Source organism: Osmerus eperlanus, chromosome 8 (genome assembly GCF_963692335.1).
Source record: "Osmerus eperlanus chromosome 8, fOsmEpe2.1, whole genome shotgun sequence".
In the NCBI taxonomy this organism is placed as follows: Eukaryota; Metazoa; Chordata; class Actinopteri; order Osmeriformes; family Osmeridae; genus Osmerus; species Osmerus eperlanus.
In genome coordinates, this window is record NC_085025.1 from 20572424 (window position 1) to 20823375 (window position 250952).

Sequence of the window (250952 nt, forward strand, 5' to 3'; positions counted from 1 at the left end):
TGCAATCTGCCTACCCTCGAGGACCTGCACACCTCGAGGACCCTGAGGCGAGCGAGGAAGATTGTGGTCGACTCCTCCCACCCTGGACACTCCCTGTTTCAGTCACTCCCCTCCGGCAGAAGGCTGCGGTCCATCAGGACCAATACCTCACGCCACAAAAACAGTTTCTTCCCTTCCGCTGTTGGCCTCTTCAACAAGGCCAAGGGACCACACTGACTCTAATGACTTCTTGCTTAAAACACACTGCTTTTTGCACTGCATTACAAAATGGTATCTTGTACATTTGTATTTTTTGTAATATTTGTATTTTTATATTGTAATTTACGGCAATTTATATTTTATTTTATTGTATATTTAATTATATTCTAATCTGATAGGGAGTCAGGTGGCTGAGCGGTTAGGGAAGCGGGCTAGTAATCTGAAGGTTGACAGTTCGATTCCCGGCTGTGCCAAATGACGTTGTGTCCTTGGGCAAGGCACTTCACCCTACTTGCCTCGGGGAGAATGTCCCTGTACTTACTGTAAGTCGCTCTGGATAAGAGCGTCTGCTAAATGACTAAATGTAATCCCACTTAGTTCTGCTATCTTATGTACCCTTAGTATAGATAGTCCACATATTTAAATTTTAGGTATATGTTTATTGCATGCACCTTCCTGCCAAAGCAAATTCCTTGTCTGTGCAAACTTTCATGGCGAATAAATCCCATTCTGATTCTGATTCTGAGACTCATTTCCAGGAGGTGGCTGGGATGTCTGTACTCTGTGATGCGCTGGTAAGCCTTTCCCACGGCGTCCTTGTATTGTTTCAGAGAGAAGGCCGTTTCTGTCCCTGGTATATTTATTATCTTCGTACCATCAGGGTAAAGCAGAAGGTAGGGACCAACTTTAAAATTCTTGTTAAATCCTTAATTTTTTGTTCGGCAGCTTTGCGTAATTGCTCTGCATCCAACGCTGGTTTCACTACAAGGGGTAGTGACATTCCTCTGACAGGTTTCAGCACTCTGTCAACCATCTGCATAATGCCTACTGATATCTACAGATAAACATACAGAGGGAGGCAACTGTAAACACATTTATTGACACACAACAAATATGATAGAATGGACTTCCTGCAAAAGGATTAGTCTCCATCAGCAAATTTACCTTCACAGGTTTCTCTTTTAGTGGTTCTCTTTTCTTTTTGAAACATGATTGTCTTTCCTTATCTTTCAAAATCCCGAATGGGATTCGAATGAAGCCAGTGCACTATTTCCTGTGCTTGCTGCTTAAAACAATCAAAGTCCAATCAAATATCATTAAGAAGCTGCAAAGATGACTGCTAATCCTGTTGTTTAGTCATGCAGTGTGCTGATCGTTACCCAGTCTAGAATGTGGATAGCCTAAGCCTTAATACAAAAAATCTGTCATCTTTGAAATGTTACCTCCACTTGGCATCATGCAAGAATTGCATGTTCTTGCCACATGAACTGCAAAATTCTGTATCAGGTTGAAGGTGGGATCCACATAAAATACAATACATAGTACTCTGTAATTGAACAAAAGAAGTATCAGACGAGCAGCCAGAAGTAGGAGTGGGTGGACCTTTCTAAGGGGTTCCTAATCACCAGTACCATTAAACATGAATGGTACTCTATTGCACTATGTAGGTATCTATCGACTTAACATGATCGAAAGGGATACAATAAGATTTATGTATTGTTGATCAGTCTGCTCTGCAGTCTGCACTGTACCACATCACCATGGCCAGGTAGAAAATATTTAACAATGGAAACCTTTCGAGTGAAGTGGGGAAACATTTTTGCATTACTGATACATTTATAGGTAGTAATTTGGTAAATTATGTATATGGAATCATAATAAAGCGATGCAGCTGCTTAACATACAAAAACATTTTACTTCGACCATAACCTTCGAACCCAATTGTAGCCATCAACAACCATCACATATTTTGCTCTGGACAGTGCTTAAATCCTTTTTTTTTTTTCATTGTGGCATCAGGCTCATGCCTTGTTTACTACAACTGTGATTTTACATCAGGATTAAAATGTAGGCTTCTGTTTTATTATTGAGTCAATGAAAATCCTCAACTATCTCATTTGAAAAAAATGTTCAAATCATAAAAAAATTCATATCTGGTCTACTAAATAGATTCGGTTTGAGATCCCTCGCATCTAATTTATTTTTCCTTGGTTCAACAATGGATCGATAGATCTGCTACTGTAGGCCTTGCTTATGTTTGCATAGACCGATATGCAACGTTAGCCTAATATCGCTATGTCTGCATACACGGGCAAAGCTTCATCTGATTGACTGATGTTAGGCTAGCTAAATGACGGGATGCTAACGTTTCTGCGTAGCTATCTTCATAATATTATCTTAACATTTGATTGCAAAGTAGCCTACATATGTATGAAAATATGTAAGACATTGAAGAACAATGATCTTTTGTGACAATCACGTAACGATAGTAATCATAGTCATCTAGCGAACAAACGTTGCGTTGCGTCTTTGCACACTGGACGCGTTTTTTCCGTGCGATTAATTAGCAAATTAATAATAATTTTCGAACTTGTATCTAGTCAATGCAAGCTTTCACACGAGGGACGTTATTTCTCTGAGCGATTTTGCGGCATTTATTTTTTCGAACCAAGGTAGCTTTTTCAGAGGTTTTGCGTTGACATGTACAGATCTGACCAAACTGATCAAAACGCATATTGTGGATCACGTCACAAACTATCAAACTACTTCTCAGCACCCGGTTTTATATGATAAAAAAAGAAAAGAACTACAAGGACAACTAGTTTAAAGAAAATGTATGGACAGACCCTCGACTACTTGCTTTTTCATAGAATCATTTTTCTAAGTTTGAAACCAATCCGAAATGGGTAAACTAGCACCCCATGTATTTGCTTACGTCAAGAAAAGTTAACTGGAAATGTGCTCGCGGGTACGAACAGGGGACGAGCACAAAAGGGAACATTAGCCGATTGCTGATTTACCTGTACCTGACTGTACCGTGTTGAAAAGAAGTCCAGTGTGTTTTGTCTAATATTACATTAATGATTTTGAATTCCCACAGTGTCAAATAAAGACCCTGCAGGGAGGGTGACCATCAGGGCTGTATGTTATAGGTCCATGAGGAAGCATGAGAAGCCTCATGACCTCAGAGTAGGTGGGAAAACATGTTTAACCAGTTCAAGTCAGATTCTGGGGTATTTGTTTGGCTATAGTTGGTGATGTGATGTAGAATAATAATAATAAAACTTAAGTCTTTTTTTGACTTAAACCTGAACTATACTTTCATGGTACCCCAGAAACTGGTTGTTACTGCTCACGTTCTTTGGAGCATAAGTTTAAGTAGGCCTGTTCATGATGGGTACATTAGTCAGTGTGAGGTAAGAGCTGATTTTGTACTCTCAATATAGGCTATGCTAACCTGTCAACGCTTTACTAACACTGTTATTCTAACTATTATAATACCAAGAAAATCTTTTAAGAGATTAGTGAGGCTGGCTTATTTGTTCTGGTTGTTCTGGTAGCCTAATAAATCATACTGCTACTATTTGCTTGAACGGTTAGCCTGCCCTCACCTTCAGTGTTTTTTTAAATAGTTGTTATCTAATGACTTAGTATAATTGTATTACTAAAATCATGTTTTATTCACAGATTACTTTTGAGGACAGCTCACCAATTCAAATTGCTGTGGCTGAGTGCTCCTGTGTGGCTGGAACCGCTCTCTGCACCCACAGTGTTGCACTACTGTATCAGACTACGAAGTACTCTACGTTGCAACTGAAAGCAGTACCGCCTGTTTTCAGCTGCACAGAAACTGAGCAGCTATGGCATAATCCACGAAGACTGTTAAACATAGTTCACATGATGTAGGCATATAGCCTTGCAGGTGTCATCACTTTACAGTCAGAGTGATGCATTTATGAAATGCTTACGTAATTTGCACCCCATTTGATTAAGTAAGGGATAATGCCCGACGAGGTGTACACCTCGAAGGGAATTATCCCGCTTGCCAAAGATTTTTTTTTTACAAACATTAATTTATGTTTTCAGGCGTTTTGCAATAGAACGTTTTTTAACGTTCGCCAACTCTGATATTTCTAGTCCGCTCAGCTCATAGAACCAAAACAGGCTTTCCTTTGGCTGAGCTATTAGCCCGAAAGCTAACGTTATGCTAGCAAGATTCAAAGGCAATAACATTGTGTACGGTTGACAAACGGTAAATATTATTTTACAGTATGTTTGACAAGAAGATTTGCTAGCTAACCAGCCCTGTCACTGTCCCAAAATCAATATCAAGATTTTCACGAACAAAGTATCGGCCATATACTAGTACTAGGCTACAGTACAGTATGACCACAGCCTGTGGAGTGAGTTGAATAGCAAATGGATGTGAGATGACCGCATCAAAGTTGACATTTTCTCCAAACAGTAATTATAATTTGACATTATGTTTAACAACAAGACTAGCCAGCTATTGAGCCATGTCATTGTCCCCAAATAAAATCAAGATTTTTAAGAAGAAAATAATAAGCCATGTGTAGAGTTGCTGCTACTGTCGTGTTGGCCGCAGCCTGTGTGAAGTACACTGACTAGCGAGGTGAATAGCGAATGGGATGTGAGATGAGCGGTTACGTGACACTGACACAATACATTCAGAAAAGTAACATTTTTCAAATAGGTTAAAATAAATATTGAAGTCACTCATTGTTGTAAATACAAGTTAGCTTGTTCAAGTCTTTAAAAATGGTAAATGGAGGCTTTGTCTCCGTCCCTGTTGTTATGGTTACTTATTACAGACACTTTGCACAGGCTCATATACTATGTAGCCAGCGCAATAATTTAGAACGGTGAAAAGACAGTTTTGCTGCAATTACGTAGTAGGTGTCTGTATATCACCTGATAATGGACACCCCTGCAGCCAATCAGAATCGAGTATTCACCCAGACCATGGTATAAAGGAATGTGTAGTCTAGTTAATTGAAAAAGATCCCAGTTTCAGTTTAACTTCTGTAAAAATAATAGAAAATAATAAAAATATATGTAAAGAGTTATCTTTTTTTCATTTCGCATCCAGCCTTGTTTTTAGGGTCGGCCTACATGATGTCTCCACTGAGTCTCTTTGCTTAACCCTTGTGCTGCCTTCGGGTCACATGACCCAAAGGTTCATAACGAACCATCGTTGTGTTTACCCAATTTTACCCAATACAAACACAAATAAAAATAATTGGGTGTGCTTTGCCTTCGGCAAGGGCACAACCTTTGTTCTCTCACATATATCTTATTATTATTATTATTATTTTCCCACCCCTAAGGATCAGTCAATATTTGGACTACATAGAAAACGGCGGTGTCAAAATGTTCGTCTTGGTCTCGATTGCGTTGCTTCTATTGGGATTTACGTTCCGTTGCACGGTTTAGGCTGAACTTAAGTTTTTGTGGTGAAAAGTGAAGCTAACGGTGGCTAACTTGCTAGCCACAGTCAATGACGCTACTTACGTCACTAACGTCACGAAAACTCGCGTGATTACCTCTAGCAGAACATTGGTTTAGCAACTCGTTAACTTCAGGGAGATAGCTAAGCTAACTGCTTTACTGCAAGGCAGCTGCAGAAACGCCACAAGCAAAGAGGCCTGGGTGATAACTATTTGCTCATTTTACTTTGTGATATGACACACAATTGTGATGTGTAATGTATATAAGCTGATATTATTAAGGAAGTACATCTACTTTCGGAAACAGTAGTCTACTATTTCACTGAAGCATTAGCATTGACAAGCATTAGCATGACATTAGCCTCTGTTGCCCGGGCAACACATACTACAGTGGTCTATGATGCATCTGTTTTCAATCGTTAAAATAAACATTCCTGACAAATACATTTTCGTTGTAGGATTTATTATGACATTAGATTACAAGTAAACAATTTGTGGGTGAAATTATCATTACCTGTGCTGTGGTTTCAAACCAGTGTAGCTCACTGCAACGCTATAGCCTACGCGAGACGCAGTTTAGTAGCTAACAAAAACATCTCCACAGCTGTTTAAGTCAAACGGCGACAGAACATGTTCGGCACTACCCTTACTTAAATCAAAAGTCTTTCAATAGGTGAAACTATCTGACTAGTGAAGGATTGAAATTCTTTGTGTCTATTCCAATATGTAATGATAGTATTCAATGACACAAATCTGTGTTCTAGAAAGAGTGGTCTGGAGTCGCAGAGGTCCGATAATATCAGCTTTAATGCAGCAGTTGGAAATCAACAAGTACAGAGCTCTGGGGTTGTCTAAGTTTCCCTACCCGCAACAGAGTTTGGGCTGGTTCACAAAGTCCAACTGGCTATCTTTCCCTGCCCCAGCATATCATATACAATGCAATTGAAACACAAGTATCAAAAAAGGCTTGAGCTTGTTCTCTCGTGCATCAGGGAGTTGTTCTTGCCTACACGTCCCACCTGCTCGGGTGCCATCTCCACCCAGTTTCAAGGTTGTTTCTGAAAATGAAGAGATAGAGACACAAAGAACAGCCTGCTTCCCACACCCTGTGTGAGACACCATGTTTAAGCCTGAGCACACTTCTCAGATCATAAGACAGAACTTTACTTAGCACAATATATTCTTTACTAGTGACTACTAACCCGAACTCCATTGCCACAGCCTAAACTTTGTCAATCTGTTCATGAAAATAATTAATTTCAGCCTAAACCGTACAACGGAACGTTAAATCCAATTCAACCAACGCAATCGCTACCAAGATGAACACAGCAGTAGTCTAGTACTGTACTGTAGTAGTAGAATTTACCGGGGGAGCTTCTCCACACAGGGCTATATCGCACTTTGCGTTGTTACTGACAATGATCGCTACCAGTGAGCTTTTTATGAAAGCGATTTTCCACTAAATAAATGTCAAGCTTATTCACGAGAGACTGCCCTCCTTTCAGTCACCACTGCCCTCCAGTCTGCCAGAGCGGCTTCCAGGTCATCTGTCATCATTCTGCTGGACCTTTCTGCAGCGTTTGATACGGTTAACCACCAGATCCTGCTCGCCAGACTTTCTGAGATGGGCATCACTGGCACTGCACTCCAGTGGATCTCATCCTACCTGTCAGGAAGATCCTACCAGGTTTCCTGGGGAGGCAAACTGTCAGGCCCTCGCCAGCTCTCCACTGGTGTCCCACAGGGCTCCGTCCTTGGACCCCTCCTCTTCTCTCTGTACACCACCTCACTTGGATCAATCATCACCTCCCATGGCTTCTCCTACCACTGCTACGCTGACGACACGCAGCTGTACCTGTCGTTCCCCCCGACAGATCCGGGGATCTCAGCTAGGATTGAGGCCTGCCTCACAGACATCTCCGCCTGGATGACCGAGCACCACCTCCAGCTGAACCTCGCCAAAACAGAACTTCTCATCATCCCGGCTAAACCCTCCATCTCCCACGATCTCTCAATCACCCTGGGATCTGCGACGGTGACCCCTTCATCCTCTGCCAGGAACCTTGGGGTTACCATGGACGACGAGCTCTCCCTCACGGCCCACATTGCTGCGGTCTCCCGGTCGTGTAGATTCACCCTCTACATCCGGAAGATCAGGAGATACCTGTCTGAGCACTCCACCCAGCTGCTAGTCCAAGCACTCGTCCTCTCCAAGTTGGACTATTGCAACTCGCTGCTCGCTGGTCTCCCAGCATGTGCAACCCGCCCTCTTCAGAGGATTCAGAACGCAGCGGCCCGCCTGGTCTACAATCTACCCAGACGCTCCCATGTTACCCCGCTCCTCATCTCTCTCCACTGGCTACCTATCATGGCCCGTATCAGATTCAAGACCCTGGTATTGACCTTCCGAGCAGTGAACGGGACTGCACCCGTCTACATCAAGTCTCTCCTGCAGCCCTACACCCCCACCCGTCACCTACGGTCTTCTTCAGACAACCGCCTGGTGGTCCCACCGCTCAAGACCGCCCGGTCCCAACACAAGCTCTTCTCCTGTCTGGCCCCCCAGTGGTGGAATCAACTCCCCACTTCCATCAGAGACACTGACTGTCTCTCCACCTTCAAGAAAAGGCTCAAGACGCACTTGTTCCGGGAGTACAACGGTACTTAGGAATGGTTCGCTTGACCCGATGTTAGTTTCCTCAAGGATCACAATGACTCTTGCTTAGAGACTTGTTGCTCTTGTGGTTAGTGGTAACTGACTTAAATTGTTGTACTCGCTGTGATATATTGTTTTATTATTGTTGCTTGCTTTTTTCCACAGGTACACCTGCACTTATAGCAGTTCATGTTGTTTAATTGTAACTTGTTTAACTACATGCTCTTATGGTTCTTCCCTTTGGCACTTATTTTGGTTGTTCACAATGTGTGCTTCATGTTTTGGCTACTCGCAATGTTTTGTGGCTATCTCGTTGTTATGATCAGTGACCTATGCACTTTGTAAAGCTCTCTCTTGGAAGTCGCTTTGGATAAAAGCGTCTGCTAAATGAATAAATGTAAATGTAATTTACGTTTTTGGGGGCATATTTTCAGTTAGCAGATGGTACTGTTTGAATCGCGATTCCATCTTCTACTGCCGGTAACGTCATAAAATAATCTTCAAAGGGGGTTCTTTATTCATGAATGAATGCAATATGAGTAGGCTAAATGCCTGAAAATATCACGAGAAGGGAAAAACTTCAAAAGACATTTAAGTCATAGAGATTAGGTCAATTTTTACACCGGTCTGCCAAATGTATTAGTTTTGATTCAACTATGAGGCTGCCTCTTGCAGGGGAAATGAGAATACATCTATTTGAGTTGTAAATGAGCAGCAAAAAAAATATGCTTTTAAATCTATGGCATTTTTATATAAAATATACAGAAATATCAGTTGTTAAAATGTCATAAAAAAACGACCCCCCTGTGCAACCGACGCAAGCAAGCACACCCCTACAATTTCACCAGAAATTGTACCCTCTCTAGTTATTATCATTATGGTGAATTTTCAAGGACCTTTGTCTTTTAAAGTAGACTGAGATCTGGAGAGTATATTGCATGTGATCCCAGCTAACACAGTTACGTTGCCCTCACGTTGCCGCAACTTCGCCAAAGACGTTGCGGCAACGTGGGAAGTGAAAGACGCCATGAGGTAACGGCAACGTCACCAAATCACGTTGCCAGTCCGTAACCGCGACGTCGTGGCAACGTTATTTTCCGACGTTGCCAGTCTGTAACCGCGACCTCCTAGCAACGTTGTTTTGTGACGTTGCCAGTCCGTAACCGCGACCTCCTAGCAACGTAATTTTGTGACGTTGCCAGTCCGTAACTGCAACGTTAATTAAGTAACCTATATATTATATTCAATTCTACTGCTTATATTGGGCCGGTTCATATGCAGACCTCATTTGCTCAAAATGCTACTTGTTCTTGTATAATAGGCTACATGGTAGCCAACTTTAGGAGGACTATGTTTGTGTGATGTGTAGCCTAACTCAAGCTAATCATAAACAAGGCAGCATTTCCATGTAACATTGTCATTTTATTTCAAACAAAGTACCAAACAGTGAATTAAAATCTTCTGCCAGTCCCCGCTACAGGTCCTGTCTGCTGGCCCTGACAATGAAGCACAAAATAAGTTAGTGTTCAATCAACATAATTGCACGTGTAAAAAGGGGCTATACAAGTCATTAATCACTTGTATCATCACATAATAATATACATCATCAAAAAAATATTATGGGATTCTAGTTTTTTGTCACATAGCCATGTGAAAGGTTGGATATGGAAGCTGCAATCATGATTCATTCACCTGGCTTGTTTTGAATGGGCTGCTGGGGTGTGTTTGAGTGTCTCCTCTATGAGGAGCTCCACAGCTTTCTCTCCCAGTCCCGTCTTCCACTTCATCACAGCGTCTGGAATTAGAAGTCATTTACTTATTGTCAGCACCAATGTGAACGTTGAACGCTGCGTGTAAGCCATAGTTCATGGCATCTCCAAACACTTACCACTCTCTTTCGCAACTCCAGCACCTTAAGGCGCTCCTCAAGGTCTTGGAGTTCAGCCTGTGTTTGGGCCACCTGTAGGTCCATCACTGGCACCTCTTCAGTGTGTCTGCCCTGTAGTCGCATATGTTGCATACTTATCCTGGTTTTGGCTGTGCTCTCTTTTTGTCATTGGTGTAGATATATGTCAATAACTGCTTCTTTGTCCCTTCCTTTGCGGGGTAAGGCGCATACCACATATCACATACCCGGGAAGGGATCTTAAATATTGTAACAAGCACACTTTTAATTTTCTCTGCTGTAAGTGGAACAGTATCATTTTGGGCCTTGTGTACCAGGAGCAACTGATTAATGTATTGACATTAAAAGTCATTAACTGAATAAACCACCGATTTATTGCAATTCACTTAACATTTTACAGTACTAGTAAGTAAGGCAAGTAGGAGCATTAGCGAGGCAATGTGATAATTACTTAATTAATAGGGTCGTCAGTAACAACGCAAAGTGTGATATAGCCCTGTGTGGAGAAGCTGCCCCGGTAAATAGTACTACTACGGTACAGTACTAGACTACTGCTGTGTTCGTCTTGGTAGCGATTGCGTTGGTTGAATTGGATTTGACGTTCCGTTGTACGGTTTAGGCTGAAATTAATTATTTTCATGAATAGATGACAAAGTTTAGGCTGTGGCAATGAAGTTAAGGTTAGTAGTTAGATAGACTTTTGATTTAAGTAAGGGGAGTGCCGAACATGTTATGTCGCCGTTTGTGTTCCTACAGCTGTGTAGATGTTTTTGTAGTGTCTCGCGTAGGCTACAGCGTTGCAGTGAGCAACACTGGTTTGAACTTGTTTGAAGTTACTGGCTAGCAAATTAGCCACCGTTAGCTTCACTTTTCACTACAAAAACGCAATTTCTACTTAAACCATGCAACGGAACGTGAATAAAAATACAACCAACCAATGCAATCGCTACCCATACGAAACTTTTGACACCTAGGTTGTCTATGTAGTCCAAATATTGACAGATCCTTAGGGGGGCGAAAAAAATAAATAAAAATAATAATAATATATATGTGAGAGAACAAAGGTTGAGCCCTAGCCGAAGACTAAGCACACCCAATAATACATTTTATTTGGAGGCGCCTTTCAAGTCACCCAAGGTCACCTTACAATAAAAGAATACAGGATAAAAGATCCCCTCCCTGAGTCACCACCTTACCACGGTGGAGGGGTTTGCGTGTCCTAGTGATCCTGGAAGCTATGTTGTCGGGGGCTTTGTGCCCCTGGCAGGGTCACCCAAAGCAAACAGGTTCCAGGTGAAGGACCAGACAAAGCGTGGCTCAAAAACCTACCATGAAGAAAACGTACAATGGTTCCCAGTTGCCCCTTCCCGAAACCCGAACAGTGTTTTGTTGTTGGACTTCTGTGCTAGACACGGCTTGTCCATAACAAACACCATGTTCAAGCATAAGGGTGTCCATATGTGCACTTGGCACCAGGACACCCGAGGTCTCAGTTCGATGATAGACTTTGTAGTCGTGTCGTCGGATCTGAGGCCGAATGTCTTGGACACTCGGGTGAGGAGAGGGGCGGAGCTGTCAACTGATCACCACCTGGTGGTGAGTTGGCTACGATGGTGGGGGAAGACGTCGGTCAGGCCTGGCAGGCCCAAACGTAATGTGAGGGTCTGCTGGGAACGGCTGGCAGAATCCCCTGTCAGAAGGAGCTTCAACTCCCACCTCCGGGAGAGCTTCGATCATGTCTTGGGGGGGGGAGAGGAAATTGAGTCCAAATGAGCCATGTTCCGGGCCTCCATTGTTGAGGCGGCTGACCGGAGCTGCGGACGCAAGGCGGTCGGTGCATGTCGCGGCGGTAACCCTCGGACCCGGTGGTGGACGCCGGAGGTGAGGGATGCCGTCAAGCTGAAGAAAGAGGCCTATCGGACTTTATTGGCTGGTAGGACTCCAGAGGCAGCTGATGTGTACCGGCAGGCCAAGCGGAATGCGGCTTTGGCGGTCGCGGAGGCAAAAACCCGGGCGTGGGAGGAGTTCGGCGAGGCCATGGAGAATGACTTCCGAACGGCTTCGAAAAGGTTCTGGACCACCATCCGGCGACTCAGGAGGGGGAAGCAGTGCACTGTCAACGCTGTATATGGTGGGGATGGTGCGCTGCTGACCTTGATGGGGGACGTCCTGGATCGGTGGAAGGAATACTTTGAAGACCTCCTTAATTCCACCAACACGCTTTCCGACATGGAGACAGAGTCTGGGGACATCGGGGGGGGGGGGGGGGGGGGGGGCATATCTCTGGGGCTGAGGTCGCCGAGGTGGTTGAAAAGCTCTGCGGTGGCAGGGCCCCTGGGGTGGATGAGGTCCGCCTGGAGTTCCTTCAGGCTCCGGATGTTGTAGGGCTGTCTTGGTTGACACGACTCTGCAACATCGCGTGGACATCGGGGACAGTGCCTCTGGACTGGCAGACCGGGGTGGTGGTTCCCCTCTTTAAAAAGGGGGACCGGAGGGTGTGCTCCAACTTTAGGGGGATCACACTCCTCAGCCTCCCTGGGAAAGTATTCAGGGGTTCTGGAGAGGAGGGTCCGTCGGATTGTCAAACCTCGGATTCAGGAGGAGCAATGTGGTTTTCGTCCTGGCCGTGGAACAGTGGACCAGCTCTACACCCTCGGCAGGGTCCTGGAGGGTGCATGGGAGTTCACCCAACCAGTCTACACATGTTTTGTGGATTTGGAAAAGGTGCTCCGGGAGTACTGGGTACCGGATTCCCTGATCGGGGCTGTCCGGTCCCTGTACGACCGGTGCCAGAGTTTGGTCCACATTGCTGGCATTAAGTCGAACTTGTTCCCGGTGAGGGTTGGACTCCGCCAGGGCTGCCCTTTGTCACCGATTCTGTTCATAACTTATATGGACAGAATTTCTAGGTGCTGCCAAGGCGTTGAGGGGGTCCGGTTTGGTGACCTCATGATCGGGTCGCTGCTTTTTGCGGATGATGTGGTCCTGATGGCTTCATCGGGCCGTGACTTTCAGCTCTCACTGGAGCGGTTCGCAACCGAATGCGAAGCGGCTGGGATGGGAATCAGCACCTCCAAATCTGAGGCCATGGTTATCGACCGGAAAAGGGTGGAGTGCAATCTCCAGGTCGGGAAGGAGATCTTGACCCAAGCGGAGGAGTTCAAGTATCTCGGGGTCTTGTTCACGAGTGAGGGAAGAATGGAGCACGAGATCGACAGGCGGATCGGTGCGGCGTCTGCAGTGATGCGGGCTCTGCATCGTTCCGTCGTGGTGAAGAAGGAGCTGAGTCGAAAGGCGAAGCTCTCTATTTACCAGTCGATCTACGTTCCTACACTCACCTATGGTCACGAACTGTGGGTAGTGACCGAAAGAACGAGATTGCGAATACAAGCGGCCAAAATGAGTTTTCTCCGCAGGGTTTCCGGGCTCTCCCTTAGAGATAGGGTGAGAAGCTCGGTCATCCGGGAGGGGCTCAGAGTAGAACCGCTGCTCCTCCGCGTTGAGAGGGGCCAGTTGAGGTGGCTCGGGCATCTGATAAGGATGCCTCCTGGACGCCTCCTCGTGAGGTGTTCTGGGAACGTCCCACTGGGAAGAGGCCCCGGGGAAGACCCAGGACACGCTGGAGGGACTATGTCTGTCGGCTGGCCTGGGAACGCCTCGGGGTCCCCCAGGAAGAGCTGGTGGAAGTGGCCGGGGAGAGGGAAGTCTGGGCCTCCCTGCTTAGGTTGCTGCCCCCGCGACCCGACCCCCAGAAAAGCGGCAGATGATGGATGGAGGACAAAAGATAAAAGCATGAAAGAAACAACATTAAAACAGAACATCAACATAAAACAAGTGAAGTGCACAGGGTCCAGTTATAGAGAGTATGTCAGTTTGAACAGGTGAGTTTGAGTTGAGATTTGAATGATGTGATGGAGTCTGATTATCTTGTGTGTGGGGGGAGGGAGTTCCAGAGCCTGGGTGCTGAGCAGCTGAAGGCTCGGGCACCCATGTGTGACAAGGGGGCCTTGTCAGCCATGGGCCTGGCAGCCCGTTGGCCTCGTTACCGAAGCAAATCCTCAACGAGGCACAGCTGTTGCTCATCTACCCCACTCCTGGTGAGTACAAAAGGGGACGACAAGGGGTGATATGGTGGTTGACGTGGTTTTTATGCTACACAGACTCACCGTAAGGAGAGAAGAGACCAACGAATGAGCCAGGAGGGCCAGAGGCAAAGATCCTTGAAGAAGAGACACGCCGACATAAGTTTCTTTTCTTTAATGTTTTTGTTTTGTACCAAGAGGTGCTATTAAAACCCTTCGGCTTACCTTCTCCCTTGGAGTCTGTCTCCGTGCTTCACACCATGGTACTGAGGCGTGACGTGGGAATGGTTAGCAGTCCAGAAAAGGATGAGCGGAAGGTGCGGGAGGGAGTATATTCGTGAAGGAGGTCGCAGAGGTAAGTGGGGGCTAGATTGTGGAGAGCTTAATAGGTGAGGAGAAGGTTTTTGTAGTCAATGCGGTATTGTACAGGGAGCCAGTGAAGTTGGATGAGTACAGGGGTAATGTGGTCCGATGATTTGGTACAGGTGATGATCCGGGCGGCCGAGTTCTGAATGATTTGTAGTCTGTTGATGAGTTTGGTGGGGAGTCCGGTGAGCAGGGCATTGCAGTAGTCGATGCGGGATGTGACAAATGAGTGGACCAGGATTTCGGTGTTGGACTGGGTCAGTGATGGGCGCAGTCTGGAGGTGGAAGAATGCAGTCCGGGTGATGTTTTGAATATGGGGTGCAAATGAAAGGGTGCTGTCCAGAATGACGCCGAGGCTCTTGACTTGGGGGGAGAAGTGTACAGGGAATCCGTCGACGATGATGGGTGGAGCTGGGGTGTGTTGGGATTTGGTGATGATAGATTTGGAGCCGATGAGCAGGGCCTCAGTTTTATTGCTATTGTTTTATTATTGTTGTGTTTATTTAAATACAACAGTTTACATTTACATTCATCATTTAGCAGACGCTCTTATCCAGAGCGACTTACAGTAAGTACAGGGACATTCCCCCCAAGTAGGGTGAAGTGCCTTGCCCACACAACGTCAGCCTGCATGACCGGGAATCAAACCGGCAACCTTCTGATTAATAGCCCGATTCCCTAACCGCTCAGCCATCTAACCCCCCATCTAACAGTTGTGCCAGATCTGGCTGACAGTGCCTATCAGAGTGAGAGGTACAGGTGAGTCCCAGATGTGATTGGACTTGATTCTGCCTATTACCCTCTCGACCACTATCCTGAGACGCGCTATGGCTTGTGTCTTCTCAGTGTCCTCTCTTGTAAATTGGGCTGAACGCTTGAAGGGTGGAATGATGAGTTTGGCCCCAACACCAGAAAGGAGATCTTGGATGATAAATCCTTTGTCGGCCATCACTTCATCACCTGACTCAAGTAAGGGAAGGATTCCGCTGATCTTTGTTATCTCCTTGTCAGAGATGCTTCCAGTGTATAGTGGCGAGAAGAATGTCACCAAACCATGGGGAGCGACTCCGATCAGTCCCTTCAAGGTTGTCCTGTTTTGTAGTGGGAGAACGTCTCTGATTGCAGGGTCATTGAAGAAGCTGCCGCCACAGCAATCTTAGTGCAGTCTAGTATCACACGGACATTGGGACAGTACTTCTTGAATTTTCCTGGCATGACGAATTTCACCTTCTCCCTACTCACCCAAAGAGGAAGCGTCCCCAGAATGAAGAGGTAATTGGCCCAGGTGATGGTCACACGGCTCACAGTGGCTAAACTTATCTGGAACATGTCAGCAATTACCTGCTCCTTCATGCAAACTGCTACTTGCATACAGTAAATAAGAAATTCATCAATTAATGGCATGCTGTGAGGGGAACTGGGACTGATGTTTTCACTGGTGCCTTCACTTATCCTCTTTGCTTTACTCCAGTAGACCAGTCGAGAGGCAGATGGTGCAATGGAGTCCCAGAAGATCTTAAACACGCGCTCAGATGGAAATTTGGTTTAAAATCGCATCTGGTCATCTGACGCACAATACCGGCTGAAGAGGTCCGGGGATGGTAAGGCTTTCTTCAGCTTGGCTTCCAAGTCTTTGATGCAATCCGCTGCTTCATCTAGCATTCCTGTGGTGATTGAGAATTAACAAGTTCATTCAGTCCTTCATTCAATTTAGTGAAATTATAAAGCCCTGTGGATAACAGTATTTCTTTTTATCAACTTCAAAAGTTGACAGCAACAAGTTACTTGACAGCAACTTGTTAACAATGTTAACAAGCAGGATTAGTAACATGAAGTTTTGCAAAGTAGACTACAGCACAAGAACATAGCCAGTGAATTAGGCACAGCGATATGAGGAAAGAAATTCTTTTAAACCCCTTTAAGTTAGCTGTGGTAAAATACTGACAAACTGTTAGTGATTGAAGAAGGCAATGCACCACCATGAAGACATAACGTTACAGGAGGTGGAATTTCTTACCTGCGGGCGTCATCATCGCATAATCGTAGTCCAGTCCAAGTTTTCTTTGCTATTCCCTTTATCTTGACTCTACAGACGTTAACGGCTGCTGTTTTTGGCACCGCTCATACACAGGATCCCTTTTTCCTTTAGGGGTGAAGTCGTTTCAAGGAAAAATGCTAGGGATAGCCACTGGTTTCAAGCAGCAAACAGTGATCCCTAAAACGTAGTTATCTGATGTGAAGTGTCTGCTGCAGACATAAGTGCTCCCCTTTTTGATCGTAAAGTTTGGTCCTTCATCCCACCGGATAGCCTGAATCCATTTTCGTCGAACTTCACCATCAACAGGGAAGGAATGAAAGGACAGATATGGCTGCTATTGGGAATTTAACTCTTGCTTGTTTACATTTTAAATTTAGTCATTTAGCAGATGCTCTTATCCAGAGCGACTTACAGTAAGTACAGGGACATTCCCCCGAGGCAAGTAGGGTGAAGTGCCTTGCCCAAGGACACAACGTCAGTTGGCATGACCGGGAATCGAACTGGCAACCTTCGGATTACTAGCCCGATTCCCTCACCGCTCAGCCAACTGACTCCACTGCTTGTTGCTTGTGCCATTTGTTTACCGGTTGCCCTGACCGGAGAGGAAGAAGATTATCACGACGATTGCGTATTTCTGGTAACAAATACGGAAGTTCTTTGGGTCTCAGTCAGACCATAGACTTATATAGTAATAGATACACAGCTAGATTTTTCTTCCAAGATGGCGTCCCCATTAATTTCTATGAAAAATGCTCAGTGGCGCAGTGAGGCAAGCAAGAGTGCGAAATGGACCGCTCCATCTTTCCAGACCGACTCGTCCGGTCTTGCGCAGAAGCTTGTTCCTAGTTCCAAAACTCGTGCATTCTTGCAACAAGCTGTACACGTCATACTTTGCGACAACCAGTCGCGAGCTTGTGAGCTGGATTTCAAAGCCTAATTTAACATACTTGTCTGTGTTTTTTTTTCATTCTAATTTGGATGTGTAGTTAATAACACATTCTTCTGTGGTGTGGTGAACTTAACTTGTTTCCAATTCCACTTTACAGGATCTTTAAGTGTCATAGTTAAGGAAAAAACTTAAAGATCCTGTAAAGTGGAATTAAAAACGACTTTCAAGTTCACCACACCACAGAATAATGTGTATTAACTACCCATCCAAATTTGAATGAAAAAAATCACAGACAAATATGTTAAATTAGGCTTTGAAATCGTAAGAAAATCAGCAGTCTTCTCTGTTCGAGACTGGGGGGGCGTGTCGCCTGAAGGAGCTGAAGCTCGGCCCCCTCTCTCAAGTAAGCTACCTACGACCCAGATAATGGACGCTACGTCAAGCTGAACAAATCATCATAGAATTAGAATGTATTTGTTCAATGAGTGAAACATACAGATGCATATAAATGAAATATTCCCCTGAGCTGTAACACAGGAGTAAACATTTACAGCAGAGACAACAGACAGTGAGCTCTCCAACTACTTCTAGCACATTAGCTACCATTTCACCAAAATACCATCATTCTACACCGAGTAGCATAATATCAAGTTAGCGGTTTGCACTAACAGAGATACCTCTGGAAAAGTTATCTTGTATAATTATAACAAGCACACAGAACTGAGTGATGAACTGCTGGCGGCGGTGGATGGTCCAGGTGCAACCGGAGGATGAATGGCCGGTACGGCTCCGCGCTGCAAGAGAAGCCGTGTGTTGGTGAACCCCCTCTGTCTCTGGTCCATGTTAAAACTGTCCGCCGTGAAATGGTCAGTGGCGCAGAGGCGGCTGTTGGAGTTTATCTGAAGCTTTCCATGAGCGTGGCTCTTAACAAAATCTATCCACCTATTTTTCCTGTCATTATCAACAGGGAACTTAAATGGCGTTGCAGCGCAGCTGGAGTTCTTGAATCCAGGGAAGATGCAGTTGCGGGTGGTGGGAGACATCCTGAAGCTAGCTAGCTGATGTAAGCTACAATAACAGTACAGCAGGAGGAGCCATTCAGTGATCTGACGTAAATGGGGCGAAATGACGTAGATAGAACGGAAGAGAAACTGTTCTTCGGTCTAACTCCACATTTCAGTGCGACAAAGTTTTAGCGCTTTGCACATGCTTTCAGGAACTCATTTCACTCGTATATCATGTACTTAGAAGCAAAACATGGAATTTACTTTACAGGATCTTTAAGGTGTTTTGTGCAACCAGCCCCCCAGGTCTTTTCACCCAAAAGCTGTGCCAAATTCCCTAATGCTCTTGTGGCTGAATGGGCACAAATTCCCACAGAAACACTCCAAAATCCTGTAGAAAGCATTCCCAGAAGAATGGAAGCTGTTAGCTACACAGGGGGGGCCTAACTCCACATTAGGGCCTATGGATTAGATTCGTAGTTGTCCCAATAATTGTGTCTATATATGTCAATCCATTCATTATAGCTGTAGCTAGCAGCTTGTAATTTATGTTGACTAAGCAGTTAATTGCAAGGATCAAAATGTGTCTACTATTTGGGTATTGAAGCTTGAGCTGACTGCCCTCTAAATGACACCTTTCTACTTTACCTAATGAACACGAAAATGGTTTGATTCACTTTCTTTGAATGAATTGTTTTCGACTAAGACTAGTTAACATATTAATAATACAGGGCCCAGGTGGTTTTGCAATGTGTCAGTGTTGCTGCCCAGACAAAGCAATACAGAGTTCAAAAGGTCTGTCTAAAAGTGACTACAATAAATCCCATTGCTTGAGACACGTTTGAAAAATACATTGCACTCTTTTATCAATGTTGTTAATGTATAGCCATTGCCAGTCATTCTCTTTCTTCACCAGTGTGTCATACTGGTTTTCTTCCCCACAACATTCCTTCAACAACCCTTGGAAAACTCACTGAGGCCCCCTAGAGACAGCAGAGCCTCTGGTTTTAACATAAAGTAGAAGTAGCGTCTTCAGTAGCCAGACTAACTTAAACTTTTTTTTTCTTTTTTTTTTAACTCTACCTACTTAAGATAAGATAGGATAAAACGTTATCGTCTCCAAGGAATATTTGTCTTGGAATCCATGCTGCATTTTATCCCAGTAAAAACATGAACACCAATTAATACACAATACAATTATATCCAGCAGTTGCATATACAAAACTACACATATTAATTAATTAGATAAACAATTCACACAACATATAAAGTGCAAAGAAATGACAACAGTATATTACAGAACTATTACTGACTATTACAGAGTCAGAAACTATCTTCTGGGCTTGTCAAATTACATGATATGTAATGGTAACTTGATCATTTAAAAAGTTGAATAAAACTTCAATTCAAGCGTAAGGAACAATTGGGTTAATGACACAAAGTCTCTAGAGTACTGGTTGAGTAACAGTTCTTTTACATTGACCTGTCTGAAATACAGAAGTAAAGGGCTGCCATGTGCCATCAACTGTTGATGTGAAGCAATGTGTCTCCTTTGCCTTATCAGGTCCCAAAGAAGATAACAGATAAAACATTGTAAAAGTATAGATTTAATTTTTTTTCTGTCAATTCACTCATTTTGTCACACACATATACACACGTATATCCAAAACGTATACAGCACATACACAGATGACTAGTACCATGACCATAAATGTACATGTTCTGGCGTTGTTCAGTTACTATTAGTATCTGGACTTTGGTCAGACCATTTGCGTTGGATCTAACCTTTGCCCTTTATGAGCTCACCTGTGCTCCAAGAGGTGACATACTGTTCATGTGCACCTTCCTTGGGTGGATTTGCTGATGATACCATGCATACATGAATCTAAGATATCTCAGGGCCTGACATGTTCTGACAGATAAGGATGTTCTAGTCATTCTTTTACCAGCAGGCTTGTAATTGTGGGACAGAGATAGTACATGACTGTAATTGTCATTGGAATAACAGCAGCAACCTAGAGTTATGATAATGATATATTCCAAATTATAATTCCATTACATAAGAAGTCCATTATGCTAAAGGATTTTGGAGGCTATGGGTAGATTGGGTTTACTCACTCTAGACTATAATGAAGAGTGGCCCCTATAGGCTTCCTGAGTCATTAGTGCCCTTTCTCACACATTGTGAGTCAAAATAGGGGATGTTCATCCAACTAAAATTGCCTGTTGATTATTGCATATTTGATAATGATGGGCTTGATACATGATAATATTGTATCAAAACTACTATCAGTGTGACAAATGAATGTCATTTATTTAGATGACAGCCTTAAGCCCATTTCATGCTATGCACATGTACAGTAGAGCTGAGCTGAGCTGACAACATTGGTGTGTTAAGGCATTGCGTAAGGGTGACACTGATCATTTGGCAAATTATGCTTTTCATTAAATCTTGACTCCAGCCTCATTATTTTCTGTACTGTAACCCAACAAAAACATGGTGGTCTGTCCACTCCTTCAAAGGGAGGACTGTCTGGATGAACATGAAGAAGCATACTAATGAGTTGTTGGTTCCATAAACTTTATTCTGCCTGATTTAAACTAAAACATAAAGAGAAATAGGATAATTCTGTTATGAAACAATATCAGTTTCATGTTTAAAGGGGTCGTTGATTGCAAAACCGATTTTACCTTGTCATAGTCGAATGAACAACGGTGGGTAAAATGGACATACAGTGAACCTCAAAGTCCATTGACACCTCTTTCCTATCTAAATCTCACAACTTGAAAATGCAGCTGTAAAACGTTCGGTTTTGAAAAAGCTGTATTTGTGACGTCACAAATATTGCATCACCTTTGTCAAGCCCCAACATTTACATACAGACCAGCCCTCTGGTGTTCTGGCCCAGAGTCTCAGACACTAGTTTGACTGCGCGCTGCTCTGTGTACTTCCACGCGAACAACAAAGGAGAAGGTTTGAAAGTTTTTACAGTATATTGAAAATGGACCATTGTAAATGCAGTGTTCCAGGCTGTACTGGGAATGCTGACACTTTTCATAATCTTCCCAAGGAACCAGACACTCGACGGGCATGGCTGATGTTTTTCTATGAGAAGATCCCTGTGAAGTTCGACATTCAGATCAGGAGAAGATCAGGAGATACCTGTCTGAGCATTCCACCCAGCTGCTAGTCCAAGCACTTGTCCTCTCAAAGTTGGACTACTGTAACTCGCTGCTCGCCGGTCTCCCAGCATGCGCAACCCACCCTCTCCAGAGGATTCAGAATGCAGCGGCCCGTCTGGTCTTCAATCTACCCAGACGCTCCCATGTTACCCCGCTCCTCATCTCCCTCCACTGGCTTCCCATCACATTCAAGACTCTGGTACTGACCTTCCGAGCGGTGAACGGGACTGCACCCGACTACATCAAGTCTTTCCTCCAGCCTTACACTCCCCCCGCCACCTACGGTCTTCTTCTGACAACCGTCTGGTGGTCCCACCGCTCAAGAGCGCCCGGTCCCAACACAAGCTCTTCTCCTGTCTGGCCCCCCAATGGTGGAATCAACTCCCCACCTCCATCAGGGACACTGACTGTCTCCCCACCTTCAAGAAAAGGCTCAAGACGCACTTGTTCCGGGAGTACAACAGCACTTAGGAATGCTTGTCTGGACCTGATGTTAGTTTCCTCCAGGATCACAATGACTCGTATTGAGAGACGTGTTGCTCTTGTTGGTTAGTTGTAACGGTTTTAAATTCTTGTACTCGCTGTGAAATATTTTACTGTTGATAGTTTTTTCTACTATGGAAGCAAATCGTGACCAAAATTCAAATGCATTTGCAGAAATGCTTTTTCATTTTAAGAACGTGTATGCATTATTTGACTCATAAATGAAACTAGAGAGGGTACAATTTCTGGGGAAATTGTAGGGTGTGCTTGCTTGCCTCGGTTGCACAGGGGTCCGTTTTTTAATGACATTTTTACAACTGATATTTCTGTATATTTTATATAAAAATGCATAGGGCCTACTTATTATTTATAAAGATGACATAGATTTAAAAGCATCTTTTTTTTGCTGCTCATTTAGCCTACAACTCAAAATACGAGTGAAGTGTAGAATGAAATATGATATCTTCTCATTTCCCCTGCAAGAGGCAGCCTCATAGCTGAATCAAAACGAATACATTTGGCAGACCGGTGTAAAAATTACACCGGTCTTTCTTTCACCTGAGGAATATAGCAAAGGTACGACCATTCATAAACCAAAATGATGCAGAGAAGTTAATTCATGCTTTTATATCCAGCCGGCTGGACTACTGTAACGCACTTTTCACTGGTATTCCCAAGAAAACCACTGAAAGACTACAGCTCATTCAAAATTCTGCAGCTAGATTATTAACCAAAACTAAAAGGAGAGAACACATTAGTCCTGTCCTAGCTACTTTACACTGGCTCCCTGTTACCTTCAGAATTGACTTTAAGGTCCTTTTCCTCACATACAAAGCTCTACACGGACAAGGACCTAGCTACATTGCTAACTCCTTTATAAACTACACACCAGCTAGAACACTGCGATCATCAAATGCAGGCCTATTAGAGGTCACCAGAAGCAGTCATAAGAAGATTGGTGATTCGGCCTTAGTCAATTACGCCCCAAAACTATGGAACAAATTACTGTGATGGCATTTTTTGATATAGTTACTAAGAATGTATTTTTAATAGACTGAGGTTGTGTTTAAACAAATGGATGTTGCAGTTGGTCTTAAGGTATTTATGGTGTTGGGTTATGATGCCTGATTGAGAAGCTAGGGGCACGGAGGTTGGGGGATGTTTGAGTTCTGTGGCCTAAAGGGAGATGGGTCAGTTGATCTAGCAGCCCTGACCTTTTGGCCGAGGAGATTGTGTCCTGTGTCCTGTTTGTGTTTCATTAAGGGTATCTTTACTGTCCTCATTTAGAGAAAGAGCTGTGACATCAAAAGACTTTGGTCACTTGACCTGGGGGGTTATATTGTCTTAACTGTCACTGAGCAGTGCTGACCAATCACAGAGTTCAGAAAAACCATTTGATCTAAAGTTTATATAAGGCAGGGTTTTAGGGTTGTTCTGGATCACTCTGGCGAACGACCTGTGGCTAGCACCTCCTTCATTATGACTGATCACAAAGTACTTTGTTAAATCATGATCTGTATAAGCAAAATAAATTGTAATAAACCCACATCTCTTGACTACTCAGATCTACACAGTGCCGCTTGAATTTCAACCATTACAATTACCCATAAATATTAGGGAAGCAAACACTCTAGACATTTTTAAAAGACGGCTTAAAACCTACCTTTTTACCGAAGCATTTAAGTAATTTTATCTCAAAAGGGTTTTCCTACTTTTATTAATTATATTATTGTTACTTTTAAGATGCATGTTTAAAGTTGGTTTCTCTCTTGAACAGAGATCTTATTGGGATTTTTATTTTTGTTTGAATTGTTTATCACTTGTATTATTGTTTTTATTGATTTTATGTAAAGCACCTTGAGCTGCAATTCTTGTATGAAATGTGCTATATAAATAAAGTCTTACTTAAAAATTGACCTAATCTCTATGACTTAAACGTCCTTTTAAGTTTTCCCTTCTCGTGATATTTTCAGGCATTTAGCCTAGCTACTCATATTGCATTCATTCATTAACCCCTTTGAAGATTATTCTACGACATTACCGGCAGTAGAAGATGGAATCGCGATTCAAACGGTACCATCTGCTAACTGAAAATATGCCCCCAAAAACGTAAATAAGCTTGACATTTATTTAGTGGAAAATCGCTCATTCATAAAAAGCTCACTGGTAGCGATCATTGTCAGTAACAACGCAAAATGCGATATAGCCCTGTGTGGAGAAGCTGCCCCGGTAAATTCTACTACTATAGTACAGTACTAGACTACTGCTGTGTTCGTCTTGGCGATTGCATTGGTTGAATTCGATTTAACGTTCCGTTGTACGGTTTAGGCTGAAATTAATTATTTTCATGAACAGATTGACAAAGTTTAGGCTGTGGCAATGAAGTTCAGGTTAGTAGTCAGATAGTTTCACCTATTGAAAGACTTTTGATTTAAGTAAGGGGAGTGCCGAACGTGTTCTGTCGCCGTTTGACTTCCTAAACAGCTGTGTCTCGCGTAGGCTACAGCGTTGCAGTGAGCAACACTGGTTTGAAACCACAGGTAATGATAATTTCACCAACAAATCGTTTACTTGTAATGTAATGTCATAATAAATCCTACAACGAAAATGTATTTGTGAGGAATGTTTATTTTAACGATTGAAAACAGATGCATCATAGACCACTGTAGTATGTGTTGCTCAGGCAACAGAGGCTAATGTCATGCTAATGCTTCAGTGAAATAGTAGACTACCGTTTCCGAAAGTATATATGGGCCTACTTCCTTAATAATATCAGCTAATATTGTACATTACATTTCACAATTGTGTTTCACATCACAAAGTAAAATGAGTAAATAGTTATCACCCTGGCCTCTTTGCTTGTGGCGTTTCTGCAGCTGCCTTGCAGTAAAGCTATAGTTAGCCTAGCTATCCCCCAAGTTAACAGATGCGAAACGAATGTTCTGCTACAGGTAGTCACGCGTGTTTTCGTGATGTTAGTGACGTAGTAACGTTATTAACGTCAGTGACTGTGGCTAGCAAATTAGCCACCGTTAGCTTCACTTTTCGCCACAAAAACTTAACTTGAGCCTAAACCATGCAACGGAACGTAAATCCCAATAGAAGCAACTCAATCGCTACCAAGACGAAACTTTTGACACCTAGGTTGTCTATGTAGGCCAAATATTGACTGAGTTTTAGGGGGGCAAAAAGAATAATAATTATAATATATATGTGAGAGAACAAAGGTTGTGCCCTTGCCGAAGGCAAAGCACACCCAATTAGTAATCAATCATCCTATTTGCATTTTAATTTTCTTCTTCAAGAGTGCTCAATCTTTCACTTAATTAAAATGAAATAGACATTTGAGATTTAATTTTCAAAACATGCCCCAGCAAATAGATACCAAAATTCAATTTGAAATGTAAAATTTGAAAATTAAAATGCATTTGCAGAAATGCTTTTTCATTTTAACAATGTGGCTGCATTATTTGACTCATAAATGAAATTAGTAATCAATCATCCTATTTGCATTTGCATTTTCTTCTTCAAGACTGCACATTTTATGCCATAATCAAAAAGAAAACAGAGAAGACATTGCTTTTTCGTTTTCGTGTTCTGCCCGCAAAGAACTGCCCATAATTCGAAAAAACGAAAAAGCATTCTGAGCGGCGCAGCAGAGTGACGTCAGTAGCCGCTCTTCTTCAGCTCCCTCCTGATCGAGCTACCCATCTTCTTCAGTAGGGGGCGTTGTGCACATCTGCATTGCATTACATTGCAAATGTGCCGGAAAATGAATTGAATTACCGGGTCTTTAGAGGACGCATCACAGACTGAGCAACTTGATGTCAAACAATGACTAAAACAGTGGCAGAGCTACTATTAATGTGTAAATCTGTGACGGCAGAGTATGCAGTCAAGCTCTCTATGACTTGTTCTACTCGGTCACGGGCATCAGACTCAGATATATTATTAGATTCTACCTGCTCAGCTAATTCTTACAGTGTTTGCACAACTTGAGGGAGCGCCGTGATCTGTGATGCGTCCTCTAAAGCAGCGGTCCCCAACCTTTTTTGCGCCACGGACCGCTTTCGTGTAAGACATATTTTCGCGGACCGGCAGGGACGGACTGGGAGGAAAGATAGGCCCTGGACAGCTGCGCTGCTAATGCATGCACATTCTGGGTTTGATGTGATCATAGTTAGTGACTTCCACACCTAAAAATATTTCGCTGATTTGAGCGAAAAATAGACATAGACATTAAGTTTTATGTAAAATAAACATAGCCGTTTTTTCAATTGACAAAACCTTGTCTAGTGAATGTGATGTATTTTTGTCTCTTAATTTTTCAGCCCCATCTTTAAGTTTCTTAGCCTGGTTTTCCATCATTATATTGTTACTAGCTAGCTTTCGATGTATCAGTCCCACTGTTGTGTGTAAATGAGACTATAAGCTACGACAGTGACACCCGAAGTGCGTTCCGTATATCCAGTTTAGGCCTATTCCATAATTTTGTTTGATCGCTGTCACGGCAGAAAATCCCGCTTAATGTTGGAAATGGAAGCAGGGTTTTCAGTGCTTTAGTGGCGATCTCAGGATAGCCTTCATCCAAAACACCGATAGAGTTGTTGTCTCAAACAGGCTTCATTGAGTGGTAACTATCACTTGTCATGTGTCAAGAGGAAGAGACGCGCATGATAGTTACCGCTCAATAAAGCCCACAAACTTGCTAAAAAATGATTAAACAAATGTCTTTGCAGAGCTTTTTTGCTCAGGGGAAAAGGCCCGCGGAGAAGGAGAGAATCCGGTCATTTTTCAGAATAAAATGTCTTTCAGACTCTGATAATCAATTAAAAGGAAATCATGTTATTAATTCTTTTCTGTGCGGCCCGGTACGAAATTACCCGCGGACCGGTGGGCACCGGTTGGGGAACGCTGCTCTAAAGACCCGGCAATTCAATCAATTTCCCGGCACATTTGCAATGTAATGCAATGCAGATGTGCACACCGCCCCCTACCGAACAAGATGGGTAGCTCGGTCAGCAGGGAGCTGAAGAAGAGCGGCTACTGACGTCACTCTGCTGCGCCGCTCAGAATGCTTTTTCGTTTTCGAATTATGGGCAGTTCTTTGCGGGCAGAAAACGAAAAAGCAAGGTAACACTTTATAATAAGTGTTACCTTGTCTCATAACGCTTTTTGGAATTTACAAAGTGTTAACTAATAGTTAGTTAATCCTTCATAAAACAGTTTGAAACATTAACAATACATTATTAAATAGTTAATAGGATTATTATTAAACACTATGTTGATCATTAATAAACACTTAAAAATTATGGATTTTATTCATAATACAATTCATAAGGTGTTTGATAACTGCTTTATCATACTTTATAGACAGCTTGTTAATATAGTTGCAAACCAGTAGTTTAAAAGGTGTTAGTGGTACATGAGCTGGTATAGAAAGCATTAGCAAATGGTGAACAAACCATTTACATTAGTAAAAACAGTTAGTAATGCAAGCATTTACTAACTGTTAGTTAAGGCTTTTGCATGACCTAATCTAAAGTGTGAACTATCTATGCCTTATTAAACATTTATAGAAAGACTATATAGATTTTGTGTTTTTGTTTTTTAGAAGAAATAACTGTTAATGTATTTACCTGGGTAATAAAATAGTATTTTATTTCCATTAAGAAGCAATACAGTAGAATTGGTAGAAAAGTTGGTTACCCAAAGCTGTATTTTATTTTCCAAAAATGGCTGTAATAAACTGCAAATGTTTACTCCTCGACAGGTCTGCAAACGCCTTTGAAATCAGAGATTTGTTAAAATCGTTTTAACAAATTGAGGAGACAAAGCGTTTGCTGACCTGTCGAAGAGTAAACATTTGGTTTCTTATATACTACAACAATACATGGGAAGATCCCAAATCAGACACGGCGAATCTGGAGCAGACGCCATCTTGTCAGAGCAATCAGCTGCACTTGTACTGGTGACGTCACTACATTTTCAAGGCAACATATCAACAACTCTTTTGAGAACGTCTTCTGGACCAATAAGAACAGCATATTGGTTCAATTGCAACAGCAGTACGAGCATTATGATTGTCTAATGGGTAGTCATGCCAGCCGCGTATTGACCTCATCGCCGGTCGCGGTCTGATACATATTCTTATTGCCCTCCGCTGATGTCATCTTCAAAATGAGCGAGATCGAGGAGTTTTACTATCCAGATGACAATGAAGACATCAACAGCGACAAGGAAATTCTTAACTTTCTAAAAGAGCAGAAAAGTGTGAACACAGAGAGATAAACGACAAGCGCTAGGCAGATTGCTAGGTTTGGTTGCTCAGATTTCAGATTGGTTGCTACTGTAGGTGCTAACACCTGAAACACACTGTGAGAAGACTTGAGTAGTTAGAGCTGAACAAAACGACATGTTTTAAATGAAAAGAGCTAATAATGCCATATAATAAACAACTTACTAACCTCGACCGTTCGGTCATGCCGGGAAATATCAAACTGAGGTTTTAACGTATCGACCGCTGTCACTCTCGGTTAGTAGAGCTAAGTACTAGTAGTTAGTAAGACACATGCCTGTCCTTTCTTCAATAAAATAGTAATTTTGTGTATCACATTGTGTTGTGTCTGTTTCCTTTTGAGAAACGTATGTTCAGCCTTTGTGAATGTGAGGTTCGAGTATGGACAAGAATACCTTAATAAATAACTTATAAATGTTTGATAAAGCATAGATAGTTCACACTTTAGATTAGGTCACGCAAAAGCCTTAACTAACAGTTAGTAAATGCTTTATAACTTGCATTACTAATCAGAAGTTGCATCATTAGTAAGTCTTTATAAAATAGCTGTTAAGATATCTGCTAAGTATTAGTGTACATAATGTATTCAACTTGGCGTACATGAATTAAAGACATAAGTAAATATGTTGTTAGTTATTTACTCATGCTTTGTAAAGGTAATGTAAATGGTTTGTTCACCATTTGCTAATGCTTTCTATACCAGCTCATGTACCACTAACACCTTTTAAACTACTGGTTTGCAACTATATTAACAAGCTGTCTATAAAGTATGATAAAGCAGTTATCAAACACCTTATGAATTGTATTATGAATAAAATCCATAATTTTAACAGTGTTTATTAAGGATCAACATAGTGTTTAATAATAAGCTTATTAACTATTTAATAATGTATTGTTAATGTTTCAAAATGTTTTATAAAGGATTAACTAACTATTAGTTAACACTTTGTAAATGCCAAAAAGCGTTGACTTATTATAAAGTGTTACCAAAAGCAATGTCCGCTCTGTTTTCTTTTTGATTATGGCATAACATGTGCAGTCTTGAGAAGAAAATGCAAATAGGATGATTGATTACTAATTTCATTTATGAGTCAAATAATGCAGTGACATTGTTAAAATGAAAAAGCATTTCTGCAAATGCATTTTAATTTTCAAATTTTACATTTCAAATTGAATTTTGGTATCTATTTGCTGCTTATCTATATGCTCTTTTTTAAAGCTCTGTCTTGGAAGTCGCTTTGGATAAAAGTGTCTGCTAATGCATAAATGTAAATGTAAATATTTGCTCAAACCATTTCACCAAAGACAGTTTTGAATGAAAACCTTGGACAATTTAAAGAAGGATTTGCTAAACCGCTGTTGCTGAAAAGAGGGGCTGTTCCAACGTATGCTCATGTATTACGTACATATGTGCACCAGCAGATACTATTTTAAAAGAAATTCCTGCATTAAAATAATGTATCATGACAGTTTGTATGATTTGGTCATTTACTATCACACTAGCATTTAATTATCACGGAAAACAATTACACTGCACTAAACTGTAAGTGTAAATGTCAAGTGAAAATAACAAAACCAGTCAGTATGATGACTTGAGCGAATATCATTCACGTCTTACTAAAACAGCGGCCACGCGAAAGGGAATGAGGAAACTGTTTCCTCTACAAAAAAATACAATGCAGGTCACGTGAAAAAAGGATCCAAAGACTCGTAGAAAGACCGAGTCGGGAAATGAACGAATCGTTTGTTTCCTCCAGTACAGAGCCTATGCAGGTCACGTGAAAAATGATCCAAAGACTCGTAGAAAGACCGAGTCGGGAAATGAACGAATCGTTCGTTTCCTCTAGCTACCACTACAGAGCCTATGCAGGTCACGTGAAAAATGATCCAAAGAATCGTAGAAAGACCGAGTCGGGAAATGAACGAATCGTTTGTTTCCTCTAGCTACCAGTACAGAGCCTATGCAGGTCACGTGAAAAATTATCCAAAGACTCGTACCCGAAGACCGAGTCGGGAAATGAACGAATCATTTATGTTTACCTGCACGAGCCTATGCAACAGTCCCGATGCGCGCCACGAGAAAATGAACAAATCACTCTTTGAGAGGACTCGTTACTCCCGAGTCCTTGTAAAGATTTGTTCAAAATTAACGAATCGTTCACGAACGACACATCACTAACAGGGATCCTCTACGCTACGGTATAGACAAACATCAGCCATGCCCGTCGAGTCAATGCTAGACTCTAGCTCATCTGCTTTTTATTAACGCTGATTTGCAAGGAATGCAAGAACAGCTAGATAGTGAAAACACCTAGAATGTAGGCATGTAAACTAGTTTAGCTTGCTAACACGAGCATAGGTAGAATGTGTGATGATTTAGCCTAGTTTATTGGTAATGGGGCTAACGCGTTATTTCATGTTCCTTACTGTGTTTCATTCAAATAAATAACCTGTGTTGTCATGTAGATCTACAATTCACGATGCATGTGCGTCCAGATCTTTGTCAGGTTATTTTTATTTTATTTTTCAGCAAGATATCTAGCTAACTGAAGCTGAGTTGAATCACAATATAGTTTGGTTGCTAAACTGTAACGTTAAGTTGATCCCATTTGCTTCGACAACAGAAGTGGAAACAACTAACGTTATCATTTCAAATGATATCTAGTCAATATGTTGAAAACAGTGTTGTGTAGACACAATAGATTTATTTGCACGTTTTTATTTCAAGTCTCCACCTTTGATGTTTCAGTGAGTGCTGTTGGCCGTGTTGCGTTTTTGCTCCGCAGCTTCACTCGTTGAAAACCAACCAATCAGCGCGCAGCTCATCTATATATTCATGAGCATACCATAAAAGCAGAAAACCTAGCGTTTTTTCCAGGGACAATTTACATTACATTTAGCAGACGCTCTTATCCAGAGCGACTTACAGTAGGTACAGGGACATTCCCCCGAGGCAAGTAGGGTGAAGTGCCTTGCCCAAGGACACAACATCAGTTGGCATGACCTGGAATCGAACTAGCAACCTTCGGATTACTAGCCCGATTCCCTCACCGCTCAGCCACCTGACTCCAATTTAACAGGAAGCACCAGGGGGCATAGAACAGCACCCGGGCCAATTTCAGCCCAACCAATGTTACATACCCTATTCGGAGACCTTAAGGAACAGTGTGAAATACCCCAAAAACCCAGTCAATGACCCCTTTAAGTATGAGAATAGTAAATCTATGTTGATCTCATGTATCACCTTTGCGATATCAGAATCAGAAACAGATTTATTTTCTTAGTAAGTTTGCACAAACAAGGAATTTACTATGGCAGGAAGACGTGTAACGTGTTTTAAATATAAGATGTAGAAAATATAAAAAGTATAACATTAACAAAAGTATCTAAATAATACTAGCCAATACTATACAATGTAAAAGATTAAATATAACAATATAAAATAATATTGAGTGCAGTACCCAGTTTTGGTAGACAGTTGGTGTGCTACATGGACTGCCCTGTTCAGAATTCCCAGTTTTTTGGATACCTAAATTAGTTTTTCAGAAGCAAATGTAATGGGTCACCCATATTTACATTTACATTTAGTCATTTAGCAGACGCTCTTATCCAGAGCTTATCCATATACTCAAATATCCAATACATGGCAACAAGTCATACAATGCAATTACTTATAGTTGCTAATAATTGATTATTACTGAAACACACAGAACATGTAGACCTAACCCTGCTATGTTGATAGTGGATTTCCAAATTCCAAGATCATATTGACAGGTTTGGTCATGTTGGGGAGAGATCAGCAAAGTTTTGTATCCTGCCACAATGAAAAAGTGTCTGCCCACAATCAATAGTTTCAACCTTTGGCATCAAATGGAATTGTTTGCATTTGACGAATAAAGGTAAACATACCAAAAACTCTCAGACTGAACATTGTGGGTTTGCATAGCTGGAGTCCAAGTGAGGTGGAACCCCAAACTGGTCCTTGAAGTGTGGCACAACATGTAATGAATTAGAACCAAGTCCAAGGTGAATTTCAAACTAAACACAAACAGATACTTGCACAAACACACAGTACTCAGTTGCGTGCACTGACCTGATCATTCTTTTAAACCAAATAGCAAGGTGTACGGAGTCAGGTGGCTGAGCGGTGAGGGAGTCGGGCCAGTAATCTGAAGGTTGCCAGTTCGATTCCCGGTCATGCCAACTGACGTTGTGTCCTTGGGCAAGGCACTTCACCCTACTTGCCTCGGGGGAGGCACTGTAAGTCGCTCTGGATAAGAGCGTCTGCTAAATGACTAAATGTAAATGTGTACATGCTAAAAATCTACTTCTTGAAAAAGACCCATAACACTGACAACAAACATACCCATTTATGGTCCCTAATTTCATAAAATCAAACCAAATAATATGCTGAGGTGGAAAGAATATGAAAGGAATTGTTTTTGTGAAAATATGAAACAACTATTATTCCACCAAAACAGGTCCCCAGATTTAATTGACTCCACTCAATAACATGATTGTACATTTAAACTATCCTACACTATCCTAGATATCTTTCTGAGTTGATTCATTGACAAGTAATAATAGTACTTATGCACAATGTGTCTCCTCTATCAATGCAGCACGATAAAATGTACAGTAGTGCTGCTGATATCCTGACATGGGGCTGTTAAGTTGCAATATTTACAACTCATGTATCAGCATGTCTTCATGGCACTTGCTCAGAATGAGTTGAAGGACATGCTACAGTCCATCCAAGACTTGTTTTTGGAATCAAAACCTGTCCCCATATCAGTGAAGTCTACGCTATTTGCCGACATATTTATGTCTGAGCTGGTATTGTCTTCACAGCTGCTATGATTGCACTTAGCTACAAACTACATTTAATGTTCATGTGGTTAACCACTTAAATAAAGGATTTCAACATATTAAATCCTACTTTTATGTTTTATTGTAATATACCTGTCTAATGGTCCATGCAAAGTCTACTAACAAAGAGAGCCATGACAGGTCACAAGAAGGGTTGTTTATGGATGTTTTGGTTATGCTGCTCTTTTTGATTGTCTGATTGATTGATTCCTCTGTCTCCATAACAAAAACAAACTCCAGTAACCCTGTACACAGAACAACTCAAAAACCACTGGGGCCCACAAGTATGTAAAAGATTAAAGGATTTGACATTCTCCCCTGTGTGTACGTATTCAAAAGTTGTATTGACAGTAGGGTACAATGCAGTCTGTTAGCTTAAACATATATTTATTATAACTTTTGTATTCTTATTGTATACTTGTATACTTGTATACTTCCCCCCTCCACCCTGGCTTGACTGTCATCACGCACTCCTGCAGCACTGAACATTGCACTTATACTACTACTACATTGCACCTGCACTTTGCATACTTATTTACACTTCTTATTCATTGCTGCTATTCTTGTCCCAATTGCTGTTTGTATTTACTGTCTATTTGTGTCTACTTATTGCACTTTACACATGCCATGCTCTGCACTTTTTGCTGTTTTTCCACTTCTGGTTAGATGCTAAACTGCATTTCGTTGCCTCAGTACTGTACTCTGTGCAATGACAATAAAGTTGAATCTAATCTAATCTATTGTATAATTGTCTCCAGCCTATGGTTTTCACCTCTCTGCATCACCAACTGTCTCTGGAACAGGGGATCCCACACTGTAATGCTACTCCCAAGGTTTCTTCTAATTTTCTCTGTAAGTTAATAGTGTGGAGTTTTTCCTTGCCTTCCTTGAGGGTTTAGGTGGAATATAGGTGCTGATATGTGGGCATCTGTGAAGCCCCCTGTGGCATTGCTTATATAGGGTTATACAAATCAAATTGACTTTGATTATGATTTCATAAATAGTTACTTTTGTAGTGAGGAGGTAGGTTTCAATGGGTTATGATAACATACAATCAGCATGCACCAAGTAATATGACTTGGTCCTTGTCTTCCCCTAATGTACATGTTTGACACCGTTTTTTTTACTCAAGCCTATGGGAAGTAAGTTGAGTAGTAAGGCTTTCAGTGACCTCTAGTGGAACATAAAAATAATGTACAGTTTTTACTCCATGTGCTGTGTTTCTCACAGCATTTCAGCAGATAAAAGGCCCATGAATTGATCAGCTGTTTATTGGTTGAGTTTCTATAAGGCAAAAACTAAGATCTCTGACGGTCTCTGAAATCACACATTCAATCAATTAATCAAACTTTTTTTTATATTGTGAATTTCATACCAGATGGCAACACAATCTGCTTCACAAATGGGAAGAAGGGGGAGGGGAGATACAAACACTTATGTTTGACACAAATCTTCTAGAGGGAAGCAAAAAAAACAGTTTACCCATTTGGGCCAATATAGGAGAACTGTAAAAAGTATTCCCTGACCTCTCTGAAGTGAGACGATTGAGCACCCTCCTGGAGAATGTGAAGTTAATGTGAACATATTACAAAGCACACACATACATATACACCAATACATATAAAGGTTTGACAGTGAAATTAAATCAAAATGACATCTGTGGGCATCGCAAGACTGTAATAAACACAACCAATCATTAAGCCGGGCTCAGACTAATGATTGGACGGGCTACCTGTCTGTCTGTCTACCTAACTGCGCGCATTCTGCCCCATCACTCAATGCGTGTTACTGTAGTTTTCAATCAGGCTAGGCAGAGGTATTGTAAACAACTAAGCAAGAAGCACAAGAATGGCGGAGAAACAGCAGGCAACAAAATCCAGTTCCTCAATTCTCAGTTTAAAGATGAAAGAGAAATCAGACATTAGTTAAAAAGGCTACCACCAAAAATAAATATGAAATATAGCTGCAAGCAGCGATGCGGGTTCCTCCGAAAAATTGCTAAATATTATACAAATATACATTGTAGAAGGTCAAGAGTTGGACAACAAGAGAGCAAAACTACTTCATGTTTGGCCAACAACAATAGGCTGAATTGGGATTTGAACTCATGAGCTTAAGGTTACAAGTCAGTCTCTCTATCCTTTCTGCTACACACCAACTGTTGAGTTGAATGAATGAATGAATAGAAAGTGCAGAGTATTAGCTTTGGTCAGCTTTGGGACAAAGGTTGAGAAACGGTTGACATTTCAAGGTAAAATTGCAAAATTGCGCATGGTACATCAAAATGATGTCACCTTGAAGCCAATAAGGTTTGAAAAACCATCAGTCAAAATTATATTAGATTTATTGACACAAAGATATTGAGGCAATGTGGACATTTACATTTAGTCATTTAGCAGATGCTCTTATCCAGAGCGACTTACAGTAAGTACAGGGACATTCTCCCGAGGCAAGTAGGGTGAAGTGCCTTGCCCTAGGACACAACTTCATTTGGCACAGCCGGGAGTCGAACTTGCAACCTTCTGATTACTAGCCCCCTTCCCTCACCGCTCAGCCACCTGACTCACATTTACATAAATACATCCCTTTCAGCCATTTTGTATTGCATTTCTCATTCCATTTCACCCTATTTAAAGAAACATCTGCCCGCACACTATGCCCATCCATGCTGTTTCCCTCTCTCCCAGCGCAGGTCACACCAAAGCAGAAATGCTGCAGCAGCCGCATGAGGTTCAGATGTAGTCCAAAAATTGCCTCCCACAATCAAACATATTAACTGCAACACTGTTTTCAAACTTTCTCAAATACGGCTTGAAAACCGCAGATATTGACTCTCTTCTTGAGTAGATCTCTTTCCAGAATCTCAGTCAATCCACAATCAAGATAGCATCATAGGCAAGTGGGCTAGGGGACAACCCACGTTCAGTTCCTTGCGAGTGTAGCCTGTGATAGTAAAGTTGCCGCGATTAAACTACACAACATGCACACTCAGGGTGACCAACAAGATGATATTAACTAACAAACAATAACATTACAAACATCTAACTGAACAAACACAACAACTGAAATCCCTCGCATGGTTGTTGTAACCTAACTATTTTCCACAAGTCTTTGCGTTTTTTGACATGCCGCACTGCATGCTGGGTAACCAAGAGCGCTGACGCTGATTATCTGTGCTCTGACTGCGTGATGAGATGCTAGTGACGCGCTAAGGTCTCAAAGTCTCCTGCATGAACAAATTCTGCCCGATTAGCAAGCTATTTTTACTAATGTTTTGTTAGAGATTGAATGGTAATGCAAGCGAGCTAAAAACAATGTTAGTTAGCTTGGTTAAACTGGTTTTCATAGCAACAGAAATCAACAAATCAGATCAGTCGAACTTTATTCAGAAAGGGGGGGGATGGGGGGAACATTAAAAGTGTAGGGTACAGTAAAAGTGAAATGGAACGCGTCTTTCTGCCTTGAAGCTGCGTGCGCATCATCATCAAGACCCCATCTATATGTAAAGATAACATCCAAGCTAACAATTTCGCCAAATCTGACTGCAGATTTGTATACCATATGTACTGTGTTAGGGTTGTTTGAGTTAAACAACTTGCTAAATGAATTAAATGTCTGTTAAATGTCAAATTCAACTATAAATTTATAAAAGAGAGACTTCCAATCAAATCTGAATTATTTTAAACCTAAAGGTTTAAAAGCCTACCTTTGCCTAAACTGACAACCACCAACTCGGAGAACTGAGTTTCAACTTGTTTGAAACTCAGTTCTCAAAAACCCATTTACACATTTAGTCTCAATTTTTTTTTCTCTAATATGTTTAACTTAATGTCTGCACCTCTCTGTCACCAACTGTCTCTGGAGTGGGGGGTGGGGGCTTCATATCCAACAAATTACACCCCTGAACTTTTAAAACAGATTTAGTGGCCTACTACAATTGTAAATATCCTATGGCTTCTTCTCCAATTGGGCCTCGATACAATGCCATCTAATATTTTCTGCCCATTCTGTACAGTGTTTGGGGACTTTCCACACCAGCACCCTTTGCCCAGTTCCTCTATTCTGCCCTACTACATGTGTTTTCCAACACCAGTTACAATCAACCCTGGGCAGGGACGGCGCCAGAGAATTTTTAATGCAGGTGCTGATGAGGAGCCAGATCATTGACAGGGGGAGCTGTGCCTAACCCTAACCCATTTGAATTTTGGTCACGATTTGCTTCCATAGTAGAAAAAACAATCAACAGTAAAATATTTCACAGCGAGTACAAGAATTTAAAACCGTTACAACTAACCAACAAGAGCAACACGTCTCTCAATAAGAGTCATTGTGATCCTGGAGGAAACTAACATCAGGTCCAGACAAGCATTTCTAAGTGCCATTGTACTCCCGGAACAAGTGCGTCTTGAGCCTTTTCTTGAAGGTGAGGAGACAGTCAGTGGCCCTGATGGAGGTGGGGAGTTGATTCCACCATTGGGGGGCCAGACAGGAGAAGAGCTTGTGTTGGGACCGGGCGCTCTTGAGCGGTGGGACCACCAGACGGTTGTCAGAAGAAGACCATAGGTGGCGGGGGGGTGTAAGGCTGGAGGAGAGACTTGATGTAGTCGGGTGCAGTCCCGTTCACCGCTCGGAAGGTCAGTACCAGAGTTTTGAATCTGTTACGGGCCGTGATAGGAAGCCAGTGGAGGGAGATGAGGAGCGGGGTAACATAGGAGCGTCTGGGTAGATTGAAGACCAGACGGGCCGCCGCGTTCTGAATCTTCTGGAGAGGGCGGGTTGCGCATGCTGGGAGACCGGCGAGCAGCGAGTTGCAGTAGTCCAACTTTGAGAGGACAAGTGCTTGGACTAGCAGCTGGGTGGAATGCTCAGACAGGTATCTCCTGGGGGGTATTTGTTGTAGCTCGTAAGCGGTTTAGCGAGCTAATTTTCAGGCTAAGATAAAAAACGCCCCTCTTTTTGGTTCGTGGAAGCAACTTTCGATAAATCACCATAGTAACATATCAATTAGCACTAACCTGCTCCAGAGCAGGCTAACGTAAGTGTAGCTGGATAAGCTTGCCACACCCCCAGAAAATAACATGGCAGCTCCCTTTTTGAGAGACCCAGTTGACCAAGGAGCTATATTTTAGTTCGATTAGCTTTCCATACCAATAGAGTTCTTTGCGATTGCCAATTAGATCCTTTATTTCACACGGATGAGTTCTTGTTTGAGCGATATCGATTCAGCTGACATGGACTCATTTATTTGCAAGACCTTCTCGGGCCGTACATTGCAAATATCACACGCTGCAGCAAGCTTTATGCTTTATTATGAGCTTATGCTGCTGTATGTGAATATGTAACGCTATGTTTTCCGAAATGTCTTGTCTTATTTGTTGTGCCTGTGCTTTTTATGTTTCACTGTGGGAGAGTGGGAAACGTCATATCGATTCCTTTTTATGTCTTGACATGTGAAGAAATTGACAATAAAGCTACTTGAAACTTTAACTGTGCTTCAGACTGCATAGCCTTGAGTTTTTTTTGCGTCAGGTAGGCTATAGGCTACATTTTTATACAGTATAGGCGATGCAGAAAACATTGGCAAAGCCGCAGCATGCGGGGAACCGAACGGTCTTCTCTGTACGGTCACTCCTGCGAAAAGGTAAACAAACTGGCCATGTGCTGGAGGGCACGGGGAGGTTCTAGTGACTCCTATGTGCCAAAAGGGTCGGTGCATCGAAGGGTTTGTTGACATTTCTCTGGCCTTTTGCTTTCAATGGAAGTCAATGGAAGTCAATGGAAGTCAATGGAAGTCAATGGAAGTCAATGGAAGTCAATGGAAGTCAATGGAAGTCAATGGAAGTCAATGGAGAGCCAGTCAAAAAGTCATAAACCCAGCAGTGTGAGAGGGACGGTGGTGGTGTTTTGGCAATAAATGACCCGGCGAGAGATAGATCCACGTGAAAAGCGTCATTTATTCCAACAACAACTTCATCTGTGATGTAGAAAACAGGACAAAAGTCAAAAGTCACAAGTGTACATTTGTTGTGGTGGTTTCTCCAAGACATTCAACAGTTAGTTTCTCCCCCCCTCCTAGATTCACACATTCACATTCACAGCGTCAATGCTGCGGCACTCTTTGAATACAGTTTTTGAGCGCGCGCGCACTCTTTAGAATAGAATACACAGTTGTTGTGGTGGTTTCTCCAAGACATTCAACAGTTAGTTTCTCCTCCCTCCTAGATTCACACATTCACATTCACAGTGTCAATGCGGCGGCACTCTTTGAATACAGTTTCTTAAGCACACTCTTTAGAATACACAGTTTTAGTTTACGCTCTCTCTCTTTTCGGGACACGCGATTGGCTCGAGCCGAAAACGACTGCGGCGTTTTTCACAAAGCCCACAGACGGTGACGTGTTCAAAGCAGAAATCCCCCAATGCAAAACACCCCCTCGTCAATACGAGCGTCTACGCCACGGCGTAAACGGTGGAAAATGACTTTAAAGCTTTCGGTTTTGTCACAAAAGCAAACATTTGACACATTTACATGCTGGGAATTAAAGAGACGGTAAAACCACCCTCCGTCTCTCCCTTTTCAGGTTGTCCCGCAACCCGCGGGTCGTCTCCACGCTGAGGGAGCGCGCTCTGGCGAACGGCCACACTCGAGCTGGCGGGCGGGGCAAGCTCAGCACCGGTCGACAACGGTGGATCGGCCGGGTGCTCTTCGTGTGTGGAACAACAACCGAGCGGAGGAGCGGCCCTTTCCGGCCTCGGGCCCCTCGCCCGTCTGGCCGCTGACCGTGTACAGCGTGGAAAAAAGTTGCCACTGTAGTTGCCACTATACCTACGATGCCCCGAAAAATCATATACGATCGCACAACATGTCGAGCCACAGTTAACCTTTTCAAACCCACTTACTGACTTCAAAGCAATGGAAGGGCATTAGCACCCTACAAAAGTGGCAGCGGTGGGATTTGAACCCACGCCTCCGGAGAGACTGGAGCCTAAATCCAGCGCCTTGGACCGCTCGGCCACGCTACCTCGTTGTCAGGTCTTGGCCACCCGAGCTCTTCCCGAAGCTGATCGATCGTCCAGGAGCTCATGTGACATTCTAAATGCCCGGAAGCGGTTGAACGTCACAAGATAAAACACATCTAACAATAGCCCTCCTAAATAGCTCTTACACATGAACTCTATGCCACTTTATTTAACATTACTATTGTTGCTCTACCTCCATTCTTATTTATTATTTTGCTCATACTGGGCCCCGTTCGTCGTAAGGGTTGAAGCTAAGTTAATCAATTGTCCCTTTAGCCCGTTAACATTAGCGAGATGAGTGAGAACAGCAAATATCGGTTCGTCAACGGCTGATCCGCATCCAAATCATGTGGTTAATTTCAATCAGGCTAAACTTATCAGGGAAATTGCACGTGCACGTCCTACTTCAAAAGGCAGGAAAGGTCGATCACCAAAACCGTGATTTTCTAACGGTATGATGGCGGAAAAGACGAAAGAGAGAGCGGTGATAGGCTATTCTCGCCATCCGAGCAAACTATTATAATGAGTCTCTAGACAATAAGCATATTATCATGGCTAAGTCAAACACCGCCACCGCTGCCAGAGCAAAACAAGCAGCTTGGGAAAAAATTGCCGATAAGCTAAATGCGAAAGTTTTGGGGAAATGTATAGGCTCATCTTAAGTGCCTCATTACCCCAATCAATCAGATCACATTTCTTTCATTGTGCCTGCTGGTATAGGCTTAATGGAAATTAATAATCGAATGAGATCTTGCTAGCGAAAATAATGATCTCAACTCTTTCAGAATAAGTAGGCTAAATAAAAACAAGGCCAAAGAGTATCTAATTGATACGAATTCATAGACAATTATGAGGATATATGTAGGCTACTGCGCTTATATCATGTACTATATATGTGTATATGCATGTAGGCATATGTGTAAATCCCTCTTTGATGTCATTGACTGGGACATGGCCAGGGAATATGCTGAATTGATTCATCAGCTGGTTAAGCGCCAAGTACACTTTTCTTACAGCAACGCATGCTGCGGCTTTGCCAATGTTTTCTGCATCGCCTATACTGTATAAAAGTGTAGCCTATAGCCTACCTGACGCAAAAAAACTCAAATCTATGCAGTCTGAAGCACAGTTAAAGTTTCAAGTAGCTTTATTGTCAATTTCTTCACGTCAAGACATAAAAGGAATCGATATGACGTTTCCCACTCTCCCACAGTGAAACATATAAAAAGCACAGGCACAACAGATAAGACAAGACATTTTGTAAAACATAGCGTTACATATTCCCATACAGTAGCATAAGCTCATAATAAAGCATAAAGCTTGCTGCGGCGTGTGATATTTGCAATGTACGGCCCGAGAAGGTCTTGCAAATAAATGAGTCCATGTCGGCTGAATCGATATCGCTCAAACAAGAACTCATCCGTGTGAAATAAAGGATCTTGGCAATCGCGAAGAACTCTATTGGTATGGAAAGCTAATCGAACTAAATTATAGCTCCTTGGTCAACTGGGTCTCTCAAAAAGGGAGCTGCCATGTTATTTTCTGGGGGTGTGGCAAGCTTATCCAGCTACACTTACGTTAGCCTGCTCTGGAGCAGGTTAGTGCTAATTGATATGTTATTATGAAGATTTATCTAAAGTTGCTTCCACGAACCAAAAAGAGGGGCGTTTTTTATCTTAGCCTGAGAATTAGCTCGCTGAACCGCTTAGCGAGCTACGACGAACACCCTCCAGGGCCCCGTTCGTCATAAGGGTTGAAGCTAAGTTAATCAATTGTCCCTTTATCCCGTTAACATTAGCGAGATGAGTGAGAACAGCAAATATCGGTTCGTCAACGGCTGATCCGCATCCAAATCATGTGGTTAATTTCAATCAGGCTAAACTTATCAGGGAAATTGCATGTGCACGTCCTACTTCAAAAGGCAGGAAAGGTCGATCACCAAAACCGTGATTTTCTAACGGTATGATGGTGGAAAAGACGAAAGAGAGAGCGGTGATAGGCTATTCTCGCCATCCGAGCAAACTATTATAATGAGTCTGTCTCTGCGAAGACAATAAGCATATTATCATGGCTAAGTCAAACACCGCCGCTGCCAGAGCAAGACAAGCAGCTTGGCAAAAAATTGCCGATAAGCTATAAATGCGAAAGTTTTGGGGAAATGTATAGGCTCATCTTAAGTGCCTCATTACCCCAATCAGATCACATTTCTTTAAATGTGCCTGCTGGCCGTAGGCTTAATGGAAATTAATAATCGAATGAGATCTTGCAAGCGAAAATAATGATCTCAACTCTTTCAGAATAAGTAGGCTAGATAAAAACAAGGCCAAAAAGTATCTAATTGATACAAATTCATAGACACTTATGAGGATATATGTAGGCTACTGAGCTTATATCATGTACTATATATGTGTATATGCATGTAGGCCTATGTGTAAATCCCTCTTTGATTTCATTGACTGGGACATGGCCAGGGAATATGCTGAATTGATTCATCAGCTGGTTAAGCGCCAAGTACACTTTTCTTACAGCAACGCATGCTGCGGCTTTGCCAATGTTTTCTGCATCGCCTATACTGTATAAAAATTTAGCCTATACCTGACGCAAAAAACCTCAAGGCTATGCAGAGTCTGAAGCACAGTTAAAGTTTATCGTCAATTTCTTCACATGTCAAGACATAAAAAGGAATCGATATGACGTTTCCCACTCTCCCACAGTGAAACATATAAAAAGCACAGGCACAACAGATAAGACAAGACATTTCCTAAAACATAGCGTTACATATTCACATACAGCAGCATAAGCTCATAATAAAGCATAAAGCTTGCTGCGGCGTGTGATATTTGCAATGTACAGCCCGGGAAGGTCTTGCAAATAAATGAGTCCTTGTCCGCTGAATCGATATCGCTCAAACAAGAACTCATCCGTGTGAAATAAAGGATCTTGGCAATCGCGAAGAACTCTATTGGTATGGAAAGCTAATCGAACTAAAATATAGCTCCTTGGTCAACTGGGTCTCTCAAAAAGGGAGCTGCCATGTTATTTTCCGGGGGTGTGGCAAGCTTATCCAGCTACACTTACGTTAGCCTGCTCTGGAGCAGGTTAGTGCTAATTGATATGTTACTATGGTGATTTATCGAAAGTTGCTTCCACGAACCAAAAAGAGGGGTGTTTTTTATCTTAGCCTGAAAATTCGCTCGCTAAACTGCTTAGCAAGCTACAACGAATACACCCCAGGTACTATCTGTCCTTGTATTGTTTTTCTGTGTTGTCTTGTTGTTCTATTTGTGATGCTATAGCCTGTATGGAGAACACCAAATCAAATTCCTAGTATCTGTATACATGGCGAAATAAAGTTGAATTGAATCTCTCTCAAGGTTCTGCATTGGCCGGGAATCGAACCCGGGTCAACTGCTTGGAAGGCAGCTATGCTTGCCACTATACCACCAATGCACACAACAGCCTCCTTAATCGCACAGCATTTCGAGGGACGGTTCACCTTTCCACACCACCTACTGACATCCAACTACTAAGAAATTGCCCTAAGCCTGGTTTATACTTCTGCGGAGTTTGGAACACGTGGCCTAATCGTGATGTGTTCGACCGTCACAAGAGACGAGATGCCTCTCTACGGTCTGTACTGGCCGGGGATTGAACCCTGTCAACTTTATGGAAAAAAGTAGCCAAAAAATCATCTAAGATCGCACAACATGTCGAGCCACAGTTCACCTTTTAAAACCCACTTACTGACTTCAGAGCAATGGGACGGCGTTATCACCCTACAAAAGTGGCAGCGGTGGGATTTGAACCCACGCCTCCGGAGAGACTGGAGCCTTAATCCAGCGCCTTGGACCGCTCGGCCACGCTACCAGGTCTTGGCCACCCGAGCTCTTCCCCAAGCTGATCGATCGTCCAGGAGCTCATGTGACATTCTAAATGCCCGGAAGCGGTTGAACGTCACAAGATAAAACACATCTAACAATAGCCCTCCTAAATAGCTCTTACACATGAACTCTATGGCACGTTATTTAACATTACTATTGTTGCACTACCTCCATTCTTATTTATTATTTTGCTCATACTGGTGCTATCTGTCCTTGTATTGTTTTTCTGTTTTGTCTTGTTGTTCTATTTGTGATGCTATAGCTTGTATGGAGAACACCAAATCAAATTCCTAGTATCTGTATACATGGCGAAATAAAGTTGAATTGAATCTCTCTCAAGGTTCTGCATTGGCCGGGAATCGAACCCGGGTCAACTGCTTGGAAGGCAGCTATGCTTGCCACTATACCACCAATGCACACAACAGCCTCCTTAATCGCACAGCATTTCGAGGGACGGTTCACCTTTCCACACCACCTACTGACATCCAACTACTAAGAAATTGCCCTAAGCCTGGTTTATACTTCTGCGGAGTTTGGAACACGTGGCCTAATCGTGATGTGTTCGACCGTCACAAGAGACGAGATGCCTCTCTACGGTCTGTACTGGCCGGGGATTGAACCCTGTCAACCTTATGGAAAAAAGTAGCCAAAAAAGCATCTAAGATCGCACAACATGTCGAGCCACAGTTCACCTTTTCAAACCCACTTACTGACTTCAGAGCAATGGGACGGCGTTATCACCCTACAAAAGTGGCAGCGGTGGGATTTGAACCCACGCCTCCGGAGAGACTGGAGCCTTAATCCAGCGCCTTGGACCGCTCGGCCACGCTACCAGGTCTTGGCCACCCGAGCTCTTCCCCAAGCTGATCGATCGTCCAGGAGCTCATGTGACATTCTAAATGCCCGGAAGCGGTTGAACGTCACAAGATAAAACACATCTAACAATAGCCCTCCTAAATAGCTCTTACACATGAACTCTATGGCACGTTATTTAACATTACTATTGTTGCACTACCTCCATTCTTATTTATTATTTTGCTCATACTGGTGCTATCTGTCCTTGTATTGTTTTTCTGTTTTGTCTTGTTGTTCTATTTGTGATGCTATAGCCTGTATGGAGAACACCAAATCAAATTCCTAGTATCTGTATACATGGCGAAATAAAGTTGAATTGAATCTCTCTCAAGGTTCTGCATTGGCCGGGAATCGAACCCGGGTCAACTGCTTGGAAGGCAGCTATGCTTGCCACTATACCACCAATGCACACAACAGCCTCCTTAATCGCACAGCATTTCGAGGGACGGTTCACCTTTCCACACCACCTACTGACATCCAACTACTAAGAAATTGCCCTAAGCCTGGTTTATACTTCTGCGGAGTTTGGAAAACGTGGCCTAATCGTGATGTGTTCGACCGTCACAAGAGACGAGATGCCTCTCTACGGTCTGTACTGGCCGGGGATTGAACCCTGTCAACTTTATGGAAAAAAGTAGCCAAAAAAGCATCTAAGATCGCACAACATGTCGAGCCCCAGTTCACCTTTTCAAACCCACTTACTGACTTCAGAGCAATGGGACGGCGTTATCACCCTACAAAAGTGGCAGCGGTGGGATTTGAACCCACGCCTCCGGAGAGACTGGAGCCTTAATCCAGCGCCTTGGACCGCTCGGCCAGGCTACCAGGTCTTGGCCACCCGAGCTCTTCCCCAAGCTGATCGATCGTCCAGGAGCTCATGTGACATTCTAAATGCCCGGAAGCGGTTGAACGTCACAAGATAAAACACATCTAACAATAGCCCTCCTAAATAGCTCTTACACATGAACTCTATGGCACGTTATTTAACATTACTATTGTTGCACTACCTCCATTCTTATTTATTATTTTGCTCATACTGGTGCTATCTGTCCTTGTATTGTTTTTCTGTTTTGTCTTGTTGTTCTATTTGTGATGCTATAGCCTGTATGGAGAACACCAAATCAAATTCCTAGTATCTGTATACATGGCGAAATAAAGTTGAATTGAATCTCTCTCAAGGTTCTGCATTGGCCGGGAATCGAACCCGGGTCAACTGCTTGGAAGGCAGCTATGCTTGCCACTATACCACCAATGCACACAACAGCCTCCTTAATCGCACAGCATTTCGAGGGACGGTTCACCTTTCCACACCACCTACTGACATCCAACTACTAAGAAATTGCCCTAAGCCTGGTTTATACTTCTGCGGAGTTTGGAAAACGTGGCCTAATCGTGATGTGTTCGACCGTCACAAGAGACGAGATGCCTCTCTACGGTCTGTACTGGCCGGGGATTGAACCCTGTCAACTTTATGGAAAAAAGTAGCCAAAAAAGCATCTAAGATCGCACAACATGTCGAGCCACAGTTCACCTTTTCAAACCCACTTACTGACTTCAGAGCAATGGGACGGCGTTATCACCCTACAAAAGTGGCAGCGGTGGGATTTGAACCCACGCCTCCGGAGAGACTGGAGCCTTAATCCAGCGCCTTGGACCGCTCGGCCACGCTACCAGGTCTTGGCCACCCGAGCTCTTCCCCAAGCTGATCGATCGTCCAGGAGCTCATGTGACATTCTAAATGCCCGGAAGCGGTTGAACGTCACAAGATAAAACACATCTAACAATAGCCCTCCTAAATAGCTCTTACACATGAACTCTATGGCACGTTATTTAACATTACTATTGTTGCACTACCTCCATTCTTATTTATTATTTTGCTCATACTGGTGCTATCTGTCCTTGTATTGTTTTTCTGTTTTGTCTTGTTGTTCTATTTGTGATGCTATAGCTTGTATGGAGAACACCAAATCAAATTCCTAGTATCTGTATACATGGCGAAATAAAGTTGAATTGAATCTCTCTCAAGGTTCTGCATTGGCCGGGAATCGAACCCGGGTCAACTGCTTGGAAGGCAGCTATGCTTGCCACTATACCACCAATGCACACAACAGCCTCCTTAATCGCACAGCATTTCGAGGGACGGTTCACCTTTCCACACCACCTACTGACATCCAACTACTAAGAAATTGCCCTAAGCCTGGTTTATACTTCTGCGGAGTTTGGAACACGTGGCCTAATCGTGATGTGTTCGACCGTCACAAGAGACGAGATGCCTCTCTACGGTCTGTACTGGCCGGGGATTGAACCCTGTCAACTTTATGGAAAAAAGTAGCCAAAAAAGCATCTAAGATCGCACAACATGTCGAGCCACAGTTCACCTTTTCAAACCCACTTACTGACTTCAGAGCAATGGGACGGCGTTATCACCCTACAAAAGTGGCAGCGGTGGGATTTGAACCCACGCCTCCGGAGAGACTGGAGCCTTAATCCAGCGCCTTGGACCGCTCGGCCACGCTACCCCGCTGGCAGGTCTTGGCCACCCGAGCTCTTCCCCAAGCTGATCGATCGTCCAGGAGCTCATGTGACATTCTAAATGCCCGGAAGCGGTTGAACGTCACAAGATAAAACACATCTAACAATAGCCCTCCTAAATAGCTCTTACACATGAACTCTATGGCACGTTATTTAACATTACTATTGTTGCACTACCTCCATTCTTATTTATTATTTTGCTCATACTGGTGCTATCTGTCCTTGTATTGTTTTTCTGTTTTGTCTTGTTGTTCTATTTGTGATGCTATAGCCTGTATGGAGAACACCAAATCAAATTCCTAGTATCTGTATACATGGCGAAATAAAGTTGAATTGAATCTCTCTCAAGGTTCTGCATTGGCCGGGAATCGAACCCGGGTCAACTGCTTGGAAGGCAGCTATGCTTGCCACTATACCACCAATGCACACAACAGCCTCCTTAATCGCACAGCATTTCGAGGGACGGTTCACCTTTCCACACCACCTACTGACATCCAACTACTAAGAAATTGCCCTAAGCCTGGTTTATACTTCTGCGGAGTTTGGAACACGTGGCCTAATCGTGATGTGTTCGACCGTCACAAGAGACGAGATGCCTCTCTACGGTCTGTACTGGCCGGGGATTGAACCCTGTCAACTTTATGGAAAAAAGTAGCCAAAAAAGCATCTAAGATCGCACAACATGTCGAGCCACAGTTCACCTTTTCAAACCCACTTACTGACTTCAGAGCAATGGGACGGCGTTATCACCCTACAAAAGTGGCAGCGGTGGGATTTGAACCCACGCCTCCGGAGAGACTGGAGCCTTAATCCAGCGCCTTGGACCGCTCGGCCACGCTACCAGGTCTTGGCCACCCGAGCTCTTCCCCAAGCTGATCGATCGTCCAGGAGCTCATGTGACATTCTAAATGCCCGGAAGCGGTTGAACGTCACAAGATAAAACACATCTAACAATAGCCCTCCTAAATAGCTCTTACACATGAACTCTATGGCATGTTATTTAACATTACTATTGTTGCACTACCTCCATTCTTATTTATTATTTTGCTCATACTGGTGCTATCTGCCCTTGTATTGTTTTTCTGTTTTGTCTTGTTGTTCTATTTGTGATGCTATAGCTTGTATGGAGAACACCAAATCAAATTCCTAGTATCTGTATACATGGCGAAATAAAGTTGAATTGAATCTCTCTCAAGGTTCTGCATTGGCCGGGAATCAAACCCGGGTCAACTGCTTGGAAGGCAGCTATGCTTGCCACTATACCACCAATGCACACAACAGCCTCCTTAATCGCACAGCATTTCGAGGGACGGTTCACCTTTCCACACCACCTACTGACATCCAACTACTAAGAAATTGCCCTAAGCCTGGTTTATACTTCTGCGGAGTTTGGAAAACGTGGCCTAATCGTGATGTGTTCGACCGTCACAAGAGACGAGATGCCTCTCTACGGTCTGTACTGGCCGGGGATTGAACCCTGTCAACTTTATGGAAAAAAGTAGCCAAAAAAGCATCTAAGATCGCACAACATGTCGAGCCACAGTTCACCTTTTCAAACCCACTTACTGACTTCAGAGCAAAGGGACGGCGTTATCACCCTACAAAAGTGGCAGCGGTGGGATTTGAACCCACGCCTCCGGAGAGACTGGAGCCTTAATCCAGCGCCTTGGACCGCTCGGCCACGCTACCCCGCTGGCAGGTCTTGGCCACCCGAGCTCTTCCCCAAGCTGATCGATCGTCCAGGAGCTCATGTGACATTCTAAATGCCCGGAAGCGATTGAACGTCACAAGATAAAACACATCTAACAATAGCCCTCCTAAATAGCTCTTACACATGAACTCTATGGCACGTTATTTAACATTACTATTGTTGCACTACCTCCATTCTTATTTATTATTTTGCTCATACTGGTGCTATCTGTCCTTGTATTGTTTTTCTGTTTTGTCTTGTTGTTCTATTTGTGATGCTATAGCTTGTATGGAGAACACCAAATCAAATTCCTAGTATCTGTATACATGGCGAAATAAAGTTGAATTGAATCTCTCTCAAGGTTCTGCATTGGCCGGGAATCGAACCCGGGTCAACTGCTTGGAAGGCAGCTATGCTTGCCACTATACCACCAATGCACACAACAGCCTCCTTAATCGCACAGCATTTCGAGGGACGGTTCACCTTTCCACACCACCTACTGACATCCAACTACTAATAAATTGCCCTAAGCCTGGTTTATACTTCTGCGGAGTTTGGAAAACGTGGCCTAATCGTGATGTGTTCGACCGTCACAAGAGACGAGATGCCTCTCTACGGTCTGTACTGGCCGGGGATTGAACCCTGTCAACTTTATGGAAAAAAGTAGCCAAAAAAGCATCTAAGATCGCACAACATGTCGAGCCACAGTTCACCTTTTCAAACCCACTTACTGACTTCAAAGCAATGGGACGGCGTTATCACCCTACAAAAGTGGCAGCGGTGGGATTTGAACCCACGCCTCCGGAGAGACTGGAGCCTTAATCCAGCGCCTTGGACCGCTCGGCCACGCTACCCCGCTGGCAGGTCTTGGCCACCCGAGCTCTTCCCCAAGCTGATCGATCGTCCAGGAGCTCATGTGACATTCTAAATGCCCGGAAGCGGTTGAACGTCACAAGATAAAACACATCTAACAATAGCCCTCCTAAATAGCTCTTACACATGAACTCTATGGCACGTTATTTAACATTACTATTGTTGCACTACCTCCATTCTTATTTATTATTTTGCTCATACTGGTGCTATCTGTCCTTGTATTGTTTTTCTGTTTTGTCTTGTTGTTCTATTTGTGATGCTATAGCTTGTATGGAGAACACCAAATCAAATTCCTAGTGTCTGTATACATGGCGAAATAAAGTTGAATTGAATCTCTCTCAAGGTTCTGCATTGGCCGGGAATCGAACCCGGGTCAACTGCTTGGAAGGCAGCTATGCTTGCCACTATACCACCAATGCACACAACAGCCTCCTTAATCGCACAGCATTTCGAGGGACGGTTCACCTTTCCACACCACCTACTGACATCCAACTACTAAGAAATTGCCCTAAGCCTGGTTTATACTTCTGCGGAGTTTGGAACACGTGGCCTAATCGTGATGTGTTCGACCGTCACAAGAGACGAGATGCCTCTCTACGGTCTGTACTGGCCGGGGATTGAACCCTGTCAACTTTATGGAAAAAAGTAGCCAAAAAATCATCTAAGATCGCACAACATGTCGAGCCACAGTTCACCTTTTCAAACCCACTTACTGACTTCAGAGCAATGGGACGGCGTTATCACCCTACAAAAGTGGCAGCGGTGGGATTTGAACCCACGCCTCCGGAGAGACTGGAGCCTTAATCCAGTGCCTTGGACCGCTCGGCCACGCTACCCCGCTGGCAGGTCTTGGCCACCCGAGCTCTTCCCCAAGCTGATCGATCGTCCAGGAGCTCATGTGACATTCTAAATGCCCGGAAGCGGTTGAACGTCACAAGATAAAACACATCTAACAATAGCCCTCCTAAATAGCTCTTACACATGAACTCTATGGCACGTTATTTAACATTACTATTGTTGCACTACCTCCATTCTTATTTATTATTTTGCTCATACTGGTGCTATCTGTCCTTGTATTGTTTTTCAGTTTTGTCTTGTTGTTCTATTTGTGATGCTATAGCCTGTATGGAGAACACCTAATCAAATTCTTAGTATCTGTATACATGGCGAAATAAAGTTGAATTGAATCTCTCTCAAGGTTCTGCATTGGCCAGGAATCGAACCCAGGTCAACTGCTTGGAAGGCAGCTATGCTTGCCACTATACCACCAATGCACACAACAGCCTCCTTAATCGCACAGCATTTCGAGGGACGGTTCACCTTTCCACACCACCTACTGACATCCAACTACTAAGAAATTGCCCTAAGCCTGGTTTATACTTCTGCGGAGTTTGGAAAACGTGGCCTAATCGTGATGTGTTCGACCGTCACAAGAGACGAGATGCCTCTCTACGGTCTGTACTGGCCGGGGATTGAACCCTGTCAATTTTATGGAAAAAAGTAGCCAAAAAAGCATCTAAGATCGCACAACATGTCAAGCCACAGTTCACCTTTTCAAACCCACTTACTGACTTCAGAGCAATGGGACGGCGTTATCACCCTACAAAAGTGGCAGTGGTGGGATTTGAACCCACGCCTCCGGAGAGACTGGAGCCTTAATCCAGCGCCTTGGACCGCTCGGCCACGCTGTCAGGTCTTGGCCACCCGAGCTCTTCCCCAAGCTGATCGATCGTCCAGGAGCTCATGTGACATTCTAAATGCCCGGAAGCGGTTGAACGTCACAAGATAAAACACATCTAACAATAGCCCTCCTAAATAGCTCTTACACATGAACTCTATGGCACGTTATTTAACATTACTATTGTTGCACTACCTCCATTCTTATTTATTATTTTGCTCATACTGGTGCTATCTGTCCTTGTATTGTTTTTCTGTTTTGTCTTGTTGTTCTATTTGTGATGCTATAGCCTGTATGGAGAACACCAAATCAAATTCCTAGTATCTGTATACATGGCGAAATAAAGTTGAATTGAATCTCTCTCAAGGTTCTGCATTGGCCGGGAATCGAACCCGGGTCAACTGCTTGGAAGGCAGCTATGCTTGCCACTATACCACCAATGCACACAACAGCCTCCTTAATCGCACAGCATTTCGAGGGACGGTTCACCTTTCCACACCACCTACTGACATCCAACTACTAAGAAATTGCCCTAAGCCTGGTTTATACTTCTGCGGAGTTTGGAACACGTGGCCTAATCGTGATGTGTTCGACCGTCACAAGAGACGAGATGCCTCTCTACGGTCTGTACTGGCCGGGGATTGAACCCTGTCAACTTTATGGAAAAAAGTAGCCAAAAAATCATCTAAGATCGCACAACATGTCGAGCCACAGTTCACCTTTTCAAACCCACTTACTGACTTCAGAGCAATGGGACGGCGTTATCACCCTACAAAAGTGGCAGCGGTGGGATTTGAACCCACGCCTCCGGAGAGACTGGAGCCTTAATCCAGCGCCTTGGACCGCTCGGCCACGCTACCCCGCTGGCAGGTCTTGGCCACCCGAGCTCTTCCCCAAGCTGATTGATCGTCCAGGAGCTCATGTGACATTCTAAATGCCCGGAAGCGGTTGAACGTCACAAGATAAAACACATCTAACAATAGCCCTCCTAAATAGCTCTTACACATGAACTCTATGGCACGTTATTTAACATTACTATTGTTGCACTACCTCCATTCTTATTTATTATTTTGCTCATACTGGTGCTATCTGTCCTTGTATTGTTTTTCTGTTTTGTCTTGTTGTTCTATTTGTGATGCTATAGCTTGTATGGAGAACACCAAATCAAATTCCTAGTATCTGTATACATGGCGAAATAAAGTTGAATTGAATCTCTCTCAAGGTTCTGCATTGGCCGGGAATCGAACCCGGGTCAACTGCTTGGAAGGCAGCTATGCTTGCCACTATACCACCAATGCACACAACAGCCTCCTTAATCGCACAGCATTTCGAGGGACGGTTCACCTTTCCACACCACCTACTGACATCCAACTACTAAGAAATTGCCCTAAGCCTGGTTTATACTTCTGCGGAGTTTGGAACACGTGGCCTAATCGTGATGTGTTCGACCGTCACAAGAGACGAGATGCCTCTCTACGGTCTGTACTGGCCGGGGATTGAACCCTGTCAACTTTATGGAAAAAAGTAGCCAAAAAATCATCTAAGATCGCACAACATGTCGAGCCACAGTTCACCTTTTCAAACCCACTTACTGACTTCAGAGCAATGGGACGGCGTTATCACCCTACAAAAGTGGCAGCGGTGGGATTTGAACCCACGCCTCCGGAGAGACTGGAGCCTTAATCCAGCGCCTTGGACCGCTCGGCCACGCTACCCCGCTGGCAGGTCTTGGCCACCCGAGCTCTTCCCCAAGCTGATCGATCGTCCAGGAGCTCATGTGACATTCTAAATGCCCGGAAGCGGTTGAACGTCACAAGATAAAACACATCTAACAATAGCCCTCCTAAATAGCTCTTACACATGAACTCTATGGCACGTTATTTAACATTACTATTGTTGCACTACCTCCATTCTTTTTTATTATTTTGCTCATACTGGTGCTATCTGTCCTTGTATTGTTTTTCTGTTTTGTCTTGTTGTTCTATTTGTGATGCTATAGCTTGTATGGAGAACACCAAATCAAATTCCTAGTATCTGTATACATGGCGAAATAAAGTTGAATTGAATCTCTCTCAAGGTTCTGCATTGGCCGGGAATCGAACCCGGGTCAACTGCTTGGAAGGCAGCTATGCTTGCCACTATACCACCAATGCACACAACAGCCTCCTTAATCGCACAGCATTTCGAGGGACGGTTCACCTTTCCACACCACCTACTGACATCCAACTACTAAGAAATTGCCCTAAGCCTGGTTTATACTTCTGCGGAGTTTGGAACACGTGGCCTAATCGTGATGTGTTCGACCGTCACAAGAGACGAGATGCCTCTCTACGGTCTGTACTGGCCGGGGATTGAACCCTGTCAACTTTATGGAAAAAAGTAGCCAAAAAATCATCTAAGATCGCACAACATGTCGAGCCACAGTTCACCTTTTCAAACCCACTTACTGACTTCAGAGCAATGGGACGGCGTTATCACCCTACAAAAGTGGCAGCGGTGGGATTTGAACCCACGCCTCCGGAGAGACTGGAGCCTTAATCCAGTGCCTTGGACCGCTCGGCCACGCTACCAGGTCTTGGCCACCCGAGCTCTTCCCCAAGCTGATCGATCGTCCAGGAGCTCATGTGACATTCTAAATGCCCGGAAGCGGTTGAACGTCACAAGATAAAACACATCTAACAATAGCCCTCCTAAATAGCTCTTACACATGAACTCTATGGCACGTTATTTAACATTACTATTGTTGCACTACCTCCATTCTTATTTATTATTTTGCTCATACTGGTGCTATCTGTCCTTGTATTGTTTTTCTGTTTTGTCTTGTTGTTCTATTTGTGATGCTATAGCCTGTATGGAGAACACCAAATCAAATTCCTAGTATCTGTATACATGGCGAAATAAAGTTGAATTAAATCTCTCTCAAGGTTCTGCATTGGCCGGGAATCGAACCCAGGTCAACTGCTTGGAAGGCAGCTATGCTTGCCACTATACCACCAATGCACACAACAGCCTCCTTAATCGCACAGCATTTCGAGGGACGGTTCACCTTTCCACACCACCTACTGACATCCAACTACTAAGAAATTGCCCTAAGCCTGGTTTATACTTCTGCGGAGTTTGGAAAACGTGGCCTAATCGTGATGTGTTCGACCGTCACAAGAGACGAGATGCCTCTCTACGGTCTGTACTGGCCGGGGATTGAACCCTGTCAACTTTATGGAAAAAAGTAGCCAAAAAATCATCTAAGATCGCACAACATGTCGAGCCACAGTTCACCTTTTCAAACCCACTTACTGACTTCAGAGCAATGGGACGGCGTTATCACCCTACAAAAGTGGCAGCGGTGGGATTTGAACCCACGCCTCCGGAGAGACTGGAGCCTTAATCCAGCGCCTTGGACCGCTCGGCCACGCTACCAGGTCTTGGCCACCCGAGCTCTTCCCCAAGCTGATCGATCGTCCAGGAGCTCATGTGACATTCTAAATGCCCGGAAGCGGTTGAACGTCACAAGATAAAACACATCTAACAATAGCCCTCCTAAATAGCTCTTACACATGAACTCTATGGCACGTTATTTAACATTACTATTGTTGCACTACCTCCATTCTTATTTATTATTTTGCTCATACTGGTGCTATCTGTCCTTGTATTGTTTTTCAGTTTTGTCTTGTTGTTCTATTTGTGATGCTATAGCCTGTATGGAGAACACCTAATCAAATTCTTAGTATCTGTATACATGGCGAAATAAAGTTGAATTGAATCTCTCTCAAGGTTCTGCATTGGCCAGGAATCGAACCCAGGTCAACTGCTTGGAAGGCAGCTATGCTTGCCACTATACCACCAATGCACACAACAGCCTCCTTAATCGCACAGCATTTCGAGGGACGGTTCACCTTTCCACACCACCTACTGACATCCAACTACTAAGAAATTGCCCTAAGCCTGGTTTATACTTCTGCGGAGTTTGGAAAACGTGGCCTAATCGTGATGTGTTCGACCGTCACAAGAGACGAGATGCCTCTCTACGGTCTGTACTGGCCGGGGATTGAACCCTGTCAATTTTATGGAAAAAAGTAGCCAAAAAAGCATCTAAGATCGCACAACATGTCAAGCCACAGTTCACCTTTTCAAACCCACTTACTGACTTCAGAGCAATGGGACGGCGTTATCACCCTACAAAAGTGGCAGCGGTGGGATTTGAACCCACGCCTCCGGAGAGACTGGAGCCTTAATCCAGCGCCTTGGACCGCTCGGCCACGCTACCAGGTCTTGGCCACCCGAGCTCTTCCCCAAGCTGATCGATCGTCCAGGAGCTCATGTGACATTCTAAATGCCCGGAAGCGATTGAACGTCACAAGATAAAACACATCTAACAATAGCCCTCCTAAATAGCTCTTACACATGAACTCTATGGCACGTTATTTAACATTACTATTGTTGCACTACCTCCATTCTTATTTATTATTTTGCTCATACTGGTACTATCTGTCCTTGTATTGTTTTTCTGTTTTGTCTTGTTGTTCTATTTGTGATGCTATAGCCTGTATGGAGAACACCAAATCAAATTCCTAGTATCTGTATACATGGCGAAATAAAGTTGAATTGAATCTCTCTCAAGGTTCTGCATTGGCCAGGAATCGAACCCGGGTCAACTGCTTGGAAGGCAGCTATGCTTGCCACTATACCACCAATGCACACAACAGCCTCCTTAATCGCACAGCATTTCGAGGGACGGTTCACCTTTCCACACCACCTACTGACATCCAACTACTAAGAAATTGCCCTAAGCCTGGTTTATACTTCTGCGGAGTTTGGAAAACGTGGCCTAATCGTGATGTGTTCGACCATCACAAGAGACGAGATGCCTCTCTACGGTCTGTACTGGCCGGGGATTGAACCCTGTCAACTTTATGGAAAAAAGTAGCCAAAAAATCATCTAAGATCGCACAACATGTCGAGCCACAGTTCACCTTTTCAAACCCACTTACTGACTTCAGAGCAATGGGACGGCGTTATCACCCTACAAAAGTGGCAGTGGTGGGATTTGAACCCACGCCTCCGGAGAGACTGGAGCCTTAATCCAGCGCCTTGGACCGCTCGGCCACGCTGTCAGGTCTTGGCCACCCGAGCTCTTCCCCAAGCTGATCGATCGTCCAGGAGCTCATGTGACATTCTAAATGCCCGGAAGCGGTTGAACGTCACAAGATAAAACACATCTAACAATAGCCCTCCTAAATAGCTCTTACACATGAACTCTATGGCACGTTATTTAACATTACTATTGTTGCACTACCTCCATTCTTATTTATTATTTTGCTCATACTGGTGCTATCTGTCCTTGTATTGTTTTTCTGTTTTGTCTTGTTGTTCTATTTGTGATGCTATAGCCTGTATGGAGAACACCAAATCAAATTCCTAGTATCTGTATACATGGCGAAATAAAGTTGAATTGAATCTCTCTCAAGGTTCTGCATTGGCCGGGAATCGAACCCGGGTCAACTGCTTGGAAGGCAGCTATGCTTGCCACTATACCACCAATGCACACAACAGCCTCCTTAATCGCACAGCATTTCGAGGGACGGTTCACCTTTCCACACCACCTACTGACATCCAACTACTAAGAAATTGCCCTAAGCCTGGTTTATACTTCTGCGGAGTTTGGAACACGTGGCCTAATCGTGATGTGTTCGACCGTCACAAGAGACGAGATGCCTCTCTACGGTCTGTACTGGCCGGGGATTGAACCCTGTCAACTTTATGGAAAAAAGTAGCCAAAAAATCATCTAAGATCGCACAACATGTCGAGCCACAGTTCACCTTTTCAAACCCACTTACTGACTTCAGAGCAATGGGACGGCGTTATCACCCTACAAAAGTGGCAGCGGTGGGATTTGAACCCACGCCTCCGGAGAGACTGGAGCCTTAATCCAGCGCCTTGGACCGCTCGGCCACGCTACCCCGCTGGCAGACCTGGCCACCCGAGCTCTTCCCCAAGCTGATCGATCGTCCAGGAGCTCATGTGACATTCTAAATGCCCGGAAGCGGTTGAACGTCACAAGATAAAACACATCTAACAATAGCCCTCCTAAATAGCTCTTACACATGAACTCTATGGCACGTTATTTAACATTACTATTGTTGCACTACCTCCATTCTTATTTATTATTTTGCTCATACTGGTGCTATCTGTCCTTGTATTGTTTTTCTGTTTTGTCTTGTTGTTCTATTTGTGATGCTATAGCTTGTATGGAGAACACCAAATCAAATTCCTAGTATCTGTATACATGGCGAAATAAAGTTGAATTGAATCTCTCTCAAGGTTCTGCATTGGCCGGGAATCGAACCCGGGTCAACTGCTTGGAAGGCAGCTATGCTTGCCACTATACCACCAATGCACACAACAGCCTCCTTAATCGCACAGCATTTCGAGGGACGGTTCACCTTTCCACACCACCTACTGACATCCAACTACTAAGAAATTGCCCTAAGCCTGGTTTATACTTCTGCGGAGTTTGGAACACGTGGCCTAATCGTGATGTGTTCGACCGTCACAAGAGACGAGATGCCTCTCTACGGTCTGTACTGGCCGGGGATTGAACCCTGTCAACTTTATGGAAAAAAGTAGCCAAAAAATCATCTAAGATCGCACAACATGTCGAGCCACAGTTCACCTTTTCAAACCCACTTACTGACTTCAGAGCAATGGGACGGCGTTATCACCCTACAAAAGTGGCAGCGGTGGGATTTGAACCCACGCCTCCGGAGAGACTGGAGCCTTAATCCAGTGCCTTGGACCGCTCGGCCACGCTACCAGGTCTTGGCCACCCGAGCTCTTCCCCAAGCTGATCGATCGTCCAGGAGCTCATGTGACATTCTAAATGCCCGGAAGCGGTTGAACGTCACAAGATAAAACACATCTAACAATAGCCCTCCTAAATAGCTCTTACACATGAACTCTATGGCACGTTATTTAACATTACTATTGTTGCACTACCTCCATTCTTATTTATTATTTTGCTCATACTGGTGCTATCTGTCCTTGTATTGTTTTTCTGTTTTGTCTTGTTGTTCTATTTGTGATGCTATAGCCTGTATGGAGAACACCAAATCAAATTCCTAGTATCTGTATACATGGCGAAATAAAGTTGAATTAAATCTCTCTCAAGGTTCTGCATTGGCCGGGAATCGAACCCAGGTCAACTGCTTGGAAGGCAGCTATGCTTGCCACTATACCACCAATGCACACAACAGCCTCCTTAATCGCACAGCATTTCGAGGGACGGTTCACCTTTCCACACCACCTACTGACATCCAACTACTAAGAAATTGCCCTAAGCCTGGTTTATACTTCTGCGGAGTTTGGAAAACGTGGCCTAATCGTGATGTGTTCGACCGTCACAAGAGACGAGATGCCTCTCTACGGTCTGTACTGGCCGGGGATTGAACCCTGTCAACTTTATGGAAAAAAGTAGCCAAAAAATCATCTAAGATCGCACAACATGTCGAGCCACAGTTCACCTTTTCAAACCCACTTACTGACTTCAGAGCAATGGGACGGCGTTATCACCCTACAAAAGTGGCAGCGGTGGGATTTGAACCCACGCCTCCGGAGAGACTGGAGCCTTAATCCAGCGCCTTGGACCGCTCGGCCACGCTACCAGGTCTTGGCCACCCGAGCTCTTCCCCAAGCTGATCGATCGTCCAGGAGCTCATGTGACATTCTAAATGCCCGGAAGCGGTTGAACGTCACAAGATAAAACACATCTAACAATAGCCCTCCTAAATAGCTCTTACACATGAACTCTATGGCACGTTATTTAACATTACTATTGTTGCACTACCTCCATTCTTATTTATTATTTTGCTCATACTGGTGCTATCTGTCCTTGTATTGTTTTTCAGTTTTGTCTTGTTGTTCTATTTGTGATGCTATAGCCTGTATGGAGAACACCTAATCAAATTCTTAGTATCTGTATACATGGCGAAATAAAGTTGAATTGAATCTCTCTCAAGGTTCTGCATTGGCCAGGAATCGAACCCAGGTCAACTGCTTGGAAGGCAGCTATGCTTGCCACTATACCACCAATGCACACAACAGCCTCCTTAATCGCACAGCATTTCGAGGGACGGTTCACCTTTCCACACCACCTACTGACATCCAACTACTAAGAAATTGCCCTAAGCCTGGTTTATACTTCTGCGGAGTTTGGAAAACGTGGCCTAATCGTGATGTGTTCGACCGTCACAAGAGACGAGATGCCTCTCTACGGTCTGTACTGGCCGGGGATTGAACCCTGTCAATTTTATGGAAAAAAGTAGCCAAAAAAGCATCTAAGATCGCACAACATGTCAAGCCACAGTTCACCTTTTCAAACCCACTTACTGACTTCAGAGCAATGGGACGGCGTTATCACCCTACAAAAGTGGCAGCGGTGGGATTTGAACCCACGCCTCCGGAGAGACTGGAGCCTTAATCCAGCGCCTTGGACCGCTCGGCCACGCTACCAGGTCTTGGCCACCCGAGCTCTTCCCCAAGCTGATCGATCGTCCAGGAGCTCATGTGACATTCTAAATGCCCGGAAGCGATTGAACGTCACAAGATAAAACACATCTAACAATAGCCCTCCTAAATAGCTCTTACACATGAACTCTATGGCACGTTATTTAACATTACTATTGTTGCACTACCTCCATTCTTATTTATTATTTTGCTCATACTGGTACTATCTGTCCTTGTATTGTTTTTCTGTTTTGTCTTGTTGTTCTATTTGTGATGCTATAGCCTGTATGGAGAACACCAAATCAAATTCCTAGTATCTGTATACATGGCGAAATAAAGTTGAATTGAATCTCTCTCAAGGTTCTGCATTGGCCAGGAATCGAACCCGGGTCAACTGCTTGGAAGGCAGCTATGCTTGCCACTATACCACCAATGCACACAACAGCCTCCTTAATCGCACAGCATTTCGAGGGACGGTTCACCTTTCCACACCACCTACTGACATCCAACTACTAAGAAATTGCCCTAAGCCTGGTTTATACTTCTGCGGAGTTTGGAAAACGTGGCCTAATCGTGATGTGTTCGACCATCACAAGAGACGAGATGCCTCTCTACGGTCTGTACTGGCCGGGGATTGAACCCTGTCAACTTTATGGAAAAAAGTAGCCAAAAAATCATCTAAGATCGCACAACATGTCGAGCCACAGTTCACCTTTTCAAACCCACTTACTGACTTCAGAGCAATGGGACGGCGTTATCACCCTACAAAAGTGGCAGTGGTGGGATTTGAACCCACGCCTCCGGAGAGACTGGAGCCTTAATCCAGCGCCTTGGACCGCTCGGCCACGCTGTCAGGTCTTGGCCACCCGAGCTCTTCCCCAAGCTGATCGATCGTCCAGGAGCTCATGTGACATTCTAAATGCCCGGAAGCGGTTGAACGTCACAAGATAAAACACATCTAACAATAGCCCTCCTAAATAGCTCTTACACATGAACTCTATGGCACGTTATTTAACATTACTATTGTTGCACTACCTCCATTCTTATTTATTATTTTGCTCATACTGGTGCTATCTGTCCTTGTATTGTTTTTCTGTTTTGTCTTGTTGTTCTATTTGTGATGCTATAGCCTGTATGGAGAACACCAAATCAAATTCCTAGTATCTGTATACATGGCGAAATAAAGTTGAATTAAATCTCTCTCAAGGTTCTGCATTGGCCGGGAATCGAACCCAGGTCAACTGCTTGGAAGGCAGCTATGCTTGCCACTATACCACCAATGCACACAACAGCCTCCTTAATCGCACAGCATTTCGAGGGACGGTTCACCTTTCCACACCACCTACTGACATCCAACTACTAAGAAATTGCCCTAAGCCTGGTTTATACTTCTGCGGAGTTTGGAAAACGTGGCCTAATCGTGATGTGTTCGACCGTCACAAGAGACGAGATGCCTCTCTACGGTCTGTACTGGCCGGGGATTGAACCCTGTCAACTTTATGGAAAAAAGTAGCCAAAAAATCATCTAAGATCGCACAACATGTCGAGCCACAGTTCACCTTTTCAAACCCACTTACTGACTTCAGAGCAATGGGACGGCGTTATCACCCTACAAAAGTGGCAGCGGTGGGATTTGAACCCACGCCTCCGGAGAGACTGGAGCCTTAATCCAGCGCCTTGGACCGCTCGGCCACGCTACCAGGTCTTGGCCACCCGAGCTCTTCCCCAAGCTGATCGATCGTCCAGGAGCTCATGTGACATTCTAAATGCCCGGAAGCGGTTGAACGTCACAAGATAAAACACATCTAACAATAGCCCTCCTAAATAGCTCTTACACATGAACTCTATGGCACGTTATTTAACATTACTATTGTTGCACTACCTCCATTCTTATTTATTATTTTGCTCATACTGGTGCTATCTGTCCTTGTATTGTTTTTCAGTTTTGTCTTGTTGTTCTATTTGTGATGCTATAGCCTGTATGGAGAACACCTAATCAAATTCTTAGTATCTGTATACATGGCGAAATAAAGTTGAATTGAATCTCTCTCAAGGTTCTGCATTGGCCAGGAATCGAACCCAGGTCAACTGCTTGGAAGGCAGCTATGCTTGCCACTATACCACCAATGCACACAACAGCCTCCTTAATCGCACAGCATTTCGAGGGACGGTTCACCTTTCCACACCACCTACTGACATCCAACTACTAAGAAATTGCCCTAAGCCTGGTTTATACTTCTGCGGAGTTTGGAAAACGTGGCCTAATCGTGATGTGTTCGACCGTCACAAGAGACGAGATGCCTCTCTACGGTCTGTACTGGCCGGGGATTGAACCCTGTCAATTTTATGGAAAAAAGTAGCCAAAAAAGCATCTAAGATCGCACAACATGTCAAGCCACAGTTCACCTTTTCAAACCCACTTACTGACTTCAGAGCAATGGGACGGCGTTATCACCCTACAAAAGTGGCAGCGGTGGGATTTGAACCCACGCCTCCGGAGAGACTGGAGCCTTAATCCAGCGCCTTGGACCGCTCGGCCACGCTACCAGGTCTTGGCCACCCGAGCTCTTCCCCAAGCTGATCGATCGTCCAGGAGCTCATGTGACATTCTAAATGCCCGGAAGCGATTGAACGTCACAAGATAAAACACATCTAACAATAGCCCTCCTAAATAGCTCTTACACATGAACTCTATGGCACGTTATTTAACATTACTATTGTTGCACTACCTCCATTCTTATTTATTATTTTGCTCATACTGGTACTATCTGTCCTTGTATTGTTTTTCTGTTTTGTCTTGTTGTTCTATTTGTGATGCTATAGCCTGTATGGAGAACACCAAATCAAATTCCTAGTATCTGTATACATGGCGAAATAAAGTTGAATTGAATCTCTCTCAAGGTTCTGCATTGGCCAGGAATCGAACCCGGGTCAACTGCTTGGAAGGCAGCTATGCTTCCCACTATACCACCAATGCACACAACAGCCTCCTTAATCGCACAGCATTTCGAGGGACGGTTCACCTTTCCACACCACCTACTGACATCCAACTACTAAGAAATTGCCCTAAGCCTGGTTTATACTTCTGCGGAGTTTGGAAAACGTGGCCTAATCGTGATGTGTTCGACCATCACAAGAGACGAGATGCCTCTCTACGGTCTGTACTGGCCGGGGATTGAACCCTGTCAACTTTATGGAAAAAAGTAGCCAAAAAATCATCTAAGATCGCACAACATGTCGAGCCACAGTTCACCTTTTCAAACCCACTTACTGACTTCAGAGCAATGGGACGGCGTTATCACCCTACAAAAGTGGCAGTGGTGGGATTTGAACCCACGCCTCCGGAGAGACTGGAGCCTTAATCCAGCGCCTTGGACCGCTCGGCCACGCTGTCAGGTCTTGGCCACCCGAGCTCTTCCCCAAGCTGATCGATCGTCCAGGAGCTCATGTGACATTCTAAATGCCCGGAAGCGGTTGAACGTCACAAGATAAAACACATCTAACAATAGCCCTCCTAAATAGCTCTTACACATGAACTCTATGGCACGTTATTTAACATTACTATTGTTGCACTACCTCCATTCTTATTTATTATTTTGCTCATACTGGTGCTATCTGTCCTTGTATTGTTTTTCTGTTTTGTCTTGTTGTTCTATTTGTGATGCTATAGCCTGTATGGAGAACACCAAATCAAATTCCTAGTATCTGTATACATGGCGAAATAAAGTTGAATTGAATCTCTCTCAAGGTTCTGCATTGGCCGGGAATCGAACCCGGGTCAACTGCTTGGAAGGCAGCTATGCTTGCCACTATACCACCAATGCACACAACAGCCTCCTTAATCGCACAGCATTTCGAGGGACGGTTCACCTTTCCACACCACCTACTGACATCCAACTACTAAGAAATTGCCCTAAGCCTGGTTTATACTTCTGCGGAGTTTGGAACACGTGGCCTAATCGTGATGTGTTCGACCGTCACAAGAGACGAGATGCCTCTCTACGGTCTGTACTGGCCGGGGATTGAACCCTGTCAACTTTATGGAAAAAAGTAGCCAAAAAATCATCTAAGATCGCACAACATGTCGAGCCACAGTTCACCTTTTCAAACCCACTTACTGACTTCAGAGCAATGGGACGGCGTTATCACCCTACAAAAGTGGCAGCGGTGGGATTTGAACCCACGCCTCCGGAGAGACTGGAGCCTTAATCCAGCGCCTTGGACCGCTCGGCCACGCTACCAGGTCTTGGCCACCCGAGCTCTTCCCCAAGCTGATCGATCGTCCAGGAGCTCATGTGACATTCTAAATGCCCGGAAGCGGTTGAACGTCACAAGATAAAACACATCTAACAATAGCCCTCCTAAATAGCTCTTACACATGAACTCTATGGCACGTTATTTAACATTACTATTGTTGCACTACCTCCATTCTTATTTATTATTTTGCTCATACTGGTGCTATCTGTCCTTGTATTGTTTTTCTGTTTTGTCTTGTTGTTCTATTTGTGATGCTATAGCCTGTATGGAGAACACCAAATCAAATTCCTAGTATCTGTATACATGGCGAAATAAAGTTGAATTGAATCTCTCTCAAGGTTCTGCATTGGCCGGGAATCGAACCCGGGTCAACTGCTTGGAAGGCAGCTATGCTTGCCACTATACCACCAATGCACACAACAGCCTCCTTAATCGCACAGCATTTCGAGGGACGGTTCACCTTTCCACACCACCTACTGACATCCAACTACTAAGAAATTGCCCTAAGCCTGGTTTATACTTCTGCGGAGTTTGGAAAACGTGGCCTAATCGTGATGTGTTCGACCGTCACAAGAGACGAGATGCCTCTCTACGGTCTGTACTGGCCGGGGATTGAACCCTGTCAACTTTATGGAAAAAAGTAGCCAAAAAATCATCTAAGATCGCACAACATGTCGAGCCACAGTTCACCTTTTCAAACCCACTTACTGACTTCAGAGCAATGGGACGGCGTTATCACCCTACAAAAGTGGCAGCGGTGGGATTTGAACCCACGCCTCCGGAGAGACTGGAGCCTTAATCCAGCGCCTTGGACCGCTCGGCCACGCTACCCCGCTGGCAGGTCTTGGCCACCCGAGCTCTTCCCCAAGCTGATCGATCGTCCAGGAGCTCATGTGACATTCTAAATGCCCGGAAGCGGTTGAACGTCACAAGATAAAACACATCTAACAATAGCCCTCCTAAATAGCTCTTACACATGAACTCTATGGCACGTTATTTAACATTACTATTGTTGCACTACCTCCATTCTTATTTATTATTTTGCTCATACTGGTGCTATCTGTCCTTGTATTGTTTTTCTGTTTTGTCTTGTTGTTCTATTTGTGATGCTATAGCCTGTATGGAGAACACCAAATCAAATTCCTAGTATCTGTATACATGGCGAAATAAAGTTGAATTGAATCTCTCTCAAGGTTCTGCATTGGCCAGGAATCGAACCCAGGTCAACTGCTTGGAAGGCAGCTATGCTTGCCACTATACCACCAATGCACACAACAGCCTCCTTAATCGCACAGCATTTCGAGGGACGGTTCACCTTTCCACACCACCTACTGACATCCAACTACTAAGAAATTGCCCTAAGCCTGGTTTATACTTCTGCGGAGTTTGGAAAACGTGGCCTAATCGTGATGTGTTCGACCGTCACAAGAGACGAGATGCCTCTCTACGGTCTGTACTGGCCGGGGATTGAACCCTGTCAACTTTATGGAAAAAAGTAGCCAAAAAATCATCTAAGATCGCACAACATGTCGAGCCACAGTTCACCTTTTCAAACCCACTTACTGACTTCAGAGCAATGGGACGGTGTTATCACCCTACAAAAGTGGCAGCGGTGGGATTTGAACCCACGCCTCCGGAGAGACTGGAGCCTTAATCCAGCGCCTTGGACCGCTCGGCCACGCTACCCCGCTGGCAGGTCTTGGCCACCCGAGCTCTTCCCCAAGCTGATCGATCGTCCAGGAGCTCATGTGACATTCTAAATGCCCGGAAGCGGTTGAACGTCACAAGATAAAACACATCTAACAATAGCCCTCCTAAATAGCTCTTACACATGAACTCTATGGCACGTTATTTAACATTACTATTGTTGCACTACCTCCATTCTTATTTATTATTTTGCTCATACTGGTGCTATCTGTCCTTGTATTGTTTTTCTGTTTTGTCTTGTTGTTCTATTTGTGATGCTATAGCCTGTATGGAGAACACCAAATCAAATTCCTAGTATCTGTATACATGGCGAAATAAAGTTGAATTGAATCTCTCTCAAGGTTCTGCATTGGCCAGGAATCGAACCCAGGTCAACTGCTTGGAAGGCAGCTATGCTTGCCACTATACCACCAATGCACACAACAGCCTCCTTAATCGCACAGCATTTCGAGGGACGGTTCACCTTTCCACACCACCTACTGACATCCAACTACTAAGAAATTGCCCTAAGCCTGGTTTATACTTCTGCGGAGTTTGGAAAACGTGGCCTAATCGTGATGTGTTCGACCGTCACAAGAGACGAGATGCCTCTCTACGGTCTGTACTGGCCGGGGATTGAACCCTGTCAACTTTATGGAAAAAAGTAGCCAAAAAATCATCTAAGATCGCACAACATGTCGAGCCACAGTTCACCTTTTCAAACCCACTTACTGACTTCAGAGCAATGGGACGGCGTTATCACCCTACAAAACTGGCAGCGGTGGGATTTGAACCCACGCCTCCGGAGAGACTAATGCCTTAATCCAGCGCCTTGGACCGCTCGGCCACGCTACCCCGCTGGCAGGTCTTGGCCACCCGAGCTCTTCCCCAAGCTGATCGATCGTCCAGGAGCTCATGTGACATTCTAAATGCCCGGAAGCGGTTGAACGTCACAAGATAAAACACATCTAACAATAGCCCTCCTAAATAGCTCTTACACATGAACTCTATGGCACGTTATTTAACATTACTATTGTTGCACTACCTCCATTCTTATTTATTATTTTGCTCATACTGGTGCTATCTGTCCTTGTATTGTTTTTCTGTTTTGTCTTGTTGTTCTATTTGTGATGCTATAGCCTGTATGGAGAACACCAAATCAAATTCCTAGTATCTGTATACATGGCGAAATAAAGTTGAATTGAATCTCTCTCAAGGTTCTGCATTGGCCAGGAATCGAACCCAGGTCAACTGCTTGGAAGGCAGCTATGCTTGCCACTATACCACCAATGCACACAACAGCCTCCTTAATCGCACAGCATTTCGAGGGACGGTTCACCTTTCCACACCACCTACTGACATCCAACTACTAAGAAATTGCCCTAAGCCTGGTTTATACTTCTGCGGAGTTTGGAAAACGTGGCCTAATCGTGATGTGTTCGACCGTCACAAGAGACGAGATGCCTCTCTACGGTCTGTACTGGCCGGGGATTGAACCCTGTCAACTTTATGGAAAAAAGTAGCCAAAAAATCATCTAAGATCGCACAACATGTCGAGCCACAGTTCACCTTTTCAAACCCACTTACTGACTTCAGAGCAATGGGACGGTGTTATCACCCTACAAAAGTGGCAGCGGTGGGATTTGAACCCACGCCTCCGGAGAGACTGGAGCCTTAATCCAGCGCCTTGGACCGCTCGGCCACGCTACCCCGCTGGCAGGTCTTGGCCACCCGAGCTCTTCCCCAAGCTGATCGATCGTCCAGGAGCTCATGTGACATTCTAAATGCCCGGAAGCGGTTGAACGTCACAAGATAAAACACATCTAACAATAGCCCTCCTAAATAGCTCTTACACATGAACTCTATGGCACGTTATTTAACATTACTATTGTTGCACTACCTCCATTCTTATTTATTATTTTGCTCATACTGGTGCTATCTGTCCTTGTATTGTTTTTCTGTTTTGTCTTGTTGTTCTATTTGTGATGCTATAGCCTGTATGGAGAACACCAAATCAAATTCCTAGTATCTGTATACATGGCGAAATAAAGTTGAATTGAATCTCTCTCAAGGTTCTGCATTGGCCAGGAATCGAACCCAGGTCAACTGCTTGGAAGGCAGCTATGCTTGCCACTATACCACCAATGCACACAACAGCCTCCTTAATCGCACAGCATTTCGAGGGACGGTTCACCTTTCCACACCACCTACTGACATCCAACTACTAAGAAATTGCCCTAAGCCTGGTTTATACTTCTGCGGAGTTTGGAAAACGTGGCCTAATCGTGATGTGTTCGACCGTCACAAGAGACGAGATGCCTCTCTACGGTCTGTACTGGCCGGGGATTGAACCCTGTCAACTTTATGGAAAAAAGTAGCCAAAAAATCATCTAAGATCGCACAACATGTCGAGCCACAGTTCACCTTTTCAAACCCACTTACTGACTTCAGAGCAATGGGACGGTGTTATCACCCTACAAAAGTGGCAGCGGTGGGATTTGAACCCACGCCTCCGGAGAGACTGGAGCCTTAATCCAGCGCCTTGGACCGCTCGGCCACGCTACCCCGCTGGCAGGTCTTGGCCACCCGAGCTCTTCCCCAAGCTGATCGATCGTCCAGGAGCTCATGTGACATTCTAAATGCCCGGAAGCGGTTGAACGTCACAAGATAAAACACATCTAACAATAGCCCTCCTAAATAGCTCTTACACATGAACTCTATGGCACGTTATTTAACATTACTATTGTTGCACTACCTCCATTCTTATTTATTATTTTGCTCATACTGGTGCTATCTGTCCTTGTATTGTTTTTCTGTTTTGTCTTGTTGTTCTATTTGTGATGCTATAGCCTGTATGGAGAACACCAAATCAAATTCCTAGTATCTGTATACATGGCGAAATAAAGTTGAATTGAATCTCTCTCAAGGTTCTGCATTGGCCAGGAATCGAACCCAGGTCAACTGCTTGGAAGGCAGCTATGCTTGCCACTATACCACCAATGCACACAACAGCCTCCTTAATCGCACAGCATTTCGAGGGACGGTTCACCTTTCCACACCACCTACTGACATCCAACTACTAAGAAATTGCCCTAAGCCTGGTTTATACTTCTGCGGAGTTTGGAAAACGTGGCCTAATCGTGATGTGTTCGACCGTCACAAGAGACGAGATGCCTCTCTACGGTCTGTACTGGCCGGGGATTGAACCCTGTCAATTTTATGGAAAAAAGTAGCCAAAAAAGCATCTAAGATCGCACAACATGTCGAGCCACAGTTCACCTTTTCAAACCCACTTACTGACTTCAGAGCAATGGGACGGCGTTATCACCCTACAAAAGTGGCAGCTGTGGGATTTGAACCCACGCCTCCGGAGAGACTGGAGCCTTAATCCAGCGCCTTGGACCGCTCGGCCACGCTACCAGGTCTTGGCCACCCGAGCTCTTCCCCAAGCTGATCGATCGTCCAGGAGCTCATGTGACATTCTAAATGCCCGGAAGCGGTTGAACGTCACAAGATAAAACACATCTAACAATAGCCCTCCTAAATAGCTCTTACACATGAACTCTATGGCACTTTATTTAACATTACTATTGTTGCACTACCTCCATTCTTATTTATTATTTTGCTCATACTGGTACTATCTGTCCTTGTATTGTTTTTCTGTTTTGTCTTGTTGTTCTATTTGTGATGCTATAGCCTGTATGGAGAACACCAAATCAAATTCCTAGTATCTGTATACATGGCGAAATAAAGTTGAATTGAATCTCTCTCAAGGTTCTGCATTGGCCGGGAATCGAACCCGGGTCAACTGCTTGGAAGGCAGCTATGCTTGCCACTATACCACCAATGCACACAACAGCCTCCTTAATCGCACAGCATTTCGAGGGACGGTTCACCTTTCCACACCACCTACTGACATCCAACTACTAAGAAATTGCCCTAAGCCTGGTTTATACTTCTGCGGAGTTTGGAACACGTGGCCTAATCGTGATGTGTTCGACCGTCACAAGAGACGAAATGCCTCTCTACGGTCTGTACTGGCTGGGGATTGAACCCTGTCAACTTTATGGAAAAAAGTAGCCAAAAAATCATCTAAGATAGCACAACATGTCGAGCCACAGTTCACCTTTTCAAACCCACTTACTGACTTCAGAGCAATGGGACGGCGTTATCACCCTACAAAAGTGGCAGCTGTGGGATTTGAACCCACGCCTCCGGAGAGACTGGAGCCTTAATCCAGCGCCTTGGACCGCTCGGCCACGCTACCAGGTCTTGGCCACCCGAGCTCTTCCCCAAGCTGATCGATCGTCCAGGAGCTCATGTGACATTCTAAATGCCCGGAAGCGGTTGAACGTCACAAGATAAAACACATCTAACAATAGCCCTCCTAAATAGCTCTTACACATGGACTCTATGGCACGTTATTTAACATTACTATTGTTGCACTACCTCCATTCTTATTTATTATTTTGCTCATACTGGTACTATCTGTCCTTGTATTGTTTTTCTGTTTTGTCTTGTTGTTCTATTTGTGATGCTATAGCCTGTATGGAGAACACCAAATCAAATTCCTAGTATGTGTATACATGGCGAAATAAAGTTGAATTGAATCTCTCTCAAGGTTCTGCATTGGCCGGGAATCGAACCCGGGTCAACTGCTTGGAAGGCAGCTATGCTTGCCACTATACCACCAATGCACACAACAGCCTCCTTAATCGCACAGCATTTCGAGGGACGGTTCACCTTTCCACACCACCTACTGACATCCAACTACTAAGAAATTGCCCTAAGCCTGGTTTATACTTCTGCGGAGTTTGGAACACGTGGCCTAATCGTGATGTGTTCGACCGTCACAAGAGACGAGATGCCTCTCTACGGTCTGTACTGGCCGGGGATTGAACCCTGTCAACTTTATGGAAAAAAGTAGCCAAAAAAGCATCTAAGATCGCACAACATGTCGAGCCACAGTTCACCTTTTCAAACCCACTTACTGACTTCAGAGCAAAGGGACGGCGTTATCACCCTACAAAAGTGGCAGCGGTGGGATTTTTACCCACGCCTCCGGAGAGACTGGAGCCTTAATCCAGCGCCTTGGACCGCTCGGCCACGCTACCAGGTCTTGGCCACCCGAGCTCTTCCCCAAGCTGATCGATCGTCCAGGAGCTCATGTGACATTCTAAATGCCCGGAAGCGGTTGAACGTCACAAGATAAAACACATCTAACAATAGCCCTCCTAAATAGCTCTTACACATGAACTCTATGGCACGTTATTTAACATTACTATTGTTGCACTACCTCATTTCTTATTTATTATTTTGCTCATACTGGTACTATCTGTCCTTGTATTGTTTTTCTGTTTTGTCTTGTTGTTCTATTTGTGATGCTATAGCCTGTATGGAGAACACCAAATCAAATTCCTAGTATCTGTATACATGGCGAAATAAAGTTGAATTGAATCTCTCTCAAGGTTCTGCATTGGCCGGGAATCGAACCCGGATCAACTGCTTGGAAGGCAGCTATGCTTGCCACTATACCACCAATGCACACAACAGCCTCCTTAATCGCACAGCATTTCGAGGGACGGTTCACCTTTCCACACCACCTACTGACATCCAACTACTAAGAAATTGCCCTAAGCCTGGTTTATACTTCTGCGGAGTTTGGAACACGTGGCCTAATCGTGATGTGTTCGACCGTCACAAGAGACGAGATGCCTCTCTACGGTCTGTACTGGCCGGGGATTGAACCCTGTCAACTTTATGGAAAAAAGTAGCCAAAAAATCATCTAAGATCGCACAACATGTCGAGCCACAGTTCACCTTTTCAAACCCACTTACTGACTTCAGAGCAATGGGACGGCGTTATCACCCTACAAAAGTGGCAGCGGTGGGATTTGAACCCACGCCTCCGGAGAGACTGGAGCCTTAATCCAGCGCCTTGGACCGCTCGGCCACGCTACCAGGTCTTGGCCACCCGAGCTCTTCCCCAAGCTGATCGATCGTCCAGGAGCTCATGTGACATTCTAAATGCCCGGAAGCGGTTGAACGTCACAAGATAAAACACATCTAACAATAGCCCTCCTAAATAGCTCTTACACATGAACTCTATGGCACGTTATTTAACATTACTATTGTTGCACTACCTCCATTCTTATTTATTATTTTGCTCATACTGGTGCTATCTGTCCTTGTATTGTTTTTCTGTTTTGTCTTGTTGTTCTATTTGTGATGCTATAGCCTGTATGGAGAACACCTAATCAAATTCTTAGTATCTGTATACATGGCGAAATAAAGTTGAATTGAATCTCTCTCAAGGTTCTGCATTGGCCAGGAATCGAACCCAGGTCAACTGCTTGGAAGGCAGCTATGCTTGCCACTATACCACCAATGCACACAACAGCCTCCTTAATCGCACAGCATTTCGAGGGACGGTTCACCTTTCCACACCACCTACTGACATCCAACTACTAAGAAATTGCCCTAAGCCTGGTTTATACTTCTGCGGAGTTTGGAAAACGTGGCCTAATCGTGATGTGTTCGACCGTCACAAGAGACGAGATGCCTCTCTACGGTCTGTACTGGCCGGGGATTGAACCCTGTCAATTTTATGGAAAAAAGTAGCCAAAAAAGCATCTAAGATCGCACAACATGTCAAGCCACAGTTCACCTTTTCAAACCCACTTACTGACTTCAGAGCAATGGGACGGCGTTATCACCCTACAAAAGTGGCAGCGGTGGGATTTTTACCCACGCCTCCGGAGAGACTGGAGCCTTAATCCAGCGCCTTGGACCGCTCGGCCACGCTACCAGGTCTTGGCCACCCGAGCTCTTCCCCAAGCTGATCGATCGTCCAGGAGCTCATGTGACATTCTAAATGCCCGGAAGCGATTGAACGTCACAAGATAAAACACATCTAACAATAGCCCTCCTAAATAGCTCTTACACATGAACTCTATGGCACGTTATTTATCATTACTATTGTTGCACTACCTCCATTCTTATTTATTATTTTGCTCATACTGGTACTATCTGTCCTTGTATTGTTTTTCTGTTTTGTCTTGTTGTTCTATTTGTGATGCTATAGCCTGTATGGAGAACACCAAATCAAATTCCTAGTATCTGTATACATGGCGAAATAAAGTTGAATTGAATCTCTCTCAAGGTTCTGCATTGGCCAGGAATCGAACCCGGGTCAACTGCTTGGAAGGCAGCTATGCTTGCCACTATACCACCAATGCACACAACAGCCTCCTTAATCGCACAGCATTTCGAGGGACGGTTCACCTTTCCACACCACCTACTGACATCCAACTACTAAGAAATTGCCCTAAGCCTGGTTTATACTTCTGCGGAGTTTGGAACACGTGGCCTAATCGTGATGTGTTCGACCGTCACAAGAGACGAGATGCCTCTCTACGGTCTGTACTGGCCGGGGATTGAACCCTGTCAACTTTATGGAAAAAAGTAGCCAAAAAATCATCTAAGATCGCACAACATGTCGAGCCACAGTTCACCTTTTCAAACCCACTTACTGACTTCAGAGCAATGGGACGGCGTTATCACCCTACAAAAGTGGCAGCGGTGGGATTTGAACCCACGCCTCCGGAGAGACTGGAGCCTTAATCCAGCGCCTTGGACCGCTCGGCCACGCTACCAGGTCTTGGCCACCCGAGCTCTTCCCCAAGCTGATCGATCGTCCAGGAGCTCATGTGACATTCTAAATGCCCGGAAGCGGTTGAACGTCACAAGATAAAACACATCTAACAATAGCCCTCCTAAATAGCTCTTACACATGAACTCTATGGCACGTTATTTAACATTACTATTGTTGCACTACCTCCATTCTTATTTATTATTTTGCTCATACTGGTGCTATCTGTCCTTGTATTGTTTTTCTGTTTTGTCTTGTTGTTCTATTTGTGATGCTATAGCCTGTATGGAGAACACCTAATCAAATTCTTAGTATCTGTATACATGGCGAAATAAAGTTGAATTGAATCTCTCTCAAGGTTCTGCATTGGCCAGGAATCGAACCCAGGTCAACTGCTTGGAAGGCAGCTATGCTTGCCACTATACCACCAATGCACACAACAGCCTCCTTAATCGCACAGCATTTCGAGGGACGGTTCACCTTTCCACACCACCTACTGACATCCAACTACTAAGAAATTGCCCTAAGCCTGGTTTATACTTCTGCGGAGTTTGGAAAACGTGGCCTAATCGTGATGTGTTCGACCGTCACAAGAGACGAGATGCCTCTCTACGGTCTGTACTGGCCGGGGATTGAACCCTGTCAATTTTATGGAAAAAAGTAGCCAAAAAAGCATCTAAGATCGCACAACATGTCAAGCCACAGTTCACCTTTTCAAACCCACTTACTGACTTCAGAGCAATGGGACGGCGTTATCACCCTACAAAAGTGGCAGCGGTGGGATTTTTACCCACGCCTCCGGAGAGACTGGAGCCTTAATCCAGCGCCTTGGACCGCTCGGCCACGCTACCAGGTCTTGGCCACCCGAGCTCTTCCCCAAGCTGATCGATCGTCCAGGAGCTCATGTGACATTCTAAATGCCCGGAAGCGATTGAACGTCACAAGATAAAACACATCTAACAATAGCCCTCCTAAATAGCTCTTACACATGAACTCTATGGCACGTTATTTATCATTACTATTGTTGCACTACCTCCATTCTTATTTATTATTTTGCTCATACTGGTACTATCTGTCCTTGTATTGTTTTTCTGTTTTGTCTTGTTGTTCTATTTGTGATGCTATAGCCTGTATGGAGAACACCAAATCAAATTCCTAGTATCTGTATACATGGCGAAATAAAGTTGAATTGAATCTCTCTCAAGGTTCTGCATTGGCCAGGAATCGAACCCGGGTCAACTGCTTGGAAGGCAGCTATGCTTGCCACTATACCACCAATGCACACAACAGCCTCCTTAATCGCACAGCATTTCGAGGGACGGTTCACCTTTCCACACCACCTACTGACATCCAACTACTAAGAAATTGCCCTAAGCCTGGTTTATACTTCTGCGGAGTTTGGAAAACGTGGCCTAATCGTGATGTGTTCGACCGTCACAAGAGACGAGATGCCTCTCTACGGTCTGTACTGGCCGGGGATTGAACCCTGTCAACTTTATGGAAAAAAGTAGCCAAAAAATCATCTAAGATCGCACAACATGTCGAGCCACAGTTCACCTTTTCAAACCCACTTACTGACTTCAGAGCAATGGGACGGCGTTATCACCCTACAAAAGTGGCAGTGGTGGGATTTGAACCCACGCCTCCGGAGAGACTGGAGCCTTAATCCAGCGCCTTGGACCGCTCGGCCACGCTGTCAGGTCTTGGCCACCCGAGCTCTTCCCCAAGCTGATCGATCGTCCAGGAGCTCATGTGACATTCTAAATGCCCGGAAGCGGTTGAACGTCACAAGATAAAACACATCTAACAATAGCCCTCCTAAATAGCTCTTACACATGAACTCTATGGCACGTTATTTAACATTACTATTGTTGCACTACCTCCATTCTTATTTATTATTTTGCTCATACTGGTGCTATCTGTCCTTGTATTGTTTTTCTGTTTTGTCTTGTTGTTCTATTTGTGATGCTATAGCCTGTATGGAGAACACCAAATCAAATTCCTAGTATCTGTATACATGGCGAAATAAAGTTGAATTGAATCTCTCTCAAGGTTCTGCATTGGCCGGGAATCGAACCCGGGTCAACTGCTTGGAAGGCAGCTATGCTTGCCACTATACCACCAATGCACACAACAGCCTCCTTAATCGCACAGCATTTCGAGGGACGGTTCACCTTTCCACACCACCTACTGACATCCAACTACTAAGAAATTGCCCTAAGCCTGGTTTATACTTCTGCGGAGTTTGGAACACGTGGCCTAATCGTGATGTGTTCGACCGTCACAAGAGACGAGATGCCTCTCTACGGTCTGTACTGGCCGGGGATTGAACCCTGTCAACTTTATGGAAAAAAGTAGCCAAAAAATCATCTAAGATCGCACAACATGTCGAGCCACAGTTCACCTTTTCAAACCCACTTACTGACTTCAGAGCAATGGGACGGCGTTATCACCCTACAAAAGTGGCAGCGGTGGGATTTGAACCCACGCCTCCGGAGAGACTGGAGGCTTAATCCAGCGCCTTGGACCGCTCGGCCACGCTACCCCGCTGGCAGGTCTTGGCCACCCGAGCTCTTCCCCAAGCTGATCGATCGTCCAGGAGCTCATGTTACATTCTAAATGCCCGGAAGCGGTTGAACGTCACAAGATAAAACACATCTAACAATAGCCCTCCTAAATAGCTCTTACACATGAACTCTATGGCACGTTATTTAACATTACTATTGTTGCACTACCTCCATTCTTATTTATTATTTTGCTCATACTGGTGCTATCTGTCCTTGTATTGTTTTTCTGTTTTGTCTTGTTGTTCTATTTGTGATGCTATAGCCTGTATGGAGAACACCAAATCAAATTCCTAGTATCTGTATACATGGCGAAATAAAGTTGAATTGAATCTCTCTCAAGGTTCTGCATTGGCCAGGAATCGAACCCAGGTCAACTGCTTGGAAGGCAGCTATGCTTGCCACTATACCACCAATGCACACAACAGCCTCCTTAATCGCACAGCATTTCGAGGGACGGTTCACCTTTCCACACCACCTACTGACATCCAACTACTAAGAAATTGCCCTAAGCCTGGTTTATACTTCTGCGGAGTTTGGAAAACGTGGCCTAATCGTGATGTGTTCGACCGTCACAAGAGACGAGATGCCTCTCTACGGTCTGTACTGGCCGGGGATTGAACCCTGTCAATTTTATGGAAAAAAGTAGCCAAAAAAGCATCTAAGATCGCACAACATGTCGAGCCACAGTTCACCTTTTCAAACCCACTTACTGACTTCAGAGCAATGGGACGGCGTTATCACCCTACAAAAGTGGCAGCTGTGGGATTTGAACCCACGCCTCCGGAGAGACTGGAGCCTTAATCCAGCGCCTTGGACCGCTCGGCCACGCTACCAGGTCTTGGCCACCCGAGCTCTTCCCCAAGCTGATCGATCGTCCAGGAGCTCATGTGACATTCTAAATGCCCGGAAGCGGTTGAACGTCACAAGATAAAACACATCTAACAATAGCCCTCCTAAATAGCTCTTACACATGAACTCTATGGCACTTTATTTAACATTACTATTGTTGCACTACCTCCATTCTTATTTATTATTTTGCTCATACTGGTACTATCTGTCCTTGTATTGTTTTTCTGTTTTGTCTTGTTGTTCTATTTGTGATGCTATAGCCTGTATGGAGAACACCAAATCAAATTCCTAGTATCTGTATACATGGCGAAATAAAGTTGAATTGAATCTCTCTCAAGGTTCTGCATTGGCCGGGAATCGAACCCGGGTCAACTGCTTGGAAGGCAGCTATGCTTGCCACTATACCACCAATGCACACAACAGCCTCCTTAATCGCACAGCATTTCGAGGGACGGTTCACCTTTCCACACCACCTACTGACATCCAACTACTAAGAAATTGCCCTAAGCCTGGTTTATACTTCTGCGGAGTTTGGAACACGTGGCCTAATCGTGATGTGTTCGACCGTCACAAGAGACGAGATGCCTCTCTACGGTCTGTACTGGCCGGGGATTGAACCCTGTCAACTTTATGGAAAAAAGTAGCCAAAAAAGCATCTAAGATCGCACAACATGTCGAGCCACAGTTCACCTTTTCAAACCCACTTACTGACTTCAGAGCAAAGGGACGGCGTTATCACCCTACAAAAGTGGCAGCGGTGGGATTTTTACCCACGCCTCCGGAGAGACTGGAGCCTTAATCCAGCGCCTTGGAGCGCTCGGCCACGCTACCCCGCTGTCAGGTCTTGGCCACCCGAGCTCTTCCCCAAGCTGATCGATCGTCCAGGAGCTCATGTGACATTCTAAATGCCCGGAAGCGGTTGAACGTCACAAGATAAAACACATCTAACAATAGCCCTCCTAAATAGCTCTTACACATGAACTCTATGGCACGTTATTTAACATTACTATTGTTGCACTACCTCCATTCTTATTTATTATTTTGCTCATACTGGTACTATCTGTCCTTGTATTGTTTTTCTGTTTTGTCTTGTTGTTCTATTTGTGATGCTATAGCCTGTATGGAGAACACCAAATCAAATTCCTAGTATCTGTATACATGGCGAAATAAAGTTGAATTGAATCTCTCTCAAGGTTCTGCATTGGCCGGGAATCGAACCCGGGTCAACTGCTTGGAAGGCAGCTATGCTTGCCACTATACCACCAATGCACACAACAGCCTCCTTAATCGCACAGCATTTCGAGGGACGGTTCACCTTTCCACACCACCTACTGACATCCAACTACTAAGAAATTGCCCTAAGCCTGGTTTATACTTCTGCGGAGTTTGGAACACGTGGCCTAATCGTGATGTGTTCGACCGTCACAAGAGACGAGATGCCTCTCTACGGTCTGTACTGGCCGGGGATTGAACCCTGTCAACTTTATGGAAAAAAGTAGCCAAAAAATCATCTAAGATCGCACAACATGTCGAGCCACAGTTCACCTTTTCAAACCCACTTACTGACTTCAGAGCAATGGGACGGCGTTATCACCCTACAAAAGTGGCAGCGGTGGGATTTGAACCCACGCCTCCGGAGAGACTGGAGCCTTAATCCAGCGCCTTGGACCGCTCGGCCACGCTACCAGGTCTTGGCCACCCGAGCTCTTCCCCAAGCTGATCGATCGTCCAGGAGCTCATGTGACATTCTAAATGCCCGGAAGCGGTTGAACGTCACAAGATAAAACACATCTAACAATAGCCCTCCTAAATAGCTCTTACACATGAACTCTATGGCACGTTATTTAACATTACTATTGTTGCACTACCTCCATTCTTATTTATTATTTTGCTCATACTGGTGCTATCTGTCCTTGTATTGTTTTTCTGTTTTGTCTTGTTGTTCTATTTGTGATGCTATAGCCTGTATGGAGAACACCTAATCAAATTCTTAGTATCTGTATACATGGCGAAATAAAGTTGAATTGAATCTCTCTCAAGGTTCTGCATTGGCCAGGAATCGAACCCAGGTCAACTGCTTGGAAGGCAGCTATGCTTGCCACTATACCACCAATGCACACAACAGCCTCCTTAATCGCACAGCATTTCGAGGGACGGTTCACCTTTCCACACCACCTACTGACATCCAACTACTAAGAAATTGCCCTAAGCCTGGTTTATACTTCTGCGGAGTTTGGAAAACGTGGCCTAATCGTGATGTGTTCGACCGTCACAAGAGACGAGATGCCTCTCTACGGTCTGTACTGGCCGGGGATTGAACCCTGTCAATTTTATGGAAAAAAGTAGCCAAAAAAGCATCTAAGATCGCACAACATGTCAAGCCACAGTTCACCTTTTCAAACCCACTTACTGACTTCAGAGCAATGGGACGGCGTTATCACCCTACAAAAGTGGCAGCGGTGGGATTTTTACCCACGCCTCCGGAGAGACTGGAGCCTTAATCCAGCGCCTTGGACCGCTCGGCCACGCTACCAGGTCTTGGCCACCCGAGCTCTTCCCCAAGCTGATCGATCGTCCAGGAGCTCATGTGACATTCTAAATGCCCGGAAGCGATTGAACGTCACAAGATAAAACACATCTAACAATAGCCCTCCTAAATAGCTCTTACACATGAACTCTATGGCACGTTATTTATCATTACTATTGTTGCACTACCTCCATTCTTATTTATTATTTTGCTCATACTGGTACTATCTGTCCTTGTATTGTTTTTCTGTTTTGTCTTGTTGTTCTATTTGTGATGCTATAGCCTGTATGGAGAACACCAAATCAAATTCCTAGTATCTGTATACATGGCGAAATAAAGTTGAATTGAATCTCTCTCAAGGTTCTGCATTGGCCAGGAATCGAACCCGGGTCAACTGCTTGGAAGGCAGCTATGCTTGCCACTATACCACCAATGCACACAACAGCCTCCTTAATCGCACAGCATTTCGAGGGACGGTTCACCTTTCCACACCACCTACTGACATCCAACTACTAAGAAATTGCCCTAAGCCTGGTTTATACTTCTGCGGAGTTTGGAAAACGTGGCCTAATCGTGATGTGTTCGACCGTCACAAGAGACGAGATGCCTCTCTACGGTCTGTACTGGCCGGGGATTGAACCCTGTCAACTTTATGGAAAAAAGTAGCCAAAAAAGCATCTAAGATCGCACAACATGTCGAGCCACAGTTCACCTTTTCAAACCCACTTACTGACTTCAGAGCAATGGGACGGCGTTATCACCCTACAAAAGTGGCAGCTGTGGGATTTGAACCCACGCCTCCGGAGAGACTGGAGCCTTAATCCAGCGCCTTGGACCGCTCGGCCACGCTACCAGGTCTTGGCCACCCGAGCTCTTCCCCAAGCTGATCGATCGTCCAGGAGCTCATGTGACATTCTAAATGCCCGGAAGCGATTGAACGTCACAAGATAAAACACATCTAACAATAGCCCTCCTAAATAGCTCTTACACATGAACTCTATGGCACGTTATTTATCATTACTATTGTTGCACTACCTCCATTCTTATTTATTATTTTGCTCATACTGGTACTATCTGTCCTTGTATTGTTTTTCTGTTTTGTCTTGTTGTTCTATTTGTGATGCTATAGCCTGTATGGAGAACACCAAATCAAATTCCTAGTATCTGTATACATGGCGAAATAAAGTTGAATTGAATCTCTCTCAAGGTTCTGCATTGGCCAGGAATCGAACCCGGGTCAACTGCTTGGAAGGCAGCTATGCTTGCCACTATACCACCAATGCACACAACAGCCTCCTTAATCGCACAGCATTTCGAGGGACGGTTCACCTTTCCACACCACCTACTGACATCCAACTACTAAGAAATTGCCCTAAGCCTGGTTTATACTTCTGCGGAGTTTGGAAAACGTGGCCTAATCGTGATGTGTTCGACCGTCACAAGAGACGAGATGCCTCTCTACGGTCTGTACTGGCCGGGGATTGAACCCTGTCAATTTTATGGAAAAAAGTAGCCAAAAAAGCATCTAAGATCGCACAACATGTCGAGCCACAGTTCACCTTTTCAAACCCACTTACTGACTTCAGAGCAATGGGACGGCGTTATCACCCTACAAAAGTGGCAGCTGTGGGATTTGAACCCACGCCTCCGGAGAGACTGGAGCCTTAATCCAGCGCCTTGGACCGCTCGGCCACGCTACCAGGTCTTGGCCACCCGAGCTCTTCCCCAAGCTGATCGATCGTCCAGGAGCTCATGTGACATTCTAAATGCCCGGAAGCGGTTGAACGTCACAAGATAAAACACATCTAACAATAGCCCTCCTAAATAGCTCTTACACATGAACTCTATGGCACTTTATTTAACATTACTATTGTTGCACTACCTCCATTCTTATTTATTATTTTGCTCATACTGGTACTATCTGTCCTTGTATTGTTTTTCTGTTTTGTCTTGTTGTTCTATTTGTGATGCTATAGCCTGTATGGAGAACACCAAATCAAATTCCTAGTATCTGTATACATGGCGAAATAAAGTTGAATTGAATCTCTCTCAAGGTTCTGCATTGGCCGGGAATCGAACCCGGGTCAACTGCTTGGAAGGCAGCTATGCTTGCCACTATACCACCAATGCACACAACAGCCTCCTTAATCGCACAGCATTTCGAGGGACGGTTCACCTTTCCACACCACCTACTGACATCCAACTACTAAGAAATTGCCCTAAGCCTGGTTTATACTTCTGCGGAGTTTGGAACACGTGGCCTAATCGTGATGTGTTCGACCGTCACAAGAGACGAGATGCCTCTCTACGGTCTGTACTGGCCGGGGATTGAACCCTGTCAACTTTATGGAAAAAAGTAGCCAAAAAAGCATCTAAGATCGCACAACATGTCGAGCCACAGTTCACCTTTTCAAACCCACTTACTGACTTCAGAGCAAAGGGACGGCGTTATCACCCTACAAAAGTGGCAGCGGTGGGATTTTTACCCACGCCTCCGGAGAGACTGGAGCCTTAATCCAGCGCCTTGGAGCGCTCGGCCACGCTACCCCGCTGTCAGGTCTTGGCCACCCGAGCTCTTCCCCAAGCTGATCGATCGTCCAGGAGCTCATGTGACATTCTAAATGCCCGGAAGCGGTTGAACGTCACAAGATAAAACACATCTAACAATAGCCCTCCTAAATAGCTCTTACACATGAACTCTATGGCACGTTATTTAACATTACTATTGTTGCACTACCTCCATTCTTATTTATTATTTTGCTCATACTGGTACTATCTGTCCTTGTATTGTTTTTCTGTTTTGTCTTGTTGTTCTATTTGTGATGCTATAGCCTGTATGGAGAACACCAAATCAAATTCCTAGTATCTGTATACATGGCGAAATAAAGTTGAATTGAATCTCTCTCAAGGTTCTGCATTGGCCGGGAATCGAACCCGGGTCAACTGCTTGGAAGGCAGCTATGCTTGCCACTATACCACCAATGCACACAACAGCCTCCTTAATCGCACAGCATTTCGAGGGACGGTTCACCTTTCCACACCACCTACTGACATCCAACTACTAAGAAATTGCCCTAAGCCTGGTTTATACTTCTGCGGAGTTTGGAACACGTGGCCTAATCGTGATGTGTTCGACCGTCACAAGAGACGAGATGCCTCTCTACGGTCTGTACTGGCCGGGGATTGAACCCTGTCAACTTTATGGAAAAAAGTAGCCAAAAAATCATCTAAGATCGCACAACATGTCGAGCCACAGTTCACCTTTTCAAACCCACTTACTGACTTCAGAGCAATGGGACGGCGTTATCACCCTACAAAAGTGGCAGCGGTGGGATTTGAACCCACGCCTCCGGAGAGACTGGAGCCTTAATCCAGCGCCTTGGACCGCTCGGCCACGCTACCAGGTCTTGGCCACCCGAGCTCTTCCCCAAGCTGATCGATCGTCCAGGAGCTCATGTGACATTCTAAATGCCCGGAAGCGGTTGAACGTCACAAGATAAAACACATCTAACAATAGCCCTCCTAAATAGCTCTTACACATGAACTCTATGGCACGTTATTTAACATTACTATTGTTGCACTACCTCCATTCTTATTTATTATTTTGCTCATACTGGTGCTATCTGTCCTTGTATTGTTTTTCTGTTTTGTCTTGTTGTTCTATTTGTGATGCTATAGCCTGTATGGAGAACACCTAATCAAATTCTTAGTATCTGTATACATGGCGAAATAAAGTTGAATTGAATCTCTCTCAAGGTTCTGCATTGGCCAGGAATCGAACCCAGGTCAACTGCTTGGAAGGCAGCTATGCTTGCCACTATACCACCAATGCACACAACAGCCTCCTTAATCGCACAGCATTTCGAGGGACGGTTCACCTTTCCACACCACCTACTGACATCCAACTACTAAGAAATTGCCCTAAGCCTGGTTTATACTTCTGCGGAGTTTGGAAAACGTGGCCTAATCGTGATGTGTTCGACCGTCACAAGAGACGAGATGCCTCTCTACGGTCTGTACTGGCCGGGGATTGAACCCTGTCAATTTTATGGAAAAAAGTAGCCAAAAAAGCATCTAAGATCGCACAACATGTCAAGCCACAGTTCACCTTTTCAAACCCACTTACTGACTTCAGAGCAATGGGACGGCGTTATCACCCTACAAAAGTGGCAGCGGTGGGATTTTTACCCACGCCTCCGGAGAGACTGGAGCCTTAATCCAGCGCCTTGGACCGCTCGGCCACGCTACCAGGTCTTGGCCACCCGAGCTCTTCCCCAAGCTGATCGATCGTCCAGGAGCTCATGTGACATTCTAAATGCCCGGAAGCGATTGAACGTCACAAGATAAAACACATCTAACAATAGCCCTCCTAAATAGCTCTTACACATGAACTCTATGGCACGTTATTTATCATTACTATTGTTGCACTACCTCCATTCTTATTTATTATTTTGCTCATACTGGTACTATCTGTCCTTGTATTGTTTTTCTGTTTTGTCTTGTTGTTCTATTTGTGATGCTATAGCCTGTATGGAGAACACCAAATCAAATTCCTAGTATCTGTATACATGGCGAAATAAAGTTGAATTGAATCTCTCTCAAGGTTCTGCATTGGCCAGGAATCGAACCCGGGTCAACTGCTTGGAAGGCAGCTATGCTTGCCACTATACCACCAATGCACACAACAGCCTCCTTAATCGCACAGCATTTCGAGGGACGGTTCACCTTTCCACACCACCTACTGACATCCAACTACTAAGAAATTGCCCTAAGCCTGGTTTATACTTCTGCGGAGTTTGGAAAACGTGGCCTAATCGTGATGTGTTCGACCGTCACAAGAGACGAGATGCCTCTCTACGGTCTGTACTGGCCGGGGATTGAACCCTGTCAACTTTATGGAAAAAAGTAGCCAAAAAATCATCTAAGATCGCACAACATGTCGAGCCACAGTTCACCTTTTCAAACCCACTTACTGACTTCAGAGCAATGGGACGGCGTTATCACCCTACAAAAGTGGCAGTGGTGGGATTTGAACCCACGCCTCCGGAGAGACTGGAGCCTTAATCCAGCGCCTTGGACCGCTCGGCCACGCTGTCAGGTCTTGGCCACCCGAGCTCTTCCCCAAGCTGATCGATCGTCCAGGAGCTCATGTGACATTCTAAATGCCCGGAAGCGGTTGAACGTCACAAGATAAAACACATCTAACAATAGCCCTCCTAAATAGCTCTTACACATGAACTCTATGGCACGTTATTTAACATTACTATTGTTGCACTACCTCCATTCTTATTTATTATTTTGCTCATACTGGTGCTATCTGTCCTTGTATTGTTTTTCTGTTTTGTCTTGTTGTTCTATTTGTGATGCTATAGCCTGTATGGAGAACACCAAATCAAATTCCTAGTATCTGTATACATGGCGAAATAAAGTTGAATTGAATCTCTCTCAAGGTTCTGCATTGGCCGGGAATCGAACCCGGGTCAACTGCTTGGAAGGCAGCTATGCTTGCCACTATACCACCAATGCACACAACAGCCTCCTTAATCGCACAGCATTTCGAGGGACGGTTCACCTTTCCACACCACCTACTGACATCCAACTACTAAGAAATTGCCCTAAGCCTGGTTTATACTTCTGCGGAGTTTGGAACACGTGGCCTAATCGTGATGTGTTCGACCGTCACAAGAGACGAGATGCCTCTCTACGGTCTGTACTGGCCGGGGATTGAACCCTGTCAACTTTATGGAAAAAAGTAGCCAAAAAATCATCTAAGATCGCACAACATGTCGAGCCACAGTTCACCTTTTCAAACCCACTTACTGACTTCAGAGCAATGGGACGGCGTTATCACCCTACAAAAGTGGCAGCGGTGGGATTTGAACCCACGCCTCCGGAGAGACTGGAGGCTTAATCCAGCGCCTTGGACCGCTCGGCCACGCTACCCCGCTGGCAGGTCTTGGCCACCCGAGCTCTTCCCCAAGCTGATCGATCGTCCAGGAGCTCATGTTACATTCTAAATGCCCGGAAGCGGTTGAACGTCACAAGATAAAACACATCTAACAATAGCCCTCCTAAATAGCTCTTACACATGAACTCTATGGCACGTTATTTAACATTACTATTGTTGCACTACCTCCATTCTTATTTATTATTTTGCTCATACTGGTGCTATCTGTCCTTGTATTGTTTTTCTGTTTTGTCTTGTTGTTCTATTTGTGATGCTATAGCCTGTATGGAGAACACCAAATCAAATTCCTAGTATCTGTATACATGGCGAAATAAAGTTGAATTGAATCTCTCTCAAGGTTCTGCATTGGCCAGGAATCGAACCCAGGTCAACTGCTTGGAAGGCAGCTATGCTTGCCACTATACCACCAATGCACACAACAGCCTCCTTAATCGCACAGCATTTCGAGGGACGGTTCACCTTTCCACACCACCTACTGACATCCAACTACTAAGAAATTGCCCTAAGCCTGGTTTATACTTCTGCGGAGTTTGGAAAACGTGGCCTAATCGTGATGTGTTCGACCGTCACAAGAGACGAGATGCCTCTCTACGGTCTGTACTGGCCGGGGATTGAACCCTGTCAATTTTATGGAAAAAAGTAGCCAAAAAAGCATCTAAGATCGCACAACATGTCGAGCCACAGTTCACCTTTTCAAACCCACTTACTGACTTCAGAGCAATGGGACGGCGTTATCACCCTACAAAAGTGGCAGCTGTGGGATTTGAACCCACGCCTCCGGAGAGACTGGAGCCTTAATCCAGCGCCTTGGACCGCTCGGCCACGCTACCAGGTCTTGGCCACCCGAGCTCTTCCCCAAGCTGATCGATCGTCCAGGAGCTCATGTGACATTCTAAATGCCCGGAAGCGGTTGAACGTCACAAGATAAAACACATCTAACAATAGCCCTCCTAAATAGCTCTTACACATGAACTCTATGGCACTTTATTTAACATTACTATTGTTGCACTACCTCCATTCTTATTTATTATTTTGCTCATACTGGTACTATCTGTCCTTGTATTGTTTTTCTGTTTTGTCTTGTTGTTCTATTTGTGATGCTATAGCCTGTATGGAGAACACCAAATCAAATTCCTAGTATCTGTATACATGGCGAAATAAAGTTGAATTGAATCTCTCTCAAGGTTCTGCATTGGCCGGGAATCGAACCCGGGTCAACTGCTTGGAAGGCAGCTATGCTTGCCACTATACCACCAATGCACACAACAGCCTCCTTAATCGCACAGCATTTCGAGGGACGGTTCACCTTTCCACACCACCTACTGACATCCAACTACTAAGAAATTGCCCTAAGCCTGGTTTATACTTCTGCGGAGTTTGGAACACGTGGCCTAATCGTGATGTGTTCGACCGTCACAAGAGACGAGATGCCTCTCTACGGTCTGTACTGGCCGGGGATTGAACCCTGTCAACTTTATGGAAAAAAGTAGCCAAAAAAGCATCTAAGATCGCACAACATGTCGAGCCACAGTTCACCTTTTCAAACCCACTTACTGACTTCAGAGCAAAGGGACGGCGTTATCACCCTACAAAAGTGGCAGCGGTGGGATTTTTACCCACGCCTCCGGAGAGACTGGAGCCTTAATCCAGCGCCTTGGAGCGCTCGGCCACGCTACCCCGCTGTCAGGTCTTGGCCACCCGAGCTCTTCCCCAAGCTGATCGATCGTCCAGGAGCTCATGTGACATTCTAAATGCCCGGAAGCGGTTGAACGTCACAAGATAAAACACATCTAACAATAGCCCTCCTAAATAGCTCTTACACATGAACTCTATGGCACGTTATTTAACATTACTATTGTTGCACTACCTCCATTCTTATTTATTATTTTGCTCATACTGGTACTATCTGTCCTTGTATTGTTTTTCTGTTTTGTCTTGTTGTTCTATTTGTGATGCTATAGCCTGTATGGAGAACACCAAATCAAATTCCTAGTATCTGTATACATGGCGAAATAAAGTTGAATTGAATCTCTCTCAAGGTTCTGCATTGGCCGGGAATCGAACCCGGGTCAACTGCTTGGAAGGCAGCTATGCTTGCCACTATACCACCAATGCACACAACAGCCTCCTTAATCGCACAGCATTTCGAGGGACGGTTCACCTTTCCACACCACCTACTGACATCCAACTACTAAGAAATTGCCCTAAGCCTGGTTTATACTTCTGCGGAGTTTGGAACACGTGGCCTAATCGTGATGTGTTCGACCGTCACAAGAGACGAGATGCCTCTCTACGGTCTGTACTGGCCGGGGATTGAACCCTGTCAACTTTATGGAAAAAAGTAGCCAAAAAAGCATCTAAGATCGCACAACATGTCGAGCCACAGTTCACCTTTTCAAACCCACTTACTGACTTCAGAGCAATGGGACGGCGTTATCACCCTACAAAAGTGGCAGCGGTGGGATTTGAACCCACGCCTCCGGAGAGACTGGAGCCTTAATCCAGCGCCTTGGACCGCTCGGCCACGCTACCAGGTCTTGGCCACCCGAGCTCTTCCCCAAGGTGATCGATCGTCCAGGAGCTCATGTGACATTCTAAATGCCCGGAAGCGGTTGAACGTCACAAGATAAAACACATCTAACAATAGCCCTCCTAAATAGCTCTTACACATGAACTCTATGGCACGTTATTTAACATTACTATTGTTGCACTACCTCCATTCTTATTTATTATTTTGCTCATACTGGTGCTATCTGTCCTTGTATTGTTTTTCTGTTTTGTCTTGTTGTTCTATTTGTGATGCTATAGCCTGTATGGAGAACACCAAATCAAATTCCTAGTATCTGTATACATGGCGAAATAAAGTTGAATTGAATCTCTCTCAAGGTTCTGCATTGGCCAGGAATCGAACCCAGGTCAACTGCTTGGAAGGCAGCTATGCTTGCCACTATACCACCAATGCACACAACAGCCTCCTTAATCGCACAGCATTTCGAGGGACGGTTCACCTTTCCACACCACCTACTGACATCCAACTACTAAGAAATTGCCCTAAGCCTGGTTTATACTTCTGCGGAGTTTGGAAAACGTGGCCTAATCGTGATGTGTTCGACCGTCACAAGAGACGAGATGCCTCTCTACGGTCTGTACTGGCCGGGGATTGAACCCTGTCAATTTTATGGAAAAAAGTAGCCAAAAAAGCATCTAAGATCGCACAACATGTCGAGCCACAGTTCACCTTTTCAAACCCACTTACTGACTTCAGAGCAATGGGACGGCGTTATCACCCTACAAAAGTGGCAGCGGTGGGATTTGAACCCACGCCTCCGGAGAGACTGGAGCCTTAATCCAGCGCCTTGGACCGCTCGGCCACGCTACCAGGTCTTGGCCACCCGAGCTCTTCCCCAAGCTGATCGATCGTCCAGGAGCTCATGTGACATTCTAAATGCCCGGAAGCGGTTGAACGTCACAAGATAAAACACATCTAACAATAGCCCTCCTAAATAGCTCTTACACATGAACTCTATGGCACTTTATTTAACATTACTATTGTTGCACTACCTCCATTCTTATTTATTATTTTGCTCATACTGGTACTATCTGTCCTTGTATTGTTTTTCTGTTTTGTCTTGTTGTTCTATTTGTGATGCTATAGCCTGTATGGAGAACACCAAATCAAATTCCTAGTATCTGTATACATGGCGAAATAAAGTTGAATTGAATCTCTCTCAAGGTTCTGCATTGGCCGGGAATCGAACCCGGGTCAACTGCTTGGAAGGCAGCTATGCTTGCCACTATACCACCAATGCACACAACAGCCTCCTTAATCGCACAGCATTTCGAGGGACGGTTCACCTTTCCACACCACCTACTGACATCCAACTACTAAGAAATTGCCCTAAGCCTGGTTTATACTTCTGCGGAGTTTGGAACACGTGGCCTAATCGTGATGTGTTCGACCGTCACAAGAGACGAGATGCCTCTCTACGGTCTGTACTGGCCGGGGATTGAACCCTGTCAACTTTATGGAAAAAAGTAGCCAAAAAAGCATCTAAGATCGCACAACATGTCGAGCCACAGTTCACCTTTTCAAACCCACTTACTGACTTCAGAGCAAAGGGACGGCGTTATCACCCTACAAAAGTGGCAGCGGTGGGATTTTTACCCACGCCTCCGGAGAGACTGGAGCCTTAATCCAGCGCCTTGGACCGCTCGGCCACGCTACCCCGCTGTCAGGTCTTGGCCACCCGAGCTCTTCCCCAAGCTGATCGATCGTCCAGGAGCTCATGTGACATTCTAAATGCCCGGAAGCGGTTGAACGTCACAAGATAAAACACATCTAACAATAGCCCTCCTAAATAGCTCTTACACATGAACTCAATGGCACGTTATTTAACATTACTATTGTTGCACTACCTCTATTCTTATTTATTATTTTGCTCATACTGGTACTATCTGTCCTTGTATTGTTTTTCTGTTTTGTCTTGTTGTTCTATTTGTGATACTATAGCCTGTATGGAGAACACCAAATCAAATTCCTAGTATCTGTATACATGGCGAAATAAAGTTGAATTGAATCTCTCTCAAGGTTCTGCATTGGCCGGGAATCGAACCCGGGTCAACTGCTTGGAAGGCAGCTATGCTTGCCACTATACCACCAATGCACACAACAGTCTCCTTAATCGCACAGCATTTCGAGGGACGGTTCACCTTTCCACACCACCTACTGACATCCAACTACTAAGAAATTGCCCTAAGCCTGGTTTATACTTCTGCGGAGTTTGGAACACGTGGCCTAATCGTGATGTGTTCGACCGTCACAAGAGACGAGATGCCTCTCTACGGTCTGTACTGGCCGGGGATTGAACCCTGTCAACTTTATGGAAAAAAGTAGCCAAAAAATCATCTAAGATCGCACAACATGTCGAGCCACAGTTCACCTTTTCAAACCCACTTACTGACTTCAGAGCAATGGGACGGCGTTATCACCCTACAAAAGTGGCAGCGGTGGGATTTGAACCCACGCCTCCGGAGAGACTGGAGGCTTAATCCAGCGCCTTGGACCGCTCGGCCACGCTACCCCGCTGGCAGGTCTTGGCCACCCGAGCTCTTCCCCAAGCTGATCGATCGTCCAGGAGCTCATGTTACATTCTAAATGCCCGGAAGCGGTTGAACGTCACAAGATAAAACACATCTAACAATAGCCCTCCTAAATAGCTCTTACACATGAACTCTATGGCACGTTATTTAACATTACTATTGTTGCACTACCTCCATTCTTATTTATTATTTTGCTCATACTGGTGCTATCTGTCCTTGTATTGTTTTTCTGTTTTGTCTTGTTGTTCTATTTGTGATGCTATAGCCTGTATGGAGAACACCAAATCAAATTCCTAGTATCTGTATACATGGCGAAATAAAGTTGAATTGAATCTCTCTCAAGGTTCTGCATTGGCCAGGAATCGAACCCAGGTCAACTGCTTGGAAGGCAGCTATGCTTGCCACTATACCACCAATGCACACAACAGCCTCCTTAATCGCACAGCATTTCGAGGGACGGTTCACCTTTCCACACCACCTACTGACATCCAACTACTAAGAAATTGCCCTAAGCCTGGTTTATACTTCTGCGGAGTTTGGAAAACGTGGCCTAATCGTGATGTGTTCGACCGTCACAAGAGACGAGATGCCTCTCTACGGTCTGTACTGGCCGGGGATTGAACCCTGTCAATTTTATGGAAAAAAGTAGCCAAAAAAGCATCTAAGATCGCACAACATGTCGAGCCACAGTTCACCTTTTCAAACCCACTTACTGACTTCAGAGCAATGGGACGGCGTTATCACCCTACAAAAGTGGCAGCTGTGGGATTTGAACCCACGCCTCCGGAGAGACTGGAGCCTTAATCCAGCGCCTTGGACCGCTCGGCCACGCTACCAGGTCTTGGCCACCCGAGCTCTTCCCCAAGCTGATCGATCGTCCAGGAGCTCATGTGACATTCTAAATGCCCGGAAGCGGTTGAACGTCACAAGATAAAACACATCTAACAATAGCCCTCCTAAATAGCTCTTACACATGAACTCTATGGCACTTTATTTAACATTACTATTGTTGCACTACCTCCATTCTTATTTATTATTTTGCTCATACTGGTACTATCTGTCCTTGTATTGTTTTTCTGTTTTGTCTTGTTGTTCTATTTGTGATGCTATAGCCTGTATGGAGAACACCAAATCAAATTCCTAGTATCTGTATACATGGCGAAATAAAGTTGAATTGAATCTCTCTCAAGGTTCTGCATTGGCCGGGAATCGAACCCGGGTCAACTGCTTGGAAGGCAGCTATGCTTGCCACTATACCACCAATGCACACAACAGCCTCCTTAATCGCACAGCATTTCGAGGGACGGTTCACCTTTCCACACCACCTACTGACATCCAACTACTAAGAAATTGCCCTAAGCCTGGTTTATACTTCTGCGGAGTTTGGAACACGTGGCCTAATCGTGATGTGTTCGACCGTCACAAGAGACGAGATGCCTCTCTACGGTCTGTACTGGCCGGGGATTGAACCCTGTCAACTTTATGGAAAAAAGTAGCCAAAAAAGCATCTAAGATCGCACAACATGTCGAGCCACAGTTCACCTTTTCAAACCCACTTACTGACTTCAGAGCAAAGGGACGGCGTTATCACCCTACAAAAGTGGCAGCGGTGGGATTTTTACCCACGCCTCCGGAGAGACTGGAGCCTTAATCCAGCGCCTTGGAGCGCTCGGCCACGCTACCCCCGCTGTCAGGTCTTGGCCACCCGAGCTCTTCCCCAAGCTGATCGATCGTCCAGGAGCTCATGTGACATTCTAAATGCCCGGAAGCGGTTGAACGTCACAAGATAAAACACATCTAACAATAGCCCTCCTAAATAGCTCTTACACATGAACTCTATGGCACGTTATTTAACATTACTATTGTTGCACTACCTCCATTCTTATTTATTATTTTGCTCATACTGGTACTATCTGTCCTTGTATTGTTTTTCTGTTTTGTCTTGTTGTTCTATTTGTGATGCTATAGCCTGTATGGAGAACACCAAATCAAATTCCTAGTATCTGTATACATGGCGAAATAAAGTTGAATTGAATCTCTCTCAAGGTTCTGCATTGGCCGGGAATCGAACCCGGGTCAACTGCTTGGAAGGCAGCTATGCTTGCCACTATACCACCAATGCACACAACAGCCTCCTTAATCGCACAGCATTTCGAGGGACGGTTCACCTTTCCACACCACCTACTGACATCCAACTACTAAGAAATTGCCCTAAGCCTGGTTTATACTTCTGCGGAGTTTGGAACACGTGGCCTAATCGTGATGTGTTCGACCGTCACAAGAGACGAGATGCCTCTCTACGGTCTGTACTGGCCGGGGATTGAACCCTGTCAACTTTATGGAAAAAAGTAGCCAAAAAAGCATCTAAGATCGCACAACATGTCGAGCCACAGTTCACCTTTTCAAACCCACTTACTGACTTCAGAGCAATGGGACGGCGTTATCACCCTACAAAAGTGGCAGCGGTGGGATTTGAACCCACGCCTCCGGAGAGACTGGAGCCTTAATCCAGCGCCTTGGACCGCTCGGCCACGCTACCAGGTCTTGGCCACCCGAGCTCTTCCCCAAGGTGATCGATCGTCCAGGAGCTCATGTGACATTCTAAATGCCCGGAAGCGGTTGAACGTCACAAGATAAAACACATCTAACAATAGCCCTCCTAAATAGCTCTTACACATGAACTCTATGGCACGTTATTTAACATTACTATTGTTGCACTACCTCCATTCTTATTTATTATTTTGCTCATACTGGTGCTATCTGTCCTTGTATTGTTTTTCTGTTTTGTCTTGTTGTTCTATTTGTGATGCTATAGCCTGTATGGAGAACACCAAATCAAATTCCTAGTATCTGTATACATGGCGAAATAAAGTTGAATTGAATCTCTCTCAAGGTTCTGCATTGGCCAGGAATCGAACCCAGGTCAACTGCTTGGAAGGCAGCTATGCTTGCCACTATACCACCAATGCACACAACAGCCTCCTTAATCGCACAGCATTTCGAGGGACGGTTCACCTTTCCACACCACCTACTGACATCCAACTACTAAGAAATTGCCCTAAGCCTGGTTTATACTTCTGCGGAGTTTGGAAAACGTGGCCTAATCGTGATGTGTTCGACCGTCACAAGAGACGAGATGCCTCTCTACGGTCTGTACTGGCCGGGGATTGAACCCTGTCAATTTTATGGAAAAAAGTAGCCAAAAAAGCATCTAAGATCGCACAACATGTCGAGCCACAGTTCACCTTTTCAAACCCACTTACTGACTTCAGAGCAATGGGACGGCGTTATCACCCTACAAAAGTGGCAGCGGTGGGATTTGAACCCACGCCTCCGGAGAGACTGGAGCCTTAATCCAGCGCCTTGGACCGCTCGGCCACGCTACCAGGTCTTGGCCACCCGAGCTCTTCCCCAAGCTGATCGATCGTCCAGGAGCTCATGTGACATTCTAAATGCCCGGAAGCGGTTGAACGTCACAAGATAAAACACATCTAACAATAGCCCTCCTAAATAGCTCTTACACATGAACTCTATGGCACTTCATTTAACATTACTATTGTTGCACTACCTCCATTCTTATTTATTATTTTGCTCATACTGGTACTATCTGTCCTTGTATTGTTTTTCTGTTTTGTCTTGTTGTTCTATTTGTGATGCTATAGCCTGTATGGAGAACACCAAATCAAATTCCTAGTATCTGTATACATGGCGAAATAAAGTTGAATTGAATCTCTCTCAAGGTTCTGCATTGGCCGGGAATCGAACCCGGGTCAACTGCTTGGAAGGCAGCTATGCTTGCCACTATACCACCAATGCACACAACAGCCTCCTTAATCGCACAGCATTTCGAGGGACGGTTCACCTTTCCACACCACCTACTGACATCCAACTACTAAGAAATTGCCCTAAGCCTGGTTTATACTTCTGCGGAGTTTGGAACACGTGGCCTAATCGTGATGTGTTCGACCGTCACAAGAGACGAGATGCCTCTCTACGGTCTGTACTGGCCGGGGATTGAACCCTGTCAACTTTATGGAAAAAAGTAGCCAAAAAAGCATCTAAGATCGCACAACATGTCGAGCCACAGTTCACCTTTTCAAACCCACTTACTGACTTCAGAGCAAAGGGACGGCGTTATCACCCTACAAAAGTGGCAGCGGTGGGATTTTTACCCACGCCTCCGGAGAGACTGGAGCCTTAATCCAGCGCCTTGGACCGCTCGGCCACGCTACCCCGCTGTCAGGTCTTGGCCACCCGAGCTCTTCCCCAAGCTGATCGATCGTCCAGGAGCTCATGTGACATTCTAAATGCCCGGAAGCGGTTGAACGTCACAAGATAAAACACATCTAACAATAGCCCTCCTAAATAGCTCTTACACATGAACTCTATGGCACGTTATTTAACATTACTATTGTTGCACTACCTCCATTCTTATTTATTATTTTGCTCATACTGGTGCTATCTGTCCTTGTATTGTTTTTCTGTTTTGTCTTGTTGTTCTATTTGTGATGCTATAGCCTGTATGGAGAACACCAAATCAAATTCCTAGTATCTGTATACATGGCGAAATAAAGTTGAATTGAATCTCTCTCAAGGTTCTGCATTGGCCGGGAATCGAACCCGGGTCAACTGCTTGGAAGGCAGCTATGCTTGCCACTATACCACCAATGCACACAACAGCCTCCTTAATCGCACAGCATTTCGAGGGACGGTTCACCTTTCCACACCACCTACTGACATCCAACTACTAAGAAATTGCCCTAAGCCTGGTTTATACTTCTGCGGAGTTTGGAACACGTGGCCTAATCGTGATGTGTTCGACCGTCACAAGAGACGAGATGCCTCTCTACGGTCTGTACTGGCCGGGGATTGAACCCTGTCAACTTTATGGAAAAAAGTAGCCAAAAAAGCATCTAAGATCGCACAACATGTCGAGCCACAGTTCACCTTTTCAAACCCACTTACTGACTTCAGAGCAATGGGACGGCGTTATCACCCTACAAAAGTGGCAGCGGTGGGATTTGAACCCACGCCTCCGGAGAGACTGGAGCCTTAATCCAGCGCCTTGGACCGCTCGGCCACGCTACCAGGTCTTGGCCACCCGAGCTCTTCCCCAAGGTGATCGATCGTCCAGGAGCTCATGTGACATTCTAAATGCCCGGAAGCGGTTGAACGTCACAAGATAAAACACATCTAACAATAGCCCTCCTAAATAGCTCTTACACATGAACTCTATGGCACGTTATTTAACATTACTATTGTTGCACTACCTCCATTCTTATTTATTATTTTGCTCATACTGGTGCTATCTGTCCTTGTATTGTTTTTCTGTTTTGTCTTGTTGTTCTATTTGTGATGCTATAGCCTGTATGGAGAACACCAAATCAAATTCCTAGTATCTGTATACATGGCGAAATAAAGTTGAATTGAATCTCTCTCAAGGTTCTGCATTGGCCAGGAATCGAACCCAGGTCAACTGCTTGGAAGGCAGCTATGCTTGCCACTATACCACCAATGCACACAACAGCCTCCTTAATCGCACAGCATTTCGAGGGACGGTTCACCTTTCCACACCACCTACTGACATCCAACTACTAAGAAATTGCCCTAAGCCTGGTTTATACTTCTGCGGAGTTTGGAAAACGTGGCCTAATCGTGATGTGTTCGACCGTCACAAGAGACGAGATGCCTCTCTACGGTCTGTACTGGCCGGGGATTGAACCCTGTCAATTTTATGGAAAAAAGTAGCCAAAAAAGCATCTAAGATCGCACAACATGTCGAGCCACAGTTCACCTTTTCAAACCCACTTACTGACTTCAGAGCAATGGGACGGCGTTATCACCCTACAAAAGTGGCAGCGGTGGGATTTGAACCCACGCCTCCGGAGAGACTGGAGCCTTAATCCAGCGCCTTGGACCGCTCGGCCACGCTACCAGGTCTTGGCCACCCGAGCTCTTCCCCAAGCTGATCGATCGTCCAGGAGCTCATGTGACATTCTAAATGCCCGGAAGCGGTTGAACGTCACAAGATAAAACACATCTAACAATAGCCCTCCTAAATAGCTCTTACACATGAACTCTATGGCACTTTATTTAACATTACTATTGTTGCACTACCTCCATTCTTATTTATTATTTTGCTCATACTGGTACTATCTGTCCTTGTATTGTTTTTCTGTTTTGTCTTGTTGTTCTATTTGTGATGCTATAGCCTGTATGGAGAACACCAAATCAAATTCCTAGTATCTGTATACATGGCGAAATAAAGTTGAATTGAATCTCTCTCAAGGTTCTGCATTGGCCGGGAATCGAACCCGGGTCAACTGCTTGGAAGGCAGCTATGCTTGCCACTATACCACCAATGCACACAACAGCCTCCTTAATCGCACAGCATTTCGAGGGACGGTTCACCTTTCCACACCACCTACTGACATCCAACTACTAAGAAATTGCCCTAAGCCTGGTTTATACTTCTGCGGAGTTTGGAACACGTGGCCTAATCGTGATGTGTTCGACCGTCACAAGAGACGAGATGCCTCTCTACGGTCTGTACTGGCCGGGGATTGAACCCTGTCAACTTTATGGAAAAAAGTAGCCAAAAAAGCATCTAAGATCGCACAACATGTCGAGCCACAGTTCACCTTTTCAAACCCACTTACTGACTTCAGAGCAAAGGGACGGCGTTATCACCCTACAAAAGTGGCAGCGGTGGGATTTTTACCCACGCCTCCGGAGAGACTGGAGCCTTAATCCAGCGCCTTGGACCGCTCGGCCACGCTACCCCGCTGTCAGGTCTTGGCCACCCGAGCTCTTCCCCAAGCTGATCGATCGTCCAGGAGCTCATGTGACATTCTAAATGCCCGGAAGCGGTTGAACGTCACAAGATAAAACACATCTAACAATAGCCCTCCTAAATAGCTCTTACACATGAACTCTATGGCACGTTATTTAACATTACTATTGTTGCACTACCTCCATTCTTATTTATTATTTTGCTCATACTGGTGCTATCTGTCCTTGTATTGTTTTTCTGTTTTGTCTTGTTGTTCTATTTGTGATGCTATAGCCTGTATGGAGAACACCAAATCAAATTCCTAGTATCTGTATACATGGCGAAATAAAGTTGAATTGAATCTCTCTCAAGGTTCTGCATTGGCCGGGAATCGAACCCGGGTCAACTGCTTGGAAGGCAGCTATGCTTGCCACTATACCACCAATGCACACAACAGCCTCCTTAATCGCACAGCATTTCGAGGGACGGTTCACCTTTCCACACCACCTACTGACATCCAACTACTAAGAAATTGCCCTAAGCCTGGTTTATACTTCTGCGGAGTTTGGAACACGTGGCCTAATCGTGATGTGTTCGACCGTCACAAGAGACGAGATGCCTCTCTACGGTCTGTACTGGCCGGGGATTGAACCCTGTCAACTTTATGGAAAAAAGTAGCCAAAAAAGCATCTAAGATCGCACAACATGTCGAGCCACAGTTCACCTTTTCAAACCCACTTACTGACTTCAGAGCAATGGGACGGCGTTATCACCCTACAAAAGTGGCAGCGGTGGGATTTGAACCCACGCCTCCGGAAAGACTGGAGCCTTAATCCAGCGCCTTGGACCGCTCGGCCACGCTACCAGGTCTTGGCCACCCGAGCTCTTCCCCAAGGTGATCGATCGTCCAGGAGCTCATGTGACATTCTAAATGCCCGGAAGCGGTTGAACGTCACAAGATAAAACACATCTAACAATAGCCCTCCTAAATAGCTCTTACACATGAACTCTATGGCACGTTATTTAACATTACTATTGTTGCACTACCTCCATTCTTATTTATTATTTTGCTCATACTGGTACTATCTGTCCTTGTATTGTTTTTCTGTTTTGTCTTGTTGTTCTATTTGTGATGCTATAGCCTGTATGGAGAACACCAAATCAAATTCCTAGTATCTGTATACATGGCGAAATAAAGTTGAATTGAATCTCTCTCAAGGTTCTGCATTGGCCGGGAATCGAACCCGGGTCAACTGCTTGGAAGGCAGCTATGCTTGCCACTATACCACCAATGCACACAACAGCCTCCTTAATCGCACAGCATTTCGAGGGACGGTTCACCTTTCCACACCACCTACTGACATCCAACTACTAAGAAATTGCCCTAAGCCTGGTTTATACTTCTGCGGAGTTTGGAACACGTGGCCTAATCGTGATGTGTTCGACCGTCACAAGAGACGAGATGCCTCTCTACGGTCTGTACTGGCCGGGGATTGAACCCTGTCAACTTTATGGAAAAAAGTAGCCAAAAAAGCATCTAAGATCGCACAACATGTCGAGCCACAGTTCACCTTTTCAAACCCACTTACTGACTTCAGAGCAATGGGACGGCGTTATCACCCTACAAAAGTGGCAGCGGTGGGATTTGAACCCACGCCTCCGGAGAGACTGGAGCCTTAATCCAGCGCCTTGGACCGCTCGGCCACGCTACCCCGCTGGCAGGTCTTGGCCACCCGAGCTCTTCCCCAAGCTGATCGATCGTCCAGGAGCTCATGTGACATTCTAAATGCCCGGAAGCGGTTGAACGTCACAAGATAAAACACATCTAACAATAGCCCTCCTAAATAGCTCTTACACATGAACTCTATGGCACGTTATTTAACATTACTATTGTTGCACTACCTCCATTCTTATTTATTATTTTGCTCATACTGGTACTATCTGTCCTTGTATTGTTTTTCTGTTTTGTCTTGTTGTTCTATTTGTGATGCTATAGCCTGTATGGAGAACACCAAATCAAATTCCTAGTATCTGTATACATGGCGAAATAAAGTTGAATTGAATCTCTCTCAAGGTGCTGCATTGGCCGGGAATCGAACCCCGGTCAACTGCTTGGAAGGCAGCTATGCTTGCCACTATACCACCAATGCACACAACAGCCTCCTTGATCGCACAGCATTTCGAGGGACGGTTCACCTTTCCACACCACCTACTGACATCCAACTACTAAGAAATTGCCCTAAGCCTGGTTTATACTTCTGCGGAGTTTGGAACACGTGGCCTAATCGTGATGTGTTCGACCGTCACAAGAGACGAGATGCCTCTCTACGGTCTGTACTGGCCGGGGATTGAACCCTGTCAACTTTATGGAAAAAAGTAGCCAAAAAAGCATCTAAGATCGCACAACATGTCGAGCCACAGTTCACCTTTTCAAACCCACTTACTGACTTCAGAGCAATGGGACGGCGTTATCACCCTACAAAAGTGGCAGCGGTGGGATTTGAACCCACGCCTCCGGAGAGACTGGAGCCTTAATCCAGCGCCTTGGACCGCTCGGCCACGCTACCCAGCTGGCAGGTCTTGGCCACCCGAGCTCTTCCCCAAGCTGATCGATCGTCCAGGAGCTCATGTGACATTCTAAATGCCCGGAAGCGGTTGAACGTCACAAGATAAAACACATCTAACAATAGCCCTCCTAAATAGATCTTACACATGAACTCTATGGCACGTTATTTAACATTACTATTGTTGCACTACCTCCATTCTTATTTATTATTTTGCTCATACTGGTACTATCTGTCCTTGTATTGTTTTTCTGTTTTGTCTTGTTGTTCTATTTGTGATGCTATAGCCTGTATGGAGAACACCAAATCAAATTCCTAGTATCTGTATACATGGCGAAATAAAGTTGAATTGAATCTCTGTCAAGGTTCTGCATTGGCCGGGAATCGAACCCGGGTCAACTGCTTGGAAGGCAGCTATGCTTGCCACTATACCACCAATGCACACAACAGCCTCCTTAATCGCACAGCATTTCGAGGGACGGTTCACCTTTCCACACCACCTACTGACATCCAACTACTAAGAAATTGCCCTAAGCCTGGTTTATACTTCTGCGGAGTTTGGAACACGTGGCCTAATCGTGATGTGTTCGACCGTCACAAGAGACGAGATGCCTCTCTACGGTCTGTACTGGCCGGGGATTGAACCCTGTCAACTTTATGGAAAAAAGTAGCCAAAAAAGCATCTAAGATCGCACAACATGTCGAGCCACAGTTCACCTTTTCAAACCCACTTACTGACTTCAGAGCAATGGGACGGCGTTATCACCCTACAAAAGTGGCAGCGGTGGGATTTGAACCCACGCCTCCGGAGAGACTGGAGCCTTAATCCAGCGCCTTGGACCGCTCGGCCACGCTACCCCGCTGGCAGGTCTTGGCCACCCGAGCTCTTCCCCAAGCTGATCGATCGTCCAGGAGCTCATGTGACATTCTAAATGCCCGGAAGCGGTTGAACGTCACAAGATAAAACACATCTAACAATAGCCCTCCTAAATAGCTCTTACACATGAACTCTATGGCACGTTATTTAACATTACTATTGTTGCACTACCTCCATTCTTATTTATTATTTTGCTCATACTGGTACTATCTGTCCTTGTATTGTTTTTCTGTTTTGTCTTGTTGTTCTATTTGTGATGCTATAGCCTGTATGGAGAACACCAAATCAAATTCCTAGTATCTGTATACATGGCGAAATAAAGTTGAATTGAATCTCTCTCAAGGTGCTGCATTGGCCGGGAATCGAACCCCGGTCAACTGCTTGGAAGGCAGCTATGCTTGCCACTATACCACCAATGCACACAACAGCCTCCTTGATCGCACAGCATTTCGAGGGACGGTTCACCTTTCCACACCACCTACTGACATCCAACTACTAAGAAATTGCCCTAAGCCTGGTTTATACTTCTGCGGAGTTTGGAACACGTGGCCTAATCGTGATGTGTTCGACCGTCACAAGAGACGAGATGCCTCTCTACGGTCTGTACTGGCCGGGGATTGAACCCTGTCAACTTTATGGAAAAAAGTAGCCAAAAAAGCATCTAAGATCGCACAACATGTCGAGCCACAGTTCACCTTTTCAAACCCACTTACTGACTTCAGAGCAATGGGACGGCGTTATCACCCTACAAAAGTGGCAGCGGTGGGATTTGAACCCACGCCTCCGGAGAGACTGGAGCCTTAATCCAGCGCCTTGGACCGCTCGGCCACGCTACCCAGCTGGCAGGTCTTGGCCACCCGAGCTCTTCCCCAAGCTGATCGATCGTCCAGGAGCTCATGTGACATTCTAAATGCCCGGAAGCGGTTGAACGTCACAAGATAAAACACATCTAACAATAGCCCTCCTAAATAGATCTTACACATGAACTCTATGGCACGTTATTTAACATTACTATTGTTGCACTACCTCCATTCTTATTTATTATTTTGCTCATACTGGTACTATCTGTCCTTGTATTGTTTTTCTGTTTTGTCTTGTTGTTCTATTTGTGATGCTATAGCCTGTATGGAGAACACCAAATCAAATTCCTAGTATCTGTATACATGGCGAAATAAAGTTGAATTGAATCTCTGTCAAGGTTCTGCATTGGCCGGGAATCGAACCCGGGTCAACTGCTTGGAAGGCAGCTATGCTTGCCACTATACCACCAATGCACACAACAGCCTCCTTAATCGCACAGCATTTCGAGGGACGGTTCACCTTTCCACACCACCTACTGACATCCAACTACTAAGAAATTGCCCTAAGCCTGGTTTATACTTCTGCGGAGTTTGGAACACGTGGCCTAATCGTGATGTGTTCGACCGTCACAAGAGACGAGATGCCTCTCTACGGTCTGTACTGGCCGGGGATTGAACCCTGTCAACTTTATGGAAAAAAGTAGCCAAAAAAGCATCTAAGATCGCACAACATGTCGAGCCACAGTTCACCTTTTCAAACCCACTTACTGACTTCAGAGCAATGGGACGGCGTTATCACCCTACAAAAGTGGCAGCGGTGGGATTTGAACCCACGCCTCCGGAGAGACTGGAGCCTTAATCCAGCGCCTTGGACCGCTCGGCCACGCTACCCCGCTGGCAGGTCTTGGCCACCCGAGCTCTTCCCCAAGCTGATCGATCGTCCAGGAGCTCATGTGACATTCTAAATGCCCGGAAGCGGTTGAACGTCACAAGATAAAACACATCTAACAATAGCCCTCCTAAATAGCTCTTACACATGAACTCTATGGCACGTTATTTAACATTACTATTGTTGCACTACCTCCATTCTTATTTATTATTTTGCTCATACTGGTACTATCTGTCCTTGTATTGTTTTTCTGTTTTGTCTTGTTGTTCTATTTGTGATGCTATAGCCTGTATGGAGAACACCAAATCAAATTCCTAGTATCTGTATACATGGCGAAATAAAGTTGAATTGAATCTCTCTCAAGGTTCTGCATTGGCCGGGAATCGAACCCGGGTCAACTGCTTGGAAGGCAGCTATGCTTGCCACTATACCACCAATGCACACAACAGCCTCCTTAATCGCACAGCATTTCGAGGGACGGTTCACCTTTCCACACCACCTACTGATATCCAACTACTAAGAAATTGCCCTAAGCCTGGTTTATACTTCTGCGGAGTTTGGAACACGTGGCCTAATCGTGATGTGTTCGACCGTCACAAGAGACGAGATGCCTCTCTACGGTCTGTACTGGCCGGGGATTGAACCCTGTCAACTTTATGGAAAAAAGTAGCCAAAAAAGCATCTAAGATCGCACAACATGTCGAGCCACAGTTCACCTTTTCAAACCCACTTACTGACTTCAGAGCAAAGGGACGGCGTTATCACCCTACAAAAGTGGCAGCGGTGGGATTTGAACCCACGCCTCCGGAGAGACTGGAGCCTTAATCCAGCGCCTTGGACCGCTCGGCCACGCTACCCCGCTGTCAGGTCTTGGCCACCCGAGCTCTTCCCCAAGCTGATCGATCGTCCAGGAGCTCATGTGACATTCTAAATGCCCGGAAGCGGTTGAACGTCACAAGATGAAACACATCTAACAATAGCCCTCCTAAATAGCTCTTACACATGAACTCTATGGCACGTTATTTAACATTACTATTGTTGCACTACCTCTATTCTTATTTATTATTTTGCTCATACTGGTACTATCTGTCCTTGTATTGTTTTTCTGTTTTGTCTTGTTGTTCTATTTGTGATACTATAGCCTGTATGGAGAACACCAAATCAAATTCCTAGTATCTGTATACATGGCGAAATAAAGTTGAATTGAATCTCTCTCAAGGTTCTGCATTGGCCGGGAATCGAACCCTGGTCAACTGCTTGGAAGGCAGCTATGCTTGCCACTATACCACCAATGCACACAACAGCCTCCTTAATCGCACAGCATTTCGAGGGACGGTTCACCTTTCCACACCACCTACTGACATCCAACTACTAAGAAATTGCCCTAAGCCTGGTTTATACTTCTGCGGAGTTTGGAACACGTGGCCTAATCGTGATGTGTTCTACCGTCACAAGAGACGAGATGCCTCTCTACGGTCTGTACTGGCCGGGGATTGAACCCTGTCAACTTTATGGAAAAAAGTAGCCAAAAAAGCATCTAAGATCGCACAACATGTCGAGCCACAGTTCACCTTTTCAAACCCACTTACTGACTTCAGAGCAATGGGACGGCGTTATCACCCTACAAAAGTGGCAGCGGTGGGATTTGAACCCACGCCTCCGGAGAGACTGGAGCCTTAATCCAGCACCTTGGACCGCTCGGCCACGCTACCCCGCTGGCAGGTCTTGGCCACCCGAGCTCTTCCCCAAGCTGATCGATCGTCCAGGAGCTCATGTGACATTCTAAATGCCCGGAAGCGGTTGAACGTCACAAGATAAAACACATCTAAAAATAGCCCTCCTAAATAGCTCTTACACATGAACTCTATGGCACGTTATTTAACATTACTATTGTTGCACTACCTCCATTCTTATTTATTATTTTGCTCATACTGGTACTATCTGTCCTTGTATTGTTTTTCTGTTTTGTCTTGTTGTTCTATTTGTGATGCTATAGCCTGTATGGAGAACACCAAATCAAATTCCTAGTATCTGTATACATGGTGAAATAAAGTTGAATTGAATCTCTCTCAAGGTTCTGCATTGGCCGGGAATCGAACCCGGGTCAACTGCTTGGAAGGCAGCTATGCTTGCCACTATACCACCAATGCACACAACAGCCTCCTTAATCGCACAGCATTTCGAGGGACGGTTCACCTTTCCACACCACCTACTGACATCCAACTACTAAGAAATTGCCCTAAGCCTGGTTTATACTTCTGCGGAGTTTGGAACACGTGGCCTAATCGTGATGTGTTCGACCGTCACAAGAGACGAGATGCCTCTCTACGGTCTGTACTGGCCGGGGATTGAACCCTGTCAACTTTATGGAAAAAAGTAGCCAAAAAAGCATCTAAGATCGCACAACATGTCGAGCCACAGTTCACCTTTTCAAACCCACTTACTGACTTCAGAGCAATGGGACGGTGTTATCACCCTACAAAAGTGGCAGCGGTGGGATTTGAACCCACGCCTCCGGAGAGACTGGAGCCTTAATCCAGCGCCTTGGACCGCTCGGCCACGCTACCCCGCTGGCAGGTCTTGGCCACCCGAGCTCTTCCCCAAGCTGATCGATCGTCCAGGAGCTCATGTGACATTCTAAATGCCCGGAAGCGGTTGAACGTCACAAGATAAAACACATCTAAAAATAGCCCTCCTAAATAGCTCTTACACATGAACTCTATGGCACGTTATTTAACATTACTATTGTTGCACTACCTCCATTCTTATTTATTATTTTGCTCATACTGGTACTATCTGTCCTTGTATTGTTTTTCTGTTTTGTCTTGTTGTTCTATTTGTGATGCTATAGCCTGTATGGAGAACACCAAATCAAATTCCTAGTATCTGTATACATGGTGAAATAAAGTTGAATTGAATCTCTCTCAAGGTTCTGCATTGGCCGGGAATCGAACCCGGGTCAACTGCTTGGAAGGCAGCTATGCTTGCCACTATACCACCAATGCACACAACAGCCTCCTTAATCGCACAGCATTTCGAGGGACGGTTCACCTTTCCACACCACCTACTGACATCCAACTACTAAGAAATTGCCCTAAGCCTGGTTTATACTTCTGCGGAGTTTGGAACACGTGGCCTAATCGTGATGTGTTCGACCGTCACAAGAGACGAGATGCCTCTCTACGGTCTGTACTGGCCGGGGATTGAACCCTGTCAACTTTATGGAAAAAAGTAGCCAAAAAAGCATCTAAGATCGCACAACATGTCGAGCCACAGTTCACCTTTTCAAACCCACTTACTGACTTCAGAGCAATGGGACGGCGTTATCACCCTACAAAAGTGGCAGCGGTGGGATTTGAACCCACGCCTCCGGAGAGACTGGAGCCTTAATCCAGCGCCTTGGACCCCTGGCCACGCTACCAGGTCTTGGCCACCCGAGCTCTTCCCCAAGCTGATCGATCGTCCAGGAGCTCATGTGACATTCTAAATGCCCGGAAGCGGTTGAACGTCACAAGATAAAACACATCTAACAATAGCCCTCCTAAATAGCTCTTACACATGAACTCTATGGCACGTTATTTAACATTACTATTGTTGCACTACCTCCATTCTTATTTATTATTTTGCTCATACTGGTACTATCTGTCCTTGTATTGTTTTTCTGTTTTGTCTTGTTGTTCTATTTGTGATGCTATAGCCTGTATGGAGAAAACCAAATCAAATTCCTAGTATCTGTATACATGGCGAAATAAAGTTGAATTGAATCTCTCTCAAGGTTCTGCATTGGCCGGGAATCGAACCCGGGTCAACTGCTTGGAAGGCAGCTATGCTTGCCACTATACCACCAATGCACACAACAGCCTCCTTAATCGCACAGCATTTCGAGGGACGGTTCACCTTTCCACACCACCTACTGACATCCAACTACTAAGAAATTGCCCTAAGCCTGGTTTATACTTCTGCGGAGTTTGGAACACGTGGCCTAATCGTGATGTGTTCGACCGTCACAAGAGACGAGATGCCTCTCTACGGTCTGTACTGGCCGGGGATTGAACCCTGTCAACTTTATGGAAAAAAGTAGCCAAAAAAGCATCTAAGATCGCACAACATGTCGAGCCACAGTTCACCTTTTCAAACCCACTTACTGACTTCAGAGCAATGGGACGGCGTTATCACCCTACAAAAGTGGCAGCGGTGGGATTTGAACCCACGCCTCCGGAGAGACTGGAGCCTTAATCCAGCGCCTTGGACCGCTCGGCCACGCTACCCCGCTGGCAGGTCTTGGCCACCCGAGCTCTTCCCCAAGCTGATCGATCGTCCAGGAGCTCATGTGACATTCTAAATGCCCGGAAGCGGTTGAACGTCACAAGATAAAACACATCTAACAATAGCCCTCCTAAATAGCTCTTACACATGAACTCTATGGCACGTTATTTAACATTACTATTGTTGCACTACCTCCATTCTTATTTATTATTTTGCTCATACTGGTACTATCTGTCCTTGTATTGTTTTTCTGTTTTGTCTTGTTGTTCTATTTGTGATGCTATAGCCTGTATGGAGAACACCAAATCAAATTCCTAGTATCTGTATACATGGTGAAATAAAGTTGAATTGAATCTCTCTCAAGGTTCTGCATTGGCCGGGAATCGAACCCAGGTCAACTGCTTGGAAGGCAGCTATGCTTGCCACTATACCACCAATGCACACAACAGCCTCCTTAATCGCACAGCATTTCGAGGGACGGTTCACCTTTCCACACCACCTACTGACATCCAACTACTAAGAAATTGCCCTAAGCCTGGTTTATACTTCTGCGGAGTTTGGAACACGTGGCCTAATCGTGATGTGTTCGACCGTCACAAGAGACGAGATGCCTCTCTACGGTCTGTACTGGCCGGGGATTGAACCCTGTCAACTTTATGGAAAAAAGTAGCCAAAAAAGCATCTAAGATCGCACAACATGTCGAGCCACAGTTCACCTTTTCAAACCCACTTACTGACTTCAGAGCAATGGGACGGCGTTATCACCCTACAAAAGTGGCAGCGGTGGGATTTGAACCCACGCCTCCGGAGAGACTGGAGCCTTAATCCAGCGCCTTGGACCGCTCGGCCACGCTACCCCGCTGGCAGGTCTTGGCCACCCGAGCTCTTCCCCAAGCTGATCGATCGTCCAGGAGCTCATGTGACATTCTAAATGCCCGGAAGCGGTTGAACGTCACAAGATAAAACACATCTAAAAATAGCCCTCCTAAATAGCTCTTACACATGAACTCTATGGCACGTTATTTAACATTACTATTGTTGCACTACCTCCATTCTTATTTATTATTTTGCTCATACTGGTACTATCTGTCCTTGTATTGTTTTTCTGTTTTGTCTTGTTGTTCTATTTGTGATGCTATAGCCTGTATGGAGAACACCAAATCAAATTCCTAGTATCTGTATACATGGCGAAATAAAGTTGAATTGAATCTCTCTCAAGGTTCTGCATTGGCCGGGAATCGAACCCGGGTCAACTGCTTGGAAGGCAGCTATGCTTGCCACTATACCACCAATGCACACAACAGCCTCCTTAATCGCACAGCATTTCGAGGGACGGTTCACCTTTCCACACCACCTACTGACATCCAACTACTAAGAAATTGCCCTAAGCCTGGTTTATACTTCTGCGGAGTTTGGAACACGTGGCCTAATCGTGATGTGTTCGACCGTCACAAGAGACGAGATGCCTCTCTACGGTCTGTACTGGCCGGGGATTGAACCCTGTCAACTTTATGGAAAAAAGTAGCCAAAAAAGCATCTAAGATCGCACAACATGTCGAGCCACAGTTCACCTTTTCAAACCCACTTACTGACTTCAGAGCAATGGGACGGCGTTATCACCCTACAAAAGTGGCAGCGGTGGGATTTGAACCCACGCCTCCGGAGAGACTGGAGCCTTAATCCAGCGCCTTGGACCGCTCGGCCACGCTACCAGGTCTTGGCCACACGAGCTCTTCCCCAAGCTGATCGATCGTCCAGGAGCTCATGTGACATTCTAAATGCCCGGAAGCGGTTGAACGTCACAAGATAAAACACATCTAACAATAGCCCTCCTAAATAGCTCTTACACATGAACTCTATGGCACGTTATTTAACATTACTATTGTTGCACTACCTCCATTCTTATTTATTATTTTGCTCATACTGGTACTATCTGTCCTTGTATTGTTTTTCTGTTTTGTCTTGTTGTTCTATTTGTGATGCTATAGCCTGTATGGAGAACACCAAATCAAATTCCTAGTATCTGTATACATGGTGAAATAAAGTTGAATTGAATCTCTCTCAAGGTTCTGCATTGGCCGGGAATCGAACCCAGGTCAACTGCTTGGAAGGCAGCTATGCTTGCCACTATACCACCAATGCACACAACAGCCTCCTTAATCGCACAGCATTTCGAGGGACGGTTCACCTTTCCACACCACCTACTGACATCCAACTACTAAGAAATTGCCCTAAGCCTGGTTTATACTTCTGCGGAGTTTGGAACACGTGGCCTAATCGTGATGTGTTCGACCGTCACAAGAGACGAGATGCCTCTCTACGGTCTGTACTGGCCGGGGATTGAACCCTGTCAACTTTATGGAAAAAAGTAGCCAAAAAAGCATCTAAGATCGCACAACATGTCGAGCCACAGTTCACCTTTTCAAACCCACTTACTGACTTCAGAGCAATGGGACGGCGTTATCACCCTACAAAAGTGGCAGCGGTGGGATTTGAACCCACGCCTCCGGAGAGACTGGAGCCTTAATCCAGCGCCTTGGACCGCTCGGCCACGCTACCCCGCTGGCAGGTCTTGGCCACCCGAGCTCTTCCCCAAGCTGATCGATCGTCCAGGAGCTCGTGTGACATTCTAAATGCCCGGAAGCGGTTGAACGTCACAAGATAAAACACATCTAAAAATAGCCCTCCTAAATAGCTCTTACACATGAACTCTATGGCACGTTATTTAACATTACTATTGTTGCACTACCTCCATTCTTATTTATTATTTTGCTCATACTGGTACTATCTGTCCTTGTATTGTTTTTCTGTTTTGTCTTGTTGTTCTATTTGTGATGCTATAGCCTGTATGGAGAACACCAAATCAAATTCCTAGTATCTGTATACATGGCGAAATAAAGTTGAATTGAATCTCTCTCAAGGTTCTGCATTGGCCGGGAATCGAACCCGGGTCAACTGCTTGGAAGGCAGCTATGCTTGCCACTATACCACCAATGCACACAACAGCCTCCTTAATCGCACAGCATTTCGAGGGACGGTTCACCTTTCCACACCACCTACTGACATCCAACTACTAAGAAATTGCCCTAAGCCTGGTTTATACTTCTGCGGAGTTTGGAACACGTGGCCTAATCGTGATGTGTTCGACCGTCACAAGAGACGAGATGCCTCTCTACGGTCTGTACTGGCCGGGGATTGAACCCTGTCAACTTTATGGAAAAAAGTAGCCAAAAAAGCATCTAAGATCACACAACATGTCGAGCCACAGTTCACCTTTTCAAACCCACTTACTGACTTCAGAGCAATGGGACGGCGTTATCACCCTACAAAAGTGGCAGCGGTGGGATTTGAACCCACGCCTCCGGAGAGACTGGAGCCTTAATCCAGCGCCTTGGACCGCTCGGCCACGCTACCCCGCTGGCAGGTCTTGGCCACACGAGCTCTTCCCCAAGCTGATCGATCGTCCAGGAGCTCATGTGACATTCTAAATGCCCGGAAGCGGTTGAACGTCACAAGATAAAACACATCTAAAAATAGCCCTCCTAAATAGCTCTTACACATGAACTCTATGGCACGTTATTTAACATTACTATTGTTGCACTACCTCCATTCTTATTTATTATTTTGCTCATACTGGTACTATCTGTCCTTGTATTGTTTTTCTGTTTTGTCTTGTTGTTCTATTTGTGATGCTATAGCCTGTATGGAGAACACCAAATCAAATTCCTAGTATCTGTATACATGGCGAAATAAAGTTGAATTGAATCTCTCTCAAGGTTCTGCATTGGCCGGGAATCGAACCCGGGTCAACTGCTTGGAAGGCAGCTATGCTTGCCACTATACCACCAATGCACACAACAGCCTCCTTAATCGCACAGCATTTCGAGGGACGGTTCACCTTTCCACACCACCTACTGACATCCAACTACTAAGAAATTGCCCTAAGCCTGGTTTATACTTCTGCGGAGTTTGGAACACGTGGCCTAATCGTGATGTGTTCGACCGTCACAAGAGACGAGATGCCTCTCTACGGTCTGTACTGGCCGGGGATTGAACCCTGTCAACTTTATGGAAAAAAGTAGCCAAAAAAGCATCTAAGATCGCACAACATGTCGAGCCACAGTTCACCTTTTCAAACCCACTTACTGACTTCAGAGCAATGGGACGGCGTTATCACCCTACAAAAGTGGCAGCGGTGGGATTTGAACCCACGCCTCCGGAGAGACTGGAGCCTTAATCCAGCGCCTTGGACCGCTCGGCCACGCTACCAGGTCTTGGCCACCCGAGCTCTTCCCCAAGCTGATCGATCGTCCAGGAGCTCATGTGACATTCTAAATGCCCGGAAGCGGTTGAACGTCACAAGATAAAACACATCTAAAAATAGCCCTCCTAAATAGCTCTTACACATGAACTCTATGGCACGTTATTTAACATTACTATTGTTGCACTACCTCCATTCTTATTTATTATTTTGCTCATACTGGTACTATCTGTCCTTGTATTGTTTTTCTGTTTTGTCTTGTTGTTCTATTTGTGATGCTATAGCCTGTATGGAGAACACCAAATCAAATTCCTAGTATCTGTATACATGGTGAAATAAAGTTGAATTGAATCTCTCTCAAGGTTCTGCATTGGCCGGGAATAGAACCCGGGTCAACTGCTTGGAAGGCAGCTATGCTTGCCACTATACCACCAATGCACACAACAGCCTCCTTAATCGCACAGCATTTCGAGGGACGGTTCACCTTTCCACACCACCTACTGACATCCAACTACTAAGAAATTGCCCTAAGCCTGGTTTATACTTCTGCGGAGTTTGGAACACGTGGCCTAATCGTGATGTGTTCGACCGTCACAAGAGACGAGATGCCTCTCTACGGTCTGTACTGGCCGGGGATTGAACCCTGTCAACTTTATGGAAAAAAGTAGCCAAAAAAGCATCTAAGATCGCACAACATGTCGAGCCACAGTTCACCTTTTCAAACCCACTTACTGACTTCAGAGCAATGGGACGGCGTTATCACCCTACAAAAGTGGCAGCGGTGGGATTTGAACCCACGCCTCCGGAGAGACTGGAGCCTTAATCCAGCGCCTTGGACCCCTGGCCACGCTACCAGGTCTTGGCCACCCGAGCTCTTCCCCAAGCTGATCGATCGTCCAGGAGCTCATGTGACATTCTAAATGCCCGGAAGCGGTTGAACGTCACAAGATAAAACACATCTAACAATAGCCCTCCTAAATAGCTCTTACACATGAACTCTATGGCACGTTATTTAACATTACTATTGTTGCACTACCTCCATTCTTATTTATTATTTTGCTCATACTGGTACTATCTGTCCTTGTATTGTTTTTCTGTTTTGTCTTGTTGTTCTATTTGTGATGCTATAGCCTGTATGGAGAAAACCAAATCAAATTCCTAGTATCTGTATACATGGCGAAATAAAGTTGAATTGAATCTATCTCAAGGTTCTGCATTGGCCGGGAATCGAACCCGGGTCAACTGCTTGGAAGGCAGCTATGCTTGCCACTATACCACCAATGCACACAACAGCCTCCTTAATCGCACAGCATTTCGAGGGACGGTTCACCTTTCCACACCACCTACTGACATCCAACTACTAAGAAATTGCCCTAAGCCTGGTTTATACTTCTGCGGAGTTTGGAACACGTGGCCTAATCGTGATGTGTTCGACCGTCACAAGAGACGAGATGCCTCTCTACGGTCTGTACTGGCCGGGGATTGAACCCTGTCAACTTTATGGAAAAAAGTAGCCAAAAAAGCATCTAAGATCGCACAACATGTCGAGCCACAGTTCACCTTTTCAAACCCACTTACTGACTTCAGAGCAATGGGACGGCGTTATCACCCTACAAAAGTGGCAGCGGTGGGATTTGAACCCACGCCTCCGGAGAGACTGGAGCCTTAATCCAGCGCCTTGGACCGCTCGGCCACGCTACCCCGCTGGCAGGTCTTGGCCACCCGAGCTCTTCCCCAAGCTGATCGATCGTCCAGGAGCTCATGTGACATTCTAAATGCCCGGAAGCGGTTGAACGTCACAAGATAAAACACATCTAACAATAGCCCTCCTAAATAGCTCTTACACATGAACTCTATGGCACGTTATTTAACATTACTATTGTTGCACTACCTCCTTTCTTATTTATTATTTTGCTCATACTGGTACTATCTGTCCTTGTATTGTTTTTCTGTTTTGTCTTGTTGTTCTATTTGTGATGTTATAGCCTGTATGGAGAACACCAAATCAAATTCCTAGTATCTGTATACATGGCGAAATAAAGTTGAATTGAATCTCTCTCAAGGTTCTGCATTGGCCGGGAATCGAACCCAGGTCAACTGCTTGGAAGGCAGCTATGCTTGCCACTATACCACCAATGCACACAACAGCCTCCTTAATCGCACAGCATTTCGAGGGACCGTTCACCTTTCCACACCACCTACTGACATCCAACTACTAAGAAATTGCCCTAAGCCTGGTTTATACTTCTGCGGAGTTTGGAACACGTGGCCTAATCGTGATGTGTTCGACCGTCACAAGAGACGAGATGCCTCTCTACGGTCTGTACTGGCCGGGGATTGAACCCTGTCAACTTTATGGAAAAAAGTAGCCAAAAAATCATCTAAGATCGCACAACATGTCGAGTCACAGTTCACCTTTTCAAACCCACTTGCTGACTTCAGAGCAATGGGACGGCATTATCACCCTACAAAAGTGGCAGCGGTGGGATTTGAACCCACGCCTCCGGAGAGACTGGAGCCTTAGTCCAGCGCCTTGGACCCCTCGGCCACGCTACCCCGCTGTCAGGTCTTGGCCACCCGAGCTCTTCCCCAAGCTGATCGATCGTCCAGGAGCTCATGTGACATTCTAAATGCCCGGAAGCGGTTGAACGTCACAAGATAAAACACATCTAACAATAGCCCTCCTAAATAGCTCTTACACATGAACTCTATGGCACGTTATTTAACATTACTATTGTTGCACTACCTCCATTCTTATTTATTATTTTGCTCATACTGGTACTATCTGTCCTTGTATTGTTTTTCTGTTTTGTCTTGTTGTTCTATTTGTGATGCTATAGCCTGTATGGAGAACACCAAATCAAATTCCTAGTATCTGTATACATGGCGAAATAAAGTTGAATTGAATCTCTCTCAAGGTTCTGCATTGGCCGGGAATCGAACCCGGGTCAACTGCTTGGAAGGCAGCTATGCTTGCCACTATACCACCAATGCACACAACAGCCTCCTTAATCGCACAGCATTTCGAGGGACGGTTCACCTTTCCACACCACCTACTGACATCCAACTACTAAGAAATTGCCCTAAGCCTGGTTTATACTTCTGCGGAGTTTGGAACACGTGGCCTAATCGTGATGTGTTCGACCGTCACAAGAGACGAGATGCCTCTCTACGGTCTGTACTGGCCGGGGATTGAACCCTGTCAACTTTATGGAAAAAAGTAGCCAAAAAAGCATCTAAGATCGCACAACATGTCGAGCCACAGTTCACCTTTTCAAACCCACTTACTGACTTCAGAGCAATGGGACGGCGTTATCACCCTACAAAAGTGGCAGCGGTGGGATTTGAACCCACGCCTCCGGAGAGACTGGAGCCTTAATCCAGCGCCTTGGACCGCTCGGCCACGCTACCAGGTCTTGGCCACACGAGCTCTTCCCCAAGCTGATCGATCGTCCAGGAGCTCATGTGACATTCTAAATGCCCGGAAGCGGTTGAACGTCACAAGATAAAACACATCTAACAATAGCCCTCCTAAATAGCTCTTACACATGAACTCTATGGCACGTTATTTAACATTACTATTGTTGCACTACCTCCATTCTTATTTATTATTTTGCTCATACTGGTACTATCTGTCCTTGTATTGTTTTTCTGTTTTGTCTTGTTGTTCTATTTGTGATGCTATAGCCTGTATGGAGAACACCAAATCAAATTCCTAGTATCTGTATACATGGTGAAATAAAGTTGAATTGAATCTCTCTCAAGGTTCTGCATTGGCCGGGAATCGAACCCAGGTCAACTGCTTGGAAGGCAGCTATGCTTGCCACTATACCACCAATGCACACAACAGCCTCCTTAATCGCACAGCATTTCGAGGGACGGTTCACCTTTCCACACCACCTACTGACATCCAACTACTAAGAAATTGCCCTAAGCCTGGTTTATACTTCTGCGGAGTTTGGAACACGTGGCCTAATCGTGATGTGTTCGACCGTCACAAGAGACGAGATGCCTCTCTACGGTCTGTACTGGCCGGGGATTGAACCCTGTCAACTTTATGGAAAAAAGTAGCCAAAAAATCATCTAAGATCGCACAACATGTCGAGCCACAGTTCACCTTTTCAAACCCACTTACTGACTTCAGAGCAATGGGACGGCGTTATCACCCTACAAAAGTGGCAGCGGTGGGATTTGAACCCACGCCTCCGGAGAGACTGGAGCCTTAATCCAGCGCCTTGGACCGCTCGGCCACGATACCCCGCTGTCAGGTCTTGGCCACCCGAGCTCTTCCCCAAGCTGATCGATCGTCCAGGAGCTCATGTGACATTCTAAATGCCCGGAAGCGGTTGAACGTCACAAGATAAAACACATCTAACAATAGCCCTCCTAAATAGCTCTTACACATGAACTCTATGGCACGTTATTTAACATTACTATTGTTGCACTACCTCCTTTCTTATTTATTATTTTGCTCATACTGGTACTATCTGTCCTTGTATTGTTTTTCTGTTTTGTCTTGTTGTTCTATTTGTGATGCTATAGCCTGTATGGAGAACACCAAATCAAATTCCTAGTATCTGTATACATGGCGAAATAAAGTTGAATTGAATCTCTCTCAAGGTTCTGCATTGGCCGGGAATCGAACCCAGGTCAACTGCTTGGAAGGCAGCTATGCTTGCCACTATACCACCAATGCACACAACAGCCTCCTTAATCGCACAGCATTTCGAGGGACGGTTCACCTTTCCACACCACCTACTGACATCCAACTACTAAGAAATTGCCCTAAGCCTGGTTTATACTTCTGCGGAGTTTGGAACACGTGGCCTAATCGTGATGTGTTCGACCGTCACAAGAGACGAGATGCCTCTCTACGGTCTGTACTGGCCGGGGATTGAACCCTGTCAACTTTATGGAAAAAAGTAGCCAAAAAAGCATCTAAGATCGCACAACATGTCGAGCCACAGTTCACCTTTTCAAACCCACTTACTGACTTCAGAGCAATGGGACGGCGTTATCACCCTACAAAAGTGGCAGCGGTGGGATTTGAACCCACGCCTCCGGAGAGACTGGAGCCTTAATCCAGCGCCTTGGACCGCTCGGCCACGCTACCAGGTCTTGGCCACACGAGCTCTTCCCCAAGCTGATCGATCGTCCAGGAGCTCATGTGACATTCTAAATGCCCGGAAGCGGTTGAACGTCACAAGATAAAACACATCTAACAATAGCCCTCCTAAATAGCTCTTACACATGAACTCTATGGCACGTTATTTAACATTACTATTGTTGCACTACCTCCATTCTTATTTATTATTTTGCTCATACTGGTACTATCTGTCCTTGTATTGTTTTTCTGTTTTGTCTTGTTGTTCTATTTGTGATGCTATAGCCTGTATGGAGAACACCAAATCAAATTCCTAGTATCTGTATACATGGTGAAATAAAGTTGAATTGAATCTCTCTCAAGGTTCTGCATTGGCCGGGAATCGAACCCAGGTCAACTGCTTGGAAGGCAGCTATGCTTGCCACTATACCACCAATGCACACAACAGCCTCCTTAATCGCACAGCATTTCGAGGGACGGTTCACCTTTCCACACCACCTACTGACATCCAACTACTAAGAAATTGCCCTAAGCCTGGTTTATACTTCTGCGGAGTTTGGAACACGTGGCCTAATCGTGATGTGTTCGACCGTCACAAGAGACGAGATGCCTCTCTACGGTCTGTACTGGCCGGGGATTGAACCCTGTCAACTTTATGGAAAAAAGTAGCCAAAAAATCATCTAAGATCGCACAACATGTCGAGCCACAGTTCACCTTTTCAAACCCACTTACTGACTTCAGAGCAATGGGACGGCGTTATCACCCTACAAAAGTGGCAGCGGTGGGATTTGAACCCACGCCTCCGGAGAGACTGGAGCCTTAATCCAGCGCCTTGGACCGCTCGGCCACGATACCCCGCTGTCAGGTCTTGGCCACCCGAGCTCTTCCCCAAGCTGATCGATCGTCCAGGAGCTCATGTGACATTCTAAATGCCCGGAAGCGGTTGAACGTCACAAGATAAAACACATCTAACAATAGCCCTCCTAAATAGCTCTTACACATGAACTCTATGGCACGTTATTTAACATTACTATTGTTGCACTACCTCCATTCTTATTTATTATTTTGCTCATACGGGTACTATCTGTCCTTGTATTGTTTTTCTGTTTTGTCTTGTTGTTCTATTTGTGATGCTATAGCCTGTATGGAGAACACCAAATCAAAATCCTAGTATCTGTATACATGGCGAAATAAAGTTGAATTGAATCTCTCTCAAGGTTCTGCATTGGCCGGGAATCGAACCTGGGTCAACTGCTTGGAAGGCAGCTATGCTTGCCACTATACCACCAATGCACACAACAGCCTCCTTAATCGCACAGCATTTCGAGGGACGGTTCACCTTTCCACACCACCTACTGACATCCAACTACTAAGAAATTGCCCTAAGCCTGGTTTATACTTCTGCGGAGTTTGGAACACGTGGCCTAATCGTGATGTGTTCGACCGTCACAAGAGACGAGATGCCTCTCTACGGTCTGTACTGGCCGGGGATTGAACCCTGTCAACTTTATGGAAAAAAGTAGCCAAAAAATCATCTAAGATGGCACAACATGTCGAGCCACAGTTCACCTTTTCAAACCCACTTACTGACTTCAGAGCAATGGGACGGCGTTATCACCCTACAAAAGTGGCAGCGGTGGGATTTGAACCCACGCCTCCGGAGAGACTGGAGCCTTAATCCAGCGCCTTGGACCGCTCGGCCACGCTACCCCGCTGTCAGGTCTTGGCCACCCGAGCTCTTCCCCAAGCTGATCGATCGTCCAGGAGCTCATGTGACATTCTAAATGCCCGGAAGCGGTTGAACGTCACAAGATAAAACACATCTAACAATAGCCCTCCTAAATAGCTCTTACACATGAACTCAATGGCACGTTATTTAACATTACTATTGTTGCACTACCTCTATTCTTATTTATTATTTTGCTCATACTGGTACTATCTGTCCTTGTATTGTTTTTCTGTTTTGTCTTGTTGTTCTATTTGTGATACTATAGCCTGTATGGAGAACACCAAATCAAATTCCTAGTATCTGTATACATGGCGAAATAAAGTTGAATTGAATCTCTCTCAAGGTTCTGCATTGGCCGGGAATCGAACCCGGGTCAACTGCTTGGAAGGCAGCTATGCTTGCCACTATACCACCAATGCACACAACAGTCTCCTTAATCGCACAGCATTTCGAGGGACGGTTCACCTTTCCACACCACCTACTGACATCCAACTACTAAGAAATTGCCCTAAGCCTGGTTTATACTTCTGCGGAGTTTGGAACACGTGGCCTAATCGTGATGTGTTCGACCGTCACAAGAGACGAGATGCCTCTCTACGGTCTGTACTGGCCGGGGATTGAACCCTGTCAACTTTATGGAAAAAAGTAGCCAAAAAAGCATCTAAGATCGCACAACATGTCGAGCCACAGTTCACCTTTTCAAACCCACTTACTGACTTCAGAGCAATGGGACGGCGTTATCACCCTACAAAAGTGGCAGCGGTGGGATTTTAACCCACGCCTCCGGAGAGACTGGAGCCTTAATCCAGCGCCTTGGACCGCTCGGCCACGCTACCAGGTCTTGGCCACCCGAGCTCTTCCCCAAGCTGATCGATCGTCCAGGAGCTCATGTGACATTCTAAATGCCCGGAAGCGGTTGAACGTCACAAGATAAAACACATCTAACAATAGCCCTCCTAAATAGCTCTTACACATGAACTCTATGGCACGTTATTTAACATTACTATTGTTGCACTACCTCCATTCTTATTTATTATTTTGCTCATACTGGTACTATCTGTCCTTGTATTGTTTTTCTGTTTTGTCTTGTTGTTCTATTTGTGATGCTATAGCCTGTATGGAGAAAACCAAATCAAATTCCTAGTATCTGTATACATGGCGAAATAAAGTTGAATTGAATCTCTCTCAAGGTTCTGCATTGGCCGGGAATCGAACCCGGGTCAACTGCTTGGAAGGCAGCTATGCTTGCCACTATACCACCAATGCACACAACAGCCTCCTTAATCGCACAGCATTTCGAGGGACGGTTCACCTTTCCACACCACCTACTGACATCCAACTACTAAGAAATTGCCCTAAGCCTGGTTTATACTTCTGCGGAGTTTGGAACACGTGGCCTAATCGTGATGTGTTCGACCGTCACAAGAGACGAGATGCCTCTCTACGGTCTGTACTGGCCGGGGATTGAACCCTGTCAACTTTATGGAAAAAAGTAGCCAAAAAAGCATCTAAGATCACACAACATGTCGAGCCACAGTTCACCTTTTCAAACCCACTTACTGACTTCAGAGCAATGGGACGGCGTTATCACCCTACAAAAGTGGCAGCGGTGGGATTTGAACCCACGCCTCCGGAGAGACTGGAGCCTTAATCCAGCGCCTTGGACCGCTCGGCCACGCTACCCCGCTGGCAGGTCTTGGCCACCCGAGCTCTTCCCCAAGCTGATCGATCGTCCAGGAGCTCATGTGACATTCTAAATGCCCGGAAGCGGTTGAACGTCACAAGATAAAACACATCTAAAAATAGCCCTCCTAAATAGCTCTTACACATGAACTCTATGGCACGTTATTTAACATTACTATTGTTGCACTACCTCCATTCTTATTTATTATTTTGCTCATACTGGTACTATCTGTCCTTGTATTGTTTTTCTGTTTTGTCTTGTTGTTCTATTTGTGATGCTATAGCCTGTATGGAGAACACCAAATCAAATTCCTAGTATCTGTATACATGGCGAAATAAAGTTGAATTGAATCTCTCTCAAGGTTCTGCATTGGCCGGGAATCGAACCCGGGTCAACTGCTTGGAAGGCAGCTATGCTTGCCACTATACCACCAATGCACACAACAGCCTCCTTAATCGCACAGCATTTCGAGGGACGGTTCACCTTTCCACACCACCTACTGACATCCAACTACTAAGAAATTGCCCTAAGCCTGGTTTATACTTCTGCGGAGTTTGGAACACGTGGCCTAATCGTGATGTGTTCGACCGTCACAAGAGACGAGATGCCTCTCTACGGTCTGTACTGGCCGGGGATTGAACCCTGTCAACTTTATGGAAAAAAGTAGCCAAAAAATCATCTAAGATCGCACAACATGTCGAGCCACAGTTCACCTTTTCAAACCCACTTACTGACTTCAAAGCAATGGGACGGCGTTATCACCCTACAAAAGTGGCAGCGGTGGGATTTGAACCCACGCCTCCGGAGAGACTGGAGCCTTAATCCAGCGCCTTGGACCGCTCGGCCACGCTACCAGGTCTTGGCCACCCGAGCTCTTCCCCAAGCTGATCGATCGTCCAGGAGCTCATGTGACATTCTAAATGCCCGGAAGCGGTTGAACGTCACAAGATAAAACACATCTAACAATAGCCCTCCTAAATAGCTCTTACACATGAACTCTATGGCACGTTATTTAACATTACTATTGTTGCACTACCTCCATTCTTATTTATTATTTTGCTCATACGGGTACTATCTGTCCTTGTATTGTTTTTCTGTTTTGTCTTGTTGTTCTATTTGTGATGCTATAGCCTGTATGGAGAACACCAAATCAAAATCCTAGTATCTGTATACATGGCGAAATAAAGTTGAATTGAATCTCTCTCAAGGTTCTGCATTGGCCGGGAATCGAACCTGGGTCAACTGCTTGGAAGGCAGCTATGCTTGCCACTATACCACCAATGCACACAACAGCCTCCTTAATCGCACAGCATTTCGAGGGACGGTTCACCTTTCCACACCACCTACTGACATCCAACTACTAAGAAATTGCCCTAAGCCTGGTTTATACTTCTGCGGAGTTTGGAACACGTGGCCTAATCGTGATGTGTTCGACCGTCACAAGAGACGAGATGCCTCTCTACGGTCTGTACTGGCCGGGGATTGAACCCTGTCAACTTTATGGAAAAAAGTAGCCAAAAAATCATCTAAGATGGCACAACATGTCGAGCCACAGTTCACCTTTTCAAACCCACTTACTGACTTCAGAGCAATGGGACGGCGTTATCACCCTACAAAAGTGGCAGCGGTGGGATTTTAACCCACGCCTCCGGAGAGACTGGAGCCTTAATCCAGCGCCTTGGACCGCTCGGCCACGCTACCAGGTCTTGGCCACCCGAGCTCTTCCCCAAGCTGATCGATCGTCCAGGAGCTCATGTGACATTCTAAATGCCCGGAAGCGGTTGAACGTCACAAGATAAAACACATCTAACAATAGCCCTCCTAAATAGCTCTTACACATGAACTCTATGGCACGTTATTTAACATTACTATTGTTGCACTACCTCCATTCTTATTTATTATTTTGCTCATACTGGTACTATCTGTCCTTGTATTGTTTTTCTGTTTTGTCTTGTTGTTCTATTTGTGATGCTATAGCCTGTATGGAGAAAACCAAATCAAATTCCTAGTATCTGTATACATGGCGAAATAAAGTTGAATTGAATCTCTCTCAAGGTTCTGCATTGGCCGGGAATCGAACCCGGGTCAACTGCTTGGAAGGCAGCTATGCTTGCCACTATACCACCAATGCACACAACAGCCTCCTTAATCGCACAGCATTTCGAGGGACGGTTCACCTTTCCACACCACCTACTGACATCCAACTACTAAGAAATTGCCCTAAGCCTGGTTTATACTTCTGCGGAGTTTGGAACACGTGGCCTAATCGTGATGTGTTCGACCGTCACAAGAGACGAGATGCCTCTCTACGGTCTGTACTGGCCGGGGATTGAACCCTGTCAACTTTATGGAAAAAAGTAGCCAAAAAAGCATCTAAGATCGCACAACATGTCGAGCCACAGTTCACCTTTTCAAACCCACTTACTGACTTCAGAGCAATGGGACGGCGTTATCACCCTACAAAAGTGGCAGCGGTGGGATTTGAACCCACGCCTCCGGAGAGACTGGAGCCTTAATCCAGCGCCTTGGACCGCTCGGCCACGCTACCAGGTCTTGGCCACCCGAGCTCTTCCCCAAGCTGATCGATCGTCCAGGAGCTCATGTGACATTCTAAATGCCCGGAAGCGGTTGAACGTCACAAGATAAAACACATCTAACAATAGCCCTCCTAAATAGCTCTTACACATGAACTCTATGGCACGTTATTTAACATTACTATTGTTGCACTACCTCCATTCTTATTTATTATTTTGCTCATACTGGTACTATCTGTCCTTGTATTGTTTTTCTGTTTTGTCTTGTTGTTCTATTTGTGATGCTATAGCCTGTATGGAGAACACCAAATCAAATTCCTAGTATCTGTATACATGGTGAAATAAAGTTGAATTGAATCTCTCTCAAGGTTCTGCATTGGCCGGGAATCGAACACAGGTCAACTGCATGGAAGGCAGCTATGCTTGCCACTATACCACCAATGCACACAACAGCCTCCTTAATCGCACAGCATTTCGAGGGACGGTTCACCTTTCCACACCGCCTACTGACATCCAACTACTAAGAAATTGCCCTAAGCCTGGTTTATACTTCTGCGGAGTTTGGAACACGTGGCCTAATCGTGATGTGTTCGACCGTCACAAGAGACGAGATGCCTCTCTACGGTCTGTACTGGCCGGGGATTGAACCCTGTCAACTTTATGGAAAAAAGTAGCCAAAAAAGCATCTAAGATCGCACAACATGTCGAGCCACAGTTCACCTTTTCAAACCCACTTACTGACTTCAGAGCAATGGGACGGCGTTATCACCCTACAAAAGTGGCAGCGGTGGGATTTGAACCCACGCCTCCGGAGAGACTGGAGCCTTAATCCAGCGCCTTGGACCGCTCGGCCACGCTACCAGGTCTTGGCCACCCGAGCTCTTCCCCAAGCTGATCGATCGTCCAGGAGCTCATGTGACATTCTAAATGCCCGGAAGCGGTTGAACGTCACAAGATAAAACACATCTAACAATAGCCCTCCTAAATAGCTCTTACACATGAACTCTATGGCACGTTATTTAACATTACTATTATTGCACTACCTCCATTCTTATTTATTATTTTGCTCATACTGGTACTATCTGTCCTTGTATTGTTTTTCTGTTTTGTCTTGTTGTTCTATTTGTGATGCTATAGCCTGTATGGAGAAAACCAAATCAAATTCCTAGTATCTGTATACATGGCGAAATAAAGTTGAATTGAATCTCTCTCAAGGTTCTGCATTGGCCGGGAATCGAACCCGGGTCAACTGCTTGGAAGGCAGCTATGCTTGCCACTATACCACCAATGCACACAACAGCCTCCTTAATCGCACAGCATTTCGAGGGACGGTTCACCTTTCCACACCACCTACTGACATCCAACTACTAAGAAATTGCCCTAAGCCTGGTTTATACTTCTGCGGAGTTTGGAACACGTGGCCTAATCGTGATGTGTTCGACCGTCACAAGAGACGAGATGCCTCTCTACGGTCTGTACTGGCCGGGGATTGAACCCTGTCAACTTTATGGAAAAAAGTAGCCAAAAAAGCATCTAAGATCGCACAACATGTCGAGCCACAGTTCACCTTTTCAAACCCACTTACTGACTTCAGAGCAATGGGACGGCGTTATCACCCTACAAAAGTGGCAGCGGTGGGATTTGAACCCACGCCTCCGGAGAGACTGGAGCCTTAATCCAGCGCCTTGGACCGCTCGGCCACGCTACCAGGTCTTGGCCACCCGAGCTCTTCCCCAAGCTGATCGATCGTCCAGGAGCTCATGTGACATTCTAAATGCCCGGAAGCGGTTGAACGTCACAAGATAAAACACATCTAACAATAGCCCTCCTAAATAGCTCTTACACATGAACTCTATGGCACGTTATTTAACATTACTATTGTTGCACTACCTCCATTCTTATTTATTATTTTGCTCATACTGGTACTATCTGTCCTTGTATTGTTTTTCTGTTTTGTCTTGTTGTTCTATTTGTGATGCTATAGCCTGTATGGAGAAAACCAAATCAAATTCCTAGTATCTGTATACATGGCGAAATAAAGTTGAATTGAATCTCTCTCAAGGTTCTGCATTGGCCGGGAATCGAACCCGGGTCAACTGCTTGGAAGGCAGCTATGCTTGCCACTATACCACCAATGCACACAACAGCCTCCTTAATCGCACAGCATTTCGAGGGACGGTTCACCTTTCCACACCACCTACTGACATCCAACTACTAAGAAATTGCCCTAAGCCTGGTTTATACTTCTGCGGAGTTTGGAACACGTGGCCTAATCGTGATGTGTTCGACCGTCACAAGAGACGAGATGCCTCTCTACGGTCTGTACTGGCCGGGGATTGAACCCTGTCAACTTTATGGAAAAAAGTAGCCAAAAAAGCATCTAAGATCGCACAACATGTCGAGCCACAGTTCACCTTTTCAAACCCACTTACTGACTTCAGAGCAATGGGACGGCGTTATCACCCTACAAAAGTGGCAGCGGTGGGATTTGAACCCACGCCTCCGGAGAGACTGGAGCCTTAATCCAGCGCCTTGGACCGCTCGGCCACGCTACCAGGTCTTGGCCACCCGAGCTCTTCCCCAAGCTGATCGATCGTCCAGGAGCTCATGTGACATTCTAAATGCCCGGAAGCGGTTGAACGTCACAAGATAAAACACATCTAACAATAGCCCTCCTAAATAGCTCTTACACATGAACTCTATGGCACGTTATTTAACATTACTATTGTTGCACTACCTCCATTCTTATTTATTATTTTGCTCATACTGGTACTATCTGTCCTTGTATTGTTTTTCTGTTTTGTCTTGTTGTTCTATTTGTGATGCTATAGCCTGTATGGAGAAAACCAAATCAAATTCCTAGTATCTGTATACATGGCGAAATAAAGTTGAATTGAATCTCTCTCAAGGTTCTGCATTGGCCGGGAATCGAACCCGGGTCAACTGCTTGGAAGGCAGCTATGCTTGCCACTATACCACCAATGCACACAACAGCCTCCTTAATCGCACAGCATTTCGAGGGACGGTTCACCTTTCCACACCACCTACTGACATCCAACTACTAAGATATTGCCCTAAGCCTGGTTTATACTTCTGCGGAGTTTGGAACACGTGGCCTAATCGTGATGTGTTCGACCGTCACAAGAGACGAGATGCCTCTCTACGGTCTGTACTGGCCGGGGATTGAACCCTGTCAACTTTATGGAAAAAAGTAGCCAAAAAAGCATCTAAGATCGCACAACATGTCGAGCCACAGTTCACCTTTTCAAACCCACTTACTGACTTCAGAGCAATGGGACGGCGTTATCACCCTACAAAAGTGGCAGCGGTGGGATTTGAACCCACGCCTCCGGAGAGACTGGAGCCTTAATCCAGCGCCTTGGACCGCTCGGCCACGCTACCAGGTCTTGGCCACCCGAGCTCTTCCCCAAGCTGATCGATCGTCCAGGAGCTCATGTGACATTCTAAATGCCCGGAAGCGGTTGAACGTCACAAGATAAAACACATCTAACAATAGCCCTCCTAAATAGCTCTTACACATGAACTCTATGGCACGTTATTTAACATTACTATTGTTGCACTACCTCCATTCTTATTTATTATTTTGCTCATACTGGTACTATCTGTCCTTGTATTGTTTTTCTGTTTTGTCTTGTTGTTCTATTTGTGATGCTATAGCCTGTATGGAGAAAACCAAATCAAATTCCTAGTATCTGTATACATGGCGAAATAAAGTTGAATTGAATCTCTCTCAAGGTTCTGCATTGGCCGGGAATCGAAACCGGGTCAACTGCTTGGAAGGCAGCTATGCTTGCCACTATACCACCAATGCACACAACAGCCTCCTTAATCGCACAGCATTTCGAGGGACGGTTCACCTTTCCACACCACCTACTGACATCCAACTACTAAGATATTGCCCTAAGCCTGGTTTATACTTCTGCGGAGTTTGGAACACGTGGCCTAATCGTGATGTGTTCGACCGTCACAAGAGACGAGATGCCTCTCTACGGTCTGTACTGGCCGGGGATTGAACCCTGTCAACTTTATGGAAAAAAGTAGCCAAAAAAGCATCTAAGATCGCACAACATGTCGAGCCACAGTTCACCTTTTCAAACCCACTTACTGACTTCAGAGCAATGGGACGGCGTTATCACCCTACAAAAGTGGCAGCGGTGGGATTTGAACCCACGCCTCCGGAGAGACTGGAGCTTTAATCCAGCGCCTTGGACCGCTCGGCCACGCTACCAGGTCTTGGCCACCCGAGCTCTTCCCCAAGCTGATCGATCGTCCAGGAGCTCATGTGACATTCTAAATGCCCGGAAGCGGTTGAACGTCACAAGATAAAACACATCTAACAATAGCCCTCCTAAATAGCTCTTACACATGAACTCTATGGCACGTTATTTAACATTACTATTGTTGCACTACCTCCATTCTTATTTATTATTTTGCTCATACTGGTACTATCTGTCCTTGTATTGTTTTTCTGTTTTGTCTTGTTGTTCTATTTGTGATGCTATAGCCTGTATGGAGAACACCAAATCAAATTCCTAGTATCTGTATACATGGTGAAATAAAGTTGAATTGAATCTCTCTCAAGGTTCTGCATTGGCCGGGAATCGAACACAGGTCAACTGCATGGAAGGCAGCTATGCTTGCCACTATACCACCAATGCACACAACAGCCTCCTTAATCGCACAGCATTTCGAGGGACGGTTCACCTTTCCACACCGCCTACTGACATCCAACTACTAAGAAATTGCCCTAAGCCTGGTTTATACTTCTGCGGAGTTTGGAACACGTGGCCTAATCGTGATGTGTTCGACCGTCACAAGAGACGAGATGCCTCTCTACGGTCTGTACTGGCCGGGGATTGAACCCTGTCAACTTTATGGAAAAAAGTAGCCAAAAAATCATCTAAGATCGCACAACATGTCGAGCCACAGTTCACCTTTTCAAACCCACTTACTGACTTCAGAGCAATGGGACGGCGTTATCACCCTACAAAAGTGGCAGCGGTGGGATTTGAACCCACGCCTCCGGAGAGACTGGAGCCTTAATCCAGCGCCTTGGACCACTCGGCCACGCTACCAGGTCTTGGCCACCCGAGCTCTTCCCCAAGCTGATCGATCGTCCAGGAGCTCATGTGACATTCTAAATGCCCGGAAGCGGTTGAACGTCACAAGATAAAACACATCTAACAATAGCCCTCCTAAATAGCTCTTACACATGAACTCTATGGCACGTTATTTAACATTACTATTGTTGCACTACCTCCATTCTTATTTATTATTTTGCTCATACTGGTACTATCTGTCCTTGTATTGTTTTTCTGTTTTGTCTTGTTGTTCTATTTGTGATGCTATAGCCTGTATGGAGAAAACCAAATCAAATTCCTAGTATCTGTATACATGGCGAAATAAAGTTGAATTGAATCTCTCTCAAGGTTCTGCATTGGCCGGGAATCGAACCCGGGTCAACTGCTTGGAAGGCAGCTATGCTTGCCACTATACCACCAATGCACACAACAGCCTCCTTAATCGCACAGCATTTCGAGGGACGGTTCACCTTTCCACACCACCTACTGACATCCAACTACTAAGAAATTGCCCTAAGCCTGGTTTATACTTCTGCGGAGTTTGGAACACGTGGCCTAATCGTGATGTGTTCGACCGTCACAAGAGACGAGATGCCTCTCTACGGTCTGTACTGGCCGGGGATTGAACCCTGTCAACTTTATGGAAAAAAGTAGCCAAAAAAGCATCTAAGATCGCACAACATGTCGAGCCACAGTTCACCTTTTCAAACCCACTTACTGACTTCAGAGCAATGGGACGGCGTTATCACCCTACAAAAGTGGCAGCGGTGGGATTTGAACCCACGCCTCCGGAGAGACTGGAGCCTTAATCCAGCGCCTTGGACCGCTCGGCCACGCTACCAGGTCTTGGCCACCCGAGCTCTTCCCCAAGCTGATCGATCGTCCAGGAGCTCATGTGACATTCTAAATGCCCGGAAGCGGTTGAACGTCACAAGATAAAACACATCTAACAATAGCCCTCCTAAATAGCTCTTACACATGAACTCTATGGCACGTTATTTAACATTACTATTGTTGCACTACCTCCATTCTTATTTATTATTTTGCTCATACTGGTACTATCTGTCCTTGTATTGTTTTTCTGTTTTGTCTTGTTGTTCTATTTGTGATGCTATAGCCTGTATGGAGAAAACCAAATCAAATTCCTAGTATCTGTATACATGGCGAAATAAAGTTGAATTGAATCTCTCTCAAGGTTCTGCATTGGCCGGGAATCGAACCCGGGTCAACTGCTTGGAAGGCAGCTATGCTTGCCACTATACCACCAATGCACACAACAGCCTCCTTAATCGCACAGCATTTCGAGGGACGGTTCACCTTTCCACACCACCTACTGACATCCAACTACTAAGAAATTGCCCTAAGCCTGGTTTATACTTCTGCGGAGTTTGGAACACGTGGCCTAATCGTGATGTGTTCGACCGTCACAAGAGACGAGATGCCTCTCTACGGTCTGTACTGGCCGGGGATTGAACCCTGTCAACTTTATGGAAAAAAGTAGCCAAAAAAGCATCTAAGATCGCACAACATGTCGAGCCACAGTTCACCTTTTCAAACCCACTTACTGACTTCAGAGCAATGGGACGGCGTTATCACCCTACAAAAGTGGCAGCGGTGGGATTTGAACCCACGCCTCCGGAGAGACTGGAGCCTTAATCCAGCGCCTTGGACCGCTCGGCCACGCTACCAGGTCTTGGCCACCCGAGCTCTTCCCCAAGCTGATCGATCGTCCAGGAGCTCATGTGACATTCTAAATGCCCGGAAGCGGTTGAACGTCACAAGATAAAACACATCTAACAATAGCCCTCCTAAATAGCTCTTACACATGAACTCTATGGCACGTTATTTAACATTACTATTATTGCACTACCTCCATTCTTATTTATTATTTTGCTCATACTGGTACTATCTGTCCTTGTATTGTTTTTCTGTTTTGTCTTGTTGTTCTATTTGTGATGCTATAGCCTGTATGGAGAAAACCAAATCAAATTCCTAGTATCTGTATACATGGCGAAATAAAGTTGAATTGAATCTCTCTCAAGGTTCTGCATTGGCCGGGAATCGAACCCAGGTCAACTGCTTGGAAGGCAGCTATGCTTGCCACTATACCACCAATGCACACAACAGCCTCCTTAATCGCACAGCATTTCGAGGGACGGTTCACCTTTCCACACCACCTACTGACATCCAACTACTAAGAAATTGCCCTAAGCCTGGTTTATACTTCTGCGGAGTTTGGAACACGTGGCCTAATCGTGATGTGTTCGACCGTCACAAGAGACGAGATGCCTCTCTACGGTCTGTACTGGCCGGGGATTGAACCCTGTCAACTTTATGGAAAAAAGTAGCCAAAAAAGCATCTAAGATCGCACAACATGTCGAGCCACAGTTCACCTTTTCAAACCCACTTACTGACTTCAGAGCAATGGGACGGCGTTATAACCCTACAAAAGTGGCAGCGGTGGGATTTGAACCCACGCCTCCGGAGAGACTGGAGCCTTAATCCAGCGCCTTGGACCGCTCGGCCACGCTACCAGGTCTTGGCCACCCGAGCTCTTCCCCAAGCTGATCGATCGTCCAGGAGCTCATGTGACATTCTAAATGCCCGGAAGCGGTTGAACGTCACAAGATAAAACACATCTAACAATAGCCCTCCTAAATAGCTCTTACACATGAACTCTATGGCACGTTATTTAACATTACTATTGTTGCACTACCTCCATTCTTATTTATTATTTTGCTCATACTGGTACTATCTGTCCTTGTATTGTTTTTCTGTTTTGTCTTGTTGTTCTATTTGTGATGCTATAGCCTGTATGGAGAACACCAAATCAAATTCCTAGTATCTGTATACATGGCGAAATAAAGTTGAATTGAATCTCTCTCAAGGTTCTGCATTGGCCGGGAATCGAACCCGGGTCAACTGCTTGGAAGGCAGCTATGCTTGCCACTATACCACCAATGCACACAACAGCCTCCTTAATCGCACAGCATTTCGAGGGACGGTTCACCTTTCCACACCACCTACTGACATCCAACTACTAAGAAATTGCCCTAAGCCTGGTTTATACTTCTGCGGAGTTTGGAACACGTGGCCTAATCGTGATGTGTTCGACCGTCACAAGAGACGAGATGCCTCTCTACGGTCTGTACTGGCCGGGGATTGAACCCTGTCAACTTTATGGAAAAAAGTAGCCAAAAAATCATCTAAGATCGCACAACATGTCGAGCCACAGTTCACCTTTTCAAACCCACTTACTGACTTCAGAGCAATGGGACGGCGTTATCACCCTACAAAAGTGGCAGCGGTGGGATTTGAACCCACGCCTCCGGAGAGACTGGAGCCTTAATCCAGCGCCTTGGACCGCTCGGCCACGCTACCAGGTCTTGGCCACCCGAGCTCTTCCCCAAGCTGATCGATCGTCCAGGAGCTCATGTGACATTCTAAATGCCCGGAAGCGGTTGAACGTCACAAGATAAAACACATCTAACAATAGCCCTCCTAAATAGCTCTTACACATGAACTCTATGGCACGTTATTTAACATTACTATTGTTGCACTACCTCCATTCTTATTTATTATTTTGCTCATACTGGTACTATCTGTCCTTGTATTGTTTTTCTGTTTTGTCTTGTTGTTCTATTTGTGATGCTATAGCCTGTATGGAGAAAACCAAATCAAATTCCTAGTATCTGTATACATGGCGAAATAAAGTTGAATTGAATCTCTCTCAAGGTTCTGCATTGGCCGGGAATCGAACCCGGGTCAACTGCTTGGAAGGCAGCTATGCTTGCCACTATACCACCAATGCACACAACAGCCTCCTTACGCACAGCATTTCGAGGGACGGTTCACCTTTCCACACCACCTACTGACATCCAACTACTAAGAAATTGCCCTAAGCCTGGTTTATACTTCTGCGGAGTTTGGAACACGTGGCCTAATCGTGATGTGTTCGACCGTCACAAGAGACGAGATGCCTCTCTACGGTCTGTACTGGCCGGGGATTGAACCCTGTCAACTTTATGGAAAAAAGTAGCCAAAAAATCATCTAAGATCGCACAACATGTCGAGCCACAGTTCACCTTTTCAAACCCACTTACTGACTTCAGAGCAATGGGACGGCGTTATCACCCTACAAAAGTGGCAGCGGTGGGATTTGAACCCACGCCTCCGGAGAGACTGGAGCCTTAATCCAGCGCCTTGGACCGCTCGGCCACGCTACCAGGTCTTGGCCACCCGAGCTCTTCCCCAAGCTGATCGATCGTCCAGGAGCTCATGTGACATTCTAAATGCCCGGAAGCGGTTGAACGTCACAAGATAAAACACATCTAACAATAGCCCTCCTAAATAGCTCTTACACATGAACTCTATGGCACGTTATTTAACATTACTATTGTTGCACTACCTCCATTCTTATTTATTATTTTGCTCATACTGGTACTATCTGTCCTTGTATTGTTTTTCTGTTTTGTCTTGTTGTTCTATTTGTGATGCTATAGCCTGTATGGAGAACACCAAATCAAATTCCTAGTATCTGTATACATGGCGAAATAAAGTTGAATTGAATCTCTCTCAAGGTTCTGCATTGGCCGGGAATCGAACCCGGGTCAACTGCTTGGAAGGCAGCTATGCTTGCCACTATACCACCAATGCACACAACAGCCTCCTTAATCGCACAGCATTTCGAGGGACGGTTCACCTTTCCACACCACCTACTGACATCCAACTACTAAGAAATTGCCCTAAGCCTGGTTTATACTTCTGCGGAGTTTGGAACACGTGGCCTAATCGTGATGTGTTCGACCGTCACAAGAGACGAGATGCCTCTCTACGGTCTGTACTGGCCGGGGATTGAACCCTGTCAACTTTATGGAAAAAAGTAGCCAAAAAATCATCTAAGATCGCACAACATGTCGAGCCACAGTTCACCTTTTCAAACCCACTTACTGACTTCAGAGCAATGGGACGGCGTTATCACCCTACAAAAGTGGCAGCGGTGGGATTTGAACCCACGCCTCCGGAGAGACTGGAGCCTTAATCCAGCGCCTTGGACCGCTCGGCCACGCTACCCCGCTGGCAGGTCTTGGCCACCCGAGCTCTTCCCCAAGCTGATCGATCGTCCAGGAGCTCATGTGACATTCTAAATGCCCGGAAGCGGTTGAACGTCACAAGATAAAACACATCTAACAATAGCCCTCCTAAATAGCTCTTACACATGAACTCTATGGCACGTTATTTAACATTACTATTGTTGCACTACCTCCATTCTTATTTATTATTTTGCTCATACTGGTACTATCTGTCCTTGTATTGTTTTTCTGTTTTGTCTTGTTGTTCTATTTGTGATGCTATAGCCTGTATGGAGAAAACCAAATCAAATTCCTAGTATCTGTATACATGGCGAAATAAAGTTGAATTGAATCTCTCTCAAGGTTCTGCATTGGCCGGGAATCGAACCCGGGTCAACTGCTTGGAAGGCAGCTATGCTTGCCACTATACCACCAATGCACACAACAGCCTCCTTAATCGCACAGCATTTCGAGGGACGGTTCACCTTTCCACACCACCTACTGACATCCAACTACTAAGAAATTGCCCTAAGCCTGGTTTATACTTCTGCGGAGTTTGGAACACGTGGCCTAATCGTGATGTGTTCGACCGTCACAAGAGACGAGATGCCTCTCTACGGTCTGTACTGGCCGGGGATTGAACCCTGTCAACTTTATGGAAAAAAGTAGCCAAAAAATCATCTAAGATCGCACAACATGTCGAGCCACAGTTCACCTTTTCAAACCCACTTACTGACTTCAGAGCAATGGGACGGCGTTATCACCCTACAAAAGTGGCAGCGGTGGGATTTGAACCCACGCCTCCGGAGAGACTGGAGCCTTAATCCAGCGCCTTGGACCGCTCGGCCACGCTACCAGGTCTTGGCCACCCGAGCTCTTCCCCAAGCTGATCGATCGTCCAGGAGCTCATGTGACATTCTAAATGCCCGGAAGCGGTTGAACGTCACAAGATAAAACACATCTAACAATAGCCCTCCTAAATAGCTCTTACACATGAACTCTATGGCACGTTATTTAACATTACTATTGTTGCACTACCTCCATTCTTATTTATTATTTTGCTCATACTGGTACTATCTGTCCTTGTATTGTTTTTCTGTTTTGTCTTGTTGTTCTATTTGTGATGCTATAGCCTGTATGGAGAACACCAAATCAAATTCCTAGTATCTGTATACATGGCGAAATAAAGTTGAATTGAATCTCTCTCAAGGTTCTGCATTGGCCGGGAATCGAACCCGGGTCAACTGCTTGGAAGGCAGCTATGCTTGCCACTATACCACCAATGCACACAACAGCCTCCTTAATCGCACAGCATTTCGAGGGACGGTTCACCTTTCCACACCACCTACTGACATCCAACTACTAAGAAATTGCCCTAAGCCTGGTTTATACTTCTGCGGAGTTTGGAACACGTGGCCTAATCGTGATGTGTTCGACCGTCACAAGAGACGAGATGCCTCTCTACGGTCTGTACTGGCCGGGGATTGAACCCTGTCAACTTTATGGAAAAAAGTAGCCAAAAAATCATCTAAGATCGCACAACATGTCGAGCCACAGTTCACCTTTTCAAACCCACTTACTGACTTCAGAGCAATGGGACGGCGTTATCACCCTACAAAAGTGGCAGCGGTGGGATTTGAACCCACGCCTCCGGAGAGACTGGAGCCTTAATCCAGCGCCTTGGACCGCTCGGCCACGCTACCCCGCTGGCAGGTCTTGGCCACCCGAGCTCTTCCCCAAGCTGATCGATCGTCCAGGAGCTCATGTGACATTCTAAATGCCCGGAAGCGGTTGAACGTCACAAGATAAAACACATCTAAAAATAGCCCTCCTAAATAGCTCTTACACATGAACTCTATGGCACGTTATTTAACATTACTATTGTTGCACTACCTCCATTCTTATTTATTATTTTGCTCATACTGGTACTATCTGTCCTTGTATTGTTTTTCTGTTTTGTCTTGTTGTTCTATTTGTGATGCTATAGCCTGTATGGAGAACACCAAATCAAATTCCTAGTATCTGTATACATGGCGAAATAAAGTTGAATTGAATCTCTCTCAAGGTTCTGCATTGGCCGGGAATCGAACCCGGGTCAACTGCTTGGAAGGCAGCTATGCTTGCCACTATACCACCAATGCACACAACAGCCTCCTTAATCGCACAGCATTTCGAGGGACGGTTCACCTTTCCACACCACCTACTGACATCCAACTACTAAGAAATTGCCCTAAGCCTGGTTTATACTTCTGCAGAGTTTGGAACACGTGGCCTAATCGTGATGTGTTCGACCGTCACAAGAGACGAGATGCCTCTCTACGGTCTGTACTGGCCGGGGATTGAACCCTGTCAACTTTATGGAAAAAAGTAGCCAAAAAAGCATCTAAGATCGCACAACATGTCGAGCCACAGTTCACCTTTTCAAACCCACTTACTGACTTCAGAGCAATGGGACGGCGTTATCACCCTACAAAAGTGGCAGCGGTGGGATTTGAACCCACGCCTCCGGAGAGACTGGAGCCTTAATCCAGCGCCTTGGACCGCTCGGCCACGCTACCAGGTCTTGGCCACCCGAGCTCTTCCCCAAGCTGATCGATCGTCCAGGAGCTCATGTGACATTCTAAATGCCCGGAAGCGGTTGAACGTCACAAGATAAAACACATCTAACAACAGCCCTCCTAAATAGCTCTTACACATGAACTCTATGGCACGTTATTTAACATTACTATTGTTGCACTACCTCCATTCTTATTTATTATTTTGCTCATACTGGTACTATCTGTCCTTGTATTGTTTTTCTGTTTTGTCTTGTTGTTCTATTTGTGATGCTATAGCCTGTATGGAGAACACCAAATCAAATTCCTAGTATCTGTATACATGGCGAAATAAAGTTGAATTGAATCTCTCTCAAGGTTCTGCATTGGCCGGGAATCGAACCCGGGTCAACTGCTTGGAAGGCAGCTATGCTTGCCACTATACCACCAATGCACACAACAGCCTCCTTAATCGCACAGCATTTCGAGGGACGGTTCACCTTTCCACACCACCTACTGACATCCAACTACTAAGAAATTGCCCTAAGCCTGGTTTATACTTCTGCGGAGTTTGGAACACGTGGCCTAATCGTGATGTGTTCGACCGTCACAAGAGACAAGATGCCTCTCTACGGTCTGTACTGGCCGGGGATTGAACCCTGTCAACTTTATGGAAAAAAGTAGCCAAAAAAGCATCTAAGATCGCACAACATGTCGAGCCACAGTTCACCTTTTCAAACCCACTTACTGACTTCAGAGCAATGGGACGGCGTTATCACCCTACAAAAGTGGCAGCGGTGGGATTTGAACCCACGCCTCCGGAGAGACTGGAGCCTTAATCCAGCGCCTTGGACCGCTCGGCCACGCTACCAGGTCTTGGCCACCCGAGCTCTTCCCCAAGCTGATCGATCGTCCAGGAGCTCATGTGACATTCTAAATGCCCGGAAGCGGTTGAACGTCACAAGATAAAACACATCTAACAATAGCCCTCCTAAATAGCTCTTACACATGAACTCTATGGCACGTTATTTAACATTACTATTGTTGCACTACCTCCATTCTTATTTATTATTTTGCTCATACTGGTACTATCTGTCCTTGTATTGTTTTTCTGTTTTGTCTTGTTGTTCTATTTGTGATGCTATAGCCTGTATGGAGAACACCAAATCAAATTCCTAGTATCTGTATACATGGCGAAATAAAGTTGAATTGAATCTCTCTCAAGGTTCTGCATTGGCCGGGAATCGAACCCGGGTCAACTGCTTGGAAGGCAGCTATGCTTGCCACTATACCACCAATGCACACAACAGCCTCCTTAATCGCACAGCATTTCGAGGGACGGTTCACCTTTCCACACCACCTACTGACATCCAACTACTAAGAAATTGCCCTAAGCCTGGTTTATACTTCTGCGGAGTTTGGAACACGTGGCCTAATCGTGATGTGTTCGACCGTCACAAGAGACGAGATGCCTCTCTACGGTCTGTACTGGCCGGGGATTGAACCCTGTCAACTTTATGGAAAAAAGTAGCCAAAAAATCATCTAAGATCGCACAACATGTCGAGCCACAGTTCACCTTTTCAAACCCACTTACTGACTTCAGAGCAATGGGACGGCGTTATCACCCTACAAAAGTGGCAGCGGTGGGATTTGAACCCACGCCTCCGGAGAGACTGGAGCCTTAATCCAGCGCCTTGGACCGCTCGGCCACGCTACCCCGCTGGCAGGTCTTGGCCACCCGAGCTCTTCCCCAAGCTGATCGATCGTCCAGGAGCTCATGTGACATTCTAAATGCCCGGAAGCGGTTGAACGTCACAAGATAAAACACATCTAACAATAGCCCTCCTAAATAGCTCTTACACATGAACTCTATGGCACGTTATTTAACATTACTATTGTTGCACTACCTCCATTCTTATTTATTATTTTGCTCATACTGGTACTATCTGTCCTTGTATTGTTTTTCTGTTTTGTCTTGTTGTTCTATTTGTGATGCTATAGCCTGTATGGAGAAAACCAAATCAAATTCCTAGTATCTGTATACATGGCGAAATAAAGTTGAATTGAATCTCTCTCAAGGTTCTGCATTGGCCGGGAATCGAACCCGGGTCAACTGCTTGGAAGGCAGCTATGCTTGCCACTATACCACCAATGCACACAACAGCCTCCTTAATCGCACAGCATTTCGAGGGACGGTTCACCTTTCCACACCACCTACTGACATCCAACTACTAAGAAATTGCCCTAAGCCTGGTTTATACTTCTGCGGAGTTTGGAACACGTGGCCTAATCGTGATGTGTTCGACCGTCACAAGAGACGAGATGCCTCTCTACGGTCTGTACTGGCCGGGGATTGAACCCTGTCAACTTTATGGAAAAAAGTAGCCAAAAAATCATCTAAGATCGCACAACATGTCGAGCCACAGTTCACCTTTTCAAACCCACTTACTGACTTCAGAGCAATGGGACGGCGTTATCACCCTACAAAAGTGGCAGCGGTGGGATTTGAACCCACGCCTCCGGAGAGACTGGAGCCTTAATCCAGCGCCTTGGACCGCTCGGCCACGCTACCAGGTCTTGGCCACCCGAGCTCTTCCCCAAGCTGATCGATCGTCCAGGAGCTCATGTGACATTCTAAATGCCCGGAAGCGGTTGAACGTCACAAGATAAAACACATCTAACAATAGCCCTCCTAAATAGCTCTTACACATGAACTCTATGGCACGTTATTTAACATTACTATTGTTGCACTACCTCCATTCTTATTTATTATTTTGCTCATACTGGTACTATCTGTCCTTGTATTGTTTTTCTGTTTTGTCTTGTTGTTCTATTTGTGATGCTATAGCCTGTATGGAGAACACCAAATCAAATTCCTAGTATCTGTATACATGGCGAAATAAAGTTGAATTGAATCTCTCTCAAGGTTCTGCATTGGCCGGGAATCGAACCCGGGTCAACTGCTTGGAAGGCAGCTATGCTTGCCACTATACCACCAATGCACACAACAGCCTCCTTAATCGCACAGCATTTCGAGGGACGGTTCACCTTTCCACACCACCTACTGACATCCAACTACTAAGAAATTGCCCTAAGCCTGGTTTATACTTCTGCGGAGTTTGGAACACGTGGCCTAATCGTGATGTGTTCGACCGTCACAAGAGACGAGATGCCTCTCTACGGTCTGTACTGGCCGGGGATTGAACCCTGTCAACTTTATGGAAAAAAGTAGCCAAAAAATCATCTAAGATCGCACAACATGTCGAGCCACAGTTCACCTTTTCAAACCCACTTACTGACTTCAGAGCAATGGGACGGCGTTATCACCCTACAAAAGTGGCAGCGGTGGGATTTGAACCCACGCCTCCGGAGAGACTGGAGCCTTAATCCAGCGCCTTGGACCGCTCGGCCACGCTACCCCGCTGGCAGGTCTTGGCCACCCGAGCTCTTCCCCAAGCTGATCGATCGTCCAGGAGCTCATGTGACATTCTAAATGCCCGGAAGCGGTTGAACGTCACAAGATAAAACACATCTAAAAATAGCCCTCCTAAATAGCTCTTACACATGAACTCTATGGCACGTTATTTAACATTACTATTGTTGCACTACCTCCATTCTTATTTATTATTTTGCTCATACTGGTACTATCTGTCCTTGTATTGTTTTTCTGTTTTGTCTTGTTGTTCTATTTGTGATGCTATAGCCTGTATGGAGAACACCAAATCAAATTCCTAGTATCTGTATACATGGCGAAATAAAGTTGAATTGAATCTCTCTCAAGGTTCTGCATTGGCCGGGAATCGAACCCGGGTCAACTGCTTGGAAGGCAGCTATGCTTGCCACTATACCACCAATGCACACAACAGCCTCCTTAATCGCACAGCATTTCGAGGGACGGTTCACCTTTCCACACCACCTACTGACATCCAACTACTAAGAAATTGCCCTAAGCCTGGTTTATACTTCTGCGGAGTTTGGAACACGTGGCCTAATCGTGATGTGTTCGACCGTCACAAGAGACGAGATGCCTCTCTACGGTCTGTACTGGCCGGGGATTGAACCCTGTCAACTTTATGGAAAAAAGTAGCCAAAAAAGCATCTAAGATCGCACAACATGTCGAGCCACAGTTCACCTTTTCAAACCCACTTACTGACTTCAGAGCAATGGGACGGCGTTATCACCCTACAAAAGTGGCAGCGGTGGGATTTGAACCCACGCCTCCGGAGAGACTGGAGCCTTAATCCAGCGCCTTGGACCGCTCGGCCACGCTACCAGGTCTTGGCCACCCGAGCTCTTCCCCAAGCTGATCGATCGTCCAGGAGCTCATGTGACATTCTAAATGCCCGGAAGCGGTTGAACGTCACAAGATAAAACACATCTAACAACAGCCCTCCTAAATAGCTCTTACACATGAACTCTATGGCACGTTATTTAACATTACTATTGTTGCACTACCTCCATTCTTATTTATTATTTTGCTCATACTGGTACTATCTGTCCTTGTATTGTTTTTCTGTTTTGTCTTGTTGTTCTATTTGTGATGCTATAGCCTGTATGGAGAACACCAAATCAAATTCCTAGTATCTGTATACATGGCGAAATAAAGTTGAATTGAATCTCTCTCAAGGTTCTGCATTGGCCGGGAATCGAACCCGGGTCAACTGCTTGGAAGGCAGCTATGCTTGCCACTATACCACCAATGCACACAACAGCCTCCTTAATCGCACAGCATTTCGAGGGACGGTTCACCTTTCCACACCACCTACTGACATCCAACTACTAAGAAATTGCCCTAAGCCTGGTTTATACTTCTGCGGAGTTTGGAACACGTGGCCTAATCGTGATGTGTTCGACCGTCACAAGAGACAAGATGCCTCTCTACGGTCTGTACTGGCCGGGGATTGAACCCTGTCAACTTTATGGAAAAAAGTAGCCAAAAAAGCATCTAAGATCGCACAACATGTCGAGCCACAGTTCACCTTTTCAAACCCACTTACTGACTTCAGAGCAATGGGACGGCGTTATCACCCTACAAAAGTGGCAGCGGTGGGATTTGAACCCACGCCTCCGGAGAGACTGGAGCCTTAATCCAGCGCCTTGGACCGCTCGGCCACGCTACCAGGTCTTGGCCACCCGAGCTCTTCCCCAAGCTGATCGATCGTCCAGGAGCTCATGTGACATTCTAAATGCCCGGAAGCGGTTGAACGTCACAAGATAAAACACATCTAACAATAGCCCTCCTAAATAGCTCTTACACATGAACTCTATGGCACGTTATTTAACATTACTATTGTTGCACTACCTCCATTCTTATTTATTATTTTGCTCATACTGGTACTATCTGTCCTTGTATTGTTTTTCTGTTTTGTCTTGTTGTTCTATTTGTGATGCTATAGCCTGTATGGAGAACACCAAATCAAATTCCTAGTATCTGTATACATGGCGAAATAAAGTTGAATTGAATCTCTCTCAAGGTTCTGCATTGGCCGGGAATCGAACCCGGGTCAACTGCTTGGAAGGCAGCTATGCTTGCCACTATACCACCAATGCACACAACAGCCTCCTTAATCGCACAGCATTTCGAGGGACGGTTCACCTTTCCACACCACCTACTGACATCCAACTACTAAGAAATTGCCCTAAGCCTGGTTTATACTTCTGCGGAGTTTGGAACACGTGGCCTAATCGTGATGTGTTCGACCGTCACAAGAGACGAGATGCCTCTCTACGGTCTGTACTGGCCGGGGATTGAACCCTGTCAACTTTATGGAAAAAAGTAGCCAAAAAATCATATAAGATCGCACAACATGTCGAGCCACAGTTCACCTTTTCAAACCCACTTACTGACTTCAGAGCAATGGGACGGCGTTATCACCCTACAAAAGTGGCAGCGGTGGGATTTGAACCCACGCCTCCGGAGAGACTGGAGCCTTAATCCAGCGCCTTGGACCGCTCGGCCACGCTACCAGGTCTTGGCCACCCGAGCTCTTCCCCAAGCTGATCGATCGTCCAGGAGCTCATGTGACATTCTAAATGCCCGGAAGCGGTTGAACGTCACAAGATAAAACACATCTAACAATAGCCCTCCTAAATAGCTCTTACACATGAACTCTATGGCACGTTATTTAACATTACTATTGTTGCACTACCTCCATTCTTATTTATTATTTTGCTCATACTGGTACTATCTGTCCTTGTATTGTTTTTCTGTTTTGTCTTGTTGTTCTATTTGTGATGCTATAGCCTGTATGGAGAACACCAAATCAAATTCCTAGTATCTGTATACATGGTGAAATAAAGTTGAATTGAATCTCTCTCAAGGTTCTGCATTGGCCGGGAATCGAACACAGGTCAACTGCTTGGAAGGCAGCTATGCTTGCCACTATACCACCAATGCACACAACAGCCTCCTTAATCGCACAGCATTTCGAGGGACGGTTCACCTTTCCACACCACCTACTGACATCCAACTACTAAGAAATTGCCCTAAGCCTGGTTTATACTTCTGCGGAGTTTGGAACACGTGGCCTAATCGTGATGTGTTCGACCGTCACAAGAGACGAGATGCCTCTCTACGGTCTGTACTGGCCGGGGATTGAACCCTGTCAACTTTATGGAAAAAAGTAGCCAAAAAATCATCTAAGATCGCACAACATGTCGAGCCACAGTTCACCTTTTCAAACCCACTTACTGACTTCAGAGCAATGGGACGGCGTTATCACCCTACAAAAGTGGCAGCGGTGGGATTTGAACCCACGCCTCCGGAGAGACTGGAGCCTTAATCCAGCGCCTTGGACCGCTCGGCCACGCTACCCCGCTGGCAGGTCTTGGCCACCCGAGCTCTTCCCCAAGCTGATCGATCGTCCAGGAGCTCATGTGACATTCTAAATGCCCGGAAGCGGTTGAACGTCACAAGATAAAACACATCTAAAAATAGCCCTCCTAAATAGCTCTTACACATGAACTCTATGGCACGTTATTTAACATTACTATTGTTGCACTACCTCCATTCTTATTTATTATTTTGCTCATACTGGTACTATCTGTCCTTGTATTGTTTTTCTGTTTTGTCTTGTTGTTCTATTGGTGATGCTATAGCCTGTATGGAGAACACCAAATCAAATTCCTAGTATCTGTATACATGGCGAAATAAAGTTGAATTGAATCTCTCTCAAGGTTCTGCATTGGCCGGGAATCGAACCCGGGTCAACTGCTTGGAAGGCAGCTATGCTTGCCACTATACCACCAATGCACACAACAGCCTCCTTAATCGCACAGCATTTCGAGGGACGGTTCACCTTTCCACACCACCTACTGACATCCAACTACTAAGAAATTGCCCTAAGCCTGGTTTATACTTCTGCGGAGTTTGGAACACGTGGCCTAATCGTGATGTGTTCGACCGTCACAAGAGACGAGATGCCTCTCTACGGTCTGTACTGGCCGGGGATTGAACCCTGTCAACTTTATGGAAAAAAGTAGCCAAAAAAGCATCTAAGATCGCACAACATGTCGAGCCACAGTTCACCTTTTCAAACCCACTTACTGACTTCAGAGCAATGGGACGGCGTTATCACCCTACAAAAGTGGCAGCGGTGGGATTTGAACCCACGCCTCCGGAGAGACTGGAGCCTTAATCCAGCGCCTTGGACCGCTCGGCCACGCTACCAGGTCTTGGCCACCCGAGCTCTTCCCCAAGCTGATCGATCGTCCAGGAGCTCATGTGACATTCTAAATGCCCGGAAGCGGTTGAACGTCACAAGATAAAACACATCTAACAATAGCCCTCCTAAATAGCTCTTACACATGAACTCTATGGCACGTTATTTAACATTACTATTATTGCACTACCTCCATTCTTATTTATTATTTTGCTCATACTGGTACTATCTGTCCTTGTATTGTTTTTCTGTTTTGTCTTGTTGTTCTATTTGTGATGCTATAGCCTGTATGGAGAAAACCAAATCAAATTCCTAGTATCTGTATACATGGCGAAATAAAGTTGAATTGAATCTCTCTCAAGGTTCTGCATTGGCCGGGAATCGAACCCGGGTCAACTGCTTGGAAGGCAGCTATGCTTGCCACTATACCACCAATGCACACAACAGCCTCCTTAATCGCACAGCATTTCGAGGGACGGTTCACCTTTCCACACCACCTACTGACATCCAACTACTAAGAAATTGCCCTAAGCCTGGTTTATACTTCTGCGGAGTTTGGAACACGTGGCCTAATCGTGATGTGTTCGACCGTCACAAGAGACGAGATGCCTCTCTACGGTCTGTACTGGCCGGGGATTGAACCCTGTCAACTTTATGGAAAAAAGTAGCCAAAAAAGCATCTAAGATCGCACAACATGTCGAGCCACAGTTCACCTTTTCAAACCCACTTACTGACTTCAGAGCAATGGGACGGCGTTATCACCCTACAAAAGTGGCAGCGGTGGGATTTGAACCCACGCCTCCGGAGAGACTGGAGCCTTAATCCAGCGCCTTGGACCGCTCGGCCACGCTACCAGGTCTTGGCCACCCGAGCTCTTCCCCAAGCTGATCGATCGTCCAGGAGCTCATGTGACATTCTAAATGCCCGGAAGCGGTTGAACGTCACAAGATAAAACACATCTAACAATAGCCCTCCTAAATAGCTCTTACACATGAACTCTATGGCACGTTATTTAACATTACTATTGTTGCACTACCTCCATTCTTATTTATTATTTTGCTCATACTGGTACTATCTGTCCTTGTATTGTTTTTCTGTTTTGTCTTGTTGTTCTATTTGTGATGCTATAGCCTGTATGGAGAACACCAAATCAAATTCCTAGTATCTGTATACATGGCGAAATAAAGTTGAATTGAATCTCTCTCAAGGTTCTGCATTGGCCGGGAATCGAACCCGGGTCAACTGCTTGGAAGGCAGCTATGCTTGCCACTATACCACCAATGCACACAACAGCCTCCTTAATCGCACAGCATTTCGAGGGACGGTTCACCTTTCCACACCACCTACTGACATCCAACTACTAAGAAATTGCCCTAAGCCTGGTTTATACTTCTGCGGAGTTTGGAACACGTGGCCTAATCGTGATGTGTTCGACCGTCACAAGAGACGAGATGCCTCTCTACGGTCTGTACTGGCCGGGGATTGAACCCTGTCAACTTTATGGAAAAAAGTAGCCAAAAAAGCATCTAAGATCGCACAACATGTCGAGCCACAGTTCACCTTTTCAAACCCACTTACTGACTTCAGAGCAATGGGACGGCGTTATCACCCTACAAAAGTGGCAGCGGTGGGATTTGAACCCACGCCTCCGGAGAGACTGGAGCCTTAATCCAGCGCCTTGGACCGCTCGGCCACGCTACCAGGTCTTGGCCACCCGAGCTCTTCCCCAAGCTGATCGATCGTCCAGGAGCTCATGTGACATTCTAAATGCCCGGAAGCGGTTGAACGTCACAAGATAAAACACATCTAACAATAGCCCTCCTAAATAGCTCTTACACATGAACTCTATGGCACGTTATTTAACATTACTATTATTGCACTACCTCCATTCTTATTTATTATTTTGCTCATACTGGTACTATCTGTCCTTGTATTGTTTTTCTGTTTTGTCTTGTTGTTCTATTTGTGATGCTATAGCCTGTATGGAGAAAACCAAATCAAATTCCTAGTATCTGTATACATGGCGAAATAAAGTTGAATTGAATCTCTCTCAAGGTTCTGCATTGGCCGGGAATCGAACCCGGGTCAACTGCTTGGAAGGCAGCTATGCTTGCCACTATACCACCAATGCACACAACAGCCTCCTTAATCGCACAGCATTTCGAGGGACGGTTCACCTTTCCACACCACCTACTGACATCCAACTACTAAGAAATTGCCCTAAGCCTGGTTTATACTTCTGCGGAGTTTGGAACACGTGGCCTAATCGTGATGTGTTCGACCGTCACAAGAGACGAGATGCCTCTCTACGGTCTGTACTGGCCGGGGATTGAACCCTGTCAACTTTATGGAAAAAAGTAGCCAAAAAAGCATCTAAGATCGCACAACATGTCGAGCCACAGTTCACCTTTTCAAACCCACTTACTGACTTCAGAGCAATGGGACGGCGTTATCACCCTACAAAAGTGGCAGCGGTGGGATTTGAACCCACGCCTCCGGAGAGACTGGAGCCTTAATCCAGCGCCTTGGACCGCTCGGCCACGCTACCAGGTCTTGGCCACCCGAGCTCTTCCCCAAGCTGATCGATCGTCCAGGAGCTCATGTGACATTCTAAATGCCCGGAAGCGGTTGAACGTCACAAGATAAAACACATCTAACAATAGCCCTCCTAAATAGCTCTTACACATGAACTCTATGGCACGTTATTTAACATTACTATTGTTGCACTACCTCCATTCTTATTTATTATTTTGCTCATACTGGTACTATCTGTCCTTGTATTGTTTTTCTGTTTTGTCTTGTTGTTCTATTTGTGATGCTATAGCCTGTATGGAGAACACCAAATCAAATTCCTAGTATCTGTATACATGGCGAAATAAAGTTGAATTGAATCTCTCTCAAGGTTCTGCATTGGCCGGGAATCGAACCCGGGTCAACTGCTTGGAAGGCAGCTATGCTTGCCACTATACCACCAATGCACACAACAGCCTCCTTAATCGCACAGCATTTCGAGGGACGGTTCACCTTTCCACACCACCTACTGACATCCAACTACTAAGAAATTGCCCTAAGCCTGGTTTATACTTCTGCGGAGTTTGGAACACGTGGCCTAATCGTGATGTGTTCGACCGTCACAAGAGACGAGATGCCTCTCTACGGTCTGTACTGGCCGGGGATTGAACCCTGTCAACTTTATGGAAAAAAGTAGCCAAAAAAGCATCTAAGATCGCACAACATGTCGAGCCACAGTTCACCTTTTCAAACCCACTTACTGACTTCAGAGCAATGGGACGGCGTTATCACCCTACAAAAGTGGCAGCGGTGGGATTTGAACCCACGCCTCCGGAGAGACTGGAGCCTTAATCCAGCGCCTTGGACCGCTCGGCCACGCTACCAGGTCTTGGCCACCCGAGCTCTTCCCCAAGCTGATCGATCGTCCAGGAGCTCATGTGACATTCTAAATGCCCGGAAGCGGTTGAACGTCACAAGATAAAACACATCTAACAATAGCCCTCCTAAATAGCTCTTACACATGAACTCTATGGCACGTTATTTAACATTACTATTGTTGCACTACCTCCATTCTTATTTATTATTTTGCTCATACTGGTACTATCTGTCCTTGTATTGTTTTTCTGTTTTGTCTTGTTGTTCTATTTGTGATGCTATAGCCTGTATGGAGAACACCAAATCAAATTCCTAGTATCTGTATACATGGCGAAATAAAGTTGAATTGAATCTCTCTCAAGGTTCTGCATTGGCCGGGAATCGAACCCGGGTCAACTGCTTGGAAGGCAGCTATGCTTGCCACTATACCACCAATGCACACAACAGCCTCCTTAATCGCACAGCATTTCGAGGGACGGTTCACCTTTCCACACCACCTACTGACATCCAACTACTAAGAAATTGCCCTAAGCCTGGTTTATACTTCTGCGGAGTTTGGAACACGTGGCCTAATCGTGATGTGTTCGACCGTCACAAGAGACGAGATGCCTCTCTACGGTCTGTACTGGCCGGGGATTGAACCCTGTCAACTTTATGGAAAAAAGTAGCCAAAAAATCATCTAAGATGGCACAACATGTCGAGCCACAGTTCACCTTTTCAAACCCACTTACTGACTTCAGAGCAATGGGACGGCGTTATCACCCTACAAAGGTGGCAGCGGTGGGATTTGAACCCACGCCTCCGGAGAGACTGGAGCCTTAATCCAGCGCCTTGGACCGCTCGGCCACGCTACCAGGTCTTGGCCACCCGAGCTCTTCCCCAAGCTGATCGATCGTCCAGGAGCTCATGTGACATTCTAAATGCCCGGAAGCGGTTGAACGTCACAAGATAAAACACATCTAACAATAGCCCTCCTAAATAGCTCTTACACATGAACTCTATGGCACGTTATTTAACATTACTATTGTTGCACTACCTCCATTCTTATTTATTATTTTGCTCATACTGGTACTATCTGGGGCCTGTTGCACAAAACTAGGATAAGGGATTAAGCCAGGATATCTTGGTGATCCTGGCTCAATTGATCCGTAATCCGGTTGCACTAAAGATGGATAGGGGGCAGGAGGATATGTTATGGTATAAATTACCATGGAGATTTATTCTGTGGAGCTAGCCTGCTCCAGACCAGGCTAAATTCCAGGATCTATTTAATCTCATCCCTAATGTCAGTCAGCAGTCACCACAAATGGAAACCAATAGTTATTTCACTGCTCACTATACATTGTTATCACATATAACTAGACCCACTGTCATTATTTAAACGTTTGTGATCATTAATTTCAATGATTTTGGATAAAAAATGATTTTTAGATGATGTTGCTATCATTAGATAATTTACAGTTTCCCATAGACTATAAGGCTATATATAAAATGATAGAATATTAGGGCCACAGAGGGGAAAAAAACACAAGTCATAATATTGTAACCAGTTGTTTTAAAGGAGGACAGTTGTTAAAATGACAGATGTGGGGCATTTCGTGAAATTGTACTTCAGTATGGTTTCATAAACAAAGACATGCTGATGTGCCAGAATATTAAGTATCACATTGTCATAAGTATCTAAACTGTAAAAACAATATGTAGCTTTTCTGCAGAAAGAACCAGCCTCATAAATTTATGACTTTATCCTTTTTCTTCAGTGTGGCCCTAGTACTCTGTCATATAAACAAATACACATTCCATATGAATATAAAAACACAATGTGTAACATTATGTTCCTTTATTGAATAAGGACAAAACAAAGCAGGTAAACCATCAGCTCCTTTCGAAACTGAAGTCACAGTGACTCTACAAGATGGAAAGCACAGAATCCAAGCATATTATACAAAATGATACATACACATTCAAAGGTCTGTATATAACACACCCTGCATGTCTGCACACTAAAATAAATGCAGGACAAATCCATACACATCAACTGAACAGACAAATGAATGGATGCAGTAGCCTCCCTGCAGCCTTGTATTACACACAGTATACCGCACAAACATCATAAGAGGCCAAATTCGTAAAAAAACGAACCCAAAAAAACCCAAATTCCTCTGCCACCGCAGGACATATTTAACCAAAATTGAAAGCACACATACTAACTAAAATAATTCAACACATATTGGTCCCTCAGCAGCCGACCACAGTCGTCATCAGGGAAGATTGCCGGATTGTCCCAGTCCATGGCTGGTGGCACTCTGGGGGCCCTCTCCTTCCTCAGGCAGGCCACATTGTGGAGGACAGCACAAGCCACAGTAATATCACATGCCCTAACAGGGCTGACCCTTAATTTGTGAAGGCAGTGAAAGCGTGCCTTCAGGAGGCCAAAGGTCATTTCAACTCTGGCCCTGGTCCTGGCATGGGCATGGTTGTAGGCCTGCTGTGCTTCCTGGGGGTCTGTGAAAGGTGTCAGGAGAAAAGGCTGGCAGCCATACCCCCTGTCTCCCAGCAACACACCAGAGAATTCACCTGTCAACACAAAATCTCATCATTACTACCTCATAAACACAGTGATATTCTTGACACAGCCATGATGGTTATAAATAGGGGTTGTGTGGCTTACCTTGTGATAGGCACTGATAGATTTCAGAGGCCCGAAAGATTCTGGAGTCATGGACTGAGCCAGGCCATTTTGCCACAACATTGCTGATCACACAGTCAGCATTGCAGACCATCTGAAATCATAAGATGAGGAATATTACACCAATCAATGCACATCACTGGCAATGCAGAGTGTTCGTCAATGGACAATATCAAAAAGTTATGTTCACCTGAACATTAATGCTGTGAAAGGATTTCCTATTCACAAAATCGGCCTCATGGGCACCTGAGGGGGCTTTTATCCTTATGTGTGTGCAGTCCACTGCACCAATGACATTGGGGAAACCTGTCACACAAAGTAATGAGTATCCTACTATGTGTTAACAGTTGTCCTGTAATTTGTAGATCCTCTTACCTGCAATCCTATAGAACTCCTCTTTGATGTCACAGAGTCTTCTGTGGCCAGGGAAGGAGATGAAGACATCTGCTAATGCTTTGATAGCCAGACACACACTCCTTATTGTGCGGCAAATTGTGGCCTTGTTCAGCTGTTCTGCATCCCCCACTGAGTACAGGAAGGCTCCACTAGCAAAAAAGCGCAAGGCCACACAAACCATTTGCTCCACACTCAGTGCATGGCTCCGTGCAGTGCGGTGCTTAATCCTGGGACCCAGTAGTCTGCATAGATACCTGATGCCATCTGCAGAAAACCTGTATCTTTCATATAGATGGTCATCAGGGAAGGCCAGTGGGTCCAACCGGTCCCTGAAGACCCTTTCTCGCCTGAAGGCTCTCCTCAGCACAAGTGCTTCTTCATCCACCACATCTCGCACGAATGGGCATGCCATTGTCAGAGCAGAAAGGAACACACAATTTTGGGCCTTCATATAGGCTAGTGGCCACACCTGGTGCTGCGGGGGTGGGCAAAAGAGGGCGATGCCTTATAACGATGACTTGGTTGTACTGATTGCTGGGAAAATAAAAAAAACCTTAGAAAGATGCCACCGTCCTGTGTGCTCACAATAAGAGCTTATATGTCATGGCTCACTTGACTTTACAAGAATATACCTAATTTTTATTTTCAGCTGTGTCATCTTCTTGGAGCTGGGGGAGGAAAGAAAAATAATGATTAATACATTTGTGTTACAGTTAGCATACAGTGTACATTGAAGGCATATCTCACCTCCCTCTCAAGTTTTTTTATTTCAAGGTCCAGTTTCCTAATTGTCCTCTTTTTTATTTCGGACTCCAGTGCAAGATTTTCCATCTTTTTCTTCTTGTACTGAATGTCTATGTCTGCCAGTTCTATTTGGCGCCGGAGGTGGTTGCCATACAACTTTCTGATAGCTTGTGAGCTCTGTGAACACAATACAATTAGCGCAGCTGGAATTTGGCAGGATGTGGTGTCCTTTTATTAATACGCACTATGTTGCCAGGCTGGTTTTCCCACTGTATAGCATCTGGGTCCTGTAAAAGAAATTAGATTTTTTGATTTTGATGAGGACTCCTCACCATTGTAGAGTAAATAGTACTTTCACAGTCTTAACATGATACCTCATGCCTTCTGGAATCCAGAGAGATGGTCTCCTCCTCATCATCGTCTCCATCATGTGCTGTTGCTGCTGCACTGGGGCCTTCACCCTATCACATTTAATCGGATTCATATTGAAGCTAGTAGACAAGACATGCCAGGCCTACAGTATGCCTTTGATGGAGTACTCACTGGATCAGCATCGTCTGGTGCTTGTGCTGGTGGCTCTAACAGGAACACAGTGCTGCCAGACACTGCAAGGCAATAGGTAAACCAAAGTCAGACAGTCCAAATTGATTCAATATGAATGTGGTTGTATCCCATGTAGAGATGGAAGGACATACCTTGAATGAAGCGGGTGGCATCTTGGGAGGAACCTATGCTCGTCTCTTTCCCCCCAGGGATCCCCTCTAAGACGGGCCTGCCTTTATTTAGCTCCAAGGCCATGTCCTCTGCTGGGGTAAGGTCAGCCTTTGGTGACCCACCACCCGTGCCTTGTCTGTGGGTATTCTTTTTCACTGCTAAAACAGTACAGACAATGTGTGAGCAGGCACCTTCTGGGTACAATATATGCTTGTGCTTTGTTAAATATTAGTCAGGGACCATACCATTCTGCAGAATGTTCTTGTATTTGATTTTGACCTGCTGCCATGTCCGTTTTGGCCCGTTCATGTTTAATCTACACACACACACACACACATTTAATGGAGTCACACTGCAAAAAATTACTTGGTATTTTTGTCTTGTTTTCAGTAAAAATATCAAAAAATTTATCATAGCTTTATACAGTGTGATGGAGTTACTTTACACAATTTCACTCATATCTGCAGTGCATTTCAATTAAAAATTTAACCGTTTCATAATTACAGTACAACTGCATTTTTGGAGATGTGAATTAAATATTTGAATTGTAATTGTGATGTTTCAGCGGAGCGGTGAGTGTGTAATTGTGCACTACTTACGCATTCAGGCGGTCTGCAATACTTTGCCACGCTTTTTCTCTTTGCTTTATCACTGTGGCGGTGTTGCCTTTCTTCTTAATTATATCTTTTACCTCCTCGTATGCCTCCATGAGGATTTGTGCTTCCGACGGGGAAAAGTACGCGGCTCTAGTTGCCATGGTAAATCAGTTAATCTGTGATCTGTGGCGGGGTCTATTTGAGTGAGCCGTGAGCGCGCACCTATCCAGGATTGGTTTCACCTGGCTTAATGAATCCGTGTCTGCTCATCCTGGCTTGGTCTTTGTGCAACCAATTAAGCCTGGACGCACATGTTTTGGCTTCATTGAGCTCAGCTGAGTCATTTATCCCGGATGTCTTAATTCTACTTTTGTGCAACAGGCCCCTGTCCTTGTATTGTTTTTCTTTTTTGTCTTGTTGTTCTATTTGTGATGCTATAGCCTGTATGGAGAACACCAAATCAAATTCCTAGTATCTGTATACATGGCGAAATAAAGTTGAATTGAATCTCTCTCAAGGTTCTGCATTGGCCAGGAATCGAGCCCGGGTCAACTGCTTGGAAGGCAGCTATGCTTGCCACTATACCACCAATGCACACAACAGCCTCCTTAATCGCACAGCATTTCGAGGGACGGTTCACCTTTCCACACCACCTACTGACATCCAACTACTAAGAAATTGCCCTAAGCCTGGTTTATACTTCTGCGGAGTTTGGAACACGTGGCCTAATCGTGATGTGTTCGACCGTCACAAGAGACGAGATGCCTCTCTACGGTATGTACTGGCCGGGGATTGAACCCTGTCAACTTTATGGAAAAAAGTAGCCAAAAAATCATCTAAGATCGCACAACATGTCGAGCCACAGTTCACCTTTTCAAACCCACTTACTGACTTCAAAGTAATGGGACGGCGTTATCACCCTACAAAAGTGGCAGCGGTGGGATTTGAACCCACGCCTCCGGAGAGACTGGAGCCTTAATCCAGCGCCTTGGACCGCTCGGCCACGCTACCAGGTCTTGGCCACCCGAGCTCTTCCCCAAGCTGATCGATCGTCCAGGAGCTCATGTGACATTCTAAATGCCCGGAAGCGGTTGAACGTCACAAGATAAAACACATCTAACAATAGCGCTCCTAAATAGCTCTTACACATGAACTCTATGGCACGTTATTTAACATTACTATTGTTGCACTACCTCCATTCTTATTTATTATTTTGCTCATACTGGTACTATCTGTCCTTGTATTGTTTTTCTGTTTTGTCTTGTTGTTCTATTTGTGATGCTATAGCCTGTATGGAGAACACCAAATCAAATTCCTAGTATCTGTATACATGGCGAAATAAAGTTGAATTGAATCTCTCTCAAGGTTCTGCATTGGCCGGGAATCGAACCCGGGTCAACTGCTTGGAAGGCAGCTATGCTTGCCACTATACCACCAATGCACACAACAGCCTCCTTAATCGCACAGCATTTCGAGGGACGGTTCACCTTTCCACACCACCTACTGACATCCAACTACTAAGAAATTGCCCTAAGCCTGGTTTATACTTCTGCGGAGTTTGGAACACGTGGCCTAATCGTGATGTGTTCGACCGTCACAAGAGACGAGATGCCTCTCTACGGTCTGTACTGGCCGGGGATTGAACCCTGTCAACTTTATGGAAAAAAGTAGCCAAAAAATCATCTAAGATGGCACAACATGTCGAGCCACAGTTCACCTTTTCAAACCCACTTACTGACTTCAGAGCAATGGGACGGCGTTATCACCCTACAAAAGTGGCAGCGGTGGGATTTGAACCCACGCCTCCGGAGAGACTGGAGCCTTAATCCAGCGCCTTGGACCGCTCGGCCACGCTACCCCGCTGTCAGGTCTTGGCCACCCGAGCTCTTCCCCAAGCTGATCGATCGTCCAGGAGCTCATGTGACATTCTAAATGCCCGGAAGCGGTTGAACGTCACAAGATAAAACACATCTAACAATAGCCCTCCTAAATAGCTCTTACACATGAACTCTATGGCACTTTATTTAACATTACTATTGTTGCACTACCTCCATTCTTATTTATTATTTTGCTCATACTGGTACTATCTGTCCTTGTATTGTTTTTCTGTTTTGTCTTGTTGTTCTATTTGTGATGCTATAGCCTGTATGGAGAACACCAAATCAAATTCCTAGTATCTGTATACATGGCGAAATAAAGTTGAATTGAATCTCTCTCAAGGTTCTGCATTGGCCGGGAATCGAACCCGGGTCAACTGCTTGGAAGGCAGCTATGCTTGCCACTATACCACCAATGCACACAACAGCCTCCTTAATCGCACAGCATTTCGAGGGACGGTTCACCTTTCCACACCACCTACTGACATCCAACTACTAAGAAATTGCCCTAAGCCTGGTTTATACTTCTGCGGAGTTTGGAACACGTGGCCTAATCGTGATGTGTTCGACCGTCACAAGAGACGAGATGCCTCTCTACGGTCTGTACTGGCCGGGGATTGAACCCTGTCAACTTTATGGAAAAAAGTAGCCAAAAAATCATCTAAGATCGCACAACATGTCGAGCCACAGTTCACCTTTTCAAACCCACTTACTGACTTCAAAGCAATGGGACGGCGTTATCACCCTACAAATGTGGCAGCGGTGGGATTTGAACCCACGCCTCCGGAGAGACTGGAGCCTTAATCCAGCGCCTTGGACTGCTCGGCCACGCTACCAGTTCTTGGCCACCCGAGCTCTTCCCCAAGCTGATCGATCGTCCAGGAGCTCATGTGACATTCTAAATGCCCGGAAGCGGTTGAACGTCACAAGATAAAACACATCTAACAATAGCCCTCCTAAATAGCTCTTACACATGAACTCTATGGCACTTTATTTAACATTACTATTGTTGCACTACCTCCATTCCTATTTATTATTTTGCTCATACTGGTACTATCTGTCCTTGTATTGTTTTTCTGTTTTGTCTTGTTGTTCTATTTGTGATGCTATAGCCTGTATGGAGAACACCAAATCAAATTCCTAGTATCTGTATACATGGCGAAATAAAGTTGAATTGAATCTCTCTCAAGGTTCTGCATTGGCCGGGAATCGAACCCCGGTCAACTGCTTGGAAGGCAGCTATGCTTGCCACTATACCAACAATGCACACAACAGCCTCCTTAATCGCACAGCATTTCGAGGGACGGTTCAACTTTCCACACCACCTACTGACATCCAACTACTAAGAAATTGCCCTACGCCTGGTTTATACTTCTGCAGAGTTTGGAACACGTGGCCTAATCGTGATGTGTTCGACCGTCACAAGAGACGAAATGCCTCTCTACGGTCTGTACTGGCCGGGGATTGAACCCTGTCATCTTTATGGAAAAAAGTAGCCAAAAAATCATCTAAGATCGCTCAACATGTCGAGCCACAGTTCACCTTTTCAAACCAACTTACTGACTTCAGAGCAATGGGACGGCGTTATCACCCTACAAAAGTGGCACCGGTGGGATTTGAACCCACGCCTCCGGAGAGACTGGAGCCTTAATCCAGCGCCTTGGACCGCTCGGCCACGCTACCAGTTCTTGGCCACCCGAGCTCTTCCCCAAGCTGATCGATCGTCCAGGAGCTCATGTGACATTCTAAATGCCCGGAAGCGGTTGAACGTCACAAGATAAAACACATCTAACAATAGCCCTCCTAAATAGCTCTTACACATGAACTCTATGGCACGTTATTTAACATTACTATTGTTGCACTACCTCCATTCTTATTTATTATTTTGCTCATACTAGTACTATCTGTCCTTGTATTGTTTTTCTGTTTTGTCTTGTTGTTCTATTTGTGATGCTATAGCCTGTATGGAGAACACCAAATCAAATTCCTAGTATCTGTATACATGGCGAAATAAAGTTGAATTGAATCTCTCTCAAGGTTCTGCATTGGCCGGGAATCGAACCCGGGTCAACTGCTTGGAAGGCAGCTATGCTTGCCACTATACCACCAATGCACACAACAGCCTCCTTAATCGCACAGCATTTCGAGCCACAGTTCACCTTTTCAAACCCACTTACTGACTTCAGAGCAATGGGACGGCGTTATCACCCTACAAAAGTGGCAGCGGTGGGATTTGAACCCACGCCTCCGGAGAGACTGGAGCCTTAATCCAGCGCCTTGGACCGCTCGGCCACGCTACCCCGCTGTCAGGTCTTGGCCACCCGAGCTCTTCCCCAAGCTGATCGATCGTCCAGGAGCTCATGTGACATTCTAAATGCCCGGAAGCGGTTGAACGTCACAAGATAAAACACATCTAACAATAGCCCTCCTAAATAGCTCTTACACATGAACTCTATGGCACGTTATTTAACATTACTATTGTTGCACTACCTCCATTCTTATTTATTATTTTGCTCATACTGGTACTATCTGTCCTTGTATTGTTTTTCTGTTTTGTCTTGTTGTTCTATTTGTGATGCTATAGCCTGTATGGAGAACACCAAATCAAATTCCTAGTATCTGTATACATGGCGAAATAAAGTTGAATTGAATCTCTCTCGAGGTTCTGCATTGGCCGGGAATCGAACCCGGGTCAACTGCTTGGAAGGCAGCTATGCTTGCCACTATACCACCAATGCACACAACAGCCTCCTTAATCGCACAGCATTTTGAGCCGCAGTTCACCTTTTCAAACCCACTTACTGACTTCAGAGCAATGGGACGGCGTTATCACCCTACAAAAGTGGCAGCGGTGGGATTTGAACCCACGCCTCCGGAGAGACTGGAGCCTTAATCCAGCGCCTTGGACCGCTCGGCCACGCTACCCCGCTGTCAGGTCTTGGCCACCCGAGCTCTTCCCCAAGCTGATCGATCGTCCAGGAGCTCATGTGACATTCTAAATGCCCGGAAGCGGTTGAACGTCACAAGATAAAACACATCTAACAATAGCCCTCCTAAATAGCTCTTACACATGAACTCTATGGCACGTTATTTAACATTACTATTGTTGCACTACCTCCATTCTTATTTATTATTTTGCTCATACTGGTACTATCTGTCCTTGTATTGTTTTTCTGTTTTGTCTTGTTGTTCTATTTGTGATGCTATAGCCTGTATGGAGAACACCAAATCAAATTCCTAGTATCTGTATACATGGCGAAATAAAGTTGAATTGAATCTCTCTCAAGGTTTTGCATTGGCCGGGAATCGAACCCGGGTCAACTGCTTGGAAGGCAGCTATGCTTGCCACTATACCACCAATGCACACAACAGCCTCCTTAATCGCACAGCATTTCGAGGGACGGTTCACCTTTCCACACCACCTACTGACATCCAACTACTAAGAAATTGCCCTAAGCCTGGTTTATACTTCTGCGGAGTTTGGAACACGTGGCCTAATCGTGATGTGTTCGACCGTCACAAGAGACGAGATGCCTCTCTACGGTCTGTACTGGCCGGGGATTGAACCCTGTCAACTTTATGGAAAAAAGTAGCCAAAAAATCATCTAAGATCGCACAACATGTCGAGCCACAGTTCACCTTTTCAAACCCACTTACTGACTTCAAAGCAATGGGACGGCGTTATCACCCTACAAAAGTGGCAGCGGTGGGATTTGAACCCACGCCTCCGGAGAGACTGGAGCCTTAATCCAGCGCCTTGGACTGCTCGGCCACGCTACCAGTTCTTGGCCACCCGAGCTCTTCCCCAAGCTGATCGATCGTCCAGGAGCTCATGTGACATTCTAAATGCCCGGAAGCGGTTGAACGTCACAAGATAAAACACATCTAACAATAGCCCTCCTAAATAGCTCTTACACATGAACTCTATGGCACTTTATTTAACATTACTATTGTTGCACTACCTCCATTCTTATTTATTATTTTGCTCATACTGGTACTATCTGTCCTTGTATTGTTTTTCTGTTTTGTCTTGTTGTTCTATTTGTGATGCTATAGCCTGTATGGAGAACACCAAATCAAATTCCTAGTATCTGTATACATGGCGAAATAAAGTTGAATTGAATCTCTCTCAAGGTTCTGCATTGGCCGGGAATCGAACCCCGGTCAACTGCTTGGAAGGCAGCTATGCTTGCCACTATACCAACAATGCACACAACAGCCTCCTTAATCGCACAGCATTTCGAGGGACGGTTCAACTTTCCACACCACCTACTGACATCCAACTACTAAGAAATTGCCCTACGCCTGGTTTATACTTCTGCAGAGTTTGGAACACGTGGCCTAATCGTGATGTGTTCGACCGTCACAAGAGACGAAATGCCTCTCTACGGTCTGTACTGGCCGGGGATTGAACCCTGTCATCTTTATGGAAAAAAGTAGCCAAAAAATCATCTAAGATCGCTCAACATGTCGAGCCACAGTTCACCTTTTCAAACCAACTTACTGACTTCAGAGCAATGGGACGGCGTTATCACCCTACAAAAGTGGCACCGGTGGGATTTGAACCCACGCCTCCGGAGAGACTGGAGCCTTAATCCAGCGCCTTGGACCGCTCGGCCACGCTACCAGTTCTTGGCCACCCGAGCTCTTCCCCAAGCTGATCGATCGTCCAGGAGCTCATGTGACATTCTAAATGCCCGGAAGCGGTTGAACGTCACAAGATAAAACACATCTAACAATAGCCCTCCTAAATAGCTCTTACACATGAACTCTATGGCACGTTATTTAACATTACTATTGTTGCACTACCTCCATTCTTATTTATTATTTTGCTCATACTAGTACTATCTGTCCTTGTATTGTTTTTCTGTTTTGTCTTGTTGTTCTATTTGTGATGCTATAGCCTGTATGGAGAACACCAAATCAAATTCCTAGTATCTGTATACATGGCGAAATAAAGTTGAATTGAATCTCTCTCAAGGTTCTGCATTGGCCGGGAATCGAACCCGGGTCAACTGCTTGGAAGGCAGCTATGCTTGCCACTATACCACCAATGCACACAACAGCCTCCTTAATCGCACAGCATTTCGAGCCACAGTTCACCTTTTCAAACCCACTTACTGACTTCAGAGCAATGGGACGGCGTTATCACCCTACAAAAGTGGCAGCGGTGGGATTTGAACCCACGCCTCCGGAGAGACTGGAGCCTTAATCCAGCGCCTTGGACCGCTCGGCCACGCTACCCCGCTGTCAGGTCTTGGCCACCCGAGCTCTTCCCCAAGCTGATCGATCGTCCAGGAGCTCATGTGACATTCTAAATGCCCGGAAGCGGTTGAACGTCACAAGATAAAACACATCTAACAATAGCCCTCCTAAATAGCTCTTACACATGAACTCTATGGCACGTTATTTAACATTACTATTGTTGCACTACCTCCATTCTTATTTATTATTTTGCTCATACTGGTACTATCTGTCCTTGTATTGTTTTTCTGTTTTGTCTTGTTGTTCTATTTGTGATGCTATAGCCTGTATGGAGAACACCAAATCAAATTCCTAGTATCTGTATACATGGCGAAATAAAGTTGAATTGAATCTCTCTCGAGGTTCTGCATTGGCCGGGAATCGAACCCGGGTCAACTGCTTGGAAGGCAGCTATGCTTGCCACTATACCACCAATGCACACAACAGCCTCCTTAATCGCACAGCATTTCGAGCCACAGTTCACCTTTTCAAACCCACTTACTGACTTCAGAGCAATGGGACGGCGTTATCACCCTACAAAAGTGGCAGCGGTGGGATTTGAACCCACGCCTCCGGAGAGACTGGAGCCTTAATCCAGCGCCTTGGACCGCTCGGCCACGCTACCCCGCTGTCAGGTCTTGGCCACCCGAGCTCTTCCCCAAGCTGATCGATCGTCCAGGAGCTCATGTGACATTCTAAATGCCCGGAAGCGGTTGAACGTCACAAGATAAAACACATCTAACAATAGCCCTCCTAAATAGCTCTTACACATGAACTCTATGGCACGTTATTTAACATTACTATTGTTGCACTACCTCCATTCTTATTTATTATTTTGCTCATACTGGTACTATCTGTCCTTGTATTGTTTTTCTGTTTTGTCTTGTTGTTCTATTTGTGATGCTATAGCCTGTATGGAGAACACCAAATCAAATTCCTAGTATCTGTATACATGGCGAAATAAAGTTGAATTGAATCTCTCTCGAGGTTCTGCATTGGCCGGGAATCGAACCCGGGTCAACTGCTTGGAAGGCAGCTATGCTTGCCACTATACCACCAATGCACACAACAGCCTCCTTAATCGCACAGCATTTCGAGCCACAGTTCACCTTTTCAAACCCACTTACTGACTTCAGAGCAATGGGACGGCGTTATCACCCTACAAAAGTGGCAGCGGTGGGATTTGAACCCACGCCTCCGGAGAGACTGGAGCCTTAATCCAGCGCCTTGGACCGCTCGGCCACGCTACCCCGCTGTCAGGTCTTGGCCACCCGAGCTCTTCCCCAAGCTGATCGATCGTCCAGGAGCTCATGTCACATTCTAAATGCCCGGAAGCGGTTGAACGTCACAAGATAAAACACATCTAAAAATAGCCCTCCTAAATAGCTCTTACACATGAACTCTATGGCACTTTATTTAACATTACTATTGTTGCACTACCTCCATTCTTATTTATTATTTTGCTCATACTGGTACTATCTGTCCTTGTATTGTTTTTCTGTTTTGTCTTGTTGTTCTATTTGTGATGCTATAGCCTGTATGGAGAACACCAAATCAAATTCCTAGTATCTGTATACATTGCGAAATAAAGTTGAATTGAATCTCTCTCAAGGTTCTGCATTGGCCGGGAATCGAACCCCGGTCAACTGCTTGGAAGGCAGCTATGCTTGCCGCTATACCACCAATGCACACAACAGCCTCCTTAATCGCACAGCATTTCGAGGGACGGTTCAACTTTCCACACCACCTACTGACATCCAACTACTAAGAAATTGCCCTAAGCCTGGTTTATACTTCTGCAGAGTTTGGAACACGTGGCCTAATCGTGATGTGTTCGACTGTCACAAGAGACGAGATGCCTCTCTACGGTCTGTACTGGCCGGGGATTGAACCCTGTCATCTTTATGGAAAAAAGTAGCCAAAAAATCATCTAAGATCGCTCAACATGTCGAGCCACAGTTCACCTTTTCAAACCCACTTACTGACTTCAGAGCAATGGGACGGCGTTATCACCCTACAAAAGTGGCAGCGGTGGGATTTGAACCCACGCCTCCGGAGAGACTGGAGCCTTAATCCAGCGCCTTGGACCGCTCGGCCACGCTACCAGGTCTTGGCCACCCGAGCTCTTCCCCAAGCTGATCGATCGTCCAGGAGCTCATGTGACATTCTAAATGCCCGGAAGCGGTTGAACGTCACAAGATAAAACACATCTAACAATAGCCCTCCTAAATAGCTCTTACACATGAACTCTATGGCACGTTATTTAACATTACTATTGTTGCACTACCTCCATTCTTATTTATTATTTTGCTCATACTGGTACTATCTGTCCTTGTATTGTTTTTCTGTTTTGTCTTGTTGTTCTATTTGTGATGCTATAGCCTGTATGGAGAACACCAAATCAAATTCCTAGTATCTGTATACATGGTGAAATAAAGTTGAATTGAATCTCTCTCAAGGTCCTGCATTGGCCGGGAATCGAACCCAGGTCAACTGCTTGGAAGGCAGCTATGCTTGCCACTATACCACCAATGCACACAACAGCCTCCTTAATCGCACAGCATTTCGAGGGACGGTTCACCTTTCCACACCACCTACTGACATCCAACTACTAAGAAATTGCCCTAAGCCTGGTTTATACTTCTGCGGAGTTTGGAACACGTGGCCTAATCGTGATGTGTTCGACCGTCACAAGAGACGAGATGCCTCTCTACGGTCTGTACTGGCCGGGGATTGAACCCTGTCAACTTTATGGAAAAAAGTAGCCAAAAAATCATCTAAGATCGCACAACATGTCGAGCCACAGTTCACCTTTTCAAACCCACTTACTGACTTCAAAGCAATGGGACGGCGTTATCACCCTACAAAAGTGGCAGCGGTGGGATTTGAACCCACGCCTCCGGAGAGACTGGAGCCTTAATCCAGCGCCTTGGACTGCTCGGCCACGCTACCAGTTCTTGGCCACCCGAGCTCTTCCCCAAGCTGATCGATCGTCCAGGAGCTCATGTCACATTCTAAATGCCCGGAAGCGGTTGAACGTCACAAGATAAAACACATCTAACAATAGCCCTCCTAAATAGCTCTTACACATGAACTCTATGGCACTTTATTTAACATTACTATTGTTGCACTACCTCCATTCTTATTTATTATTTTGCTCATACTGGTACTATCTGTCCTTGTATTGTTTTTCTGTTTTGTCTTGTTGTTCTATTTGTGATGCTATAGCCTGTATGGAGAACACCAAATCAAATTCCTAGTATCTGTATACATTGCGAAATAAAGTTGAATTGAATCTCTCTCAAGGTTCTGCATTGGCCGGGAATCGAACCCCGGTCAACTGCTTGGAAGGCAGCTATGCTTGCCGCTATACCACCAATGCACACAACAGCCTCCTTAATCGCACAGCATTTCGAGGGACGGTTCAACTTTCCACACCACCTACTGACATCCAACTACTAAGAAATTGCCCTAAGCCTGGTTTATACTTCTGCAGAGTTTGGAACACGTGGCCTAATCGTGATGTGTTCGACCGTCACAAGAGACGAGATGCCTCTCTACGGTCTGTACTGGCCGGGGATTGAACCCTGTCATCTTTATGGAAAAAAGTAGCCAAAAAATCATCTAAGATCGCTCAACATGTCGAGCCACAGTTCACCTTTTCAAACCCACTTACTGACTTCAGAGCAATGGGACGGCGTTATCACCCTACAAAAGTGGCAGCGGTGGGATTTGAACCCACGCCTCCGGAGAGACTGGAGCCTTAATCCAGCGCCTTGGACCGCTCGGCCACGCTACCAGGTCTTGGCCACCCGAGCTCTTCCCCAAGCTGATCGATCGTCCAGGAGCTCATGTGACATTCTAAATGCCCGGAAGCGGTTGAACGTCACAAGATAAAACACATCTAACAATAGCCCTCCTAAATAGCTCTTACACATGAACTCTATGGCACGTTATTTAACATTACTATTGTTGCACTACCTCCATTCTTATTTATTATTTTGCTCATACTGGTACTATCTGTCCTTGTATTGTTTTTCTGTTTTGTCTTGTTGTTCTATTTGTGATGCTATAGCCTGTATGGAGAACACCAAATCAAATTCCTAGTATCTGTATACATGGCGAAATAAAGTTGAATTGAATCTCTCTCAAGGTTCTGCATTGGCCGGGAATCGAACCCCGGTCAACTGCTTGGAAGGCAGCTATGCTTGCCACTATACCAACAATGCACACAACAGCCTCCTTAATCGCACAGCATTTCGAGGGACGGTTCAACTTTCCACACCACCTACTGACATCCAACTACTAAGAAATTGCCCTACGCCTGGTTTATACTTCTGCAGAGTTTGGAACACGTGGCCTAATCGTGATGTGTTCGACCGTCACAAGAGACGAAATGCCTCTCTACGGTCTGTACTGGCCGGGGATTGAACCCTGTCATCTTTATGGAAAAAAGTAGCCAAAAAATCATCTAAGATCGCTCAACATGTCGAGCCACAGTTCACCTTTTCAAACCAACTTACTGACTTCAGAGCAATGGGACGGCGTTATCACCCTACAAAAGTGGCACCGGTGGGATTTGAACCCACGCCTCCGGAGAGACTGGAGCCTTAATCCAGCGCCTTGGACCGCTCGGCCACGCTACCAGTTCTTGGCCACCCGAGCTCTTCCCCAAGCTGATCGATCGTCCAGGAGCTCATGTGACATTCTAAATGCCCGGAAGCGGTTGAACGTCACAAGATAAAACACATCTAACAATAGCCCTCCTAAATAGCTCTTACACATGAACTCTATGGCACGTTATTTAACATTACTATTGTTGCACTACCTCCATTCTTATTTATTATTTTGCTCATACTAGTACTATCTGTCCTTGTATTGTTTTTCTGTTTTGTCTTGTTGTTCTATTTGTGATGCTATAGCCTGTATGGAGAACACCAAATCAAATTCCTAGTATCTGTATACATGGCGAAATAAAGTTGAATTGAATCTCTCTCAAGGTTCTGCATTGGCCGGGAATCGAACCCGGGTCAACTGCTTGGAAGGCAGCTATGCTTGCCACTATACCACCAATGCACACAACAGCCTCCTTAATCGCACAGCATTTCGAGCCACAGTTCACCTTTTCAAACCCACTTACTGACTTCAGAGCAATGGGACGGCGTTATCACCCTACAAAAGTGGCAGCGGTGGGATTTGAACCCACGCCTCCGGAGAGACTGGAGCCTTAATCCAGCGCCTTGGACCGCTCGGCCACGCTACCCCGCTGTCAGGTCTTGGCCACCCGAGCTCTTCCCCAAGCTGATCGATCGTCCAGGAGCTCATGTGACATTCTAAATGCCCGGAAGCGGTTGAACGTCACAAGATAAAACACATCTAACAATAGCCCTCCTAAATAGCTCTTACACATGAACTCTATGGCACATTATTTAACATTACTATTGTTGCACTACCTCCATTCTTATTTATTATTTTGCTCATACTGGTACTATCTGTCCTTGTATTGTTTTTCTGTTTTGTCTTGTTGTTCTATTTGTGATGCTATAGCCTGTATGGAGAACACCAAATCAAATTCCTAGTATCTGTATACATGGCGAAATAAAGTTGAATTGAATCTCTCTCGAGGTTCTGCATTGGCCGGGAATCGAACCCGGGTCAACTGCTTGGAAGGCAGCTATGCTTGCCACTATACCACCAATGCACACAACAGCCTCCTTAATCGCACAGCATTTCGAGCCACAGTTCACCTTTTCAAACCCACTTACTGACTTCAGAGCAATGGGACGGCGTTATCACCCTACAAAAGTGGCAGCGGTGGGATTTGAACCCACGCCTCCGGAGAGACTGGAGCCTTAATCCAGCGCCTTGGACCGCTCGGCCACGCTACCCCGCTGTCAGGTCTTGGCCACCCGAGCTCTTCCCCAAGCTGATCGATCGTCCAGGAGCTCATGTGACATTCTAAATGCCCGGAAGCGGTTGAACGTCACAAGATAAAACACATCTAACAATAGCCCTCCTAAATAGCTCTTACACATGAACTCTATGGCACGTTATTTAACATTACTATTGTTGCACTACCTCCATTCTTATTTATTATTTTGCTCATACTGGTACTATCTGTCCTTGTATTGTTTTTCTGTTTTGTCTTGTTGTTCTATTTGTGATGCTATAGCCTGTATGGAGAACACCAAATCAAATTCCTAGTATCTGTATACATGGCGAAATAAAGTTGAATTGAATCTCTCTCAAGGTTCTGCATTGGCCGGGAATCGAACCCGGGTCAACTGCTTGGAAGGCAGCTATGCTTGCCACTATACCACCAATGCACACAACAGCCTCCTTAATCGCACAGCATTTCGAGGGACGGTTCACCTTTCCACACCACCTACTGACATCCAACTACTAAGAAATTGCCCTAAGCCTGGTTTATACTTCTGCGGAGTTTGGAACACGTGGCCTAATCGTGATGTGTTCGACCGTCACAAGAGACGAGATGCCTCTCTACGGTCTGTACTGGCCGGGGATTGAACCCTGTCAACTTTATGGAAAAAAGTAGCCAAAAAAGCATCTAAGATCGCACAACATGTCGAGCCACAGTTCACCTTTTCAAACCCACTTACTGACTTCAGAGCAATGGGACGGCGTTATCACCCTACAAAAGTGGCAGCGGTGGGATTTGAACCCACGCCTCCGGAGAGACTGGAGCCTTAATCCAGCGCCTTGGACCGCTCGGCCACGCTACCCCGCTGTCAGGTCTTGGCCACCCGAGCTCTTCCCCAAGCTGATCGATCGTCCAGGAGCTCATGTGACATTCTAAATGCCCGGAAGCGGTTGAACGTCACAAGATAAAACACATCTAACAATAGCCCTCCTAAATAGCTCTTACACATGAACTCTATGGCACGTTATTTAACATTACTATTGTTGCACTACCTCCATTCTTATTTATTATTTTGCTCATACTGGTACTATCTGTCCTTGTATTGTTTTTCTGTTTTGTCTTGTTGTTCTATTTGTGATGCTATAGCCTGTATGGAGAACACCAAATCAAATTCCTAGTATCTGTATACATGGCGAAATAAAGTTGAATTGAATCTCTCTCAAGGTTCTGCATTGGCCGGGAATCGAACCCGGGTCAACTGCTTGGAAGGCAGCTATGCTTGCCACTATACCACCAATGCACACAACAGCCTCCTTAATCGCACAGCATTTCGAGGGACGGTTCACCTTTCCACACCACCTACTGACATCCAACTACTAAGAAATTGCCCTAAGCCTGGTTTATACTTCTGCGGAGTTTGGAACACGTGGCCTAATCGTGATGTGTTCGACCGTCACAAGAGACGAGATGCCTCTCTACGGTCTGTACTGGCCGGGGATTGAACCCTGTCAACTTTATGGAAAAAAGTAGCCAAAAAAGCATCTAAGATCGCACAACATGTCGAGCCACAGTTCACCTTTTCAAACCCACTTACTGACTTCAGAGCAATGGGACGGCGTTATCACCCTACAAAAGTGGCAGCGGTGGGATTTGAACCCACGCCTCCGGAGAAACTGGAGCCTTAATCCAGCGCCTTGGACCGCTCGGCCACGATACCCCGCTGTCAGGTCTTGGCCACCCGAGCTCTTCCCCAAGCTGATCGATCGTCCAGGAGCTCATGTGACATTCTAAATGCCCGGAAGCGGTTGAACGTCACAAGATAAAACACATCTAACAATAGCCCTCCTAAATAGCTCTTACACATGAACTCTATGGCACGTTATTTAACATTACTATTGTTGCACTACCTCCTTTCTTATTTATTATTTTGCTCATACTGGTACTATCTGTCCTTGTATTGTTTTTCTGTTTTGTCTTGTTGTTCTATTTGTGATGCTATAGCCTGTATGGAGAACACCAAATCAAATTCCTAGTATCTGTATACATGGCGAAAAAAAGTTGAATTGAATCTCTCTCAAGGTTCTGCATTGGCCGGGAATCGAACCCGGGTCAACTGCTTGGAAGGCAGCTATGCTTGCCACTATACCACCAATGCACACAACAGCCTCCTTAATCGCACAGCATTTCGAGGGACGGTTCACCTTTCCACACCACCTACTGACATCCAACTACTAAGAAATTGCCCTAAGCCTGGTTTATACTTCTGCGGAGTTTGGAACACGTGGCCTAATCGTGATGTGTTCGACCGTCACAAGAGACGAGATGCCTCTCTACGGTCTGTACTGGCCGGGGATTGAACCGTGTCAACTTTATGGAAAAAAGTAGCCAAAAAATCATCTAAGATCGCACAACATGTCGAGCCACAGTTCACCTTTTCAAACCCACTTACTGACTTCAGAGCAATGGGACGGCGTTATCACCCTACAAAAGTGGCAGCGGTGGGATTTGAACCCACGCCTCCGGAGAGACTGGAGCCTTAATCCAGCGCCTTGGACCGCTCGGCCACGATACCCCGCTGTCAGGTCTTGGCCACCCGAGCTCTTCCCCAAGCTGATCGATCGTCCAGGAGCTCATGTGACATTCTAAATGCCCGGAAGCGGTTGAACGTCACAAGATAAAACACATCTAACAATAGCCCTCCTAAATAGCTCTTACACATGAACTCTATGGCACGTTATTTAACATTACTATTGTTGCACTACCTCCTTTCTTATTTATTATTTTGCTCATACTGGTACTATCTGTCCTTGTATTGTTTTTCTGTTTTGTCTTGTTGTTCTATTTGTGATGCTATAGCCTGTATGGAGAACACCAAATCAAATTCCTAGTATCTGTATACATGGCGAAATAAAGTTGAATTGAATCTCTCTCAAGGTTCTGCATTGGCCGGGAATCGAACCCAGGTCAACTGCTTGGAAGGCAGCTATGCTTGCCACTATACCACCAATGCACACAACAGCCTCCTTAATCGCACAGCATTTCGAGGGACGGTTCACCTTTCCACACCACCTACTGACATCCAACTACTAAGAAATTGCCCTAAGCCTGGTTTATACTTCTGCGGAGTTTGGAACACGTGGCCTAATCGTGATGTGTTCGACCGTCACAAGAGACGAGATGCCTCTCTACGGTCTGTACTGGCCGGGGATTGAACCCTGTCAACTTTATGGAAAAAAGTAGCCAAAAAATCATCTAAGATCGCACAACATGTCGAGCCACAGTTCACCTTTTCAAACCCACTTGCTGACTTCAGAGCAATGGGACGGCATTATCACCCTACAAAAGTGGCAGCGGTGGGATTTGAACCCACGCCTCCGGAGAGACTGGAGCCTTAGTCCAGCGCCTTGGACCCCTCGGCCACACTACCCCGCTGTCAGGTCTTGGCCACCCGAGCTCTTCCCCAAGCTGATCGATCGTCCAGGAGCTCATGTGACATTCTAAATGCCCGGAAGCGGTTGAACGTCACAAGATAAAACACATCTAACAATAGCCCTCCTAAATAGCTCTTACACATGAACTCTATGGCACGTTATTTAACATTACTATTGTTGCACTACCTCCATTCTTATTTATTATTTTGCTCATACTGGTACTATCTGTCCTTGTATTGTTTTTCTGTTTTGTCTTGTTGTTCTATTTGTGATGCTATAGCCTGTATGGAGAACACCAAATCAAATTCCTAGTATCTGTATACATGGTGAAATAAAGTTGAATTGAATCTCTCTCAAGGTCCTGCATTGGCCGGGAATCGAACCCAGGTCAACTGCTTGGAAGGCAGCTATGCTTGCCACTATACCACCAATGCACACAACAGCCTCCTTAATCGCACAGCATTTCGAGGGACGGTTCACCTTTCCACACCACCTACTGACATCCAACTACTAAGAAATTGCCCTAAGCCTGGTTTATACTTCTGCGGAGTTTGGAACACGTGGCCTAATCGTGATGTGTTCGACCGTCACAAGAGACGAGATGCCTCTCTACGGTCTGTACTGGCCGGGGATTGAACCCTGTCAACTTTATGGAAAAAAGTAGCCAAAAAATCATCTAAGATCGCACAACATGTCGAGCCACAGTTCACCTTTTCAAACCCACTTACTGACTTCAGAGCAATGGGACGGCGTTATCACCCTACAAAAGTGGCAGCGGTGGGATTTGAACCCACGCCTCCGGAGAAACTGGAGCCTTAATCCAGCGCCTTGGACCGCTCGGCCACGATACCCCGCTGTCAGGTCTTGGCCACCCGAGCTCTTCCCCAAGCTGATCGATCGTCCAGGAGCTCATGTGACATTCTAAATGCCCGGAAGCGGTTGAACGTCACAAGATAAAACACATCTAACAATAGCCCTCCTAAATAGCTCTTACACATGAACTCTATGGCACGTTATTTAACATTACTATTGTTGCACTACCTCCTTTCTTATTTATTATTTTGCTCATACTGGTACTATCTGTCCTTGTATTGTTTTTCTGTTTTGTCTTGTTGTTCTATTTGTGATGCTATAGCCTGTATGGAGAACACCAAATCAAATTCCTAGTATCTGTATACATGGTGAAATAAAGTTGAATTGAATCTCTCTCAAGGTTCTGCATTGGCCGGGAATCGAACCCAGGTCAACTGCTTGGAAGGCAGCTATGCTTGCCACTATACCACCAATGCACACAACAGCCTCCTTAATCGCACAGCATTTCGAGGGACGGTTCACCTTTCCACACCACCTACTGACATCCAACTACTAAGAAATTGCCCTAAGCCTGGTTTATACTTCTGCGGAGTTTGGAACACGTGGCCTAATCGTGATGTGTTCGACCGTCACAAGAGACGAGATGCCTCTCTACGGTCTGTACTGGCCGGGGATTGAACCCTGTCAACTTTATGGAAAAAAGTAGCCAAAAAATCATCTAAGATCGCACAACATGTCGAGCCACAGTTCACCTTTTCAAACCCACTTACTGACTTCAGAGCAATGGGACGGCGTTATCACCCTACAAAAGTGGCAGCGGTGGGATTTGAACCCACGCCTCCGGAGAGACTGGAGCCTTAATCCAGCGCCTTGGACCGCTCGGCCACGATACCCCGCTGTCAGGTCTTGGCCACCCGAGCTCTTCCCCAAGCTGATCGATCGTCCAGGAGCTCATGTGACATTCTAAATGCCCGGAAGCGGTTAACGTCACAAGATAAAACACATCTAACAATAGCCCTCCTAAATAGCTCTTACACATGAACTCTATGGCACGTTATTTAACATTACTATTGTTGCACTACCTCCTTTCTTATTTATTATTTTGCTCATACTGGTACTATCTGTCCTTGTATTGTTTTTCTGTTTTGTCTTGTTGTTCTATTTGTGATGCTATAGCCTGTATGGAGAACACCAAATCAAATTCCTAGTATCTGTATACATGGCGAAATAAAGTTGAATTGAATCTCTCTCAAGGTTCTGCATTGGCCGGGAATCGAACCCAGGTCAACTGCTTGGAAGGCAGCTATGCTTGCCACTATACCACCAATGCACACAACAGCCTCCTTAATCGCACAGCATTTCGAGGGACGGTTCACCTTTCCACACCACCTACTGACATCCAACTACTAAGAAATTGCCCTAAGCCTGGTTTATACTTCTGCGGAGTTTGGAACACGTGGCCTAATCGTGATGTGTTCGACCGTCACAAGAGACGAGATGCCTCTCTACGGTCTGTACTGGCCGGGGATTGAACCCTGTCAACTTTATGGAAAAAAGTAGCCAAAAAATCATCTAAGATCGCACAACATGTCGAGCCACAGTTCACCTTTTCAAACCCACTTGCTGACTTCAGAGCAATGGGACGGCATTATCACCCTACAAAAGTGGCAGCGGTGGGATTTGAACCCACGCCTCCGGAGAGACTGGAGCCTTAGTCCAGCGCCTTGGACCCCTCGGCCACGCTACCAGGTCTTGGCCACCCGAGCTCTTCCCCAAGCTGATCGATCGTCCAGGAGCTCATGTGACATTCTAAATGCCCGGAAGCGGTTGAACGTCACAAGATAAAACACATCTAACAATAGCCCTCCTAAATAGCTCTTACACATGAACTCTATGGCACGTTATTTAACATTACTATTGTTGCACTACCTCCATTCTTATTTATTATTTTGCTCATACGGGTACTATCTGTCCTTGTATTGTTTTTCTGTTTTGTCTTGTTGTTCTATTTGTGATGCTATAGCCTGTATGGAGAACACCAAATCAAAATCCTAGTATCTGTATACATGGCGAAATAAAGTTGAATTGAATCTCTCTCAAGGTTCTGCATTGGCCGGGAATCGAACCCGGGTCAACTGCTTGGAAGGCAGCTATGCTTGCCACTATACCACCAATGCACACAACAGCCTCCTTAATCGCACAGCATTTCGAGGGACGGTTCACCTTTCCACACCACCTACTGACATCCAACTACTAAGAAATTGCCCTAAGCCTGGTTTATACTTCTGCGGAGTTTGGAACACGTGGCCTAATCGTGATGTGTTCGACCGTCACAAGAGACGAGATGCCTCTCTACGGTCTGTACTGGCCGGGGATTGAACCCTGTCAACTTTATGGAAAAAAGTAGCCAAAAAATCATCTAAGATGGCACAACATGTCGAGCCACAGTTCACCTTTTCAAACCCACTTACTGACTTCAGAGCAATGGGACGGCGTTATCACCCTACAAAAGTGGCAGCGGTGGGATTTGAACCCACGCCTCCGGAGAGACTGGAGCCTTAATCCAGCGCCTTGGACCGCTCGGCCACGCTACCAGGTCTTGGCCACCCGAGCTCTTCCCCAAGCTGATCGATCGTCCAGGAGCTCATGTGACATTCTAAATGCCCGGAAGCGGTTGAACGTCACAAGATAAAACACATCTAACAATAGCCCTCCTAAATAGCTCTTACACATGAACTCTATGGCACGTTATTTAACATTACTATTGTTGCACTACCTCTATTCTTATTTATTATTTTGCTCATACTGGTACTATCTGTCCTTGTATTGTTTTTCTGTTTTGTCTTGTTGTTCTATTTGTGATACTATAGCCTGTATGGAGAACACCAAATCAAATTCCTAGTATCTGTTTACATGGCGAAATAAAGTTGAATTGAATCTCTCTCAAGGTTCTGCATTGGCCGGGAATCGAACCCGGGTCAACTGCTTGGAAGGCAGCTATGCTTGCCACTATACCACCAATGCACACAACAGCCTCCTTAATCGCACAGCATTTCGAGGGACGGTTCACCTTTCCACACCACCTACTGACATCCAACTACTAAGAAATTGCCCTAAGCCTGGTTTATACTTCTGCGGAGTTTGGAACACGTGGCCTAATCGTGATGTGTTCGACCGTCACAAGAGACGAGATGCCTCTCTACGGTCTGTACTGGCCGGGGATTGAACCCTGTCAACTTTATGGAAAAAAGTAGCCAAAAAAGCATCTAAGATCGCACAACATGTCGAGCCACAGTTCACCTTTTCAAACCCACTTACTGACTTCAGAGCAATGGGACGGCGTTATCACCCTACAAAAGTGGCAGCGGTGGGATTTGAACCCACGCCTCCGGAGAGACTGGAGCCTTAATCCAGCGCCTTGGACCGCTCGGCCACGCTACCAGGTCTTGGCCACCTGAGCTCTTCCCCAAGCTGATCGATCGTCCAGGAGCTCATGTGACATTCTAAATGCCCGGAAGCGGTTGAACGTCACAAGATAAAACACATCTAACAATAGCCCTCCTAAATAGCTCTTACACATGAACTCTATGGCACGTTATTTAACATTACTATTGTTGCACTACCTCCATTCTTATTTATTATTTTGCTCATACTGGTACTATCTGTCCTTGTATTGTTTTTCTGTTTTGTCTTGTTGTTCTATTTGTGATGCTATAGCCTGTATGGAGAAAACCAAATCAAATTCCTAGTATCTGTATACATGGCGAAATAAAGTTGAATTGAATCTCTCTCAAGGTTCTGCATTGGCCGGGAATCGAACCCGGGTCAACTGCTTGGAAGGCAGCTATGCTTGCCACTATACCACCAATGCACACAACAGCCTCCTTAATCGCACAGCATTTCGAGGGACGGTTCACCTTTCCACACCACCTACTGACATCCAACTACTAAGATATTGCCCTAAGCCTGGTTTATACTTCTGCGGAGTTTGGAACACGTGGCCTAATCGTGATGTGTTCGACCGTCACAAGAGACGAGATGCCTCTCTACGGTCTGTACTGGCCGGGGATTGAACCCTGTCAACTTTATGGAAAAAAGTAGCCAAAAAAGCATCTAAGATCGCACAACATGTCGAGCCACAGTTCACCTTTTCAAACCCACTTACTGACTTCAGAGCAATGGGACGGCGTTATCACCCTACAAAAGTGGCAGCGGTGGGATTTGAACCCACGCCTCCGGAGAGACTGGAGCCTTAATCCAGCGCCTTGGACCGCTCGGCCACGCTACCAGGTCTTGGCCACCCGAGCTCTTCCCCAAGCTGATCGATCGTCCAGGAGCTCATGTGACATTCTAAATGCCCGGAAGCGGTTGAACGTCACAAGATAAAACACATCTAACAATAGCCCTCCTAAATAGCTCTTACACATGAACTCTATGGCACGTTATTTAACATTACTATTGTTGCACTACCTCCATTCTTATTTATTATTTTGCTCATACTGGTACTATCTGTCCTTGTATTGTTTTTCTGTTTTGTCTTGTTGTTCTATTTGTGATGCTATAGCCTGTATGGAGAACACCAAATCAAATTCCTAGTATCTGTATACATGGTGAAATAAAGTTGAATTGAATCTCTCTCAAGGTTCTGCATTGGCCGGGAATCGAACCCAGGTCAACTGCTTGGAAGGCAGCTATGCTTGCCACTATACCACCAATGCACACAACAGCCTCCTTAATCGCACAGCATTTCGAGGGACGGTTCACCTTTCCACACCACCTACTGACATCCAACTACTAAGAAATTGCCCTAAGCCTGGTTTATACTTCTGCGGAGTTTGGAACACGTGGCCTAATCGTGATGTGTTCGACCGTCACAAGAGACGAGATGCCTCTCTACGGTCTGTACTGGCCGGGGATTGAACCCTGTCAACTTTATGGAAAAAAGTAGCCAAAAAATCATCTAAGATCGCACAACATGTCGAGCCACAGTTCACCTTTTCAAACCCACTTACTGACTTCAGAGCAATGGGACGGCGTTATCACCCTACAAAAGTGGCAGCGGTGGGATTTGAACCCACGCCTCCGGAGAGACTGGAGCCTTAATCCAGCGCCTTGGACCGCTCGGCCACGATACCCCGCTGTCAGGTCTTGGCCACCCGAGCTCTTCCCCAAGCTGATCGATCGTCCAGGAGCTCATGTGACATTCTAAATGCCCGGAAGCGGTTAACGTCACAAGATAAAACACATCTAACAATAGCCCTCCTAAATAGCTCTTACACATGAACTCTATGGCACGTTATTTAACATTACTATTGTTGCACTACCTCCTTTCTTATTTATTATTTTGCTCATACTGGTACTATCTGTCCTTGTATTGTTTTTCTGTTTTGTCTTGTTGTTCTATTTGTGATGCTATAGCCTGTATGGAGAACACCAAATCAAATTCCTAGTATCTGTATACATGGCGAAATAAAGTTGAATTGAATCTCTCTCAAGGTTCTGCATTGGCCGGGAATCGAACCCAGGTCAACTGCTTGGAAGGCAGCTATGCTTGCCACTATACCACCAATGCACACAACAGCCTCCTTAATCGCACAGCATTTCGAGGGACGGTTCACCTTTCCACACCACCTACTGACATCCAACTACTAAGAAATTGCCCTAAGCCTGGTTTATACTTCTGCGGAGTTTGGAACACGTGGCCTAATCGTGATGTGTTCGACCGTCACAAGAGACGAGATGCCTCTCTACGGTCTGTACTGGCCGGGGATTGAACCCTGTCAACTTTATGGAAAAAAGTAGCCAAAAAATCATCTAAGATGGCACAACATGTCGAGCCACAGTTCACCTTTTCAAACCCACTTACTGACTTCAGAGCAATGGGACGGCGTTATCACCCTACAAAAGTGGCAGCGGTGGGATTTGAACCCACGCCTCCGGAGAGACTGGAGCCTTAATCCAGCGCCTTGGACCGCTCGGCCACGCTACCAGGTCTTGGCCACCCGAGCTCTTCCCCAAGCTGATCGATCGTCCAGGAGCTCATGTGACATTCTAAATGCCCGGAAGCGGTTGAACGTCACAAGATAAAACACATCTAACAATAGCCCTCCTAAATAGCTCTTACACATGAACTCTATGGCACGTTATTTAACATTACTATTGTTGCACTACCTCCATTCTTATTTATTATTTTGCTCATACGGGTACTATCTGTCCTTGTATTGTTTTTCTGTTTTGTCTTGTTGTTCTATTTGTGATGCTATAGCCTGTATGGAGAACACCAAATCAAAATCCTAGTATCTGTATACATGGCGAAATAAAGTTGAATTGAATCTCTCTCAAGGTTCTGCATTGGCCGGGAATCGAACCCGGGTCAACTGCTTGGAAGGCAGCTATGCTTGCCACTATACCACCAATGCACACAACAGCCTCCTTAATCGCACAGCATTTCGAGGGACGGTTCACCTTTCCACACCACCTACTGACATCCAACTACTAAGAAATTGCCCTAAGCCTGGTTTATACTTCTGCGGAGTTTGGAACACGTGGCCTAATCGTGATGTGTTCGACCGTCACAAGAGACGAGATGCCTCTCTACGGTCTGTACTGGCCGGGGATTGAACCCTGTCAACTTTATGGAAAAAAGTAGCCAAAAAATCATCTAAGATGGCACAACATGTCGAGCCACAGTTCACCTTTTCAAACCCACTTACTGACTTCAGAGCAATGGGACGGCGTTATCACCCTACAAAAGTGGCAGCGGTGGGATTTGAACCCACGCCTCCGGAGAGACTGGAGCCTTAATCCAGCGCCTTGGACCGCTCGGCCACGCTACCAGGTCTTGGCCACCCGAGCTCTTCCCCAAGCTGATCGATCGTCCAGGAGCTCATGTGACATTCTAAATGCCCGGAAGCGGTTGAACGTCACAAGATAAAACACATCTAACAATAGCCCTCCTAAATAGCTCTTACACATGAACTCTATGGCACGTTATTTAACATTACTATTGTTGCACTACCTCTATTCTTATTTATTATTTTGCTCATACTGGTACTATCTGTCCTTGTATTGTTTTTCTGTTTTGTCTTGTTGTTCTATTTGTGATACTATAGCCTGTATGGAGAACACCAAATCAAATTCCTAGTATCTGTTTACATGGCGAAATAAAGTTGAATTGAATCTCTCTCAAGGTTCTGCATTGGCCGGGAATCGAACCCGGGTCAACTGCTTGGAAGGCAGCTATGCTTGCCACTATACCACCAATGCACACAACAGCCTCCTTAATCGCACAGCATTTCGAGGGACGGTTCACCTTTCCACACCACCTACTGACATCCAACTACTAAGAAATTGCCCTAAGCCTGGTTTATACTTCTGCGGAGTTTGGAACACGTGGCCTAATCGTGATGTGTTCGACCGTCACAAGAGACGAGATGCCTCTCTACGGTCTGTACTGGCCGGGGATTGAACCCTGTCAACTTTATGGAAAAAAGTAGCCAAAAAAGCATCTAAGATCGCACAACATGTCGAGCCACAGTTCACCTTTTCAAACCCACTTACTGACTTCAGAGCAATGGGACGGCGTTATCACCCTACAAAAGTGGCAGCGGTGGGATTTGAACCCACGCCTCCGGAGAGACTGGAGCCTTAATCCAGCGCCTTGGACCGCTCGGCCACGCTACCAGGTCTTGGCCACCTGAGCTCTTCCCCAAGCTGATCGATCGTCCAGGAGCTCATGTGACATTCTAAATGCCCGGAAGCGGTTGAACGTCACAAGATAAAACACATCTAACAATAGCCCTCCTAAATAGCTCTTACACATGAACTCTATGGCACGTTATTTAACATTACTATTGTTGCACTACCTCCATTCTTATTTATTATTTTGCTCATACTGGTACTATCTGTCCTTGTATTGTTTTTCTGTTTTGTCTTGTTGTTCTATTTGTGATGCTATAGCCTGTATGGAGAAAACCAAATCAAATTCCTAGTATCTGTATACATGGCGAAATAAAGTTGAATTGAATCTCTCTCAAGGTTCTGCATTGGCCGGGAATCGAACCCGGGTCAACTGCTTGGAAGGCAGCTATGCTTGCCACTATACCACCAATGCACACAACAGCCTCCTTAATCGCACAGCATTTCGAGGGACGGTTCACCTTTCCACACCACCTACTGACATCCAACTACTAAGATATTGCCCTAAGCCTGGTTTATACTTCTGCGAAGTTTGGAACACGTGGCCTAATCGTGATGTGTTCGACCGTCACAAGAGACGAGATGCCTCTCTACGGTCTGTACTGGCCGGGGATTGAACCCTGTCAACTTTATGGAAAAAAGTAGCCAAAAAAGCATCTAAGATCGCACAACATGTCGAGCCACAGTTCACCTTTTCAAACCCACTTACTGACTTCAGAGCAATGGGACGGCGTTATCACCCTACAAAAGTGGCAGCGGTGGGATTTGAACCCACGCCTCCGGAGAGACTGGAGCCTTAATCCAGCGCCTTGGACCGCTCGGCCACGCTACCAGGTCTTGGCCACCCGAGCTCTTCCCCAAGCTGATCGATCGTCCAGGAGCTCATGTGACATTCTAAATGCCCGGAAGCGGTTGAACGTCACAAGATAAAACACATCTAACAATAGCCCTCCTAAATAGCTCTTACACATGAACTCTATGGCACGTTATTTAACATTACTATTGTTGCACTACCTCCATTCTTATTTATTATTTTGCTCATACTGGTACTATCTGTCCTTGTATTGTTTTTCTGTTTTGTCTTGTTGTTCTATTTGTGATGCTATAGCCTGTATGGAGAACACCAAATCAAATTCCTAGTATCTGTATACATGGTGAAATAAAGTTGAATTGAATCTCTCTCAAGGTTCTGCATTGGCCGGGAATCGAACCCAGGTCAACTGCTTGGAAGGCAGCTATGCTTGCCACTATACCACCAATGCACACAACAGCCTCCTTAATCGCACAGCATTTCGAGGGACGGTTCACCTTTCCACACCACCTACTGACATCCAACTACTAAGAAATTGCCCTAAGCCTGGTTTATACTTCTGCGGAGTTTGGAACACGTGGCCTAATCGTGATGTGTTCGACCGTCACAAGAGACGAGATGCCTCTCTACGGTCTGTACTGGCCGGGGATTGAACCCTGTCAACTTTATGGAAAAAAGTAGCCAAAAAATCATCTAAGATCGCACAACATGTCGAGCCACAGTTCACCTTTTCAAACCCACTTACTGACTTCAGAGCAATGGGACGGCGTTATCACCCTACAAAAGTGGCAGCGGTGGGATTTGAACCCACGCCTCCGGAGAGACTGGAGCCTTAATCCAGCGCCTTGGACCGCTCGGCCACGCTACCAGGTCTTGGCCACCCGAGCTCTTCCCCAAGCTGATCGATCGTCCAGGAGCTCATGTGACATTCTAAATGCCCGGAAGCGATTGAACGTCACAAGATAAAACACATCTAACAATAGCCCCCCTAAATAGCTCTTACACATGAACTCTATGGCACGTTATTTAACATTACTATTGTTGCACTACCTCCATTCTTATTTATTATTTTGCTCATACTGGTACTATCTGTCCTTGTATTGTTTTTCTGTTTTGTCTTGTTGTTCTATTTGTGATGCTATAGCCTGTATGGAGAACACCAAATCAAATTCCTAGTATCTGTATACATGGCGAAATAAAGTTGAATTGAATCTCTCTCAAGGTTCTGCATTGGCCGGGAATCGAACCCGGGTCAACTGCTTGGAAGGCAGCTATGCTTGCCACTATACCACCAATGCACACAACAGCCTCCTTAATCGCACAGCATTTCGAGGGACGGTTCACCTTTCCACACCACCTACTGACATCCAACTACTAAGAAATTGCCCTAAGCCTGGTTTATACTTCTGCGGAGTTTGGAACACGTGGCCTAATCGTGATGTGTTCGACCGTCACAAGAGACGAGATGCCTCTCTACGGTCTGTACTGGCCGGGGATTGAACCCTGTCAACTTTATGGAAAAAAGTAGCCAAAAAATCATCTAAGATGGCACAACATGTCGAGCCACAGTTCACCTTTTCAAACCCACTTACTGACTTCAGAGCAATGGGACGGCGTTATCACCCTACAAAAGTGGCAGCGGTGGGATTTGAACCCACGCCTCCGGAGAGACTGGAGCCTTAATCCAGCGCCTTGGACCGCTCGGCCACGCTACCCCGCTGTCAGGTCTTGGCCACCCGAGCTCTTCCCCAAGCTGATCGATCGTCCAGGAGCTCATGTGACATTCTAAATGCCCGGAAGCGATTGAACGTCACAAGATAAAACACATCTAACAATAGCCCTCCTAAATAGCTCTTACACATGAACTCTATGGCACGTTATTTAACATTACTATTGTTGCACTACCTCCATTCTTATTTATTATTTTGCTCATACTGGTACTATCTGTCCTTGTATTGTTTTTCTGTTTTGTCTTGTTGTTCTATTTGTGATGCTATAGCCTGTATGGAGAACACCAAATCAAATTCCTAGTATCTGTATACATGGCGAAATAAAGTTGAATTGAATCTCTCTCAAGGTTCTGCATTGGCCGGGAATCGAACCCGGGTCAACTGCTTGGAAGGCAGCTATGCTTGCCACTATACCACCAATGCACACAACAGCCTCCTTAATCGCACAGCATTTCGAGGGACGGTTCACCTTTCCACACCACCTACTGACATCCAACTACTAAGAAATTGCCCTAAGCCTGGTTTATACTTCTGCGGAGTTTGGAACACGTGGCCTAATCGTGATGTGTTCGACCGTCACAAGAGACGAGATGCCTCTCTACGGTCTGTACTGGCCGGGGATTGAACCCTGTCAACTTTATGGAAAAAAGTAGCCAAAAAATCATCTAAGATGGCACAACATGTCGAGCCACAGTTCACCTTTTCAAACCCACTTACTGACTTCAGAGCAATGGGACGGCGTTATCACCCTACAAAAGTGGCAGCGGTGGGATTTGAACCCACGCCTCCGGAGAGACTGGAGCCTTAATCCAGCGCCTTGGACCGCTCGGCCACGCTACCCCGCTGTCAGGTCTTGGCCACCCGAGCTCTTCCCCAAGCTGATCGATCGTCCAGGAGCTCATGTGACATTCTAAATGCCCGGAAGCGGTTGAACGTCACAAGATAAAACACATCTAACAATAGCCCTCCTAAATAGCTCTTACACATGAACTCTATGGCACGTTATTTAACATTACTATTGTTGCACTACCTCTATTCTTATTTATTATTTTGCTCATACTGGTACTATCTGTCCTTGTATTGTTTTTCTGTTTTGTCTTGTTGTTCTATTTGTGATACTATAGCCTGTATGGAGAACACCAAATCAAATTCCTAGTATCTGTTTACATGGCGAAATAAAGTTGAATTGAATCTCTCTCAAGGTTCTGCATTGGCCGGGAATCGAACCCGGGTCAACTGCTTGGAAGGCAGCTATGCTTGCCACTATACCACCAATGCACACAACAGCCTCCTTAATCGCACAGCATTTCGAGGGACGGTTCACCTTTCCACACCACCTACTGACATCCAACTACTAAGAAATTGCCCTAAGCCTGGTTTATACTTCTGCGGAGTTTGGAACACGTGGCCTAATCGTGATGTGTTCGACCGTCACAAGAGACGAGATGCCTCTCTACGGTCTGTACTGGCCGGGGATTGAACCCTGTCAACTTTATGGAAAAAAGTAGCCAAAAAAGCATCTAAGATCGCACAACATGTCGAGCCACAGTTCACCTTTTCAAACCCACTTACTGACTTCAGAGCAATGGGACGGCGTTATCACCCTACAAAAGTGGCAGCGGTGGGATTTGAACCCACGCCTCCGGAGAGACTGGAGCCTTAATCCAGCGCCTTGGACCGCTCGGCCACGCTACCAGGTCTTGGCCACCTGAGCTCTTCCCCAAGCTGATCGATCGTCCAGGAGCTCATGTGACATTCTAAATGCCCGGAAGCGGTTGAACGTCACAAGATAAAACACATCTAACAATAGCCCTCCTAAATAGCTCTTACACATGAACTCTATGGCACGTTATTTAACATTACTATTGTTGCACTACCTCCATTCTTATTTATTATTTTGCTCATACTGGTACTATCTGTCCTTGTATTGTTTTTCTGTTTTGTCTTGTTGTTCTATTTGTGATGCTATAGCCTGTATGGAGAAAACCAAATCAAATTCCTAGTATCTGTATACATGGCGAAATAAAGTTGAATTGAATCTCTCTCAAGGTTCTGCATTGGCCGGGAATCGAACCCGGGTCAACTGCTTGGAAGGCAGCTATGCTTGCCACTATACCACCAATGCACACAACAGCCTCCTTAATCGCACAGCATTTCGAGGGACGGTTCACCTTTCCACACCACCTACTGACATCCAACTACTAAGATATTGCCCTAAGCCTGGTTTATACTTCTGCGGAGTTTGGAACACGTGGCCTAATCGTGATGTGTTCGACCGTCACAAGAGACGAGATGCCTCTCTACGGTCTGTACTGGCCGGGGATTGAACCCTGTCAACTTTATGGAAAAAAGTAGCCAAAAAAGCATCTAAGATGGCACAACATGTCGAGCCACAGTTCACCTTTTCAAACCCACTTACTGACTTCAGAGCAATGGGACGGCGTTATCACCCTACAAAAGTGGCAGCGGTGGGATTTGAACCCACGCCTCCGGAGAGACTGGAGCCTTAATCCAGCGCCTTGGACCGCTCGGCCACGCTACCAGGTCTTGGCCACCCGAGCTCTTCCCCAAGCTGATCGATCGTCCAGGAGCTCATGTGACATTCTAAATGCCCGGAAGCGGTTGAACGTCACAAGATAAAACACATCTAACAATAGCCCTCCTAAATAGCTCTTACACATGAACTCTATGGCACGTTATTTAACATTACTATTGTTGCACTACCTCCATTCTTATTTATTATTTTGCTCATACTGGTACTATCTGTCCTTGTATTGTTTTTCTGTTTTGTCTTGTTGTTCTATTTGTGATGCTATAGCCTGTATGGAGAACACCAAATCAAATTCCTAGTATCTGTATACATGGTGAAATAAAGTTGAATTGAATCTCTCTCAAGGTTCTGCATTGGCCGGGAATCGAACCCAGGTCAACTGCTTGGAAGGCAGCTATGCTTGCCACTATACCACCAATGCACACAACAGCCTCCTTAATCGCACAGCATTTCGAGGGACGGTTCACCTTTCCACACCACCTACTGACATCCAACTACTAAGAAATTGCCCTAAGCCTGGTTTATACTTCTGCGGAGTTTGGAACACGTGGCCTAATCGTGATGTGTTCGACCGTCACAAGAGACGAGATGCCTCTCTACGGTCTGTACTGGCCGGGGATTGAACCCTGTCAACTTTATGGAAAAAAGTAGCCAAAAAATCATCTAAGATCGCACAACATGTCGAGCCACAGTTCACCTTTTCAAACCCACTTACTGACTTCAGAGCAATGGGACGGCGTTATCACCCTACAAAAGTGGCAGCGGTGGGATTTGAACCCACGCCTCCGGAGAGACTGGAGCCTTAATCCAGCGCCTTGGACCGCTCGGCCACGCTACCCCGCTGTCAGGTCTTGGCCACCCGAGCTCTTCCCCAAGCTGATCGATCGTCCAGGAGCTCATGTGACATTCTAAATGCCCGGAAGCGGTTGAACGTCACAAGATAAAACACATCTAACAATAGCCCTCCTAAATAGCTCTTACACATGAACTCTATGGCACTTTATTTAACATTACTATTGTTGCACTACCTCCATTCTTATTTATTATTTTGCTCATACTGGTACTATCTGTCCTTGTATTGTTTTTCTGTTTTGTCTTGTTGTTCTATTTGTGATGCTATAGCCTGTATGGAGAACACCAAATCAAATTCCTAGTATCTGTATACATGGCGAAATAAAGTTGAATTGAATCTCTCTTAGGGTTAGGGTTAGGGTTAGGTGTTATCTCTGATGCCCCCCGCGCCAAGCAGTTCAGTACTTCGACCCGCATAGGCTTAGGGGGAAATGCACTCGTATCCTAGAGCCATGTAGATCTTCCACCAGAGGGGGTAGGGGAGTAGACCCCCTCCAGGACCCCAAAGGGGTCCCAGGCCTGTAGACCCTGTTGCGCTCGCGGCCCAGGGTAAGTAAAGGCCTAAGCACTAAAGAGGACGTTAGTAACCGATGGGTACATGGATGACCACCCCCGAATCCACTGATGGACGTGTGCGCACCACAGGGTCTAAGCAGGAGCGTGCTCTGAGGTCTTCTGTCCCCACAAGAGAGGATCCCCCCGAGAGAGGTAGGTGACCCCGGGTGTCAAGGTTCACTCGTGGGTGGCAGAGGTGACCGGCCACCGTAGTACATGCCACATCCGAGTGTAGACACAGGGGGGTTCCCCTCGTCCAATCCGAAGCGCGCAGCGCCGAGGCAATCCAATCCGAAGCGCGCAGCGCCGAGGTGCCGCGCTGAGGTAGTCCATCTAATCTTCTTCACCAGTGGAGCAGCAGGGCCGTCTAGAAGGGAGGGGTCACTCCTGTCTCCTCCCCCTGAGTCCGGTCAGGAGGAGTGACTCGTAAAGCAGCGGAGCCGGTAAAACCGTGGTCCAAGCCTGAGGCCGGCTTGAAAATCAACCGTAGCCACGTCTTGAAAATCAACCGTGGTCCAAGCCTGAGGCCGGCTTGAAAATCAACCGTGGTCCAAGCCTGAGGCCGGCTTGAAAATCAACCGTAGCCACGGCTTGAAAATCAACCGTAGCCACGTCAGGACTGCTTTAGATGAAGTGGTGGGGTGGGCTGGACCGTAGCCTGGGCCTACGGCCGGAGGGGTCAAAGATCCCCCCGTTGCCGTGTGAGGGCCGGATGATGTGTAGTACACATCACCGAAGGAGGGAGCTGAGACAGCTCGGTCATCAGAGATGACAGAGGATCACAGGCTATGTGCGGAGGAGCAAGTCCCCGACGGTCCAGCCCCCAGGATCGGCGATGATGCTCCAGTGGAGGCCAATCCGGGTCCTCTTCAAGAGATGGGGGGCATGAGCGTGAGTGAATGGATGCACCTGAGTGTGTGAGTGCGTGTCCTACCTTGGCCCGGTAGCTAACCTAATCTAGGGGGAGCCTGCCTGAAAATTTAAAAAGCCTATCCAGGACCTGGTTTTGATGAGTAGAGGACATCTGCACTTGTCGTGCTGCTGGGGAGGAAAGGGGGGTTAACGGACAGGACACATGAGTGCCATGAATGCAATAAATGAGGGCGCTCTGGGGAAGAGCGCCGCAGACATACATGAGTATGTGGAAGACAGGGCATGGGAGACAGAATTAAACCCTGGGCGTGGGGGTGTGCGTGTGTGAGAGAGCGAGAGAGAGAGAGAGAGAGAGAGAGAGAGAGAGAGAGAGAGAGAGAGAGAGAGAGAGAGAGAGCAGTTTAGAGGAGAGCAGGTAGAGGGAGATCAGTTAGAGAGAGAACAGCTAGGGATTTTTCTGTTGAGCGCACGTGTGTGTGGGTGTGTGGGAGAGAGAGAGAGCAAGAGAGGGGCTCTTCCGAGCAAATAAAAGGTGTAGTCAAAAACGCAGAACTCCACTCCCTGGGAGGTGCCTTCCTGCTGGCACCTACCACAACATTAAGCAGGGAATCGTGAGGTTCTAACCGGCCACGACTGCAGTTTCGCTCTCCTCAGAGCTCTTCAGGTAGCAAAGTATGAAATAAAAACGTTATGCAGGTCAAGGGCCGTCCTACGACTAAGGACTATCAAGAACTCAGGGGTGACGACAAAAAGCGTCATCCCCCCTGTGCCTTGGGCGCCCACCAGAATCGGTAATCTCAATTAAACATCTAGGGAAAAGAGGAGACAAGAGAGAGAGAGAGAGAGAGAGAGAGAGTGTGTGTGTGTGTGTGTGTGTGTGTGTATGGAAGACAACATGGATGGACCGCGTGTGATAGGCGACCAAGGAACTGTGAAAGGAGAATGGTGCACAGGTTAGGGTTAGTGTGGTACCAGAGTGGATCTGTAAGGAAAAAGGTGTGTGAATTAAAATTAGTAGGAAGGCCAGGGAGAGCCGAAGACACCGAAACCATAGGCCCAAAAGGGAGGTGAGAGGGAAACAAAGAGAGAGAACGGCCTAGGGTTGGGGTGAGGAGACTAAGGAGGAGGTAGGGGGGAGGGTGGGAGGAAAGACACCAGGGCGGGACCTATGGTTAGGTAAGAGGAAGGAGGGGTTGGGGTTAGGGTAAATAGGTCGGTAAGGAGGTAGGGGGTAAGGAGAGATGGAAACAAGGTCAGCAGGGTTAAGGTTAGAGCAGGAGAGGAGAGGCCGAAAGAAGAACCATCAGTGAATATCAGTATGGGATGTGGGTGGAAAGGAGAGACGGGCTCCACAACATGAGTGTGGAGGTGTGGTGGAGGGACTCACAAATGGCCACAGGTGAAGGAACGTAGAGAAGAGTGTCCAGCGTCCATGCAGGGGAGGAGTCCACTTGTAGATGGGAAGCCCGGGTGAATAGACGAGCAACGAATGGGCTGGTGTGATCATGACATGGCACAGTCAACAATGACCCGCACGCAGTCACAACACAGCCATGCTATACCACAGGAGATAGATAACTACCCCGTGGAAAAATAGCATATTGAGAATCCCACGATGCAGACTGAATCCAGGGTTGTGGCGATGCCAAGCCGCAGAGAGCACAGGCAGCATCCAGAGAACAGGTCCACCACTCCGAAAGGTCAAAGGTCAAAAGCTCCCAGGGGTCAGAACCACACGTACGTCAGGTCCCCCAGTCACAACGGCCACCTACGGTGCAGGGTGTTTAAGGGTCACGTCCGATATTCCCCCAGCCTGGCAAAGGGTCACAAGCTGATCTTCCCCCGCGCACACACACCACCCATGCAAATCAGAGGTGCTTGGTCAAAGAACGTCACCCAGGCACCCGCCACCGGCGCAATGCTCAGGTCACATCCGATATTCCCAGGCACTGCAACCAGCGTAAGCAACGCCCTAGTAACGGTAGACCAAGGCTTCTGCAAGGGGCCAGAGGCCCCACAGAAGGCGCGAGCGGCAGGGGAGCAAAGTGACGCGACCGTAGAACGTGACCCCCCAGAGCCAAAGGCCAGAGACAGTCAGAGCAGGAACCGTCCAGCAGATGGTGCCACAGAGAGGGAGAGCGGGGCTTCACATAGGCCGTGAAGTTGGTGGAGCAGCTCAGCTTATGTAGTTTGACCCCGTGGGGACACGTCCTCCCGGGTCCAAGGAGGGACGGCGGGTAGATGAACCAGAGCTGAGATCAGCCTGGGGTTGAAGAAAGGCGCAGTGTAACACAGACGTAGGACCCGTCATGGTAGAGGTGAATGCAAATCTTCTGGGATGTGAGCAGGCTACCATTAAGCAGGTCTTCCCGATGACAGAGTGCAACTGTTTCCACACTACGCCGACCGCCACCCTGAGAGGTCCTCCCCCTGCGTACTACTACTTGGCCCATTCGTCGATACCATAGCAGACAGACACCCCCGCCCAGAACGGACGTTTGTGGAGTGAATGCGGAGGACGTCAGGGACAGTTCGTCGATTGAGGCATAGATAGGAAGAGAGGTCAGATGCGTAGTGAAACGCAGTCAATGACGGTCTATTTTGCCCACGACAGGAGGTGCTGTCTCTCTCCCAGAAGACCCGTCATCGGCTTCAGCGTGGCTCGGTGGTGTCCCGCCCCGGGGAAGGCGTGGTACCGGGGGGAGCGTGGCCTAGTTACCACCCGAGGGTCCAGAGAAGGCCGTCTGGGGGCGGGGTCAGGACACGTCCACGGCCGGTCCAGCAGACACAGGAAAGGTGGGTATGACACTCCATGATGTGACAAGACCCGCTCCGGCTGTGAGTGTAGGCCTCGTGCCGTCACTAGAAGACGGGGAGGCCGAGAGGAGTAGAGTGGCCAGGGGTCGAAGGTCAAGTGGAGTGCCCAGCAGGTCAAGCCCCCTGTTCAGGAGGGCCTTCTTCTGTGGGGGCATGTTTATAGGTGGGGGCAAGGCTATAGCAGGGTGGCCCTCGGACCGTCAGTGCGGTGCAGAGTGTCTCTGTTCTTCAGCCCGAGAGCTATGGTGTGGGGAGAGGAGTCCCCTACCCAACGACCGCTCCAATCAGGGCCACGATGGTGGAGTGTGTGACACTCCGTGTGTGGGGAGTGTGTGGGGGGGTCCGATCCCCCTGTGTGTATTAAGCCTACCGTCGGTGCGGTGCAGAGTGTCTCTGTTCTTCAGCCCGAGAGCTTGTGTGAGGAGAGGAGCTCCCCACTGCTTCGATCGGGGCCATGCCGGTAAAGGGCATTCTGACCTACGTGTTGAGTGTAGAGGGCGTGCGAGGCCCGGTCCCCCTTGGGACTATAGCCGTATACCCCGAAGAGGCGTTTCGTTGGCCCGCCCGCTGGGTCTCCAATGTAACCGCGAGGATCTGGCAGGATGAAGCAGTTGGCCGTGAGTTGTCACGTGCACTTATGAAGTTTCAACACCGTTTCCCTCGCTGAGTCGAACCCGATTGTAGGCCGGTCTCTCTCCAGAATCCCACGACGACGACCATCTTCTTGCGTCTGCATGCTAATGCGTCAGCGTCAACACTCACAGTCCGTGTCTATCCCAGGGAGGACTGCAGCGCACGCGAGGGGGAAGCGTCCATCTTCCAGACTACGCTGTGTTACACGTGGGGACTGAGCGCCCGTGGAGAGAGGTGGGGCTTACGCAACAAGGAATCCGACGTTCCCCTGAGGGGTAATTCGGTGGCCCCCCAATGGGGCCTCAGCGGCATGGCCCTACATGCGCTGGCTGGGTTAGGTGTTATCTCTGATGCCCCCCGCGCCAAGCAGTTCAGTACTTCGACCCGCATAGGCTTAGGGGGAAATGCACTCGTATCCTAGAGCCATGTAGATCTTCCACCAGAGGGGGTAGGGGAGTAGACCCCCTCCAGGACCCCAAAGGGGTCCCAGGCCTGTAGACCCTGTTGCGCTCGCGGCCCAGGGTAAGTAAAGGCCTAAGCACTAAAGAGGACGTTAGTAACCGATGGGTACATGGATGACCACCCCCGAATCCACTGATGGACGTGTGCGCACCACAGGGTCTAAGCAGGAGCGTGCTCTGAGGTCTTCTGTCCCCACAAGAGAGGATCCCCCCGAGAGAGGTAGGTGACCCCGGGTGTCAAGGTTCACTCGTGGGTGGCAGAGGTGACCGGCCACCGTAGTACATGCCACATCCGAGTGTAGACACAGGGGGGTTCCCCTCGTCCAATCCGAAGCGCGCAGCGCCGAGGCAATCCAATCCGAAGCGCGCAGCGCCGAGGCGCGCAGCGCCGAGGTGCCGCGCTGAGGTAGTCCATCTAATCTTCTTCACCAGTGGAGCAGCAGGGCCGTCTAGAAGGGAGGGGTCACTCCTGTCTCCTCCCCCTGAGTCCGGTCAGGAGGAGTGACTCGTAAAGCAGCGGAGCCGGTAAAACCGTGGTCCAAGCCTGAGGCCGGCTTGAAAATCAACCGTAGCCACGGCTTGAAAATCAACCGTAGCCACGGCTTGAAAATCAACCGTAGCCACGTCAGGACTGCTTTAGATGAAGTGGTGGGGTGGGCTGGACCGTAGCCTGGGCCTACGGCCGGAGGGGTCAAAGATCCCCCCGTTGCCGTGTGAGGGCCGGATGATGTGTAGTACACATCACCGAAGGAGGGAGCTGAGACAGCTCGGTCATCAGAGATGACAGAGGATCACAGGCTATGTGCGGAGGAGCAAGTCCCCGACGGTCCAGCCCCCAGGATGGGCGATGATGCTCCAGTGGAGGCCAATCCGGGTCCTCTTCAAGAGATGGGGGGCATGAGCGTGAGTGAATGGATGCACCTGAGTGTGTGAGTGCGTGTCCTACCTTGGCCCGGTAGCTAACCTAATCTAGGGGGAGCCTGCCTGAAAATTTAAAAAGCCTATCCAGGACCTGGTTTTGATGAGTAGAGGACATCTGCACTTGTCGTGCTGCTGGGGAGGAAAGGGGGGTTAACGGACAGGACACATGAGTGCCATGAATGCAATAAATGAGGGCGCTCTGGGGAAGAGCGCCGCAGACATACATGAGTATGTGGAAGACAGGGCATGGGAGACAGAATTAAACCCTGGGCGTGGGGGTGTGCGTGTGTGAGAGAGCGAGAGAGAGAGAGAGAGAGCAGTTTAGAGGAGAGCAGGTAGAGGGAGATCAGTTAGAGAGAGAACAGCTAGGGATTTTTCTGTTGAGCGCACGTGTGTGTGGGTGTGTGGGAGAGAGAGAGAGCAAGAGAGGGGCTCTTCCGAGCAAATAAAAGGTGTAGTCAAAAACGCAGAACTCCACTCCCTGGGAGGTGCCTTCCTGCTGGCACCTACCACAACATTAAGCAGGGAATCGTGAGGTTCTAACCGGCCACGACTGCAGTTTCGCTCTCCTCAGAGCTCTTCAGGTAGCAAAGTATGAAATAAAAACGTTATGCAGGTCAAGGGCCGTCCTACGACTAAGGACTATCAAGAACTCAGGGGTGACGACAAAAAGCGTCATCCCCCTGTGCCTTGGGCGCCCACCAGAATCGGTAATCTCAATTAAACATCTAGGGAAAAGAGGAGACGAGAGAGAGAGAGAGAGAGAGAGAGAGAGAGAGAGAGAGAGAGAGAGAGAGAGAGAGAGAGAGAGAGAGAGAGAGAGAGAGAGAGAGTGTGTGTGTGTGTGTGTGTGTGTGTATGGAAGACAACATGGATGGACCGCGTGTGATAGGCGACCAAGGAACTGTGAAAGGAGAAAGGTGCACAGGTTAGGGTTAGTGTGGTACCAGAGTGGATCTGTAAGGAAAAGAGTGTGTGAATTAAAATTAGTGAGAAGGCCAGGGAGAGCCGAAGACACCGAAACCATAGGCCCAAAAGGGAGGTGAGAGGGAAACAAAGAGAGAGAACGGCCTAGGGTTGGGGTGAGGAGACTAAGGAGGAGGTAGGGGGGAGGGTGGGAGGAAAGACACCAGGGCGGGACCTATGGTTAGGTAAGAGGAAGGAGGGGTTGGGGTTAGGGTAAATAGGTCGGTAAGGAGGTAGGGGGTAAGGAGAGATGGAAACAAGGTTAGGGTTAGGGTTAGGGTTAGGGTTAGGTTTGGGTTAGGGTAGGGTTAAAAGAAAAACTGGACGGTCTTAAGGAGCACGGGCCTATCATTCCTGTGTTATAAAAAATAAAAAAAATATAAAAAATAAGAATTGTATATACCAAAAGAAAGGAAGGAAAGCAGAAATACAAAAACAAGTGTTGTGAAATAATGTGCGTGTTTTCTTTTACAGGTTCTGTGTGGTGGTGACTGAGTAGATTGTGCTGAGGACGGAGGACCAAGGTAGGTGTTGTTGAATTTGTTCTTTAGTGTGTAGATCTATGTGCCAGTATGTAAGTGTGTGCGTGTGTATGGATACATAGCCAGGTAAGTTATGTGTGTGTGTATTATACTGTTTTTAGGTGGTGTATGTATGAGTGTGTACATGTATATGTTCCAAAGTGTTGTGAAGTAATGTGTTTGTTCTTTTGCAGGTGCTGTGTGGCGATGGATGAGTGGATAGTGCTGATCAAGGTGAGTGTTATTGAAGGTGTAAGTTATTCGGTGAGTGAAGCAGGTCTTGTATGAGATGGAGAGTGTTATGTTTTTTCATTCAATCCCAGGGGTGTAATTGTGTTTAACTGTGTGATCCATTTTCTTTCGGCGTGTTTCCGCTGTCCACTGGACCACCCGGACCCCGACTCCACACCAGATATGATGAGGTGAGTGACGGGGTGCTCCTGGAAGTGTGTGACAAGTGTGGTTTGTAGGTGTGCCCGTGAGATGTTGTATAGGTGTTGTTTGAGCCTAGTGTCTATTGATGAACCGGTTTCTCCTATGTAGTGTTTGTGACAGAGGGTGCAGGTGATGATGTATACTGCATTGGAGGTTTGTAAGGTGAGGTTGTCCGGGACTGGAGCTGATGTGTGACTGTGAGGGTTTGTAATAAATTTTCTGTATTTGTAATGAAGTGTATGAGGTTTGGCTACTGGAGAGGGCATGGTGCTGAATTTGGTGTGTATGAGTATGTCCTTTAAGCTTTTATTTTTCCTGTATGCTGAAATGATCTTGTAGGGTTTGAGTGCGGGGTATGTGCGTTGGGCCGTGGTGAAGTTGTGTTTGAATGCATGTTGTAGGGGTCGAGTTTTATGTGAAAATGTGGTGACTAGGGGAATGATTATCAACGGGTCTGTGACGGTGTCTGAGGTGAACGGTGTGCCGGTGTTGGTTGTGGGTGGTGGGGCCGGGGGGGTGAAAGCAGAATCCTGAGTGTTGTTAAAATCAGGATCGGGAAGGATGGTGGGGTTAAGGGGCGGGTAAACAACCAGTGGGGAATTAGGAAGGGTATTAGAGGTAGGGTGGGGACGGGAAAGCAGGGTGGAATTAAAGGGCGGGTTGGGAAGGGTGGTGGGGTTAAAGGGTGGGTCAACACCCAGTGGGGAACTAGGAAGGGTATTAAAGGTAGGGTGGGAATAGGAAGGCAGGGCGGGGTTAGAGGGCGGGTTGAAGGGACCTTTAAAGGGAGGGTTGGGTTTGGGCCTAGGGTTAAAGGGGGGGGTGGGGTTACAAGGAAGGGGATTAAAGGTAGGGTGGGAATGGGAAGGCAGGGTGGGGTTAAAGGGCGGGTTGAAGGGACTTTTAAAGGGAGGGTTGGGTTTGGGCCTAGGGTTAAAGGTAGGGGTGGGGTTACAGGGAGGGTTGGGGTTGGGTATAGGGTCGAAGGGACTTTTAAAGGGAGGGTTGGGTTTGGGCCTAGGGTTAAAGGGAGGGGTGGGGTTACAGGGAGGGTTGGGGTTGGGTATGGGGTCGGAGGGATTTTTAAAGGGAGGGTTGGGTTTAGGCCTAGGGTTAAAGGGAGGGGTGGGGTTACAGGGAGGGTTGGGGTTGGGTATGGGGTCCGAGGGGTTGGGGTTAGGATGAGGGACCAGGTTGGGTGTAGCTCTTGGGGCGGGCAGAGAGGGGTTAAAGGGAGGGGTGGGGTTATAGGGAGGGTTGGGGTTGGGCGTGGGGTCCGAGGGGTTGGGGTTAGGGTGAGGGACCAGACTGGGTGTAGTTCTTGGGGCGGGCAGAGTGGGGTTAAAGGAAGGGTTGGGTTGGGGTTTAAGACGGCGGATGGAATTGAAGATGGGGTAGTGACGGGGTGTTGGATGAGGTCCCGCAGCAGGGTCCCGGGAAGGTTCAGGGCTAGGAGGGGGGTTGGGGGAGGATGCAGGATACGAACCCGGTGTAGGGTAAGGGGAGGGATTCGGGGGGGATGGGGAAAGGAGGGAGAGGGACCGTGCTGCGGGTTGTGTATGAACTGATGCTTGTGTTTGGAGTGCAGAGATTATGTGTGATGTGTGTGTCGTGTGTGTGTTGGTTGTGTATGTGCCTTCGTTTGGTGCGGTGGGTGTATGTGTGGGCTGAGTGGGAGAGAGGGCTGCCAAAGTGTCGTTCTTGATTGTGCGCAGAAACCGTTTGGAATATCCCCTGTGCCTAAGTGCGTGAAATAGTGTTGAGATGGCTATGTGTAAATCTTCTTTGTGAGAAGATATTCTATGAAACCGGATTATTTGTGATTTGACTATACCTTTAAATGTGTGTTTGGGATGGTAACTGTGTTTGTGTAATAGGGCGTGTGTGTCTGTAGGTTTAAAGTATACCCGTGTCTGTAATGTCTTATGTGTTGTATTTATTGGGTGAAAATATACAGTGGTGTCCAAAAAGTGAATTTGCTGTGGGTCAATTATGTATTTTACTGTTATTGACGGGTGATGTGAGTTGAGTATGCGTATGAATTCCGTGAAATGTTTGATGTCGTGTGGCCATGCTCCTATGATGTCATCTAAAAATCTGTAGTAAAATGATGGTTGTAGTGGACACTTTGACAGCGCTTCTCTCTCCCACTCAGCCATGTATATGTTGGCATAGGCGGGTGCGAACTTTTTGCCCATAGCTGTTCCCGATATCTGTAGATAGTGTTTATTGTTAAATAAAAAGTCATTGCTGTCTAAACTAATTTGGAGTAATTGTAGAATGTCCTGATCCGGTCTATTGGGGTCTGGGTGTTTTTGAAATAATGACTTGACAGCCTGCACCCCCATAGTGGTGTTAATGTTGGTGTACAGGCTGTCAACGTCAATGGTGAAGATGTGTGTGTGGGAGGGAACAGCTATGGGCTTGAGCTTCTCTAGGAAATGGTAGGTGTCTTTGAGGTAACTGGGGTGGCGGGTGGATAGGGGGTTGATGTAGTGGTCAATGTATTCCGATATGTTATATGATTCGCTGTTGCAGTCGGAGACTATGGGTCTACCAGGAGGAACTTCAAAGGGAATGGTCCAGGTGTCCGGTTCTTTATGAATCTTAGGAAGTAAATAAAATAGTCTCTGTCGTGGTGTGTCTGGTCCGTACAAGTAGTCCCGTTGTTTGGCTGTAATGTATTGTCTGCTGTAAAGTGATTTGATGATAGTCCTAAGTTTAACCTGTGTCTGTGGTTGTATGCTATCCGGTATGATCTTGTAATGTCTGTTGTTGTTTAATTGCCTGTTTGCCTCAAAGATGTACTGATGGTTATCTAAAATGACTATCTTGGATCCTTTGTCCGCTGGTTTGATGACTATGTGTGTGTTGTTTTTAAGTGTTTGTAGTGATTCTCGGAGTGTGGTCGTGAGGTTGTCTTGTCTGTCCGTCTGTGTGTTGTTGTGGTCCCGTAATGTCCTTCTGTCTGTCTTAATAAGGTGCCTGATATGGTGATCCACCTGGGAGAGTTTGGGCTCCCAGGTGGAGGGATTGATAAATGGCAGGTGAGTGTCATTGTCTGTGAAGTCAAAGTAGTCCAAAATCTTGAGTCGTCTGTGATATTTGTGAATGTCCCTTTGAAGTTCCTCCTGGTCAAAAGTGGTAGGGCGGGGAACGAAGGTGAGGCCTCTCTCCAGCAGTACTATTTGTGTTTGTGACGGATGAAATGTTTTGGATAGATTCAGTATGTTGGAATTGGGTGGTAGTGGTGCATAAGGGGGCTGAGAGACGGAGAGAGGGGGGGCAGTAGGTGTGTGTGTCGTTAATGGATGAGTGGTGATGTTGGAAGTGTCCGGGTTGTGGGTAGGGGTGATTATAAATTTAGCTGTGCACACCAGTGTAAGAAAATTGCTGTTGCTGTTTCCGGTGTCCAGTGAATGGTGTCCCTAGTGGTGCGGAATGAGTCCTTTGGTATTTCAAAGAGTGTGGGTAGATGTGTGCTGATGTATCCGTTCATTATCTTAATGTTTTGTTTCTGTTGTGGGGTGAGAAGTGGTGAGTGGTTCATGATGGGGACATATATGGTGGCGTTGGGGAAAGTGCTCTGGGCTTCCTTGTACATGCTTGCTAACTGTTTCAGTGATGTCTGGTATGGGTCGTGGTCCTTGTTGTTGAGACCCACCGAGAGGACCACCACCTCTGTGTGTGGGTGTATATCTGTTTTTTCTAGAACCTTTTGAAAATGATAGAAAGTGGCCCCAGGGTAGCTGTCCACCTGTGCCATAGGGTTCTGGAAGGAGGGGATTCTGTTTAGGTTAGAATCCCCAATGAACAAGTGGGACTTGGTGCCCTTGATCGTCCAGTCCGCCACCTTGCGTGAGGGGCGAGCTATATGGTAGGAGGGTTTGAATGATGTGTGTGCGTGAGAGGAGGTGGTTTGGCTGTGTGATGGAGGCTGGGGACTATGTGTTGGTTCTAAGGGTGTGTGTGCGGAGGCGCCAAGTCGTGGAGAGTCCCCCACAGGCCCCTTGGTAGGGTGGAAAGGGGAGGGCTCAGAGCAGGCTTTCTCCAAAGGTGATTTGCCTTTTAGGTGCCCTTTCATCATTTTAGCCTGCAATGAGGGCCTGTTTTTTGGGGGACTCTCCTGTCTGGCGCCTGGGGAAGGGAAAAAAGAGGGGGTTAATGGGTGTACAGTGATGTTTGGGCCAGGTTTCTGAGGGATGGGGGAGGCTGATGAGGGGGAATTGCGGTGACCTACGGGGGAGGGGAAGCTTGTCTCAGTGGAGAAAGCTTCCCGTGTACGTGTTTGTGTGTTGGAGGGGGAGTAGGTGTGCTTTTTGAAATGGGATTGAGTGAGGGACTTAGTGGTTAGTGTGGGGGGAGTCCTAAGTGTGGTGGCCAGAAGGGGAATCTGAGATGTGCGTGCGCCTAAATTAAGTGTGTACTTGTATGTGTGGGCGGCTCTGGGAAGGAGTGGGAATTCTGGTGATATCTGTGTGTTGTGAAAAGAAGTGTCTGTGATGTGTTGTTCGGTGGGTGTTACTATGTGTGTGCTAATTGTTTCTTTTTTTGCAGGTGTGTTTGTGAGTGGCTGAGGTGGCGGTGGAGCTGGCAAGGTGGCGGACTGGACGGTCGGCAAAGGTAGGTGCTGAGTTGTGATCTGGTGTGCAGGTGAAGTTGAAGGCAAGGCGACTGGTTGGAGGACAGGTGATGTTGGAGATTGGACTACAGGTAAGATGAAATGTGTGGTGCATGACTGTTGAGTTGTTGGGTGTGGTGTAGTACTAGTCGTGCGTATGATGGGTGGCTGTTGTGTGGGTAAATGTGTTGTGGGAGTGGCTACAGGTGTAGGGGCCATGTCTGTGTGTGTAGTAATGGGTGGCTGTTGAGTGACTGTATATGTTATGGTGGTATCTATGTGTTCTGTAAGTAAACATTGAGTGGGTGAGTGTGGTGTAGTGTTGTTGACTGTGTGTGTGATAGGTGGCTGTGGAGAGAGTAAGTGTGGTGCAGTGTTGTTGACTGTGTGTGAGACAGGTGACTGTTGGTGGAGTGAGTGCGGTGAGGTGTTTCTGAATGTGTGTGTGATAGGTGGCTGAGATGGTAGGGGTGATGCCGTGTTGTTGGCTGTGTGAGGTGTGTGTAGTGTAGTGTTGTTGGCTGTATGTGGTGTGTGTGTGTGTGATGCGGTGTTATTGGCTGTGTGTTGTGTGTGTTGTGTAGTGTTGTCGGGTGAATGTGGTATGTGTGTGTGTGATGCAATGTTGTTGGTTGTGTGAGGTGTGTGTAGTGTGGTGTTGTTGGCTGTATGTGATGTGTGCGTGTGTGATGCAGTGTTGTTGGCTGTGTGTGGTGTGTGTTGTGTAGTGTTGTCAGGCGTATGTGTGTGTGATGGTGATGCAGTGTTGTTGTCTATGTGTGGTGTGTGTTGTGTAGTGTTGTTGGGCGTATGTGGCGTGTGTGTGTGTGATGCAGTGTTGTTGGCTATGTGTGGTGTGTGTTGTGTAGTATTGTTGGCTGTATGTGGTGTGTGTGTGTGTGCTGGTGATGCAGTATTGTTGGCTGTGTGTGGTATGTGTTGTGTAGTATTGTTGGCTGTATGTGGTGTGTGTGTGTGTGCTGGTGATGCAGTGTTGTTGGCTGTGTGTGGTGTGTGCTGTGTAGTGTTGTTGGCTGCATGTGGTGTGTGTGTGTGTGATGCAGTGTTGTTGATTATGTGTGGTGTGTGTTGCGTAGTGTTGTTGGCTGTATGTGGTGTGTGTAGTGTAGTGTTGTTAGCTATGTGTGTTGTAGTTTGCTGCTGAAGGAATGACTGTGGTGTATGTGGTGTGGTGTCACTAGCTGTGTGTATTGTAGATACCTGTTGAAGGGAGGACTGTGTTGTGTGTGGAGTGTGTGTTCTGGGTTGTCGTTGAGGAAGTGACTGTGGTGCATTGTTCTTAGTTGTGTTCACCAGTGGGTGTGATGGAAGGTGGGCTGTATGTGTGACAGGTGGTTGAGATGTAGGTGCCTGTGTTGTAATAGTATGTGTGGAGATGCTGGATGACTGTTGGCTAGGTGTCTGTGATTTAAGTGTGTCTGCATATGTCTTGCGTGGCTGTTGGGTGAATGTGTGTGCTGCAGGGATGGTTGTGTGTGCAGTAGTGGTAGTAGTAGTGAGTGGCTGATGTACAGATGGATCTGTTGTGAGGGTGACTATGTGTGTAGTGGCTGGCTGTTGAGTGGGTGACTGCGGTGTTGGAGTGGTCCTGTGTGACTGCCCGTGCTGTGTGGCTGAGGGGAGTTGTAGAAGTGTCTCTACTGTTGCAATGGTTGTCTGTGTGAGTCTGTGTGTGTACCTCTTCTGTGCCCACCCCATGGCTATGTGCAATGCAGTGGTGTTGAGTGTGGGTGCTGTCGGAATGAGCGTCTGGATGGTAGTGTTGTAGTGTGTCTGTAAAATGCCCAGGTTATTGTTCATCCATAATGTAGTGTTGTCTTCAACTAAAAGTGTGGTGTGTTCAGTAGGTGAAGAAGGCCTGATAAAAGAAGTGAGTTTCCCCACCTGCCTCATCATGCCTCTTGGGTGGGTCTTTGTTAAAATGGCCGCATTCATGATCTCCCCATGGTGGACTGCCTGTATTATTTTAAAATATAATTTTGCTGCTTGCCTGGTGGCCTCATCCGGTGCCTGACCAGTGGGCAGAGTGCTGTATGTGCTGTGTGTGTAGGTGTTGTGTGTGTGCGAGTCTGCATGGGTGTTATGTGTTTGAGTATTGTGTGACTGCGCATTGGGTGGATGCATTCGTTGTGGATAAGTGTTGTAGGCCTGGGTGTTGTGTGATTGAGTGTTATGTGATGTAGTGTGATGTGGATGAGGATTACGGGGTTGAGTGTTGTCTGGTAGGGTGTTGTGTGCTGGAGTGTGATATGTGTGAGTGTTGTGGCCCTGGGTGTTGTATGTCTGAGTGTGGCGTGGTTGAATGTGTTGTACATGAGTGTTATGTGGGTGAGTGTTGTGTGCATAGATGTTATGTGGATGGATGTTACGGTATTGTGTCTGGATGGAAGGATATGGTGTTCTATTGTATGTGTGTGGTGTTCTAAGTGGTTGATGGATCTGTGGGTGAGTAATGTGTGAATGGAGGCTATGTGCAGTATTATTGCGTGCATAGGTATTGTGTGAATGAATGTTATAGTGTTGTGTCTGAGTGGCAGGGTATGGTGTTCTATTATAGGTGTGTGGTGTTCTAAATGGTGGGTGACTCTGTAAATGTAGAAGTGATGGCAAACCTAACAAAGATGGCCTAGCTACACTGTTAAAACCGCTAACTAAACTGCTGGTGTGTTCTCCTGTCTTAAAACGCACCGCCGGCCTACCTCCCCGAGGGTACATATTTAAAAAGGGTTAGGGTTAGGGTTAGGGTTTGGGTTAGGGTAGGGTTAAAAAGAAAAACTGGATGGTCTTAAAAAGCGCGGGCCTATCATTTCTGTGTTTAAAAATATATAAAAAAAGAAAGGAAGGAAAACAGAAGTACAAAAAACGTGTTGTGAAATAATGTGTGTGTTTTCTTTTACAGGTGCTGTGTGGTGATGGCTGAGTGGATGGTGCTGAGGATTGGAGGACCAAGGTAGGTGTTGTTGAGTTTGTTCTTAAGTGTGTAGATCTATGTGCCAGTATGTAAGTGTGTGCGTGTGTATGGATACATAGTCCGGTGAGTTATGTGTGTGTATATTATTTTAAGTAATGTATGCGTAAGAATATGTATGAGTGGGTACATGTATATGTTCCAAAGTGTTGTGAGGTAATGTGTTTGTTCTTTTGCAGGTGCTGTGTGGCGATGGATGAGTGGATGATACTGATCAAGGTAAGTATTGTTGAAGGTGTAGTCTATTTATGAGTGAAGTAGGTCCTGTATGAGATGAAGAGTGTTATGTTTTTTCATTCAGTCCCAGGGGTGTAATTGTATTTAACTGTGTGATCCATTTTCTTTCGGCGTGTTTCCGCTGTCCACTGGACCACCCGGACCCCGACTCCACACCAGATATGATGAGGTGAGTGACGGGGTGCTCCTGGAAGTGTGTGACGAGTGTTGTTTGTAGGTGTGCCCGTGAGATGTTGTACAGATGTTGTTTGAGTCTGGTGTCTATTGAAGAGCCGGTTTCTCCTATATAGTGTTTGTGGCAGAGGGTGCAGGTGATGATGTATACGGCGTTCGAGGTTTGTAAGGTGAGGTTGTCCGGGACCGGAGCTGATGTGTGGCTGTGAGGGTTTGTAATGAATTTTCTGTATTTATAGTGAAGTGTATGAGGTTTGGCTGCTGGAGAGGGCATGGTGCTGAATTTGGTGTGTATGAGTATGTCCTTTAAACTTTTATTTCTTCTGTATGCCGAAATGATCCTGTAGGGTTTTAGTGCGGGGTATGTGCGTTGGGCCGTGGTGAAGTTGTGTTTGAGTGCATGTTGCAGGGGTCGAGTTTTGTGTGAAAATGTGGTGACTAGGGGAATGATTATTAACGGGTCCGTGACGGTGTCTGAGGTGAACGGTGTGCCGGTGTTGGTTGTGGGTGGTGGGGCCAGGGGGGTGAAAACAGAATCCTGAGTATTGTTAAAATCAGGATCGGGAAGGATGGTGGGGTTAAAGGGCGGGTAAACAACCAGTGGGGAATTAGGAAGGGTATTAAAGGTAGGGTGGGGACGGGAAGGCAGGGTGGAATTAAAGGTAGAGTGGGAATGGGAAGGCAGGGTGGGGTTAAAGGGCGGGTTGAAGGGACCTTTAAAGGGAGGGTTGGGTTTGGGCCTAGGGTTAAGGGGAGGGGTGGGGTTACAGGGAGGGTTGGGGTTGGGTATGGGGTCGGAGGGAGGGTTGGGTTTAGGCCTAGGGTTAAAGGGAGGGGTGGGGTTACAAGGAAGGGGATTAAAGATAGGGTGGGAATGGGAAGGCAGGGTGGGGTTAGAGGGCGGGTTGAAGGGACTTTTAAAGGGAGGGTTGGGTTTGGGCCTAGGGTTAAAGGGAGGGGTGGGGTTACAGGGAGGGTTGGGGTTGGGTATGGGGTCGGAGGGACTTTTAAAGGGAGGGTTGGGTTTAGGCCTAGGGTTAAAGGGAGGGGTGTGGTTACAGGGAGGGTTAGGGTTAGGGTTAGGGTTAGGTGTGACATTAATAACGAAGAAACACCCTGTGGGACCCCAACGGGACCACAGTACAGGTGAGACCCCAATTAGGCACGCGCACCTGAAACCCCACTCACTCCGTCCCCCTGAAATGAATGAATGAGCAGGAGTCTGTTTTATAGGCTCCTCCCTTTCCACTGCCAGACCTATTGACCAATAGGAGTAGTATTAGGAACCCTCAGGGAAACAATTGTCCGAAGACTTTACTACTACCTATTGTTACATAGGATATTCTTCTTGGACGTATTGTTCCTGATGATCCTATGTCCATGACTTTTTTTCTTCTTTCCAACCTGACCCTATTGGCAAATAGGAGCCTATCAGTATTAACAACCCCCAGGGATGACATACTGTTGTCCGAAGACATTAACACTACCCATTGCCAAGGTCATCAGAATAAAAAAAATCTTGTGTCCAAGTCTTCATCCAACATCTTGTGTCCAAGTCTTCTTCCAATAACCTATGTTCAAGTCTTCATCCAACATCCTGTGTCCAAATCTTCTTCCAATATCCTGTGTCCAAGTCTTCTGTCACTGTCTGGTCTTCTTCTTTCAGACCTAACCTTTTTTGGCAAGTAGGAGCCTATCAGCATTAACATCCCCAGGGATGACATACTGTTGTCCGAAGACTTTAACACTACCCATTGCTAACACAAGTACAGCTGTCTCAGCGTCTGTCAGTCAAGTAAAAGTGAGAAATAAATCCAAATGTGAATCTAAATTGTGGAAACACATCATCAGTAGTATACCTAGGATCATCGGTTAGGGTTAGGGTTAGGGTTAGGGTTAGGGTTAGGGTTAGGGTTTAGGGTTAGGGTTAGGGTTAGGTTTGGGTTAGGGTAGGGTTAAAAGAAAAACTGGACGGTCTTAAGGAGCACGGGCCTATCATTCCTGTGTTATAAAAAATAAAAAAAATTATAAAAAATAAGAATTGTATATACCAAAAGAAAGGAAGGAAAGCAGAAATACAAAAACAAGTGTTGTGAAATAATGTGCGTGTTTTCTTTTACAGGTGCTGTGTGGTGGTGACTGAGTAGATTGTGCTGAGGACGGAGGACCAAGGTAGGTGTTGTTGAATTTGTTCTTTAGTGTGTAGATCTATGTGCCAGTATGTAAGTGTGTGCGTGTGTATGGATACATAGCCAGGTAAGTTATGTGTGTGTGTATTATACTGTTTTAGGTGGTGTATGTATGAGTGTGTACATGTATATGTTCCAAAGTGTTGTGAAGTAATGTGTTTGTTCTTTTGCAGGTGCTGTGTGGCGATGGATGAGTGGATAGTGCTGATCAAGGTGAGTGTTATTGAAGGTGTAAGTTATTCGGTGAGTGAAGCAGGTCTTGTATGAGATGGAGAGTGTTATGTTTTTTCATTCAATCCCAGGGGTGTAATTGTGTTTAACTGTGTGATCCATTTTCTTTCGGCGTGTTTCCGCTGTCCACTGGACCACCCGGACCCCGACTCCACACCAGATATGATGAGGTGAGTGACGGGGTGCTCCTGGAAGTGTGTGACAAGTGTGGTTTGTAGGTGTGCCCGTGAGATGTTGTATAGGTGTTGTTTGAGCCTAGTGTCTATTGATGAACCGGTTTCTCCTATGTAGTGTTTGTGACAGAGGGTGCAGGTGATGATGTATACTGCATTGGAGGTTTGTAAGGTGAGGTTGTCCGGGACTGGAGCTGATGTGTGACTGTGAGGGTTTGTAATACATTTTCTGTATTTGTAATGAAGTGTATGAGGTTTGGCTACTGGAGAGGGCATGGTGCTGAATTTGGTGTGTATGAGTATGTCCTTTAAGCTTTTATTTTTCCTGTATGCTGAAATGATCTTGTAGGGTTTGAGTGCGGGGTATGTGCGTTGGGCCGTGGTGAAGTTGTGTTTGAATGCATGTTGTAGGGGTCGAGTTTTATGTGAAAATGTGGTGACTAGGGGAATGATTATCAACGGGTCTGTGACGGTGTCTGAGGTGAACGGTGTGCCGGTGTTGGTTGTGGGTGGTGGGGCCGGGGGGGTGAAAGCAGAATCCTGAGTGTTGTTAAAATCAGGATCGGGAAGGATGGTGGGGTTAAGGGGCGGGTAAACAACCAGTGGGGAATTAGGAAGGGTATTAGAGGTAGGGTGGGGACGGGAAAGCAGGGTGGAATTAAAGGGCGGGTTGGGAAGGGTGGTGGGGTTAAAGGGTGGGTCAACACCCAGTGGGGAACTAGGAAGGGTATTAAAGGTAGGGTGGGAATAGGAAGGCAGGGCGGGGTTAGAGGGCGGGTTGAAGGGACCTTTAAAGGGAGGGTTGGGTTTGGGCCTAGGGTTAAAGGGGGGGGTGGGGTTACAAGGAAGGGGATTAAAGGTAGGGTGGGAATGGGAAGGCAGGGTGGGGTTAAAGGGCGGGTTGAAGGGACTTTTAAAGGGAGGGTTGGGTTTGGGCCTAGGGTTAAAGGTAGGGGTGGGGTTACAGGGAGGGTTGGGGTTGGGTATAGGGTCGAAGGGACTTTTAAAGGGAGGGTTGGGTTTGGGCCTAGGGTTAAAGGGAGGGGTGGGGTTACAGGGAGGGTTGGGGTTGGGTATGGGGTCGGAGGGATTTTTAAAGGGAGGGTTGGGTTTAGGCCTAGGGTTAAAGGGAGGGGTGGGGTTACAGGGAGGGTTGGGGTTGGGTATGGGGTCCGAGGGGTTGGGGTTAGGATGAGGGACCAGGTTGGGTGTAGCTCTTGGGGCGGGCAGAGAGGGGTTAAAGGGAGGGGTGGGGTTATAGGGAGGGTTGGGGTTGGGCGTGGGGTCCGAGGGGTTGGGGTTAGGGTGAGGGACCAGACTGGGTGTAGTTCTTGGGGCGGGCAGAGTGGGGTTAAAGGAAGGGTTGGGTTGGGGTTTAAGACGGCGGATGGAATTGAAGATGGGGTAGTGACGGGGTGTTGGATGAGGTCCCGCAGCAGGGTCCCGGGAAGGTTCAGGGCTAGGAGGGGGGTTGGGGGAGGATGCAGGATACGAACCCGGTGTAGGGTAAGGGGAGGGATTCGGGGGGGATGGGGAAAGGAGGGAGAGGGACCGTGCTGCGGGTTGTGTATGAACTGATGCTTGTGTTTGGAGTGCAGAGATTATGTGTGATGTGTGTGTCGTGTGTGTGTTGGTTGTGTATGTGCCTTCGTTTGGTGCGGTGGGTGTATGTGTGGGCTGAGTGGGAGAGAGGGCTGCCAAAGTGTCGTTCTTGATTGTGCGCAGAAACCGTTTGGAATATCCCCTGTGCCTAAGTGCGTGAAATAGTGTTGAGATGGCTATGTGTAAATCTTCTTTGTGAGAAGATATTCTATGAAACCGGATTATTTGTGATTTGACTATACCTTTAAATGTGTGTTTGGGATGGTAACTGTCTGTAATGTCTTATGTGTTGTATTTATTGGGTGAAAATATACAGTGGTGTCCAAAAAGTGAATTTGCTGTGGGTCAATTATGTATTTTACTGTTATTGACGGGTGATGTGAGTTGAGTATGCGTATGAATTCCGTGAAATGTTTGATGTCGTGTGGCCATGCTCCTATGATGTCATCTAAAAATCTGTAGTAAAATGATGGTTGTAGTGGACACTTTGACAGCGCTTCTCTCTCCCACTCAGCCATGTATATGTTGGCATAGGCGGGTGCGAACTTTTTGCCCATAGCTGTTCCCGATATCTGTAGATAGTGTTTATTGTTAAATAAAAAGTCATTGCTGTCTAAACTAATTTGGAGTAATTGTAGAATGTCCTGATCCGGTCTATTGGGGTCTGGGTGTTTTTGAAATAATGACTTGACAGCCTGCACCCCCATAGTGGTGTTAATGTTGGTGTACAGGCTGTCAACGTCAATGGTGAAGATGTGTGTGTGGGAGGGAACAGCTATGGGCTTGAGCTTCTCTAGGAAATGGTAGGTGTCTTTGAGGTAACTGGGGTGGCGGGTGGATAGGGGGTTGATGTAGTGGTCAATGTATTCCGATATGTTATATGATTCGCTGTTGCAGTCGGAGACTATGGGTCTACCAGGAGGAACTTCAAAGGGAATGGTCCAGGTGTCCGGTTCTTTATGAATCTTAGGAAGTAAATAAAATAGTCTCTGTCGTGGTGTGTCTGGTCCGTACAAGTAGTCCCGTTGTTTGGCTGTAATGTATTGTCTGCTGTAAAGTGATTTGATGATAGTCCTAAGTTTAACCTGTGTCTGTGGTTGTATGCTATCCGGTATGATCTTGTAATGTCTGTTGTTGTTTAATTGCCTGTTTGCCTCAAAGATGTACTGATGGTTATCTAAAATGACTATCTTGGATCCTTTGTCCGCTGGTTTGATGACTATGTGTGTGTTGTTTTTAAGTGTTTGTAGTGATTCTCGGAGTGTGGTCGTGAGGTTGTCTTGTCTGTCCGTCTGTGTGTTGTTGTGGTCCCGTAATGTCCTTCTGTCTGTCTTAATAAGGTGCCTGATATGGTGATCCACCTGGGAGAGTTTGGGCTCCCAGGTGGAGGGATTGATAAATGGCAGGTGAGTGTCATTGTCTGTGAAGTCAAAGTAGTCCAAAATCTTGAGTCGTCTGTGATATTTGTGAATGTCCCTTTGAAGTTCCTCCTGGTCAAAAGTGGTAGGGCGGGGAACGAAGGTGAGGCCTCTCTCCAGCAGTACTATTTGTGTTTGTGACGGATGAAATGTTTTGGATAGATTCAGTATGTTGGAATTGGGTGGTAGTGGTGCATAAGGGGGCTGAGAGACGGAGAGAGGGGGGGCAGTAGGTGTGTGTGTCGTTAATGGATGAGTGGTGATGTTGGAAGTGTCCGGGTTGTGGGTAGGGGTGATTATAAATTTAGCTGTGCACACCAGTGTAAGAAAATTGCTGTTGCTGTTTCCGGTGTCCAGTGAATGGTGTCCCTAGTGGTGCGGAATGAGTCCTTTGGTATTTCAAAGAGTGTGGGTAGATGTGTGCTGATGTATCCGTTCATTATCTTAATGTTTTGTTTCTGTTGTGGGGTGAGAAGTGGTGAGTGGTTCATGATGGGGACATATATGGTGGCGTTGGGGAAAGTGCTCTGGGCTTCCTTGTACATGCTTGCTAACTGTTTCAGTGATGTCTGGTATGGGTCGTGGTCCTTGTTGTTGAGACCCACCGAGAGGACCACCACCTCTGTGTGTGGGTGTATATCTGTTTTTTCTAGAACCTTTTGAAAATGATAGAAAGTGGCCCCAGGGTAGCTGTCCACCTGTGCCATAGGGTTCTGGAAGGAGGGGATTCTGTTTAGGTTAGAATCCCCAATGAACAAGTGGGACTTGGTGCCCTTGATCGTCCAGTCCGCCACCTTGCGTGAGGGGCGAGCTATATGGTAGGAGGGTTTGAATGATGTGTGTGCGTGAGAGGAGGTGGTTTGGCTGTGTGATGGAGGCTGGGGACTATGTGTTGGTTCTAAGGGTGTGTGTGCGGAGGCGCCAAGTCGTGGAGAGTCCCCCACAGGCCCCTTGGTAGGGTGGAAAGGGGAGGGCTCAGAGCAGGCTTTCTCCAAAGGTGATTTGCCTTTTAGGTGCCCTTTCATCATTTTAGCCTGCAATGAGGGCCTGTTTTTTGGGGGACTCTCCTGTCTGGCGCCTGGGGAAGGGAAAAAAGAGGGGGTTAATGGGTGTACAGTGATGTTTGGGCCAGGTTTCTGAGGGATGGGGGAGGCTGATGAGGGGGAATTGCGGTGACCTACGGGGGAGGGGAAGCTTGTCTCAGTGGAGAAAGCTTCCCGTGTACGTGTTTGTGTGTTGGAGGGGGAGTAGGTGTGCTTTTTGAAATGGGATTGAGTGAGGGACTTAGTGGTTAGTGTGGGGGGAGTCCTAAGTGTGGTGGCCAGAAGGGGAATCTGAGATGTGCGTGCGCCTAAATTAAGTGTGTACTTGTATGTGTGGGCGGCTCTGGGAAGGAGTGGGAATTCTGGTGATATCTGTGTGTTGTGAAAAGAAGTGTCTGTGATGTGTTGTTCGGTGGGTGTTACTATGTGTGTGCTAATTGTTTCTTTTTTTGCAGGTGTGTTTGTGAGTGGCTGAGGTGGCGGTGGAGCTGGCAAGGTGGCGGACTGGACGGTCGGCAAAGGTAGGTGCTGAGTTGTGATCTGGTGTGCAGGTGAAGTTGAAGGCAAGGCGACTGGTTGGAGGACAGGTGATGTTGGAGATTGGACTACAGGTAAGATGAAATGTGTGGTGCATGACTGTTGAGTTGTTGGGTGTGGTGTAGTACTAGTCGTGCGTATGATGGGTGGCTGTTGTGTGGGTAAATGTGTTGTGGGAGTGGCTACAGGTGTAGGGGCCATGTCTGTGTGTGTAGTAATGGGTGGCTGTTGAGTGACTGTATATGTTATGGTGGTATCTATGTGTTCTGTAAGTAAACATTGAGTGGGTGAGTGTGGTGTAGTGTTGTTGACTGTGTGTGTGATAGGTGGCTGTGGAGAGAGTAAGTGTGGTGCAGTGTTGTTGACTGTGTGTGAGACAGGTGACTGTTGGTGGAGTGAGTGCGGTGAGGTGTTTCTGAATGTGTGTGTGATAGGTGGCTGAGATGGTAGGGGTGATGCCGTGTTGTTGGCTGTGTGAGGTGTGTGTAGTGTAGTGTTGTTGGCTGTATGTGGTGTGTGTGTGTGTGATGCGGTGTTATTGGCTGTGTGTTGTGTGTGTTGTGTAGTGTTGTCGGGTGAATGTGGTATGTGTGTGTGTGATGCAATGTTGTTGGTTGTGTGAGGTGTGTGTAGTGTGGTGTTGTTGGCTGTATGTGATGTGTGCGTGTGTGATGCAGTGTTGTTGGCTGTGTGTGGTGTGTGTTGTGTAGTGTTGTCAGGCGTATGTGTGTGTGATGGTGATGCAGTGTTGTTGTCTATGTGTGGTGTGTGTTGTGTAGTGTTGTTGGGCGTATGTGGCGTGTGTGTGTGTGATGCAGTGTTGTTGGCTATGTGTGGTGTGTGTTGTGTAGTATTGTTGGCTGTATGTGGTGTGTGTGTGTGTGCTGGTGATGCAGTATTGTTGGCTGTGTGTGGTATGTGTTGTGTAGTATTGTTGGCTGTATGTGGTGTGTGTGTGTGTGCTGGTGATGCAGTGTTGTTGGCTGTGTGTGGTGTGTGCTGTGTAGTGTTGTTGGCTGCATGTGGTGTGTGTGTGTGTGATGCAGTGTTGTTGATTATGTGTGGTGTGTGTTGCGTAGTGTTGTTGGCTGTATGTGGTGTGTGTAGTGTAGTGTTGTTAGCTATGTGTGTTGTAGTTTGCTGCTGAAGGAATGACTGTGGTGTATGTGGTGTGGTGTCACTAGCTGTGTGTATTGTAGATACCTGTTGAAGGGAGGACTGTGTTGTGTGTGGAGTGTGTGTTCTGGGTTGTCGTTGAGGAAGTGACTGTGGTGCATTGTTCTTAGTTGTGTTCACCAGTGGGTGTGATGGAAGGTGGGCTGTATGTGTGACAGGTGGTTGAGATGTAGGTGCCTGTGTTGTAATAGTATGTGTGGAGATGCTGGATGACTGTTGGCTAGGTGTCTGTGATTTAAGTGTGTCTGCATATGTCTTGCGTGGCTGTTGGGTGAATGTGTGTGCTGCAGGGATGGTTGTGTGTGCAGTAGTGGTAGTAGTAGTGAGTGGCTGATGTACAGATGGATCTGTTGTGAGGGTGACTATGTGTGTAGTGGCTGGCTGTTGAGTGGGTGACTGCGGTGTTGGAGTGGTCCTGTGTGACTGCCCGTGCTGTGTGGCTGAGGGGAGTTGTAGAAGTGTCTCTACTGTTGCAATGGTTGTCTGTGTGAGTCTGTGTGTGTACCTCTTCTGTGCCCACCCCATGGCTATGTGCAATGCAGTGGTGTTGAGTGTGGGTGCTGTCGGAATGAGCGTCTGGATGGTAGTGTTGTAGTGTGTCTGTAAAATGCCCAGGTTATTGTTCATCCATAATGTAGTGTTGTCTTCAACTAAAAGTGTGGTGTGTTCAGTAGGTGAAGAAGGCCTGATAAAAGAAGTGAGTTTCCCCACCTGCCTCATCATGCCTCTTGGGTGGGTCTTTGTTAAAATGGCCGCATTCATGATCTCCCCATGGTGGACTGCCTGTATTATTTTAAAATATAATTTTGCTGCTTGCCTGGTGGCCTCATCCGGTGCCTGACCAGTGGGCAGAGTGCTGTATGTGCTGTGTGTGTAGGTGTTGTGTGTGTGCGAGTCTGCATGGGTGTTATGTGTTTGAGTATTGTGTGACTGCGCATTGGGTGGATGCATTCGTTGTGGATAAGTGTTGTAGGCCTGGGTGTTGTGTGATTGAGTGTTATGTGATGTAGTGTGATGTGGATGAGGATTACGGGGTTGAGTGTTGTCTGGTAGGGTGTTGTGTGCTGGAGTGTGATATGTGTGAGTGTTGTGGCCCTGGGTGTTGTATGTCTGAGTGTGGCGTGGTTGAATGTGTTGTACATGAGTGTTATGTGGGTGAGTGTTGTGTGCATAGATGTTATGTGGATGGATGTTACGGTATTGTGTCTGGATGGAAGGATATGGTGTTCTATTGTATGTGTGTGGTGTTCTAAGTGGTTGATGGATCTGTGGGTGAGTAATGTGTGAATGGAGGCTATGTGCAGTATTATTGCGTGCATAGGTATTGTGTGAATGAATGTTATAGTGTTGTGTCTGAGTGGCAGGGTATGGTGTTCTATTATAGGTGTGTGGTGTTCTAAATGGTGGGTGACTCTGTAAATGTAGAAGTGATGGCAAACCTAACAAAGATGGCCTAGCTACACTGTTAAAACCGCTAACTAAACTGCTGGTGTGTTCTCCTGTCTTAAAACGCACCGCCGGCCTACCTCCCCGAGGGTACATATTTAAAAAGGGTTAGGGTTAGGGTTAGGGTTTGGGTTAGGGTAGGGTTAAAAAGAAAAACTGGATGGTCTTAAAAAGCGCGGGCCTATCATTTCTGTGTTTAAAAATATATAAAAAAAGAAAGGAAGGAAAACAGAAGTACAAAAAACGTGTTGTGAAATAATGTGTGTGTTTTCTTTTACAGGTGCTGTGTGGTGATGGCTGAGTGGATGGTGCTGAGGATTGGAGGACCAAGGTAGGTGTTGTTGAGTTTGTTCTTAAGTGTGTAGATCTATGTGCCAGTATGTAAGTGTGTGCGTGTGTATGGATACATAGTCCGGTGAGTTATGTGTGTGTATATTATTTTAAGTAATGTATGCGTAAGAATATGTATGAGTGGGTACATGTATATGTTCCAAAGTGTTGTGAGGTAATGTGTTTGTTCTTTTGCAGGTGCTGTGTGGCGATGGATGAGTGGATGATACTGATCAAGGTAAGTATTGTTGAAGGTGTAGTCTATTTATGAGTGAAGTAGGTCCTGTATGAGATGAAGAGTGTTATGTTTTTTCATTCAGTCCCAGGGGTGTAATTGTATTTAACTGTGTGATCCATTTTCTTTCGGCGTGTTTCCGCTGTCCACTGGACCACCCGGACCCCGACTCCACACCAGATATGATGAGGTGAGTGACGGGGTGCTCCTGGAAGTGTGTGACGAGTGTTGTTTGTAGGTGTGCCCGTGAGATGTTGTACAGATGTTGTTTGAGTCTGGTGTCTATTGAAGAGCCGGTTTCTCCTATATAGTGTTTGTGGCAGAGGGTGCAGGTGATGATGTATACGGCGTTCGAGGTTTGTAAGGTGAGGTTGTCCGGGACCGGAGCTGATGTGTGGCTGTGAGGGTTTGTAATGAATTTTCTGTATTTATAGTGAAGTGTATGAGGTTTGGCTGCTGGAGAGGGCATGGTGCTGAATTTGGTGTGTATGAGTATGTCCTTTAAACTTTTATTTCTTCTGTATGCCGAAATGATCCTGTAGGGTTTTAGTGCGGGGTATGTGCGTTGGGCCGTGGTGAAGTTGTGTTTGAGTGCATGTTGCAGGGGTCGAGTTTTGTGTGAAAATGTGGTGACTAGGGGAATGATTATTAACGGGTCCGTGACGGTGTCTGAGGTGAACGGTGTGCCGGTGTTGGTTGTGGGTGGTGGGGCCAGGGGGGTGAAAACAGAATCCTGAGTATTGTTAAAATCAGGATCGGGAAGGATGGTGGGGTTAAAGGGCGGGTAAACAACCAGTGGGGAATTAGGAAGGGTATTAAAGGTAGGGTGGGGACGGGAAGGCAGGGTGGAATTAAAGGTAGAGTGGGAATGGGAAGGCAGGGTGGGGTTAAAGGGCGGGTTGAAGGGACCTTTAAAGGGAGGGTTGGGTTTGGGCCTAGGGTTAAGGGGAGGGGTGGGGTTACAGGGAGGGTTGGGGTTGGGTATGGGGTCGGAGGGAGGGTTGGGTTTAGGCCTAGGGTTAAAGGGAGGGGTGGGGTTACAAGGAAGGGGATTAAAGATAGGGTGGGAATGGGAAGGCAGGGTGGGGTTAGAGGGCGGGTTGAAGGGACTTTTAAAGGGAGGGTTGGGTTTGGGCCTAGGGTTAAAGGGAGGGGTGGGGTTACAGGGAGGGTTGGGGTTGGGTATGGGGTCGGAGGGACTTTTAAAGGGAGGGTTGGGTTTAGGCCTAGGGTTAAAGGGAGGGGTGTGGTTACAGGGAGGGTTAGGGTTAGGGTTAGGGTTAGGGTTAGGTGTGACATTAATAACGAAGAAACACCCTGTGGGACCCCAACGGGACCACAGTACAGGTGAGACCCCAATTAGGCACGCGCACCTGAAACCCCACTCACTCCGTCCCCCTGAAATGAATGAATGAGCAGGAGTCTGTTTTATAGGCTCCTCCCTTTCCACTGCCAGACCTATTGACCAATAGGAGTAGTATTAGGAACCCTCAGGGAAACAATTGTCCGAAGACTTTACTACTACCTATTGTTACATAGGATATTCTTCTTGGACGTATTGTTCCTGATGATCCTATGTCCATGACTTTTTTTCTTCTTTCCAACCTGACCCTATTGGCAAATAGGAGCCTATCAGTATTAACAACCCCCAGGGATGACATACTGTTGTCCGAAGACATTAACACTACCCATTGCCAAGGTCATCAGAATAAAAAAAATCTTGTGTCCAAGTCTTCATCCAACATCTTGTGTCCAAGTCTTCTTCCAATAACCTATGTTCAAGTCTTCATCCAACATCCTGTGTCCAAATCTTCTTCCAATATCCTGTGTCCAAGTCTTCTGTCACTGTCTGGTCTTCTTCTTTCAGACCTAACCTTTTTTGGCAAGTAGGAGCCTATCAGCATTAACATCCCCAGGGATGACATACTGTTGTCCGAAGACTTTAACACTACCCATTGCTAACACAAGTACAGCTGTCTCAGCGTCTGTCAGTCAAGTAAAAGTGAGAAATAAATCCAAATGTGAATCTAAATTGTGGAAACACATCATCAGTAGTATACCTAGGATCATCGGTTAGGGTTAGGGTTAGGGTTAGGGTTAGGGTTAGGGTTTAGGGTTAGGGTTAGGGTTAGGTTTGGGTTAGGGTAGGGTTAAAAGAAAAACTGGACGGTCTTAAGGAGCACGGGCCTATCATTCCTGTGTTATAAAAAATAAAAAAAATTATAAAAAATAAGAATTGTATATACCAAAAGAAAGGAAGGAAAGCAGAAATACAAAAACAAGTGTTGTGAAATAATGTGCGTGTTTTCTTTTACAGGTGCTGTGTGGTGGTGACTGAGTAGATTGTGCTGAGGACGGAGGACCAAGGTAGGTGTTGTTGAATTTGTTCTTTAGTGTGTAGATCTATGTGCCAGTATGTAAGTGTGTGCGTGTGTATGGATACATAGCCAGGTAAGTTATGTGTGTGTGTATTATACTGTTTTAGGTGGTGTATGTATGAGTGTGTACATGTATATGTTCCAAAGTGTTGTGAAGTAATGTGTTTGTTCTTTTGCAGGTGCTGTGTGGCGATGGATGAGTGGATAGTGCTGATCAAGGTGAGTGTTATTGAAGGTGTAAGTTATTCGGTGAGTGAAGCAGGTCTTGTATGAGATGGAGAGTGTTATGTTTTTTCATTCAATCCCAGGGGTGTAATTGTGTTTAACTGTGTGATCCATTTTCTTTCGGCGTGTTTCCGCTGTCCACTGGACCACCCGGACCCCGACTCCACACCAGATATGATGAGGTGAGTGACGGGGTGCTCCTGGAAGTGTGTGACAAGTGTGGTTTGTAGGTGTGCCCGTGAGATGTTGTATAGGTGTTGTTTGAGCCTAGTGTCTATTGATGAACCGGTTTCTCCTATGTAGTGTTTGTGACAGAGGGTGCAGGTGATGATGTATACTGCATTGGAGGTTTGTAAGGTGAGGTTGTCCGGGACTGGAGCTGATGTGTGACTGTGAGGGTTTGTAATAAATTTTCTGTATTTGTAATGAAGTGTATGAGGTTTGGCTACTGGAGAGGGCATGGTGCTGAATTTGGTGTGTATGAGTATGTCCTTTAAGCTTTTATTTTTCCTGTATGCTGAAATGATCTTGTAGGGTTTGAGTGCGGGGTATGTGCGTTGGGCCGTGGTGAAGTTGTGTTTGAATGCATGTTGTAGGGGTCGAGTTTTATGTGAAAATGTGGTGACTAGGGGAATGATTATCAACGGGTCTGTGACGGTGTCTGAGGTGAACGGTGTGCCGGTGTTGGTTGTGGGTGGTGGGGCCGGGGGGGTGAAAGCAGAATCCTGAGTGTTGTTAAAATCAGGATCGGGAAGGATGGTGGGGTTAAGGGGCGGGTAAACAACCAGTGGGGAATTAGGAAGGGTATTAGAGGTAGGGTGGGGACGGGAAAGCAGGGTGGAATTAAAGGGCGGGTTGGGAAGGGTGGTGGGGTTAAAGGGTGGGTCAACACCCAGTGGGGAACTAGGAAGGGTATTAAAGGTAGGGTGGGAATAGGAAGGCAGGGCGGGGTTAGAGGGCGGGTTGAAGGGACCTTTAAAGGGAGGGTTGGGTTTGGGCCTAGGGTTAAAGGGGGGGGTGGGGTTACAAGGAAGGGGATTAAAGGTAGGGTGGGAATGGGAAGGCAGGGTGGGGTTAAAGGGCGGGTTGAAGGGACTTTTAAAGGGAGGGTTGGGTTTGGGCCTAGGGTTAAAGGTAGGGGTGGGGTTACAGGGAGGGTTGGGGTTGGGTATAGGGTCGAAGGGACTTTTAAAGGGAGGGTTGGGTTTGGGCCTAGGGTTAAAGGGAGGGGTGGGGTTACAGGGAGGGTTGGGGTTGGGTATGGGGTCGGAGGGATTTTTAAAGGGAGGGTTGGGTTTAGGCCTAGGGTTAAAGGGAGGGGTGGGGTTACAGGGAGGGTTGGGGTTGGGTATGGGGTCCGAGGGGTTGGGGTTAGGATGAGGGACCAGGTTGGGTGTAGCTCTTGGGGCGGGCAGAGAGGGGTTAAAGGGAGGGGTGGGGTTATAGGGAGGGTTGGGGTTGGGCGTGGGGTCCGAGGGGTTGGGGTTAGGGTGAGGGACCAGACTGGGTGTAGTTCTTGGGGCGGGCAGAGTGGGGTTAAAGGAAGGGTTGGGTTGGGGTTTAAGACGGCGGATGGAATTGAAGATGGGGTAGTGACGGGGTGTTGGATGAGGTCCCGCAGCAGGGTCCCGGGAAGGTTCAGGGCTAGGAGGGGGGTTGGGGGAGGATGCAGGATACGAACCCGGTGTAGGGTAAGGGGAGGGATTCGGGGGGGATGGGGAAAGGAGGGAGAGGGACCGTGCTGCGGGTTGTGTATGAACTGATGCTTGTGTTTGGAGTGCAGAGATTATGTGTGATGTGTGTGTCGTGTGTGTGTTGGTTGTGTATGTGCCTTCGTTTGGTGCGGTGGGTGTATGTGTGGGCTGAGTGGGAGAGAGGGCTGCCAAAGTGTCGTTCTTGATTGTGCGCAGAAACCGTTTGGAATATCCCCTGTGCCTAAGTGCGTGAAATAGTGTTGAGATGGCTATGTGTAAATCTTCTTTGTGAGAAGATATTCTATGAAACCGGATTATTTGTGATTTGACTATACCTTTAAATGTGTGTTTGGGATGGTAACTGTCTGTAATGTCTTATGTGTTGTATTTATTGGGTGAAAATATACAGTGGTGTCCAAAAAGTGAATTTGCTGTGGGTCAATTATGTATTTTACTGTTATTGACGGGTGATGTGAGTTGAGTATGCGTATGAATTCCGTGAAATGTTTGATGTCGTGTGGCCATGCTCCTATGATGTCATCTAAAAATCTGTAGTAAAATGATGGTTGTAGTGGACACTTTGACAGCGCTTCTCTCTCCCACTCAGCCATGTATATGTTGGCATAGGCGGGTGCGAACTTTTTGCCCATAGCTGTTCCCGATATCTGTAGATAGTGTTTATTGTTAAATAAAAAGTCATTGCTGTCTAAACTAATTTGGAGTAATTGTAGAATGTCCTGATCCGGTCTATTGGGGTCTGGGTGTTTTTGAAATAATGACTTGACAGCCTGCACCCCCATAGTGGTGTTAATGTTGGTGTACAGGCTGTCAACGTCAATGGTGAAGATGTGTGTGTGGGAGGGAACAGCTATGGGCTTGAGCTTCTCTAGGAAATGGTAGGTGTCTTTGAGGTAACTGGGGTGGCGGGTGGATAGGGGGTTGATGTAGTGGTCAATGTATTCCGATATGTTATATGATTCGCTGTTGCAGTCGGAGACTATGGGTCTACCAGGAGGAACTTCAAAGGGAATGGTCCAGGTGTCCGGTTCTTTATGAATCTTAGGAAGTAAATAAAATAGTCTCTGTCGTGGTGTGTCTGGTCCGTACAAGTAGTCCCGTTGTTTGGCTGTAATGTATTGTCTGCTGTAAAGTGATTTGATGATAGTCCTAAGTTTAACCTGTGTCTGTGGTTGTATGCTATCCGGTATGATCTTGTAATGTCTGTTGTTGTTTAATTGCCTGTTTGCCTCAAAGATGTACTGATGGTTATCTAAAATGACTATCTTGGATCCTTTGTCCGCTGGTTTGATGACTATGTGTGTGTTGTTTTTAAGTGTTTGTAGTGATTCTCGGAGTGTGGTCGTGAGGTTGTCTTGTCTGTCCGTCTGTGTGTTGTTGTGGTCCCGTAATGTCCTTCTGTCTGTCTTAATAAGGTGCCTGATATGGTGATCCACCTGGGAGAGTTTGGGCTCCCAGGTGGAGGGATTGATAAATGGCAGGTGAGTGTCATTGTCTGTGAAGTCAAAGTAGTCCAAAATCTTGAGTCGTCTGTGATATTTGTGAATGTCCCTTTGAAGTTCCTCCTGGTCAAAAGTGGTAGGGCGGGGAACGAAGGTGAGGCCTCTCTCCAGCAGTACTATTTGTGTTTGTGACGGATGAAATGTTTTGGATAGATTCAGTATGTTGGAATTGGGTGGTAGTGGTGCATAAGGGGGCTGAGAGACGGAGAGAGGGGGGGCAGTAGGTGTGTGTGTCGTTAATGGATGAGTGGTGATGTTGGAAGTGTCCGGGTTGTGGGTAGGGGTGATTATAAATTTAGCTGTGCACACCAGTGTAAGAAAATTGCTGTTGCTGTTTCCGGTGTCCAGTGAATGGTGTCCCTAGTGGTGCGGAATGAGTCCTTTGGTATTTCAAAGAGTGTGGGTAGATGTGTGCTGATGTATCCGTTCATTATCTTAATGTTTTGTTTCTGTTGTGGGGTGAGAAGTGGTGAGTGGTTCATGATGGGGACATATATGGTGGCGTTGGGGAAAGTGCTCTGGGCTTCCTTGTACATGCTTGCTAACTGTTTCAGTGATGTCTGGTATGGGTCGTGGTCCTTGTTGTTGAGACCCACCGAGAGGACCACCACCTCTGTGTGTGGGTGTATATCTGTTTTTTCTAGAACCTTTTGAAAATGATAGAAAGTGGCCCCAGGGTAGCTGTCCACCTGTGCCATAGGGTTCTGGAAGGAGGGGATTCTGTTTAGGTTAGAATCCCCAATGAACAAGTGGGACTTGGTGCCCTTGATCGTCCAGTCCGCCACCTTGCGTGAGGGGCGAGCTATATGGTAGGAGGGTTTGAATGATGTGTGTGCGTGAGAGGAGGTGGTTTGGCTGTGTGATGGAGGCTGGGGACTATGTGTTGGTTCTAAGGGTGTGTGTGCGGAGGCGCCAAGTCGTGGAGAGTCCCCCACAGGCCCCTTGGTAGGGTGGAAAGGGGAGGGCTCAGAGCAGGCTTTCTCCAAAGGTGATTTGCCTTTTAGGTGCCCTTTCATCATTTTAGCCTGCAATGAGGGCCTGTTTTTTGGGGGACTCTCCTGTCTGGCGCCTGGGGAAGGGAAAAAAGAGGGGGTTAATGGGTGTACAGTGATGTTTGGGCCAGGTTTCTGAGGGATGGGGGAGGCTGATGAGGGGGAATTGCGGTGACCTACGGGGGAGGGGAAGCTTGTCTCAGTGGAGAAAGCTTCCCGTGTACGTGTTTGTGTGTTGGAGGGGGAGTAGGTGTGCTTTTTGAAATGGGATTGAGTGAGGGACTTAGTGGTTAGTGTGGGGGGAGTCCTAAGTGTGGTGGCCAGAAGGGGAATCTGAGATGTGCGTGCGCCTAAATTAAGTGTGTACTTGTATGTGTGGGCGGCTCTGGGAAGGAGTGGGAATTCTGGTGATATCTGTGTGTTGTGAAAAGAAGTGTCTGTGATGTGTTGTTCGGTGGGTGTTACTATGTGTGTGCTAATTGTTTCTTTTTTTGCAGGTGTGTTTGTGAGTGGCTGAGGTGGCGGTGGAGCTGGCAAGGTGGCGGACTGGACGGTCGGCAAAGGTAGGTGCTGAGTTGTGATCTGGTGTGCAGGTGAAGTTGAAGGCAAGGCGACTGGTTGGAGGACAGGTGATGTTGGAGATTGGACTACAGGTAAGATGAAATGTGTGGTGCATGACTGTTGAGTTGTTGGGTGTGGTGTAGTACTAGTCGTGCGTATGATGGGTGGCTGTTGTGTGGGTAAATGTGTTGTGGGAGTGGCTACAGGTGTAGGGGCCATGTCTGTGTGTGTAGTAATGGGTGGCTGTTGAGTGACTGTATATGTTATGGTGGTATCTATGTGTTCTGTAAGTAAACATTGAGTGGGTGAGTGTGGTGTAGTGTTGTTGACTGTGTGTGTGATAGGTGGCTGTGGAGAGAGTAAGTGTGGTGCAGTGTTGTTGACTGTGTGTGAGACAGGTGACTGTTGGTGGAGTGAGTGCGGTGAGGTGTTTCTGAATGTGTGTGTGATAGGTGGCTGAGATGGTAGGGGTGATGCCGTGTTGTTGGCTGTGTGAGGTGTGTGTAGTGTAGTGTTGTTGGCTGTATGTGGTGTGTGTGTGTGTGATGCGGTGTTATTGGCTGTGTGTTGTGTGTGTTGTGTAGTGTTGTCGGGTGAATGTGGTATGTGTGTGTGTGATGCAATGTTGTTGGTTGTGTGAGGTGTGTGTAGTGTGGTGTTGTTGGCTGTATGTGATGTGTGCGTGTGTGATGCAGTGTTGTTGGCTGTGTGTGGTGTGTGTTGTGTAGTGTTGTCAGGCGTATGTGTGTGTGATGGTGATGCAGTGTTGTTGTCTATGTGTGGTGTGTGTTGTGTAGTGTTGTTGGGCGTATGTGGCGTGTGTGTGTGTGATGCAGTGTTGTTGGCTATGTGTGGTGTGTGTTGTGTAGTATTGTTGGCTGTATGTGGTGTGTGTGTGTGTGCTGGTGATGCAGTATTGTTGGCTGTGTGTGGTATGTGTTGTGTAGTATTGTTGGCTGTATGTGGTGTGTGTGTGTGTGCTGGTGATGCAGTGTTGTTGGCTGTGTGTGGTGTGTGCTGTGTAGTGTTGTTGGCTGCATGTGGTGTGTGTGTGTGTGATGCAGTGTTGTTGATTATGTGTGGTGTGTGTTGCGTAGTGTTGTTGGCTGTATGTGGTGTGTGTAGTGTAGTGTTGTTAGCTATGTGTGTTGTAGTTTGCTGCTGAAGGAATGACTGTGGTGTATGTGGTGTGGTGTCACTAGCTGTGTGTATTGTAGATACCTGTTGAAGGGAGGACTGTGTTGTGTGTGGAGTGTGTGTTCTGGGTTGTCGTTGAGGAAGTGACTGTGGTGCATTGTTCTTAGTTGTGTTCACCAGTGGGTGTGATGGAAGGTGGGCTGTATGTGTGACAGGTGGTTGAGATGTAGGTGCCTGTGTTGTAATAGTATGTGTGGAGATGCTGGATGACTGTTGGCTAGGTGTCTGTGATTTAAGTGTGTCTGCATATGTCTTGCGTGGCTGTTGGGTGAATGTGTGTGCTGCAGGGATGGTTGTGTGTGCAGTAGTGGTAGTAGTAGTGAGTGGCTGATGTACAGATGGATCTGTTGTGAGGGTGACTATGTGTGTAGTGGCTGGCTGTTGAGTGGGTGACTGCGGTGTTGGAGTGGTCCTGTGTGACTGCCCGTGCTGTGTGGCTGAGGGGAGTTGTAGAAGTGTCTCTACTGTTGCAATGGTTGTCTGTGTGAGTCTGTGTGTGTACCTCTTCTGTGCCCACCCCATGGCTATGTGCAATGCAGTGGTGTTGAGTGTGGGTGCTGTCGGAATGAGCGTCTGGATGGTAGTGTTGTAGTGTGTCTGTAAAATGCCCAGGTTATTGTTCATCCATAATGTAGTGTTGTCTTCAACTAAAAGTGTGGTGTGTTCAGTAGGTGAAGAAGGCCTGATAAAAGAAGTGAGTTTCCCCACCTGCCTCATCATGCCTCTTGGGTGGGTCTTTGTTAAAATGGCCGCATTCATGATCTCCCCATGGTGGACTGCCTGTATTATTTTAAAATATAATTTTGCTGCTTGCCTGGTGGCCTCATCCGGTGCCTGACCAGTGGGCAGAGTGCTGTATGTGCTGTGTGTGTAGGTGTTGTGTGTGTGCGAGTCTGCATGGGTGTTATGTGTTTGAGTATTGTGTGACTGCGCATTGGGTGGATGCATTCGTTGTGGATAAGTGTTGTAGGCCTGGGTGTTGTGTGATTGAGTGTTATGTGATGTAGTGTGATGTGGATGAGGATTACGGGGTTGAGTGTTGTCTGGTAGGGTGTTGTGTGCTGGAGTGTGATATGTGTGAGTGTTGTGGCCCTGGGTGTTGTATGTCTGAGTGTGGCGTGGTTGAATGTGTTGTACATGAGTGTTATGTGGGTGAGTGTTGTGTGCATAGATGTTATGTGGATGGATGTTACGGTATTGTGTCTGGATGGAAGGATATGGTGTTCTATTGTATGTGTGTGGTGTTCTAAGTGGTTGATGGATCTGTGGGTGAGTAATGTGTGAATGGAGGCTATGTGCAGTATTATTGCGTGCATAGGTATTGTGTGAATGAATGTTATAGTGTTGTGTCTGAGTGGCAGGGTATGGTGTTCTATTATAGGTGTGTGGTGTTCTAAATGGTGGGTGACTCTGTAAATGTAGAAGTGATGGCAAACCTAACAAAGATGGCCTAGCTACACTGTTAAAACCGCTAACTAAACTGCTGGTGTGTTCTCCTGTCTTAAAACGCACCGCCGGCCTACCTCCCCGAGGGTACATATTTAAAAAGGGTTAGGGTTAGGGTTAGGGTTTGGGTTAGGGTAGGGTTAAAAAGAAAAACTGGATGGTCTTAAAAAGCGCGGGCCTATCATTTCTGTGTTTAAAAATATATAAAAAAAGAAAGGAAGGAAAACAGAAGTACAAAAAACGTGTTGTGAAATAATGTGTGTGTTTTCTTTTACAGGTGCTGTGTGGTGATGGCTGAGTGGATGGTGCTGAGGATTGGAGGACCAAGGTAGGTGTTGTTGAGTTTGTTCTTAAGTGTGTAGATCTATGTGCCAGTATGTAAGTGTGTGCGTGTGTATGGATACATAGTCCGGTGAGTTATGTGTGTGTATATTATTTTAAGTAATGTATGCGTAAGAATATGTATGAGTGGGTACATGTATATGTTCCAAAGTGTTGTGAGGTAATGTGTTTGTTCTTTTGCAGGTGCTGTGTGGCGATGGATGAGTGGATGATACTGATCAAGGTAAGTATTGTTGAAGGTGTAGTCTATTTATGAGTGAAGTAGGTCCTGTATGAGATGAAGAGTGTTATGTTTTTTCATTCAGTCCCAGGGGTGTAATTGTATTTAACTGTGTGATCCATTTTCTTTCGGCGTGTTTCCGCTGTCCACTGGACCACCCGGACCCCGACTCCACACCAGATATGATGAGGTGAGTGACGGGGTGCTCCTGGAAGTGTGTGACGAGTGTTGTTTGTAGGTGTGCCCGTGAGATGTTGTACAGATGTTGTTTGAGTCTGGTGTCTATTGAAGAGCCGGTTTCTCCTATATAGTGTTTGTGGCAGAGGGTGCAGGTGATGATGTATACGGCGTTCGAGGTTTGTAAGGTGAGGTTGTCCGGGACCGGAGCTGATGTGTGGCTGTGAGGGTTTGTAATGAATTTTCTGTATTTATAGTGAAGTGTATGAGGTTTGGCTGCTGGAGAGGGCATGGTGCTGAATTTGGTGTGTATGAGTATGTCCTTTAAACTTTTATTTCTTCTGTATGCCGAAATGATCCTGTAGGGTTTTAGTGCGGGGTATGTGCGTTGGGCCGTGGTGAAGTTGTGTTTGAGTGCATGTTGCAGGGGTCGAGTTTTGTGTGAAAATGTGGTGACTAGGGGAATGATTATTAACGGGTCCGTGACGGTGTCTGAGGTGAACGGTGTGCCGGTGTTGGTTGTGGGTGGTGGGGCCAGGGGGGTGAAAACAGAATCCTGAGTATTGTTAAAATCAGGATCGGGAAGGATGGTGGGGTTAAAGGGCGGGTAAACAACCAGTGGGGAATTAGGAAGGGTATTAAAGGTAGGGTGGGGACGGGAAGGCAGGGTGGAATTAAAGGTAGAGTGGGAATGGGAAGGCAGGGTGGGGTTAAAGGGCGGGTTGAAGGGACCTTTAAAGGGAGGGTTGGGTTTGGGCCTAGGGTTAAGGGGAGGGGTGGGGTTACAGGGAGGGTTGGGGTTGGGTATGGGGTCGGAGGGAGGGTTGGGTTTAGGCCTAGGGTTAAAGGGAGGGGTGGGGTTACAAGGAAGGGGATTAAAGATAGGGTGGGAATGGGAAGGCAGGGTGGGGTTAGAGGGCGGGTTGAAGGGACTTTTAAAGGGAGGGTTGGGTTTGGGCCTAGGGTTAAAGGGAGGGGTGGGGTTACAGGGAGGGTTGGGGTTGGGTATGGGGTCGGAGGGACTTTTAAAGGGAGGGTTGGGTTTAGGCCTAGGGTTAAAGGGAGGGGTGTGGTTACAGGGAGGGTTAGGGTTAGGGTTAGGGTTAGGGTTAGGTGTGACATTAATAACGAAGAAACACCCTGTGGGACCCCAACGGGACCACAGTACAGGTGAGACCCCAATTAGGCACGCGCACCTGAAACCCCACTCACTCCGTCCCCCTGAAATGAATGAATGAGCAGGAGTCTGTTTTATAGGCTCCTCCCTTTCCACTGCCAGACCTATTGACCAATAGGAGTAGTATTAGGAACCCTCAGGGAAACAATTGTCCGAAGACTTTACTACTACCTATTGTTACATAGGATATTCTTCTTGGACGTATTGTTCCTGATGATCCTATGTCCATGACTTTTTTTCTTCTTTCCAACCTGACCCTATTGGCAAATAGGAGCCTATCAGTATTAACAACCCCCAGGGATGACATACTGTTGTCCGAAGACATTAACACTACCCATTGCCAAGGTCATCAGAATAAAAAAAATCTTGTGTCCAAGTCTTCATCCAACATCTTGTGTCCAAGTCTTCTTCCAATAACCTATGTTCAAGTCTTCATCCAACATCCTGTGTCCAAATCTTCTTCCAATATCCTGTGTCCAAGTCTTCTGTCACTGTCTGGTCTTCTTCTTTCAGACCTAACCTTTTTTGGCAAGTAGGAGCCTATCAGCATTAACATCCCCAGGGATGACATACTGTTGTCCGAAGACTTTAACACTACCCATTGCTAACACAAGTACAGCTGTCTCAGCGTCTGTCAGTCAAGTAAAAGTGAGAAATAAATCCAAATGTGAATCTAAATTGTGGAAACACATCATCAGTAGTATACCTAGGATCATCGGTTAGGGTTAGGGTTAGGGTTAGGGTTAGGGTTAGGGTTTAGGGTTAGGGTTAGGGTTAGGTTTGGGTTAGGGTAGGGTTAAAAGAAAAACTGGACGGTCTTAAGGAGCACGGGCCTATCATTCCTGTGTTATAAAAAATAAAAAAAATTATAAAAAATAAGAATTGTATATACCAAAAGAAAGGAAGGAAAGCAGAAATACAAAAACAAGTGTTGTGAAATAATGTGCGTGTTTTCTTTTACAGGTGCTGTGTGGTGGTGACTGAGTAGATTGTGCTGAGGACGGAGGACCAAGGTAGGTGTTGTTGAATTTGTTCTTTAGTGTGTAGATCTATGTGCCAGTATGTAAGTGTGTGCGTGTGTATGGATACATAGCCAGGTAAGTTATGTGTGTGTGTATTATACTGTTTTAGGTGGTGTATGTATGAGTGTGTACATGTATATGTTCCAAAGTGTTGTGAAGTAATGTGTTTGTTCTTTTGCAGGTGCTGTGTGGCGATGGATGAGTGGATAGTGCTGATCAAGGTGAGTGTTATTGAAGGTGTAAGTTATTCGGTGAGTGAAGCAGGTCTTGTATGAGATGGAGAGTGTTATGTTTTTTCATTCAATCCCAGGGGTGTAATTGTGTTTAACTGTGTGATCCATTTTCTTTCGGCGTGTTTCCGCTGTCCACTGGACCACCCGGACCCCGACTCCACACCAGATATGATGAGGTGAGTGACGGGGTGCTCCTGGAAGTGTGTGACAAGTGTGGTTTGTAGGTGTGCCCGTGAGATGTTGTATAGGTGTTGTTTGAGCCTAGTGTCTATTGATGAACCGGTTTCTCCTATGTAGTGTTTGTGACAGAGGGTGCAGGTGATGATGTATACTGCATTGGAGGTTTGTAAGGTGAGGTTGTCCGGGACTGGAGCTGATGTGTGACTGTGAGGGTTTGTAATAAATTTTCTGTATTTGTAATGAAGTGTATGAGGTTTGGCTACTGGAGAGGGCATGGTGCTGAATTTGGTGTGTATGAGTATGTCCTTTAAGCTTTTATTTTTCCTGTATGCTGAAATGATCTTGTAGGGTTTGAGTGCGGGGTATGTGCGTTGGGCCGTGGTGAAGTTGTGTTTGAATGCATGTTGTAGGGGTCGAGTTTTATGTGAAAATGTGGTGACTAGGGGAATGATTATCAACGGGTCTGTGACGGTGTCTGAGGTGAACGGTGTGCCGGTGTTGGTTGTGGGTGGTGGGGCCGGGGGGGTGAAAGCAGAATCCTGAGTGTTGTTAAAATCAGGATCGGGAAGGATGGTGGGGTTAAGGGGCGGGTAAACAACCAGTGGGGAATTAGGAAGGGTATTAGAGGTAGGGTGGGGACGGGAAAGCAGGGTGGAATTAAAGGGCGGGTTGGGAAGGGTGGTGGGGTTAAAGGGTGGGTCAACACCCAGTGGGGAACTAGGAAGGGTATTAAAGGTAGGGTGGGAATAGGAAGGCAGGGCGGGGTTAGAGGGCGGGTTGAAGGGACCTTTAAAGGGAGGGTTGGGTTTGGGCCTAGGGTTAAAGGGGGGGGTGGGGTTACAAGGAAGGGGATTAAAGGTAGGGTGGGAATGGGAAGGCAGGGTGGGGTTAAAGGGCGGGTTGAAGGGACTTTTAAAGGGAGGGTTGGGTTTGGGCCTAGGGTTAAAGGTAGGGGTGGGGTTACAGGGAGGGTTGGGGTTGGGTATAGGGTCGAAGGGACTTTTAAAGGGAGGGTTGGGTTTGGGCCTAGGGTTAAAGGGAGGGGTGGGGTTACAGGGAGGGTTGGGGTTGGGTATGGGGTCGGAGGGATTTTTAAAGGGAGGGTTGGGTTTAGGCCTAGGGTTAAAGGGAGGGGTGGGGTTACAGGGAGGGTTGGGGTTGGGTATGGGGTCCGAGGGGTTGGGGTTAGGATGAGGGACCAGGTTGGGTGTAGCTCTTGGGGCGGGCAGAGAGGGGTTAAAGGGAGGGGTGGGGTTATAGGGAGGGTTGGGGTTGGGCGTGGGGTCCGAGGGGTTGGGGTTAGGGTGAGGGACCAGACTGGGTGTAGTTCTTGGGGCGGGCAGAGTGGGGTTAAAGGAAGGGTTGGGTTGGGGTTTAAGACGGCGGATGGAATTGAAGATGGGGTAGTGACGGGGTGTTGGATGAGGTCCCGCAGCAGGGTCCCGGGAAGGTTCAGGGCTAGGAGGGGGGTTGGGGGAGGATGCAGGATACGAACCCGGTGTAGGGTAAGGGGAGGGATTCGGGGGGGATGGGGAAAGGAGGGAGAGGGACCGTGCTGCGGGTTGTGTATGAACTGATGCTTGTGTTTGGAGTGCAGAGATTATGTGTGATGTGTGTGTCGTGTGTGTGTTGGTTGTGTATGTGCCTTCGTTTGGTGCGGTGGGTGTATGTGTGGGCTGAGTGGGAGAGAGGGCTGCCAAAGTGTCGTTCTTGATTGTGCGCAGAAACCGTTTGGAATATCCCCTGTGCCTAAGTGCGTGAAATAGTGTTGAGATGGCTATGTGTAAATCTTCTTTGTGAGAAGATATTCTATGAAACCGGATTATTTGTGATTTGACTATACCTTTAAATGTGTGTTTGGGATGGTAACTGTCTGTAATGTCTTATGTGTTGTATTTATTGGGTGAAAATATACAGTGGTGTCCAAAAAGTGAATTTGCTGTGGGTCAATTATGTATTTTACTGTTATTGACGGGTGATGTGAGTTGAGTATGCGTATGAATTCCGTGAAATGTTTGATGTCGTGTGGCCATGCTCCTATGATGTCATCTAAAAATCTGTAGTAAAATGATGGTTGTAGTGGACACTTTGACAGCGCTTCTCTCTCCCACTCAGCCATGTATATGTTGGCATAGGCGGGTGCGAACTTTTTGCCCATAGCTGTTCCCGATATCTGTAGATAGTGTTTATTGTTAAATAAAAAGTCATTGCTGTCTAAACTAATTTGGAGTAATTGTAGAATGTCCTGATCCGGTCTATTGGGGTCTGGGTGTTTTTGAAATAATGACTTGACAGCCTGCACCCCCATAGTGGTGTTAATGTTGGTGTACAGGCTGTCAACGTCAATGGTGAAGATGTGTGTGTGGGAGGGAACAGCTATGGGCTTGAGCTTCTCTAGGAAATGGTAGGTGTCTTTGAGGTAACTGGGGTGGCGGGTGGATAGGGGGTTGATGTAGTGGTCAATGTATTCCGATATGTTATATGATTCGCTGTTGCAGTCGGAGACTATGGGTCTACCAGGAGGAACTTCAAAGGGAATGGTCCAGGTGTCCGGTTCTTTATGAATCTTAGGAAGTAAATAAAATAGTCTCTGTCGTGGTGTGTCTGGTCCGTACAAGTAGTCCCGTTGTTTGGCTGTAATGTATTGTCTGCTGTAAAGTGATTTGATGATAGTCCTAAGTTTAACCTGTGTCTGTGGTTGTATGCTATCCGGTATGATCTTGTAATGTCTGTTGTTGTTTAATTGCCTGTTTGCCTCAAAGATGTACTGATGGTTATCTAAAATGACTATCTTGGATCCTTTGTCCGCTGGTTTGATGACTATGTGTGTGTTGTTTTTAAGTGTTTGTAGTGATTCTCGGAGTGTGGTCGTGAGGTTGTCTTGTCTGTCCGTCTGTGTGTTGTTGTGGTCCCGTAATGTCCTTCTGTCTGTCTTAATAAGGTGCCTGATATGGTGATCCACCTGGGAGAGTTTGGGCTCCCAGGTGGAGGGATTGATAAATGGCAGGTGAGTGTCATTGTCTGTGAAGTCAAAGTAGTCCAAAATCTTGAGTCGTCTGTGATATTTGTGAATGTCCCTTTGAAGTTCCTCCTGGTCAAAAGTGGTAGGGCGGGGAACGAAGGTGAGGCCTCTCTCCAGCAGTACTATTTGTGTTTGTGACGGATGAAATGTTTTGGATAGATTCAGTATGTTGGAATTGGGTGGTAGTGGTGCATAAGGGGGCTGAGAGACGGAGAGAGGGGGGGCAGTAGGTGTGTGTGTCGTTAATGGATGAGTGGTGATGTTGGAAGTGTCCGGGTTGTGGGTAGGGGTGATTATAAATTTAGCTGTGCACACCAGTGTAAGAAAATTGCTGTTGCTGTTTCCGGTGTCCAGTGAATGGTGTCCCTAGTGGTGCGGAATGAGTCCTTTGGTATTTCAAAGAGTGTGGGTAGATGTGTGCTGATGTATCCGTTCATTATCTTAATGTTTTGTTTCTGTTGTGGGGTGAGAAGTGGTGAGTGGTTCATGATGGGGACATATATGGTGGCGTTGGGGAAAGTGCTCTGGGCTTCCTTGTACATGCTTGCTAACTGTTTCAGTGATGTCTGGTATGGGTCGTGGTCCTTGTTGTTGAGACCCACCGAGAGGACCACCACCTCTGTGTGTGGGTGTATATCTGTTTTTTCTAGAACCTTTTGAAAATGATAGAAAGTGGCCCCAGGGTAGCTGTCCACCTGTGCCATAGGGTTCTGGAAGGAGGGGATTCTGTTTAGGTTAGAATCCCCAATGAACAAGTGGGACTTGGTGCCCTTGATCGTCCAGTCCGCCACCTTGCGTGAGGGGCGAGCTATATGGTAGGAGGGTTTGAATGATGTGTGTGCGTGAGAGGAGGTGGTTTGGCTGTGTGATGGAGGCTGGGGACTATGTGTTGGTTCTAAGGGTGTGTGTGCGGAGGCGCCAAGTCGTGGAGAGTCCCCCACAGGCCCCTTGGTAGGGTGGAAAGGGGAGGGCTCAGAGCAGGCTTTCTCCAAAGGTGATTTGCCTTTTAGGTGCCCTTTCATCATTTTAGCCTGCAATGAGGGCCTGTTTTTTGGGGGACTCTCCTGTCTGGCGCCTGGGGAAGGGAAAAAAGAGGGGGTTAATGGGTGTACAGTGATGTTTGGGCCAGGTTTCTGAGGGATGGGGGAGGCTGATGAGGGGGAATTGCGGTGACCTACGGGGGAGGGGAAGCTTGTCTCAGTGGAGAAAGCTTCCCGTGTACGTGTTTGTGTGTTGGAGGGGGAGTAGGTGTGCTTTTTGAAATGGGATTGAGTGAGGGACTTAGTGGTTAGTGTGGGGGGAGTCCTAAGTGTGGTGGCCAGAAGGGGAATCTGAGATGTGCGTGCGCCTAAATTAAGTGTGTACTTGTATGTGTGGGCGGCTCTGGGAAGGAGTGGGAATTCTGGTGATATCTGTGTGTTGTGAAAAGAAGTGTCTGTGATGTGTTGTTCGGTGGGTGTTACTATGTGTGTGCTAATTGTTTCTTTTTTTGCAGGTGTGTTTGTGAGTGGCTGAGGTGGCGGTGGAGCTGGCAAGGTGGCGGACTGGACGGTCGGCAAAGGTAGGTGCTGAGTTGTGATCTGGTGTGCAGGTGAAGTTGAAGGCAAGGCGACTGGTTGGAGGACAGGTGATGTTGGAGATTGGACTACAGGTAAGATGAAATGTGTGGTGCATGACTGTTGAGTTGTTGGGTGTGGTGTAGTACTAGTCGTGCGTATGATGGGTGGCTGTTGTGTGGGTAAATGTGTTGTGGGAGTGGCTACAGGTGTAGGGGCCATGTCTGTGTGTGTAGTAATGGGTGGCTGTTGAGTGACTGTATATGTTATGGTGGTATCTATGTGTTCTGTAAGTAAACATTGAGTGGGTGAGTGTGGTGTAGTGTTGTTGACTGTGTGTGTGATAGGTGGCTGTGGAGAGAGTAAGTGTGGTGCAGTGTTGTTGACTGTGTGTGAGACAGGTGACTGTTGGTGGAGTGAGTGCGGTGAGGTGTTTCTGAATGTGTGTGTGATAGGTGGCTGAGATGGTAGGGGTGATGCCGTGTTGTTGGCTGTGTGAGGTGTGTGTAGTGTAGTGTTGTTGGCTGTATGTGGTGTGTGTGTGTGTGATGCGGTGTTATTGGCTGTGTGTTGTGTGTGTTGTGTAGTGTTGTCGGGTGAATGTGGTATGTGTGTGTGTGATGCAATGTTGTTGGTTGTGTGAGGTGTGTGTAGTGTGGTGTTGTTGGCTGTATGTGATGTGTGCGTGTGTGATGCAGTGTTGTTGGCTGTGTGTGGTGTGTGTTGTGTAGTGTTGTCAGGCGTATGTGTGTGTGATGGTGATGCAGTGTTGTTGTCTATGTGTGGTGTGTGTTGTGTAGTGTTGTTGGGCGTATGTGGCGTGTGTGTGTGTGATGCAGTGTTGTTGGCTATGTGTGGTGTGTGTTGTGTAGTATTGTTGGCTGTATGTGGTGTGTGTGTGTGTGCTGGTGATGCAGTATTGTTGGCTGTGTGTGGTATGTGTTGTGTAGTATTGTTGGCTGTATGTGGTGTGTGTGTGTGTGCTGGTGATGCAGTGTTGTTGGCTGTGTGTGGTGTGTGCTGTGTAGTGTTGTTGGCTGCATGTGGTGTGTGTGTGTGTGATGCAGTGTTGTTGATTATGTGTGGTGTGTGTTGCGTAGTGTTGTTGGCTGTATGTGGTGTGTGTAGTGTAGTGTTGTTAGCTATGTGTGTTGTAGTTTGCTGCTGAAGGAATGACTGTGGTGTATGTGGTGTGGTGTCACTAGCTGTGTGTATTGTAGATACCTGTTGAAGGGAGGACTGTGTTGTGTGTGGAGTGTGTGTTCTGGGTTGTCGTTGAGGAAGTGACTGTGGTGCATTGTTCTTAGTTGTGTTCACCAGTGGGTGTGATGGAAGGTGGGCTGTATGTGTGACAGGTGGTTGAGATGTAGGTGCCTGTGTTGTAATAGTATGTGTGGAGATGCTGGATGACTGTTGGCTAGGTGTCTGTGATTTAAGTGTGTCTGCATATGTCTTGCGTGGCTGTTGGGTGAATGTGTGTGCTGCAGGGATGGTTGTGTGTGCAGTAGTGGTAGTAGTAGTGAGTGGCTGATGTACAGATGGATCTGTTGTGAGGGTGACTATGTGTGTAGTGGCTGGCTGTTGAGTGGGTGACTGCGGTGTTGGAGTGGTCCTGTGTGACTGCCCGTGCTGTGTGGCTGAGGGGAGTTGTAGAAGTGTCTCTACTGTTGCAATGGTTGTCTGTGTGAGTCTGTGTGTGTACCTCTTCTGTGCCCACCCCATGGCTATGTGCAATGCAGTGGTGTTGAGTGTGGGTGCTGTCGGAATGAGCGTCTGGATGGTAGTGTTGTAGTGTGTCTGTAAAATGGGTTAGGGTTAGGGTTAGGGTTAGGGTTAGGGTTAGGGTTAGGGTTATATGTCTGAGAAATCCCATCACCAAGCAGATCGGAAAACCGGTAAGCGAGGATCAGAGTGAGTGCACTGGCATCTTCCAGGGACCCCGGGATACAACGCCAAGAGACAGGGGCTAGGCCCCTCCAGGAACCCAAAAGGGGACCCAGGCCGGGTGTCCAGTGGTACGCAAGCCACCCAACCTCCGGAGTGGAGGAGAACACTCAGGGGGACAGGAAACAGAGGTGGGCACATGGATAGCCCGTCTCTGTATCCACCTAGGCACGCCAGTGAAACAGTGTCAAAGCTCAGGTGGGTGGGGTGATGGTGTGTCGTGGAGGGGGTGATGATTACCGTGGTGAGGGAGGCGCTGACGGGGGGCAAGGGGGCCTTTGGAAAGGTAGTATAGCGGAGTATAGCGCGCTCAGCCGCGGAAGCTGACGCAGGCGTGAGGTGGTGGTCGATGCATCAGGGGCATTGGTGTCCGGGGGTGGCGGGGGGGTTTTTTTGAGGCCCGTGCCAGCGGCCATTGAGATGGTGAAGCACCGGGTCCTCTTTAAAGGCAGGTGATTAAGGTGGAGCCAAGGGGCGAGCGTTGAGGCCCTTGGGGTAGAGTGAGGATAGTCTCCAGATCCATTTCTGTTCACATGCGCGGCGTTGTCGGGGCGTCCAGGTGGGTCCGCACTCAAGGCCGCACATGTGAAGGGAGTCAACCCCATGACGAAGAAAGTGGGGGACAAGATGAGTGTCCAGACGGCGGCAGTTATTGACCTCATAGAGGTGTTGAGTGAGGCGTGTTTGGAGGGAAGTGCCTGTCTCTCCAACATAACGCAGGTCACATGAAGTGCAGGTGAGCATGTAGACAGCGTTACATGTTGAGGGCGGCAGAGGGGCGAGGTGGAGTGTGGCTCCGAGTGCAGGGCACCGCACAACATCAAGGGGTCCGAAGTGTGCGGGGGCCTGTACGGGTGTGGGGTTGAGGGGCCTCAGACCGCTGCGGACCAGAAACTGGCCCAGACTGCGGTTTTTGCGGTAGGCCGAGATGAGGGACGCGTCCTCGAGCGTGCCCGACCCCCTCAGATGCGTCTGGAGGTTGTTCTTGAGTCTTTGATTGAGGAGACGACTGCGACGGCTGAAGGTGGTCACGAGGGGGATGTTGTGGAGGGTTTCCCTGGGGGGCCGCACCACTCGGAACGTGCTAAGAGCACTTCTGAGGAGGCGGCGTGAGTAGCCCCTCTGGACCAGGACCTGGAAAAGGGTGTGGGTGGCAGCAAGGAAGTCATCACGCTGCGTGCAGATTCTATGGAATCGCAGCAGCTGTGATTTAACCACCCCGGGAAACGTGTGTTTCGGGTGGTAGCTGTCCATGTGCAGGAGGGCGTGTGTATCCGTGTCCTTGAAGAAAACCTTGACGTCCAGGCGGCGGGATGTGGGGAAATCCGGGCCTTTGAAGGTGGTGGTGTCCAGGAAGTCCATGCTGGTCCCATGAAGAACAGACTTTACCTTAATGGAGGCGTGGTGGGAGTTGAGGACGTCCACAAAGGTGTTGAAGTCCTCCCGTGGGTGTGGCCACACTCCCCAGATGTCATCTAGGTATCTGAGGTAGTGGGAGGGTTGCAGAGGGCACTTGGGAAGAACATCCGCTTCCCACCTAGCCATATATATGTCCGCGTAGGCGGGGGCGAACTTCTTACCCATGGCCACGCCTTTGAGTTGCAGGTAATGTTTACCGTTAAACTCAAAGTCGTTTTTGGTGAGCGCGATTTCGAGCAACTGCATGATGTACCTGTCAGGGCGGCCCTCTTTGGGGTGCAACAGCAGTATTTGCTCGATCGCTCGCAAACCCTCGGGAGCCTCAATGTTGGTGTAGAGGCTATCCACATCCATGGAGAAGAGGAGGTCGCTCTCATTGAGTAGCGCGGCTCTGACCTTGGCTATGAAGTCATACGTGTCTTTCACATAGCTGGGGTGCAGGTGGGAAAGCGGGTTGAGGAAGGAGTCAATGTACTCCGAAATGCCATAGGTCTCACTACCGCAGTCGGATACGATGGGTCTACCAGCAGGTATCTGATAAGGGACGGGCCAGGAGGCTGGATCCTTATGGATCTTAGGTAAGAGATAAAATTTCCTGGGTTTGGGGTCGTCCTCCCCCATCAGATAAAACCGCTGTCTGGGCACCAAGTGGCCCAGTCTCGCCAAACGCGCGAGAATCCGATTAATCTCGGCGGCGGTAGTGAAGTACAGAGGCATATCGAGTGCGCGGTAGTACTCCGGCATGGTGAGCTGCCTTTCCGCTTCTTGGATGTAATGTTCCCGGTCCATGATCACTACAGCGGAACCCTTGTCCGCCGGTTTGATGATTAGATGTGCGTCGTGGCGCAGTTGTCTGAGGGCCACGACTTCCTCCTGGGTGAGGTTAGGGGTGTCATCTCCGTCATTGGGGAGAGAGTCGGCAGACCGCAGATCCGTCCTCACCAGATTGTGGATGACCGGGGGCAGCTGGTTGTCCCTGGGCGCCCAGAAGGACTTGGGGAGAAACCGAGTGCGTTTAGATGGATCCGTCTGTTCCCGTCCTTCGAAAAATGCGGCCAGTTTGAGTCTGCGGTGGTAGGCCGCAATTTCAAGGCGCATGCTGGGAGGGCTCCTGTGCCCTATGTTAAGGGTGGGGACGAAGGAGAGGCCCTTAAGCAGGAGGGAGACCTGAGCAGGGGATGGTCTGAAATGGGCGGAGAGGTTGACCAGGCCCTTCCTCTCGACCAGAGCCTGATTGGGGGGACCCACCAGGTTCAAGAAGTTGGACCAGTGTTTCAGGATGGCCCAGGCCGTAGGAGTGGACCAGTGGAGATGGTCCGCTTCAGTGTGGAACAGCAATTCAGGAAGAAGGGGGATGGTGGACGCGAAGGTGGGGAGGGACCGGTTGATGTGTGTCACGTTGTCCCTCTCGGTGGGTGGTAGGCCGGGGTCCGTGTTGATGAGCGGGACCCAGATGGACGCGTGTGGAAAGGCAGTGGAGGCCCGTCTAAGCATGGTCCGAGCCTGTAGGACGGAGGCGTCCGGAGTTGCAGATCGGTCCTTAAGGCCAAAGGACAGGACGACCTGTTTGACATGTGTGACAGGGGCTACAATGCCGCTAAGAATGTTAGTGGCATGGGAAAATGTAGCCCCCGGGTAGCAATCCACTTGTACATGGTCAAAGAGGATTGGTGGGAGGCGATGGAGGTTGGAATCCCCCATTATCACCGTCCTAGGGTTAGGGTTAGGGTTAGGGTTAGGGTTAGGGTTAGGGTTAGGGTTAGGGTTAGGTGTGACATTAATAACGAAGAAACACCCTGTGGGACCCCAACGGGACCACAGTACAGGTGAGACCCCAATTAGGCACGCGCACCTGAAACCCCACTCACTCCGTCCCCCTGAAATGAATGAATGAGCAGGAGTCTGTTTTATAGGCTCCTCCCTTTCCACTGCCAGACCTATTGACCAATAGGAGTAGTATTAGGAACCCTCAGGGAAACAATTGTCCGAAGACTTTACTACTACCTATTGTTACATAGGATATTCTTCTTGGACGTATTGTTCCTGATGATCCTATGTCCATGACTTGTTTTCTTCTTTCCAACCTGACCCTATTGGCAAATAGGAGCCTATCAGTATTAACAACCCCCAGGGATGACATACTGTTGTCCGAAGACATTAACACTACCCATTGCCAAGGTCATCAGAATAAAAAAATCTTGTGTCCAAGTCTTCATCCAACATCTTGTGTCCAAGTCTTCTTCCAATAACCTATGTTCAAGTCTTCATCCAACATCCTGTGTCCAAATCTTCTTCCAATATCCTGTGTCCAAGTCTTCTGTCACTGTCTGGTCTTCTTCTTTCAGACCTAACCTTTTTTGGCAAGTAGGAGCCTATCAGCATTAACATCCCTCAGGGATGACATACTGTTGTCCGAAGACTTTAACACTACCCATTGCTAACACAAGTACAGCTGTCTCAGCGTCTGTCAGTCAAGTAAAAGTGAGAAATAAATCCAAATGTGAATCTAAATTGTGGAAACACATCATCAGTAGTATACCTAGGATCATCGGGCGTTTCGGCCTTCGAAACACTAGACACCCTCCCCATAGGCAGGCCCACCAGGGTTGATCAAATCCCCAGTGTGTGTTTCCAGTCCAATTGGTGAATCAACATATAAATTTGGAAAAATAGTCTGGTCCACAGAAAAACAGTCCATCCTAATGCAGTCTTGAGGAGTAACTGGGGATAATAAAGAAAATACAAGCGGAATACATATACATTTATTAATTAAACAGCCGCCTTGAACCAAAGCGTCTTTACAATAAAAAGTCACTTAACAATAAAACAACATGAATGTCAACAATAATACTTACCAATAAAAATAACATGAATGTCAACAATAATACTTACCAATAAAAAGTCACTTAACAATAAAACAACATGAATGTCAACAATAATACAACATGAATGTCAACAATAATACTTACCTGTGCTGGGAGTAAAAGAGGGTTAGGGTTAGAAGAGAAAGCAAGGAGGGTTAGGTTTAAGACAAGAAAGAGAGAGACCCACCAGGGGCCTAGGGTTGGGGTTAGGATAGGGTGCAGGTGGGGTTAGGGTCGAGAGCAGGAGGGTTGGGTTTAGGTAAGAGAAGGAGAGGGAAATTAGATCAGTGACTCATACAGGGTCGACACCCACAGGGCGAATGACACTGCTGCCCACAGGGCTTGAGTCGAATTCTCCCGTCCAGCCCAAAGGAATCAATTCCAGGGGGTGGAAGGCAGAGACAGAGTAGGAAAAGCAGGGAATAGTGAGGAAGATCTGTTTGACCCGGTCCAGAATGATGTGAAAAAATCCTGTAGAAGACTGGAATGAGGAAATCCTGTTTACTTCAGTCCAGAGTGTTGTGAAAAATCTTGTTCAATCTTGTCCAGAGTGTTGTGAAAAATCCAAAAATAGGAGAGTAAGGCCACAGGCCATCTTACAAAAATTGTAGAGTGAACAAAACCTTGTAAAATATCTTCTTGAGGCAATATAGTAAATAAGAGCGGAAATGGAAAAGGGGGCAATAGGAGCAAGTAGGGCCAAGGCCCCGGCAGAGTTAGGTGTGACATTAATAACGAAGAAACACCCTGTGGGACCCCAACGGGACCACAGTACAGGTGAGACCCCAATTAGGCACGCGCACCTGAAACCCCACTCACTCCGTCCCCCTGAAATGAATGAATGAGCAGGAGTCTGTTTTATAGGCTCCTCCCTTTCCACTGCCAGACCTATTGACCAATAGGAGTAGTATTAGGAACCCTCAGGGAAACAATTGTCCGAAGACTTTACTACTACCTATTGTTACATAGGATATTCTTCTTGGACGTATTGTTCCTGATGATCCTATGTCCATGACTTGTTTTCTTCTTTCCAACCTGACCCTATTGGCAAATAGGAGCCTATCAGTATTAACAACCCCCAGGGATGACATACTGTTGTCCGAAGACATTAACACTACCCATTGCCAAGGTCATCAGAATAAAAAAATCTTGTGTCCAAGTCTTCATCCAACATCTTGTGTCCAAGTCTTCTTCCAATAACCTATGTTCAAGTCTTCATCCAACATCCTGTGTCCAAATCTTCTTCCAATATCCTGTGTCCAAGTCTTCTGTCACTGTCTGGTCTTCTTCTTTCAGACCTAACCTTTTTTGGCAAGTAGGAGCCTATCAGCATTAACATCCCTCAGGGATGACATACTGTTGTCCGAAGACTTTAACACTACCCATTGCTAACACAAGTACAGCTGTCTCAGCGTCTGTCAGTCAAGTAAAAGTGAGAAATAAATCCAAATGTGAATCTAAATTGTGGAAACACATCATCAGTAGTATACCTAGGATCATCGGGCGTTTCGGCCTTCGAAACACTAGACACCCTCCCCATAGGCAGGCCCACCAGGGTTGATCAAATCCCCAGTGTGTGTTTCCAGTCCAATTGGTGAATCAACATATAAATTTGGAAAAATAGTCTGGTCCACAGAAAAACAGTCCATCCTAATGCAGTCTTGAGGAGTAACTGGGGATAATAAAGAAAATACAAGCGGAATACATATACATTTATTAATTAAACAGCCGCCTTGAACCAAAGCGTCTTTACAATAAAAAGTCACTTAACAATAAAACAACATGAATGTCAACAATAATACTTACCAATAAAAATAACATGAATGTCAACAATAATACTTACCAATAAAAAGTCACTTAACAATAAAACAACATGAATGTCAACAATAATACAACATGAATGTCAACAATAATACTTACCTGTGCTGGGAGTAAAAGAGGGTTAGGGTTAGAAGAGAAAGCAAGGAGGGTTAGGTTTAAGACAAGAAAGAGAGAGACCCACCAGGGGCCTAGGGTTGGGGTTAGGATAGGGTGCAGGTGGGGTTAGGGTCGAGAGCAGGAGGGTTGGGTTTAGGTAAGAGAAGGAGAGGGAAATTAGATCAGTGACTCATACAGGGTCGACACCCACAGGGCGAATGACACTGCTGCCCACAGGGCTTGAGTCGAATTCTCCCGTCCAGCCCAAAGGAATCAATTCCAGGGGGTGGAAGGCAGAGACAGAGTAGGAAAAGCAGGGAATAGTGAGGAAGATCTGTTTGACCCGGTCCAGAATGATGTGAAAAAATCCTGTAGAAGACTGGAATGAGGAAATCCTGTTTACTTCAGTCCAGAGTGTTGTGAAAAATCTTGTTCAATCTTGTCCAGAGTGTTGTGAAAAATCCAAAAATAGGAGAGTAAGGCCACAGGCCATCTTACAAAAATTGTAGAGTGAACAAAACCTTGTAAAATATCTTCTTGAGGCAATATAGTAAATAAGAGCGGAAATGGAAAAGGGGGCAATAGGAGCAAGTAGGGCCAAGGCCCCGGCAGAGTTAGGTGTGACATTAATAACGAAGAAACACCCTGTGGGACCCCAACGGGACCACAGTACAGGTGAGACCCCAATTAGGCACGCGCACCTGAAACCCCACTCACTCCGTCCCCCTGAAATGAATGAATGAGCAGGAGTCTGTTTTATAGGCTCCTCCCTTTCCACTGCCAGACCTATTGACCAATAGGAGTAGTATTAGGAACCCTCAGGGAAACAATTGTCCGAAGACTTTACTACTACCTATTGTTACATAGGATATTCTTCTTGGACGTATTGTTCCTGATGATCCTATGTCCATGACTTGTTTTCTTCTTTCCAACCTGACCCTATTGGCAAATAGGAGCCTATCAGTATTAACAACCCCCAGGGATGACATACTGTTGTCCGAAGACATTAACACTACCCATTGCCAAGGTCATCAGAATAAAAAAATCTTGTGTCCAAGTCTTCATCCAACATCTTGTGTCCAAGTCTTCTTCCAATAACCTATGTTCAAGTCTTCATCCAACATCCTGTGTCCAAATCTTCTTCCAATATCCTGTGTCCAAGTCTTCTGTCACTGTCTGGTCTTCTTCTTTCAGACCTAACCTTTTTTGGCAAGTAGGAGCCTATCAGCATTAACATCCCTCAGGGATGACATACTGTTGTCCGAAGACTTTAACACTACCCATTGCTAACACAAGTACAGCTGTCTCAGCGTCTGTCAGTCAAGTAAAAGTGAGAAATAAATCCAAATGTGAATCTAAATTGTGGAAACACATCATCAGTAGTATACCTAGGATCATCGGGCGTTTCGGCCTTCGAAACACTAGACACCCTCCCCATAGGCAGGCCCACCAGGGTTGATCAAATCCCCAGTGTGTGTTTCCAGTCCAATTGGTGAATCAACATATAAATTTGGAAAAATAGTCTGGTCCACAGAAAAACAGTCCATCCTAATGCAGTCTTGAGGAGTAACTGGGGATAATAAAGAAAATACAAGCGGAATACATATACATTTATTAATTAAACAGCCGCCTTGAACCAAAGCGTCTTTACAATAAAAAGTCACTTAACAATAAAACAACATGAATGTCAACAATAATACTTACCAATAAAAATAACATGAATGTCAACAATAATACTTACCAATAAAAAGTCACTTAACAATAAAACAACATGAATGTCAACAATAATACAACATGAATGTCAACAATAATACTTACCTGTGCTGGGAGTAAAAGAGGGTTAGGGTTAGAAGAGAAAGCAAGGAGGGTTAGGTTTAAGACAAGAAAGAGAGAGACCCACCAGGGGCCTAGGGTTGGGGTTAGGATAGGGTGCAGGTGGGGTTAGGGTCGAGAGCAGGAGGGTTGGGTTTAGGTAAGAGAAGGAGAGGGAAATTAGATCAGTGACTCATACAGGGTCGACACCCACAGGGCGAATGACACTGCTGCCCACAGGGCTTGAGTCGAATTCTCCCGTCCAGCCCAAAGGAATCAATTCCAGGGGGTGGAAGGCAGAGACAGAGTAGGAAAAGCAGGGAATAGTGAGGAAGATCTGTTTGACCCGGTCCAGAATGATGTGAAAAAATCCTGTAGAAGACTGGAATGAGGAAATCCTGTTTACTTCAGTCCAGAGTGTTGTGAAAAATCTTGTTCAATCTTGTCCAGAGTGTTGTGAAAAATCCAAAAATAGGAGAGTAAGGCCACAGGCCATCTTACAAAAATTGTAGAGTGAACAAAACCTTGTAAAATATCTTCTTGAGGCAATATAGTAAATAAGAGCGGAAATGGAAAAGGGGGCAATAGGAGCAAGTAGGGCCAAGGCCCCGGCAGAGTTAGGTGTGACATTAATAACGAAGAAACACCCTGTGGGACCCCAACGGGACCACAGTACAGGTGAGACCCCAATTAGGCACGCGCACCTGAAACCCCACTCACTCCGTCCCCCTGAAATGAATGAATGAGCAGGAGTCTGTTTTATAGGCTCCTCCCTTTCCACTGCCAGACCTATTGACCAATAGGAGTAGTATTAGGAACCCTCAGGGAAACAATTGTCCGAAGACTTTACTACTACCTATTGTTACATAGGATATTCTTCTTGGACGTATTGTTCCTGATGATCCTATGTCCATGACTTGTTTTCTTCTTTCCAACCTGACCCTATTGGCAAATAGGAGCCTATCAGTATTAACAACCCCCAGGGATGACATACTGTTGTCCGAAGACATTAACACTACCCATTGCCAAGGTCATCAGAATAAAAAAATCTTGTGTCCAAGTCTTCATCCAACATCTTGTGTCCAAGTCTTCTTCCAATAACCTATGTTCAAGTCTTCATCCAACATCCTGTGTCCAAATCTTCTTCCAATATCCTGTGTCCAAGTCTTCTGTCACTGTCTGGTCTTCTTCTTTCAGACCTAACCTTTTTTGGCAAGTAGGAGCCTATCAGCATTAACATCCCTCAGGGATGACATACTGTTGTCCGAAGACTTTAACACTACCCATTGCTAACACAAGTACAGCTGTCTCAGCGTCTGTCAGTCAAGTAAAAGTGAGAAATAAATCCAAATGTGAATCTAAATTGTGGAAACACATCATCAGTAGTATACCTAGGATCATCGGGCGTTTCGGCCTTCGAAACACTAGACACCCTCCCCATAGGCAGGCCCACCAGGGTTGATCAAATCCCCAGTGTGTGTTTCCAGTCCAATTGGTGAATCAACATATAAATTTGGAAAAATAGTCTGGTCCACAGAAAAACAGTCCATCCTAATGCAGTCTTGAGGAGTAACTGGGGATAATAAAGAAAATACAAGCGGAATACATATACATTTATTAATTAAACAGCCGCCTTGAACCAAAGCGTCTTTACAATAAAAAGTCACTTAACAATAAAACAACATGAATGTCAACAATAATACTTACCAATAAAAATAACATGAATGTCAACAATAATACTTACCAATAAAAAGTCACTTAACAATAAAACAACATGAATGTCAACAATAATACAACATGAATGTCAACAATAATACTTACCTGTGCTGGGAGTAAAAGAGGGTTAGGGTTAGAAGAGAAAGCAAGGAGGGTTAGGTTTAAGACAAGAAAGAGAGAGACCCACCAGGGGCCTAGGGTTGGGGTTAGGATAGGGTGCAGGTGGGGTTAGGGTCGAGAGCAGGAGGGTTGGGTTTAGGTAAGAGAAGGAGAGGGAAATTAGATCAGTGACTCATACAGGGTCGACACCCACAGGGCGAATGACACTGCTGCCCACAGGGCTTGAGTCGAATTCTCCCGTCCAGCCCAAAGGAATCAATTCCAGGGGGTGGAAGGCAGAGACAGAGTAGGAAAAGCAGGGAATAGTGAGGAAGATCTGTTTGACCCGGTCCAGAATGATGTGAAAAAATCCTGTAGAAGACTGGAATGAGGAAATCCTGTTTACTTCAGTCCAGAGTGTTGTGAAAAATCTTGTTCAATCTTGTCCAGAGTGTTGTGAAAAATCCAAAAATAGGAGAGTAAGGCCACAGGCCATCTTACAAAAATTGTAGAGTGAACAAAACCTTGTAAAATATCTTCTTGAGGCAATATAGTAAATAAGAGCGGAAATGGAAAAGGGGGCAATAGGAGCAAGTAGGGCCAAGGCCCCGGCAGAGTTAGGTGTGACATTAATAACGAAGAAACACCCTGTGGGACCCCAACGGGACCACAGTACAGGTGAGACCCCAATTAGGCACGCGCACCTGAAACCCCACTCACTCCGTCCCCCTGAAATGAATGAATGAGCAGGAGTCTGTTTTATAGGCTCCTCCCTTTCCACTGCCAGACCTATTGACCAATAGGAGTAGTATTAGGAACCCTCAGGGAAACAATTGTCCGAAGACTTTACTACTACCTATTGTTACATAGGATATTCTTCTTGGACGTATTGTTCCTGATGATCCTATGTCCATGACTTGTTTTCTTCTTTCCAACCTGACCCTATTGGCAAATAGGAGCCTATCAGTATTAACAACCCCCAGGGATGACATACTGTTGTCCGAAGACATTAACACTACCCATTGCCAAGGTCATCAGAATAAAAAAATCTTGTGTCCAAGTCTTCATCCAACATCTTGTGTCCAAGTCTTCTTCCAATAACCTATGTTCAAGTCTTCATCCAACATCCTGTGTCCAAATCTTCTTCCAATATCCTGTGTCCAAGTCTTCTGTCACTGTCTGGTCTTCTTCTTTCAGACCTAACCTTTTTTGGCAAGTAGGAGCCTATCAGCATTAACATCCCTCAGGGATGACATACTGTTGTCCGAAGACTTTAACACTACCCATTGCTAACACAAGTACAGCTGTCTCAGCGTCTGTCAGTCAAGTAAAAGTGAGAAATAAATCCAAATGTGAATCTAAATTGTGGAAACACATCATCAGTAGTATACCTAGGATCATCGGGCGTTTCGGCCTTCGAAACACTAGACACCCTCCCCATAGGCAGGCCCACCAGGGTTGATCAAATCCCCAGTGTGTGTTTCCAGTCCAATTGGTGAATCAACATATAAATTTGGAAAAATAGTCTGGTCCACAGAAAAACAGTCCATCCTAATGCAGTCTTGAGGAGTAACTGGGGATAATAAAGAAAATACAAGCGGAATACATATACATTTATTAATTAAACAGCCGCCTTGAACCAAAGCGTCTTTACAATAAAAAGTCACTTAACAATAAAACAACATGAATGTCAACAATAATACTTACCAATAAAAATAACATGAATGTCAACAATAATACTTACCAATAAAAAGTCACTTAACAATAAAACAACATGAATGTCAACAATAATACAACATGAATGTCAACAATAATACTTACCTGTGCTGGGAGTAAAAGAGGGTTAGGGTTAGAAGAGAAAGCAAGGAGGGTTAGGTTTAAGACAAGAAAGAGAGAGACCCACCAGGGGCCTAGGGTTGGGGTTAGGATAGGGTGCAGGTGGGGTTAGGGTCGAGAGCAGGAGGGTTGGGTTTAGGTAAGAGAAGGAGAGGGAAATTAGATCAGTGACTCATACAGGGTCGACACCCACAGGGCGAATGACACTGCTGCCCACAGGGCTTGAGTCGAATTCTCCCGTCCAGCCCAAAGGAATCAATTCCAGGGGGTGGAAGGCAGAGACAGAGTAGGAAAAGCAGGGAATAGTGAGGAAGATCTGTTTGACCCGGTCCAGAATGATGTGAAAAAATCCTGTAGAAGACTGGAATGAGGAAATCCTGTTTACTTCAGTCCAGAGTGTTGTGAAAAATCTTGTTCAATCTTGTCCAGAGTGTTGTGAAAAATCCAAAAATAGGAGAGTAAGGCCACAGGCCATCTTACAAAAATTGTAGAGTGAACAAAACCTTGTAAAATATCTTCTTGAGGCAATATAGTAAATAAGAGCGGAAATGGAAAAGGGGGCAATAGGAGCAAGTAGGGCCAAGGCCCCGGCAGAGTTAGGTGTGACATTAATAACGAAGAAACACCCTGTGGGACCCCAACGGGACCACAGTACAGGTGAGACCCCAATTAGGCACGCGCACCTGAAACCCCACTCACTCCGTCCCCCTGAAATGAATGAATGAGCAGGAGTCTGTTTTATAGGCTCCTCCCTTTCCACTGCCAGACCTATTGACCAATAGGAGTAGTATTAGGAACCCTCAGGGAAACAATTGTCCGAAGACTTTACTACTACCTATTGTTACATAGGATATTCTTCTTGGACGTATTGTTCCTGATGATCCTATGTCCATGACTTGTTTTCTTCTTTCCAACCTGACCCTATTGGCAAATAGGAGCCTATCAGTATTAACAACCCCCAGGGATGACATACTGTTGTCCGAAGACATTAACACTACCCATTGCCAAGGTCATCAGAATAAAAAAATCTTGTGTCCAAGTCTTCATCCAACATCTTGTGTCCAAGTCTTCTTCCAATAACCTATGTTCAAGTCTTCATCCAACATCCTGTGTCCAAATCTTCTTCCAATATCCTGTGTCCAAGTCTTCTGTCACTGTCTGGTCTTCTTCTTTCAGACCTAACCTTTTTTGGCAAGTAGGAGCCTATCAGCATTAACATCCCTCAGGGATGACATACTGTTGTCCGAAGACTTTAACACTACCCATTGCTAACACAAGTACAGCTGTCTCAGCGTCTGTCAGTCAAGTAAAAGTGAGAAATAAATCCAAATGTGAATCTAAATTGTGGAAACACATCATCAGTAGTATACCTAGGATCATCGGGCGTTTCGGCCTTCGAAACACTAGACACCCTCCCCATAGGCAGGCCCACCAGGGTTGATCAAATCCCCAGTGTGTGTTTCCAGTCCAATTGGTGAATCAACATATAAATTTGGAAAAATAGTCTGGTCCACAGAAAAACAGTCCATCCTAATGCAGTCTTGAGGAGTAACTGGGGATAATAAAGAAAATACAAGCGGAATACATATACATTTATTAATTAAACAGCCGCCTTGAACCAAAGCGTCTTTACAATAAAAAGTCACTTAACAATAAAACAACATGAATGTCAACAATAATACTTACCAATAAAAATAACATGAATGTCAACAATAATACTTACCAATAAAAAGTCACTTAACAATAAAACAACATGAATGTCAACAATAATACAACATGAATGTCAACAATAATACTTACCTGTGCTGGGAGTAAAAGAGGGTTAGGGTTAGAAGAGAAAGCAAGGAGGGTTAGGTTTAAGACAAGAAAGAGAGAGACCCACCAGGGGCCTAGGGTTGGGGTTAGGATAGGGTGCAGGTGGGGTTAGGGTCGAGAGCAGGAGGGTTGGGTTTAGGTAAGAGAAGGAGAGGGAAATTAGATCAGTGACTCATACAGGGTCGACACCCACAGGGCGAATGACACTGCTGCCCACAGGGCTTGAGTCGAATTCTCCCGTCCAGCCCAAAGGAATCAATTCCAGGGGGTGGAAGGCAGAGACAGAGTAGGAAAAGCAGGGAATAGTGAGGAAGATCTGTTTGACCCGGTCCAGAATGATGTGAAAAAATCCTGTAGAAGACTGGAATGAGGAAATCCTGTTTACTTCAGTCCAGAGTGTTGTGAAAAATCTTGTTCAATCTTGTCCAGAGTGTTGTGAAAAATCCAAAAATAGGAGAGTAAGGCCACAGGCCATCTTACAAAAATTGTAGAGTGAACAAAACCTTGTAAAATATCTTCTTGAGGCAATATAGTAAATAAGAGCGGAAATGGAAAAGGGGGCAATAGGAGCAAGTAGGGCCAAGGCCCCGGCAGAGTTAGGTGTGACATTAATAACGAAGAAACACCCTGTGGGACCCCAACGGGACCACAGTACAGGTGAGACCCCAATTAGGCACGCGCACCTGAAACCCCACTCACTCCGTCCCCCTGAAATGAATGAATGAGCAGGAGTCTGTTTTATAGGCTCCTCCCTTTCCACTGCCAGACCTATTGACCAATAGGAGTAGTATTAGGAACCCTCAGGGAAACAATTGTCCGAAGACTTTACTACTACCTATTGTTACATAGGATATTCTTCTTGGACGTATTGTTCCTGATGATCCTATGTCCATGACTTGTTTTCTTCTTTCCAACCTGACCCTATTGGCAAATAGGAGCCTATCAGTATTAACAACCCCCAGGGATGACATACTGTTGTCCGAAGACATTAACACTACCCATTGCCAAGGTCATCAGAATAAAAAAATCTTGTGTCCAAGTCTTCATCCAACATCTTGTGTCCAAGTCTTCTTCCAATAACCTATGTTCAAGTCTTCATCCAACATCCTGTGTCCAAATCTTCTTCCAATATCCTGTGTCCAAGTCTTCTGTCACTGTCTGGTCTTCTTCTTTCAGACCTAACCTTTTTTGGCAAGTAGGAGCCTATCAGCATTAACATCCCTCAGGGATGACATACTGTTGTCCGAAGACTTTAACACTACCCATTGCTAACACAAGTACAGCTGTCTCAGCGTCTGTCAGTCAAGTAAAAGTGAGAAATAAATCCAAATGTGAATCTAAATTGTGGAAACACATCATCAGTAGTATACCTAGGATCATCGGGCGTTTCGGCCTTCGAAACACTAGACACCCTCCCCATAGGCAGGCCCACCAGGGTTGATCAAATCCCCAGTGTGTGTTTCCAGTCCAATTGGTGAATCAACATATAAATTTGGAAAAATAGTCTGGTCCACAGAAAAACAGTCCATCCTAATGCAGTCTTGAGGAGTAACTGGGGATAATAAAGAAAATACAAGCGGAATACATATACATTTATTAATTAAACAGCCGCCTTGAACCAAAGCGTCTTTACAATAAAAAGTCACTTAACAATAAAACAACATGAATGTCAACAATAATACTTACCAATAAAAATAACATGAATGTCAACAATAATACTTACCAATAAAAAGTCACTTAACAATAAAACAACATGAATGTCAACAATAATACAACATGAATGTCAACAATAATACTTACCTGTGCTGGGAGTAAAAGAGGGTTAGGGTTAGAAGAGAAAGCAAGGAGGGTTAGGTTTAAGACAAGAAAGAGAGAGACCCACCAGGGGCCTAGGGTTGGGGTTAGGATAGGGTGCAGGTGGGGTTAGGGTCGAGAGCAGGAGGGTTGGGTTTAGGTAAGAGAAGGAGAGGGAAATTAGATCAGTGACTCATACAGGGTCGACACCCACAGGGCGAATGACACTGCTGCCCACAGGGCTTGAGTCGAATTCTCCCGTCCAGCCCAAAGGAATCAATTCCAGGGGGTGGAAGGCAGAGACAGAGTAGGAAAAGCAGGGAATAGTGAGGAAGATCTGTTTGACCCGGTCCAGAATGATGTGAAAAAATCCTGTAGAAGACTGGAATGAGGAAATCCTGTTTACTTCAGTCCAGAGTGTTGTGAAAAATCTTGTTCAATCTTGTCCAGAGTGTTGTGAAAAATCCAAAAATAGGAGAGTAAGGCCACAGGCCATCTTACAAAAATTGTAGAGTGAACAAAACCTTGTAAAATATCTTCTTGAGGCAATATAGTAAATAAGAGCGGAAATGGAAAAGGGGGCAATAGGAGCAAGTACGGCCAAGGCCCCGGCAGAGTTAGGTGTGACATTAATAACGAAGAAACACCCTGTGGGACCCCAACGGGACCACAGTACAGGTGAGACCCCAATTAGGCACGCGCACCTGAAACCCCACTCACTCCGTCCCCCTGAAATGAATGAATGAGCAGGAGTCTGTTTTATAGGCTCCTCCCTTTCCACTGCCAGACCTATTGACCAATAGGAGTAGTATTAGGAACCCTCAGGGAAACAATTGTCCGAAGACTTTACTACTACCTATTGTTACATAGGATATTCTTCTTGGACGTATTGTTCCTGATGATCCTATGTCCATGACTTGTTTTCTTCTTTCCAACCTGACCCTATTGGCAAATAGGAGCCTATCAGTATTAACAACCCCCAGGGATGACATACTGTTGTCCGAAGACATTAACACTACCCATTGCCAAGGTCATCAGAATAAAAAAATCTTGTGTCCAAGTCTTCATCCAACATCTTGTGTCCAAGTCTTCTTCCAATAACCTATGTTCAAGTCTTCATCCAACATCCTGTGTCCAAATCTTCTTCCAATATCCTGTGTCCAAGTCTTCTGTCACTGTCTGGTCTTCTTCTTTCAGACCTAACCTTTTTTGGCAAGTAGGAGCCTATCAGCATTAACATCCCTCAGGGATGACATACTGTTGTCCGAAGACTTTAACACTACCCATTGCTAACACAAGTACAGCTGTCTCAGCGTCTGTCAGTCAAGTAAAAGTGAGAAATAAATCCAAATGTGAATCTAAATTGTGGAAACACATCATCAGTAGTATACCTAGGATCATCGGGCGTTTCGGCCTTCGAAACACTAGACACCCTCCCCATAGGCAGGCCCACCAGGGTTGATCAAATCCCCAGTGTGTGTTTCCAGTCCAATTGGTGAATCAACATATAAATTTGGAAAAATAGTCTGGTCCACAGAAAAACAGTCCATCCTAATGCAGTCTTGAGGAGTAACTGGGGATAATAAAGAAAATACAAGCGGAATACATATACATTTATTAATTAAACAGCCGCCTTGAACCAAAGCGTCTTTACAATAAAAAGTCACTTAACAATAAAACAACATGAATGTCAACAATAATACTTACCAATAAAAATAACATGAATGTCAACAATAATACTTACCAATAAAAAGTCACTTAACAATAAAACAACATGAATGTCAACAATAATACAACATGAATGTCAACAATAATACTTACCTGTGCTGGGAGTAAAAGAGGGTTAGGGTTAGAAGAGAAAGCAAGGAGGGTTAGGTTTAAGACAAGAAAGAGAGAGACCCACCAGGGGCCTAGGGTTGGGGTTAGGATAGGGTGCAGGTGGGGTTAGGGTCGAGAGCAGGAGGGTTGGGTTTAGGTAAGAGAAGGAGAGGGAAATTAGATCAGTGACTCATACAGGGTCGACACCCACAGGGCGAATGACACTGCTGCCCACAGGGCTTGAGTCGAATTCTCCCGTCCAGCCCAAAGGAATCAATTCCAGGGGGTGGAAGGCAGAGACAGAGTAGGAAAAGCAGGGAATAGTGAGGAAGATCTGTTTGACCCGGTCCAGAATGATGTGAAAAAATCCTGTAGAAGACTGGAATGAGGAAATCCTGTTTACTTCAGTCCAGAGTGTTGTGAAAAATCTTGTTCAATCTTGTCCAGAGTGTTGTGAAAAATCCAAAAATAGGAGAGTAAGGCCACAGGCCATCTTACAAAAATTGTAGAGTGAACAAAACCTTGTAAAATATCTTCTTGAGGCAATATAGTAAATAAGAGCGGAAATGGAAAAGGGGGCAATAGGAGCAAGTAGGGCCAAGGCCCCGGCAGAGTTAGGTGTGACATTAATAACGAAGAAACACCCTGTGGGACCCCAACGGGACCACAGTACAGGTGAGACCCCAATTAGGCACGCGCACCTGAAACCCCACTCACTCCGTCCCCCTGAAATGAATGAATGAGCAGGAGTCTGTTTTATAGGCTCCTCCCTTTCCACTGCCAGACCTATTGACCAATAGGAGTAGTATTAGGAACCCTCAGGGAAACAATTGTCCGAAGACTTTACTACTACCTATTGTTACATAGGATATTCTTCTTGGACGTATTGTTCCTGATGATCCTATGTCCATGACTTGTTTTCTTCTTTCCAACCTGACCCTATTGGCAAATAGGAGCCTATCAGTATTAACAACCCCCAGGGATGACATACTGTTGTCCGAAGACATTAACACTACCCATTGCCAAGGTCATCAGAATAAAAAAATCTTGTGTCCAAGTCTTCATCCAACATCTTGTGTCCAAGTCTTCTTCCAATAACCTATGTTCAAGTCTTCATCCAACATCCTGTGTCCAAATCTTCTTCCAATATCCTGTGTCCAAGTCTTCTGTCACTGTCTGGTCTTCTTCTTTCAGACCTAACCTTTTTTGGCAAGTAGGAGCCTATCAGCATTAACATCCCTCAGGGATGACATACTGTTGTCCGAAGACTTTAACACTACCCATTGCTAACACAAGTACAGCTGTCTCAGCGTCTGTCAGTCAAGTAAAAGTGAGAAATAAATCCAAATGTGAATCTAAATTGTGGAAACACATCATCAGTAGTATACCTAGGATCATCGGGCGTTTCGGCCTTCGAAACACTAGACACCCTCCCCATAGGCAGGCCCACCAGGGTTGATCAAATCCCCAGTGTGTGTTTCCAGTCCAATTGGTGAATCAACATATAAATTTGGAAAAATAGTCTGGTCCACAGAAAAACAGTCCATCCTAATGCAGTCTTGAGGAGTAACTGGGGATAATAAAGAAAATACAAGCGGAATACATATACATTTATTAATTAAACAGCCGCCTTGAACCAAAGCGTCTTTACAATAAAAAGTCACTTAACAATAAAACAACATGAATGTCAACAATAATACTTACCAATAAAAATAACATGAATGTCAACAATAATACTTACCAATAAAAAGTCACTTAACAATAAAACAACATGAATGTCAACAATAATACAACATGAATGTCAACAATAATACTTACCTGTGCTGGGAGTAAAAGAGGGTTAGGGTTAGAAGAGAAAGCAAGGAGGGTTAGGTTTAAGACAAGAAAGAGAGAGACCCACCAGGGGCCTAGGGTTGGGGTTAGGATAGGGTGCAGGTGGGGTTAGGGTCGAGAGCAGGAGGGTTGGGTTTAGGTAAGAGAAGGAGAGGGAAATTAGATCAGTGACTCATACAGGGTCGACACCCACAGGGCGAATGACACTGCTGCCCACAGGGCTTGAGTCGAATTCTCCCGTCCAGCCCAAAGGAATCAATTCCAGGGGGTGGAAGGCAGAGACAGAGTAGGAAAAGCAGGGAATAGTGAGGAAGATCTGTTTGACCCGGTCCAGAATGATGTGAAAAAATCCTGTAGAAGACTGGAATGAGGAAATCCTGTTTACTTCAGTCCAGAGTGTTGTGAAAAATCTTGTTCAATCTTGTCCAGAGTGTTGTGAAAAATCCAAAAATAGGAGAGTAAGGCCACAGGCCATCTTACAAAAATTGTAGAGTGAACAAAACCTTGTAAAATATCTTCTTGAGGCAATATAGTAAATAAGAGCGGAAATGGAAAAGGGGGCAATAGGAGCAAGTACGGCCAAGGCCCCGGCAGAGTTAGGTGTGACATTAATAACGAAGAAACACCCTGTGGGACCCCAACGGGACCACAGTACAGGTGAGACCCCAATTAGGCACGCGCACCTGAAACCCCACTCACTCCGTCCCCCTGAAATGAATGAATGAGCAGGAGTCTGTTTTATAGGCTCCTCCCTTTCCACTGCCAGACCTATTGACCAATAGGAGTAGTATTAGGAACCCTCAGGGAAACAATTGTCCGAAGACTTTACTACTACCTATTGTTACATAGGATATTCTTCTTGGACGTATTGTTCCTGATGATCCTATGTCCATGACTTGTTTTCTTCTTTCCAACCTGACCCTATTGGCAAATAGGAGCCTATCAGTATTAACAACCCCCAGGGATGACATACTGTTGTCCGAAGACATTAACACTACCCATTGCCAAGGTCATCAGAATAAAAAAATCTTGTGTCCAAGTCTTCATCCAACATCTTGTGTCCAAGTCTTCTTCCAATAACCTATGTTCAAGTCTTCATCCAACATCCTGTGTCCAAATCTTCTTCCAATATCCTGTGTCCAAGTCTTCTGTCACTGTCTGGTCTTCTTCTTTCAGACCTAACCTTTTTTGGCAAGTAGGAGCCTATCAGCATTAACATCCCTCAGGGATGACATACTGTTGTCCGAAGACTTTAACACTACCCATTGCTAACACAAGTACAGCTGTCTCAGCGTCTGTCAGTCAAGTAAAAGTGAGAAATAAATCCAAATGTGAATCTAAATTGTGGAAACACATCATCAGTAGTATACCTAGGATCATCGGGCGTTTCGGCCTTCGAAACACTAGACACCCTCCCCATAGGCAGGCCCACCAGGGTTGATCAAATCCCCAGTGTGTGTTTCCAGTCCAATTGGTGAATCAACATATAAATTTGGAAAAATAGTCTGGTCCACAGAAAAACAGTCCATCCTAATGCAGTCTTGAGGAGTAACTGGGGATAATAAAGAAAATACAAGCGGAATACATATACATTTATTAATTAAACAGCCGCCTTGAACCAAAGCGTCTTTACAATAAAAAGTCACTTAACAATAAAACAACATGAATGTCAACAATAATACTTACCAATAAAAATAACATGAATGTCAACAATAATACTTACCAATAAAAAGTCACTTAACAATAAAACAACATGAATGTCAACAATAATACAACATGAATGTCAACAATAATACTTACCTGTGCTGGGAGTAAAAGAGGGTTAGGGTTAGAAGAGAAAGCAAGGAGGGTTAGGTTTAAGACAAGAAAGAGAGAGACCCACCAGGGGCCTAGGGTTGGGGTTAGGATAGGGTGCAGGTGGGGTTAGGGTCGAGAGCAGGAGGGTTGGGTTTAGGTAAGAGAAGGAGAGGGAAATTAGATCAGTGACTCATACAGGGTCGACACCCACAGGGCGAATGACACTGCTGCCCACAGGGCTTGAGTCGAATTCTCCCGTCCAGCCCAAAGGAATCAATTCCAGGGGGTGGAAGGCAGAGACAGAGTAGGAAAAGCAGGGAATAGTGAGGAAGATCTGTTTGACCCGGTCCAGAATGATGTGAAAAAATCCTGTAGAAGACTGGAATGAGGAAATCCTGTTTACTTCAGTCCAGAGTGTTGTGAAAAATCTTGTTCAATCTTGTCCAGAGTGTTGTGAAAAATCCAAAAATAGGAGAGTAAGGCCACAGGCCATCTTACAAAAATTGTAGAGTGAACAAAACCTTGTAAAATATCTTCTTGAGGCAATATAGTAAATAAGAGCGGAAATGGAAAAGGGGGCAATAGGAGCAAGTAGGGCCAAGGCCCCGGCAGAGTTAGGTGTGACATTAATAACGAAGAAACACCCTGTGGGACCCCAACGGGACCACAGTACAGGTGAGACCCCAATTAGGCACGCGCACCTGAAACCCCACTCACTCCGTCCCCCTGAAATGAATGAATGAGCAGGAGTCTGTTTTATAGGCTCCTCCCTTTCCACTGCCAGACCTATTGACCAATAGGAGTAGTATTAGGAACCCTCAGGGAAACAATTGTCCGAAGACTTTACTACTACCTATTGTTACATAGGATATTCTTCTTGGACGTATTGTTCCTGATGATCCTATGTCCATGACTTGTTTTCTTCTTTCCAACCTGACCCTATTGGCAAATAGGAGCCTATCAGTATTAACAACCCCCAGGGATGACATACTGTTGTCCGAAGACATTAACACTACCCATTGCCAAGGTCATCAGAATAAAAAAATCTTGTGTCCAAGTCTTCATCCAACATCTTGTGTCCAAGTCTTCTTCCAATAACCTATGTTCAAGTCTTCATCCAACATCCTGTGTCCAAATCTTCTTCCAATATCCTGTGTCCAAGTCTTCTGTCACTGTCTGGTCTTCTTCTTTCAGACCTAACCTTTTTTGGCAAGTAGGAGCCTATCAGCATTAACATCCCTCAGGGATGACATACTGTTGTCCGAAGACTTTAACACTACCCATTGCTAACACAAGTACAGCTGTCTCAGCGTCTGTCAGTCAAGTAAAAGTGAGAAATAAATCCAAATGTGAATCTAAATTGTGGAAACACATCATCAGTAGTATACCTAGGATCATCGGGCGTTTCGGCCTTCGAAACACTAGACACCCTCCCCATAGGCAGGCCCACCAGGGTTGATCAAATCCCCAGTGTGTGTTTCCAGTCCAATTGGTGAATCAACATATAAATTTGGAAAAATAGTCTGGTCCACAGAAAAACAGTCCATCCTAATGCAGTCTTGAGGAGTAACTGGGGATAATAAAGAAAATACAAGCGGAATACATATACATTTATTAATTAAACAGCCGCCTTGAACC

The 250952-nt window shown here is 46.0% G+C and overlaps 2 protein-coding genes and 309 non-coding genes across 313 annotated transcripts; all 311 read right to left on the reverse strand.

Moving 5' to 3' along the window:
* Positions 1–40163: 40163 nt before the first annotated feature.
* trnal-uag (transfer RNA leucine (anticodon UAG)) lies at positions 40164–40245 on the reverse strand. The gene has a single exon. It is a non-coding gene; the product is annotated as a tRNA-Leu (tRNA).
* A 3375-nt stretch (positions 40246–43620) lies between these two features.
* On the reverse strand, positions 43621–43692 carry trnag-ucc (transfer RNA glycine (anticodon UCC)). The gene has a single exon. It is a non-coding gene; the product is annotated as a tRNA-Gly (tRNA).
* A 335-nt stretch (positions 43693–44027) lies between these two features.
* trnal-aag (transfer RNA leucine (anticodon AAG)) lies at positions 44028–44109 on the reverse strand. Its single transcript has one exon. It is a non-coding gene; the product is annotated as a tRNA-Leu (tRNA).
* Positions 44110–44467: 358 nt separating this feature from the next.
* Positions 44468–44539, reverse strand: trnag-ucc (transfer RNA glycine (anticodon UCC)). Its single transcript has one exon. It is a non-coding gene; the product is annotated as a tRNA-Gly (tRNA).
* A 335-nt stretch (positions 44540–44874) lies between these two features.
* On the reverse strand, positions 44875–44956 carry trnal-aag (transfer RNA leucine (anticodon AAG)). Its single transcript has one exon. It is a non-coding gene; the product is annotated as a tRNA-Leu (tRNA).
* A 358-nt stretch (positions 44957–45314) lies between these two features.
* trnag-ucc (transfer RNA glycine (anticodon UCC)) lies at positions 45315–45386 on the reverse strand. The gene has a single exon. It is a non-coding gene; the product is annotated as a tRNA-Gly (tRNA).
* Positions 45387–45721: 335 nt separating this feature from the next.
* Positions 45722–45803, reverse strand: trnal-aag (transfer RNA leucine (anticodon AAG)). Its single transcript has one exon. It is a non-coding gene; the product is annotated as a tRNA-Leu (tRNA).
* Positions 45804–46161: 358 nt separating this feature from the next.
* Positions 46162–46233, reverse strand: trnag-ucc (transfer RNA glycine (anticodon UCC)). Its single transcript has one exon. It is a non-coding gene; the product is annotated as a tRNA-Gly (tRNA).
* A 335-nt stretch (positions 46234–46568) lies between these two features.
* trnal-aag (transfer RNA leucine (anticodon AAG)) lies at positions 46569–46650 on the reverse strand. The gene has a single exon. It is a non-coding gene; the product is annotated as a tRNA-Leu (tRNA).
* Positions 46651–47008: 358 nt separating this feature from the next.
* On the reverse strand, positions 47009–47080 carry trnag-ucc (transfer RNA glycine (anticodon UCC)). Its single transcript has one exon. It is a non-coding gene; the product is annotated as a tRNA-Gly (tRNA).
* A 335-nt stretch (positions 47081–47415) lies between these two features.
* On the reverse strand, positions 47416–47497 carry trnal-aag (transfer RNA leucine (anticodon AAG)). The gene has a single exon. It is a non-coding gene; the product is annotated as a tRNA-Leu (tRNA).
* A 366-nt stretch (positions 47498–47863) lies between these two features.
* Positions 47864–47935, reverse strand: trnag-ucc (transfer RNA glycine (anticodon UCC)). Its single transcript has one exon. It is a non-coding gene; the product is annotated as a tRNA-Gly (tRNA).
* Positions 47936–48270: 335 nt separating this feature from the next.
* Positions 48271–48352, reverse strand: trnal-aag (transfer RNA leucine (anticodon AAG)). Its single transcript has one exon. It is a non-coding gene; the product is annotated as a tRNA-Leu (tRNA).
* A 358-nt stretch (positions 48353–48710) lies between these two features.
* On the reverse strand, positions 48711–48782 carry trnag-ucc (transfer RNA glycine (anticodon UCC)). Its single transcript has one exon. It is a non-coding gene; the product is annotated as a tRNA-Gly (tRNA).
* A 335-nt stretch (positions 48783–49117) lies between these two features.
* trnal-aag (transfer RNA leucine (anticodon AAG)) lies at positions 49118–49199 on the reverse strand. Its single transcript has one exon. It is a non-coding gene; the product is annotated as a tRNA-Leu (tRNA).
* A 366-nt stretch (positions 49200–49565) lies between these two features.
* On the reverse strand, positions 49566–49637 carry trnag-ucc (transfer RNA glycine (anticodon UCC)). The gene has a single exon. It is a non-coding gene; the product is annotated as a tRNA-Gly (tRNA).
* A 335-nt stretch (positions 49638–49972) lies between these two features.
* trnal-aag (transfer RNA leucine (anticodon AAG)) lies at positions 49973–50054 on the reverse strand. Its single transcript has one exon. It is a non-coding gene; the product is annotated as a tRNA-Leu (tRNA).
* Positions 50055–50420: 366 nt separating this feature from the next.
* Positions 50421–50492, reverse strand: trnag-ucc (transfer RNA glycine (anticodon UCC)). The gene has a single exon. It is a non-coding gene; the product is annotated as a tRNA-Gly (tRNA).
* Positions 50493–50827: 335 nt separating this feature from the next.
* On the reverse strand, positions 50828–50909 carry trnal-aag (transfer RNA leucine (anticodon AAG)). Its single transcript has one exon. It is a non-coding gene; the product is annotated as a tRNA-Leu (tRNA).
* A 366-nt stretch (positions 50910–51275) lies between these two features.
* Positions 51276–51347, reverse strand: trnag-ucc (transfer RNA glycine (anticodon UCC)). Its single transcript has one exon. It is a non-coding gene; the product is annotated as a tRNA-Gly (tRNA).
* A 335-nt stretch (positions 51348–51682) lies between these two features.
* Positions 51683–51764, reverse strand: trnal-aag (transfer RNA leucine (anticodon AAG)). The gene has a single exon. It is a non-coding gene; the product is annotated as a tRNA-Leu (tRNA).
* A 358-nt stretch (positions 51765–52122) lies between these two features.
* Positions 52123–52194, reverse strand: trnag-ucc (transfer RNA glycine (anticodon UCC)). The gene has a single exon. It is a non-coding gene; the product is annotated as a tRNA-Gly (tRNA).
* A 335-nt stretch (positions 52195–52529) lies between these two features.
* trnal-aag (transfer RNA leucine (anticodon AAG)) lies at positions 52530–52611 on the reverse strand. The gene has a single exon. It is a non-coding gene; the product is annotated as a tRNA-Leu (tRNA).
* A 366-nt stretch (positions 52612–52977) lies between these two features.
* On the reverse strand, positions 52978–53049 carry trnag-ucc (transfer RNA glycine (anticodon UCC)). The gene has a single exon. It is a non-coding gene; the product is annotated as a tRNA-Gly (tRNA).
* A 335-nt stretch (positions 53050–53384) lies between these two features.
* Positions 53385–53466, reverse strand: trnal-aag (transfer RNA leucine (anticodon AAG)). Its single transcript has one exon. It is a non-coding gene; the product is annotated as a tRNA-Leu (tRNA).
* A 366-nt stretch (positions 53467–53832) lies between these two features.
* On the reverse strand, positions 53833–53904 carry trnag-ucc (transfer RNA glycine (anticodon UCC)). Its single transcript has one exon. It is a non-coding gene; the product is annotated as a tRNA-Gly (tRNA).
* Positions 53905–54239: 335 nt separating this feature from the next.
* On the reverse strand, positions 54240–54321 carry trnal-aag (transfer RNA leucine (anticodon AAG)). Its single transcript has one exon. It is a non-coding gene; the product is annotated as a tRNA-Leu (tRNA).
* Positions 54322–54679: 358 nt separating this feature from the next.
* Positions 54680–54751, reverse strand: trnag-ucc (transfer RNA glycine (anticodon UCC)). Its single transcript has one exon. It is a non-coding gene; the product is annotated as a tRNA-Gly (tRNA).
* A 335-nt stretch (positions 54752–55086) lies between these two features.
* trnal-aag (transfer RNA leucine (anticodon AAG)) lies at positions 55087–55168 on the reverse strand. The gene has a single exon. It is a non-coding gene; the product is annotated as a tRNA-Leu (tRNA).
* Positions 55169–55526: 358 nt separating this feature from the next.
* trnag-ucc (transfer RNA glycine (anticodon UCC)) lies at positions 55527–55598 on the reverse strand. Its single transcript has one exon. It is a non-coding gene; the product is annotated as a tRNA-Gly (tRNA).
* A 335-nt stretch (positions 55599–55933) lies between these two features.
* On the reverse strand, positions 55934–56015 carry trnal-aag (transfer RNA leucine (anticodon AAG)). Its single transcript has one exon. It is a non-coding gene; the product is annotated as a tRNA-Leu (tRNA).
* A 358-nt stretch (positions 56016–56373) lies between these two features.
* Positions 56374–56445, reverse strand: trnag-ucc (transfer RNA glycine (anticodon UCC)). Its single transcript has one exon. It is a non-coding gene; the product is annotated as a tRNA-Gly (tRNA).
* A 335-nt stretch (positions 56446–56780) lies between these two features.
* trnal-aag (transfer RNA leucine (anticodon AAG)) lies at positions 56781–56862 on the reverse strand. Its single transcript has one exon. It is a non-coding gene; the product is annotated as a tRNA-Leu (tRNA).
* A 358-nt stretch (positions 56863–57220) lies between these two features.
* On the reverse strand, positions 57221–57292 carry trnag-ucc (transfer RNA glycine (anticodon UCC)). The gene has a single exon. It is a non-coding gene; the product is annotated as a tRNA-Gly (tRNA).
* Positions 57293–57627: 335 nt separating this feature from the next.
* trnal-aag (transfer RNA leucine (anticodon AAG)) lies at positions 57628–57709 on the reverse strand. The gene has a single exon. It is a non-coding gene; the product is annotated as a tRNA-Leu (tRNA).
* Positions 57710–58074: 365 nt separating this feature from the next.
* On the reverse strand, positions 58075–58146 carry trnag-ucc (transfer RNA glycine (anticodon UCC)). The gene has a single exon. It is a non-coding gene; the product is annotated as a tRNA-Gly (tRNA).
* Positions 58147–58481: 335 nt separating this feature from the next.
* trnal-aag (transfer RNA leucine (anticodon AAG)) lies at positions 58482–58563 on the reverse strand. Its single transcript has one exon. It is a non-coding gene; the product is annotated as a tRNA-Leu (tRNA).
* Positions 58564–58921: 358 nt separating this feature from the next.
* On the reverse strand, positions 58922–58993 carry trnag-ucc (transfer RNA glycine (anticodon UCC)). The gene has a single exon. It is a non-coding gene; the product is annotated as a tRNA-Gly (tRNA).
* A 335-nt stretch (positions 58994–59328) lies between these two features.
* trnal-aag (transfer RNA leucine (anticodon AAG)) lies at positions 59329–59410 on the reverse strand. The gene has a single exon. It is a non-coding gene; the product is annotated as a tRNA-Leu (tRNA).
* A 358-nt stretch (positions 59411–59768) lies between these two features.
* On the reverse strand, positions 59769–59840 carry trnag-ucc (transfer RNA glycine (anticodon UCC)). The gene has a single exon. It is a non-coding gene; the product is annotated as a tRNA-Gly (tRNA).
* Positions 59841–60175: 335 nt separating this feature from the next.
* On the reverse strand, positions 60176–60257 carry trnal-aag (transfer RNA leucine (anticodon AAG)). The gene has a single exon. It is a non-coding gene; the product is annotated as a tRNA-Leu (tRNA).
* A 358-nt stretch (positions 60258–60615) lies between these two features.
* trnag-ucc (transfer RNA glycine (anticodon UCC)) lies at positions 60616–60687 on the reverse strand. Its single transcript has one exon. It is a non-coding gene; the product is annotated as a tRNA-Gly (tRNA).
* Positions 60688–61022: 335 nt separating this feature from the next.
* On the reverse strand, positions 61023–61104 carry trnal-aag (transfer RNA leucine (anticodon AAG)). Its single transcript has one exon. It is a non-coding gene; the product is annotated as a tRNA-Leu (tRNA).
* Positions 61105–61462: 358 nt separating this feature from the next.
* trnag-ucc (transfer RNA glycine (anticodon UCC)) lies at positions 61463–61534 on the reverse strand. Its single transcript has one exon. It is a non-coding gene; the product is annotated as a tRNA-Gly (tRNA).
* Positions 61535–61869: 335 nt separating this feature from the next.
* trnal-aag (transfer RNA leucine (anticodon AAG)) lies at positions 61870–61951 on the reverse strand. Its single transcript has one exon. It is a non-coding gene; the product is annotated as a tRNA-Leu (tRNA).
* A 358-nt stretch (positions 61952–62309) lies between these two features.
* Positions 62310–62381, reverse strand: trnag-ucc (transfer RNA glycine (anticodon UCC)). Its single transcript has one exon. It is a non-coding gene; the product is annotated as a tRNA-Gly (tRNA).
* Positions 62382–62716: 335 nt separating this feature from the next.
* Positions 62717–62798, reverse strand: trnal-aag (transfer RNA leucine (anticodon AAG)). The gene has a single exon. It is a non-coding gene; the product is annotated as a tRNA-Leu (tRNA).
* A 358-nt stretch (positions 62799–63156) lies between these two features.
* On the reverse strand, positions 63157–63228 carry trnag-ucc (transfer RNA glycine (anticodon UCC)). The gene has a single exon. It is a non-coding gene; the product is annotated as a tRNA-Gly (tRNA).
* Positions 63229–63563: 335 nt separating this feature from the next.
* On the reverse strand, positions 63564–63645 carry trnal-aag (transfer RNA leucine (anticodon AAG)). The gene has a single exon. It is a non-coding gene; the product is annotated as a tRNA-Leu (tRNA).
* A 358-nt stretch (positions 63646–64003) lies between these two features.
* On the reverse strand, positions 64004–64075 carry trnag-ucc (transfer RNA glycine (anticodon UCC)). Its single transcript has one exon. It is a non-coding gene; the product is annotated as a tRNA-Gly (tRNA).
* Positions 64076–64410: 335 nt separating this feature from the next.
* On the reverse strand, positions 64411–64492 carry trnal-aag (transfer RNA leucine (anticodon AAG)). Its single transcript has one exon. It is a non-coding gene; the product is annotated as a tRNA-Leu (tRNA).
* A 358-nt stretch (positions 64493–64850) lies between these two features.
* Positions 64851–64922, reverse strand: trnag-ucc (transfer RNA glycine (anticodon UCC)). The gene has a single exon. It is a non-coding gene; the product is annotated as a tRNA-Gly (tRNA).
* Positions 64923–65257: 335 nt separating this feature from the next.
* Positions 65258–65339, reverse strand: trnal-aag (transfer RNA leucine (anticodon AAG)). Its single transcript has one exon. It is a non-coding gene; the product is annotated as a tRNA-Leu (tRNA).
* A 366-nt stretch (positions 65340–65705) lies between these two features.
* trnag-ucc (transfer RNA glycine (anticodon UCC)) lies at positions 65706–65777 on the reverse strand. The gene has a single exon. It is a non-coding gene; the product is annotated as a tRNA-Gly (tRNA).
* Positions 65778–66112: 335 nt separating this feature from the next.
* trnal-aag (transfer RNA leucine (anticodon AAG)) lies at positions 66113–66194 on the reverse strand. The gene has a single exon. It is a non-coding gene; the product is annotated as a tRNA-Leu (tRNA).
* A 366-nt stretch (positions 66195–66560) lies between these two features.
* Positions 66561–66632, reverse strand: trnag-ucc (transfer RNA glycine (anticodon UCC)). The gene has a single exon. It is a non-coding gene; the product is annotated as a tRNA-Gly (tRNA).
* A 335-nt stretch (positions 66633–66967) lies between these two features.
* On the reverse strand, positions 66968–67049 carry trnal-aag (transfer RNA leucine (anticodon AAG)). The gene is given in 2 exon segments: positions 66968–67002; positions 67012–67049. It is a non-coding gene; the product is annotated as a tRNA-Leu (tRNA).
* Positions 67050–67415: 366 nt separating this feature from the next.
* trnag-ucc (transfer RNA glycine (anticodon UCC)) lies at positions 67416–67487 on the reverse strand. The gene has a single exon. It is a non-coding gene; the product is annotated as a tRNA-Gly (tRNA).
* A 335-nt stretch (positions 67488–67822) lies between these two features.
* trnal-aag (transfer RNA leucine (anticodon AAG)) lies at positions 67823–67904 on the reverse strand. Its single transcript has one exon. It is a non-coding gene; the product is annotated as a tRNA-Leu (tRNA).
* A 366-nt stretch (positions 67905–68270) lies between these two features.
* trnag-ucc (transfer RNA glycine (anticodon UCC)) lies at positions 68271–68342 on the reverse strand. Its single transcript has one exon. It is a non-coding gene; the product is annotated as a tRNA-Gly (tRNA).
* A 335-nt stretch (positions 68343–68677) lies between these two features.
* trnal-aag (transfer RNA leucine (anticodon AAG)) lies at positions 68678–68759 on the reverse strand. Its single transcript has one exon. It is a non-coding gene; the product is annotated as a tRNA-Leu (tRNA).
* A 366-nt stretch (positions 68760–69125) lies between these two features.
* Positions 69126–69197, reverse strand: trnag-ucc (transfer RNA glycine (anticodon UCC)). The gene has a single exon. It is a non-coding gene; the product is annotated as a tRNA-Gly (tRNA).
* A 335-nt stretch (positions 69198–69532) lies between these two features.
* On the reverse strand, positions 69533–69614 carry trnal-aag (transfer RNA leucine (anticodon AAG)). The gene has a single exon. It is a non-coding gene; the product is annotated as a tRNA-Leu (tRNA).
* A 358-nt stretch (positions 69615–69972) lies between these two features.
* Positions 69973–70044, reverse strand: trnag-ucc (transfer RNA glycine (anticodon UCC)). The gene has a single exon. It is a non-coding gene; the product is annotated as a tRNA-Gly (tRNA).
* Positions 70045–70379: 335 nt separating this feature from the next.
* trnal-aag (transfer RNA leucine (anticodon AAG)) lies at positions 70380–70461 on the reverse strand. Its single transcript has one exon. It is a non-coding gene; the product is annotated as a tRNA-Leu (tRNA).
* A 358-nt stretch (positions 70462–70819) lies between these two features.
* Positions 70820–70891, reverse strand: trnag-ucc (transfer RNA glycine (anticodon UCC)). The gene has a single exon. It is a non-coding gene; the product is annotated as a tRNA-Gly (tRNA).
* A 335-nt stretch (positions 70892–71226) lies between these two features.
* trnal-aag (transfer RNA leucine (anticodon AAG)) lies at positions 71227–71308 on the reverse strand. Its single transcript has one exon. It is a non-coding gene; the product is annotated as a tRNA-Leu (tRNA).
* A 358-nt stretch (positions 71309–71666) lies between these two features.
* Positions 71667–71738, reverse strand: trnag-ucc (transfer RNA glycine (anticodon UCC)). The gene has a single exon. It is a non-coding gene; the product is annotated as a tRNA-Gly (tRNA).
* A 335-nt stretch (positions 71739–72073) lies between these two features.
* trnal-aag (transfer RNA leucine (anticodon AAG)) lies at positions 72074–72155 on the reverse strand. The gene has a single exon. It is a non-coding gene; the product is annotated as a tRNA-Leu (tRNA).
* Positions 72156–72513: 358 nt separating this feature from the next.
* On the reverse strand, positions 72514–72585 carry trnag-ucc (transfer RNA glycine (anticodon UCC)). The gene has a single exon. It is a non-coding gene; the product is annotated as a tRNA-Gly (tRNA).
* Positions 72586–72920: 335 nt separating this feature from the next.
* On the reverse strand, positions 72921–73002 carry trnal-aag (transfer RNA leucine (anticodon AAG)). The gene has a single exon. It is a non-coding gene; the product is annotated as a tRNA-Leu (tRNA).
* Positions 73003–73360: 358 nt separating this feature from the next.
* On the reverse strand, positions 73361–73432 carry trnag-ucc (transfer RNA glycine (anticodon UCC)). The gene has a single exon. It is a non-coding gene; the product is annotated as a tRNA-Gly (tRNA).
* A 335-nt stretch (positions 73433–73767) lies between these two features.
* Positions 73768–73849, reverse strand: trnal-aag (transfer RNA leucine (anticodon AAG)). Its single transcript has one exon. It is a non-coding gene; the product is annotated as a tRNA-Leu (tRNA).
* Positions 73850–74207: 358 nt separating this feature from the next.
* On the reverse strand, positions 74208–74279 carry trnag-ucc (transfer RNA glycine (anticodon UCC)). The gene has a single exon. It is a non-coding gene; the product is annotated as a tRNA-Gly (tRNA).
* A 335-nt stretch (positions 74280–74614) lies between these two features.
* Positions 74615–74696, reverse strand: trnal-aag (transfer RNA leucine (anticodon AAG)). The gene has a single exon. It is a non-coding gene; the product is annotated as a tRNA-Leu (tRNA).
* Positions 74697–75054: 358 nt separating this feature from the next.
* trnag-ucc (transfer RNA glycine (anticodon UCC)) lies at positions 75055–75126 on the reverse strand. Its single transcript has one exon. It is a non-coding gene; the product is annotated as a tRNA-Gly (tRNA).
* Positions 75127–75461: 335 nt separating this feature from the next.
* Positions 75462–75543, reverse strand: trnal-aag (transfer RNA leucine (anticodon AAG)). Its single transcript has one exon. It is a non-coding gene; the product is annotated as a tRNA-Leu (tRNA).
* Positions 75544–75901: 358 nt separating this feature from the next.
* On the reverse strand, positions 75902–75973 carry trnag-ucc (transfer RNA glycine (anticodon UCC)). Its single transcript has one exon. It is a non-coding gene; the product is annotated as a tRNA-Gly (tRNA).
* Positions 75974–76308: 335 nt separating this feature from the next.
* trnal-aag (transfer RNA leucine (anticodon AAG)) lies at positions 76309–76390 on the reverse strand. The gene has a single exon. It is a non-coding gene; the product is annotated as a tRNA-Leu (tRNA).
* A 366-nt stretch (positions 76391–76756) lies between these two features.
* trnag-ucc (transfer RNA glycine (anticodon UCC)) lies at positions 76757–76828 on the reverse strand. The gene has a single exon. It is a non-coding gene; the product is annotated as a tRNA-Gly (tRNA).
* Positions 76829–77163: 335 nt separating this feature from the next.
* trnal-aag (transfer RNA leucine (anticodon AAG)) lies at positions 77164–77245 on the reverse strand. The gene has a single exon. It is a non-coding gene; the product is annotated as a tRNA-Leu (tRNA).
* A 358-nt stretch (positions 77246–77603) lies between these two features.
* trnag-ucc (transfer RNA glycine (anticodon UCC)) lies at positions 77604–77675 on the reverse strand. Its single transcript has one exon. It is a non-coding gene; the product is annotated as a tRNA-Gly (tRNA).
* A 783-nt stretch (positions 77676–78458) lies between these two features.
* Positions 78459–78530, reverse strand: trnag-ucc (transfer RNA glycine (anticodon UCC)). The gene has a single exon. It is a non-coding gene; the product is annotated as a tRNA-Gly (tRNA).
* Positions 78531–78865: 335 nt separating this feature from the next.
* trnal-aag (transfer RNA leucine (anticodon AAG)) lies at positions 78866–78947 on the reverse strand. The gene has a single exon. It is a non-coding gene; the product is annotated as a tRNA-Leu (tRNA).
* Positions 78948–79305: 358 nt separating this feature from the next.
* Positions 79306–79377, reverse strand: trnag-ucc (transfer RNA glycine (anticodon UCC)). Its single transcript has one exon. It is a non-coding gene; the product is annotated as a tRNA-Gly (tRNA).
* A 335-nt stretch (positions 79378–79712) lies between these two features.
* trnal-aag (transfer RNA leucine (anticodon AAG)) lies at positions 79713–79794 on the reverse strand. The gene has a single exon. It is a non-coding gene; the product is annotated as a tRNA-Leu (tRNA).
* Positions 79795–80152: 358 nt separating this feature from the next.
* trnag-ucc (transfer RNA glycine (anticodon UCC)) lies at positions 80153–80224 on the reverse strand. Its single transcript has one exon. It is a non-coding gene; the product is annotated as a tRNA-Gly (tRNA).
* A 335-nt stretch (positions 80225–80559) lies between these two features.
* Positions 80560–80641, reverse strand: trnal-aag (transfer RNA leucine (anticodon AAG)). The gene has a single exon. It is a non-coding gene; the product is annotated as a tRNA-Leu (tRNA).
* Positions 80642–80999: 358 nt separating this feature from the next.
* trnag-ucc (transfer RNA glycine (anticodon UCC)) lies at positions 81000–81071 on the reverse strand. The gene has a single exon. It is a non-coding gene; the product is annotated as a tRNA-Gly (tRNA).
* A 335-nt stretch (positions 81072–81406) lies between these two features.
* Positions 81407–81488, reverse strand: trnal-aag (transfer RNA leucine (anticodon AAG)). Its single transcript has one exon. It is a non-coding gene; the product is annotated as a tRNA-Leu (tRNA).
* A 358-nt stretch (positions 81489–81846) lies between these two features.
* trnag-ucc (transfer RNA glycine (anticodon UCC)) lies at positions 81847–81918 on the reverse strand. Its single transcript has one exon. It is a non-coding gene; the product is annotated as a tRNA-Gly (tRNA).
* Positions 81919–82701: 783 nt separating this feature from the next.
* On the reverse strand, positions 82702–82773 carry trnag-ucc (transfer RNA glycine (anticodon UCC)). Its single transcript has one exon. It is a non-coding gene; the product is annotated as a tRNA-Gly (tRNA).
* Positions 82774–83108: 335 nt separating this feature from the next.
* trnal-aag (transfer RNA leucine (anticodon AAG)) lies at positions 83109–83190 on the reverse strand. Its single transcript has one exon. It is a non-coding gene; the product is annotated as a tRNA-Leu (tRNA).
* A 358-nt stretch (positions 83191–83548) lies between these two features.
* Positions 83549–83620, reverse strand: trnag-ucc (transfer RNA glycine (anticodon UCC)). The gene has a single exon. It is a non-coding gene; the product is annotated as a tRNA-Gly (tRNA).
* A 335-nt stretch (positions 83621–83955) lies between these two features.
* trnal-aag (transfer RNA leucine (anticodon AAG)) lies at positions 83956–84037 on the reverse strand. The gene has a single exon. It is a non-coding gene; the product is annotated as a tRNA-Leu (tRNA).
* Positions 84038–84395: 358 nt separating this feature from the next.
* Positions 84396–84467, reverse strand: trnag-ucc (transfer RNA glycine (anticodon UCC)). Its single transcript has one exon. It is a non-coding gene; the product is annotated as a tRNA-Gly (tRNA).
* Positions 84468–84802: 335 nt separating this feature from the next.
* Positions 84803–84884, reverse strand: trnal-aag (transfer RNA leucine (anticodon AAG)). The gene has a single exon. It is a non-coding gene; the product is annotated as a tRNA-Leu (tRNA).
* Positions 84885–85242: 358 nt separating this feature from the next.
* trnag-ucc (transfer RNA glycine (anticodon UCC)) lies at positions 85243–85314 on the reverse strand. The gene has a single exon. It is a non-coding gene; the product is annotated as a tRNA-Gly (tRNA).
* Positions 85315–85649: 335 nt separating this feature from the next.
* trnal-aag (transfer RNA leucine (anticodon AAG)) lies at positions 85650–85731 on the reverse strand. The gene has a single exon. It is a non-coding gene; the product is annotated as a tRNA-Leu (tRNA).
* A 366-nt stretch (positions 85732–86097) lies between these two features.
* trnag-ucc (transfer RNA glycine (anticodon UCC)) lies at positions 86098–86169 on the reverse strand. Its single transcript has one exon. It is a non-coding gene; the product is annotated as a tRNA-Gly (tRNA).
* Positions 86170–86504: 335 nt separating this feature from the next.
* On the reverse strand, positions 86505–86586 carry trnal-aag (transfer RNA leucine (anticodon AAG)). The gene has a single exon. It is a non-coding gene; the product is annotated as a tRNA-Leu (tRNA).
* Positions 86587–86944: 358 nt separating this feature from the next.
* On the reverse strand, positions 86945–87016 carry trnag-ucc (transfer RNA glycine (anticodon UCC)). Its single transcript has one exon. It is a non-coding gene; the product is annotated as a tRNA-Gly (tRNA).
* Positions 87017–87799: 783 nt separating this feature from the next.
* trnag-ucc (transfer RNA glycine (anticodon UCC)) lies at positions 87800–87871 on the reverse strand. The gene has a single exon. It is a non-coding gene; the product is annotated as a tRNA-Gly (tRNA).
* Positions 87872–88206: 335 nt separating this feature from the next.
* On the reverse strand, positions 88207–88288 carry trnal-aag (transfer RNA leucine (anticodon AAG)). Its single transcript has one exon. It is a non-coding gene; the product is annotated as a tRNA-Leu (tRNA).
* A 358-nt stretch (positions 88289–88646) lies between these two features.
* trnag-ucc (transfer RNA glycine (anticodon UCC)) lies at positions 88647–88718 on the reverse strand. The gene has a single exon. It is a non-coding gene; the product is annotated as a tRNA-Gly (tRNA).
* A 335-nt stretch (positions 88719–89053) lies between these two features.
* Positions 89054–89135, reverse strand: trnal-aag (transfer RNA leucine (anticodon AAG)). Its single transcript has one exon. It is a non-coding gene; the product is annotated as a tRNA-Leu (tRNA).
* Positions 89136–89493: 358 nt separating this feature from the next.
* Positions 89494–89565, reverse strand: trnag-ucc (transfer RNA glycine (anticodon UCC)). Its single transcript has one exon. It is a non-coding gene; the product is annotated as a tRNA-Gly (tRNA).
* A 335-nt stretch (positions 89566–89900) lies between these two features.
* trnal-aag (transfer RNA leucine (anticodon AAG)) lies at positions 89901–89982 on the reverse strand. Its single transcript has one exon. It is a non-coding gene; the product is annotated as a tRNA-Leu (tRNA).
* Positions 89983–90348: 366 nt separating this feature from the next.
* trnag-ucc (transfer RNA glycine (anticodon UCC)) lies at positions 90349–90420 on the reverse strand. Its single transcript has one exon. It is a non-coding gene; the product is annotated as a tRNA-Gly (tRNA).
* A 335-nt stretch (positions 90421–90755) lies between these two features.
* trnal-aag (transfer RNA leucine (anticodon AAG)) lies at positions 90756–90837 on the reverse strand. The gene has a single exon. It is a non-coding gene; the product is annotated as a tRNA-Leu (tRNA).
* A 366-nt stretch (positions 90838–91203) lies between these two features.
* On the reverse strand, positions 91204–91275 carry trnag-ucc (transfer RNA glycine (anticodon UCC)). The gene has a single exon. It is a non-coding gene; the product is annotated as a tRNA-Gly (tRNA).
* A 335-nt stretch (positions 91276–91610) lies between these two features.
* On the reverse strand, positions 91611–91692 carry trnal-aag (transfer RNA leucine (anticodon AAG)). Its single transcript has one exon. It is a non-coding gene; the product is annotated as a tRNA-Leu (tRNA).
* A 358-nt stretch (positions 91693–92050) lies between these two features.
* On the reverse strand, positions 92051–92122 carry trnag-ucc (transfer RNA glycine (anticodon UCC)). The gene has a single exon. It is a non-coding gene; the product is annotated as a tRNA-Gly (tRNA).
* A 784-nt stretch (positions 92123–92906) lies between these two features.
* On the reverse strand, positions 92907–92978 carry trnag-ucc (transfer RNA glycine (anticodon UCC)). Its single transcript has one exon. It is a non-coding gene; the product is annotated as a tRNA-Gly (tRNA).
* Positions 92979–93313: 335 nt separating this feature from the next.
* On the reverse strand, positions 93314–93395 carry trnal-aag (transfer RNA leucine (anticodon AAG)). The gene has a single exon. It is a non-coding gene; the product is annotated as a tRNA-Leu (tRNA).
* Positions 93396–93753: 358 nt separating this feature from the next.
* trnag-ucc (transfer RNA glycine (anticodon UCC)) lies at positions 93754–93825 on the reverse strand. The gene has a single exon. It is a non-coding gene; the product is annotated as a tRNA-Gly (tRNA).
* Positions 93826–94160: 335 nt separating this feature from the next.
* On the reverse strand, positions 94161–94242 carry trnal-aag (transfer RNA leucine (anticodon AAG)). Its single transcript has one exon. It is a non-coding gene; the product is annotated as a tRNA-Leu (tRNA).
* Positions 94243–94600: 358 nt separating this feature from the next.
* On the reverse strand, positions 94601–94672 carry trnag-ucc (transfer RNA glycine (anticodon UCC)). Its single transcript has one exon. It is a non-coding gene; the product is annotated as a tRNA-Gly (tRNA).
* Positions 94673–95007: 335 nt separating this feature from the next.
* Positions 95008–95089, reverse strand: trnal-aag (transfer RNA leucine (anticodon AAG)). The gene has a single exon. It is a non-coding gene; the product is annotated as a tRNA-Leu (tRNA).
* Positions 95090–95455: 366 nt separating this feature from the next.
* Positions 95456–95527, reverse strand: trnag-ucc (transfer RNA glycine (anticodon UCC)). Its single transcript has one exon. It is a non-coding gene; the product is annotated as a tRNA-Gly (tRNA).
* Positions 95528–95862: 335 nt separating this feature from the next.
* On the reverse strand, positions 95863–95944 carry trnal-aag (transfer RNA leucine (anticodon AAG)). The gene has a single exon. It is a non-coding gene; the product is annotated as a tRNA-Leu (tRNA).
* Positions 95945–96302: 358 nt separating this feature from the next.
* Positions 96303–96374, reverse strand: trnag-ucc (transfer RNA glycine (anticodon UCC)). The gene has a single exon. It is a non-coding gene; the product is annotated as a tRNA-Gly (tRNA).
* A 335-nt stretch (positions 96375–96709) lies between these two features.
* trnal-aag (transfer RNA leucine (anticodon AAG)) lies at positions 96710–96791 on the reverse strand. The gene has a single exon. It is a non-coding gene; the product is annotated as a tRNA-Leu (tRNA).
* Positions 96792–97149: 358 nt separating this feature from the next.
* trnag-ucc (transfer RNA glycine (anticodon UCC)) lies at positions 97150–97221 on the reverse strand. The gene has a single exon. It is a non-coding gene; the product is annotated as a tRNA-Gly (tRNA).
* A 335-nt stretch (positions 97222–97556) lies between these two features.
* On the reverse strand, positions 97557–97638 carry trnal-aag (transfer RNA leucine (anticodon AAG)). Its single transcript has one exon. It is a non-coding gene; the product is annotated as a tRNA-Leu (tRNA).
* A 366-nt stretch (positions 97639–98004) lies between these two features.
* Positions 98005–98076, reverse strand: trnag-ucc (transfer RNA glycine (anticodon UCC)). Its single transcript has one exon. It is a non-coding gene; the product is annotated as a tRNA-Gly (tRNA).
* A 335-nt stretch (positions 98077–98411) lies between these two features.
* Positions 98412–98493, reverse strand: trnal-aag (transfer RNA leucine (anticodon AAG)). The gene has a single exon. It is a non-coding gene; the product is annotated as a tRNA-Leu (tRNA).
* Positions 98494–98851: 358 nt separating this feature from the next.
* trnag-ucc (transfer RNA glycine (anticodon UCC)) lies at positions 98852–98923 on the reverse strand. Its single transcript has one exon. It is a non-coding gene; the product is annotated as a tRNA-Gly (tRNA).
* Positions 98924–99258: 335 nt separating this feature from the next.
* On the reverse strand, positions 99259–99340 carry trnal-aag (transfer RNA leucine (anticodon AAG)). The gene has a single exon. It is a non-coding gene; the product is annotated as a tRNA-Leu (tRNA).
* Positions 99341–99706: 366 nt separating this feature from the next.
* On the reverse strand, positions 99707–99778 carry trnag-ucc (transfer RNA glycine (anticodon UCC)). Its single transcript has one exon. It is a non-coding gene; the product is annotated as a tRNA-Gly (tRNA).
* Positions 99779–100113: 335 nt separating this feature from the next.
* Positions 100114–100195, reverse strand: trnal-aag (transfer RNA leucine (anticodon AAG)). Its single transcript has one exon. It is a non-coding gene; the product is annotated as a tRNA-Leu (tRNA).
* A 366-nt stretch (positions 100196–100561) lies between these two features.
* Positions 100562–100633, reverse strand: trnag-ucc (transfer RNA glycine (anticodon UCC)). The gene has a single exon. It is a non-coding gene; the product is annotated as a tRNA-Gly (tRNA).
* Positions 100634–100968: 335 nt separating this feature from the next.
* On the reverse strand, positions 100969–101050 carry trnal-aag (transfer RNA leucine (anticodon AAG)). The gene has a single exon. It is a non-coding gene; the product is annotated as a tRNA-Leu (tRNA).
* A 366-nt stretch (positions 101051–101416) lies between these two features.
* trnag-ucc (transfer RNA glycine (anticodon UCC)) lies at positions 101417–101488 on the reverse strand. The gene has a single exon. It is a non-coding gene; the product is annotated as a tRNA-Gly (tRNA).
* Positions 101489–101823: 335 nt separating this feature from the next.
* trnal-aag (transfer RNA leucine (anticodon AAG)) lies at positions 101824–101905 on the reverse strand. The gene has a single exon. It is a non-coding gene; the product is annotated as a tRNA-Leu (tRNA).
* A 366-nt stretch (positions 101906–102271) lies between these two features.
* On the reverse strand, positions 102272–102343 carry trnag-ucc (transfer RNA glycine (anticodon UCC)). Its single transcript has one exon. It is a non-coding gene; the product is annotated as a tRNA-Gly (tRNA).
* Positions 102344–102678: 335 nt separating this feature from the next.
* On the reverse strand, positions 102679–102760 carry trnal-aag (transfer RNA leucine (anticodon AAG)). The gene has a single exon. It is a non-coding gene; the product is annotated as a tRNA-Leu (tRNA).
* Positions 102761–103126: 366 nt separating this feature from the next.
* On the reverse strand, positions 103127–103198 carry trnag-ucc (transfer RNA glycine (anticodon UCC)). The gene has a single exon. It is a non-coding gene; the product is annotated as a tRNA-Gly (tRNA).
* Positions 103199–103533: 335 nt separating this feature from the next.
* On the reverse strand, positions 103534–103615 carry trnal-aag (transfer RNA leucine (anticodon AAG)). Its single transcript has one exon. It is a non-coding gene; the product is annotated as a tRNA-Leu (tRNA).
* A 366-nt stretch (positions 103616–103981) lies between these two features.
* trnag-ucc (transfer RNA glycine (anticodon UCC)) lies at positions 103982–104053 on the reverse strand. The gene has a single exon. It is a non-coding gene; the product is annotated as a tRNA-Gly (tRNA).
* Positions 104054–104388: 335 nt separating this feature from the next.
* On the reverse strand, positions 104389–104470 carry trnal-aag (transfer RNA leucine (anticodon AAG)). The gene has a single exon. It is a non-coding gene; the product is annotated as a tRNA-Leu (tRNA).
* Positions 104471–104836: 366 nt separating this feature from the next.
* trnag-ucc (transfer RNA glycine (anticodon UCC)) lies at positions 104837–104908 on the reverse strand. The gene has a single exon. It is a non-coding gene; the product is annotated as a tRNA-Gly (tRNA).
* Positions 104909–105243: 335 nt separating this feature from the next.
* trnal-aag (transfer RNA leucine (anticodon AAG)) lies at positions 105244–105325 on the reverse strand. The gene has a single exon. It is a non-coding gene; the product is annotated as a tRNA-Leu (tRNA).
* Positions 105326–105691: 366 nt separating this feature from the next.
* Positions 105692–105763, reverse strand: trnag-ucc (transfer RNA glycine (anticodon UCC)). The gene has a single exon. It is a non-coding gene; the product is annotated as a tRNA-Gly (tRNA).
* A 774-nt stretch (positions 105764–106537) lies between these two features.
* Positions 106538–106609, reverse strand: trnag-ucc (transfer RNA glycine (anticodon UCC)). Its single transcript has one exon. It is a non-coding gene; the product is annotated as a tRNA-Gly (tRNA).
* Positions 106610–106944: 335 nt separating this feature from the next.
* trnal-aag (transfer RNA leucine (anticodon AAG)) lies at positions 106945–107026 on the reverse strand. Its single transcript has one exon. It is a non-coding gene; the product is annotated as a tRNA-Leu (tRNA).
* A 366-nt stretch (positions 107027–107392) lies between these two features.
* trnag-ucc (transfer RNA glycine (anticodon UCC)) lies at positions 107393–107464 on the reverse strand. Its single transcript has one exon. It is a non-coding gene; the product is annotated as a tRNA-Gly (tRNA).
* Positions 107465–107799: 335 nt separating this feature from the next.
* Positions 107800–107881, reverse strand: trnal-aag (transfer RNA leucine (anticodon AAG)). The gene has a single exon. It is a non-coding gene; the product is annotated as a tRNA-Leu (tRNA).
* Positions 107882–108247: 366 nt separating this feature from the next.
* On the reverse strand, positions 108248–108319 carry trnag-ucc (transfer RNA glycine (anticodon UCC)). The gene has a single exon. It is a non-coding gene; the product is annotated as a tRNA-Gly (tRNA).
* A 335-nt stretch (positions 108320–108654) lies between these two features.
* Positions 108655–108736, reverse strand: trnal-aag (transfer RNA leucine (anticodon AAG)). The gene has a single exon. It is a non-coding gene; the product is annotated as a tRNA-Leu (tRNA).
* A 358-nt stretch (positions 108737–109094) lies between these two features.
* On the reverse strand, positions 109095–109166 carry trnag-ucc (transfer RNA glycine (anticodon UCC)). The gene has a single exon. It is a non-coding gene; the product is annotated as a tRNA-Gly (tRNA).
* A 335-nt stretch (positions 109167–109501) lies between these two features.
* trnal-aag (transfer RNA leucine (anticodon AAG)) lies at positions 109502–109583 on the reverse strand. Its single transcript has one exon. It is a non-coding gene; the product is annotated as a tRNA-Leu (tRNA).
* A 366-nt stretch (positions 109584–109949) lies between these two features.
* Positions 109950–110021, reverse strand: trnag-ucc (transfer RNA glycine (anticodon UCC)). The gene has a single exon. It is a non-coding gene; the product is annotated as a tRNA-Gly (tRNA).
* A 335-nt stretch (positions 110022–110356) lies between these two features.
* On the reverse strand, positions 110357–110438 carry trnal-aag (transfer RNA leucine (anticodon AAG)). Its single transcript has one exon. It is a non-coding gene; the product is annotated as a tRNA-Leu (tRNA).
* A 366-nt stretch (positions 110439–110804) lies between these two features.
* On the reverse strand, positions 110805–110876 carry trnag-ucc (transfer RNA glycine (anticodon UCC)). Its single transcript has one exon. It is a non-coding gene; the product is annotated as a tRNA-Gly (tRNA).
* Positions 110877–111211: 335 nt separating this feature from the next.
* On the reverse strand, positions 111212–111293 carry trnal-aag (transfer RNA leucine (anticodon AAG)). The gene has a single exon. It is a non-coding gene; the product is annotated as a tRNA-Leu (tRNA).
* Positions 111294–111651: 358 nt separating this feature from the next.
* Positions 111652–111723, reverse strand: trnag-ucc (transfer RNA glycine (anticodon UCC)). The gene has a single exon. It is a non-coding gene; the product is annotated as a tRNA-Gly (tRNA).
* Positions 111724–112497: 774 nt separating this feature from the next.
* On the reverse strand, positions 112498–112569 carry trnag-ucc (transfer RNA glycine (anticodon UCC)). Its single transcript has one exon. It is a non-coding gene; the product is annotated as a tRNA-Gly (tRNA).
* A 335-nt stretch (positions 112570–112904) lies between these two features.
* Positions 112905–112986, reverse strand: trnal-aag (transfer RNA leucine (anticodon AAG)). The gene has a single exon. It is a non-coding gene; the product is annotated as a tRNA-Leu (tRNA).
* A 366-nt stretch (positions 112987–113352) lies between these two features.
* trnag-ucc (transfer RNA glycine (anticodon UCC)) lies at positions 113353–113424 on the reverse strand. The gene has a single exon. It is a non-coding gene; the product is annotated as a tRNA-Gly (tRNA).
* A 335-nt stretch (positions 113425–113759) lies between these two features.
* trnal-aag (transfer RNA leucine (anticodon AAG)) lies at positions 113760–113841 on the reverse strand. Its single transcript has one exon. It is a non-coding gene; the product is annotated as a tRNA-Leu (tRNA).
* Positions 113842–114207: 366 nt separating this feature from the next.
* On the reverse strand, positions 114208–114279 carry trnag-ucc (transfer RNA glycine (anticodon UCC)). Its single transcript has one exon. It is a non-coding gene; the product is annotated as a tRNA-Gly (tRNA).
* A 335-nt stretch (positions 114280–114614) lies between these two features.
* On the reverse strand, positions 114615–114696 carry trnal-aag (transfer RNA leucine (anticodon AAG)). Its single transcript has one exon. It is a non-coding gene; the product is annotated as a tRNA-Leu (tRNA).
* A 358-nt stretch (positions 114697–115054) lies between these two features.
* On the reverse strand, positions 115055–115126 carry trnag-ucc (transfer RNA glycine (anticodon UCC)). The gene has a single exon. It is a non-coding gene; the product is annotated as a tRNA-Gly (tRNA).
* A 335-nt stretch (positions 115127–115461) lies between these two features.
* trnal-aag (transfer RNA leucine (anticodon AAG)) lies at positions 115462–115543 on the reverse strand. Its single transcript has one exon. It is a non-coding gene; the product is annotated as a tRNA-Leu (tRNA).
* A 366-nt stretch (positions 115544–115909) lies between these two features.
* trnag-ucc (transfer RNA glycine (anticodon UCC)) lies at positions 115910–115981 on the reverse strand. Its single transcript has one exon. It is a non-coding gene; the product is annotated as a tRNA-Gly (tRNA).
* Positions 115982–116316: 335 nt separating this feature from the next.
* Positions 116317–116398, reverse strand: trnal-aag (transfer RNA leucine (anticodon AAG)). The gene has a single exon. It is a non-coding gene; the product is annotated as a tRNA-Leu (tRNA).
* A 358-nt stretch (positions 116399–116756) lies between these two features.
* trnag-ucc (transfer RNA glycine (anticodon UCC)) lies at positions 116757–116828 on the reverse strand. The gene has a single exon. It is a non-coding gene; the product is annotated as a tRNA-Gly (tRNA).
* A 335-nt stretch (positions 116829–117163) lies between these two features.
* trnal-aag (transfer RNA leucine (anticodon AAG)) lies at positions 117164–117245 on the reverse strand. The gene has a single exon. It is a non-coding gene; the product is annotated as a tRNA-Leu (tRNA).
* Positions 117246–117611: 366 nt separating this feature from the next.
* Positions 117612–117683, reverse strand: trnag-ucc (transfer RNA glycine (anticodon UCC)). Its single transcript has one exon. It is a non-coding gene; the product is annotated as a tRNA-Gly (tRNA).
* Positions 117684–118018: 335 nt separating this feature from the next.
* Positions 118019–118100, reverse strand: trnal-aag (transfer RNA leucine (anticodon AAG)). Its single transcript has one exon. It is a non-coding gene; the product is annotated as a tRNA-Leu (tRNA).
* Positions 118101–118466: 366 nt separating this feature from the next.
* Positions 118467–118538, reverse strand: trnag-ucc (transfer RNA glycine (anticodon UCC)). Its single transcript has one exon. It is a non-coding gene; the product is annotated as a tRNA-Gly (tRNA).
* Positions 118539–118873: 335 nt separating this feature from the next.
* trnal-aag (transfer RNA leucine (anticodon AAG)) lies at positions 118874–118955 on the reverse strand. Its single transcript has one exon. It is a non-coding gene; the product is annotated as a tRNA-Leu (tRNA).
* Positions 118956–119313: 358 nt separating this feature from the next.
* On the reverse strand, positions 119314–119385 carry trnag-ucc (transfer RNA glycine (anticodon UCC)). The gene has a single exon. It is a non-coding gene; the product is annotated as a tRNA-Gly (tRNA).
* A 335-nt stretch (positions 119386–119720) lies between these two features.
* On the reverse strand, positions 119721–119802 carry trnal-aag (transfer RNA leucine (anticodon AAG)). The gene has a single exon. It is a non-coding gene; the product is annotated as a tRNA-Leu (tRNA).
* A 366-nt stretch (positions 119803–120168) lies between these two features.
* trnag-ucc (transfer RNA glycine (anticodon UCC)) lies at positions 120169–120240 on the reverse strand. Its single transcript has one exon. It is a non-coding gene; the product is annotated as a tRNA-Gly (tRNA).
* Positions 120241–120575: 335 nt separating this feature from the next.
* trnal-aag (transfer RNA leucine (anticodon AAG)) lies at positions 120576–120657 on the reverse strand. The gene has a single exon. It is a non-coding gene; the product is annotated as a tRNA-Leu (tRNA).
* Positions 120658–121015: 358 nt separating this feature from the next.
* On the reverse strand, positions 121016–121087 carry trnag-ucc (transfer RNA glycine (anticodon UCC)). Its single transcript has one exon. It is a non-coding gene; the product is annotated as a tRNA-Gly (tRNA).
* A 335-nt stretch (positions 121088–121422) lies between these two features.
* trnal-aag (transfer RNA leucine (anticodon AAG)) lies at positions 121423–121504 on the reverse strand. The gene has a single exon. It is a non-coding gene; the product is annotated as a tRNA-Leu (tRNA).
* A 358-nt stretch (positions 121505–121862) lies between these two features.
* trnag-ucc (transfer RNA glycine (anticodon UCC)) lies at positions 121863–121934 on the reverse strand. Its single transcript has one exon. It is a non-coding gene; the product is annotated as a tRNA-Gly (tRNA).
* Positions 121935–122269: 335 nt separating this feature from the next.
* trnal-aag (transfer RNA leucine (anticodon AAG)) lies at positions 122270–122351 on the reverse strand. Its single transcript has one exon. It is a non-coding gene; the product is annotated as a tRNA-Leu (tRNA).
* A 765-nt stretch (positions 122352–123116) lies between these two features.
* Positions 123117–123198, reverse strand: trnal-aag (transfer RNA leucine (anticodon AAG)). The gene has a single exon. It is a non-coding gene; the product is annotated as a tRNA-Leu (tRNA).
* Positions 123199–123556: 358 nt separating this feature from the next.
* On the reverse strand, positions 123557–123628 carry trnag-ucc (transfer RNA glycine (anticodon UCC)). The gene has a single exon. It is a non-coding gene; the product is annotated as a tRNA-Gly (tRNA).
* Positions 123629–123963: 335 nt separating this feature from the next.
* On the reverse strand, positions 123964–124045 carry trnal-aag (transfer RNA leucine (anticodon AAG)). Its single transcript has one exon. It is a non-coding gene; the product is annotated as a tRNA-Leu (tRNA).
* A 358-nt stretch (positions 124046–124403) lies between these two features.
* Positions 124404–124475, reverse strand: trnag-ucc (transfer RNA glycine (anticodon UCC)). The gene has a single exon. It is a non-coding gene; the product is annotated as a tRNA-Gly (tRNA).
* Positions 124476–124810: 335 nt separating this feature from the next.
* trnal-aag (transfer RNA leucine (anticodon AAG)) lies at positions 124811–124892 on the reverse strand. The gene has a single exon. It is a non-coding gene; the product is annotated as a tRNA-Leu (tRNA).
* Positions 124893–125250: 358 nt separating this feature from the next.
* On the reverse strand, positions 125251–125322 carry trnag-ucc (transfer RNA glycine (anticodon UCC)). Its single transcript has one exon. It is a non-coding gene; the product is annotated as a tRNA-Gly (tRNA).
* A 335-nt stretch (positions 125323–125657) lies between these two features.
* trnal-aag (transfer RNA leucine (anticodon AAG)) lies at positions 125658–125739 on the reverse strand. Its single transcript has one exon. It is a non-coding gene; the product is annotated as a tRNA-Leu (tRNA).
* Positions 125740–126097: 358 nt separating this feature from the next.
* trnag-ucc (transfer RNA glycine (anticodon UCC)) lies at positions 126098–126169 on the reverse strand. The gene has a single exon. It is a non-coding gene; the product is annotated as a tRNA-Gly (tRNA).
* Positions 126170–126504: 335 nt separating this feature from the next.
* Positions 126505–126586, reverse strand: trnaf-aaa (transfer RNA phenylalanine (anticodon AAA)). The gene has a single exon. It is a non-coding gene; the product is annotated as a tRNA-Phe (tRNA).
* A 765-nt stretch (positions 126587–127351) lies between these two features.
* trnal-aag (transfer RNA leucine (anticodon AAG)) lies at positions 127352–127433 on the reverse strand. The gene has a single exon. It is a non-coding gene; the product is annotated as a tRNA-Leu (tRNA).
* Positions 127434–127791: 358 nt separating this feature from the next.
* On the reverse strand, positions 127792–127863 carry trnag-ucc (transfer RNA glycine (anticodon UCC)). The gene has a single exon. It is a non-coding gene; the product is annotated as a tRNA-Gly (tRNA).
* Positions 127864–128198: 335 nt separating this feature from the next.
* On the reverse strand, positions 128199–128280 carry trnal-aag (transfer RNA leucine (anticodon AAG)). Its single transcript has one exon. It is a non-coding gene; the product is annotated as a tRNA-Leu (tRNA).
* A 358-nt stretch (positions 128281–128638) lies between these two features.
* Positions 128639–128710, reverse strand: trnag-ucc (transfer RNA glycine (anticodon UCC)). The gene has a single exon. It is a non-coding gene; the product is annotated as a tRNA-Gly (tRNA).
* Positions 128711–129045: 335 nt separating this feature from the next.
* Positions 129046–129127, reverse strand: trnal-aag (transfer RNA leucine (anticodon AAG)). The gene has a single exon. It is a non-coding gene; the product is annotated as a tRNA-Leu (tRNA).
* A 358-nt stretch (positions 129128–129485) lies between these two features.
* On the reverse strand, positions 129486–129557 carry trnag-ucc (transfer RNA glycine (anticodon UCC)). The gene has a single exon. It is a non-coding gene; the product is annotated as a tRNA-Gly (tRNA).
* Positions 129558–129892: 335 nt separating this feature from the next.
* trnal-aag (transfer RNA leucine (anticodon AAG)) lies at positions 129893–129974 on the reverse strand. The gene has a single exon. It is a non-coding gene; the product is annotated as a tRNA-Leu (tRNA).
* A 358-nt stretch (positions 129975–130332) lies between these two features.
* trnag-ucc (transfer RNA glycine (anticodon UCC)) lies at positions 130333–130404 on the reverse strand. The gene has a single exon. It is a non-coding gene; the product is annotated as a tRNA-Gly (tRNA).
* Positions 130405–130739: 335 nt separating this feature from the next.
* Positions 130740–130821, reverse strand: trnal-aag (transfer RNA leucine (anticodon AAG)). The gene has a single exon. It is a non-coding gene; the product is annotated as a tRNA-Leu (tRNA).
* Positions 130822–131179: 358 nt separating this feature from the next.
* Positions 131180–131251, reverse strand: trnag-ucc (transfer RNA glycine (anticodon UCC)). Its single transcript has one exon. It is a non-coding gene; the product is annotated as a tRNA-Gly (tRNA).
* A 333-nt stretch (positions 131252–131584) lies between these two features.
* trnal-aag (transfer RNA leucine (anticodon AAG)) lies at positions 131585–131666 on the reverse strand. Its single transcript has one exon. It is a non-coding gene; the product is annotated as a tRNA-Leu (tRNA).
* A 358-nt stretch (positions 131667–132024) lies between these two features.
* On the reverse strand, positions 132025–132096 carry trnag-ucc (transfer RNA glycine (anticodon UCC)). The gene has a single exon. It is a non-coding gene; the product is annotated as a tRNA-Gly (tRNA).
* A 335-nt stretch (positions 132097–132431) lies between these two features.
* trnal-aag (transfer RNA leucine (anticodon AAG)) lies at positions 132432–132513 on the reverse strand. Its single transcript has one exon. It is a non-coding gene; the product is annotated as a tRNA-Leu (tRNA).
* A 366-nt stretch (positions 132514–132879) lies between these two features.
* On the reverse strand, positions 132880–132951 carry trnag-ucc (transfer RNA glycine (anticodon UCC)). Its single transcript has one exon. It is a non-coding gene; the product is annotated as a tRNA-Gly (tRNA).
* Positions 132952–133286: 335 nt separating this feature from the next.
* On the reverse strand, positions 133287–133368 carry trnal-aag (transfer RNA leucine (anticodon AAG)). Its single transcript has one exon. It is a non-coding gene; the product is annotated as a tRNA-Leu (tRNA).
* Positions 133369–133726: 358 nt separating this feature from the next.
* Positions 133727–133798, reverse strand: trnag-ucc (transfer RNA glycine (anticodon UCC)). The gene has a single exon. It is a non-coding gene; the product is annotated as a tRNA-Gly (tRNA).
* Positions 133799–134133: 335 nt separating this feature from the next.
* trnal-aag (transfer RNA leucine (anticodon AAG)) lies at positions 134134–134215 on the reverse strand. Its single transcript has one exon. It is a non-coding gene; the product is annotated as a tRNA-Leu (tRNA).
* A 366-nt stretch (positions 134216–134581) lies between these two features.
* On the reverse strand, positions 134582–134653 carry trnag-ucc (transfer RNA glycine (anticodon UCC)). Its single transcript has one exon. It is a non-coding gene; the product is annotated as a tRNA-Gly (tRNA).
* A 335-nt stretch (positions 134654–134988) lies between these two features.
* Positions 134989–135070, reverse strand: trnal-aag (transfer RNA leucine (anticodon AAG)). Its single transcript has one exon. It is a non-coding gene; the product is annotated as a tRNA-Leu (tRNA).
* A 358-nt stretch (positions 135071–135428) lies between these two features.
* On the reverse strand, positions 135429–135500 carry trnag-ucc (transfer RNA glycine (anticodon UCC)). The gene has a single exon. It is a non-coding gene; the product is annotated as a tRNA-Gly (tRNA).
* Positions 135501–135835: 335 nt separating this feature from the next.
* trnal-aag (transfer RNA leucine (anticodon AAG)) lies at positions 135836–135917 on the reverse strand. Its single transcript has one exon. It is a non-coding gene; the product is annotated as a tRNA-Leu (tRNA).
* A 358-nt stretch (positions 135918–136275) lies between these two features.
* Positions 136276–136347, reverse strand: trnag-ucc (transfer RNA glycine (anticodon UCC)). Its single transcript has one exon. It is a non-coding gene; the product is annotated as a tRNA-Gly (tRNA).
* Positions 136348–136682: 335 nt separating this feature from the next.
* Positions 136683–136764, reverse strand: trnal-aag (transfer RNA leucine (anticodon AAG)). The gene has a single exon. It is a non-coding gene; the product is annotated as a tRNA-Leu (tRNA).
* A 366-nt stretch (positions 136765–137130) lies between these two features.
* Positions 137131–137202, reverse strand: trnag-ucc (transfer RNA glycine (anticodon UCC)). Its single transcript has one exon. It is a non-coding gene; the product is annotated as a tRNA-Gly (tRNA).
* Positions 137203–137537: 335 nt separating this feature from the next.
* On the reverse strand, positions 137538–137619 carry trnal-aag (transfer RNA leucine (anticodon AAG)). Its single transcript has one exon. It is a non-coding gene; the product is annotated as a tRNA-Leu (tRNA).
* A 358-nt stretch (positions 137620–137977) lies between these two features.
* Positions 137978–138049, reverse strand: trnag-ucc (transfer RNA glycine (anticodon UCC)). Its single transcript has one exon. It is a non-coding gene; the product is annotated as a tRNA-Gly (tRNA).
* Positions 138050–138384: 335 nt separating this feature from the next.
* Positions 138385–138466, reverse strand: trnal-aag (transfer RNA leucine (anticodon AAG)). The gene has a single exon. It is a non-coding gene; the product is annotated as a tRNA-Leu (tRNA).
* Positions 138467–138832: 366 nt separating this feature from the next.
* Positions 138833–138904, reverse strand: trnag-ucc (transfer RNA glycine (anticodon UCC)). The gene has a single exon. It is a non-coding gene; the product is annotated as a tRNA-Gly (tRNA).
* A 335-nt stretch (positions 138905–139239) lies between these two features.
* trnal-aag (transfer RNA leucine (anticodon AAG)) lies at positions 139240–139321 on the reverse strand. Its single transcript has one exon. It is a non-coding gene; the product is annotated as a tRNA-Leu (tRNA).
* A 358-nt stretch (positions 139322–139679) lies between these two features.
* Positions 139680–139751, reverse strand: trnag-ucc (transfer RNA glycine (anticodon UCC)). The gene has a single exon. It is a non-coding gene; the product is annotated as a tRNA-Gly (tRNA).
* Positions 139752–140086: 335 nt separating this feature from the next.
* Positions 140087–140168, reverse strand: trnal-aag (transfer RNA leucine (anticodon AAG)). Its single transcript has one exon. It is a non-coding gene; the product is annotated as a tRNA-Leu (tRNA).
* Positions 140169–140526: 358 nt separating this feature from the next.
* trnag-ucc (transfer RNA glycine (anticodon UCC)) lies at positions 140527–140598 on the reverse strand. The gene has a single exon. It is a non-coding gene; the product is annotated as a tRNA-Gly (tRNA).
* Positions 140599–140933: 335 nt separating this feature from the next.
* On the reverse strand, positions 140934–141015 carry trnal-aag (transfer RNA leucine (anticodon AAG)). The gene has a single exon. It is a non-coding gene; the product is annotated as a tRNA-Leu (tRNA).
* A 358-nt stretch (positions 141016–141373) lies between these two features.
* trnag-ucc (transfer RNA glycine (anticodon UCC)) lies at positions 141374–141445 on the reverse strand. Its single transcript has one exon. It is a non-coding gene; the product is annotated as a tRNA-Gly (tRNA).
* Positions 141446–141780: 335 nt separating this feature from the next.
* On the reverse strand, positions 141781–141862 carry trnal-aag (transfer RNA leucine (anticodon AAG)). The gene has a single exon. It is a non-coding gene; the product is annotated as a tRNA-Leu (tRNA).
* A 366-nt stretch (positions 141863–142228) lies between these two features.
* trnag-ucc (transfer RNA glycine (anticodon UCC)) lies at positions 142229–142300 on the reverse strand. The gene has a single exon. It is a non-coding gene; the product is annotated as a tRNA-Gly (tRNA).
* Positions 142301–142635: 335 nt separating this feature from the next.
* On the reverse strand, positions 142636–142717 carry trnal-aag (transfer RNA leucine (anticodon AAG)). Its single transcript has one exon. It is a non-coding gene; the product is annotated as a tRNA-Leu (tRNA).
* A 358-nt stretch (positions 142718–143075) lies between these two features.
* Positions 143076–143147, reverse strand: trnag-ucc (transfer RNA glycine (anticodon UCC)). Its single transcript has one exon. It is a non-coding gene; the product is annotated as a tRNA-Gly (tRNA).
* A 335-nt stretch (positions 143148–143482) lies between these two features.
* On the reverse strand, positions 143483–143564 carry trnal-aag (transfer RNA leucine (anticodon AAG)). The gene has a single exon. It is a non-coding gene; the product is annotated as a tRNA-Leu (tRNA).
* A 358-nt stretch (positions 143565–143922) lies between these two features.
* On the reverse strand, positions 143923–143994 carry trnag-ucc (transfer RNA glycine (anticodon UCC)). Its single transcript has one exon. It is a non-coding gene; the product is annotated as a tRNA-Gly (tRNA).
* A 335-nt stretch (positions 143995–144329) lies between these two features.
* Positions 144330–144411, reverse strand: trnal-aag (transfer RNA leucine (anticodon AAG)). The gene has a single exon. It is a non-coding gene; the product is annotated as a tRNA-Leu (tRNA).
* A 358-nt stretch (positions 144412–144769) lies between these two features.
* Positions 144770–144841, reverse strand: trnag-ucc (transfer RNA glycine (anticodon UCC)). Its single transcript has one exon. It is a non-coding gene; the product is annotated as a tRNA-Gly (tRNA).
* A 335-nt stretch (positions 144842–145176) lies between these two features.
* On the reverse strand, positions 145177–145258 carry trnal-aag (transfer RNA leucine (anticodon AAG)). The gene has a single exon. It is a non-coding gene; the product is annotated as a tRNA-Leu (tRNA).
* Positions 145259–145616: 358 nt separating this feature from the next.
* Positions 145617–145688, reverse strand: trnag-ucc (transfer RNA glycine (anticodon UCC)). Its single transcript has one exon. It is a non-coding gene; the product is annotated as a tRNA-Gly (tRNA).
* Positions 145689–146023: 335 nt separating this feature from the next.
* Positions 146024–146105, reverse strand: trnal-aag (transfer RNA leucine (anticodon AAG)). The gene has a single exon. It is a non-coding gene; the product is annotated as a tRNA-Leu (tRNA).
* A 358-nt stretch (positions 146106–146463) lies between these two features.
* On the reverse strand, positions 146464–146535 carry trnag-ucc (transfer RNA glycine (anticodon UCC)). The gene has a single exon. It is a non-coding gene; the product is annotated as a tRNA-Gly (tRNA).
* A 335-nt stretch (positions 146536–146870) lies between these two features.
* trnal-aag (transfer RNA leucine (anticodon AAG)) lies at positions 146871–146952 on the reverse strand. Its single transcript has one exon. It is a non-coding gene; the product is annotated as a tRNA-Leu (tRNA).
* Positions 146953–147923: 971 nt separating this feature from the next.
* LOC134025492 (putative nuclease HARBI1) lies at positions 147924–149650 on the reverse strand. Of its 2 annotated transcripts, XM_062468534.1 has the most exons (4): positions 149163–149650; positions 148978–149093; positions 148770–148881; positions 147924–148675 (listed from the first exon to the last, which is right to left on the reverse strand). In XM_062468534.1, the coding sequence occupies exons 1-4, from the start codon at positions 149632–149634 to the stop codon at positions 148305–148307; spliced, it is 1071 nt and encodes a 356-aa protein (XP_062324518.1). In that variant the 5' UTR covers positions 149635–149650; the 3' UTR covers positions 147924–148304. The 2 variants fall into 2 exon arrangements, with proteins under 2 accessions (XP_062324518.1, XP_062324520.1); XM_062468536.1 differs by lacking the exon at positions 148978–149093 and having other exon boundaries at positions 149163–149304.
* A 13-nt stretch (positions 149651–149663) lies between these two features.
* On the reverse strand, positions 149664–151615 carry LOC134025493 (uncharacterized). Of its 2 annotated transcripts, XM_062468538.1 has the most exons (9): positions 151241–151615; positions 150887–150957; positions 150623–150799; positions 150471–150532; positions 150302–150388; positions 150173–150214; positions 149931–150104; positions 149816–149851; positions 149664–149717 (listed from the first exon to the last, which is right to left on the reverse strand). In XM_062468538.1, exons 1-8 carry the CDS (start codon positions 151396–151398, stop codon positions 149816–149818), a joined length of 807 nt encoding a protein of 268 aa, XP_062324522.1. In that variant the 5' UTR covers positions 151399–151615; the 3' UTR covers positions 149664–149717. The 2 variants fall into 2 exon arrangements, with proteins under 2 accessions (XP_062324522.1, XP_062324521.1); XM_062468537.1 differs by lacking the exons at positions 149664–149717; positions 149816–149851 and having other exon boundaries at positions 149860–150104.
* Positions 151616–152166: 551 nt separating this feature from the next.
* On the reverse strand, positions 152167–152248 carry trnal-aag (transfer RNA leucine (anticodon AAG)). The gene has a single exon. It is a non-coding gene; the product is annotated as a tRNA-Leu (tRNA).
* A 358-nt stretch (positions 152249–152606) lies between these two features.
* On the reverse strand, positions 152607–152678 carry trnag-ucc (transfer RNA glycine (anticodon UCC)). Its single transcript has one exon. It is a non-coding gene; the product is annotated as a tRNA-Gly (tRNA).
* A 335-nt stretch (positions 152679–153013) lies between these two features.
* On the reverse strand, positions 153014–153095 carry trnal-aag (transfer RNA leucine (anticodon AAG)). The gene has a single exon. It is a non-coding gene; the product is annotated as a tRNA-Leu (tRNA).
* A 366-nt stretch (positions 153096–153461) lies between these two features.
* On the reverse strand, positions 153462–153533 carry trnag-ucc (transfer RNA glycine (anticodon UCC)). Its single transcript has one exon. It is a non-coding gene; the product is annotated as a tRNA-Gly (tRNA).
* A 335-nt stretch (positions 153534–153868) lies between these two features.
* trnal-aag (transfer RNA leucine (anticodon AAG)) lies at positions 153869–153950 on the reverse strand. Its single transcript has one exon. It is a non-coding gene; the product is annotated as a tRNA-Leu (tRNA).
* Positions 153951–154715: 765 nt separating this feature from the next.
* Positions 154716–154797, reverse strand: trnal-aag (transfer RNA leucine (anticodon AAG)). The gene has a single exon. It is a non-coding gene; the product is annotated as a tRNA-Leu (tRNA).
* A 358-nt stretch (positions 154798–155155) lies between these two features.
* Positions 155156–155227, reverse strand: trnag-ucc (transfer RNA glycine (anticodon UCC)). The gene has a single exon. It is a non-coding gene; the product is annotated as a tRNA-Gly (tRNA).
* A 105-nt stretch (positions 155228–155332) lies between these two features.
* On the reverse strand, positions 155333–155414 carry trnal-aag (transfer RNA leucine (anticodon AAG)). The gene has a single exon. It is a non-coding gene; the product is annotated as a tRNA-Leu (tRNA).
* Positions 155415–155780: 366 nt separating this feature from the next.
* Positions 155781–155852, reverse strand: trnag-ucc (transfer RNA glycine (anticodon UCC)). The gene has a single exon. It is a non-coding gene; the product is annotated as a tRNA-Gly (tRNA).
* A 105-nt stretch (positions 155853–155957) lies between these two features.
* On the reverse strand, positions 155958–156039 carry trnal-aag (transfer RNA leucine (anticodon AAG)). The gene has a single exon. It is a non-coding gene; the product is annotated as a tRNA-Leu (tRNA).
* Positions 156040–156405: 366 nt separating this feature from the next.
* trnag-ucc (transfer RNA glycine (anticodon UCC)) lies at positions 156406–156477 on the reverse strand. The gene has a single exon. It is a non-coding gene; the product is annotated as a tRNA-Gly (tRNA).
* A 335-nt stretch (positions 156478–156812) lies between these two features.
* Positions 156813–156894, reverse strand: trnal-aag (transfer RNA leucine (anticodon AAG)). The gene has a single exon. It is a non-coding gene; the product is annotated as a tRNA-Leu (tRNA).
* A 765-nt stretch (positions 156895–157659) lies between these two features.
* On the reverse strand, positions 157660–157741 carry trnal-aag (transfer RNA leucine (anticodon AAG)). Its single transcript has one exon. It is a non-coding gene; the product is annotated as a tRNA-Leu (tRNA).
* A 358-nt stretch (positions 157742–158099) lies between these two features.
* On the reverse strand, positions 158100–158171 carry trnag-ucc (transfer RNA glycine (anticodon UCC)). The gene has a single exon. It is a non-coding gene; the product is annotated as a tRNA-Gly (tRNA).
* Positions 158172–158276: 105 nt separating this feature from the next.
* Positions 158277–158358, reverse strand: trnal-aag (transfer RNA leucine (anticodon AAG)). The gene has a single exon. It is a non-coding gene; the product is annotated as a tRNA-Leu (tRNA).
* Positions 158359–158724: 366 nt separating this feature from the next.
* trnag-ucc (transfer RNA glycine (anticodon UCC)) lies at positions 158725–158796 on the reverse strand. The gene has a single exon. It is a non-coding gene; the product is annotated as a tRNA-Gly (tRNA).
* Positions 158797–158901: 105 nt separating this feature from the next.
* trnal-aag (transfer RNA leucine (anticodon AAG)) lies at positions 158902–158983 on the reverse strand. The gene has a single exon. It is a non-coding gene; the product is annotated as a tRNA-Leu (tRNA).
* Positions 158984–159349: 366 nt separating this feature from the next.
* Positions 159350–159421, reverse strand: trnag-ucc (transfer RNA glycine (anticodon UCC)). Its single transcript has one exon. It is a non-coding gene; the product is annotated as a tRNA-Gly (tRNA).
* A 105-nt stretch (positions 159422–159526) lies between these two features.
* trnal-aag (transfer RNA leucine (anticodon AAG)) lies at positions 159527–159608 on the reverse strand. The gene has a single exon. It is a non-coding gene; the product is annotated as a tRNA-Leu (tRNA).
* Positions 159609–159974: 366 nt separating this feature from the next.
* trnag-ucc (transfer RNA glycine (anticodon UCC)) lies at positions 159975–160046 on the reverse strand. The gene has a single exon. It is a non-coding gene; the product is annotated as a tRNA-Gly (tRNA).
* A 335-nt stretch (positions 160047–160381) lies between these two features.
* On the reverse strand, positions 160382–160463 carry trnal-aag (transfer RNA leucine (anticodon AAG)). The gene has a single exon. It is a non-coding gene; the product is annotated as a tRNA-Leu (tRNA).
* A 358-nt stretch (positions 160464–160821) lies between these two features.
* trnag-ucc (transfer RNA glycine (anticodon UCC)) lies at positions 160822–160893 on the reverse strand. Its single transcript has one exon. It is a non-coding gene; the product is annotated as a tRNA-Gly (tRNA).
* A 335-nt stretch (positions 160894–161228) lies between these two features.
* On the reverse strand, positions 161229–161310 carry trnal-aag (transfer RNA leucine (anticodon AAG)). The gene has a single exon. It is a non-coding gene; the product is annotated as a tRNA-Leu (tRNA).
* A 358-nt stretch (positions 161311–161668) lies between these two features.
* trnag-ucc (transfer RNA glycine (anticodon UCC)) lies at positions 161669–161740 on the reverse strand. Its single transcript has one exon. It is a non-coding gene; the product is annotated as a tRNA-Gly (tRNA).
* Positions 161741–162075: 335 nt separating this feature from the next.
* On the reverse strand, positions 162076–162157 carry trnal-aag (transfer RNA leucine (anticodon AAG)). Its single transcript has one exon. It is a non-coding gene; the product is annotated as a tRNA-Leu (tRNA).
* Positions 162158–162922: 765 nt separating this feature from the next.
* Positions 162923–163004, reverse strand: trnal-aag (transfer RNA leucine (anticodon AAG)). Its single transcript has one exon. It is a non-coding gene; the product is annotated as a tRNA-Leu (tRNA).
* Positions 163005–163362: 358 nt separating this feature from the next.
* Positions 163363–163434, reverse strand: trnag-ucc (transfer RNA glycine (anticodon UCC)). Its single transcript has one exon. It is a non-coding gene; the product is annotated as a tRNA-Gly (tRNA).
* Positions 163435–163539: 105 nt separating this feature from the next.
* trnal-aag (transfer RNA leucine (anticodon AAG)) lies at positions 163540–163621 on the reverse strand. The gene has a single exon. It is a non-coding gene; the product is annotated as a tRNA-Leu (tRNA).
* Positions 163622–163987: 366 nt separating this feature from the next.
* On the reverse strand, positions 163988–164059 carry trnag-ucc (transfer RNA glycine (anticodon UCC)). The gene has a single exon. It is a non-coding gene; the product is annotated as a tRNA-Gly (tRNA).
* Positions 164060–164164: 105 nt separating this feature from the next.
* On the reverse strand, positions 164165–164246 carry trnal-aag (transfer RNA leucine (anticodon AAG)). The gene has a single exon. It is a non-coding gene; the product is annotated as a tRNA-Leu (tRNA).
* Positions 164247–164612: 366 nt separating this feature from the next.
* Positions 164613–164684, reverse strand: trnag-ucc (transfer RNA glycine (anticodon UCC)). Its single transcript has one exon. It is a non-coding gene; the product is annotated as a tRNA-Gly (tRNA).
* Positions 164685–165019: 335 nt separating this feature from the next.
* trnal-aag (transfer RNA leucine (anticodon AAG)) lies at positions 165020–165101 on the reverse strand. Its single transcript has one exon. It is a non-coding gene; the product is annotated as a tRNA-Leu (tRNA).
* Positions 165102–165467: 366 nt separating this feature from the next.
* Positions 165468–165539, reverse strand: trnag-ucc (transfer RNA glycine (anticodon UCC)). The gene has a single exon. It is a non-coding gene; the product is annotated as a tRNA-Gly (tRNA).
* A 335-nt stretch (positions 165540–165874) lies between these two features.
* trnal-aag (transfer RNA leucine (anticodon AAG)) lies at positions 165875–165956 on the reverse strand. Its single transcript has one exon. It is a non-coding gene; the product is annotated as a tRNA-Leu (tRNA).
* A 366-nt stretch (positions 165957–166322) lies between these two features.
* On the reverse strand, positions 166323–166394 carry trnag-ucc (transfer RNA glycine (anticodon UCC)). Its single transcript has one exon. It is a non-coding gene; the product is annotated as a tRNA-Gly (tRNA).
* Positions 166395–166729: 335 nt separating this feature from the next.
* Positions 166730–166811, reverse strand: trnal-aag (transfer RNA leucine (anticodon AAG)). Its single transcript has one exon. It is a non-coding gene; the product is annotated as a tRNA-Leu (tRNA).
* Positions 166812–167177: 366 nt separating this feature from the next.
* trnag-ucc (transfer RNA glycine (anticodon UCC)) lies at positions 167178–167249 on the reverse strand. Its single transcript has one exon. It is a non-coding gene; the product is annotated as a tRNA-Gly (tRNA).
* Positions 167250–167584: 335 nt separating this feature from the next.
* On the reverse strand, positions 167585–167666 carry trnal-aag (transfer RNA leucine (anticodon AAG)). Its single transcript has one exon. It is a non-coding gene; the product is annotated as a tRNA-Leu (tRNA).
* Positions 167667–168032: 366 nt separating this feature from the next.
* Positions 168033–168104, reverse strand: trnag-ucc (transfer RNA glycine (anticodon UCC)). Its single transcript has one exon. It is a non-coding gene; the product is annotated as a tRNA-Gly (tRNA).
* Positions 168105–168439: 335 nt separating this feature from the next.
* trnal-aag (transfer RNA leucine (anticodon AAG)) lies at positions 168440–168521 on the reverse strand. Its single transcript has one exon. It is a non-coding gene; the product is annotated as a tRNA-Leu (tRNA).
* A 366-nt stretch (positions 168522–168887) lies between these two features.
* Positions 168888–168959, reverse strand: trnag-ucc (transfer RNA glycine (anticodon UCC)). Its single transcript has one exon. It is a non-coding gene; the product is annotated as a tRNA-Gly (tRNA).
* A 335-nt stretch (positions 168960–169294) lies between these two features.
* Positions 169295–169376, reverse strand: trnal-aag (transfer RNA leucine (anticodon AAG)). Its single transcript has one exon. It is a non-coding gene; the product is annotated as a tRNA-Leu (tRNA).
* A 365-nt stretch (positions 169377–169741) lies between these two features.
* Positions 169742–169813, reverse strand: trnag-ucc (transfer RNA glycine (anticodon UCC)). The gene has a single exon. It is a non-coding gene; the product is annotated as a tRNA-Gly (tRNA).
* A 335-nt stretch (positions 169814–170148) lies between these two features.
* On the reverse strand, positions 170149–170230 carry trnal-aag (transfer RNA leucine (anticodon AAG)). The gene has a single exon. It is a non-coding gene; the product is annotated as a tRNA-Leu (tRNA).
* A 358-nt stretch (positions 170231–170588) lies between these two features.
* Positions 170589–170660, reverse strand: trnag-ucc (transfer RNA glycine (anticodon UCC)). The gene has a single exon. It is a non-coding gene; the product is annotated as a tRNA-Gly (tRNA).
* Positions 170661–170995: 335 nt separating this feature from the next.
* trnal-aag (transfer RNA leucine (anticodon AAG)) lies at positions 170996–171077 on the reverse strand. The gene has a single exon. It is a non-coding gene; the product is annotated as a tRNA-Leu (tRNA).
* Positions 171078–171435: 358 nt separating this feature from the next.
* Positions 171436–171507, reverse strand: trnag-ucc (transfer RNA glycine (anticodon UCC)). The gene has a single exon. It is a non-coding gene; the product is annotated as a tRNA-Gly (tRNA).
* Positions 171508–171842: 335 nt separating this feature from the next.
* Positions 171843–171924, reverse strand: trnal-aag (transfer RNA leucine (anticodon AAG)). The gene has a single exon. It is a non-coding gene; the product is annotated as a tRNA-Leu (tRNA).
* Positions 171925–172282: 358 nt separating this feature from the next.
* Positions 172283–172354, reverse strand: trnag-ucc (transfer RNA glycine (anticodon UCC)). Its single transcript has one exon. It is a non-coding gene; the product is annotated as a tRNA-Gly (tRNA).
* Positions 172355–172689: 335 nt separating this feature from the next.
* trnal-aag (transfer RNA leucine (anticodon AAG)) lies at positions 172690–172771 on the reverse strand. The gene has a single exon. It is a non-coding gene; the product is annotated as a tRNA-Leu (tRNA).
* A 358-nt stretch (positions 172772–173129) lies between these two features.
* trnag-ucc (transfer RNA glycine (anticodon UCC)) lies at positions 173130–173201 on the reverse strand. The gene has a single exon. It is a non-coding gene; the product is annotated as a tRNA-Gly (tRNA).
* Positions 173202–173536: 335 nt separating this feature from the next.
* trnal-aag (transfer RNA leucine (anticodon AAG)) lies at positions 173537–173618 on the reverse strand. The gene has a single exon. It is a non-coding gene; the product is annotated as a tRNA-Leu (tRNA).
* Positions 173619–173983: 365 nt separating this feature from the next.
* On the reverse strand, positions 173984–174055 carry trnag-ucc (transfer RNA glycine (anticodon UCC)). The gene has a single exon. It is a non-coding gene; the product is annotated as a tRNA-Gly (tRNA).
* A 335-nt stretch (positions 174056–174390) lies between these two features.
* On the reverse strand, positions 174391–174472 carry trnal-aag (transfer RNA leucine (anticodon AAG)). Its single transcript has one exon. It is a non-coding gene; the product is annotated as a tRNA-Leu (tRNA).
* A 358-nt stretch (positions 174473–174830) lies between these two features.
* On the reverse strand, positions 174831–174902 carry trnag-ucc (transfer RNA glycine (anticodon UCC)). Its single transcript has one exon. It is a non-coding gene; the product is annotated as a tRNA-Gly (tRNA).
* A 335-nt stretch (positions 174903–175237) lies between these two features.
* On the reverse strand, positions 175238–175319 carry trnal-aag (transfer RNA leucine (anticodon AAG)). The gene has a single exon. It is a non-coding gene; the product is annotated as a tRNA-Leu (tRNA).
* Positions 175320–175677: 358 nt separating this feature from the next.
* Positions 175678–175749, reverse strand: trnag-ucc (transfer RNA glycine (anticodon UCC)). Its single transcript has one exon. It is a non-coding gene; the product is annotated as a tRNA-Gly (tRNA).
* A 335-nt stretch (positions 175750–176084) lies between these two features.
* trnal-aag (transfer RNA leucine (anticodon AAG)) lies at positions 176085–176166 on the reverse strand. Its single transcript has one exon. It is a non-coding gene; the product is annotated as a tRNA-Leu (tRNA).
* A 358-nt stretch (positions 176167–176524) lies between these two features.
* On the reverse strand, positions 176525–176596 carry trnag-ucc (transfer RNA glycine (anticodon UCC)). The gene has a single exon. It is a non-coding gene; the product is annotated as a tRNA-Gly (tRNA).
* Positions 176597–176931: 335 nt separating this feature from the next.
* trnal-aag (transfer RNA leucine (anticodon AAG)) lies at positions 176932–177013 on the reverse strand. The gene has a single exon. It is a non-coding gene; the product is annotated as a tRNA-Leu (tRNA).
* A 358-nt stretch (positions 177014–177371) lies between these two features.
* trnag-ucc (transfer RNA glycine (anticodon UCC)) lies at positions 177372–177443 on the reverse strand. Its single transcript has one exon. It is a non-coding gene; the product is annotated as a tRNA-Gly (tRNA).
* Positions 177444–177778: 335 nt separating this feature from the next.
* Positions 177779–177860, reverse strand: trnal-aag (transfer RNA leucine (anticodon AAG)). Its single transcript has one exon. It is a non-coding gene; the product is annotated as a tRNA-Leu (tRNA).
* Positions 177861–178218: 358 nt separating this feature from the next.
* trnag-ucc (transfer RNA glycine (anticodon UCC)) lies at positions 178219–178290 on the reverse strand. Its single transcript has one exon. It is a non-coding gene; the product is annotated as a tRNA-Gly (tRNA).
* A 335-nt stretch (positions 178291–178625) lies between these two features.
* Positions 178626–178707, reverse strand: trnal-aag (transfer RNA leucine (anticodon AAG)). The gene has a single exon. It is a non-coding gene; the product is annotated as a tRNA-Leu (tRNA).
* A 366-nt stretch (positions 178708–179073) lies between these two features.
* trnag-ucc (transfer RNA glycine (anticodon UCC)) lies at positions 179074–179145 on the reverse strand. Its single transcript has one exon. It is a non-coding gene; the product is annotated as a tRNA-Gly (tRNA).
* Positions 179146–179480: 335 nt separating this feature from the next.
* trnal-aag (transfer RNA leucine (anticodon AAG)) lies at positions 179481–179562 on the reverse strand. The gene has a single exon. It is a non-coding gene; the product is annotated as a tRNA-Leu (tRNA).
* Positions 179563–179928: 366 nt separating this feature from the next.
* trnag-ucc (transfer RNA glycine (anticodon UCC)) lies at positions 179929–180000 on the reverse strand. Its single transcript has one exon. It is a non-coding gene; the product is annotated as a tRNA-Gly (tRNA).
* Positions 180001–180335: 335 nt separating this feature from the next.
* trnal-aag (transfer RNA leucine (anticodon AAG)) lies at positions 180336–180417 on the reverse strand. The gene has a single exon. It is a non-coding gene; the product is annotated as a tRNA-Leu (tRNA).
* A 358-nt stretch (positions 180418–180775) lies between these two features.
* Positions 180776–180847, reverse strand: trnag-ucc (transfer RNA glycine (anticodon UCC)). Its single transcript has one exon. It is a non-coding gene; the product is annotated as a tRNA-Gly (tRNA).
* Positions 180848–181182: 335 nt separating this feature from the next.
* trnal-aag (transfer RNA leucine (anticodon AAG)) lies at positions 181183–181264 on the reverse strand. The gene has a single exon. It is a non-coding gene; the product is annotated as a tRNA-Leu (tRNA).
* A 358-nt stretch (positions 181265–181622) lies between these two features.
* On the reverse strand, positions 181623–181694 carry trnag-ucc (transfer RNA glycine (anticodon UCC)). The gene has a single exon. It is a non-coding gene; the product is annotated as a tRNA-Gly (tRNA).
* Positions 181695–182029: 335 nt separating this feature from the next.
* trnal-aag (transfer RNA leucine (anticodon AAG)) lies at positions 182030–182111 on the reverse strand. The gene has a single exon. It is a non-coding gene; the product is annotated as a tRNA-Leu (tRNA).
* Positions 182112–250952: the final 68841 nt, after the last annotated feature.

Coding starts and splice junctions, on each gene's coding strand:
- LOC134025492 (XM_062468534.1), bottom strand. CDS start 149,634: ATGAAGGCCCAAAATTGTGTGTTCCTTTCTGCTCTGACAATGGCATGC. Junction 149,094..149,162: donor GGAGTTCTATAGGATTGCAG/GTAAGAGGATCT, acceptor TTTGTGTGACAG/GTTTCCCCAATGTCATTGGT. Junction 148,676..148,769: donor CTATCAGTGCCTATCACAAG/GTAAGCCACACA, acceptor TTGTGTTGACAG/GTGAATTCTCTGGTGTGTTG.
- LOC134025493 (XM_062468537.1), bottom strand. CDS start 151,398: ATGGCAACTAGAGCCGCGTACTTTTCCCCGTCGGAAGCACAAATCCTC. Junction 150,958..151,240: donor ATTGCAGACCGCCTGAATGC/GTAAGTAGTGCA, acceptor GTGTGTGTGTAG/ATTAAACATGAACGGGCCAA. Junction 150,105..150,172: donor AAAACCAGCCTGGCAACATA/GTGCGTATTAAT, acceptor TTGTGTTCACAG/AGCTCACAAGCTATCAGAAA.